The sequence below is a fragment of the Colias philodice genome, chromosome 10 (genome assembly GCF_061535455.1).
Source record: "Colias philodice isolate Cphi_HAF_F1 chromosome 10, ilColPhil1 Martin Lab GWU primary, whole genome shotgun sequence".
Taxonomy (NCBI): Eukaryota; Metazoa; Arthropoda; class Insecta; order Lepidoptera; family Pieridae; genus Colias; species Colias philodice.
In genome coordinates this window covers 3,567,117-3,855,474 of record NC_143095.1, presented here as the reverse complement: position 1 = coordinate 3,855,474, position 288,358 = coordinate 3,567,117, and the positions used below count along the sequence as shown (strand labels likewise).

General features: G+C 33.1%; 9 protein-coding genes, 3 long non-coding RNA genes and 1 other non-coding gene across 18 annotated transcripts; 8 read left to right on the top strand and 5 right to left on the bottom strand.

The window, feature by feature from the left end:
* Window positions 1-863: 863 nt before the first annotated feature.
* On the top strand, window positions 864-2,145 carry LOC149485116 (uncharacterized). Its single transcript, XR_016316180.1, has 3 exons — window positions 864-1,437; window positions 1,564-1,625; window positions 1,700-2,145. It is a non-coding gene; the product is annotated as an uncharacterized LOC149485116 (long non-coding RNA).
* A 3,826-nt stretch (window positions 2,146-5,971) lies between these two features.
* On the bottom strand, window positions 5,972-6,556 carry LOC149485115 (uncharacterized). Its single transcript, XM_089699676.1, has one exon. It carries the CDS (start codon window positions 6,554-6,556, stop codon window positions 5,972-5,974), a length of 585 nt encoding a protein of 194 aa, XP_089555802.1.
* A 3,221-nt stretch (window positions 6,557-9,777) lies between these two features.
* On the top strand, window positions 9,778-11,200 carry LOC149485114 (uncharacterized). Its single transcript, XR_016316179.1, has 2 exons — window positions 9,778-10,342; window positions 10,977-11,200. It is a non-coding gene; the product is annotated as an uncharacterized LOC149485114 (long non-coding RNA).
* A 16,188-nt stretch (window positions 11,201-27,388) lies between these two features.
* LOC149485113 (cytochrome b5-related protein-like) lies at window positions 27,389-41,923 on the top strand. Its single transcript, XM_089699858.1, has 7 exons — window positions 27,389-27,575; window positions 29,031-29,250; window positions 35,610-36,019; window positions 36,253-36,441; window positions 36,629-36,853; window positions 40,943-41,294; window positions 41,559-41,923. The coding sequence occupies exons 2-6, from the start codon at window positions 29,035-29,037 to the stop codon at window positions 41,235-41,237; spliced, it is 1,335 nt and encodes a 444-aa protein (XP_089555984.1). The 5' UTR covers window positions 27,389-27,575; window positions 29,031-29,034; the 3' UTR covers window positions 41,238-41,294; window positions 41,559-41,923.
* An 18,656-nt stretch (window positions 41,924-60,579) lies between these two features.
* uif (sushi, von Willebrand factor type A, EGF and pentraxin domain-containing protein uif) lies at window positions 60,580-119,188 on the top strand. 3 transcript variants are annotated; one of them, XM_089699767.1, is made up of 36 exons: window positions 60,580-60,750; window positions 84,006-84,087; window positions 86,063-86,087; window positions 91,207-91,288; window positions 91,409-91,722; window positions 91,831-92,952; window positions 93,094-93,273; window positions 93,360-93,542; window positions 93,639-93,923; window positions 94,007-94,284; window positions 94,390-94,820; window positions 94,941-95,257; window positions 95,347-95,528; window positions 95,614-96,499; window positions 96,646-97,139; window positions 97,281-97,494; window positions 97,635-98,105; window positions 98,203-99,044; window positions 99,134-100,017; window positions 100,104-100,483; window positions 100,571-100,736; window positions 100,825-101,076; window positions 101,179-101,720; window positions 101,807-102,019; window positions 102,130-102,285; window positions 102,501-102,642; window positions 103,024-103,095; window positions 103,350-103,540; window positions 103,945-104,118; window positions 104,468-104,644; window positions 105,119-105,280; window positions 106,134-106,258; window positions 106,530-106,680; window positions 107,002-107,200; window positions 107,441-107,757; window positions 117,958-119,188. In XM_089699767.1, exons 2-36 carry the CDS (start codon window positions 84,013-84,015, stop codon window positions 117,987-117,989), a joined length of 10,716 nt encoding a protein of 3,571 aa, XP_089555893.1. In that variant the 5' UTR covers window positions 60,580-60,750; window positions 84,006-84,012; the 3' UTR covers window positions 117,990-119,188. The 3 variants fall into 3 exon arrangements, with proteins under 3 accessions (XP_089555893.1, XP_089555892.1, XP_089555894.1); XM_089699766.1 differs by having other exon boundaries at window positions 107,441-107,766; XM_089699768.1 differs by lacking the exon at window positions 103,024-103,095 and having other exon boundaries at window positions 107,441-107,766.
* Window positions 63,893-63,965, top strand: TRNAR-ACG (transfer RNA arginine (anticodon ACG)). Its single transcript has one exon. It is a non-coding gene; the product is annotated as a tRNA-Arg (tRNA).
* A 17-nt stretch (window positions 119,189-119,205) lies between the features above and the next one.
* Window positions 119,206-132,957, bottom strand: LOC149485110 (phosphoserine aminotransferase). The gene is made up of 8 exons (XM_089699837.1): window positions 132,009-132,957; window positions 131,800-131,930; window positions 131,200-131,315; window positions 130,563-130,724; window positions 128,928-129,022; window positions 127,108-127,277; window positions 121,385-121,651; window positions 119,206-119,802 (listed from the first exon to the last, which is right to left on the bottom strand). The coding sequence occupies exons 1-8, from the start codon at window positions 132,057-132,059 to the stop codon at window positions 119,697-119,699; spliced, it is 1,098 nt and encodes a 365-aa protein (XP_089555963.1). The 5' UTR covers window positions 132,060-132,957; the 3' UTR covers window positions 119,206-119,696.
* Window positions 132,958-135,058: 2,101 nt separating this feature from the next.
* On the top strand, window positions 135,059-156,486 carry LOC149485109 (coronin-2B-like). Its single transcript, XM_089699765.1, has 12 exons — window positions 135,059-135,350; window positions 138,107-138,304; window positions 142,642-142,758; window positions 144,495-144,644; window positions 146,510-146,674; window positions 146,930-147,136; window positions 147,495-147,599; window positions 147,904-148,041; window positions 151,590-151,692; window positions 152,491-152,660; window positions 153,579-153,731; window positions 154,698-156,486. The coding sequence occupies exons 1-12, from the start codon at window positions 135,225-135,227 to the stop codon at window positions 154,827-154,829; spliced, it is 1,764 nt and encodes a 587-aa protein (XP_089555891.1). The 5' UTR covers window positions 135,059-135,224; the 3' UTR covers window positions 154,830-156,486.
* A 206-nt stretch (window positions 156,487-156,692) lies between these two features.
* bou (glycosylphosphatidylinositol anchored membrane protein boudin) lies at window positions 156,693-159,577 on the bottom strand. Of its 2 annotated transcripts, none has more exons than XM_089699763.1 (4): window positions 159,505-159,577; window positions 159,274-159,376; window positions 159,038-159,193; window positions 156,693-157,232 (listed from the first exon to the last, which is right to left on the bottom strand). In XM_089699763.1, exons 2-4 carry the CDS (start codon window positions 159,317-159,319, stop codon window positions 157,036-157,038), a joined length of 399 nt encoding a protein of 132 aa, XP_089555889.1. In that variant the 5' UTR covers window positions 159,320-159,376; window positions 159,505-159,577; the 3' UTR covers window positions 156,693-157,035. The 2 variants fall into 2 exon arrangements, with proteins under 2 accessions (XP_089555889.1, XP_089555888.1); XM_089699762.1 differs by having other exon boundaries at window positions 159,463-159,524.
* A 1,599-nt stretch (window positions 159,578-161,176) lies between these two features.
* On the bottom strand, window positions 161,177-227,838 carry btsz (bitesize). 2 transcript variants are annotated; one of them, XM_089699783.1, is made up of 10 exons: window positions 227,554-227,838; window positions 201,290-201,769; window positions 185,657-189,516; window positions 184,092-184,317; window positions 169,002-169,123; window positions 166,503-166,697; window positions 165,859-166,113; window positions 164,522-164,688; window positions 162,248-162,456; window positions 161,177-161,735 (listed from the first exon to the last, which is right to left on the bottom strand). In XM_089699783.1, exons 2-10 carry the CDS (start codon window positions 201,747-201,749, stop codon window positions 161,599-161,601), a joined length of 5,631 nt encoding a protein of 1,876 aa, XP_089555909.1. In that variant the 5' UTR covers window positions 201,750-201,769; window positions 227,554-227,838; the 3' UTR covers window positions 161,177-161,598. The 2 variants fall into 2 exon arrangements, with proteins under 2 accessions (XP_089555909.1, XP_089555910.1); XM_089699784.1 differs by lacking the exon at window positions 227,554-227,838 and adding an exon at window positions 203,821-204,073.
* Window positions 227,839-230,391: 2,553 nt separating this feature from the next.
* On the bottom strand, window positions 230,392-241,611 carry tna (Zinc finger MIZ domain-containing protein tonalli). Of its 2 annotated transcripts, none has more exons than XM_089699761.1 (11): window positions 241,235-241,611; window positions 240,656-240,804; window positions 236,271-236,400; window positions 235,394-236,186; window positions 235,170-235,302; window positions 234,877-235,087; window positions 234,455-234,795; window positions 234,200-234,347; window positions 233,751-234,086; window positions 233,427-233,627; window positions 230,392-233,320 (listed from the first exon to the last, which is right to left on the bottom strand). In XM_089699761.1, the coding sequence occupies exons 3-11, from the start codon at window positions 236,367-236,369 to the stop codon at window positions 233,159-233,161; spliced, it is 2,424 nt and encodes an 807-aa protein (XP_089555887.1). In that variant the 5' UTR covers window positions 236,370-236,400; window positions 240,656-240,804; window positions 241,235-241,611; the 3' UTR covers window positions 230,392-233,158. The 2 variants fall into 2 exon arrangements, with proteins under 2 accessions (XP_089555887.1, XP_089555886.1); XM_089699760.1 differs by having other exon boundaries at window positions 236,271-236,397.
* Window positions 241,612-244,835: 3,224 nt separating this feature from the next.
* LOC149485105 (uncharacterized) lies at window positions 244,836-245,753 on the top strand. Its single transcript, XM_089699675.1, has one exon. The coding sequence runs from the start codon at window positions 244,836-244,838 to the stop codon at window positions 245,751-245,753; it is 918 nt and encodes a 305-aa protein (XP_089555801.1).
* Window positions 245,754-277,638: 31,885 nt separating this feature from the next.
* Window positions 277,639-278,510, top strand: LOC149485104 (uncharacterized). Its single transcript, XR_016316169.1, has 2 exons — window positions 277,639-278,154; window positions 278,362-278,510. It is a non-coding gene; the product is annotated as an uncharacterized LOC149485104 (long non-coding RNA).
* Window positions 278,511-288,358: the final 9,848 nt, after the last annotated feature.

Here is a 288,358-nt window from a genome sequence, read left to right as displayed (position 1 = left end):
AAAACCAACTATACTAAAATGACTTTTTTTTTAACGTTAATAGCTCCCGTACCATAAGATAACGTCAGCGTACAATGTAAGTCGTAAAAGGTATATGAAGGCAAGAAAGATATTTCCGATTTCCATCAACAAGGATTTCTCTAGAGACATTCACAAAGAATTTCTACAAAGCTTTATGTAGTCACATGTTATAATGCGCTTGTCTTGGACTTAGTGTTACGTTGCAAACTCAAAAACTGCAACTCAAACGTTTATTCACTCAACTATACTTATTAAGGGCGGGTTTGAGCCATCATAAGTAATAAAAAATATTTATTGTATTTATAGACTCTAAAAGGAAGAGCCGGCAAGAATTTGTGTTAATTTTTCTTTTCAAATCGTATCAATAAAATTGTACTTTTTAATTTTTCATGCAAAATAATTATAATAACTGATTTAGCAACAAAATTGCAAGGTTTCTTTCATACAATTTTATACCAATCCAAAAACTTTAGTGACTGGAAAAGGCATCGATCTTTCACGTTCTTATTTGGCTTTGTTAAGATACACGTGCAGGCGCTGAACTTTGTAAAATAATATTTCGATAAGTTCATTGACATTGACCTTTACTTTTAACATTCTTGTACTATTTATAGTACAAGACTATTTATAGTATTGTCAGGATTTTATTCGGACTACTATCAAAATTGTCTTCCTATTGTAAAAATGCAATAGTTCGAAAAACTATAATATCCAATATTAAAATTCCATTAAACTACTATTTTCTCCATAAAATATTCATATGAAGCTAATCATGAAGATATACTTACCATCCAATCACAAGCACAACAGCACCAACGTCCAACAGTCAACTTTTCGCTTAAGGTGATGAATTAATTTTTCTAACATTTACGGCCCTTTTTAAACCTTCGTAATTTTTATATTATTAAAGTTGTCGTGATGAAAATTCTTGACAAGAAAGTTCAATAGTAACACAATACGTCTACCGTTTTAGAAACATGATTCCATGATATTTTCTCGATAGAAAAAAAATACAAAGTTCTCATTGTTATTTTTTTATAATCTCTGGCATCTTCAAAATAACAAACGTAAAGTTACGACTTTTTGGATATTAACTATAAAATATACAACCTATACGTCTACCGATTTAGAATTTTGAAATATGCGATGGTTTTGAAATAAACAAGAAATACTTGAAATTAGCGCGCGACCAGCCAATATAGCGAGAGCCGCCCTGTACCTTCCTACCCCGATCGCTGCACGAGTCATTCCCGCTACGGCCGTCACACGGGGAACTTGTGTCGCTCGCGCAATCGTAAAAAAGGGTGACAACACGATAAGACAAAATGAGACAAATGGGGACAATAAAGAAAATAAGAAGAAGAAACATAAAGGTTGGAGGAAAAAGAATGCTTACAATTGGAACAAATTAATGAAGTAAGTTGGTTTTATTTTAAATTTGATGATAATTGTATTATAGACGATGTTTGATATGTACCCCTGTTTTAAGTACATAACGAATGTGTAAGATTTTTTCATTTATAGCATAGATAATCTTTTCAGAAATCCGGAATCCAGAAGGAAAATAAACCCACTGATTGTTCACAATGTGAACCCACTCCTTCGTAAGTACCTTTATTCAGTCAAAAATGTATGTTATCAACGTTCTACTGGTTTTATCGCATGATTCCATTTTTAGCAAAAAGCAACAAAGTGCAAAGAAATAAAAAATCATGGTGAACTTAGTGGAAGTATGGTGGACGTAATATGGAACAGGAGCTCATTGGAGTAGTATTATATTTAAAAAAAATACGAAAAAATTTCAAGAATTACATTTCTTAGTAGGTGGTAGATAAGTATGTTGTATAAAGAATTTGATGTTGATATTTATTTCATTTATACTTACTACACCTGTGCGGGAAATTGCTTAGTACTAAAACAGGTTTATATTCATATTTACATAGTAATGTGAGTTTTAATTTCGAAAAATTTTGTGTAAGTATATTAAATTGAGTTCCTGGGTGATCTGGAAACACAATTGGGCCCGGAAGATGGCGCTGCAGTCACTCCTCCTAATCACATGAACCGATTTGGATGAATATTTGTGTGCACATTTCATTGTTGTGGGATGATTGGTTGATTCGTTTTCACATTAGCTAATATTATGTATTTTTGTTGTTAGAAAGTAAACTTAATTTAATGTTTATAATACATTATTATTGGTATAAATAAGCCAGTGTTCGTCTCACATTGCTGTACCTGCCTACCTACCCTACCAGGGCCTAACTTTGTTCTGGCTATTTTATTTTGATTATTTGTAATGAATAATTACAATTATAATAGAGTGCAAAAAATAAATACATGCGTCAATATATTTTGTGTTTTTTTAAACAATTTTTTTATTTAAAAAAATATCATTCCGACCGCGGCTTTGCCCGCGTGGAATTAGGTTATATCGTGAATCCTGTTTTATCCCACAGAAGTGTTCAGTTCGGATAAAAAGTATCCTATGTGTAAATCCAGGCAATTAGCTATATTTTATCAAAATTGGTAATGTAGTCTTGACGTGATTAAGTAACAACTAACAAAAAAATATACAAATTAACATCCAAAGTTTCGCATCAGTTTTACTGTATTAGTGATATCTTCCACTCTTGACTTTGACTGAGAAGAATTAGGGTTTATAACTTCTTTCAGAAATAGTACCTTTCATTTCTGGGCATGATGTAATATCTACGTCAGCATCAAATTCTATCTAAATCAATTCAGTAGTCCGCGTTATTGAGTACCATTTCATTTTTTCAGAGTAACAATATTTTTTGTTATTTTAAAGATTATTTATAACCTGTATTATTTTGTAATAAAGTAAACATTACGAAATAATAATAATTATTAATAATGTCTAAGTAGTTGTTGGAAAGAAGATTATTTGTTTATAAGCAAGAAAATAAAACCAATAAATCAACAATTGAATAAATGTATAACAATATTATAACTGTATGACGACTCCATACATGTTTGTCCCGAGTCGGCCAGCGGCAGCGCGGCGAGTTTGCAAGAATGACTTCGCGCACACCCGCGTTCGCGATAGCGAGCTATTAGACTCCGCCCGCCAAGCAGTGGATTTTTTTTTGTGTATCGTCTTAACAAGAATTACTCGCTTAACATAGGAAAACATAATTAATGTGCTTTATAACTATAATGTACTTATGTTAATAAAAAAAATATCCTCAATAATGTACATTTTTATTAAAATGAACCATATTATTACGTCGGAACCTTAGATTATAGTTATAGGCTTTTTTTTTTCAACATTAGGGATATTTTTTTTTCATAAAATATTATATTTGAAATATAAATCATTACAACACGAAAAGAAGTGTATTAAAAATATTTGTGAAGAAGTCTACTTTTGCTGTTTTTATATCGGAGTTTGGCATACTTAGTTAAAAATATTCAACTATTCAGTTTTGTTCAATGCAAAGGGAGAAAACGATTACCTTTTTAGATATTATAATAAGTACCTATATTGATTTCATTTTCTAAAAAATCTTCCTGCAGTTGCATGCAACGACTCAATTCGTCTCCTGTGACACTGAAGCGAAGCAAGGGGAGGTCATTACTATAATAACATTGACTTACAATATTACTGAACTTGACGGATAGACCTTGTACAAATTTAAATCAGCTGCTTACTTCCTTTTGCCAAAATAATCATATGTTTTCACATGTAACCGATTAAAAATGCAAATGTATTTATAGATATAACTAGCATTCATCTATATTTACGCTTATTTAAAGAATAATTAGACTTTTTTATTAGATAACAAAATATCTAATGAATAAATCGCGTTTAAAATCCGTTAAAATGCTTTATTTCTAAATGTATAATACTCGCGTACAATCAAAAATTAAAAAATACAATATTACGACAATTCCACGCAAGGTAACAAAATTACAGAAAAATCTTTTCATCTATAGTACAGTATGTAGATATTTCTCATGACCTAAACTAGGTATATTTATCTAAGTCTACCACTGGTCTACCAATACAAAACCGGGACTAGGGGCTATCATAAATAATTACATTACAAGAAAAAATGCAACACTGGCTACAAATCATCTTGTTCTGTGCCACAAGGAGTGGCAAGTTAGTCCGATCTAGTTGGCGCCCAAAACTTGCTTTTCATTTCACATAGCCTGAGAATTTAGTTGGCTAACCGAGACAAAAGGGAAGCACTAGGCTTATATTGTAACGAATTTATAGCTCTCTTGCATTAACATGTGTAGGTATATGTGGATTTCGTATGAAAGAATGTCATTGTTTAGGATTAAGAACATATTAAGAATAATTTAAAGTCAAATTTTAATCAAACTCACATTTATTTATTTTATTAGACTTCCTCTAGAATTTGAATCGTCATAACATAGTTTTACCATTTACCTACGGTTTGCACAGCTGTTTGGATAATATTATAGAGGGCTTCGTGCAACACACGTCATAGAAATTTATTTGAGACTAGCTGCTCCCCGCGGTTTCACCCCCGTGGCTCCGCTCCTGTTGGTCGTAGCGTGATGATAACGCCTATAACCTATATAGCCTATAACCTTCCTCGATAAATGAGCTTTCTAACCCCGAAATAATTTTTTAAATCGGACCAGTAGTTCCCGAGATTAGCGCGTTCAAACAAACAAACAAACAAACAAACTCTTAATAGTGTAGAGAAATAGAAAGAATATCTTTCTATATTTACTTTTCTGCTAGGTACTCAATTTCATTATAATAAACCAAAGCGATACGATGCACTGTTTTTGTTATTATTTGGATAAAACTGGATTATTTGATAATCCCGACAGATCATACGACATTGAACTCCTATCAATACGAATTCAAAGTCACATTGCAAGCAAATTGTTTATAAGCAGTTTCGATACCAAAATTAATAAAAGAGACTAGCAACATGTCCCAGCATCGCCCGGTTTAAATTAAATTAAAACAGTTTATGTTACTCGCTTAAGCTTTCTAACGGACAAGATGCCAGTATCCTTTTCCTTACCTTTCCCAGTCCTTTACTCATTCCTTTCATCAATGCTCTCTTTATCCCCTTCCCCTTTAACGTCGGCAATTCCTTTATAGAGGCGTAAGGTCTGTATACAATCATACGCCTCTGCAAATCTGCATGGGCGGTGCAGTGGTAGTGCTTACCATCAGGCGCCCCACCAAAGATTACAAATAAAGCTTTATTGAAGTGAAACTTCTTTAGGCGCGTTGATAGCAAAATATCAAGGTCGCGTCATGACAATACCATAACGTCATGGAGTAAGGCAACGATTTTGGTATCTTTGAATCATGCCAAAGAAGTTTCACTTCTCACACGTGTGCTCGGCACCGTGTGTGCCACCTTTTTTTAATATATGTGTAGAAACATAAAAATTTTCGGATTACACTTATTACTTTAATGAATATAAAGATAAATTGTTACTGAAGCCGGTATGTGTGATTCGTATGTTGGTGGTTAGGCCGGTTTTTATAAAAATAGCATAAAATATACAGACGTCAGCTACGAGATTTCAATATGTTTGTAAACATATAAAAGTAACCAGATAACGGCAAAGTTTATCGTGTAAAAAAGTTGTTTTTAAACATAAAATTAAAAAGTTAAAAGTTAACGATGTGTTGACGACGAAAGAAGAAGACAATAAACTTGTGCGTATATAGTTTAATATTTAAAATTACAAAGTGCGTTTGGTAGAATTAATTATGTTGAGGGAGTGTCCTGCTCAGCGGTTGCGTGGCGAGTCGATGTCGTAGAGGACAGTGGGGTCAATCCGCGGCCAATCGCACGGCGCCGCGACGTGACGATGCGATGACGCAGTCGCAACGCTCCGTTCTGCACGATTTTGTTGCGGCAACATGCTCCCGGCCTTGGAACGTGCTGTTCCAACGAACTGTCGACCACGAAGCGAAGAATCAGCTATCTGGTGAAGGAAGCGGACAAATTTTAGTGAACGCCCGACGCACGATGCCGTCTGCAGTACGAATGTCGGCCACTCGTGCTACTCCATCCTTCCCCGGATATGTCGCGTGGATGCGCCCCAAGCTCCACTTCAACGGCGGCAATCGGTCGTCCTTAATGAGAACGAGCGTGTTCTCCTTGAGCTCCCCCTTGTGCTGGTGCCATCTGGTTCGCGTTTGCATCTCGGAGACATACTCTTTGGACCAACGATTCCAAAAGTGCTGGCGTATTTGTTCCACCCTCTGGAACCTCGGGAGACGAAGCTCAGGCACGTCGTATAGCAGCTCAGCCGTTACAGGTGCAGTCAGCGGACGACCAACCAGGAAATGTGCAGGGCTAAGTGGAAGGAAATCATTGGGATCTGTGGAAAGATGGGTCAAAGGACGGGAGTTCAGGACAGCTTCAACCTGGGTCAATACTGTGCTAAACTCCTCGAACGTTAGATGTGCGTTACCTACTACACGTTTGAGATGGTGCTTACAGCTTTTTACTCCAGCTTCCCACAATCCCCCGAAATGACTAGCGTAAAAAGGTATCATTTTAAAATTAATATTTTGCGAAGTTGCATATGCTTTAATTTCATCAGAACAGGTAGCTAAAAATTTTTTGAACTCATTCATGAGACCGACAAAATTCTTCCCATTGTCAGAAAAGATAGTCACGGGTTTACCTCGCCGCGATATAAAACGTTTCAAAGCTAATAGATATGATTCCGACGATAGATCGCTAACAAGTTCCAAGTGAACCGCGCGTGTAACAAAACATATAAATAAGCATATGTACGATTTTTGTAACTTAGCACCTCTGCCTTTACGATTCAACGTGAACACTGGGCCAGCGTAGTCGACACCACAACGTATAAACGGATAACCTGGGTCCAGACGCTCCTGTGGTAGATTCCCCATAATAGGCGCGACCGTAGTCGGTTGTAGTCGTGCGCAGCGCATGCACGAATGTACCACCTTCCTAGCGAGGTTTCTGCCGCTGACCGGCCACCACATCTCTCTGAGCGTAAACAGTAGAAGCTGTGGCCCGGCGTGGAGTAAACGTTCATGCTCGAACCGAAAAAGCAAAAGTGAAAAATGATGATTAGCTGCGATTAAAATAGGAAATTTTTTATTAAAACTAAAATTTGGCGAATTTTGAATACGCCCACCTACACGAATTAAATTATTATTTGCGTCAAAGAATACATTTAATTTAGAAATTTGATTGTAGCCTGATATATTCGTTATATTTTTATTATTTTTAAGCGCATAGTAAATATCGGGAAACGATTCCTGTTGACTCAACTTTACTAACGTTAATTCAGCACGATTTAATTCCTCGACTGATAATAAACCTGACCACTTATTAGTTTTATTTCGCGCGTTATTAATAAAACGTAATACATAAGCAGCTGCGCGTTTAAGTCTATTATATTGTGAAAATCGAGAAAAAATAATTAAATTATCGTTTAAATTATTACTTATGTGACAACAAATATTCGTAGATTTAATTTCCGGCAAATCTGAATTAATTAATTTGGAATGTTTTAATTCGGGCAATTCAAAATGTACATTATGTAAAAATAACGGACCCTCCCACCATAAAGATGAGGAGCTAAGCGCTTCTAGACTTTGCCCGCGTGAGACTAAATCGGCTGGATTATCCTTGCCTGCGACGTGACGCCATGGATGTTCCTTGGTCAGCTCGTGAATCTCTGCCGTCCTATTTTGAACATAAGGTTTTAATAAATTAATAGGCATACCTAACCAACCTAAAACGATAGTTGAATCTGTCCAAAATACAATTTTATTAAAGTTTGAACGTAGTGATCCAATAAGCTTATAATATAATCGTGCACCTAACAGCGCACCACACAACTCTAATCTAGGTATAGTTGTAGGTTTAGTCGGCGCGATCTTACCCTTCGAACATATCAAGCGCACTGTGACATCAGCTGTTGCATTGATCGTACGAGCGTATGCGCAAGCTCCGTACGCGACCTGTGAAGCATCGGTAAATATATGTAGTTCGGTTCGCACTGGATCAATGCACATAACGTGACGCGGTATTCGTAAACTACTAAGAAAAGATAATCCATTTATAAACTTATCCCATATTTGCGAAATTTCGTTAGGAACCGATTCATCCCACGTCAATTTTAACAACCAACATCTTTGTAATAAATGCTTTGCGATAGTAATAAACGGACTTAATAATCCTAGCGGATCGTATATTTGTGAAGCACACGATAAAATAATACGTTTTGTCACTACTTCACTCTTTTGTATAATTTGCGTGAAATAATAAATATAATCATCGAGACTATTCCATCCGATACCTAACGTTTTATTGTTACAAGTTTTATTCAGTAAACATAGATCGTGTGTTTGCGATTCATTAACGCTAGGCGTAATTAAATTTAAATTATGACTAAAAATCCACTTTCGTAATTTAATACATGCTGAATCTAAAAGACTACTAGTTTCTTTACAAATATTTTCTAATTCGGATATAGAATTCGATGAAACTATGAGATCGTCAACGTAAAAACAATTATTAATAGTATCGGCTACATACGGAATATTCGAGTGTTTGGCTAATTCCTTTAAACATCTACAACTTAGATACGGTGCGGATGCCGTTCCGTACGTCACGGTGTTGAGTCGGTACACCCTCAGCGGCTCTGAGGGATCATCCCGCCACAAGATCAGCTGCAGGTCACGCTGATCTTCAGCAATATTCAATTGCCTGTAAAATTTTTCAATGTCAGCGCATGCAACATACCTATTCTCGCGAAAACGTAATAAAATAGAAATCAAGTCACCTTGAATAGCAGGTCCAATCATTTGTATGTCGTTTAATGATACGCCGGAACTAGACTTCATACTCGCATCAAAAACTACGCGTAATTTAGTTGTGGTGGCGTGCTCCCTAAACACACCATGATGCGGTAGGAAATAGTGCGGATTCCCATACGTATTGACGAGACTCATATGACCTAAATTAATATACTCCTGTATAAAATCAGAATACATCTTTTTATAATTAGTATTTTGCTGAAGACGTTTCTCTAACGCGTAAAAACGACGTTCAGCTTGTGCGCGTGTATTACCTAATAACTCAGGTGATTGTTTCAACGGAATTGAAACACAGAAACGACCATCGGAAAGTCGACGTGTTGTGCGAATAAAATGTTCCTCACAAGCAATATTATCTTCGCTCGATAATTGCTGTAATTTATTGCTAGGCGCGGATAATTCTTCTAATTCCCAGAAATTCCTAACTAACTTATCGAGTGAATCATCTTCCGTGGATAATGTCGAATAATTACAATTAATATGTGATAATTTTTTATTACTAGTATACGGAAAAGATTTAATTGCACCTGACACTATCCAACCTAATTTGGTGTTTTGAAGGAAAGGACCACTTTTCAGGCGCATTTTTCCTTCGGTTATTAATTCCCAAAATAAATCAGCACCGATCAGTAAATCAATAGGTTGACTTTCGTAAAAATTGGGATCAGCTAACAATAAATTGTGAGGAATATTAAATTGATTTAAATTAACCGTGGTTGTAGGCAATTTTGATGTAATTTGGGGCAAAATCAAACATTGAAAACGGGCAGTGAAGCTCCCGTCGCGCGATTTAATTTCAATGTTACAAGATTGCGAACATTGCGTAATAGAATTACCTACACCGTGAATATGTTGAGTGGACTGTAATATTCTTAAATTTAATTTATTTGCAAACGATTGCGTTATAAAGGATCGCTCGCTTCCGCTATCTAGAACTGCGCGTGCGCAATAATACTCACCCGATTCATTATATACTTCAACTATCGCCGTAGACAATATGACAATCTGTTGCGAAGAATTGTCATCCTTTGTATGCATAACGGTTTGTGCGTGATTAATACATTGAAGTTGCATGTGTGCGTTATCTACTGAAACCACTGAAACGGGATGCGTATTAGTAAGCGAGGGGTGCTCGTACGTAGTTAACGTCACTGTATTTTGTTTAATTGGTGATAATTTAATTGCATCACAAAGTAAACTATTGTGCTTTTGTTCACACTTTCTACACGGACCAAAAAGACAAGTACCAACTAAATGACCTGGGCGCATACAATTAATGCATAAGTTTTTATCATTTATGAAATTAACCCTATGTTGCGGAGATAAGTCGAGAAACTTCTGGCATGAATACAGTTGATGCCTTTCGTTACATAGCAAACATGACTTGTAATGGCTGCGCGACTTATTGGATTGCGATTTAGATTGTTTGTTATCCGAAACTATGTTGCAATGAATTTTGGATGATGAATTTTTATTTTGGTAAGTAGAAAATTTATTTGAGTTATTTGAAATACTAGGTTTACTGTGATTTACGGATAGTGTAGTTAATAAATCGGCTTTTTCTTTAATGAATTCTAATAAATCGTTTAGTTTAATAATTTTGTCCTTATGTAATTTATAAAATGTGTTTTTAAATTGTTCCCACTCGCGTTCAGTGGTAGGATCTAACTTTGAAACTACGATATAAATAATCAAAGTGTCCCAGTATTCCGTGGGTTCTCCTAAGATTTTAAGAATACGTAAATTTTTTAAAACTGTATCAATTAAATTGTGTAATTGAATAGCCGATTCTCTTGAGACGTTTTGAAGTGAAACTATTGCCTTAATGTGACTTTGCACTATCAATCGCGTGTTATTAAAACGGTGTAATAAAAGCTCCCATGCAACCAGATAATTTTCGGATGAAAATTCAACGTTTTCTATAACGATTTTAGCATCGCCTTTTAAACTCGCCTTTAAATAATGGAATTTTTGAACCGGTGGTATTGTTTTCGAATTGTGAATTAAGGATGAAAACGTGTCGCGAAATTCTACCCAGTGTTCATGTGAACCGTCAAAGCTAGGTACAGAAATAGTCGGTAATTTTACTGAATCGTTATTAAAATTGTTACAGGTCGTATGGTCGTGCGCTAAGGAACAGTCAATGGATTTATTAACAGATCTATCCTCGGAATTATCTGGGTTTACCATGCAGTCCAGCATCGCCAGGACAACATAATATTCCCTCTCAAACTCTACGCGTGATTCTATGAGTTTATCCGTTTCTGACTCCGGGACAAGATCTTCGATTTTACTTTGTACTTGGTTGAAATCGTTCATTAAACTTTGTGCACCTGGTATACGTAATTTTAGTTCTGCCCTTTGATGTGTATCAAGATCCACGTTTTCAAAAGACGAAACATATTTCTTAAAATTCGTTAATCTACATTTGATTAATCCCCTTTTTTTCCTCAAATCCTTAAGCTCCTTTTGCTCAGAAAGAGACATAATGACTGAAGTAAAAAGCTACAAGTACTTACGTGCCACGTGAAGCAGATTCTTCGGTTGCGTAAAAGCACGTGAGGAGGCAAGCAACACCAAAAGCTCTGGAATATACAAAGCACAGTATCACTCAGATGAAGCTTTACAGGGTTGGATAAATTAGCTGGCCGTCTTACCAAACTGCACTGTAATTTTGCGACTTCTTCGCCGATTGCGTCTCCAAAATCCAGGATGTGATCCGGTGTCGAAGGTCCAGAAAATGTTGACGACGAAAGAAGAAGACAATAAACTTGTGCGTATATAGTTTAATATTTAAAATTACAAAGTGCGTTTGGTAGAATTAATTATGTTGAGGGAGTGTCCTGCTCAGCGGTTGCGTGGCGAGTCGATGTCGTAGAGGACAGTGGGGTCAATCCGCGGCCAATCGCACGGCGCCGCGACGTGACGATGCGATGACGCAGTCGCAACGCTCCGTTCTGCACGATTTTGTTGCGGCAACACGATGCAATGTTAAAATATTATTGGTCCATATTGCTAACAAACTTCAAAGAACAAATTGTTGTTGTTGAAATGCTTAGAAATGTAACATGCCTTATAAAAAACTATACTCAAACGTATATTACGTAAATTCATAAAAAAATATGATCTGCATAAAAACATGGTGTTTTTATGTATGTGTTTTTGGTTGTACCTACTCATGTACATTTATGTTTTTATTGTCTTATTTTTTCCTGAGTATACCGTATTGAGGGAAAAATCAAGTTAAATTTTAAAACAATTGCCATAAATTAGTTGAAGAATAAATTACTAGAGTGAATTGTAACATAATTATAATTTATAACGTACATTGCAATATACCGATTATAAAATATAAATAATGTTTAAAGAAGTCTAGCCGAATGAAAACTCAAACTAAAACATTTATTTATTCAATTAGACTTCTTCTAGAAGCACTTTTGAAACGTCATTACATATTTTTAACATTTACCACCATGTTTACCAGCGATTCGGTTATGTTTGAGTTTGAATTTTAGTTTGGTTTAAATTCTTCATAGGTACGAATTCAGTCGCGCGGAAACCAGCTTTGCATAGGAATACGAAAACTTATTGCAAACTATGATAGGAAATGTTTTATGTTACATGAGACACGTATCGAATGTGTCTGTTTGATAATATAAGTTGTAAAATTTAAAAACGAGATTTTTATTTTTAACTCATATTTCAGTTTGAATGAATTCATGTTGCTTTTTCGGCACATGATAAGATTCTATCGATTATCATTTATGTAGAGTTTAAGACAAAAAGGTGTATGTACTATGTAGGTAATAAAATTAACCACTTAGATATAATTATATAATAATTCTAATTGTTATCAATTGAAATTATGTCAATAGATTAGTAATCGTAAAGTAGAAACGCACTATTTTAGTGCTAGTGTTTTCCTGTTTGTGCTATAAATACCTACTAAGATACTTTGGATAAAAAATACCTGCTTGAAATGTATAAGATGCGGAATAAGTTGTAAAAATAGGTACTTACTTAATAAACACGTCTTACAAGTTGGGTATGAATTAGTATGAACTTGATTTTTTTTTAAATATATTGGTAATATAGCGAAAATTTATAAGTATAATTTTTGTAAAGTATCAACTTATACTTAATTAAAATGAATATCTGCATCTGCAGAATATATAATAGTCCAATCTATGGGGAAATTTAAAAGCCTCTACTCTACAAAAGGTGGCGTAGAAAATGTTTTGAAACAATATTGTTTAGGTATGAAAGGTTAATAAAAATCCAAGTTTTTTTATTAACCTTTCATACCTAAACAATATCGTTTCAAAACATTTTCTACGCCACCTTTTGTAGAGCATAAATACCTACAGACTGGATTATAAGTATAAAGAGGAAAGATTTTAATCTTTTAAAATAACGTATTCTATTATATTATAACTTACAAAAATTAAAAAATCCCATTTTTATTAGGTGTTACGTTTGAAGAGGCAAGAAGCCAGTTTGAAAAAAACTACAAACTTATTGCCTTTGTATTAGATGACTATTGTAAACATATTATATCAACCTTAAATGAAATTATCACTAACTAGCGGACCGCCCCGGCTTCGCCCGTGGTACATGTTGTCCGTTGTCCGTTGTCCGTTGTCCGTTGTCCGTTGTCCGTTGTCCGTTGTCCGTTGTCCGTTGTCCGTTGTCCGTTGTCCGTTGTCCGTTGTCCGTTGTCCGTTGTCCGTTGTCCGTTGTCCGTTGTCCGTTGTCCGTTGTCCGATGTCCGATGTCCGATGTCCGATGTCCGATGTCCGATGTCCGATGTCCGTTGTCCGTTGTTCGTTGTTCGTTGTTCGTTGTTCGTTGTTCGTTGTTCGTTGTTCGTTGTTCGTTGTTCGTTGTTCGTTGTTCGTTGTTCGTTGTTCGTTGTTCGTTGTTCGTTGTTCGTTGTTCGTTGTTCGTTGTTCGTTGTTCGTTGGTCGTTGTTCGTTGTTCGTTGTTCGTTGTTCGTTGTTCGTTGTTCGTTGTTCGTTGTTCGTTGTTCGTTGTTCGTTGTTCGTTGTTCGTTGTTCGTTGTTCGTTGTTCGTTGTTCGTTGTTCGTTGTTCGTTGTTCGTTGTTCGTTGTTCGTTGTTCGTTGTTCGTTGTTCGTTGTTCGTTGTTCGTTGTTCGTTGTTCGTTGTTCGTTGTTCGTTGTTCGTTGTTCGTTGTTCGTTGTTCGTTGTTCGTTGTTCGTTGTTCGTTGTTCGTTGTTCGTTGTTCGTTGTTCGTTGTTCGTTGTTCGTTGTTCGTTGTTCGTTGTTCGTTGTTCGTTGTTCGTTGTTCGTTGTTCGTTGTTCGTTGTTCGTTGTTCGTTGTTCGTTGTTCGTTGTTCGTTGTTTGTTGTTCGTTGTTCGTTTTTCGTTGTTCGTTGTTCGTTGTTAGTTGTTCGCTGTTCGTAAACGAACATTTACTTTCACATTCACATCCACATTCACATTCACATTCACATTCACATTCACATTCACATTCACATTCACATTCACATTCACATTCACATTCACATTCACATTCACATTCACATTCACATTCACATTCACATTCACATTCACATTCACAATCACATTCACATTCACATTCACATTCACATTCACATTCACATTCACATTCACATTCACATTCACATTCACATTCACATTCACATTCACATTCACATTCACATTCACATTCACATTCACATTCACATTCACATTCGTTGTTCAATGTTCGATGTTCGATGTTCGATGTTCGATATTCGATGTTCGATGTTCGATGTTCGATGTTCGATGTTCGATGTTCGATGTTCGATGTTCGATGTTCGATGTTCGATGTTCGATGTTCGATGTTCGATGTTCGATGTTCGATGTTCGTTGTTCGTTGTTCGATGTTCGATGTTCGATGTTCGATGTTCGATGTTCTATGTTCGATGTTCGATGTTCGATGGTCGATGTTCGTTGTTCGTTGTTCGTTGTTCGTTGTTCGTTGTTCGTTGTTCGTGGTCCGTTGTCCGTTGTCAGTTGTCAGTTGTCCGTTGTCCGTTGTCCGTTGTCCGTTGTCCGTTGTCCGTTGTCCGTTGTCTGTTGTCCGTTGTCCGTTGTCCGTTGTCCGTTGTCCGTTGTCCGTTGTCCGTTGTCCGATGTCCGATGTCCGATGTCCGATGTCCGATGTCCGATGTCCGATGTCCGATGTCCGATGTTCGATGTTCGATGTTCGATGTTCGATGTTCGATGTTCGATGTTCGTTGTTCGTTGTTCGTTGTTCGTTGTTCGTTGTTCGTTGTTCGTTGTTCGTTGTTCGTTGTTCGTTGTTCGTTGTTCGTTGTTCGTTGTTCGTTGTTCGTTGTTCGTTGTTCGTTGTTCGTTGTTCGTTGTTCGTTGTTCGTTGTTCGTTGTTCGTTGTTCGTTGTTCGTTGTTCGTTGTTCGTTGTTCGTTGTTCGTTGTTCGTTGTTCGTTGTTCGTTGTTCGTTGTTCGTTGTTCGTTGTTCGTTGTTCGTTGTTCGTTGTTCGTTGTTCGTTGTTCGTTGTTCGTTGTTCGTTGTTCGTTGTTCGTTGTTCGTTGTTCGTTGTTCGTTGTTCGTTGTTCGTTGTTCGTTGTTCGTTGTTCGTTGTTCGTTGTTCGTTGTTCGTTGTTCGTTGTTCGTTGTTCGTTGTTCGTTGTTCGTTGTTCGTTGTTCGTTGTTCGTTGTTCGTTGTTCGTTGTTCGTTGTTCGTTGTTCGTTGTTCGTTGTTCGTTTTCGTTGTTCGTTGTTCGTTGTTCGTTGTTCGTTGTTCGTTGTTCGTTGTTCGTTGTTCGTTGTTCGTTGTTCGTTGTTCGTTGTTCGTTTTCGTTGTTCGTTGTTCGTTGTTAGTTGTTCGCTGTTCGTAAACGAACATTTACTTTCACATTCACATCCACATTCACATTCACATTCACATTCACATTCACATTCACATTCACATTCACATTCACATTCACATTCACATTCACATTCACATTCACATTCACATTCACATTCACATTCACATTCACATTCACATTCACATTCACATTCACATTCACATTCACATTCACATTCACATTCACATTCACATTCACATTCACATTCACATTCACATTCACATTCACATTCACATTCACATTCACATTCACATTCACATTCACATTCACATTCACATTCACATTCACATTCACATTCACATTCACATTCACATTCACATTCACATTCACATTCACATTCACATTCACATTCACATTCACATTCACATTCACATTCACATTCACATTCACATTCACATTCACATTCACATTCACATTCACATTCACATTCACATTCACATTCACATTCGTTGTTCAATGTTCGATGTTCGATGTTCGATGTTCGATGTTCGATGTTCGATGTTCGATGTTCGATGTTCGATGTTCGATGTTCGATGTTCGATGTTCGATGTTCGATGTTCGATGTTCGATGTTCGATGTTCGATGTTCGATGTTCGATGTTCGATGTTCGATGTTCGATGTTCGATGTTCGATGTTCGATGTTCGATGTTCGATGTTCGATGTTCGATGTTCGATGTTCGTTGTTCGTTGTTCGTTGTTCGTTGTTCGTTGTTCGTTGTTCGTTGTTCGTTGTTCGTTGTTCGTTGTTCTTTGTTCTTTGTCCGTTGTCCGTTGTCCGTTGTCCGTTGTCCGTTGTCCGTTGTCCGTTGTCCGTTGTCCGTTGTCCGTTGTCCGTTGTCCGTTGTCAGTTGTCAGTTGTCCGTTGTCCGTTGTCCGTTGTCCGTTGTCCGTTGTCCGTTGTCCGTTGTCCGTTGTCCGTTGTCCGTTGTCCGTTGTCCGTTGTCCGTTGTCCGTTGTCCGTTGTCCGATGTCCGATGTCCGATGTCCGATGTCCGATGTCCGATGTCCGATGTCCGATGTTCGATGTTCGATGTTCGATGTTCGATGTTCGATGTTCGATGTTCGATGTTCGATGTTCGTTGTTCGTTGTTCGTTGTTCGTTGTTCGTTGTTCGTTGTTCGTTGTTCGTTGTTCGTTGTTCGTTGTTCGTTGTTCGTTGTTCGTTGTTCGTTGTTCGTTGTTCGTTGTTCGTTGTTCGTTGTTCGTTGTTCGTTGTTCGTTGTTCGTTGTTCGTTGTTCGTTGTTCGTTGTTCGTTGTTCGTTGTTCGTTGTTCGTTGTTCGTTGTTCGCAAACGAACATTTACTTTCACATTCACATCCACATTCACATTCACATTCACATTCACATTCACATTCACATTCACATTGTTCGTTGTTCGTTGTTCGTTGTTCGTTGTTCGTTGTTCGTTGTTCGTTGTTCGTTGTTCGTTGTTCGTTGTTCGTTGTTCGTTGTTCGTTGTTCGTTGTTCGTTGTTCGTTGTTCGTTGTTCGTTGTTCGTTGTTCGTTGTTCGTTGTTCGTTGTTCGTTGTTCGTTGTTCGTTGTTCGGTAGTGTGTAACGTATCATGTATGTTTTGTATGTGTGCGTCATACTATATAGTCCTAAGGTTCTACAGTTTAAGAGCTGTTGTGCACTTGTAATAGCAGTTGTGAATACATTATTATACACCCTACAGTCAAGCAGTGTTTCATTACCACAAGCCATTGCATGGCGACCCTGCCAGTGCTGCCTCGCGGCAGTACTGAGCTATGGATCATTTTTGAAAAATAATATTTTAAAAGTGAAAATTTAAACAAATAATTTTTATGCGTATTCGCAAATCGCAATGTACCGGATAGAAAATTTATTAATATAATAAAATGTCGAGATAGACATTGTTATGACACAAGAAACAGAAATAAAATTGAAATGCCATTTTTCCGGCTAGCTAAAGTTAAAAATTCATTTATGGGTCAAGGTATACGCTTTTACAACAGAATTCCTCATAATATTAAAGAGTTTAGTTGTTCTAAATTTAAAACTTATATAAAAAATGTACTAGTTCAGAGAGCCTATTACAGTATTAAGGAATATATGGACGATAAAAACCCATGGAGGGTTGTCGCGTAAAAACCACAGGACAGTTCTTTGGCATATTATGTTAATATAATTATTATGATGTTACATATGTAATTTGTAAAATTGTATAACTGATATGATTAAAAAGAGCAACTATGGAGTTTCTTGCCGATTCTTCTCCGTAGATACTGCTTTCCGAATCGGTGGTAAATGTTAAAAATATGTACCTAATGACGTTTCAAAAGTGCTTCTAGAAGAAGTCTAATTGAATAAATAAATGTTTGAGTTTGAGTTTTGAGTTTGAAAAAAATCGACGAACGTGAATATGGAAATTAAGAACAGAATTTATTTGACGAAGAAATTTTTTTTTTAAACAAAAAAAAACTATGGAAATTTGGAATATCATCTATTTATGAAAAATTGTGAAATAAAATTGGAGATTTGAAAGGATGCAGCTGGAGCCGGGAGATCAGCCAGTTTGAATAGCAGACATTTTCCCAAATTCACCAGAATCCCGAATGTCCCGAAATTCAAGAGTGACGACGGAATAAAAGTTTAATTTCGTGAAAAAAAAAACTAAAAGTGAAATTTAAAGTTCAAGCAGTGTATGTTACATTAATGTAAGGTACTTAACTAATTATATTAGTTAAAAGATTTTTTTTTGTTTTTTTTATTAGGATATAGATGGAATCTTAGCTTGATCACCTAAGTTTTTCTAATATATTCCTATCAAAAATTAAATAATGTGACATTTAATTACTTGAAGAAATAAGAATTAATATTGTATGAAAAATAAAAATAAATTAATATGTAAGCCTGAGAGCTACAATTGAAAAGTGAAATAATATGATTGTTAAGATACACCAGGATACAAGACAGGCACGGAATCCTTGTAATTCTGATCATGATTAGGTCGAGCTACCACTCGTGAAGATAACTTGGACACATGGTATGAATAAAGGTATAAAATATATGATAATGTAATGATGTGTTAAAAGAACTGCCTGAATTAATGTTAATGTTATATATAAATAAATATATTTCTTGTATCTTGAATTATTGAATATAATAAGATGAATAATATAAAACACGACGGTGTTATTAATTATAATTATGATAAATATTAAGAGGGAAGATTACCCTAAATGAAATTGTGTATCTTGATATTGTACGTATGAGAAAGTACATAAAGAATAAAATATATGAAGAAAATCGAATACAGATAATGAATATTATGTCGTTTCTAAGTATGATGTGTAAACTGTAAGCACATAAATAAACGTATTCTATGATGATATATTGTAAGATTTATTGAAAGATAATTATTATTTTACTCGGATATGACTATTAATTAATTACGGACTGTGACATTTTTAAATACGGATATGACGATTAAATATTTTCTAATATTGTATAATTTTTCCATTATTTTCGTACATGAGAAGTTTATTAAAATTATTTGTTTTAATCTATTAATATTAGTTACTATGTAGTGTGTAAGCCAATGTGTAATCGTGTAGAATGTTCTTTTTTGGAGTTTTAAAAATAAGAACTTAGTAATAAGTTGAAATTCATGCTATTGTTTTAATTTTAATTGTTATTCTATTTACTCGTTTATATCATAAGATTTGTAACCAAAATGTGTTATACCTACGTGTAGCTACGAAACAAAAATTAGCATTATATTTAGCTAAAAAAAATTGTTAATTACTATTTTTTTTTTCTATGTGGGGAGATGTAGTGTGTAACGTATCATGTATGTTTTGTATGTGTGCGTCATACTATATAGTCCTAAGGTTCTACAGTTTAAGAGCTGTTGTGCACTTGTAATAGCAGTTGTGAATACATTATTATACACCCTACAGTCAAGCAGTGTTTCATTAATACCAAGCCATTGCAGTTCGTTGTTCGTTGTTCGTTGTTCGTTATTCGTTGTTCGTTGTTCGTTGTTCGTTGTTCGTTGTTCGTTGTTCGTTGTTCGTTGTTCGTTGTTAGTTGTTCGCTGTTTGCAAACGAACATTTAATTTCACATTCACATCCACATTCACATTCACATTCACATTCACATTCACATTCACATTCACATTCACATTCACATTCACATTCACATTTTTATTTTTTATTTTATTTTATTTGCAACACAAACACATATAACAATAATATAGGTACAATACTTATTTCACTTTAAACCTTAATGACTAATTGTTATTGCAATAACATGTGTTGACTACTAGACTATAAAATATTACAATCGCTTTTTTTTTTTTTTTTTTTTTTTTTTTATTGAAATTATTCTTACAAATTATTACAATAACTTAAGTCTAAGTCCCACAAAACTGCACATGCAGTTTGACTGTGGGATCAAGCCTATAACTAAATATATTATATAAAATATCTATATATCTATCTATAACTAAATATATTATGTATATCATATTATTATCTGTTATAAAATACACATAAATATAAAGAGTTATCAATATACTATCTTATAGATAACAGATAATTTAAAAAAGGGAAATGGTATAAAAACTACAAGAGACAAATTCTAACAAATTCTAATCTATTGAAGGACTTGCGACAGCAAAGTAAGGTTTTCAAATAGGCATTTCCGAAATATAATAGGTTTACTCCCGATAATGTCAAGATCTGGTATTATCTCACACAACTTATTGTAATTTGTACAGATTCTGTTTAGAGTGCTATAATATGCTCTTTGGGTGCGGTGGACTGGTAATGTGAAAGTTCGATTATTTCGATTACTTCTAAGTGGTATATGAAAGGAAATTTGGGACAGAGCTGCAGTGGACAGTTGGCCACATATAATTTTATTTAGAAATATTAATTCCAATATTTTTCGGCGATCTGACAGTTTTACTTGTTTAAAATAAGATAATCTTTCCTCATAAGTATGAAGCGTTTTGTTTAGATGAAACCGATATGAAAGTATTCTCATAAATTTGATTTGAATTTTTTCTATATTTTTTATATGAATCAAATAAAAGGGGGACCAAATCATACTTGCATATTCCAATTTGCTACGAATGAGAGAGTTAAAAAGACAAATATAAGATTTAGGATTCCGGAAACCCTTACATGAACGTAAAATAAACCCTAGTAATCTGTTACATGATTTATAAATATGTGTATAATGGTCCAAAAATGAGAGTTTGCTATCAAGGATAATTCCTAAATCACGTACGTTTGACTTCCATATCAGATTTTTAGCATTTATAGAGTAATTATATTTTATTTTTACCGTCGTACTACCAAATTCCATAACATAGCATTTATCTACATTAAGAAACATAGCATTTGTATCACACCAATCTTTTAATTTATTCAAATCATTTTGCAGTTCAATGCAGTCATTTAAATAATGAAAATTTTTCTAAATATTTTTAAATCATCAGCATAAAGTAAACAATTTGATGATAAATTATTGCACAAATCATTTATAAAAATCACAAATAATAAAGGGCCCAGATTTGAGCCCTGAGGAACACCCGATAGTACAGATATAGGACGAGAATAACTTCCAAGTATTCTTACTATCTGAGATCTATTTAATATATATGAAGAGAGCCAGCGCAGCAAATTACCGCGGATTCCCTCGCAGAATAGTTTACCAAGTAGTCGCCTATGATTAACCTTATCGAAGGCTTTCCTGAAGTCTGTATATATAGAATGGACTTGTACTTGACTATTTAACGCCCCATGAATAAAATTTGTATATTCTAAAAGATTCGTCGTTGTAGATTTTTGTTTCACAAAGCCGTGTTGTTTCGTGCTAATAGCTGGTTTAATAAAAAAGAATAAATGATCATACACTAAAGCCTCTAATATTTTTGAAAAACATGAAAGAATGCTGATTGGTCTATAATTTTCACAGCTAGTTACATCACCATCCTTATGCACAGGTACTACGTGAGCAGTTTTCCAGATAGTCGGAAATTTACCTTGATTTATTGAGAGGTTATAAATAATGTAAAGAGGTTCAACAAGACCCTGCATGCACTCCTTTATAAATAAAGGGGATATGCGGTCAGGACCTGGACCCTTATTAATATCAACATTTTTAAGATGTTGTTTTATGCTTAGTTTATCAATTTGAATATCGTGCAATGTAAAATTAGACCTATCGACACTATCAACTTCTAATATGTGATTATCTGATGAGTCTTTTTCCCAGACAGATGAAAAGAACTCTGCGAACATATTACTTATTTCAATATCTGTATGTGCTGAACGATTACCCAGAGTAAGCGTGGGAGGAACGGACGAAGCGCGTTTTTTGTTTTTAATGTAAGACCAAAAAAGTTTTGTAGATTGGGGTAAAGATTCTTCTATTGATTTCTTATAGTTACGTTCACACGTTCTGATAAGGCGTTTTGCTCGCTTGCGTAAAAGAGAAAAAGTATCATAGTCCCGTGGATTACCGAATATTCTAAATTTTGTGTGATATTTTTCTTTTTCTCTCAGACATTTCTTAAGGGCGTTACTGAACCAAACAGGAGTTTGTGCGTTTCCATGAACATTGCATCTTTTATAAGGTGTATTATTTTTAATTACAATATAAAGTAGCTCATAAAATTTATTTACATATTCGTCAACATCGATAAAGCCTTTAAATTCATTATTCCAATTTATATTATTCAAAAATTTCTTGCATTCTGTAAAATTACACTTTCTAAAATTAAAAGAATCAGATATCTTGTAATTAGACTTACGTTTTTTAGGTGTAGAAATATATACCTTAAAAGGAGGATGATGTCTATCTTCGTTTATTAAAGGATCTACATTTTCTGTTTTTAATCCCATAATATTCGTAAGGAAAAGATCTAGTACTCTATTATTTACGTTAACTATTTTGTTTAATTGATGTAAGCTGCCTATAGACATTATATCAACAAGAGCCTTAGCCTTATGAGACAGAGATCCTTGCATAAAATTTAAATCGTGACTCGAGTCTATTTCTGGAATATTAAAATCACCAATAATTATAACCTGCTTATCATTTTCAGTGAGTACCTGTGAACATGTTTCAAAATAGTGTTCATAGATTTGTTTAGGTATATCAGGTGGGAGATAAACTAAACCAATAATGATTTCAGTAACATTACCTATTCTAAGAGATAGCCAAATGTCCTCTGCAGAGCTCTCCCAGGTCTGGTGACGCACAGCGGGTATCTCTTTTTTAACCGCTATTAAAACCCCACCGCCGTCCACCTTTCTACATTGTGACGTATAGCGATCTCTACGGAAGACGGTATACCTATTGTCAAACAACTCACTATCGCAAATACCTTCATTTAGATTTGTTTCACAAAAGCATATAACATCATAGTTCTCTATTAAAATTTGAGAGAAAATCTCGTTAGTTTTACTTCTTATTCTATTAACGTTTTGATAGTACATTAAAAGATCCATTACTAATTTAAATAGTTAATACAATACTTAAATACCGATCAGAGTAACATTGATAAAAAAAAATACACATATATAATTAATTACGCAATTTATCAAGTGATTGTGTATTTTTAACATAAATGACACCAGAGTTATCATTCTTTCGTAAATATATCTTAGAATATTTAACCCAAGCATATTTGAATCCACATTCCTTTTTAAACGCACGAGTTTCTGCATATAATAACTTCTGTTCTGGAGACAAATGTTCGTTTACATAGACTCTTGAGGATTCGCCTACGATGCCAAGTAGTGAAGAACATAATAAGTCTTGGGGATGTGTATTATTATATCTTTTAACAGCAGATATAAGATTGTCTCTATGGCGCGGTGAAGGTAGAGTAACTATGATATTGCGAGGTCTAGTAGACTTGCTATCCATTTTTGCAACGCGGCGGCAAGAAACAATGTCAGAATCATTTATAGTCACGGATACTATTTGACACAATTTTGTAAAAATTTTTACTAAATTTTCATTTTTGCGCTCCGGAACTGATTGAATTTCGATATTTTGACTGCGTGTTAGTTTATCAGAATCATTTATTTTCTTTTTGAGAAAAGCTACTTCCTTTTGCATTTCGATGACACCCAATTCTAGGGTATGAATAGATTTATTTATGTTCTTTATAGATGTCTTAAGCTCTAATTGTTCATTTTGCAGCAAATCTGTAGTTGCAGTAAAATCTTGTTTCAAACGTTCGATCTCTCCAAATATTTCCTTTCTCAAAACATCCTGTAAACTTTCGCGTAATTCCCGTATTTTAATATCCAATGTATTATTTAAAATTTCTTGAATGCGGTCAAAAGACATAGATTCAGTATTAATAGGACTTTGGAATTCATTACTTATTTGTATATTTTTATTCGGTGGAGAAACAGAGCATGCCGCGTCTGACTGTCCAGACATGCAAGGAGAACATAACCATTTAGATCTAGGCTGATCTTGCCCAATTTTTACGCAATCTGCATGATATTGATGACTGCAAGAACTGCATTTTATTCTTTTTTGAGTAACGAGTATGCTTATTTTACATTTAGAGCATAATACCATCTTGGCGTGAAAGTTAATAATTTATGGGGTATATTCAATTTAATATGCAATCAGATGATGAAAACAGAATTTAAATTTAACAGTCAAAAAATATATTTAAATTGAAAAAACATAAGTATAAATATAAGTTGAAAAAACTTCCCAAATTATTTTTATAGTTTATCTGTACTATAATATATTTATTATCTGTTTAATTTGTTGTGATCTATGATGATTGACGCGGTTTTGTTCTTATCTGTGTTGTTTAACTTGACAGTTGTCAATAGAGGGTGCAGACCAATATGACACTTAATCACAAGTGAAGTCATTCAAAACTGGGCGAATATTGCTTAATAATATATCTTTGTAACGTAAAAATCATCACTTGAAGTTATTTTTAACTGCCCGCACAATTCAAAATAATAATGTTCCAACACAAGTTAAAACTGTTATTTTCACGTTAATAACACATTTATCCAATATAATGTTCACTTGTAAACAATTGATGTCTCGATGTTCGATGTTTCGATGTTCGATGTTCGATGTTCGATGTTCGATGTTCGATGTTCGATGTTCGATGTTCGATGTTCGATGTTCGATGTTCGCTGTTCGCTGTTCGCTGTTCGCTGTTCGCTGTTCGCTGTTCGCTGTTCGCTGTTCGCTGTTCGCTGTTCGCTGTTCGCTGTTCGCTGTTCGCTGTTCGCTGTTCGCTGTTCGCTGTTCGCTGTTCGCTGTTCGCTGTTCGCTGTTCGCTGTTCGCTGTTCGCTGTTCGCTGTTCGCTGTTCGCTGTTCGCTGTTCGCTGTTCGCTGTTCGCTGTTCGCTGTTCGCTGTTCGCTGTTCGCTGTTCGCTGTTCGCTGTTCGCTGTTCGCTGTTCGCTGTTCGCTGTTCGCTGTTCGCTGTTCGCTGTTCGCTGTTCGCTGTTCGCTGTTCGCTGTTCGCTGTTCGCTGTTCGCTGTTCGCTGTTCGCTGTTCGCTGTTCGCTGTTCGCTGTTCGCTGTTCGCTGTTCGCTGTTCGCTGTTCGCTGTTCGCTGTTCGCTGTTCGCTGTTCGCTGTTCGCTGTTCGCTGTTCGCTGTTCGCTGTTCGCTGTTCGCTGTTCGCTGTTCGCTGTTCGCTGTTCGCTGTTCGCTGTTCGCTGTTCGCTGTTCGCTGTTCGCTGTTCGCTGTTCGCTGTTCGCTGTTCGCTGTTCGCTGTTCGCTGTTCGCTGTTCGCTGTTCGCTGTTCGCTGTTCGCTGTTCGCTGTTCGCTGTTCGCTGTTCGCTGTTCGCTGTTCGCTGTTCGCTGTTCGCTGTTCGCTGTTCGCTGTTCGCTGTTCGCTGTTCGCTGTTCGCTGTTCGCTGTTCGCTGTTCGCTGTTCGCTGTTCGCTGTTCGCTGTTCGCTGTTCGCTGTTCGCTGTTCGCTGTTCGCTGTTCGCTGTTCGCTGTTCGCTGTTCGCTGTTCGCTGTTCGCTGTTCGCTGTTCGCTGTTCGCTGTTCGCTGTTCGCTGTTCGCTGTTCGTTGTTCGTTGTTCGTTGTTCGTTTTCATGTTAGTGTTTGTGTTTGTGTATGAACGGGGAAAAACGTGGATGCACGTACAAAGTCGTGGGCGGAAGCTAGTTATATACTTAAACCTTCCTCTTGAATCACTCTATCTATTAAAAAAACCGCATCAAAATCCGTTGCGTAGTTTTAAAGATTTAAGCATACATAGGGACATAGGGACAGAGAAAACGACTTTGTTTTATACTATGTAGTGATTCTTAAATGCGTTACAATATACAATAAGCTTCCGCGCCAGATGCATCGATAAGCTGAAGGATCCTCTAGTCAGATTTTATATTCATTCTTTTATGTCCGTAGTAAGCCTTTATATCTTTTGGATACTTCTTCTTCAAGAGATAGCGTCAAATTTCAAAAAAATATCACCGCTTTCCAGGTAGATATATTTCTAAGAACGGTAAAACTAAAGCCTTCTAATTATATACATAAATTGATTCATATGCATTATCTATAAAGGCTTTGTTAAAGGCAAACATGTTTAGTCCCGACACTTATTTCCTGATTTACTCCATACAACAATTAACAAAAGTACCTACTACTTTTGTTAATTGTTATTCTATGAAAAGCTAAATAATGTAATTATGAAATTAAAAAACGAGCGTGTGCGGTGTCAGAAGTGAAACTTCTTTGGCAAGATTCAAATATACCAAAATCGTCGCCTTACGCCATAACGAGACGGTATTGCCATGACGCGACCTTGAAATTTTACTCTCAACGTGCTTAAAGAAGTTTAACTTAAAAAAATGGTAAATGAGAACTTCAATGATGGTTTTTTTACATGTAAGAGTAACATGATCCGATATCTACTACAGTGTAAGCCTTACAGTAAGGTAACCGCCTAAGTATTTTTCATTTTTTGTTTAAAAGAACATTTATTTTTTGTTGAACAACGAAAGAGAGGTACAATTGGCCTTGTGACTCCTAAGCAAATGTAAACCAGCTTATGAGATCAAATTTACAAACACCTATATTATTGTAGAGCCAAAAAACCGCAAATTTAATACGAATTGAACTTATTTTTAAAATGACTTTAAGAAATAGACCTGAAGGTTCTTATCCGTATTTTCATACAATTTGAATCCAGTTTTAATTTCAACACCGATTTAATGACAATTATTTACTCTAATAATTGTATCAAGTACTCTTTAATAACATAATGCTTTCATCGCCAAATAAAATACCTAGTAACCACTCCATGTGCATGTTACAGCGCAAGGTGCATTTTTAGAATTTATAAACTTGCACAATTAGGTGAACTAACGTTTTATTGACACCTGAAAAAATAACGCACACAAGACTTAATTGCATGAACAATTGAATATTAAAATATTATCTAATAATTATCAATATGGTATGTATTACGATAACAACATACACATAATTACAGGTTAACGTCATTTTATGAATAAAAGTAGAAATTCATTAAAGCATGAATCGATTGTAACGTGAATACAAGCGCAACAAAATGGTAATATTGTGTTATTATTCAAAATAAATTAAACTACCACGTATAGGACGTTGCCAATGAAACTCCAAAATGAACCGTTTTAATCGCAAGCGCAGCCAGTCACGGCCAATCAGCTTCGCGTGACGGCCGGCCTTACCGAGTCGCGATTAGATATTTTTTGTATTATTTGATTATCTAATTTTAACGTTACAGCACAATATAACATTAGTGCGTAAATGGAAAAAGGAAACGAATAAGAACGTAGTGAATATAAAAAAATAAATTGGTAAGTACCTATGATACGATTAGCTTTATTTTTTTTTTAATTCCTAACTTGCTTGTAAACAAAAATATATACAATTCATTGACCGCTCGTATGTTGAATGTACATACGGTTACAGTACCTACGGACTGTATTTTTTTTGTTTAGGTACAATTTATAAAAGATATTATCTAAACAATAGATAAAATTATATAAAATGGCATTAATCTGTGAATTAATTAACCTAATTGATTACTAATCGGGTTTTTTTCCTATGTTATTGTCATTAACGTTTTTATAAATAGAGTAGTTCTGCGATTCTTTAGCATTTCTACGTTTTTTGTATAATTTTATAATGAATTCACTTTTTAAACACTCCCTATAGATATTAAAATGAATCCAAATAATCTTTGTTTATTATTGTCAACTGGTAACCGTGAACCCTGCAACTTCTACAAATCTTCCGTATAAAATCTAGGTAAAAATTTTAACATCGTAAATTTTTTTATTGACGATAAAAATTTCATATTTCATTTTTCATAGTTATTATCTAAATAAATGATATTATTATTGTAGTGGTAAGTGTTATTGTGTAAGTGTTAATCATATAAATCATAGAGTAGACATAGGTATCCGAAAACTGATTTTCGATACACATCCAGTTTCTTTTAGATGAAATTCAGTATATAATAAGTAGATAAAAGTATATATTTTGTAGCTACTATTATAATGGCAAACACATTTTAGATGTTCACAAGGCCAGTCAGAGTTAGTTTTTGTTAGTTTGTTAAAATTAAGTTATAATTTAATACCTATGATTTAATTTAGCTTTTTTGGTGTTAATTAATTTAAAGTGCATACCTATTAGCATTTAATTAAAGACCCAACTAAGATGTTGAACATAGAACAATTGAAGGACAATTTTTTATGATATCAGTCTATAAAAAATTGTACTTGAATTTTTCTAAAAACTTCAAAATCCTTTAAATTATTGTGTAATTAAAATATTTTTATTCCCGACATCTACGTATTATTTTTTCCTTTATTATTTGCCTCATATTATATCGTTTTAAGCACTCTCTAAGCCAAGGTCTTACGAGCTTACGAATATTGTGTTACAGTTTTATTATTTTTCACTCTTATTTCCAAATCATGGTCTTTCCAAAAATATATTTTTCATTGCTAAAAATTATATACTCGTCCCGGCTACGTAGGGGTAGTCAAAACTTTTTTTGGCAAAAATTGCACTCTATCAGCAACTCAATTTTGTTAAAATCGGTTCAATAGTAGAGTCCGTAGCGGACAAACAACGATACACATAAATTAAAATATTCATAAATTATAGATATCTTTCAAGTTTATTAAAACTGCACACAATGAGCACAATGTGCTTAATTTTATTAAAATCGGTTCAGAAGTAGAGTACATAGCAGACAAACAATATTATAGGTAATTTCATACTTTAATACTATATTTCAGAACCATGGCACCAAACAGTGACCGGCAGCAGATTAGTTTTCCAAATCTTCCATATCCATTATTACGTGATGAGGAGCCAAAATCAGGGCAAGGATGGTTAGCAGCCAAACGAATACAAGATGGTGCTGAAGGTCTCTGGAGAATACATGATAGTCTTTACGATTTGACAGACTTTATTTCTTCACACCCAGGCGGACCGCAATGGCTTGAATGTACTAAGGTAAGAAAAATACTCAAAGTAATCCACATTAATTGTTAAATGTTAGTGCATATTTCATTATGTAGTGCTTTATATTATATTGATTTATTTATTTAGGGCCGATTTTTCAATGCTTGGATAAAACTTATTCGTCGAATCCTATTAATATTATAAAGGCGAAAGTTTGTATGGATGTATGGATGTTTGTTACTCTTTCACGTAAAAACTACTGAACCGATTACAATGAAATTTAGCACACATATAGAAGGTAACTTGGATTAACATATAGGGTAGGTTTTATCCCGGAAATCCCACGGGAACGGGAACTATGCGGGTTTTTCTTTGAAAACGCGGGCGAAGCCGCGGGCGGAAATCTAGTAATGTATAAAACTACCATTTTAAAAATGTATTCTAATTGCCCGTATTTGACAGTTTACGTGACATTTTAATATTATCGTGTAATACTTTATTGGACGGATAAGTTTTATCCAAGCATTGAAAAATCGGCCCATAGTGTCAGAAGATGCTTTGCTTTTTTTAAATAAGTATGGGGAACTCGAGAAGTTCATCATCTGATTTTGATAAGAATATAATTTTCAAATTTAAAGGAATGCTCTGCTATGGTAGAGAAGTTGGTAGAGCAGATAGCGTTTTTGTAATAGGTTGATTTTTAGGGCTCAATAGACCAGAACTCTTTACAAAAACTATCACGAATTATAGAATTTTAATTCTGCATATTAACGAAACAAAAATTGTTCTATGCTCTGCTACAAAACACAGATAGACGAAAAAAACTTTTTATTGGAATATACTAAAGTTAAAAGTACAAAACCATCGCAATTTTAATCCAAAGTTATGCCTGTACCAGAAGTTAGCCTTACTCTATTAAATATTATCTTAATTAAAATTTCCTCTCTGTCATATACCTATCTCCGTTATGTAGATTTTTAAGTACATTTATTACATTTCCTTAGAATATAAACATAAAAGTGAGCATAAAAATCCTTTTTACAGCAGAAAAGTATGTAAATTCTCTCTTGGTTGCTTAATTACTGAAATGAAAACATACTTCTTGATATGTTTTTTCGAATAGACGTATATCTTACGTCTAATAACAAAAACATGCTTGGATTACAGCAATTCATAGGAAGGTAAAAACAAATTAAAACAGTATCATTAACTTATGGTCATTAAGTAAACAATGGAACATAGCTATAATTTTTTCAGCTATACAGACTTAAGGGGCCCTGCTCCGAAATGTATGTTTCTAAATCATGGTTTTTGGATAGAAATCATCATATTTAAAATCCTAAAAAAATATATAGCACAGATAAACGTTTGATCTAGTGACTTTTTTGGATAAAAACACAATATTAAACATTTGACTCGATCAAAAAAAAATCAGAAGTAACATCGATTTTAAAAGCATAATCAGTTTTATGAGAATTAGGGGAACGCTATGTTTATGAAAATTTGACATTTCATTTACTAATCAGGTTTTACAGGGAAGTTTTTGGATAGATTTTTAATTTAGCCCTTATTTTTTTCTATATAAAATATAATACGTAAAATGCGACTCGCGCGCACCACGTCAGTGCAGCCAGAGTCCAGCCGGACGTTATCGAGGGAGGACCTGTGCTAGTTTTGCTCCCGACCACGTTGCAGTCGCCGTTCGCGTATTAGAACCGAGCGGCGAGTAAAACGGCGAGCATGTCACGGTATAAATAAATCAGTAGTTTGATTTTGTTAGTTATCCTAGGATTATTGTTGTAAATATAAATTAACTTCTTATTCTATACTATTAAACGAACAATATGTGTGGAAATTTTCGATGGGCCCTGGGTGAAAGTACTAGAAATACTGGAGATAGCAAATTTCCTTTATTTTTAAAAAGAAATAGAACTGCATTCAAAGATTTTCAAAAATTTAGAATACACTAACTTACTTATTACATACTTATATTCAATTATTATTTTGCCTTTTTTATTTGTTTTACTTTAAATTATTATTACCAATATTTTCAGAAGAAAATAAATTAATGTATCCAGAACGAGAGTTTCATTTTAAACTTTAAATGTATGTATAAAATAGACCAAAAAATTTTTACGAGAAATTAACAATAAATTATCTTTTATATTGTTTCTATCGATTTGAATAATAAAATAAAATTTGAAAAAGGAATGTTTCTTTTCAGAAAAATTTGCTATCCCTAGTATTTCAAGTACTTTCCATTCAGGGCACATCGAAAATTTCCACACTGTATATATACAAACAAATATACAGGGTGTCCCAAAAAGTAGTGATGAACGGAAGCTGGGAGGTAGAGGACCAAGAGGGCTATCCGAATCACCCCCATGTGTGTTATGCGATTTTTCGTATTTTCGGAGTTATTACATTTTTTTCAATTTTTCATCTATCGCCGAGTACGATGAGATTTTTATTTATGGTGACGTGAATTATTGCGCTAGATGCTTGTTTTTTTTTGTGTGCTAAGCTGAAAGATAGGCCAATTCAGTATGGTAACATTTACTATCGTTAGATCTTCGAATGGAATAAAAAAAAGAATTAAATGCCAAGAAAGATAAAATTACCCAGTATGTTCATAACTTCAAGGGCCCATAAAAAAATAAAATCACATAAAAAAGGTTTTCCATTTGGCTTTTAAAAACTTGCTCTATCGATCAGGTAGCCACCATAAAAATTTCATTTTATTATTCTGAAGGCTTCAATCGAAAAATTGAAATCTAAATGTGGTAAGTGCAAAATTTTTATTAACATGATGATCATTAAAACCAATAAATAGGTGTTTAATTACCAGAATTTTTTTAAATAGCCCCGCTGTTGCTCAGTGCAAGTGCGACATCACCGTAAAAAGTTGTCTTTTAATTGTCTGAATGCTTTTTTATCATTTTTAATGGTTTCTTCTGCTACTATGAATTTCCGGGTTATTTTGTCCAAATTGGGGCATTCTCTCAAGTAGCCGAGGTCTTTTTAGTATCCCCATTGAAAAAAAATCAATGGGGTTTATTCGAGGGACCGTGGAGGCCAGGCTTTAAAGCAGGCGTCACCGGCGCATGCGCAGGCTGCAACGACCAATCCATCTTTCAGGGTATTTTTGCCCTTTAGCCTGGCCTCCACGGTCTCCGGACATAAACCCTATTGAATTTTTTCCGTGGGGATACTACAAAGACGAGAGACTGCCACAATTTGGACGAAATAACCCGGAAATTCATAGTAGCAGAAGAAACCATTAAAAATGATAAAAGAGCATTCAGACATTAAAAAGACAACTTTTTACGGTGATGTCGCACTTGCATTGAGCAACAGCGGGGCTATTTAAAAAAAATTCATTTTTAAACACCTATTTATTGGTTTTAATAATCATCATGTTAATAAAAATTTTGCACTTACCACATTTAGATTTCAATTTTTCGATTGAAGCCTTCAGAATAATAAAATGAAATTTTTAGGGTAGCTACCTGATCGATAGAGCAAGTTTTTAAAAGCCAAATGGAAAACCTTTTTTATGTGATTTTATTTTTTTATGGGCCCTTGAAGTTATGAACATACTGGGTAATTTTATCTTTCATAGCATTTAATTCTTTTTTTTATTCCATTCGAAGATCTAACGATAGTAAATGTTACCATACTGAATTGGCCTATCTTTCAGCTTAGCACACAAAAAAAAACAAGCATCTAGCGCAATAATTCACGTCACCATAAATAAAAATCTCATCGTACTCGGCGATAGATGAAAAATTGAAAAAAAATGTAATAACTCCGAAAATACGAAAAATCGCATAACACACATGGGGGTGATTCGGATAGCCCTCTAAGTCCTCTACCTCCCAGCTTCAGTATATCACTACTTTTTGGGACACCCTGTATAAATATGCAAATATTGCTCGTTTAATGGTATAGGATAAGTAGTAAATTTATATATCAACAACATTCCTACGATAGCAAATAAAATCGAACTACTGATTTATTTATACTGTGGCATAATCACCCGCCTTCATAGGTCACCGGAGTTCATGCCGCGCCGGCTCCTGCGCAACGCGGGCGCGAGCCATCTCAGTGCCTAAAATGCCTAAACTTTCAGTACAAAGGGCTCTTAATAATAGTGCAGTATTCATTAGGTACATCTTATGTTTTTCTTTACTTACTAAAGATACATACATACAAACATACGTACATATTATCAACATAAAATTCCGGTTTGAAATTACAAAAAATTACATAGAAATAGCAATTTAGATACAAGTCTTATTTCTTGTTATTGCACAAACAAAATTATTTGTTTTTTTTTTCATTTATTTACTTATATCTTATTTCACAAACTTAATCTGTAGAATTTATGCTCCAAATATCATAATATAATATCCATAATATGTTGAAAATCATACGATTTTATCATTTGTAAATAATAAATAATAATAAAACAGATATACTTTTTTTAATATCCCAATGGTTACAAACTATGTAAAAACGTACGTACGTACGTAAGACATTTATTCAAAACAAAACTATATTGGATGTGTGCTTGCTTATTTGCATAAAGTTTGAACTGAGCCTCCAACAATATCGCCTTCCTCTTCAATGCGTTTTCAGAAGTCGACTGTTTATGTTTTAATTCATGCAAACTTGGGATCAATATTAGGGAAGGAACAGGTCCCCTTAATACAGGTTATACCTAGTAAGGGGGCCTGAACCCCAATCCAATATGTCAAACTTATGTATGAATTCAAATAAAGATTTTATTTATTTTTTTATTTATTTATTTTATCTCCTCATATTGCTTCTTTGGACACAAGTACTTTAAGTTTTTAACCGACTTCAAAAAAAGGTTCTCAATTAGGACGGTATATTTTTTTGTCCAAATTGATATTATCATACGTTTCCACTTCAGTATTTTCCAAATTGCGTATTTTGCTCACGTCATAAGAGTTACGACGGTACGTTATTTATAATTAAATAGTAATTACTTTGATTGATGTCTGTTTCGGAAACTTAAAATGATTAAAAAAAAATACTAGTAAAATATTTTTCTGAGAGTAGAGCAACTAAAGTTACGGTCTACAATATTTTTTAGGTTTAAGTTGTTTTCCTATTTTCTTCAATTAAGTCCTCATTGAAATATATAAATATTTATTTACGTTAAGATATCGTCATTTATCTTATTTTTAAATCTTAAAAAAGTACACAAAAATTGTCAGGATATGTTCTCCAATAAATGCCATGACATTTCATGATAAAAAAACTGAAGAAAACGATTTTTTGTTCATAAAATTATAAAAAGACATTTTATATTGTGCAAGCTATTTACCTACGTACGTTATTGTTACATGTGAAAACACACGGACAACGTTTCACGTTATAAAGATATTAATAAAAATATACAATTGAAATTGCCTACAGATTATTTACCGTAATACAGCACCCGTATATAGTATATTCCCGATATTTTCCTTTCTTAACCTATTCACCGTCTTATAACATTAATTATTGTGAACCTGTCACAAAGCTAATAACGAAATAATCAAAACCGAGATCAAGACTATCTCATTCCGAATTATACAACTTTAAAATAAATAGCATAATAGACAAAGTTTTGATTTCAATCTACAACTTTGACTATCACTTTGTGTAGTTATAATGCTGCAAAATTTAGAACAACGCTCTACAGCTCAAAATGTAGGTTAAATTGCACTATATATTTTGAGTTGTATGTTCTACAAATTAAGGCATATATTTGCTATTAAATTAAACTTTAAGATAGGCCAATAAATGGGGTGAAAAATGAATAAGAACTTTACAGAATATAGGGAAAGACGTAGCCTTTTATTGCACGACTCGCTGATTTTGGAAAGAAAGTAGCATTGAATTGATTAAATGAATTTGAATAGTATAATGGTAGCCCGCCTTTAAAAATTTGATTTCAATGAGTTAAATAAGTATTCTTTTTTATTTTACCTTCAAAGTTACAAGCCAAAGGATAAAAATCGAAATTGTATATTTTTTCGAAAGCGTCAGTTAAAAAATAATAATTTGGTAAGGAATATTTTTATTATCTAATTTCAAGAATTTCGATAAGAAATCAAGTAAAATAATAAAGGTTTATATTGTATACTATTTTGTAAAAACAACCGTCTAATTCGTTAAAGTACCTAATAAGAGAGGACATGTGGATACGAAAGTTATGCCTTAAATTGTGACGCAGATGCTCAAAACTCAAAGCCCAGTAAATTAACGCGATGTTTTGCGAGAGTATTCTAATTTCTGATCCTCTTCCGGAATAGTACTTCAAATGCTATTTTCATGTTAATGAAATAACATCTTTGCACTTACAATAATTATAATTTATACGAATCTCCTTTCAGGGCACAGACATAACGGAACAATTCGAGACACACCACATAAACAGCGTCGCCGCTGAAATCCTTCCTAAATACTTTATTCGCAAGACCTCTGCGCCTAGGAACTCCCCATTTACGTTCAACGAAGACGGTTTTTATAGAACATTGAAAATGAAAATAGCTGCAAAGCTCAAAGATGTACCAAAGGACGCTAGGAAAAAGAGTGACTTTGTTAGCGACGTTCTATTTGTTTTATTGTTAATTGGAAGTCCTTTGTGTTGCTGGGCTTGGACACAGCATTTGTTATTGGGCGCTCTGTCAACGGGTGTTCTTGGTTATTTGCTGAGCGCCCTAACAATCTGCGCACATAATTACTTCCATAGATCTGATAGCTGGAGGATGTATCTATTCAACGTCAGCGGGTTTTCTTATGCGTGAGTATATTATTAACTGAAACAATTAAAAAAAATATTAGATAGATTTAAAACTTTCCCGATTTTAACGAACATTATACCTATTGTACCTACTAATGACAGTGACCTACGAATTTAGGTCATAATTTAAGAATACGCAAAAAGCAAGTTTGATTTACGAATCATTCTGTTGATAGAGTTTACATAAAATATCTAATAAATTTATATAAATAATTAAATACTGTTTTTTTTAGAGACTGGAGAATAACCCACGCGATGTCACATCATCTGCATACAAACACAGCGCAAGATATCGAGCTAAGTCTCGTAGAACCCTTCCTTCAATTCCTGCCAAACCCAAATAAACCAATTTGGGCCCAAATGGCTGCGTTTTATTATCCGATCGTATTTGCTTTCACTTCATTGGCCGTTCTGCTAAAAGAGTATGTATATTTTATCTTAAATTATCCTTTAAGTTGTTAAATAAAATGTAAAGAGAATTTTTTACTAGCGAAGTATTAACACTTTTATTGTATACATTAAAGATAATTGCTGAATAATCTTTGAACACGGATAGTGAGTTAAAAGTACATAATTATGTTGTTTTTATAATAAAACATTGTTTTACAGCGTTGTGTTAGGCGTTGCCGGTCATCAAGGTATGAAATTTTCATGGACAAATATAATTCCAATTATATTACCCGTATGGATGTGGATTGGTAGTGGCTTGTTCCTTCCATGGGTGATCGTTATTTGGATTGCCACAGTGATGATCAGCAGTGAAATCTTCATGGTCTTCGGCTTGACCGCTGGTCACCATGCTCATAGTAACTTCTTTGAAGGCGATGTACCTAGGTAAGAAATAACAAAAAATATTTGAATATTTTTGAAGTGAAACTTCTTTATCGGGGTTGGAAAAAAAATTAGTGTAACATTTCGTTACGCGTGACATTTTTCCGTTACGCGCCATCTTTTTCTTATCCCTACCACGCGTGATTCGACGACGTATTTCTGTAAAGTTGCATATAGTAAATTATTTTTTGAAAAATAAGGTATTAAAGAAGATTCACTTCTTACGTGTGTACACTATAGTACACGCACACATTTTTTTATGTAGAGAGACTGATAAATTTAAAAGATAGAGTCTGTTCAAATAGTTACATTATTTGAGAGCTATGAAAATTTACAAACCAGGTGGTTAATGTATATTTGCATCGTTAGTATAATTGAATCGATGATAGTAGAATAAGAATCTATATTAGGTATTTATTGTTAAAAATAAAGAAAAATTTCAAGTTTGATTTAAATATGGTGTAGATTTCATACTATTGTAATTTACTGCCGCTGAGTCGTTAACCTCAGCACTTTAAAATTAGGTATAAGGTTATGTACCATGATGATTTTGTGTTCACATTGTTTTGTATAGTTTTTGTAAAAATATCATTTTCATGTAATGATAATGAATGTAAAAAAGGTAATGAATAAGAACTTGACGATTACTTCACAAGCGAATGCGCAAAAATCTAAACTAAATAAACTTTAATGACTCGCTTTTTTATAAGATCTAAAAGGATTGATTAACGTATATCTGAAATGTTTTTATATAGTTATAAAAATAATAGATTTGATATCCAAAACAGAATAAATCACATTTATTCACTTCATCTTTTTCTCGTTCCTTCGTTTAATTTATGTGTGGCAATTATTATATCACTAGATTTCCGCCCGCGGCTTCGCCCGCGTTTTCAAAGGAAAACCCGCATAGTTCCCGTTCCCGTGGGATTTCCGGGATAAAACCTATCCTATGTGTTATTCTGATGTATAAGCTATATTGTGGTAAAGTTTCATTCAAATCCATTCAGTAGTTTTTACGTGAAAGAGTAACAAACATCCATACATCCATACAAACTTTCGCCTTTACAATAGTATTGTGATTGTGATTCTGGCTAAAAATAAAAAAATAAACTTAACTATAGCTAAAGAGTAGGTATGGAAGATTAGGTATGAGTGCAATTTATGAATGCACAAATAATAATTAAATACAGGTTAATTTACTTTTGGCGTATAGTATTTTAATGACGATTGCAAGTAATTTTTTTTATGTATTGATATTTAAATTGAGGAAATTCCTTAACATTTAAAATCTATAAACATAGTAAAACAATGTCTATAAATTAACTAGGTAGGTATGTATTCGCAATTCGAAGCATTTTGAAAACTGTGATTTATTATTATTTATACAAATCATATCAACAGAAAAGGAAAAGTAGAGAAATATAAATACCTTGGGCTGTTCTTAATCAAACCGGAAAACATAAAGAGCTCAAATCAAATTATTTTAATATTTATCAGACAATAAACATACAATTTCAAGAATTGTGCACTTCTCATCGAATTAATGCTGTTTTTGTCATACTTTGTTCAAAAATGTGATAATTAAATTAGTATTGTATTGTTACAAAGTGTTTTTATTGTTGTAAAAATATTTTGAATCAAATTGTTAGACTTAAAATAAAGTTCATGCTTTTCCCATAATAATATACCAACATAATTCAAATATAAATTCTGTCAGAATCGATTCATAATTATATTTAAAGCTTTACTTATTCTCTTTAAATATAAATTTTATGAACTTTTGGAATTTTCAATATAATTCCCGAAATCCACATTTATTTTCATGCAACTGCTGCTAAAAGCGAAATTTAAATTCCAGCTATGAGTTCATTTACTTATTACGCAGAAAATTATAAATAATTTGGCAATTACGAAGGACATTTACAGATCACCAGATTTAAAGAATTATATTTATTTTCCTTGTTATGTTTACAAAACTGAAAATTCATTTTATAATAAAAATAACATAATAATTTGTGATAAAACCTGTTAATTACGGAAATATCCGTGTTAATAAAAACCTTATTAAATATTCACATTGTCGTAGCCTCGACCCTGAGGTCATAATATAATATTATGTTTTTACTCCAAAGCAATGTTGCGACTGTAATTTTAACCGGTTAAATCGGTTTATCGTTTATCCATACTAATTACATATATCATTGTAAATGCGAAAATTTGTATGTGTGTCGTTTCATTTAGCGGAAACTGAGATAGGTGAGATTTACAGATCACCAGATTTCAGCCAGCCAGCCTTAGATATACTAAATTTTTTGATAACGGTTTAAAACAATTAGTTATACTTCAAAGATAAAACAATTATACCGCTTTTGAATTCCCTTATTCATAAGTCTAGGAATAAAATAACTGACATATTATTTAGGACTAAACAGGATGATCTTAAACTAACGTATTGAAAACTCCCAACGGGATTAAGAATAGGGTTTTAGGACGATAATAAGAAATAAGTACAGGCAAACACGCAGGCAGGGTCGCAAAATTCATTCGACGCTCCTTCATTGTCGAAGCCCTACAATTTTTTGTAATTTCAATGGATAAAAATAGCAATTTATTAATATCTTAATTTGGTCCTATTTATCTCAATCAAACTGGTTGAAGCGGCTTAGTTGACATTTATTTTTAAATACATATTATCTATTATTTTTAGTATCGAATTTTACATTTGCATCTTCGTTGTGGAAAATATCCAAAATTCAGTTTAATAAAATACATACATTGAATGATCCGTAGATCAGCAAACCTTCTATAATATGCCATAAGTAGAAATTATTGCCATAAGCTCTTTATTAATATAAAGTTAAGTATAATAAATTTACTTTTAACAAAACTGTAATCATTTTTATCTAACTGGGTATTATTTCCGATACTACGTTGGATTAGACTTCGCAACGTAATCTACCTCTTAATTAGTAAAAGAAGGTCGCCAACTAGCTACTAAATCCTAAACTCAGTCCTTTCAAATTACTAAAGAACTAACTATAAGTTCAATTAAAATAATTAATTTTGTGTGTAAGCTTTGCAGAACTCTCTTTAACGCAGTTTAAATCTCAATACAAGATAACAAATGTAAAGTGGGTCGTGTTTAATATCAGTTTCTATTCACTTTGGTGTCAATGCGTTGCGATTGTGACATGCCGGTTTAATCACTCGTCTTTTGTTGCTCCAGATTTGTTCCTATTGTACAGTTGAATGCAGAACATCGAGCATGCATCAGTTTTAATTCCTTGCTTGGTTTTAAAACGAATAAAACGTTTATAACCCGGAAAATTGGATCAAGTTTTGATATTAAGGCGCACCTTCATGACTGTGGATTTTTTGTGAACAAAAGCAATTTGATTTGAAATATGTGATGACTATGAACAAAATTACAAGTTCTGAATTTGCAATTTGGTCGTTGTTACGTAGGCATAAAACTGAACATTCTTGATGTACTAGTTATTCTTTACTAACGGTTTTTTGACACTTTCGACTAAGTATTGGTATTAGGTATGTCACGTTATGTGGTTCTATTTCGGGTTATTGCACTACTTTCAAATTTGTATAATAACCGTATAGGTACCTAATATTATCTGGAGCAAAATCTTGATGTGTTCCTTTAGGCGGACGATTTGCACAAAGTGTCTAATACAATTATGTGAACATGGATTATCATGCTTGTATTAAATTATGCAAAACTAAAAAGTAGTTTAGCATTCAAATAAACATTTCACTTTTTTCTTACGTATCTTCCATAATATTTCATAATTTATTATCTTTGAACTATTGATTATTACTCGTCATACTTTAAGGGCTGATTTTTCAATGCTTGGATAAAACTTATTCGTCGAATAATGTATAAAACTACCATATTAAAAACGTATTCTAATTGCCCGTATTTGACAGTTTACGTGACATTTTAATATTATTGTGTAATACTTTATTGGACGGATAAGTTTTATCCAAGCATTGAAAAATCGGCCCTAATTGTCATAACTTCTCCACCAAATATTTTAAACACCGTTACCTAATCAATCTGTTGTAAATTTTCAGAGAGGAATACCTGGACTGGGGCATTCATCAGCTCGACACAGTCATCGAAAGGGTAGAATACGCTGGGAACCACTACAAATCCCTAACAAGGTTCGGGGACCATGCCTTGCATCACCTATTTCCAACATTAGACCACGCAGAGCTCAAATATCTTTACCCGACTCTACTTGAACATTGTGAGAAATTCGAAATGCAACTGCGCATGACAAACTTCTACCAAGCCCTCATAAGCCACAGCAAACAATTAATACGAAAACGACCAAACAATTTCGCGAAAAGAAAACTCATTTCATAATAAATTGTAAAGACTGGGCTTACGGCGTATCGTAGGGACTGAGAGAATCATTCCATAAGGCGCGGGACATATACAAGCGGCGCGGCGCGCCGCGGGCGCGCTGCCGGCGTGCATCGGGTGCGCTATTGGCATTTTGTATGAAATAATTTTGGAAAGGCGCAACCTTGGCGCAACCTTGGCACAACCGTGGCGTGCCGTCTCGACGCCTGTCCAAAATTCTTTCATACAAAATGTATAAGTAGGACGTGGTGCAAAACAGATTCAAGAGGTGCGCTTATGGCACGCCTTCGCCCGCGCCGCTTGTGTTTGACCCGCGCCTTACAGTTCTCAATTCTTTAATAAATTATAATATAACATTGGGACTGGATTAGAAATTTAAACGTATATTTTTATGTAGAAAATAAGTTATATGACACTACTTAATTTAAGGTTACAGGCTGTTTTTTTAGAAGTAAGAATCTCTAAGTCATTTATTTTTCAATTTTTTATTCATATTTTTTTAATCAATTTCGGTTATATTAATTTGGTTATAGTATATTTAATTATAATTGTTTTTAGTCTCTATTTGTGAAGTTATTAATTATCGAGTTTATACTCTTTTCTGTAAGACCAAATGACCAATATTTACCTCATTGGATACAATGTAAAATTATGAAGAGATAAATAAAGTTACTTTACACAACATTGCATTTTAATTTTTATTTTCTTGATCCCATATTATCTTTAGACACCCACACTTTGCAGTGATATTAAAAAAAATGTTCTTATATTTAACGAAAATAAAGATTAAAATTAAATAATCGTTAAAACATTGAACGTAAGATTAAGTTGTTGATGATATTTCCTCACTAATGCCTTAAAAAATAGCTTTTCAAGTAAAATAGGTGAGTCTTGAATCTTCGTTGTACACTACGATGTAGACAGTAGAGCCAACCTGTTACACGCTTTTTAAAATGTTTAAGAGAAAACACTCGTACTATACATTACTCACCTTGCATCAGAGTGCTTTAGAAATATTATGTTAATTATAAACACTCTCTGTAACTTTTATACGAGTCTTTGTGTTTGTTGTTTTGTGGGCCTAAGTTCAAAGACCTACCACGCTGTTCTTCTTCTTACACGGGGCATACTAGGTATGTACTGACACAATATTATTAATAGGTATTTTTATTAGATAAATTTAATACACTGCAATGTTAATCTATCTAATATATATTATAAAGGCGAAAGTTTGTAAGGATGTATGGATGTATGGATGTATGGATGTTTGTTACTCTTTCACGTAAAAACTACTGAACCGATTACAATGAAATTTAGCACACATATAGAGGGTAACTTGGATTAACACATAGGATAGTTTTTATCCCGGAAATCCCACGGGAACGGGAACTATGCGGGTTTTCCTTTGCAAACGCGGGCGAAGCCGCGGGCGGAAGTCTAGTTCATAATATATCTAGTATAAAGCAACCTACTTAAGTAATTTAAGCATAATATTTAAGAATAAAACGGTATTAAGTTCAATTAATATACTTAGGTCATTATCACCAATCAAATAGGTATTAAAATTCGTTAGTTTGCAATCTTATTTAGGTGGTATACAATAACGTGACCCGAGGGATATACCTACTTGCAATTTATTTTTAAATTGACTTAACTATAAAAAAAATAACGGATATAAATAACCCGGATTAAATTCTATGAAAGAGAAAAATACAAACACTTCAGCAATAAAATTTATCATTTAAAAATTAAAACTCATGCCTACTAGATATCATGACCCAGATTATCTAGGCTAGTTCTAGGTACACAAATTACCGGGAAATCAATTTAAAAATAGTCATGCGATTAAAACATTATTAATTAATAGACATTAATTTTATGCTAGTCATGATTTTTTGGATGTGCAACTCTTGCAGAACACTATTGCAATTATGGGTGATTATACAAAAATGGGGTAACTTTTGAGGATATTTTGTTTACTATATTTTTTATATCAGATTGTTACAAATTAGGGTGTATATGATAGCTAATCTAATGAATATATTGTTCCAAATCGGGCCAGCCAGTTTTTTAAGTAGATTGTGAGATATTTTAAATTTTCTGAAATTGGCCTCTAGGGGACTGACGAGGCTAACATGGTACTGATAAAAAACACAATTTTGTAATATTCTTAAAGAAATTGAATGAAAATTACTACAAATCTCTCAGTTTTAATAATGGCACATGTCTTTTAAGTATTAAAATCACTTAGTTACGTTTAAAAATGATAATTAATAATATGTGATACTGGGAAAAAACAATGTCTCAAGTTTCAAAACAGCCTTCTGACATTTAACGCTACGTGAATATTCTTACTCTCTTACTTAACTTTTTCTACTTTGACTTAGTTTTACTTGATATTTCAAGTAATTCACAAACAATAGAAACAAAAAAACGGCCAAGTGCGAGTTGGAGTCCTAAAAAACCTATTTTTTATTATGTTTGTAACTAAAAATTTACACTTTTAGCAATTTTTCCTTATGTGTTATAAAGACGTTGCTATTTACCAAGTAGAAGTAAACTATATATAGCAGTTTATAGTAGACTGTATACACTGCAAGCATCCTGTGTGTTTTTTTATTCCCTTGCGAATATTTAATTTTGCGGAAATTTGCAGTATTAACGGATGTAGGTATCTTTTGATTGCGTTGCGTTATAAGTTTGATTTTTTTACAGCCCCAAGGATTCTTAATCTTGAGTATCCAATATAAATTTCAGATTGATACCTCCACGCGTTCCAAAAAAAACGTCTTAACAGACAAACGGACAACAAAGTGATCCTATAAGGGTTCTGTTTTTTCCTTTTGAGGTTCGGAGCCCTAAAAATCTACCAATATTTATGTTAAAAGTACTAATTATAGTAAAATTAAAAACCAAAGTCTCGAATGAAAGTCTCATCTGAGTTTTCATAAGAGCCCCTTGACATTTTTATAATGTTATTAAGTATATTAATTAACTTTTATGTTATTTTGAGGTAATTTTACTTCACAGTAATATACGTATACGTATTTATCTGATAAATATAAAAAGCTATGCCCTGAAAGCATCAAAATCAATAATTAAAATAAAATAAGATCTTTTTTAATAAAATTATTAGTAGTTTGTTTCAATAGCTCTTTTCTTTGCTACTCTTTCTTAAATGTTTCTTCCCTAGTCAAATTCAGGTTCTTTTAGCGTGGCGCATGATGTTTTAAACTGAAATATAAAATAGAAATGCTTATACCAATAGCAATCAAGATAAAAGTTCTCAAAAACGACAGTATCATCAGTACTATGGGGTCGCGTCAGTCCTCTGGCACGATATCTGACAAAGGACTGATGCCAGCGGATTGATGAAAAGGGACTTAATATGAGGTTATAATCACAAATTATGTTTTTTTGCCTAATTTCTAATATCAACAAACTATATTTTTACAAATCATAGTTAACCATTTATAAATGAAAATAAAAATCGGATTAACAATAAAATAACGACTCACCATAGGACTGAAATGTTGACTGGCGCAGCAAGATTTTAGAGGACAAACACAACCCTAGCGCTGGTACAGTTATGACGGCCGTCAAAATATGCGGTGCACAAGTAACTTCATTACCAACATTAATACTTAGACAGGGATTTGACCTCGACTTGGTGATATTTATCGAGAATTTCGAATTTAAAAAACACACAACGGACTGACTAGTGAAAACGATGACAAAGTTTAATTTTATTTTTTAAATAAAATGGAAAACATTGCGTTATGAAATTTGTAGTATATAATACTATGTACATCAAAGATTGTAGTGTTTTTGTAAGTTTTCTTAAATCGATGATAATGTTTAAACGATAGTCACTTGATTGTTGGTTTTCGGAGTTGTGACATGCCAAAGTACTGACATTTGAGGTATTAATTTATTTTTTTTATTCATTTGTATTTTAAATAAAGAAGTGAAATTGAGTGATCAAATAAAGGACGCTTCATTGTTTTAAAATAGATTGTTATTTGAATAAAATATAATAAGACTTTGTTTAAATTGGCTGATGACATCGAGTTACCCCATTTTTGTATAATCACCCTTATATTTTATTTATAAGTTTTTGTTATTTAGTAGGTAAGTAATTGATTGTTTTATTGCATATTTAAGCATACAAAATTAAAATTAAATTCGCTGTAGATTTAGTCATGAAAATGTTTTTAAATCAATAAAAATAAATTATATTCGATGTAGAAAACGTGGCCATTATTTAACAATAAGGTACATTCAAATAACTATGGCAGTATAATTGTACTAAAGTGATTACTTGGAGATAATAATATTTTTAACACATTTTATTATTTACTCGATGAAGCTGGTAGCTTTTTATCAACTTAATATTTCTTGAGTAGTGGTAGTTAATAATATAATGCATCACGTTATAAATAAATTATTTACAAAATTGCTATAAATAATATAAAATGAACACTCATTACACGCTTTACACTATTTATGAGCCTTAAAACGTGATTCATCCATGATCCACCAGGATCTGCTTGCATCTGACAGAGATTATGGTTTCCAAGTTATATGTATAATATCTATAATATCATCTGCATCTCTCTGCAATTGTTTATTTAATTTACACTATTCTGCAAACATTGTTTTATTAATTTTAATTCATTGGTATCTAGAATACCTACATTTTTATAGTATCAATAGTTATAGTGATTAGTTGAAAATATGATAATCCATACTAATATTATAAATGCGAAAGTAACTCTGTCTGTCTGTCTGTTACTCAATCACGCCTAAACTACTGAACCAATTTTCATGAAATTTGGTATGGAGATATTTTGATACCCGAGAAAGGACATAGGCTACTTTTTATCCCGGGAAAATGGCGCAATCCCGGAAATCCCATGGGAACGGGAACTATGCGGGTATTTCTTTGACTGCGCGGGCGAAGCCCGCCCGCGAAACCTAGTATCTAATAATAATGATTAGGGCAACTGAATAGATTATTAATTTATTAGTGATAGATGCTGATAAGCAACCAGCATTGTATTGTAGAAATTCATCTATTATGTACTTAGATATGTTAATGTTCATAATATAGATATAGATATATTTTACTATCTACATGATAGTAAAATATATCTAGGATCGAGGAAACTTAGGTAATACGTATCAGAAAAAAAAGACGGGTTGCACTCCGGGAGTGCCGGCAGAAGTGAAAATTTGATTATTAACGTTGAGCATGTTTGATATTTTGGAATGGTATCCGTCTTACGCTTTTTCGATCAGCGACGCGTCCTGACGCGAGTTTAAGATTTTATACCCATTACAGAAAAAGTGCTCAACGCCGCTAAAGAAGTTTTCACTTCAAAAACATCAAACAAAAATGACAAAATAGAAATCTGGCCCACTGACAGCTTCAATGACAAAACTTAACATACTAAAACATCATTCACTTACTTACTTAATAGACGAGGTCACTAAACTAGTAAAAAATCATCAGTCATTGGAAAGAATAATACAGGTAGGTACACTATGAATTTTAAATCTGCATCGTGTTGCGAATAAATAATTAATTGATAAATTACAACCCAACGGACATCTCCTATTTATGCTAATCGGGCAAATGATACCCGATTCCCAATCATAAATCTACAGGAAGGTACGTAATTATATGATTTCATCTAAGAGTTTGCAAATTTAAATCATTAGATGAAATACCATTCAAGAAATTCGAGCTGAAATTTTAAAGTTTTAATGTCTTTGAATTACTCTGAATTAACTTGGCAAAGATGTTTTAGGGAGCGAAACTTCGTTCTAATTTGCAGCTTTGGTGAAAATATATGGCCTACAACACTTTCCTCTTAGCAATTTCACACGAGCGCTGAATTAGCGAAGCAGCGAACACTTTTTAGGAATAAAAATTGCAATGGAACCTAGCTAATGTTGCTAAACTTTAGTTGGGAGTAACTTGAACAATTTCAGTAAATTTCTCGGAAACCTACTTTACAAAGTTCGGTAAGGAATTTATTTTGTATGATACGCATTATTCTGATGATATTATTTCCTTGTTAAATAACAATGAACGAATTTATAGCACTTATTTTCTGCTTATATGACAAAAAATGCTACTGACGCAGACTAAAAAATAAAAGAGGTACAATAAATTTAACAAGATAATTATAAAGCGTTGATTCATTGCAAAAACAAATTTTGGAAACCATCTACATGTTAAAAGAATGAAAATTAGCTTTTATTTTTCTTTTTAGATTCTATACGTAGGGCTATATAAAGAATCAAATAAAATTCACGCTAAAAATGTACCTACTAGGGAAGCGCGTACCATCTTTAGACCGCATCTTAGCTTTCCATCAGGCGAGATTGTGGTGAAGCGCTTCCCTATCTTAAGTAAAAAAAAACGCTTTTTATTTTATAAGAATAGCTTCGTAAGCCCTAATCTCAAATAATTTTCCAAGAAAATATAATATGACAAATTATAAATTTATAAAGAACTAGCGGTCCGCCCCGGCTTCGCCCGTGGTACATTTTTACGTTTTCTCTACATAAGAACCATCCTCGTACTTCAAGGAATATAATAAAAAAAAGAATTATCGAAATCGGTTCAGCCGTTCTCGAGTTATGCGCTTACCAACACATTTTGCGATTCATTTTTATATATAAGAAGATAGAAAAAATTCGATCACGAGGCGGGATCGAATTTTTTCTATTCTTTATAAATTTATATTTATAAAGCATTTGAATGCCTTAAAACCAAAAATATAAATTCAATATGACAAATTTCCAACGTTGGATAAATCTTAAAGAATAAGAAAGGTGAATAAAAACTGACTATGGTGCGAATAGAAGGTTGCGTACTTTGATATAATAATTATAGGTTTTTTTTTTAATATGTCAATGGTTGCATATACCTATCTCTTTTTGTAGTATTTGAACTTAGATAATTTATTATTATCATTAGTTTCTTGGCACTTCTGTGGAAGCTGTGTGACAGGCGGAGAGACGGAAGGCAAAGTTAGTAATAGGGTCACGCACCCTTTAGTTAGGGAACCCTAATAAAGTATACCTACTTCAACGTCGATCTTTTGTGAAGGTTTGACCAATTCCTTGGTGCGAACGTGATCCAATAATCAATTAGTTGATTTGTACCAATGCATGTAAGACTACTTTCGAATAAATAATCCTGCTCCTACCATAATTGAGGTATTATTAAAGAGAGGACACCACGAACAAAATCTGTGAAACAAGCGCGGCGGTGCGGGGCGGTTAGTGAGTCATACACTGAAGATATTCTGCCTCTAATTACTTATAAATTAAAACCAATCAATGTAACAAATAAATGTTGTTTATCTTATTAAAAAAAATATGAATAAAATTATCAATTAAAACCAATCAATGTACCAAAAAAAATGGTTTGAGACGATGGCTCTAACTCGTGTTAGAAATAGTTTAGTAGCGATGCCCTCTCTAGTACGTAGTACATGGTAACTTAATGGCTCCTACTGATATTATTAACTTGAAAATGTATGAGATGAGATTCATTAAAGCCAGGTTTATTTTTACCCGGGTACATTGCGAAAACCGCGGGCTTCAGCTATTTCACTATAAATACATTAAATTGCAATGAATCTTGGGGAATGTTCATTATTCAGTTAAATTGAATTCGATGCAGAAGCATGCATAAATAGTTGCAAATTTCAAAATTTACCAAAGTGAAAACCATTTACTTGAATTAATTTTACAAAGCTCGCCGATTTAGTTGAACTGAGCTCTATATTTAGTAGACTTATCAAGCACTGCAGACTCATGTTTATGACATCATAAAATAAACCCGTCTTTACCAGTATTTTTGGCCGAATTTGGCGATTTCCTAAATATATTTTTATAGTGCTGATAATAAACTTGATTAAATGATTAATTTTCATAATATGTCGCAATTATCACGGAATGAAAAAACAAAATACCTACCTACATTTCATATGGAATTGTCCAGTCATATAACCTTTATAGAGCTTGTTGTACCCATTTAAAGATATAATTAATTAATTCGCTTACATTATTTTTAAATGGGTGAACATAAAACTAAGGATCATGTTCATTATATTTTTATATGCAATGGGTTGGGTTTAAATCTTTAACGCCTTGAATACTTTTGGAGCAAAATTGTAGATAACAAACATAGCCATTCAGGCGTTAAATAATGAATTGAATCGTTACAATCATGATAAATTTATAAATAACATTTGTTAAATGAATGAACAAAATATGTGAACACAACTAAACGTAATTCTTGGTTACAATATTTAACTGAGATCTTGGCAATAATACACTCACCGGCACGGAATCTTGGCCACTTACAAATTTTCCGATAAAAAAAGTTTGAAGTGTTTTTCATGATTTTTTTGTATGCAGATATGTTAACATATTATTTGTTTAATGTTATGGTAAGAAATCATTAAGTTTGAGAATAATCTTTTACCACCTTTTAAGAGTTACTCGAAATTTGTGATTTGTGCGGTTAAGCCGAAGTTACGAATTGTTCGTTTTAAACTTTTTTCGATATCGTATATGACGTTTTAAGATATTGTTATTGTTGTACTGTGGTCAATGATCATAACAAACAATAAAAAATGCCGTTAACATCTGAACAACCTGCTCAGGCCATCACAATGTCAGACCAATGACTGCCGCAACGTAAAGTACCTAATGTACAGTACGTACCACGTTCAGCGGTGCACTATGCATGGAGAAGATACCAGGAGACTGGTAGCTACACGTGCAGACCAGAAAATGAAGGCGTGAGGTGCACATCAGCTCAAGAAGACCCGTTTATTGTTCAAGAGATACTCAGAAATGGCTTTCTGACAGTTTTTGAGATACGCCACCGGTTCTAAAACACCAGGATAAGAAATGTGAGTGAGCAATCGGTGAGAAAACTAATGAAGGAAGTTAATTTGAAGGTTTGCAGACCAGCACGCCGTCCAGAACTCCTCAGACATCACAGAGAAGCACGTCTTCGTTTTGCACGAGAACATGAAAACTGGACCCACAGCCAGTGCGCTCGTGAGGTGTTCACAGATGACTGCTAACGCACTTTACGAGCTTCTGATAGCCAAGAGTCAGTATAGAGGAGACGAGAAGAGAGGTTTTCACCCATCACCACACTCAAACTGCGATTTTTCATGGAGGGTCAATAATGGTATGGGGAGGTATAAGTTCCGATGCTCGCACGGAGTTAGTTATCGTAGATAATGCCTTAAATTTGATCAGGTACATTGAGGAAATTCTCTAGGAACATGTTCAGCCCTATTACAGGTTTATCAGTGAAGAAAATTTGCTACTAATACACTATAACGCACGTCCGCGTGTCGTACGATGCGTATAAGAGTACCTTCAAGAGGTTATTATTGAAAAATTGGAGTGGCCAGCTCGTAGCCCGAATCTTAATCCAATAGAACACATCTGGGACATGCTTAAAAGAAACATAAAGTTCGATTCCAACCCAGCACCAATGTTAGATGAGCTTAGAAATACAGCTGGGGCCGTTTGGTATACTATAGCTCAAGTGGACATCAAAAATGTCTTCTAGAGTATGCCAGACTGGATGCAAACAGTGTTTAAGGAAAGAGAAGGAAACACCCTATATTAAAAGGTTCAATTTTTTTTTATGGAAACGTTCTTTCTAATTTTTGTGCATTTTTTAAGAAATCATTTAAATTTCACAGGAAAAGCGTAAATTCTTGTTTAATTCATATCTACGCGGTAGTACTTCTTATGAACTTTCAATTATTACTAAAAGTTAGTAAAAACATTAAAGTAACTAGTTTTGATTAAATTTTTATTGAATTTTGTAGTAGAAAAGAAATAGTGTTATTTTACCCAAAAATTTGCAGTGGCCAAGATTCCGTGCCGGTGAGTGTATAAATCTTCTAGGCGATTGCTTCTATTTTCACACAAGAAATCAAAAAATCATCTTAGAAGATTCAGTTGACTATGAAACTCCACTCAAATCATATCAATCATTCAGCGGCTACGATGCCATATTTGATACAATTAAAATAATACAAACGTGTTGTATCATTGTTACCTACCAGTCCTTTTATAAAAGTTCAGAGATAGAGTGTAGTTTTTATTGCAACTTTTATGCCACTTTCAACTGATTAATCGCAATAATAACAGCTATTATAACGATACTTATTACATGTGAACATGATATAGAAATTTCGGTGGAACATTATAAAGCGCTTGTATGAGATTATTACTGTGAACACGCTGTTTAAGCTTGAAACCACCCTCATTACACTGTCACATAATTTGCACCCGTTAATACCTACTACAAAACCCAGACAAATTACAGAGTTAGGTATGCGAGTTAATGATCACAAGGAAAACTTTACCTCTTTGCATATTCCGCTTACTATTTTATTATTACAATATATTGAGATGGTAAAACCGATCTTACAATAACGCCCATCCCCCGTTGGAGTACCATGTGTGTAAAAATTCATAAAATTCACTTCTCTTTTTGTTTCATAATATTGATGTGCTATGTGTTTTCTGTAAGATTAGCCTAAAGATTTCAGCGTTCTTACGATGTTATTCCCAATATCTGCTCACTCTACTTGAAACTTACAATGTGAAACAAACTAATTACTAACCTATAGATCGAGAGATAATAAAAACTTAGAATAAACAGTTATTGATTCAAATAAAGAAGGCCATAGATCAGTTAAGATCAGAAAAATAAAACTTAGCGCCTGTGAATCCTTTCTTAGTATTATTTGCCTCAGTCGTTTTCGTACTAATTGGTATCCGCTACTTTTTAGTTTGAACGACCAGTTTACATACAAGCTTCGCTAAATTCGGGATCAAATAACATGTATCCAAGGACATACGTCTATTCTACACTATATAATAAAATCGTAGGAAAGTGAAAACTGTACATTGATATTTTTGTTAAAAAATACTTGGAGCGTGATTCGCCTGTTCGTTTGTATATATGTCCGGGTTAAACTTAAAAACGTACTGCATGGATTTACTTAACTACTGCGATAGCTTGAGACATGATAAAGAATATTATAGGATAGGTTTTAACACAGAAATCCCACAGGAACGGGAACAATGCAGGTTTATCTGTGACGTCGCGGGCGAAGCCGTTGACGGAAAGCTAGTTATATTATTATACATATACATAAAATGTATCCAAGTCCCTTTAACAGGTCACGTGTGAAAACGTAACAAATAGACAGTTACTTTCGCATTTATAACATTAGTATGGACACTCAAGCGGAAGTCTCCACGGTTGTATGGAAGGCTTCTGAACGGTCAACCGGCAAACGAGGAAGCCTTTGCATCGAGGTCACGGTCAGATTATTCTTATGTGAATTCATATTTTAAACGATATATATTATTGTTCAAATTCGTTCATAATGAGGATGCTTGAGCGACCGTTACACGAAAAAACAACAAAATTTTAATTAAACGATTTACTTCTCATTTTTTTAATGATATTTCACACTTATCACAATCACAAAAACAGATTGTTTTTGATGTTAATATTTATATATTTTTAAAGTAACCATATTTTAATATTGTCGGGATGTGAATTAAACTAGGTATATTACACGTGGCATTAAAACTATTCAACTAACACAACTGCTAAAGGTTAAGGTAGGTGTGAAGTTGTTGGAAAGATCTGAGGAAGATTAAATTAATTCTAAGATGTTTCTCATACAAGCTTGAATCTTTATACGTTCCATCTACCTATTTAATCTATGAATAGAATTAAATTGTATAGTTACATATTTTAACGAAATAGGACCACGAATTTGGAATATTTTAATATGGTTATTTAAATGAAATATAAATTTAGTTTTATTTTAAAGGGAGACGTACCTAATAGTTAATGCATTAGATCTATATTTTGTAATAATTAATTAATAGTATCTATGACTATAACTCTAAATAAATATTACAAAGTAACAACAGAATGAGCAACAGAAAAATTCAACATATACAATGAAACTCTCATAAGAAAAGATCCATACGAATCTAACATTTAATTAAAGCCTCTAATTGGATAATGTTATCACGAGTCAATAACAGCTAAGTATTATGCACTGATGAAGCCATATATAAATTACTAGCGGTCCGCCCCGGCTTCGCCCGTGGTACATATTTCGCAATAAAAGGTAGCCTATGTTCTTTCTCAGGGTCTAAAGATTATCAGTGCCAAATTTCATCAAAATCGGTCCAGTACTTTATGCGTGAAAACCGTACATACATACATACTCCTACCGTACATACATATTCATTCATTCATACATACAAACCTTTCCTCTTTATAATATTAGTATAGATATAGATAAAGTAAGCCGCATCCAATAAATACAAAGTTAACCCCGTGTATGGTACTTTTTAAAAAGTAATTTACGCGAAACAGGGTTAGGGGTGAAATGAAAAAATAATAAGGCAAGTGAGTACGCAATTATCCCTTTTCATATGCGACGTGCTTAGATGCTATAACAAGGGTTTTTCCCCTGTTCAAATAAATTCTAAGTCAGTTCTCATTATGAGATTCATGGTATTGCGCTCATGGGGCATTCTTTGTGACTTTAGATGAGTGTCATTTAAATTTCGGGTAGGAATTGCTCTAAATTGTTATTATAAAACGAAATGTATGGATTCTTTACGCAGTTGGTAAATAGAAATTGTGTAAGTAGTTATTGTAGGCTTACCTATAATATATTGTTAAATTGCCCTTACAAGGGCAAAAATAAAGTAGTTTTGCTGAAGATTATTTTAGAAATTATTTTAAGTGGAAGCGTGTATTTAATTTTTTGTTTTGTACTTTTTAATTACTTCGTAATTTTAAATGGATTTTGTATCATAGATATAACACCAGATAAGCTTGATATAGGACAAAAATAAAATTAATGATCTTGTGTCCCTCGTCATTTTTATAAAGCGGCTGAAAATGTGCCTATCATAAAAAGTTTTACGCAGTTCTAAAAAATAATGGAGATGACAAAAAATTTAAATGCATGAAATATAAAAATCAACAGATTTATGTTAATAATAAGGTAACTTGATATTAAGGCTTAGCTTGTAAATGGTCATGATCGCTTCGGAAACTTCAAGGTGTTGTAGACTTGTAAGCCGATATGAAACATGATTCTAATCATTTCCTCTGGAATATGGACTATCTGTGGATTCCATCACATGAAGATTGACGTGAAAATATGTCAAGATTAAAATTCGAATATTTATCTACAGGTCTTTAGACGCATTAGGTACATAAAACAAAATGTACGGACGCGCATTTTAGAGGTCTGATGAAATATTGCTTCCGTAAGTTATGTTTAGAACTATTCTATTACTATTTGTGGACTGCATAACATAAAGGATGACATGAAAATATGTCAAGACCCTTCTCATGGGCAAATATTTACTGACAGATGCTTGAAAAAGGTTTGGTTTGGATTTAAATACGGTAGTATCCATTAATGTTTGTGAGGCAGTTTATAAAGTTATAATTAAGGACTTCATTCAGGATTTTATGTATTTTGTTTATCCTATATCCCCTCGTATGTTGATTAGCTATTGAACTTTTATATGTACGTTTCGTTCGTTTTCGAAAGCTAAATTCGGTCTCTTTGAATATTTTAGACACAATAAAAAATAATAACCGTCTGGGGTGCATGCAAACGGTGAAGGAATTTTACAAACAAGTGAAACGGTTTCAATCATTACCCTCCAACAAAATACACATCATCCTAATACGTATACGTATTTAATCCAGCAAGATTGGTACACTTTTTATTTTACGAAAAAAGGAAAACAAAAAATGTATAAATATTGAAAGCAACAAACTCCCTGAAGAGTCGTTTCGCGCCTGTAAAAGTGAGGCGTGACTTTAATTTTAAAGCAAGTTAATGTGACACAAGAGTAGTTGCATGGTAAAGTTTTTATGAGTGTCGGCTGAGAATAACTTCCTAATCTACTGAGTCATTTAGTCTCGACTCCTAAAAACGTGTAATTAAGACTCTCCCGGGACACCCGGCTTGCTCATAAACGAAATAGGAGCCTTAAATCTTTCTCATTTGTTGTAATCGTCGAGGAGATACCTTATTTATGAATATTTGACTTCGGCTGTAAGAGTACCCCGGTTTTAAATTCAATATCGCTGCAGCGTCGAAGCAACGAATTTACTTTTACAACTATTTCTACAAGTGTAAAATGCATATAAATTACTTAATATCAGACAAGAGTAAAATTCCGTATTGTCGTGCTTAGAAAAGCGGAAATAGTCAAATATTTTAATGGTTAGTTAATTCAAAATTCGAGCGTTATTAAATATTTCGAAGTTGAATTATTTTTAAGTACCTACCTATCACATGAAACTGATACCTGCATTGTAGTGGTAGTTATTATATAAATACTATAATAATAAATAAAATTTGTCCAGACCCAAAAACTAATATATTTGTACATATTAAAAAGAATAATATAACACTTCAACACAATGGGGAAGTTTTCCACTACTAGAAGAAATAATAAGAATGAGACAAAAAGTAAGGAACAGCGTAATAATTCCATTCAACTTGTTCCCATGGAATTAACATTCAATTGTGATTTGTTTCGTAAAACTGTTCACAGTTTTAGTGATAATTAGCTGATGAGTTATGACCTGACGCGTAGAAAGTTTCATAAGATGTCGTTTATAAGCGCTCATAGTATGTAAATTGGTTTATTTTTATTTGGAATTTTATTAATTTCATTCATTTATTGAAAACAAATTATTAGATTAGATATTATATCTCGAAATGCAAATGTTTTGTCACTGTGTTAACCTGATTTATACTCGCTATTGATAAATTAATGCTGAAATGAAAGTGAAATTTCTAAGTTTTGGAGAAATATACTTAAGAGAGCTGCAGTATTTGTTTGTAGATTGGCAGGTTGAATGTAATTATTTCAGAAATAGGTACGAAGTTCAAAAAAATTGTTTGATGGCCGTTTATACAGGAACTGTAAAAGCACCCTACGAACTATACCTAAGAGCAGATAAACAATGAAAAATAGGCTAGTATTATTTATTAATATAGAATTTACCATTGTATTGTAGCTTTTTAGCCTACATGTAAACATACCTACTGTAAAGTGTCATTCATTTAACTACTGGGCAATATTGCTGACAGCAAAAACCTATACTAGGTATAATGTTTATGCCCTGTGAAAGGTCGCTATAGGAACAAGGTTTCAATGTCAGTAGGTATAAAATGCTGACCTTGACTGTTATACATATATAATAAAAATTGGTTTTCATTTCTTCGGGTGTTGTGCTACGGATATAACATTATAACAATAAATCTATAAACCTTCCTATACAGAAAGCTGAGTCAGTTACACCACTTATAGGTACCTCAAGATCGGATGAATGGATTTTAATCATTAGATTCGTATCGGCGGGATCCTATATAAATGACTAGCTTTCCGCCCGCGGCTTCGCCCGCGTTTTCAAAGAAAATCCGCATAGTTCCCGTTCCCGTTGAATTTCCGGGACAAAACCTTCTTATGTGATAATCCAAGTTACCCTCTATATGTGTGCTAAATTTCATTGTAATCGGTTCAGTAGTATTTGCGTGAATGAGTAACAAACATACACATACACTTCCGCCATCCTCACTAACTATCGTATTTATAATATTAGTAGGATAGGATAGAATAGGATACAATTTTGAAAAACAAAATAAATAACGACCGAGCGAAGACGGGATAAAAATCTAGTATCTATGTAATTTACTAATAAGTGTAATTTACTTAAGAATTATTAACAAGTATTAGGTACTTGCTAGTCAAAACTATCTTCATTTCAAATCGGGGGTTAGGTAAGTATATAATATACATATTTTTAAATATAACAAGCCAAAACTATTAAGTTTTTATTACCTAAGAAGATTATCCATAATACATTATTTAATTGTATGTAAATCGCAAGCGTAGTAAGTGCTCTAATTAATTTAACCATTTCGGGGAACTTTTAATTAAGTCAATTGCATTGGGCAATACGATTAATTGCATTACAATTCATTAATACATATTTAAATAGCATTACTCTTTAGTTAATGTTTTTCAGTCGATTATAAATTTTTATAACGATTGTTTTCAGAGAAATTAAAAAAGTGCTAGTTTAAAGATGTTAATGGACAAAAGAAAGTCAGTAATATAATACCTACTTAGTGAAATTTAAAATGTTCTCATAACTTGAGAGTATGTGAAGAAATATTATTTCTTTCAATTACTAAAACGTATAATTAGAATTTTGTTATTGTATGCGTAGATTTAACTTTAGAGCCTATGCTCATAATTAAAAAAATTATTATATTTTTTTGTTTAGGTTACTTTCCTACTAAGCGTTTTTATCACTGAATATTAAAATTTATTATCAGTTGTTTGATTTATTTATCTTGTATTATATTATAAGACAACGTTGTTTTTTGCCATTACTTCAAATATTCCCGTATCACCTTTTAGGCAAGATAATTCTCCTCATTCATACAGATGAATCGCTCAATCAACGTAAAAACATAAAAAAGAATATTATATGCTTTGTACAATCGTTTGTAAACACCATTTACCTATTAATAACAATATTTGAGCTCTAACTTATGCTAACATTTATCTACTCAACGAGGCCGTTCCTTCATCACATTTCAAGTTTTCAAATTCTAGGTATTGGAGCCTCAATGGATATGAAATGGTGACCCATTGCATGACGTCAGCGTGCCATCGGAGAAAGTGCCGCATTCTGCATCACTCCATACAAGATTTATGTAATTTCGACGAAGATTGAGAATAAATCGGTTGTGTAATCAATAATTTACCGGTAATTTATCAGTTTTAGAACTTCGACACGTGTGAAATTGTTTGATATTACTGAACGAATGTCGTCCATTTGTCAGGAATTTTGAATAATTTATCGATACGTACGTTACGTGAAATGTGCGTAATTAATATTAGGAATTATTTAAAAAAAAATCGCCGCATTCGTTATGCATATAGGATTTAAAGAGGATGATTTTAAAAATTATTATCAGTCTCATTACATTAATAATACTTTTTTATTATCATCAAAATAGGTTCACCCAATCGACTGTGTTTTTGTTTTCTTGTGTTGTGGTTTTGTTCAGTCAAATTGAACCACCTCCTTTTTTGAAGTCGGTTGAAAATATTCATTTCATGCTATGATCAACAAGTGCGTCACATAACGGTGTTAGACACAGATGGACTATAAACAGCAATCAAATATTATAGACATGTCTCGGAAAAAAAAATTTCCTTATATAAATATTACACTGTATTATTAAAAAAATACTATTCTGATGACAATAAAAATCGTAATTTAGAACAAAATGTATCAGTTTTGATGTTGTTATAAAAGCTGAAGCTAGCTGTAGTATTTCAACTAAAAAAATCAACTAATTAAAAGAAACAGTCATATTTATATTTGTTTTCTATTTATTTCAATGATTCAAAACTACTATCAACCATAACAACATTACATGTGTTTCAAAGTTTTTTTTTTGTATTTAAATTTTGTAACAAATATTCTGACTTCAGCAAGAATTTAGTTTACAAATCCGGTCAAAATGTATACAAATACAATTCAGGGGGATCAATTAGACTAACCCCAGTTACTTCACTAATGCTATTAACAGGCGATACAATTTAGTTGAAACTGAACTGAAATCCTTATAAACCGAACATCTGCTAATACCATTACAGTCAAAAGGGAAATAGCAAGATACTTTAAACATTAATTTACTCCTTCTGTATCTAGTTGGTGGATAAATATTTGGTTATTCAAAGCTTTTACAAGTGTATCGTAACATTAAATATCTTCAACTATAAGCTCAGAAATATAAAACAAAAACACGGTCTTATATCCATATCTAAATTCCAGATAATATTCTAGAATCTTAGATACGTATTTAATACATATTTAGTATTGTTGATTAAAGTCGACATCTAATATTATAATTAAAAATACATCAATGTCTTTTTAAGAGTACTCGTTTCTCACTCAAATTTTATTACCATGAACCGAGAAAGGAGGCTTTCTTGGAAAATGCTCGATTCGTATGGGATATCGCTATGTCAACATTTATTACAAACCGCATAGTAAAAAAATAAGGAACGGATGGAATTTTATAGTAGGTACACTGATGAAGTTTTGTGAACAAAAAATTTATAGGGTATTAGTAAATAGTAAACATGCAGTGCTATAATTTTCTTTCAGTCTTTTTTCTTTATAGTGCTAGTAATAAAACTCTTGCGTGTCATTATGTATTATTTACATACATTTATGTTTCTACGCATGTCATGCAGTTTGAGTAATTGTTCATAAGTACTATTACTAAATAGGAAGTCTGCTTTATTAAGGTCTAATTGAGAAAAATGTAGGATTATCAAGATTACTAACTAGTATTCAAGAAAATCTTTAATAGTAACTAGATATATTATAATATTTTATCCTACTTATTTATATATCAAATGAGAAAAACATAATAGCTATAATAGATAGATAACAGTTTAGATATAAGTAAACAGTTATTTATTATACCAAAGTTAAAAATAAAACAAAAGTGTTATGTTTTTAAAGCTTTATTAGCTTCTTCTTATCGTTGTGATAAGATGAAAAAGTTGAAGCTCAAACAATTATCCGCGTCGTTGTCTACTCAATTATCACGAGCCTTTTATCATTTTGAGTCTGTACTATGTTGGTAAGCCGCATCCTTGCTATGTAGTTGTAAATACGTGTAATAACAGTAACATGAGAATATGTCGGCGGATCGGAGAAGCGTTGTGGTTCAGTGTTTGAAACGTTTTTGTAGGTTATACGTGTTAATGTTCATAATGCAAAATAATGTTAAATAAAGCGATTTTGGTAATTCTACGGATTTGAAAAAGACGAAGTGTTTTCATAACTGAAATTATTTATGGGTAAATTTCTAATATAGTACAGACTAGCACACTCAGTTCCGCAGAAAACTTGTTAAATCACCTGACTTAAATGTATAAAAATAGAACATAATTCTAAAGCTTTTATTAAATCTATAATTCTCGTAAACCAATAACAAAAGTAGCTTTTCCAGAAATCAATTAAACAAAAGCTAAATACTTCATTAGCTAAACATTATATATTGAGCTGCGTCGCTGGTTTAATCCGACGCACACAACGGTAACCCGTCAGTGTGGTGACGTTCTCATTCTTACCTGCGCGCGCGCGTGTCTCGAAGAAAGCCTCCGCCTCAGTGCTGACCTGGCGGCCGTCCCGACCGTACCGGCCTGCCGACCATGCGGCAGACATCGTGACTCCAGTGAAGTGACTTGTGTTACAGCGCAGTGCCCGTGCGTTAACCCCAACCCCTGATAGTGTAACCGGATTTTAAATTTTGGAACGCCCCGCGGCGTGAAAAAGGTTAGTACTAGCATTGTGATCATTTACGCCGATGTGAAAGTTCCGATCGGCCTGGCACACTTTTGGTTCAGGTGCTAGCAGGTGGGCGCGGTTCACAACCAAAATTCCAATCTCGTGAGACCGCTTTCGTAGACAACTTTCTTCCGAGTTTCATTGCTTATGTATCGCGTTTGATACTTTTTCGCTGGCTCGTAGTTACGTCATGTAACTTGGAGCTAACGTTCGCGTAAGAAGGGAAGACATCAACGCGCTCAAGCTTTTTTAAGCTCGTTAATGTCGGTTATTTCGCAGACAAAAAATATTATTCGATACGCTTCCTGTCTGCCACGTAAACAAAAGCTTAAATGCCTTTGTTTTATGTATAGATATGTGCCATATTTCTTGGAGAGCATTCTAGAATGTTTGACCAAACAGTGGATGTAGATTTAGACTTGTTTTTAAAAAAGCGATGCATAAGCAATGTTTACAGCGCCAAACGAGGACACTGCACATCTTGCGTCTAACCGGTCTGTTTACCGCCACGCTCTCCCTCGTATTATTTATCTAAGTGTTTCCTGTTCCTACCCTCTATACATTTTATAATTTCAATATTCTTAACGTTCGTTTTCGAGAATATTCTTGGAAAACAGCAATGTAAATAAATAGGTATTAATTGTTTCATTGAATTATCGATTGATCAAATCGCCGCGTTTTCACTAAGGCGCTTGTGAAACAATGTTTAAGAATGTTAATGATTGCTTTATAGATACTGCTTATAATAAATATGATGTATAAATTGCGATATGGTACAAAGCCATATATCGCAACTTTTGACAAACGCAAAATATATTCTACTCTACTAGCAAAATAAACGTAACGGACGTATAAATAGAACCAGTTGCACCGCTCACAAGCAGTGTCATCGCAATATTAATTTTAAAATGCAAAGCGGCGGAATCTCATCAGAATTCCAACCTGTGGCAGCTCGAGCGAGCCAAGTTAGCTAATTGTGATATTGCTCCACGGTGGCCGCATTACTCAGTACTCTAGCCACACGTCGCGAAAATACTTCCGAGTATCTCGTTCATACATCAAAGAGAACGAAAGAGACAAAAACTAGGTGCAATATGCAACAATGGCAAAGCCAATGCTCGCTTGCACTGCAGCTTTTTATGAACTTTGATACTCTTTATTGTGAATTTAGAGTCTCTTCTTGGTGTGAAGAAACTGTTCGATAACCTTTAATTATTAGAAAGAAGAATTGTACCTATTTGTCTATTTCACCACCAATCAACTTATCCAATACTAGCTTTCCGCCTGCGGCTTCGCCCGCGTTTTCAAAGAAAAACCCGACTAGTTCCCGTTCCCGTGGGATTTCCTGGATAAAACATAGCCTATGTTGCTCAGTGAAGATGCAGCTTTCTAATGGTGAAAGAATTTTTGAAATCGGTCCTGTAGTTTATGCGTGAAAACCATACATACATACATACATACTACTACATATACATACTACATATAATATTAGTATAGAAGTATAGATTAAACAGTATAGCAAAAAATAACGTAGTAAAGAAAGACTTTATACAATGTTTTAAAACAAATCATCAAAGACAAAATAATAGATACTATCGCATTACGAAAGGAGAAAATGTATTGTTTACAAAACATTTAATCCAATCTATATAACATCGTAAGTCTACAAATGAAGACGAAAAAGTACATTAAGGGTTTCATTTATCTCGAACAGATCCAGTAACACATAGGATATTGAACTGTTGTTTTCTTTACTGAGAAATAAATGAGAATACGCTAACTCTATTATTAGATGGGGTGTTACGCTTGGAGGGATTTTACCACAGGATAGTATTCCACTTCAGTACGAAATAGCTCCGTTATAAAAATATAACGAATTATCGATAGTAATTGCATAAATCATTTTAATAACGTTTGGCGTTTTGATTATAAATGATATTGTTAAAAAAAAACCTACGTAATAAACATTTTAAATTTTAATCGTAGCAAAAATGCAGTTTTCCGAAAGAACCGCGAACAAAAAAGGGATAAGACGTAATTAAGTTTCAAGCGATTTTCTGGAGCCAACAGTACACTGTACAATGCAGCACCTATTGTATTGTAAATTTTATTGTATCAATTCTAGTCATGCATAAACATATAAGTTTATACGGAAACTTATTGAAGTAACTTCTTCAAAACTAAGATGTTTAATAAAAACAAGTAAAACCACATAGCTAAGTAGAAAACCGTAACCTCCTTTTCTTATGAAGCAGCTTGACAACGTTAGCTTTAACTTTGTAAACATTTTCCCAAGTTTAAGCACGGTAATAAATGAAATCCGAGGAGATGAACCCTCGAGGCGCTGCTCTTATTTTTAAGAGAGAGAGAGTTTTTATAATAATAGATATGTTTTGTTTTGTTTTTTTGACGTACAATCTACTCAGAAATCCTTTTACAAGTTTTATGTTCTAGACTTCACAATATTATTACGATTACTATAAAGCATAAGCTTTTTATTATAATAATAATAATAAATCTATACCTATATACGAATTCAGAAATGATAACAAAATTACATGATGAGGATTTTTTATTGATAAGTAAATTAATGTAACGATAATTTTTAGGATCTGAAAATAAACATCACATTAAGCTGTCAATAGAACAACTTAATTAACATAGTAGTCTTCACCAATTACAACCTTCATTGCGTGAGAAGCTAACACCATTAAACGATTCATCTCAAAATGACTCTTAACAATTAGATTTACGAGTCATTATACCTTGAATCGTATTGACACAAATTTGTTGACCTTTGTCGTTTCTAAATCAATGAGCATCAAACTTACGGAATGTTTGTTATTCTTATATAATACGTGTAGTAGTGTAGAAGTAGAGTGTACACCTGGCAACTCAAGACTACAGTTACACTAGTCCGTTAGTGCGAAGGAGGTCACTCGTCGCGTGTCGACTTTCAATGCTAGAATTAGCGTTCGCTGAAACACTAATAAATAATCACGTTTTTAATTGACACAAATAATGGCTTCACTGAATATTAATTTAAAATAACAATTTCACATTACGCCTATTCACTAAATCGAACACGCAAACTTAGAATACGTTTCGTAAATTTGTTAGCTAAGAGCAAGGTCCTGTGGCGCAACGGATAACGCGTCTGACTACGGATCAGAAGATTCCAGGTTCGAATCCTGGCAGGATCGAGGTATATATATTTTTTTTTTTAATTTTTATATTATGTATTTTTACTACATAATATGAACTATGTAATTCGATTAATATTTTATGTTGATTGCGTTTTTTTAACAATATAAAATTATTTATTTTATGTTACGTGTTATGAAGCGCATAGACGTACGTATTTCTAGTGTATCTATTGTATCTTATTCATTATTGGAGACAAAACAAAAACAAGTTTTTATTGCTACAATAAATTATCGATTTGTTCTCTATCATCTGTAAAATACAACGAAATGAGATAAGACAGTCTTTCCGCGCTATTTACGGAACAAAGAGCAGAGCACTAATGAAATTGATTATCCAAAGGGTTTCTTTGCTTCCGTTGTCTGCAAACCATTGTCGTATAAAATACACTTCTGTTTACAAATATATTTTGAACTGTATCTGCTTTTCTTAAGTCGCAATATTGCTTAAAACCATTTGTTGACGGCTAAGTTTGTGGCAACTCATTGTATCGAAGACTATTCTTGGAAAAGTTCATAGTTGTATTTGTATTCGATCGCAAAAAACAAAGTCGTAAGTTTCGAAGATGAATGAATTAAATAAATAACATTTTGTTGAAATGCAGGCTTTAGCTTTTGTAAAAATAAATTACGATGTTATCAAACTGGTTGTAAAGACAGAGAGAAACTTATACCTAGTGTGCTTATAAGTGTAAAAATTAAAACATAACTATATTTCTTATTTATATTAAATACCCAATTAAATAAATTATTTAAAACAAATATAGTTACAACTCTGCTACATTTCCAAAAATAGGTATTATATAAAATGAATAAAATTTTCTAAAACCATTTACGTAATACGATAAAACTGTTGCAAAGACCTCATCTGTAAGTATAGCACTAACCGTGGGCTAGCTAAGTGATTGCTATTTTATTTTCTTAAATAAACACACCTGTCTTTAAAAACATTTAAATGTGTAACTGAACAAACTAAACTGCAGTAAAGTCTATTCATAGCTATAGAATAAAGAGTATTCTATTATGAATAAAAATATGTTTAAATATTTACACAGACATATTTCGCAAATTTATTGGATCGAAAACTCCATCGCTTTTGTTTATTTTATGCGGCAAATTTAATTACAACAAACATTTTAGTACACTTTTTTGAACAAAATTTATTCAATTTTTACAAATTTCAAGCCTGGGTGGACTAGCGAAAATGGTCGTTATCACATAAATACATATTTTTTTAAACAGCTGATGTAGAGACAACATTTCAGGATTCTGAAATGTTGTCTCATCGATTCGATTAATTGCTTCTCTCTTCTCAGCTGTAATTTATAAAGCTAATCCCTCGTATTCAAACACGTAGGTACTTACATGGCAATATTAACTTCATTCAATATTGTATAATGGGAGCACGTACGAACAGCAAGCAGTTTGTATAGGTAATGTTCTGTTGCGGTTTCTTCAAATATTCATGGCTCTAACGTTAGCCTTTCTAAACCGCTGCCCGGCGACAATTTTGATACTAACCAAATTGAAAAGTGGATATTCAATTTGCAACTAATTTTATAAAGCCTACATTCCATGCAGAAAATGTTTTTATTTTTGTATTTGTCGCACTGATCTTATTCTACCAAAGCTATATGTTTCTATGATAGAAAACTGTTTTTCATTTCTCAAATTCTTCGGAAATCGAGTTTACTCCTGTATTTTACTTTCAAGGTGGCTTTGTATACTGGCGAATGCAGCTCGAAACAGCTCTATGTTAGTGTTCCCACTAACTGCCCCCTTGGCAATGTTAAAGGTCATACAATAAGCTGTGAAAACGTGTAACATGGCTATGGGTGAAGCATACGAATTTGATCACCTACATTCTCCTGATTTACATTCAACTCGCATATAATATAGGTATTTAGGTGACGAAGAATCTTGATTAACGGTACAATGGTCTATCACATAAACCTGACTGAATGTATGTTGGAATTATTGGTGTATTTTAACTTTAATTTAGAGATCTATAAAACAATAATTAGCCTCGTTTTTTATAAGCAAATTAATACGGTTTAATTTTTAACAGAAGTTTATATAAAATACAGAAAACTTAAAGGTAATTTGTGAAAATTAATTTCAACCATACGGTTTATCCATAAATTATCCAAAGTTCGTCATTGGTTCCGTATTAGTTACGGTTTGGAGAGAACAAATTGATCTCATTTCCATGAAATACACTCTTTATTTTTATGTTAATTTTAACGTCTTATTTATTGCGTGCCTATGTAGTAAATTTTGTACACTAGAAGCTTTTAAATATCATTAGTAATTATACTTCAAATCATTTTTAATTTATTAATTAAATATAGGTATTTACCAGAAGTTAATCGAGTTTAACGGAATACATTACTAAATACTAATTGCTCATTAAATTATATCTAGACTCCATTTAATCTTAATTGCAAAACCATAATTATATAACAGATATACGCAAGTAATTTGCATTAATTATAAATGTACAGATTATTATTTTTAATTAAGTACCTAGTCTAGTTAGACAACAATCAAATCAGCTTCGTAATCTACAAGTAAACAATTTATATTATGTATGTAATTTTCAATTTGCATTAGCATTCCATACCCTGAGTAATCTAACTAATATTTCATTTTAGGTATTAACTAGGTATGTTGATATTGAAAAAATTTAATACTTACTAAGTAAAGTATTTAAGAAAATTTAGATGCAATTCATGAAAAGTTAACTGAAGTAGTTATAACTGCTGAAGTAATTAAACCACAATTCATACTTCCGACTTATTTCATTGTTTAAAAACTTCAATAATTAAAGGTTTTATTACAACTGTAATCACTTTACATTATACCAAATAGTTACTGCCTAATTTTCTGAAATACAAATAAATAAGTATTCATACAAACTGCAAATTTTTTAGGGAACCTTAATTACTTTGCCTTTACAGTCAATTGCTCTAAAAATACTCGGCTTATTAACCCATATACGAGTTTAGGAAGTACAGCTGCGCTTATATTATCAAGAAGTGTTCAGGTAAGTCAGTAGTCCCCTTCTAAAGTGACCTTGCTTCATCGCAAGGCTCGCTGTCGTTCACCTCGCAGGAATGCGACCAATAATGCCGCTTTGTTGACGAACCAGGAGATAATATGAGGGAATTCACTTCCAATGACCTGAAATAATTGATACCACGCCCTACTTTTGTATTAATAAATCGCCATCTTGATACTTCAACGAAATAAAATTAAACTCGAAACAGTTTAACGGCAAGGCATGCAGTAAACGCAATCGAACTTATTGAGGAAAACATTTAAGTATTTATCAACCATATCTTATTGAAACTATATTACGTATACGTTATTCTGTAAAACATGAAAACACTAATATGATTAGAGTCATTTATATGCATAATGATCCGCTTTCTAAATCAGTCTTAATTAAAAATGCAATAGATAAAAGAAAGCTTGTATTACGTGTTATGTAAATCACTGAGTTATCTCATTTTGCTGACAAATTTTTTCGAAAAAAATATTTTTGTTTTACATTTTAATTACAGATACAGCTATTTTTATATTGGATGTTTGTCAAAGTATAGAAACATAATTATATATTATTTATTCTCCAGTGAAAAGATTCGTAAAAAGTGAATGTATTTTTAATGAAGAGTGCTTAACTTAATCCCAACTCCAACGATCTAAATTTAATCCTATTTAATTCCAACACAAACTTATGAATTAATGAATTCACCCAATGAAGTCGACCTCGGCAAGGCATTCCGCGCCATATTGTTAAATCACCCGCCTAAATTAGTAGGCGAAATAAAGCCAACCACATCTAATTGTTTCCACTTGTAAAGTTAGCGAAACAACAATCGATTTAATTAAATCCCGGATTGAAGTGAGGCGTTTTAAGAATCTTTCTACATTCAGAAATAACAAAAGGCATTGCTACTTACAATTGTCGTGAAGCTTTAAGCTTTTGATACAAAGACTTGGGTACCTGACTGCAACGAAACGAGTTGTCATTGTATACGAATAATTTGCTATACGTACCTATACATTTATCACGCAGCTAATCGCTAACGTCAAGGAGATATTGCACAAAGTTATTTTAACCCACACCAAGTTTCTTAACTCCGTTCTCTTAAATCACATCATATTGTTTAAGAATAAGATATTATGTACAAATGATATTTTTTGATGTCATCACGTCGTTTATTTATGAATAATGAACAATAAATAGAAAAACTTAAAATTAAAATGATCATATCTTTTTATATCTGTTTGTTAAGATAAACAATGCCTTATATTTACAATATAAATACCTTATACCATGGCTTTTCGACCTTGTTGAAATAAAAGAACAAACCACAAACCGGACTAAACGCTCATTGTGAAATGTGTATCGTGAAATCGTTTGAACTAGTTATAACTGTCGACGCTAACCTAAACTTAACCATTTAGACTTTATGAATATTGTATTCTCTTTACCTTTAAGTAATAAAATGTAATACCAGGCTTCCACTTAATGAAAAAAATAGACGATGCTTCATTTCCTATTTAGCTTAACAATTCATAATATTTCCTCGTATCATCAAATCAGCATTTTGCACAAAATGTTTGTGTCAAATAGCCTATTACTAATGCTGATTTTGCTTAGTTAAATACAAATATTCTCACGTTTATACTAGGTGTAATAAGACCTAGAGAATACGTGATCTTTCGATTCCTTTATGTTTAGTGCTCGTCGTTTATTTTATCGCACGATTATATAAACATGCATACAAAAGTTTAGTCATGCGTTTAAATAATATTTGGTTCAAGTTCATATTACCCAAAGTCAATAAATTAAGTAATCGTTACAGACCATACATGTAAGAAAGAAACATAACCTTTCGGCTTGAGCATATGTAGGTAGGTACCTACATACCTACTTTTAATTTTCATTTTTACTGATTATTACTTATGAATGTGTTCGATCTTAGATTGCAGTCTAGCACTTAATATTCCACTATCGTTCCAAAGCCATTGTCAGAATAATAAATGTTAACACAACATAGCCATTCGCTAAAGAAACCAACGATATCACCACGGCACTTTCGAGCATCGCCCGAATACAAAGTAATATTTCTGAGCCTCGTTTAAAGGGGTATAAGAGAAGTTGTTTTTTCTATTATTTCTTTGTAATAAGATATTTCAACATAGGCCGTTTGAAACTCGAGTTCTCTTTATAATACAAATACGGGAAAATCTTATTTGCAGAAAGCAAACTCATTTTACTAGGCAAAGATACGTATGGCACAATATTTATTTAAATAGATTTTACATTGAAATTGTGTGTATTTTAAAAATGGAAATATACAAACCAGTCCAAACAATTACGGTAAATGTTGATGTTACATCCCAACTTTTTAATTAGCCTTTATTTACAATTTATTACTTTCTATAAAATCATGTTTCCAAAATAGGACACGTTATAAAGTGCTAAAAGCATTATTGAAAATGCAAGCCTGGGTTTATATTTATCGCGTGTGGGCCGTACTATTTGCAGCACTTCTTTCAATCCAATTTGCAGGCGAGTCGCTACTATGTGCCTGGATTGCCGAAGTTTATCAGCCACTACATACGATACATTGCCCATTCACAGTTTGTTGCCTTTTATTTTGCAAATACAAATCTGTGTTACTAGAGAACAATTGAAAGCACTGCAGCAGTAGCAGGTGAATTTACAATTGGTTAAACTTTTACGGACAGAATTGAGGGGTTGCTTTTCTTTCGACTGTGATTTTAATTTCAATAATTGCCGTTTTTATTAGAATCCGTGAAAGTTTCCGTCGTTTGAACAATTATTGCATCGCTTGTTGCGTAATGTGCATTAATAATGTATGTAGTTTCATTCGAACAAAATTACGTGCGAATGATTTGCTCAGTTCAACAACAATACTTATTGTTGACAATTTTGTCAATGCATTATAAAATCGTTATGTCAGCGGAAGAAGTTTTCAAGGTTTTAACATCAACAATTAATTATAGTACGGATATACAAACAAGCACAGTGTGAATGGTCATTTTGGTGAAATTGGTGCTTTTAATAATTTCGTATACGCTCATAAATGTTCAATTAAATTTATTATGTATCTGTATACCTATAGGGTACACATAACGTTAAATATTTTGAGATACAAAATTAAAACTAATAGAAAATAATGATATTATCATGTTCTTATAAATTGCATATTGAATGACTTATTCAGAATCAGTAACTAAATAAATTATATCTATAAATAATTCGGTACACACAATTCCATCATACATACATCGAAAACATTAGGTACATTACCTTCTTGTTATAAACTGAGTATATATAGGGACATACTTACAGACAAAATAATATATAACCTGCGTTTTGCGAATTAACCATTTTATTACAATGGCAGTAATTAACCAACCTATAATAAATATAGTAAAATAAAGTTTCAGGTAAGAACATCTTGAACCTTGAACTTTTTGCCTGCGAGCCTGCACGCCTTGCCAATACCGGTTGAGTCATTTATATATGACTATGTGTAATAATATATTTTATCTGTTTTATATCCTGTTACCAAATTATTTTGAAGATTTTCAGATTCACTTGAATATTAAACTTGTAATTAAGTACTACCTATTTATTGCAAATTCCTACAGGTATTGTTATTTTAAGATTGAATCTAGTTATTGTAAGTCCGCAAATCACATCAGATGTAATTTATTTTAAACCAAAATAATTTGGAAAATGTATTTTTAACACATCAATGCAACATTATGAATAAATTTCATGGCAGAAATAGGCAGTTGCCGACATTATAACTCATATTGTTTTAATGAGAAATAAAATTTAAATAACGTTCAATTTTAACACCTTGAAAACTTGACGTATAAATACTTATGACTCATCGTATTAGGTAATGCAAATAAATAATAGCGATGAGGTTACCGACATACCTTTATAAAGTGCAATTTTCTCGTAATAATAAACATTATTTATTAAAGGGAATGTAGATACGAGCTCGAGCAGATTTCTATTCAGGAATCACTCATATTTAAAAAAGGCTTAATTAATGAATACGTCCACTGTTTTATCTAACGTATTGCTTTCAACATCACTACGGAAGGGACACACGGAAATTCAAAAACTAGTTATAATAGCATCACTTGTCTTGTTAGTTTCATTCATGCGCTTCGCCAGACTTCACAAAACCTTTTTGTTGCTCCAATCCTCTGACTCTTTTATGTAAACCCTCGCCATCGGTTTTGCCTTTTACGATTACACCGTTTTTCTACACCTTCTAACGAACGCTGTGTTCACGTTTGTTTATTCAACCCGTAGTGGAATGATTTACGAATTTATTCCTACTATTTCTGTTGGTTTAACGTCAATACGTTCCGATGGTCGAATATCGTTGTAGGTTCATAACGGAATATATAATTTATAGTAGAGCAGTAACTAGTCATTTTAAAGTATTTATAACGGGTGTATTATAGAAACCCGTATTATAATAATGTAAATTCGAAGAACCTTCTATCGATCCGTTACACTTTATTAGGATGAATTAATTTAAAACGTACCTCTGTCTAAAAGTAACTAGTTTGAAGGTAGTTGAAGGATTGGTATTATTTGTTCAAACTAATTAATATTCCATTATAAAAAACGATTTTCAAAAATGAAGTCCGGGATAAGCTTCTAAATATTATGTTCCAAAATACAACGAGCACTTTCGCTACAGCTTAAAGGTTCACTGTACGTTAGTAGCAGTCTATAAGGACTTAACGCGTCCTTAAGCAAAGAAAACTTTAGTTCCTCTCATCATTCACTAAATGAATGTCTAAAAGCTATACAGTGAAACAAGGCATCTGCTGGATACATTCTGCGTGGCTTGTACCGGTGCTAAAACAGCGAATTTATTGAAACCGGTTGGCCTTGCGAAACAGTCACAGACATCCTCAATTTGAATTCGAAATTGTTGGGTTAGTTCCACTATTGAATTCTTTATTCTATATTTACAATATGTAGTTTCGATTTCAAATGAATAATTCTCGGAAAATTTGTTAATATCCAGTTTTACACGCTAAATTCGACGCAATAACAAAAACATTTGGTGAATCAGCGGACAGGTATTCAGGTAGATTTTTAAGTAATGAAAAAAGGTACTCGGTGCATATAAATCACCATAAACTTTGGGGTATTCCTTTCGGCATACTTAATAATAGGATTGTAATTTACTACAATATGTTACCTTTTTAACAAAAAAGTCCTAAAAGCAAATCGGTAAAGGTATGTCAGTATCAAATACTTACCTGTCTATGATTATTAAAAGAAGGCCAATGATAATTCACTATTAAATAGTAATATTATAAATTTATTATCTATCTACTATGAGCTTAAATCAAAGTATAATATTATAATGCTAACGTGTAATAGACAAAACCTGTCTCGCAGTTATTGCGGCAAAAACCATCACTTTGCATGTTCCTGAGACCGTTAACACATAAATTACAATCGCTGCTTAGACTAGAACGAACAAGAACAGTTCAATAAATGAGGTGAGAGAAATATAAAGATTATAAGCATACCTATTAACCACAGATAATATAATGTTATACTAGTATCTATACTTAAAGTTAACAAACAAAAAAATGACTTCGAATTCTCATAACCTTAAATATAAACAAATAAATTAAATATTTCCAATTCATCACGCGTGCATCATGTAGGTACATGATGAATAGGTGTGCATTGGATTATCCTGACTTCTTATATTGATTTGGTTATCTTCCTAATTTTTAATGACAAAAAATTATATCAATTTAAAATATTCCCATTTCGCTCCAAATTATGCGGAATAAAAAGGGTTCTAAACATGAAAAACCGTTTTATTTCTACAAGATCAAATATAATGGTCATGAATATTTCATATCTAGCGTAACATTTTATTAAAGGAAACGGTCTCATTAGAGTTCCTCGCTTTATAATTTTCCTCAAATGAAAACGCATGGTAATGGGAATGAGATGCAAACTATTTATTATAAAATAAAATGTGTGATTATAATATTCTTTATGATTGTCTTACTAAAAAGCAGTTATATGACTTCAACAAGTTAATCTTCTAGATTTGTTTTGGCCAAAAAAAATTACGACGTTAGTTTTTATGCGAATACAGGCTTAATATGACAATATTAGACCTGTATTAAGTCAATTTAACATTTAGAGACCTGTCATAGGCCTATGCAGTTTTTATGGGTTCAATTTTAGTTCTGTTTCTAGACTTCCTTCCAATTATAGTCGATATTTAGATTCAGATCGACCAAAATGGCTTGTGTTAAAAAGAAGATAGAAATGAAAGTTGGCTGAATGATACCTCACCTGCCACTATTCTGATTGTAGCGGACCTTTCGACCCTGACTTCGGGAATGATATTGGGATTCCACTTGTGATTGCGCGCATACTTTAGCAATTTGTACCAAATTGGACGGTCTTCCTGGAAATTCCATCAAATTATTAATGCCTTTTTGGTATCTGAAAAAATTAGGATAGGCTCGACATATTCCTTTACATAATTCTAATAATTTGATAGCTTTCCTTATAGCAACCAATTTGTAATTGCCAATTACTTACCTGAATAAAATGTCCTAAAGTAGCTATTAAAATACTTTAATAGGTTTCTTAGAAATTACGTTTATAATAACAAGCTTAATTTTGATATCGTCATTTTGTATGATGACTATTTTGTTATGATAAAAATTATAGAAGGCAATCATTATAATGTTCTTATTTTTAATAAATTATGATTTGAAATGTGCATCGGTTTATTGAATACAGAAATATATTTTCTCATCTAGGTATATTGAAGATGCTACTTTCGAAGTTAGCAAAGCTTTAAATCTATAGTATTTTTCTACGAAAACTAAATAAATCTCAGCGATGCCAGATAGTCAGCCATATTGGAAGTAAATAGCAAAACTTTTCGCCACACTGGCTTATCCAGTTCATTGACGAAACCATGGCGAAATGCAATGCTGTTAAACTATTTTTAATTCACGCCAATTTGAAACTTAGAATGATAGGTGTAATTAACATAATCGATTGGCAATCAATGAAATGCACTTATAACATTCATTGGAACTTTCGGCTATAAATATAATAATGAATTAAAAATAAATATACCAGTTTATCGCTCTACATCATAGCCATGTTAAATTGCCTACATAACGATCTGGTCGATATACTTAAGAGAGAAAAAAAGGTTCAATATGAATCGTGTATTGCACGCCTCATAAGCGAAGCGTTGAGGTGGGTACTACTGTCGCTTCGCGCAAAACATCTGATTTTTCAAACTTAAAATGTCTTTATGTATCATACATTGCACTTGTAAGATAATACATACACACACATATTAAGAAAAAACACTATTTTTAACGTTCATGATATTTTTGATGTCATTTTTGTTACATATTTAAACTAGTTAAAAAACAGTTTAAAAAAGTTCTGTCTTGGACGTCCGTGTGTCTGTATGTGCGGATCCTTTTTCTTGTTAACACGATAGCGACCGAAATACTTTACTAATCGAGTCTTTTTTTTTCTCTTACGCTTGAGTATGCTCAGGAATAGAACCCTTTCATTTTTCAGGGTCTGATTCGATGTGGTTTAATTGTTATTAAATAAACAAAAATAATAATTAATAAATAATTATTTAAAAAAAATTATGAGGCGTGCACTTTTGGATTTTCCAAATTATTGTAAATTGCAATAACGTTTCATTTAAAAGTAATTGAATCGTTTTCACTTTGCCATAAATAGTTAGTTACCTTTCCATTGAAATCGAAATCAGGATTAAATGCCGCAGAAAGCCTCGCTAAATTACACAAGAATAATGCGGATAACATTTCATATGACTCATGGATTAAACCGGTAACATTTTTATGCTAAATAAAATGGGAACATAAATGATTTCTGCTTTGTATCTTTATACAAGTTTTAATATTCATTACAATTTGTAATCAAGGCTAAATTAACGTACATAGAACTTTGTTTTTCATAACATATAAAAAGATATACAGCAGCAGTATTATATCCAATATCGACTACTGCTTCATAAATATTAAAATATTTTTTTTTCTTTGCAGGTATGATATTCAAAGGCTTCCGTCACACATCTGTTTCCTGTAACCCTATCTGAAACCAAATGGTAGAACTAAAACTGAGCAATAAAGTTCTTGACCTCACATTTTTGTTACACGAGTAAGTATTGAGTATAATATTATGCAACGTTTAGCACTTTCAAATCGGTAAACACGAGTTAACCGGGCTTAAGCTAATATAGCTTGTGCCCCACATAACTCGGGAACGTATTTGAAATATTTTTTAACTTACACACCTATCATAGACCTATGCAACCAATTGGATGATTATTATTTGTGTCATGTAGCAAGTCGGCGAGAGCTAAATGCGTAACCAGCTAACGGTGTTAGTTCAACGAACGGAAAGTAGTACTTATAATATGCCCACTTGTCTCAAAATGTTGAAGGAAGCATTCCATATAGAGCACGGTCGCCAAATGAATCGGGAAGTCAGGATGTCGGCCATATTCAATTACTTATAATTAATTCAATGCAATATAACATGTTATTACTTTGCATTCAATTGCCTTTGCAATCTATCAGTAATATAGCTCTCGTATTTTAGATTTCAGCCACTAAATTTGTAGTCTAACAATTGTATTTTATTTGTATTTAGTATTTGAAAGTGTAAACCAAATCCAGTTATGCATTGTCATAGCTTTACCAAAATATTGTCCGCGTTTCGGCGTATCCATTGAATTTTACGAGTTTAATCTATCCGTAAATTTGTTGCACAACAAAAATACTTGATGAAGTAAAGCTGCAAACCAGTTCACAGCGATCGACTTCCCATTTTCTAACGAGATTTTTTGCTCTCAAGCTCACACGGCAAAATACTACACCTTCTTTCGCGGAACTTGTAATAGAGATCTCTAACAACGTTACATTTGAAGAATAAAGTCCTCATACAAAAGCACTTTTAAATCACTATTACAATATCCATTCGCTATTACGCTTAATTATCTAACATTAATTAAGGTCTGCGCAGTATCACTCAGAAGATTAACTATTGCACGTATTACGTCATTTACATTTGGATAGAATTAATAAGTTTTTTATTAGTAAGCACCTAGTATATAAAGTTTTCTAACTTTTCTTATTATTTTATACCAGGAAGTGGTATTTCACTGTTGCTTGCTTGCATTCCTCAGTTTTCAAAATAGCTGTTTGCAACTAATTAATTAACATGTAGAAAGTAGTCTATTAAAAAATAATGATAGATGGCGTATAGTAACTTCCTTGATGTAAAGAAAAAAATACGCTTTACGCTGTAAAATAATTCATTTGTCACTATGTTAATTCCTAGAGACTTTCTTAAAGCCAACAAAAACGTCATATAGGAAATGTTGACGGAACAGTGATTGTATAGTCAATAACTTTCCCCACGTATGACCTGCTAATAACTGCTTGCACGTCTCTCATTCATACCGGTTGAAGAAAAAGAAAAGATAATCACTTATAAACACTCTGGAGAGTAACAAAGTGAAGTCGGCCTACTGACCAACATTGTCCTTTTAATGTAACAAAGGCAACTCTTCTATTTTCACACAATTAGTAATTTGTGTTATCCTTTTCCTCACCTATGTCTTTTATGCTACGTCAAAATAAATCGTTATTTTTATTTTTTTTCTATTTCCTTCCATTCAAACTAATTATTATAATATCAGGCTATTTGTGATCGTTTATAATTGATATTACAAACGAAAAGCAAACACATTACGTTAAGCACAAATGTACACTTAAAATTCCCATACGGAAACGGTTAATTAATTGAACAATAACGTGATAGTTTTCCATGAAAATTACATTTCATTCTAGCCGTGACGGTTTGGGTCTTTCACTTTGAAATGAAATATGAATATGGAGGACACGTCGGCTGCCATATACGAGGAGGAGATGGAAAAAAGCGGTAACTGTAAAACAGTGAACGGACGAGCGACACTGACAATGAGAAGGCGGAACGCTCCGTTTTAGGTAGCTGTCACGTATGCAGACCTACGTGGACGGTATGACCAGGCCGGGGCACGTACCGACTTTCCAACGCATTGTAGATAAATGATTCACGAGCATCACAATGTTTACTTCTCTTTCTAAAACCACACATTTAATTACGCACGATTTTTCAACACTTCCGTATGATGTACGATTTTCAGGAATATTGAGATCAAAATCTGCATAATACCACTTTCCATCACTGGTAGTTATTACACGTGTTATGTAATGATTTATTCGTAGTTAAAAGTATATTACATCCGGATAATGTTCATCATCATCTAACAATATAAGCGTAGCAACAATATTAGAGATTGATAATTTTGAGTTAATTAAACTAAAATTATGAAGCGCCTTTAACATGCACGTAGTAGGTAATTACACTTTGTCTTAAATATATTTCAGCTTAAATTAATCAATTAACATAAGCGAAACGTAGTTTTGAATTTAAAAAGTAAAAATATCTTCACTATGAGAATTAATTTGTAAGTATATTTAATGTTCTCTATTTTCATAAAAATGTATAATCTTAATCATAAAGTCGTTTTATATAATTAGAAATTACATACACTAAAAATAATTGCAGCAATTGCGTCTCTGAACTTTATTCGAGTGGACTGTAATATTAAAATTTTAACCTGATTAGAATTTCGTTCAAAAATAGTATGCTCATTCTTGGAAGTAAAACGAGCATAGAACTGAAAGTTAACATTGCTACAATTTGCAAATATCCAATTATGTAACATAAATTTAATTTAATTTATTTTTTTACGTTATCAGTTTAATAATTAAGGTAATTTTAACACAAGTTCTTATATTATGACCATAGTGACCAAATGTGAGGGACCGGACAGGACCGGAGCGTAGTGCGAGTCGTGTCGAAACATAAAATACGAAAAACGTCTTCAAATAAGAAGCTAAGTTCAATAAACTAATAACAACCAGACACTTTCATCAAACAATATTCAAATTGCAAACTATACGTGAATGGAAAGTGAAATTAGCCAGCATCGATTTTTATAGCATCGGAATGAAGGGGTCATTCAAATATTGACGATCGCTTTAACGTTTATAATATTTTCTAGCTATACGTGTACATTTATAATATTCATAAATAGAGAACAAGACATTTTAAATGTACGTAAGTGCAATTGTGTTTTCTATACACCTATAATATACGAATAACAGCAATACGCCTATCAATGCGTTTGTACTTGACCCAATATTGTGCACGTTTCAAATTATAGCTACGTTAGCTATTCTAATATAAACACCAGATACTTCACTTTATCTACTATTCACGTTTTTAATCAAAACAAAAATAAAATACTTATTGAATTTCATTATAACAATTAGGTAAATAAATTAAAATGAGGATTGATCAACCAAATAATGTAGCTGCTAAATGATTCACATATATGTAACATTTTGTAAAGCAAGTATTTATTGCTCGTAAAACGCCACATAACTGTGAAATACTTACCATACCAATATGTGAATGTGTAAACCACGATCGGCTTTATTCGGCGCACAATTTATTATTCAGGACAAATATTTTGATTCAATTTAACTGTCCTTTGACACTATAACGGGCAGTTATCGGTGTCCCTAATCACCGCAGTAGCACTTTAGGCCGAATATTTGATATACAAATACATAAATAAATGTTTACGTCTTCCTCTATTAAGGTTTGCCATACCTAACTTGGGTTTGATTTAGCGGTATTTATAGACCAAAACCGCTTCCCGAACATTTATCTACAATGTGTGGATTGACGCGTAGACGGCCCGCCCGGGTGTACACCTAAATCCACATCAATATGTCGACGTCTTGTATTACATACCATATTCAATTAAGTAACTTAGAACTCCTGTTAGGCATGTTAACCCCAATACGGATTGGATTAATGAAGGTCTAAATCTCAATTTAATGAATGGATATTCAATATAAACTGTTGAGGAACACATTGAAGTAAAAGTTCGAAGGATATAGGAAACTGGAAACTTTATCTCTTTGTAATTTTAGATTAATTAGGAAACAATATGGCCCATTGTTTCCTAATTCAATTATAAATATATACCATTACATTTTGCAATTGTTATACGTAAAAATATTTTACAAATATGCAAAGGTATCTGAATTAATACTTTTAAACAGTGAACATTATGAAACCAAGTAAGTACAGTTCATCAAACAATTGTGTGTAGCAACTGTTATCGCCTTTGCATAGTGCTAATTTTAAAGCGTGAGAGACATTTCAAAACATGTATTCTTTTTGGTGAGCGATATAGAATAAAGGGGTCAGCCAATTCTCCCATTGTCACAATGGTCAATTATAAGGTACGTCTTGCTTCAGGCAGACATTGTTACGGTAATTAATATGATTTAGGTTCTGTGCACATTCTATCGGAACAGTTACTTCAAACAAAAGTTATGTTTACTACGTTTATAGGTACTTTATTACTCCATATAAATGTGCATTATTTTTCTTATACAATTTATTTGTCATCTTCGCACTATCATACAAATGCAGCAAATATAATATTCTCTTACGGTACAGGTAAAAGCTCTTTTTTAAATTCGGTTACTCTCGGTCATCTCTTTTTTAAATCTTATAGTTATAGATCTGTCGCATGTCTGTTAATAAGGTTTTCTAAGAGATATTTATATGAAGACATATTTCTTTTAAATTTAACTTTTAAACTCAATTTAAATAGTATTACATAAGAAGCAATCAATTGTGTAAAACACAAATAGAAAAAGTCAATGCAAATTAGGCAAAGAGAAAGGCTTTTATTTTACATACCTTCTTCAATTTCACTCATTATGTGGGTGTTTTAAATACACTGGATGCAAATGCGTTTTGAGTCTCATTGCAAGCAAGAGAACATAATAATTATAACACATGTTAGGAAAATGTTGCATTTTTCTTCAAAGTATTGAAAATTATAGAGATATTTCCTCTAAGTATACATTACATTTGAATAATGTAATGTATACTTACGAATGATTAGTTCTCTCTATCATAATAAGTTAAGCGAAAAAAAAGTCTAGGGAAAAATCAGATACTTAATGGAAAACCTTAATATTATAATATGCATCTTATTCAAAACCTTAGCTCAAACGATACATTTATTATTGATATACGTACCGTAATTATTTTTATTTCAAAAGGATTGCTATCAAGTGAACGACCCAAATCTCATATCCTCCGTCACGCAGTCACGTCAAACCGTAATCTTATTCAGATTCTCAATTTAAAGGTTATCCGCGTCTATAAATATTTGCTCATATTGTTGAGCAAAAATACCTTCACCCTACTAAAAAATGCATTAAGCATTTAATATTTTAGTTTATACGCGTAAATATTAACGTGACATGCGAGATGCATCCGCTTTTGTATCTGGTTTAAAAACAATGCTTGCCCGCATCGGGCCAGTTATCTGCGCAAATTATCGCATTGTAGCTATAACATTTCTGGAAACAAAAGAGATGTCAAGCCGATATCTGCGAGCCATCTGCAAATTGATCAAAACCTCTGAGAAGTGGATTAATTGTAACCTCTATTGTATATTTTTAACCTATGCTGTAATCTACGTAAAATTCGGTTTGGTGTTTTTAAATTTTGTTGTTTCTATTTGTTTTTCTTATTTTACATAGCTACTTTCGTTTTATGACTTTGACCTTGCTTGAAATCATGTATGTCTTACCGTTAAATTAATTAAATGTATAACGAACCTAGTTTTTAAAATTTAAATGTATCCAAATAAGAGTGTATTATGGTGAAGCACAGTGCTATCACACAATAGAATAATTTCTCAAGCAGCATGAGAACACAGTACACACCAATGGGGTCACGCAAAGACGTAACAAATAATAAGCCACTTCCGACGATATATTTAATAACGAATAATCAAAGAGAAGTAAAAATTCTCAAATAGATGGCTAAGAAGTACCATTCAATTTAATACCAAAATTCATTTGGTTGCTGGAACAGGAATGCTCTTATTGTTAAATATTGGATTTTTCGCCACCCCCTAATGACGTCATCATTTCTATAATATAGCTGTCTTGACGCTTTCTAATTTGTAGAATTTATATGAACAAGGACTTTTCTTTTACACGGAAAATATAATATTTATTTTAATATCTCTATTTAAAATATCTATTTTCACTAATTAGGTACCTAGTAAGGTACCCACTTATTAATTTTTAAGCTACTGCTCAACACTGCCTTCGAAATTTAATATAGTTAAAAAAGTAATTCACGTATCTAAAAAGAAACGCGCGTACCTATTTACTAGGTTAATTTTTCAAAATTTATATAATTATTTTAAATGCAAGTGTGTGGATGTGAAAGATATAACTGTGTTAGTACTTTTTTAACATTAAACAAAAATTAACTTCCTATAGAAACTAGTACAGCGTATGTTGAATGGCGCTCTATGCGTCTGCTTTTGCTTTATCGTGGGATCTGACACTTCTCATCTTCAAAAGAAATGATGTTAAAAGCCTTTTGTCTTCAATTTATCATTCACCAATAAAATAAATTAACAAAACTAGTTTAAATCATGAAGTATAGGGAAAGAACTAGGAAACTCTATCAAGGGTTTTTCAAATAACATCCGGGAGAATGTGAAGTATAGAAAGTGTAATATTATTCGTAAAGTAGATCTATAATACAAACTTGGTATTTAATAAACTAGTTTTGCTTGTAGAAGTAATTTATAAAAATCACACATAGTTGTGTAATAATGTCAGAAACTAATGTTGTAACGTCCTGGTACAAAACTCGACGCATTAACAATTTCCTCTTTTAAAACGTTTTAAATTACATACTTAAAAATTAATATAATTATAGCAAATCTATATCCATATAAAACACACATTATGTAGAAGGTATTATACATTATTTCAAAATAAAACTGCAGAATTAACAAAAAATCAGAATGAATGAATAATCAAATAACTCATTACTAAATCAAGATATTACTACTCTTAACCTTATAACGTAATACGAAAAGTAAAAAGACGAACAATGTATTAATGCAATTTAACATGCAGCTTAATCGAAGCCTCCAGTCGGTTAAATAGAATCATATATTATTCTGCCAGATTGACTTGCACAATCCAAAACCGGTTAACCTCTCTACGTGATATCATCAAACGATATGTTAACCGAGTCTCACATTAGATATAATACGAAATTGTTCTTGCAGACTTGCAAACATTATGATATTTATTATTTATTTTATCCCAGCTTCTCTGATACTTGCGTTTGACCTTTATTTCACATCGCTGCACGTTTACCTCTGAAAATGGCTGTAAAAAAGTCTAATATAAATCTAATTTTAAAAGCTCATATGTAATATTTCTATCGATAAGCAATAATTTCTGAAATAACGAAGAGATACGTAATTTATCTAAAGTACTTTTGTAGAGCGAGTACGCACTCTCTCATCGCTAATCTTATTTTAAGGAATAACTCCTACTAGATAATAACGTAGATTCAAACAAAAAAGAAATACACGTACAAATGACAACAAACTAGGATAAATAAGAAATAAAGTGGGATAAGAGATCTTGTATATATTTTACTTAAAGAAAGACACTTCTGTTCACGAATCCTCAGTCTTATAGCAAATGTTGTACAAAAAGGAAAGTTCTCTCGACGACGGTTGCGTAACTTATTCAATATCAGAATATTTTGTATCAATGAACTTTACAGCGTTTTGTCACGATAGAGCTAGCGCAATATTTCATTTGCCTACCGCCCTCGTCCCCATTGTAGCAACCCACTAAATGAATTCACCGTCTCTAAACGTCTATTACGACCGTACGTGACCACGAAACAAAATTATTCCCTACCAAAACGAAAACACTCCAAAATTAACGTAGCAGGGAACCGATTAATCGTCTGTTACATTAGATTAAATGGATTCATTCCACTTCTTACCTTATCCTTAATAAATTTCGACGAGCTCTTGAAGGCTCTTACTTACATTATTGCGTGTATCAAGACACAATACAAGGAATTATTAATTTGGATCCGCTTGTTCGGATACCGTTATCATTTTGAAGCTTTGAGATCAACATTATTGTTATAATATTGTGATGGATGGTTACTTTTAATAAGTTTAAAAGATATTTCCATGAAAATCGATAAATATCTCCAAAATCCAATGTATGAAAGACGTATCAATTAATAAAATTTATTAATTTAAGTACTGAATACACAGCAGAGCATTAAATTTTATTAATAATTACCAATCGTCAATCACAAGTGGAATACAAACTGTGTACACTAGGTCTGATCATAAACAATCAGCTCGAAATGAAAACGAATTAACCGCATTAATTACAACGTTCAAAATACATGAGCATTCGATATTTGTACGTAGTTTTTGCAGGTGTATATTATGTTGAATTAAATACATTATCAACCACAATTCAAATAATATATTATGTATATAAAATAATAATAACTATAGATTTGTACTGATAGGTAAATACAACGAATCTTATTTACGCATATCATGGGAAGTTATAAGAAATTGAATATTTTAATGAGCCTAAATATATAATTGGTCTATAAATTTAATCATACCTGTTTATTCATACACATTAATATACATTTTAACAATTTTAAAGCTATCAATTATGATAATTTATTATATTATCTATGTATATGTAATTTATGCTCTTTGAAGTACGTTAAAATTACAGTAGGTGGAAGTAGTTCTTTCCACATAAATAATACTTTCTCTGACCATAATTTCTCGTAATGCAGTACAGTACAAAGTCTTAATGACTATTTCTTTGCCTTTAAGTAGAGCAGTATGAGGTTTTCTCTTAGAACTAACTCAAGGTGTGTTTACCTTCCAGATTTACGATGTTGATAAGGTGTCGGACGGCACTGTGTGTCGTCGCGCTCCTGACACTCTACGCGACACAAGCAAACTCAGAGGTAAGCTTTAGTCTTAAGTTCAAGATAAGGCTATCGAATGTTACTTTTTATATGAGATTAACGGCCACGCTAGACAAGGCTTGGCTATTTTAGGAGAATTTTATTATCCGTTAACTTCTTAAAAGACTGCTGAGAAAACTTAATCTAGGAAAGTTAATTCTCTTAGCAACAAAGCTTTGTAATACAATTTAATTGCGGCCATATAATATAAGGTAGGTATATAGTTTTCATCATTTAACATTGAATCGAAAATAAGCTAATTTTACACATCCCGAGCTTAATCCTTGAAATTGGAAACAATTATAATACTTAATCATTGTTGTTAAATGATTAGTTAGTTGATTACGGTAATTAAATATAAAATATTAATATGTATTTCATTCGCATGAATTTAATAATTAATTTTCTATTTGTATAGGTAACATCGATAAGGTACAAGTTTATTAACTATGACATGGATTTACGCAATTAAAATTTGTTTTCCATACGCAATAGGTGTAGGTAGGCACATTGTATTTAACCAATGTAATCAAAAGACGATCATGAATGAAGAATATATTATTACCTACAGCTTCACGTCACGCTTCTCCATTTCTTTGTTCAATACAATTCGATCAAAATAACTTCTTTTGTTAACAAACAATGTTATCAGTGATGTTATTTACAAGTACACCTTCAAAGCAATATAGGTTTAAATTTTGCAATTACAAACATGAAATGTGTTCGGGAAAAAATCCTCTACAGGAAATTCTGTGTAGTAAGATTAATTAATGAATATACCAATAACTTTGTTAACGCATTTCACGAGTTAAAATACGTGAATGCTGCTTTTACACGGATTTCATGAAAAGTACAACGTAAAAGACCAGAGTCGGTAATGAACCGTCAGTCTCACGTTTTCCCAAAAATATGTGGAATTAATAACTTACAGCATGTTACATTTGATAAAATTAAACAGTTTTAACATGCAAAGCTTTTGAGATTGAAAATTTTCATAAGCTTGTCCATTTTTTTGCGTGTAGCTAAACTCATCGTCAATAAAGTACATAAAATCGTGAATCAATTGACATTAAACATATTTTTAAATTGATCACTAGATAAAATTTATAGAAGTGCACTAGAAAAGAAACGCATATTACCAAAAACACATAAAAGAATAGATTATTATTAAACTTGTTTCCCTTTTTGCATTAGTGAAAGCAATAACATACATCAATATTTACAATCGCAAAACATTTCAAACTATTTACTCAATTGAGTTTTACCTATCTACCAAAAACAATAAATAAACAATATTCTAATTCTACATTGCGATTAGCTTTCGCTCATCTACTCTGATGAATGATGAAATGAAAAGTAATTAAAACGATTCCATAAAACCTAATTGTAAAATATATTTATGATGAACATACATTAAAAAAGCATAATTTTGTATTACATTTTCATTGTGATCGATCGAAGTACTAATATCACGATATGTTTACATATTGTCTCTTATCTCAAACCCAACAGTAATTTATCTTATATCATAAAGTCCGATTTGAATGTGTCCAAGTCCAACAGTCACGGACGCCGATTGTCCTCGATCTCACTTTCGCTTATTTAGCAAACCGTTACATTCCATCTTACTTCACCCACCAATTGTCGAATGGAAAACTGTAAAAGGGACTTCTGGGCAGATTTATTGCTTTGTTACGGATCGAAACGACCCACAACGATCGTATCATCAACGTATTTATCATTGTAAATGTGTCAACGTTACCCCGTTTCGCAGATATCTACCCCCGAAACTGAAGTATATATTTTCGATAGAGCATAATATACCCACTTTAGTATTATTTACGAGTTTCACGTGCGCTATCTGTTGTAAAAGTTAGAATAATTAATATTTTCTTCGTTTAAACATGATTCTCAGGTCAAACAGTAGCTTTATATATTAACAATTCTAATTATTGTGTTATTTTTGTTTTTACAGGGTAACCTCTTCACGTGTCCAAATGGTAAGTTGCATTTTATATACATATCTAGTATTAGATATTTATCAACACAACTTTAGTAGATAGTTTTTACACACATTTTATCCAGCTACAATAACACTTTTGAAATTAGAGTTCCATAAATTGTGCCCAAATTAACTACTATATAAATGTGGATAAAGAGCAATTAAATTAATTACAAAGCCTGCAACCTGAAACTTTTAAATTACACAAACATACATATTCGCACCTAACACAAACATTATAGCAAAATGCATTAGCAGAAACGAGTTTTTACTCACGAAAGATATAAACAAGCATTTGTTCTTCTAGTTGACAATATAGCGAGATACGACTAGCTCATTCACAGCTTAACACAGCTTACGAGCTAATGTGCTTAATAAATTAATTAGAGTTACACAAGTTCCAACACACTAAAAGCTCTCTCAAACAAAGGTACCTGTATTCATATGATGTGATAACACAGTGTCCTCTAATGTACTTTTATAAATACACGACATAAAACATAGGTAGGTAATTATATCGTTCGTAATTAAAATGAAATTGAAATAATTTTACAAATGCAATAAGCTTATAATATTATCGCAATGGTTAAACTTGTTCTAAATTGCGTGTTAATATTTAATATAATAGATAATTGTGTTGTCATGTGTTATTCAAATACATAAATGTAAATCATATGTCGTACGTTGGTGTTCTCATATTGACAGCCAATGAGTAAGCAAATTAAATGGTTCACCGGTCTTCGTAATCTTCATTAACCACATAATTAATCTGCGGAGATTGCCTCTCAGCACACGCTACAGTGCTTTCCTAGCCACCTAGATAGATTGGCGTACGCTTCAGGTGTCCTCATACTCCTGAGATGAATAGACAGGTAATGGGTTACCTGCCTACGTTACGGTGCGCGTTGGGTGCAGTGCACACATATACAGATCTAAGATCAAAGCCCAAATAACAAGGCACTGGATTTCAACTATTATCGAAAATTGCTGCTTGTTTGAGTTTAAGTTAATCCTGAACGTAAATTAGTAAGGTTACTGAAAAGCAGTTTTTATTATTTAAAACAAAAAAGTCGCCGTACAAAAGTAATTTATACACATCGTCACCATCAAAATGTCATCTATATGCTACCCACAAAAGTACTTTTGATAATATCAATGGGTAGCCTGCAGAAACGGGTATAATATTAACCTAGGGATGATTAGTTCATCGATCTAGGCGTGGTAATGTTCTATTAATATGCTGTAACTGAAACAACGACCCTCCGTATGAATGTACTGCCAAAATATGATACCTCCTGTATTTCTAGGTAAAGTTTATATAAACTGAGGACAAATTACACCTCGTCATCGATTAACACAGGGGGTTGCTATACCTCCCTAATAACGAGCGGCTTAATCTATACCAATGTTCTCGCATGCAATTAATTCACATATGATGCAATGTGGGTAAATTACTTCCAATTAGAATAGGATGGACTAATTCAATCATTCATATATATACCAGACAATAACCCTAGAATTGCATACTGTATGCATTAATAGAGGAAGTGCGTATCAGTGCATTATTAACTGAGATACAGCAGTTAGGCTCTTATAAGAGGCTCAGATTTCAATTAGTTAATCAAATACATTATATAGGTATATTCGTCATTGTGGGGAAGTAAATATTCTAAATATGATCTCAATATTCTCAATAGGTCATTTTTGTATTGCTGTATACGAAGTATCATAAATGACTAAATCCAAAAAAGGCAATTTATTAGAAAAGTGCATAATCAAGCTATTTAAATCTTGAGTTAGAGATTTTGTTTGAGTATTATTGAAACGAATTTATTTCTCTTTTCCCGGTAACGTTGGTTTCCTTGATATTTAAGCATCCCCAAGGAAAGGTTCAACGAGTCTGTATATATTTTTGCGGGCAGAAAGGCTTGTTACAACATAATAACGCAATTAAAATCCCTTATCACGAATCCGCTGCGCCCAACTGTCGGTTTACGTGAAAATATTAGCAATGATTCTGTATTTTTATTAGTATTCTCCTCAGCAATTATTAACGTTTGAATTATAAAAAATTAATTGACTTCTAAAGGAAATGCTTGTCTTCGTTTCCAAATATAATAATTAAGATATTAGTATCCAATTATGTTGCCAATATTGACTTTCATATTCCAATATCGATTTATGTATTATTTATGTTTTCTACTTTACAATGAAAAACATGTTGTTTAACACGTGGATTATTCTTATCCTGATAAGGGTGGGTATCAGTAACAATTAAACATTGAAAGAAATCAGTTGCTAACGTCCTTCTTTATTAAAAGCAATACCACGGTCCTGACCACCAACGTTTTTCTACAATGTTCGTTTCGTATAAGATAATCTTACATTCTAGATTATTGTACTAAGATAAATATTAATAAAACGGATAAATAGCGCTAACATAACCGCTATTGTTGGTCAAGAGGCTAGGAATTCTAACGCTTTCACCGAAGAAGTTATGAGGGCATACTGCCACAGAGAACAGCAATATACCCTCAATAACGCTTATAAACATTTTATATATAGCTGCAAATACCTGATAACTAAATACGCAAGCGCTTTTTATTAAAAGACTGTAGTAAATGCACTCAATTAAGTGAGAATTGTACATACTACTCATTTAGAGTACCTATAATAGCTCAATTGAGAACTCGTTTTGAAAGGTTATATTAATAACCTTCTTAAATTGGTGCTCAATTCATCTCTTAACTAAGAACTACCGGCTCTTTTACCAAAAGAATAGACAGGAGCTAACTATAAAAGAAACCCAAATACTTACTCAGCCATTATAAAGAAAGATCAAACAGAAAAATAGCTCTGCTCTATGTCCAATTAGGGAACTTTATCCTTACTGCAATTGTAGAGAAATTGCTGGCAAAAAATTTAATAACTTTTATAGACTAATGTTAGCTATTAAAACTTTGTTAATCATAAAGTCTGCGCTTATGGGGATTAACTTATTAAGTAGGTTCACTTATAACTTAGCACGAGTGTAATATTCGGAGCATCACGATCTGGGTCAGTAGCTTTGTAAAACATCGTCACAAGGTTACAATGGCAGTATAAATTCAACCATTTCATTTATTTACTGTGACAAGATATAAACTACCATAACAACTTACTGCGACTGTATTAAGTTCTTTGTTTGATAATAGCGATTTAGTTAGATAATATCTACGCAATACCTTCGATTATTAAATTACCTTTGTATATTGTTATTTATTTTGCAATTTCTTGTTTACAATATTTATAAGCATAACTAATTAAACGAGGGAAGTTTCACGTGTTTCATCAAAAAAATTCACATCGGATTTTAACAATGTTTTATGATAATAAAAACGATAAATAATAAATTCAGCAAGTAATTAAAATGCTTGTTATACATTCGTGTGAACTAAAAGTTTATCGTTGAAAACGCCAATGATTTATGAGCTTTGCAAAGTTACGAAATACTTATATATTAATCAAAGTACAGTTCTTATATCATAGTTCAAAATAATTTGAACTTTTTTATACCCGACGCATTGCATTAGCCTATTATGTTCGATAGACTGACATCGAGAACTAGCCTTGAAGTTTATTCACATAGAGTGAAAGGCTAACGTATCATAGGCTGAGGCTAATATCATAAGAACTTATTTACATATTTATGACTCATTTTAACAATCGGTCCTGTTAATCAAATTATTAAACACTTTCGATATTTATTCACTCATTGTTTTAAATTGTTATTTAATTATAGTTCTAGGGGTTTTTTCAGTTAGTAACAAATACTTCCATGTTTCATACCTACAAAAACTGTTCTTGCACTTAAACAACGTGATTTTACACAAATGCAATGCACTCGGCTATGTAGAGCATTTTGCTAATTTGATCTTAGCGCTCTTTGTGGCAACTAGGCCTCAAAGAGACTGTTATAGGACATTTCCCGTGCTATAGCGTATCGATGATACTTGAAACCCAATCGTGCATATGCAATATTTATGTCACCCATGACCAACATGGGAACGGAATGCATGAATGCAACTCATCGCATCATATAAGTTACCAGTTACCACTAACCTTATTTAGGGAATTATTAACCTGATTTTATTTAGAGCGAAGAAATGTATCTAATACCTGAACAGTATACAGTTAAATAGGTTCCAAATATGAAATACCCAAGTTTTTTTTTATAAGATTTTACTTTTTACGTATTAAACTAATACTAGGTACTTAGGTAGTAAAGAGATGAGTCTCTAGAGATAGGTTACATGGTTAACATGATATTGACTGAGCGGTTATTTGTGGATTTGTACAGATAATAAAAGTATTTAGCCGCATTCGTACGTACTTTTATTTCGTGCTAACATAACAGAAGTGGGTCAAACATTGCATCGTGTTGCGCGTTGCAGTGAAGCGTGAATCCATCGCAGTCTTCACATTCATCGGCCAGCTCACACGCTCTATTTGTCATTATTTGTTTTTTATCGTCAGCACGGAAGTACTTTGTAAGTTCGTAACGTACTCAAACATCTCCTAGTCTACCATCTGGTATTCTCTGATGCAGTATGAACTAGTTGATACGGATCAACGTGTGTTGACCGGATAGTATATCTTAGTATCGATTGAAAAATTTCAATACCAATTCAAAAAGGCGGACTATAAAGTAGGAAAGTGTAGGTATACTATGATGAAGGGTTTATTTTATTGAGATAAAAGAACACAAACATACAACTTATTTTTAATAAACTTTGAACAATATATTCGTAATGTGGATGCGTTTACACTACACTCAAACTCCTTACGTAAATAAACCAGATGGTATTATTATTCAAGGCTCTAATTGTTGTAAATTTCACAATAAGAGAGTTTCGAGCCCTTAGAGAAAGTCTTCTGAAGTATATACACGGTTTACTCAGCAAACATGTAAAATACATAACACGTACATTTCCTTTCACCTAATAGTCATCGCACGTTTAACTTTTCCGACTACTGTTCTAAAGTTTTATGCAAATATTTTCGTGATAGAAAATTTTAAATTACACATCAGTTAAGTCAGAAACATTAATAATATTAAATCTTTTCTATCTTTTCAGGCTGGGACTTAAAAGGTCTACACTGTTACAAATTCTTCAACATAAGGCATTCCTGGGAAAAAGCAGCTGAATTATGTCGAAGGTAAATTAACTTTTATGAAATGCCTTTAAAGTTAATGAACTACATTTTAAACCATTGTTCTTATTATCATCTCTTCATATTATTAAATTGTATTAATGGCTCATAATTTTTAATCCCCAGATATGGCAGTGAACTTATGGTCATTGACACTTACAACGAAAATAACATGACCGCCAGTTTGGTCCCATCTAGTCCAAGCAATAACCATTACTGGCTCGGTCTAGCTACCGTCGATGACCTTAGGACAAACACGCTCGAATCAGCAGCTGGTGGTTTAGTGTCACAGTACGCTGGGTTCTGGGATTTGAGGCAACCTAATCCTAAAGACGGAGAATGCGTGGACGTTCATGTTACTTCCGAAAGACAATCATGGGAGCTGACGACTTGCGAAACACTTCTGCCTTTTATGTGTAGGGCAAACGCATGTCCTGAAGGTAACTATAATTATAATATTATCATAGTTGTTAAATCGTTGTTAATCCATTTCATTATACTTTCAGGCTATACATTACTATTCTCTCAATATTTTCATAAATTTTCAGGAACGTTCCACTGTTCAAATGGAAAGTGCATTAACGCTGCCTTCAAATGTGATAAGCAAGATGATTGTGGAGATGCTTCTGATGAAATGGATTGTGCCTCGGAATGTCACTTCTATATGGCAAGCAGTGGAGACGTTGTCGAAAGTCCTAACTACCCTCACAAATATCCGCCTTTTAGTGAATGCAAATGGACACTCGAGGGACCTCAAGGACAAAACATCGTTTTACAGTTCCAAGATTTTGAAACTGAAAAGTCTTTCGATACTGTTCAAATCTTAGTAGGTGGCCGCACCGAAGACAAATCTGTTAACCTAGCGACTCTTTCAGGAAAACAAGATTTATCGACTAAAATTTACGTGTCAGCTTCGAACTTCATGATAATTAAATTTAGTTCTGATGGTTCAGTGGAAAGAAAAGGCTTTAGAGCTTCATGGAAAACTGAATCATCAAATTGCGGTGGAATTTTGAGAGCGACACCTCAAGGTCAAGTTTTAACTTCACCTGGATATCCAAATAATTACCCCGGCGGATTAGAGTGCATGTACATAATTGAAGCCCAACCCGGACGGATTGTTTCTTTAGAAATTGAAGATTTAGACTTAGAAATGAATAGAGACTACATCGTTATTAAAGACGGTAATTTACCGTCCAGCCCTGTACTTGCACGGTTAACTGGTCCGGGTGAAGATAACCAAAAGGTTGTCATATCAACAACAAACCATCTATACATGTATTTCCGCACAAGCCTTGGAGACTCCAAGAAAGGATTTAATATGAGATATTCACAAGGTTGTAGGGCTACCATAATTGCCGCAAATGGTACATTTACTTCGCCCGCCTTTGGTCTGAGCAATTACCCCAATAATCAAGAATGTTTATACAGGGTCAAAAATCCGAATGGCGGCCCCCTTTCATTAAAGTTTAATGATTTTAACATCCATCCATCTGATGTTGTTCAAGTATTTGACGGTTCAAGTACAAACGGCCTTAGGTTGCATTCTGACAACGGATTTACGGTCAAACCACGGATAACTTTAACTGCCTCAAGTGGAGAAATGTTAATACGATTTATGTCTGACGCCTTACACAATAGCATTGGATGGAAAGCAACATTTTCAGCAGGTAAATATATAGTTCTATAAACATTTACGTATTGATTAAAATACTTCAATCTTTTAATTTAATTGTTCCTAAAAAATATACTTAGTATTTATTTTGGACCTCCGATGATGATTCCGATAATTCAACAAATATTTTTTCCAGATTGTCCACCACTTAAATCTGGTATCGGAGCTCTTGCATCCAACAGAGACACAGCTTTTGGAACTACAATAACCTTCTCATGCCCAATTGGACAGGAATTCGCTACAGGAAAATCACGAATTACCACTAAATGTTTAGATGGAGGAAATTGGTCTGTCACATACATACCAAGCTGTCAAGGTAAAATAATCTAAACAAATCTTTACAAAAACTAATAAATTATAGAAATATTTTCAGTGTAATAATATAATATTTGCAATTTTCAGAGGTGTACTGCGGTCCTGTACCTCAGATAGACAATGGCTTTTCAATTGGTTCAACAAACGTTACATATAAAGGAGTTGCAACATATCAATGTTATGCAGGATTTGCATTCCCTACTGGACAACCCATTGAACGAATTTCTTGCTTATCGGATGGTCGATGGGAAAGGACCCCAACTTGTTTAGGTAATTTTATACGTTGAATGTCCCATTGAATTATTATATGCATTAAATTTAATTTGATAAATATTATTACATACATACATGTTTTTCTCTTTTCAGCATCTCAATGCTCCGCTCTCCCAGATGTACCTCATGCAAATGTAACCATTTTGAATGGCGGTGGTCGAAGCTATGGAACTATCGTTCGATATGAATGTGAACCTGGCTATGTTCGCTCTGGTCAACCAGTACTTCTTTGTATGAGTAACGGAACGTGGTCTGGTGACGTACCTACCTGTTCAAAAGCTTTATGCCCCAAATTTCCAGAAATTCCAAACGGTTTCTTTGTAGATCAAAGTAGAGTTTATATGTTTGGTGATGAAGCTCGTGTACAATGTTATAAAGGTAAACAATTACGATAAATAATTATCACATAATACAATAAAAAATATATCGTATTAAGTTAAAATTCTATTTAATAATTTCAGGATATAAACTCAACGGACCGAGCATTTTGCGATGTGGAGCTAATCAACAATTCGATGCAGTACCAACTTGTGAGGACATTAATGAATGTCTCAGCAGCCAGTGTGATTCCGTTTCAACTGAATGTAAAAATACCCTCGGTGGTTTCTACTGTCCATGCAAAGCAGGATTCACTCCAAGCTTAGATTGTAGACCAGTTGGTGATCTAGGTCTCATTAATGGCGCAATACCCGACGAGTCCATTACCACTTCTACTCCGGAACCAGGATATTATAAAGGAGTTAGTATATTATTTATTTAGTTTGAAAATATCATATTTTATTTCCACCTATTTGAATTTTGCTAATAAGGTAACAATTCTAATGTATTTCTTTTTGCTTTAAAGATGATTCGACTTAACAATGGAGGTGGATGGTGTGGTAACAATCTCGAAGCTGGTGCAAATTGGGTTCTTATTGATTTACGTGCACCTACTATTGTCAGAGGATTCCGTACAATGAGCGTTATGAGAGCTGATGCTAACATTGCATTTACATCTGCCATAAGAATTCAGTATAGTAATAGTTTAACTGACGTCTTCAAAGATTATACAAATCCCGATGGTACAGCAGTTGAATTCAGAATCTTAGAACCGACCTTATCAGTATTAAATTTACCAGTCCCGATTGAAGCACAATACGTCAAATTCAAAATTCAGGATTATGTTGGTGCTCCTTGTCTCAAACTAGAAGTTATGGGTTGTGCCAGACTTGACTGCTTAGATATTAACGAATGTAATGAAAATAATGGTGGATGTGACCAAAAATGTTTGAATACGTGAGTATATTTGAAATATAAAAAAATATTAATTTAGTATAAATATTTAACTTTAAACAATAAATTGATGTCGTCTGTCAGTTCTATGCAAAATATGTTCAATTTGTATATTTTTTTCAGTCCCGGAAATTATTCATGCGCTTGCAACATCGGTTATGAACTTTATTCTTCGAACGGAACGGCTGGATTTGCGATCGAAAAATCAGAAACCGGCGAAAGAGATGGTGACACGTACCAAAGAAACAAAACATGTGTGCCCGTCATGTGTCCACCGCTGGCTCCACCTGAAAACGGTTTATTATTAGCAACGAAAAGCTCATATCATTTCGGTGATATAGTTGAATTCCAATGCGACTTTGGATACGTTATGTCTGGATTTTCTTCACTTCTTTGTACCTCTAGCGGTACATGGAATGGAACAGCACCCGAGTGTCAATGTATGTATTAACTCACTGTGTTCTTACAGCATTCTTAAATAATTTCTGTAAGTAATATATTTTTATGTTATAATCTTTTTATCTTTTAGATGCTCGTTGCGTTACATTGTCAGATGATAAGAATGATGGTCTAAAAATTATCAGAAACGATCCAGAAAGTGTATTGGTCCCATACAGGGATAATGTCACTATAACGTGCGCATCTCCGGGCCGTCAATTAAGAAATACAGTATCGTCTTCCTTTAGGCAATGTGTATATGATCCCAAACCGGTAATTATTTATTTTAAATTCTCATTTGAAACTGAAATAGTTATTTATAGAGATAATATATTGAAAATTATATCATTGCTTTCAGGGCTTACCCGATTATTGGTTATCAGGAGCGCAACCTCAATGTCCACGTAAAGACTGCGGTGTCCCAATGCCTACACCAGGTGCTGAATATGGTCAATACCTAGACACAAGATACCAAAGTTCATTTTTCTTTGGTTGTCAAAATACCTTCAAGCTCGCTGGTCAAACCAGTAAACATGATAACGTGGTAAGATGTCAAGCTAATGGAGTCTGGGACTTCGGAGACTTGAGATGCGAAGGACCTGTTTGCGAAGATCCGGGTAGGCCTGCAGATGGATACCAAATCGCAAAAAGCTATGAACAAAGCTCAGAAGTCCTCTTTGGTTGTTCAAGACCTGGCTACATTTTAATTAATCCAAGACCTATAACTTGTATACGAGAACCGGAATGTAAAGTGATTAAACCCCTTGGCTTGGCATCCGGTAGAATTCCTGATTCTGCAATTAATGCCACTTCCGAGAGACCTAACTATGAAGCTAAAAATATACGACTAAATTCAGTCACCGGTTGGTGTGGTAAACAGGAAGCATTCACTTATGTGAGTGTTGATCTCGGAAAAGTATATAGAGTAAAGGCGATATTAGTAAAAGGTGTTGTCACCTCGGACATTGTCGGTCGACCAACTGAAATAAGATTCTTTTACAAACAAGCTGAAAACGAGAATTATGTTGTATACTTCCCTAACTTTAACTTAACAATGAGAGATCCAGGCAACTACGGTGAACTAGCCATGATAACTTTACCGAAATACGTACAAGCTCGTTTTGTTATATTAGGTATAGTTAGCTTTATGGACAACGCTTGCTTGAAATTTGAGTTAATGGGATGCGAAGAACCCTCGGTAGATCCTTTATTAGGATACGACTATGGATATTCTCCCTGCGTTGGTAAGTGGCTTTAACTAATAATAATTTACTTTTTTTATTACAAATAAATGAATCACCGTAGATATTTTGCCATAAATAAATAAATAAAATAAAAATAAATATAATACGTCATTTGAAATTGAAATATTTATAAATTTTTCTTTCAGACAATGAACCACCTGTTTTCCAAAATTGCCCTCAACATCCTATCGTTGTTCAGACGGACGCAAATGGAGGACTCCTACCTGTTAACTTTACTGAACCCACTGCAACCGATAATTCGGGTGCTATTGCTAGATTAGAAGTAACTCCACAACACTTCAAAACGCCTATTCAAGTTTTCCACAATATGGTTGTGAGATACGTAGCTTTTGATTTTGACGGCAACGTTGCTATCTGTGAAGTTAATATAACTGTCCCTGATTATACACCACCTAAACTAAGTTGTCCACAAAGTTATGTAATAGAATTAGTCGACAAACAAGACAGTTATGCCGTGAATTTCAATGAAACCAGACGAAGAATAAATGCAACTGACGCATCAGGAGAAGTTTTCCTAAAGTTCATTCCTGAAAGAGCTGTTATACCTATTCGTGGTTATGAAAATGTTACCGTAATTGCTACGGATAAATATGGAAATAAAGCTCAATGTTACTTCCAAGTAAGAATATTTCTTGATCACAAATGCTTGTTTATTTTCTTAAGACTAGAAGACTTATAAAATTAAAATTACATTTTGAAATAAATTAAAAATGTTATACTTTAAAAATAATACTCACAACGTTAATTTTCTTTGGTATAGGTTTCTGTCCAAGCTACTCCTTGCGTTGATTGGGAGCTAATGCCACCCGCAAATGGTGCTTTGAACTGCCTTCCTGGAGATAGAGGAATACAATGTATTGCCACATGTAGCCCCGGCTTCAGATTTACTGATGGTGAACCAGTGAAAACTTTCGTTTGTGAAACTAAACGGCAATGGACTCCTACTGCTGTTGTTCCCGATTGTGTATCTGAAAGTAAGTTTACAAATTATAAAGTACTTATATAAAAATATGCATAATTTTATTAAATACTAAAATGTATATTATAGCATATTATATATTATTATGCAACTTCAGGTGAACAATGTTTAAATTTATAATTATTTATTTTCCAGACACTCAACAAGCTGCCTATCACGTTGTAGCTAGTGTTCAATATCGTGCACTTGGTGCAGTATCAAATGCTTGCTTACCGCAATACAAAGACCTACTAGCTCAGTACGATAACATTCTTAATGAAAGGTTATCCCAACGATGCTCTGCAGTGAACGTTAACATCAATGTCACTTTCATTAAAGCAATGCCAGCGCTTTTAGATGAAAATGTTGTGAAAATGGACTTTGTTTTGGCCATTATTCCCGCTATAAGGCAAACACAGTTATACGACCTTTGTGGATCAACCTTAAACCTTATATTTGACCTGTCTGTGCCATATGCTAGCGCTCTTATTGAACCCGTATTGAATGTTTCTTCCATCGGCAATCAGTGTCCACCGCTACGAGCTATAAGAAGTTCTATATCACGAGGTTTTACTTGTAGCGTCGGAGAAGTTCTTAATATGGATACAACAGATGTTCCGCGTTGCTGTAAGTATATTATCAAAAGCCTTTACTTGTTTTAATGTAATAAAACAAAAAAAATCATACAAAAATGATATTAATCAACAAAATATTTATATTCTAGTGCACTGTCCTGCTGGTACATTCGCTGGTGAAAAACAAAAGAGCTGTACCATGTGTCCAAGAGGTTATTTCCAAAATCAAGCACGACAAGGCTCATGTCTTAAATGTCCACAAGGAACATTTACACGAGAAGAGGGCTCCAAAGATTTATCGGACTGCGTACCCGTATGTGGTTATGGTACATATTCTCCTACAGGCTTAGTTCCTTGTCTAGAATGTCCTAGAAATAGCTATACGAGCGAGCCACCTTTGGGAGGTTTTAAGGATTGCCAAGCATGTCCAGTTAATACTTACACATACCAACCAGCTGCATCTGGTAGAGACAAGTGTAGAGCTAAATGTGCCCCGGGAACTTACTCACCAACTGGACTGGCGCCATGCTCTCAATGTCCAAGGAATTTCTATCAAAATTTGATTGGACAAACGCTGTGTATGGAATGTCCAACAAATATGAAAACTGTGGGAACGGGCGCCTCTGGCTTAGAAGAATGTATTCCAGTTGAGTGTTCGAATAGTGCCTGTCAACACGGTGGTTTGTGTGTTCCCAAAGGACACGGTGTGCAATGCTATTGTCCAGCTGGTTTCTCCGGACGTCGATGTGAAATCGATATTGATGAATGTGAAAGTCAACCTTGTTATAACGGCGGAACATGCATTGATCTACCACAAGGATATAGATGCTCCTGCCCTACTGGGTATGGTGGTATAAATTGTCAAGAAGAAAGATCTGATTGTAGAAATGATACTTGCCCCGAACGTGCAATGTGTAAAGATGAACCAGGCTACAATAACTATACATGTTTGTGTCGATCTGGATATACTGGAATAGACTGTGATATAACGGTATGTAAATAATAATATAATATGTGTGGTTATTGTAATTCACTTTAATTTATTTTTAAGGCATTTACTAACGTCAAATATTTTTGCAGATTGACCCCTGTACCGCTAACGGTAACTCTTGTAAAAACGGTGCTTCATGTACTGCATTACAACAAGGCAGATACAAGTGCGAATGCTTACCTGGATGGGAAGGACAACTTTGTGAAATAAATACGGACGATTGTATCGAAAAACCTTGTCTTCTTGGAGCTCCTTGTACAGATTTAGTAAATGATTTCAGCTGCACGTGTCCAGCCGGATTCACTGGCAAACGTTGTCACGAAAAGATTGATTTGTGCTCTAATGAACCATGCAAACACGGTATTTGTGTAGATAAACTTTTCGTGCATCAATGTATTTGTGATCCAGGTTGGACAGGACCGTCCTGCGATATAAATATCAATGAGTGTGTAATATCACCTTGTGAAAATGGTGGAAGGTGTATCGATGGCACTGACGACTTCACCTGTATTTGCGAAGCCGGATATACTGGCAAACGTTGTCAACATACCATTGATGATTGTTCTTCGGATCCTTGTCAAAACGGCGCGAGCTGCGTAGACCAGTTAGACGGATTTATATGCAAATGTCGCCCAGGATTTATAGGATTGCAATGCGAAACTGAAATTGATGAATGCTTAACTGAGCCATGCAATCCAGCAGGAACTGAAAAATGTATCGACCTTGACAACAAATACATGTGTCAATGCAAGGAAGGTTTTACTGGAGAAATGTGCGAGACAAATATTGATGATTGCGCATCTGATCCTTGCTTCAATGGAGGATCATGCAAAGATCAAATAGGAGATTACAGATGCGTGTGCCCATCAGGATGGACTGGAAAGCGATGTGAAAAAGACATTGGCAATTGTGAAAACTTGCCTTGTCAGAATAATGCTAAATGTATTGATCTATTCCAAGATTTCTTCTGTGTGTAAGTATACAAATCAAACAAAGAACTAAAATAATACGTATTATTTTAGAAAATAATTTACTATAATGTTATTTTAATTTTTATAGATGTCCAAGCGGAACAGATGGTAAACAATGTGAAACTGCACCAGAACGTTGCATCGGAAGTCCTTGTATGCACGGTGGTAAATGTCAAGACTTCGGCTCAGGATTAAACTGCACTTGCTCAATGGACTACACAGGAATTGGATGTCAATATGAGTTCGACGCTTGTGAAGCTGGCTTATGTCAAAATGGTGCAACATGTATAGATGAGGGCGAAGGCTATTCCTGCATGTGTACCCCAGGTTTTACGGGAAAGAACTGCGATGAAGACATTATTGATTGTAAAGATAATTCGTGCCCACCTTCAGCAACTTGCATCGACTTACCTGGCAGATTCTACTGTCAATGTCCATTCAACATGACTGGAGATGACTGTAGAAAAGGTTCGTAGATAAATTGCTAAAATTACCAACTTATCAAAAAACAAATTTAATGATATTTTTTACTAACCACTTTTGTTATTTTTTCAGCAATTAGTGTAGATTACGATATGTACTTCAGCGATCCATTACGTTCAAGTGCAGCACAAGTTGTACCAATTGACACAGGCTCTGCTGACAGTTTAACGATTGCATTGTGGGTTCAATACACGCAACAGGATGAAGGCGGTGTGTTCTTCACCGCTTACGGAGTCAGGTATGTCCTGTCGATAATTATAATTAAAATTTTTTGATTATCAATATTATAATTATTTAAATTACAACATTGTACATATATTTTTCAGCAACTCTCACATCGCTTTGAACAGACGAACAATAATTCAAATTCACTCAAGCGGGGTCCAAGTATCTATATTCCCCGAATTACAAGATGTTTACTTAAGTTTCGGCGAATTTGCCACGGTCAATGATGGACAATGGCACCATGTTGCTTTAGTTTGGGACGGCAGTAACGGCGGAGAATTAACTTTAATTACTGAAGGATTAATTGCTAGCAAGTTTGAAGGCTACGGTAGTGGACGAACGTTACCACAATAGTAAGTAATTTTATGAATTTGTTAATGATTTTTGCCATGCATATAAAATAAAAATAATGAAAACAAAACGTAATACTAAAACATATTTCTTTTTTATTCTAGTGTTTGGGTGACATTGGGTAAACCTCAATCTGAAAATCCAAAGGCATATACTGAATCTGGATTCCAAGGTCATTTGACTAAAGTACAAGTTTGGAACAGAGCACTTGATGTAACAAATGAAATACAAAAACAAGTCCGAGACTGCCGAACAGAACCCGTCCTTTACAGTGGATTGGTATTGACATGGGCTGGTTATGATGATGTATTTGGTGGAGTTGAAAGAATTGTACCATCTCATTGTGGTCAGAGAGTATGTCCAAATGGTTACGGTGGCGCTAAATGTCAACAATTACAAGTTGACAAAGAACCTCCCAAAGTGGACCGTTGTCCAGGAGACTTATGGGTAATCGCTAAAAATGGATCATCGTTAGTGAAATGGGATACACCTGCATTCAGTGACAATATTGGAGTTGTAAAAGTATTAGAAAAATCGGGACACAAACCGGGTCAGAATCTGGCATGGGGAGCATACGACATTGCTTACGTTGCTTACGATGCCGCTGGAAACGCAGCAACATGCACCTTCAAAGTAACAGTTCTGTGTACGTATATTAAACAATTTACTGCCACGACTTATATATTTTGTTAAAATTTACAAACAAATATAATAAAAATATTAATATTTCAGCTGAATTCTGTCCTCCGTTACCTGATCCTTTGGGCGGATACCAGTCTTGTCGCGACTGGGGTGCAGGAGGCCAGTTCAAGGTGTGCGAGATTGCCTGTCGCGACGGCCTCAGGTTCTCACAGCCAGTACCACCCTTCTACACTTGCGGTGCTGAAGGATTCTGGCGCCCAACTAATGACCCGACGCTGCCTCTCGTGTATCCTGCTTGTTCACGTATGTATTATTCAATGAAAATAAACAATTACATATACATATATTATTTTTTAGTTGTTACATCAACTATTAGGTCTTTAAGTTCGTTAAAAATGAACTTTTAATTACAGCTGCTACACCTGCTCAACGCGTCTTCAAAATATCTATGTTGTTCCCAAGTTCCGTGCTCTGCAATGACGCAGGTCAAGGAGTGCTTCGACAGAAAGTACGCAGTGCCATCAACCAACTTAATAGAGATTGGAACTTCTGTTCGTATGCAATTGATGGTATGTTTATTCCAAAATTTTAACCGAACTTTATGATAAAAACCTCCTCATCGAATGCATGTTATTTTATAAATATAAATTTTCCTATACAATGTATGTAATAAACCAAACTCACATTCACAATAGATTTTACCAGTAGTAAACAAATGCGCCAATCTTCTGAAGTAAGAAGTCAATAGTCATATCCTATGTTACAATTCTTTCATTTCCCTCAGGAACTCGCGAGTGCAAAGAACTCGACATTAACGTAAAGTGCGACCACCGAGCGAATAACCGACAAACAAGACAAGTATCTACCTCACCAACTGTAAAATCTGAAGACACTTATGTTTTGGATGCTATCATACCAGTGGAAGAGTGAGTAGTATTTGTAAAAAAAAATATGCTACACTTGTAGAATGTATAAATTGATTTTTTTGTAGATTTTCAGGTAGCTGTGGTATTTATTCTTATATAACAGTAATAAATACACGGGACAAATAATTTTTAGTGGTGTTGGAGTAGTCAATAGACATAGATTTTATAAAGTATGTAGAACAACGACACCTAAAATCTAATGCCAAACGATAAAACCTACCAAATGTAGATTATGATAGCACTATTATAAATTACAATAATAGTGAAATAACTTCAAGTGCACGTATTTGCACAATGTATATTCTTTATGCAAAAATACGATTAATTTATTGTCTAAGCATGTTTCTTATACACTATTGCATGTTTTTATCTGGCACATAGGACTAGAAGCAACAGGGAAGGACGTCAAGCCGGTGACACATATAGCGTCGAAATCTCATTCCCAGCCGTTATGTAAGTTTCTCACTAAAATTGCACTCGCGCACTTATTAGTTATATTACGTATATATAGATTTTAAACATCTTTGTTTGCTATATAGTTGCTTATTATTAATGCTTATATTTTTATTGTAGATAAAGGGAAGTAAAATAGATAAAGCAATTTTATAAATGCAAAACTTTCAGTATATGTATAGCTATTTTACTCGAAAATTCCATTGATAACAAACCGTAACGACTGAGCTTAACCAGCATTTCTCAACTTGCAGCGACCCAGTTATCCACAATGGAAACAACGAAAGATCAACTGTGAAACGACTATTGGAGAAACTAATTCTCGAAGACGAACAATTCGACGTGCGAAGTATACTACCGAATACAGTCCCCGACCCAGCGAGCTTGAAACTTGAATCGGATTATGCCTGCCCGATGGGACAGGTCGTAATGGCACCTGATTGCGGTAAGCGTACATTTAAGTAACATTGTTTAGAACTCAGAATTACGATCTATCCACATTATTTTGCGAAAGCTGCAAGTTACACACAAGTTATCTTTTACATAAACTATCATTGTTTGTTCGTGTTACGTGAAGCAGAGGCGTAGGTAGTCGTGAGTAACGACGATACGTGAAACTTTATAGCCGTAAACATGTGTTCGAAATCCAAGTCTCCGCTTCGATGTTTTGCGAATAATGTGTTGCACATATTTCATATCTTGTACGCTCGCTATGTTATTCAATCTACATGGAAAATCGAATCGCATCGATTATGAGCAAAAGCTTCACAAATTCTAGTTCTATCATATTTTCTTTCTTGCTTTCTATCATATTTAAATAGCTGAAATTAACATCCACGTATAATTTAGTGTCATGTGCTGTGGGCACCTTCTTGGACGCGGCAAGCGACACCTGCCAGCCGTGTCCATCAGGCACATATCAATCTGAAGCCGGCCAACTACAATGTACCCCGTGCCCTTCGATCGCTGGCCAGTCGGGAGTCACTCAATCTACTGGAGCTAGGAGTGCGGGAGATTGTAAAGGTAAGAGCTATAATTCTATACATATCTAAGAGAACTTTCTGTTCAATAAAAGTTACGTTGAATAGCTTTCACGTTTTTCAACAGCGCAATATTAAGAGTAATTAATCATTACAGAATAGCCAATTACAGAATTCCACATTTAGGTAATGTGAAACAATACATAATTGATATCGCGCTATACAATTAATATGTGAAACAATAATTTTGTTAATGTGATTAACTTTAAGACTAGTAAACAAAATGCGATATTATAGATGGCCACAATTTACATAATTTGTTTATCTAGTATTGATATAGTTTGGAGTACAAATGAATCAAATAAAAACTATTTTACTAATTTCTTTTATAGAACGATGCGCTGCTGGTAAATACTACGATGCCGATGCTGAATTATGCAGACCTTGTGGTCACGGATCATACCAACCGAAAGAAGGAGCGTTCTCGTGCATAGCCTGTCCCAGAGGACAGACAACGAGAGCAACAGAGGCTGTATCTGCAGCGGAATGTAGAGACGATTGTCCATCAGGTAAGGAGAAATTTAAAGTAACAAAATATCCGGCTGGAAGTTTTATTATCTTTGCTAGATAATAGAACAACTTAACACCGGTAGAGAAAGTTATACGAATAGAGCACTTAGCCACAACCCTAATGAAAACTTTGAAGCGTAGTAATATTTCAACTCTAATTGTATTAAACAGAACGATAATATCAAATATATGTATAAAGATATAACTGTTAAAAAATACTTGATAATAAAATTCGTTTTTGAACACAAAGAATGCGACACATATCGTTTTCGAATGCAAGTTTTTATTTTGTCATGCTGCGTTTTCTTGGCAGCTTCCAAACATCCGCAATGAAAAAAAGAATAACACCAAAATATAAAGTTTCGTTAAAAATGATTTACAAGACAATCTAAAAACCACATAGTTAGTTAGTTGGATATATTTTTACGTAATTTTTTTCGATGTATTTAACGCTCACATAATTCTGTTACCAGGAGAGCAGCTAAGCAACGAAGGTGGTTGTGAGCCGTGCCCGCGTGGGACGTGGCGCGCGAATGGCGCCGGGGCCGCGTGTGCCCCGTGTCCTTCCGGCACTACCACACCTCAAGTGGGCGCTGCTTCGCCCGACCAGTGCTCCTTACCAGTCTGCAAGCCTGGTAATTATTTATACCCATTTTATATCAAAACCTTACTCGTTATTTTCATTTATTTAATATAGTAGGATGAATATGGCGGTAAATTTAACCCATTCGTTAAACTTACAAAATTTATTGAAGCACTTAGATATTATGAATATTGTAGACACGATGATACAGCTGAATCAATCACATCAGAACGCCACGAAACTTTAATCTATTAAAATGATATTATTTATGCAGTAGTTAAGCTTAAGCGGACATGAGCCAAGCTGCATCACAGTATTTCACTTTATGAATGGTATTACGTCCGAACACTATAAATATATTTTAATTTAATTACACAACCGGTTTGTTCGAAATTAAATTCGCAATACTGCGATTTAAATGCTGTTTGTATTGCTAAAGCCATGAAATGATAATATCAGTGAAGGAAATTAATGAATTGCGTTCGTTTATTAGTTCATGTGTTGAATTTTCACTAAAATAAAACGGTCGTAAAGGGACTCTTTAACATGGACAAAACTGAGCCGTTCATAATTAATGAAACTGCAACAAGATTCGGTGCCAAAAATTTAACTCGATATAAACCGATTGCATTCATTCAGAATTCAGTTATTTATTATTTCAACTGGGTAATCTTATTTAACTTGTATACTCTTAGTTAGCATTCATGCTATGAAATATTTATACTGAATTCTCTATTAATTCCATTGTCCATGTTGTAAAATTTATTCGTGTTTGATTTGATATATTATGCTTTATAAATTATAACATCTACAATATCTTCATCGGTTTAATGTATTAAATATGTGTAATATAATATCTGGAAACGTGGATCATGAATAAACAACATTCATTACCATAATTTCAGGATCATACTTGAACGCAACCCTGAATACCTGCATACAATGTAAGAAGGGTACATACCAGTCAGAAACCCAGCAAAATCAATGTATCCCGTGCCCAATTAACACCAGTACTAAAGAAGCGGGAGCCGTAAGTATTTTAAAAAACTATAATCCGTTAATACTCCAACTTACATTCATTTTGAAGTAAATCATAAAGTAAAAACTGTCTCATATCGAAAATATCTTTTAATCTATAAATAATCTGCATCGTCCGCGGACAAAAAATAGCCTATGTCACTGAGATTTTCTCATGCTTTCTATTAGTGAACGCAAGGAATATAATCTTCCCTCTTAAGAATATAAAAATAGATAATTCTCTCGCACTCCGTCAATTACTAATGATCGAATATTTCTTGCAGACTTCAGAATCGGACTGCACAAACCCATGTGATATGAGCGGACCAGAAATGCATTGTGATACAAACGCTTACTGTCTTCTCGTACAAGATACCAATGAATTCAAGTGTCAGTGTAAACCAGGATTCAACGGCACTGGCAAAGTGTGCACAGGTAATTAATCTAGGTTTCCTACCTACAGAAATCTAATATAAATTCTAATGAACAGCAAGAAGGTCGAAAGTTTTCTAATTCAACAAATTAAATCTAAATCCTCATAAACGTTCTTCGGCGTAATTCGCCAGTACTATAAATACACACTAATGTAATTGCCACACCATTTGCATAAGTGGCCATCTAAGAAGATGTAGGTATGTACTTGAAAACAATCTTTAGGGTTATTTTATATTGAAGGATCGGGATCTTAGATAGGGTATTAGATCTTCAGTTTTATAGGCAAGATTTTTATAGTAAGCTTTTGATTTTCTTTTTCAGATCTGTGTATCGATTTCTGCGACAACGGTGGTGAATGTGTTAAGGATGCTCGTGGTGAACCTTCATGTAGATGTACCGGGTCCTTCACGGGTAGACATTGTAGGGAAAAGAGTGAATTTGCGTATATCGCCAGTGGTGTCGCTGGTGGTGTCATCTTTATAATATTCCTTGTGCTGCTCGTATGGATGATCTGTGCCAGGTACTATACTAATACTTACGAGTTTATATTATGTGTAGAAATGGATTATTTCCAAATGTGAAAGTTCAGGATCAAAAATTGTACAGAATTTTATTTATCAACTAATGCAAAGCTGTAGCTTAAACTTAACTTTTTTTAGTTTCTGCAGCGTATACACGCAAACTGATATTTCTTTAGAAATCGGACTATATCTTTCTTCCTATAATATTTATACCTATAACTAATAATATTTTCCTCCAGATCGTCAAAGAAACGGGAACCAAAGAAAACGCTAACGCCAGCTATCGACCAAAACGGTTCACAAGTGAACTTCTACTACGGAGCGCACACCCCGTACGCGGAGTCCATCGCTCCTTCACACCACTCCACATACGCTCATTACTATGATGACGAAGAAGATGGCTGGGAAATGCCTAACTTCTACAACGAAACATACATGAAGGAGAGCCTACACAATGGGATGAACGGAAAAATGAACAGCTTAGCTAGATCCAACGCTAGTATATACGGCACGAAAGAGGATCTATATGACAGATTAAAAAGGCACGCATACCCTGGTAAGAAAGGTCAGTATTTCGAGCACGCAATGTAGTGCGCACTTTATATTCTATCGCAGCCGTTCACGATAAGCTTGTAGTTGCATGTCGTAGATCTTATTTCCAATACGTATTATCAATACTGTTCCCCTATGTTCTATAGTGTAATGTTTTTCCCCTATAATATAATTTACGATGCTAATTAGTTACGCTGATATACTAGCTTCTATTGTAGAAAATATATTAAGATAGGTTTGATTAATATGCTTAGCCTGATGCCCGCAAAGTGTAGTCATTATTTTGTAAATTAGTTTCATTGATAATAATAGATAAAGTTACCAGCTTAGACCGTAGCTAGATATGATGTTTTTTAATTGTATGAATGATAAAGATTTGATATTCAGACACTATTTACTGCAGATAATAATTTTCTAATCAGATTAATTGGCTGTTGCTAAGGCAAAATATAACTCGTTATTTCAAAAGCTTCCATTTATTCATTTCATAAAAAGCAAAGACACTTATAATTTGGAAAATCCAAAAGTGCACGCCTCATAATTTTTTTTTAATAAATATTTATTACCTAATTATTATTTTTGTTTATTTAATAACAATTAAACCACATCGAATCAGACCCTGAAAAATGAAAGGGTTCTATTCCTGAGCATACTCAAGCGTAAGAGAAAAAAAAAGACTCGATTTACTAATCGATATCGTATTTCGGTCGCTATCGTGTTAACAAGAAAAAGGATCCGCACATACAGACACACGGACGTCCAAGACAGAACTTTTTTAAACTGTTTTTTAACTAGTTTAAATAACAAAAATGACATCAAAAATATCATGAACGTTAAAAATAGTGTTTTTTCTTAAGGTTGATGTTCCGACCGTCCCTCCATACATTTTTGATTACCTCTAAACACTTAACACAGACACTATTTCTTTAAAACTAATCATTTTATCACTTCTCTATAATGAAATGTGTGCGCGTTCGACCTTTTTAATCAATAATTTACAATATTTACTTAGAAAAACAACAGTAAAATACCGGAAAAATTTGACACTTCTACAGTAGTGTGCGTGACTTTTGTCAAGCGAAACACGACATAAAGCACGACATCTAGCGCATAGACTATATACTTATTACAGATCTAGCGCGTCAATGTCTAAACGAAAGGCGATGTTTAGACATTGACGCGCTAGATGTCGTGCATTCGCGTTCGTTATCTTATGCATAATGAGCATAATTCTAATAAATCAAAGTTATGTGTAAAAATTGAGTAATTTCATTTCCAATCGTTCAAAGAAAATAACAATAAAATAAAATAAAACTAATGACCTTAGAAACTATGTTTTTTTTTATTTATTACTCATTATTGTTCGTCCGTCGTAGGTCTGTAAACTGTATTGTACACTGAAGGTAAATGGTACTGTAGGTACTTTAGTTCGGCGTCGTCGCTCGTCGGCTTGATATAAAATTACATTCTTGATTTCATTGACACGCGCTATGATTTGCGCGCGGAATTTCTTGTGTTGTGAATTTATTTTTGTATGCTATGCATTTTAATTGATTCAAATTGCAATGTTTCTCTAGTATGCATTTGAGACTATATTGTAAATTGTAATAATTGATCGTGGGTATAGTAATTAATTATTCTAATAACGCAATTAGTAATATATGTATTTTCGGTGGGATTCAAAACAAAAAATTGGCCCGTGATTTTTATGAAATTTCACCACATTGCAAATCACATCAATCATAGTTCATACACATGTATGACGAAAGTGATTAGTATTGTGGCTAACATTGACTCATCAGTTCATCACTGAAACCAGTGATAAATCAGTACCTATATTATCATATTGTGTTTGAATATTTTTAAACAATGATATAAGTATACAATTATTATAAATCGGTAAACTATCAAAGTAATCACAAACTTGCAAACATTGGTAAAATGTCCAGTAGTTTATGAGCCTATTCATTACAATCAAACAAACAAACAAAGTTTTCCTCTTTATAATATTAGTGTAGACAAACACTATGAATACGATCACGAATGCAAATTCGGGGATTTTCTAATTATTGCTAAATAATAATTGAATTCGTTTTGAAATACTCTATAATTTTTAGTGTATAAATAGACATTTATAATGTGGTGCTCATTTTTTTTGTACTGCTAACGCTATTGTAGGTACCTATTTTCGTTGTTTTATTTCAAGTGAACACGGCCATACAATTTTGTCACGAGCCGCCTATGATTGTAGGTACTTTTGTTAGGCTCCTTCGTCGTCCGCGTCGGCTCGAAAGTTCTTGATTTCATTGTCACGCGCTATGATTTGCGCGCGGATTTTCTTGTGTTGTGAATTTATTTTTGTATTATTATTATTTTTTATTTTTTTTTTTATTTTATTGATTCAAATAAAATATTTCACTAGTATGCATTTGAGACTATATTGTATTATGTATAATTTATCGTAGGTATAGTTATTCTTATAACGCAGTTATATTTTCGGTGGGACAATTTGACCCGTGATTTTTCTGAAATATCACCACGTTGCAAATCACATCAATCATACACACGTATGACGAAAGTATAGTGGCTATAATTGACTCATCAGTTCATCACTGAAACCAGTGATAAATCAGTATATCATATTTTATTGTGTTTGAATATTTTTTAAACAACGATATATACAATATTATTATAAATCGGTAAACTACCAAAGTACTTCCGAATTTTCAGACAGACAAACAAGTAGTTTGAACACGCAGTTTTCTTATACTAGTAGCAAAAATCAAAACCATAATATTATGTTTACCTACTATATTTTACTAAAAGTCGAGTGCGTCGAAATCGTAAATAATAATATGTTTTTCACCTTCCTGGTTATTTTCCCATAGTAAATAGTGTTTTAGGTTTGTTGTTGTAGGTAGGAATAATAATAATTATTCTTACATGTTGGTTATGAAATGTATATTGAAATAATTTACTTTTACAAATCATTAGTGATATTAGTTTTGAGTGAAAATGCTTGGATCAGCATAATATTATATGGTACTTCAAATACATGTTTTGATAAAAAAAACAATAGTGTAATAAAATAAAACTGCGTTTTATTGTAATCAATGTTGACAATTTTAAATTCCAAAATTATTGATCAATAAAATAGTTTACACCAACAAATATAACTTTTATTTTTATAACAATCGTTCATAATATAAACCGTAGCAGGTGGCGTTTTGAAGTTCTGTCTACTCATACAGAAAAATGGAAAACTTGTTTTTTTTGTAAACAATTTATTACTCATGTTGTTTGGCAACTCGAAGCGTGGTCGTCCGTCGTAGGTACTTTTGTTCGGCGTCGCGTCGTCGTCCGCGTCGGCTTGATATAAAACATTCTTGATTTCATTGACACGCGCTATGATTTGCGCGCGGAATTTCTTGTGTTGTGAATTTATTTTTGTATGCTATGCATTTTAATTGAATCAAATTGCAATATTTCTCTAGTATGCATTTGAGACTATATTGTAATAATTGATCGTGGGTAGGTATAGTAATTAATTATTCTAATAACGCAATTATATTTTCGGTGGGATTCAAAACAAAAAATTGGCCCGTGATTTTTATGAAATTTCACCACATTGCAAATTATATATTATACAATTACAATTACAATTATTATAAATCGGTAAACTATCAAAGTAATTACAAACTTGCAAAATATGCTTTTCCGAATTTTCAGACAGACACACAATTTTATTAGTTTGTTTTAGCAAAGTAGGTACCTATACCTATACGCTTACGTCGCGCGTCGCGTCGTCGAAAACGGTGCGCCCAGAAACAAACATACCTAATTCAGTTACAATCCTTTTTTTGTTCCGTAATTTATTGTATTTATTCTAATACGATTTTTTTTATTCGTCGGCCAGTTCTACTAGGTATAAAAAGATAAAATTGAAATATAATTATTTTAGCGACAGCCATATTATGTTACTATGTTTTCGTAAATATGTTTTTCACCTTCCTGGTTATTTTCACATAATCTTATCTTATATATAAAAATGAATCGCAAAATGTGTTGGTAAGCGCATAACTCGAGAACGGCTGAACCGATTTCGATCATTCTTTTTTTATTATATTCCTTGAAGTACGAGGATGGTTTTTATGTAGAGAAAACGTAAATATTATGTACCACGGGCGAAGCCGGGGCGGACCGCTAGTATATATATATAAATGAATCGCAAAATGTGCAGTGTTGGTAAGCGCATAACTCGAGAACGGCTGAACCGATTTCGATAATTCTTTTTTTATTATATTCCTTGAAGTACGAGGATGGTTCTTATGTAGAGAAAACGTAAACATGTACCACGGGCGAAGCCGGGGCGGACCGCTAGTCTAATATAAAAATGAATCGCAAAATGTGTTGGTAAGCGCATAACTCGAGAACGGCTGAACCGATTTCGATAATTCTTTTTTTATTATATCCCTTGAAGTACGAGGATGGTTCTTATAGCTAGAGAGCTAGTTAGTTTAGTTTTAGTGCAGTGGCAGTGTAAATGTTGTTGTTGAGGTTATGTAAATTTAACACTTTAGTTAACTACCAAGATATAAAGAAATGAGGATAGGACACAATAACTATTGGTTGAGGTATTTATAAACTCATAATATACTTTTAAAAAAATCACGTTTTAATAAATTTCTAGAATTAAATTAGAACAGCTGATTCAAAATAGCCTAAAAAATCTTAATAATAATAATTACGCTTCACAGCAAGAAGAAATGTACCATATGTACCCGCACAAAGTCGATATTGTGTTGCCTACCGTTCGACTCAATGGCTAGGGTTGTAACTACCTTTAATAATTATTACCAAACTAATAAACCGAGTGATGCGAAATAACCATAATTCTTTTAGAGTTTGATAAAATGATCAGGCAGGTATTTTCTTTAATCCTCTGAATTCTCGGTTACTAAATTGTATCGTTGAAATTATTCTTAATCGCGTAAATTTAATAAATAATCATATGGAAAACACTTTTCATTTGTTTTTTTTACTTTCACGCCCAACTACTATACAATAATTACGTTGTTTCGGTATTTTGACGAGAAAACGCAGGAAACATCCGTTGTATCATTTTAGATAGATTGTATATTTTGTATCTGTAGAATTGAAATCAAAGCTATGTATATGTTGTCTCCATTCTTTTCTTATCGGATTGTTGATCCCAATGCGAATGCGTCACTTAAATTTTATAAAAGACAATTAAGAACATCAAAAATAAAGTGATACGTAAATATTTCACAGTGCAATATATTATGTAATTAATAATAATTATATATTTATGAAAAAATAATTACATCAGATTTAATAATAGCAATTGTTTTGAATGTACATAATATGAATAAATGATTACATCATAATAGTAATAATCACAATTGTTTTATTTCCCATTTGTTGCAACCCTAGCATATTTTCATGTAGCAGCAGAAGTACCTACACTGGCGGCGCGGCGGCATCGTGCGACATCAAAGGCATTGCCTTACTAGGTAAGTTTATAATGACTCATTTCTTTTATTATATAATTTACGTTTTACTTTTACAGAATCCGATTCAATGGATTATGAAGACGAGTCACACAACGCCATACGATAGTGATGATGAATGAACATTTCAATAAATGCATGCGTGTTTTTAGGGTTCCGTAGCCAAAATGGCAAAAACGGAACCCTTATAGTTTCGTCATGTCCGTCTGTCCGTCTGTCCGTCTGTCCGTCTGTCACAGCCGATTTACTCGGAAACTATAAGTACTACAGTGATGAAATTTGATGGGAATATGTGTTGTATGAACCGCTACAAAAATATGACACTAAATAGTAAAAAAAAGAATTGGGGGTGGGGCCCCCCATACATGTAACTGAGGGATGAAATTTTTTTTTTTCGATGTACATACCCGTGTGGGGTATCAATGGAAAGGTCTTTTAAAATGATATAAAGTTTTCTAAAAAACATTTTTCTTAAAGTGAACGGTTTTTGAGATATCAGCTCTCAAAGTCGTAAAAAGTATGTCCCCCCCCCTCTATTTTTATAACTACGGGGTATAAAATTCTAAAAAAAATAGAGGTGATGCATGCTAATTAACTCTTTCAACGATTTTTGGTTTGATCAAAGTATCTCTTATAGTTTTTGAGATAGGTTGATTTAACTGTAATTTATTATATTTGCTGCTACGGAACCCTTTGTGCGCGAGCCCGACTCGCACTTGGCCGGTTTTATTTTATGTTGTTTTGTAATTGTTAATTGTTTCTTAAATAAAGAAATAAACTAAATATTTAAATGATGATTTGTTATTTGCAACACAACTTTATATTTGAGATTCTTTACAAATGTATATTTAGTTTTGTATCATCAAATTTATAAATTTTATTCCATAGTTTTCAAAATTAAATGTAAATGACCATAAAAACATTAATAAAGTAAATCATTGATGTAAGGTCAGGGAACGTAATACATATATACATCTGACCATGTAGAAGCTAAGTCTTGTTGACTGCTGAAGTCTGTAAAGTTTTGTTGTCTGCTGAAGTCTGTACGCAATGAAAATGTCTGCCGTTTCGAAAATAAGTTTTTAAGACCCTAATAAATAAAATATATGAATGGCAGATCTGGTCAAATACTTTCAAAATTGTATTTTTTTCAGCACTTTCATAAGTGTCTGCCAGAATGTTATCCGCGTGATAATGGTCTGCCATTGTTATTTTCCGATAGTAATAATAATCTATTTTCAAATATCAAAATGGCAGACGTGGTCAAATGGTTTCAAAGTTCGCCAAAAATTTCCACCTGTCTTACCTAAGCGCGCGCCCCGTCCACCACTCTGGGCTTAGTGACTCCTCATCTCATGTATAGTAGGTATAGGGGAATCAACACACAAAAATCCAGGTCTGGTCAAATACATACAGGTAGCTTTGCGCTAGCTCTCTAGCTATTACTTCTTATGGAGAGAAAACGTAAACATGTACCACGGGCGAAGCCGGGGCGGACCGCTAGTAAATAATAAAATAATAAATAGTGTATTAGATTTGTTATTGTATCTTGTATACCTACGAATAATTATTCTTACGTCTTGTTGGGAAATGTTCAAATACCTACCTATTGAAATAATTTACTGTTACAAATCATTAGTGTTATTAGTTTTGAGTGAATAGGCATGGATCAGAAATTCAGAATATAATATGCTACTAACTACTCAAATACATACATGTTTACACAACAAACACCACTGACCTCTATAACTATAAGTTATAGAGGTCAGTGACCGTCAGTGACAAACACTATGGATACCTACGCTCGCGAATGCAAATTCGGTGATTTACTAATTATTGATACCTAGTCATTGAATTCGTTTTGAAATAGCCTGTACTTTGTAATTTTTAGTGTTATAGACATTTATAAAATGTGGTGCTCATTTTTTTGTAATAAATCATCCCGAACGCTATTGTATTTTCGTTGTTTTATTTCAAGTGAACACCTATACAATTTTGTCACGAGCCGCCTCTGGCCTCTGGGTGAAATAAACAAGTCAAATGATTTTTGTTCTAATTGTATTTTGGTAGTAGTTTGTTTAGAATTTACATTACCATTGTTTAATTTTTATTTTGTATTTGCAGTAAAATAAAAAGATGAAAAACTTCATTAGGTATATTGTACGACACCTCACTCTGAATCGCGCTAGCGAAATTTTTTCGTTACAGAGCACATATACAACTTTCGGACAATCTTCATTGAGGCCGGCCGGCAAATCGAGTATGTCGAGAAACTTCACTTATTCGATGGAGGTATTCTACCTTCCTTCCTCCACAGTTGTGGGACCCCGACGTGCATTGAACACGCAGCTTTCTGATACTAGTAGCTAAAATCAAAACCACAGATATGTCTGTGATCAAAACCATAATAATATTTTTACCTATTATTTTACTAAAAGTCGAGTGCATCGAAATCGTAAATATGTTTTTCACCTTCCTGGTTTTTTTTCCATAGTAAATAGTGTTTTTGATTTGTTGTTGTATGAATAATTATTCTTACTTGTTGGTTATGAAATGTATATTGAAATAATTTACTTTTACAAATCATTAGTGATATTAGTTTTGAGTGAAAATGCTTGGATCAGCATAATATCATATTTGCTACTTCAAATACATGTTTTGATAAAAAAAAAACAATAGTGTAATGTAGGTAATAAAATAAAACTGCGTTTTATTGTAGGTAATCAATTTTGACATTATTTATTTCCCAAAATTACAATAAAATAGTTTACGCCAACAAATATAACTTTTATTTTTATAACAATCCTACTTCCTACTAATGCGACAGTTTGTGAGGATGTGTATGTGTGTGTTTCACGCAAATACTACTGAACCGATTACAATGAAATTTAGCACACATATAGAACGTAACTTGGACACATTGAATAGGTTTTATCCCGGAAACCCCACGGGAACGGGAACTATACGGGTTTTTTTTTGAAAATGCGGGCGGAAAGCTAATCGTTCATAATAATATAAACCGTAGCAGGTGGCGTTTTGAAGTTTTGTCTACCCATACAGAAAAATGAAAACCACAGGAGATTGCCCAAGTGACTATGGCACTTGGTATCGCAATCAAACTTATTGTGTCAAGATGAAATATAGCTCAATTTAAAGCTTGATGTTAGTACTTTTAGATATGATTAAAGTTTTTATGTAAATAAGCCGCAGTTCGCGACAATAAAAATAAAACAATAGTTTTATTCAACACTTCAAAAAACTACTTAATCGAGTTTAAACTAACGATGAACGTTAAGTTTTACATTTATTACATAGGTAATATTTTAATTTACAAGACAAATGTGAAAAGTAAATCGTAATTTAAACATTATTTCAAAATAACATCGAACAATGCGTCGAACACATTCATTTGACATTTCAAATAGAAACTATGACATATGACGTTTGCAAGAGAGATAGATATAGGTATGTGTCAAAACAAAACTTTTACTTTTATTTCTATTTATTCGGTATAATTACAACTTAATAGTGATAAATATGATCATTATAAATACAAATAGGAATTAACAATATCACGAACACGTGACACAACTAGTATTTTACCGATTCCATACGTAGTCATACATGTTTCAAAAGAAAAACTTTTACTTTTACTATTATTTCAATTTATCCGGTTTAATTAAGACTTAATATTGATACATATGATCATTATAAATACAAATAGGAATTAACAATATAACGAATACGTGGCACAACTAAAATTTTACCGATACCACCCGTGGTCATTCTCCTTTGTGGGTCATTTGTAACAGGATGGCGGTTCTACAGCGAAAAAAGAAAAATGATGGTCAGAACGCTGATACCGGATACCTTAAGATACTGTAATATAAAATATTACTAGATTAGATAAAATATTATAGGTAGTATCTTCACCGTGTGTGACGCGCTTTACATTCACGCCATCTAGAGTTAAATCTTTATCATTTTTGTATACGTCTGTGTGTGTAAACGACCCTGTATGCAATGACAGATGTTAAAACGCATAATTTTACCGAATTGGGTGGATTTTAAGGCAATGATATAACATATTTCAATAAAATATAATATTCAGTAACCGCCATGACTATTCCTAGGTTTGATGACTATTCCAATTACGCAAAAACTCAAATAAACTAGAAATGTAGAATTCAGCGCCATCTAGCGGGATATTGGCTGGGAACAGATCGTTGCAATCACCTTAATATGTGTGTGTATGTATTATCTTACAAGTGCAATGTATGATACATAAAGACATTTTAAGTTTGAAAAATCAGATGTTTTGCGCGGAGTGACAGTAGTACCCACCTCAACGTACCTATATAATTTAATCACTATAATTAGAATCTAGTAGAAAAGTTTAAATCTAAAGGGCAACAAAGACTAGTAGAAGTTATCATTTAAAAAAACCTATTAGAACAGATAATAATATTATCTTCAATGTATATTCTACTACGGTTCTTCTCTTTTATAATTTCCCCTTTTCCTACACTTAAGTAGCCTCTGCTTAAAAACAATTTACTGACGTCACAATCACAATAAGCAAGTCCTTATAAACAATGACTTACATCATATCCATGATAATATCAAGCACAAATGTTTTGAAACAAATAATAATGATGCAACATTACTTACAGATAAGAGTGACAGTGACAGTGAGGGTCAGTAAACAGCAATGGACTGCGTTTTGTCGTATTCTGGTCAAATTTACATAATAATATAGTTTCGTGTCTCGGTGAAACTTATTTTTTTTAATGTAAACATGTAATGATTCTCATAGATGCTTATCATCTGTAAATTCGCTTATAATGGTGCTTCTTTATAATCTTTAATTCGCTTTCCCTTTGTCTCTTACTACAAAATTTCGTACCCACGTCATGACAATGTAAATACTTCGTCATCTATGAGAATTGTTGCGTGTAAGCCGAGATGTTATGTAGAATTTTGTACTCTGCTAGCTTTATAATTAGGTTTAGTTTAAATAACAATGTGTATTAACACACTCACTGTTTTACCCCCACCAAATGTTTTAATCCCTCAGTCACAAATACGCATAATTTCGTTTTATTTCCTTCCAAAACAGTGAATGTGTTGATGTTCGTATTATATCAACGAATCGAATGCTCAAGTATTTTAGGCAAGTAATGCCATATCAGACAAAACAGGGCGTTAAACTTATGTGACATTCCAATAAATATAACTTCGATTTTGTTATACAATTTATTAGTGTAAATATTATTTTTTAAAATATTTGTATATTTATAAACCTCATTTTATTGTCTTAGAATAACTGATGAATTGAAGTTTTGTACATCGATAATATTTCCAAATAATAACGAGTATGTTATTGAGAAACTTTTTTATATTTTTGTATAATAATGTGGACTGTACTTAATCTATTAATAATTCAATTTAGGTATGCGAGTATTTTGTATAGATGGGTTGTATAGTTTTAGAATTATATACAAAACAATGTATTTTATTTTTACTGTAATATACAATTTTATGATAATTTTAATAATTAATAATCAAGTGATTATATTATGTAGCCCAATTAATAAGTTTAGTTTATTCTCACAAGGGTTTAACCGGTCTACACTGATGTTTTTTTACAAATAACTTCATAACAATAGTTTTAATTTTTATAAAGGTAAAATTTGTATTAAAGATATAAGCACCCGCCTTCGTGAGATAGCTCGGCTACTCAAAGTTAAATTTAAATATTATTTCAATCAATTTCTTATTTTTATACAGAATAATAAAAAAATACTCATCATGTTTTAGTGGTCTGTATTCCATCACAATAATTACCACATTAGATATTAACAGTAAATAATTTTACAAAAAATAAATTAAATATGTATTTAAGTGTGTACTTTTATTTATTGGACCCAATTTTATTAGCCTTTGAATTTTAAAATAAATCAGTGTTATTCTTAAAATGAGTATATTTCTTAAAACAGTAGAAAATTTGTATAAACACTGTATAAAAATTACACTTATTTTGCAATACCTTAGTACAACTATAGATACATACAACAAGTATACAGTAGTTAATTCTACTATGAATATTTTTAAAACATATCAAAAATACAAATTCTAAATACAAATACAGTCAGAAGAAAATACTAAAATACTCAATAATATACTTACTTAACTTACAACTACAAACAACGAGAAACTAACGCATTTTCTCAAAATATTATAGAACAAGTACCTGTTGATCTTAAAAACTCTACCATAGATAAATTGCGCATTGAATAAAACCCTAAAAAATATAGTTTATTTTAATAATATCGATAATCTAGTTCTATTCTTGAGAAATTGCGTCATTTCCTACTTTGTATAAACAAATATACAAAAAATAAATAACATTTTACTTGGCGTGCTTTTTGTAGAATTCAGTCATATATTTAACTAAAACTTCTACCTCCTCGACAGTAACTGCATTATATATTGATGCGCGAATACCACCAACGCTCCTGAAAAAAAACATCAATTAGACTTAATCCTTATCCAAGTTAAGTATCCTTAATTTTAAATTTATCCCACTTAATTTAATGCCAAACTTAGCTACATTTGAAACATTTGGAATTTTTAGCAATTTCAGGAAAATAAAATCTTAATATATATATATATATAAATGTCACAATGTTTGTCCTCAATGGACTCCTAAACCACTTAACCGATTATAATAAAATTCGCACACCATGTGCAGTTCGATCCAACTTGAGAGATAGGATAGTTTAAACATGTAGGTACCACGGGCGGACCGCTAGTATGTATATATATATATATTTAACATTTTTTACGTGTCATATAAAATCGTAATAATTTAAAATTTTCAAAATAACTGTAATTATAATTTATATAGTAAGTAATAACGGTAGAAAAAATTCGATCACTAGGCAGGATTCGAACACGCGTCTTTCGGCGTTATCGGGGCGCCGCCCAGCATCTCTGCCACCGGTAATTTTACTCTTATTATTTCAAGGTCCAAAAAGGAATAATATATTCCTTATTCTTCATTTATTAGATCAAATGAGCTTTATTTAAAACTCACTCATCAAAAAGCGAAAAACAAGTCAAAATTTGTTTATTTTTCTTGTTATAATTAGCTGATACCCCGAGGACAATATGAAGGACAACAAAGGACAAATCGTAAAAATCCCTGTATTTAATGTTCCGTTTATAGACATTATAATACGTATCGTTTTACGATTCGGTTCTGCAATCGTAAACAAAACGTCAAGGACAAGTTCGGAATAAAAAGGTATCAAAGGAAGTGTGGTTGTTTTTCTTTTAACAATTTGTTTTTGTTTCATACTCTACTCATATTTATTTCTTACTAGCTTTCCACCCGTAGCTTCGCCCGCGCAGTCAAAGAAAAACCCGCATAGTACCCGTTCCCGTGGGATTTCCGGGATAAAACCTATCCTTTTTCCCGGGGTAAAAAGTAGCCTATGTCCTTTCTCGGATATCAAAATATCTCTATACCAAATTTCATGCAAATTGGTTCAGTAGTTAAGGCGTGATTGAGTAACAGACAGACAGACAGAGTTACTTTCGCATTTATAATATTAGTATGGATTTTCTTACAGAGATTTTCTTGCATTTGCTTTTTTTCAATTTTCGCTATAAAGCCCTCTATCATCAAAATAAAGTCCATTCAAAGTGGGTTCAATCGTTCTAAATGTTACTCGGCACTTTCTTGTACAGACGGACAAAAATAGGATACAATTTTATTTTATATCTTGGTATCAACACAAACACTATACCTACATAGTTAAGCATGCTACATCCAGCATCTTTGTCACATCACAATATAACATAAAACATTATCTATAAAAAAAAAGACGGGTTGCACTCCGGGAGTGCCCGCAGAAGTGAAAACTTGATTATTAACGTTGAGCATGTTTGATATTTTGGAATGGTATCCGTCTTACGCTTTTTCGATCAGGTCACGTGTCCTGACGCGAGTTTAAGATTTTATACCCATTACAGAAAAAGTGCTCAACGCCGCTAAAGAAGTTTTCACTTCAAAAATATAAAAAAACAACTTACCTATGTCCCTTCAACTGAATCAAGCCCAGAGCTTCCGCACCCTTCAAGAACTCCTTTTCCAAAGCCTCATCGCCCTTATCCGAACCAATTCTAAACGGAACATTCATTTTGCTTCTAGCGTTCTTAGCAACTGGTGCGTAGTAGAAACCATTTGAATTCTCTATTAAACCGTAAACCATGGATGCCTTCTTTGCTGCTAGTTCGGCCATTTTGTCCAAACCACCTTTGGATTCTATCCATTGAAGGCACTTGCCCATGACGTAGATACTGAAAGTAATATTTTAGTCAAAATTGGCATTCTAGGTAAATTTAAGATACTAAAGTCCGGTCGCGGAGCAGAAAGAATTTTGTACAATGACCTCTTTACCTACTGACAGTGGTCACAAACATTTTTGAATGAAGTGCAGTTTACATGAAATATTTGGAGGAGAAAATATTTTGTACTAATTTATTAAATAAATGTCCTTTATTCATTTACAATACTAATTATTAGTTAGTTAAGTACATTTTAACTTTTTCAATAACAACGATATATTATATTATAAAAAAAGTGTTCGTGTACACACATAAGAAGTGAAACTTCTTTATGACCTTATTTTTCAAAAAATAATTTACTATGTACAATATTACAGAAAAACGTTAGTCTAACACGCGATTTCGACTTAGGCGGATTTTGATTGGACATAAAGAGTTTGAGGTTTATTCTTATAAATTTTGAATTCTCAAAATCATAATTGAACACCTGACATTAATCAAGCAAACACAAACCTTACGCTCTCAGGTTAAAGGTTTACAATCCCTAAGGACGGCGGTCATTGCACCTGTGCGAGCAAGACACATTATTTTTACAAGGGAGTGACAGTGACAGGTAATAACAGGTTAATGTACGAAATTCTTCCTGCTCCGCGACCGGACTTTAGCTGTGCTCCAAGTATTCAACTGCGTGCAAAATCAATTCTTCTAGATCATATTGTGTCATTCTTATAACCTATATTACTGTAAAGTTTCACCCGAATGCGTCAAGTACTTTTTCGTGAAAGAGTAACAAACATAATTATATACATCCATCCTCATAAACTTTTGCATTTATAATTTTTGTAGATAGAACTAGCAATTTATTCTGTGGTTTTTAAGTCTCGTGATGTTGAGCGTTAAATATAATATCATGATAATGGCGCATTGACCTGATCGCAGCAAAAAATGCCCAGAAATTTATTTGTTATTCTTCCGTATTTAGAGTTAATAAACTTAAGGCTGCAGTCTAGCAAAATTGCGTTTTCAACAAGTTATTTGACAATTTTTTCCCGGCTAATGAACTGATAAACTGAATTTTTTTTTCTTGTTTATCAATTAGTGTTATATACGCAATGCGCGTGAATTTTTTCACATTTATAAAGTTACTTTATGTTACCTTAATCAGGCCTTCAAGATAAGTCTATTTCCCCCAAAGACATTTCGAGCTAAGTTTGTGCACTCACTACGTTGCAACCGATTACAATTTACACAATCTGATCAGCGCATTATTATCCTTATATAGTCGTTATTAAAAACTGCTGAATACAATTGCCGAAAAACTTATGATTTTCTTAATTAGAACGTTATAAATTCATTAAATTTCCCATTTTTTGCCTTACAAAATCTATTGATAAATACTGCTAAAAGTTATTTTTTCCATTAATTTATTCGAGTTGGTTGAAGACCAATGAGTATTAATCCTTTAAAATTTTTTTTTTTTTAATTTTGATAATTCTTTAAATATTAAAAAAATATTTAAAATAATTAGGAAAAATCCTAGCGAATTTCTTTAGTCGCGCTCCTTGGGCCGGAGCGTTCTGACGTGTGCTCTACGCTCGATTTTCCTTCATACCGAAGTGAAAGTTGCTCTACTTCATTAAATTTAATATTTTTGTTAATTGATTATTTTTATCTTAGTTTTGTGCAAATATTCGTATTTTTAAACATTTGATTTCGATATGGAAAATAAACGAAAAAAATAGATACGCGTGTAACTACTAGAAAAAAAAATTATCTTCGAACATAAAGTTAATGAAACCAAATAGATTGCAAAGGTGATTGGCAACAATTTCTTTATTTTACGGGGTGTCAGTAAAGGGATGTATATTTCTTTAAAACTAAAGTAAGCTCATAAATTTTCTTATAAGTAATATAATTTTTTTGAAGTTCCAAAAATGTTTATTTTTCGTTTGAGAAATACGAAATATAATATAAACTTGTATTGAGAAATTGAACTTCCCAAGTTCATCCGGGGAAATCCCCATACGGAGAAAATGATTTGTTTACTCCAAAATTGATCCGAGGTGTTTGAATTTTTTCTTCATTTTAGTCATTTTCAACGTAGCGGCATGTTGTTTGACTATTAATTTTGTAACATAATACAGGATGTTGGTTTTATATTCTGATCTTACAGACGCGCTGACAAATTTAGTCCGCCATTTCTAGTTTAGTCTACCAACTCTAAGTACCAATATTAAAACGAATGGATTATCATCACATCATCAAAACTCAGATGTAATGGAAGATCACAATAACATAGAAAATTCAGTGGGTGTTGAGAACTAAACAAACAGAAGTAACAGAGACGCGAAGAATAAAAAAAGAGGATGAAAACGATAATTCGTTGATGCTTTCCCTTTTCGACGTATTGTTAGGGTACATCACCAATCTGCAAAAAACAAAACTGATGATTCCCAATTGCTGATTAAAAATGAAAAACAAATAATCGACAACAGTGGTGAAAATTTGCTGATCACAATGAAACATCCTTCAGTGGTAGCAGATTTACTCATTTCAAATGTATCGGTGAACAGCGTAAAGGAGAGGAGGACAGGAAAACATTATGAATGTGGATGGTGGATTGTATACAGGGTGTAATCGATAAGTATGTGCAGGCGATTATGACGTTATTATTGCAGGTATCAAAAAACTTAAAACTGATATCGAAATTACTTTACCTAATGAGCAAAATGACAATAATAACTTTTTAAAAGTATAACGAGAAATATCTAAAAAATTTACTTTATACACTCCCATATCAAAAAGGGAAAATGGGACTAGTAGAAGTTAAATGTCTAATTCCGGCAAAAGACATGAATGCGGAAGATGCGGTTAAAAAAAAAATTAATATTTGAAATACAATGCAAAAAATAACACTTTTGTCATAGATAAGAATCATGACTATTTTTCTAAATTCAGGGACAACTAAACGTTGCAGAAGCAGAAGTCTGCTTATTTGCTGTTTGGACTGGAGTGAATAATTCGTTAAAAATAGAATATATAAAAAAGTATGTAACGTTTAGGCAAAATAAAATGATGGACCATTATCAAGATTTTACATAAATTGCCTACTGTCAGAATTGATTGATTCGAGACTTCAGCATTCGATGCCCATCAAGGACCCATCCTATATCATTCAAGCGATTGAAAAAAAAAAGAGATAAATCCAGTGCAACCGATAAAGCATCAGAATGCTAGCAAAAGATTTATTAGGTTTATCAATATAAATCTATATATTACACATAATATAATAAATCTGTAGAAGACGCGAAGACTGACATCCGCGCGGACGGAGTCGCGGGCGGAAGCTAGTCAGAAATAAATATATTTTGTTTTCATTTGCGTATTTTTCTATTTTATAATTTTTTAACACAAACATTACATTTTTTGTATTATATACAAAATTTGTTTATCCGTTTTATTAGTTAAACTGAACAACTTTCACTAAGAAACTTAGGTCGAAAAAAAATGTATAGAGTTATGCATTTTGTATGGAAAGCTTATTTTTTTTTATATTTCGTCCAAATTTCTTTGTAAAAGTTGATCAGTTATATAAACATGAAGTTGAAGATATCAATAGAAAGTATTCGCAAATGTGTACGGATAAAAAAAAATCACCCGGTGTAATTTTCACGAAAATTGTTTCAAATTGTCATTTTTGGTACTTATTACGAATATTAAATTATGCATACGAATGATTGAATTTTTAAAAATTAAGTGGAGCAACTTTCCCTTAGTACATTTGTATTATTTACATATAGGATGACAGGATGCATTTGTTTGCACTACTAGACCAAGCCCTTAATGAAATGGAACGCTTATATTTGGATAAACTAGTTGAAAGGCAATCTGAAATAGTTAAAGGTAGGTTAGCCGCATTCTGTCTCATCATACAAACCGCAATATAATGTAAATCGAGTTAACTCGAATCTGATTACGAATGTGGTTATTACGAGTTACTATGGAAATGTAAGCAAATCTATCGCTAAATGACAGCTTGTCAGTTAAAATATATGAGTAGGTACCTAACTCAATTATTTATAGAAAATTCTTCAGCAGAACTACGTTCTCATATATTGGAGCAGTTACAAAGTAATAGAAAATCACAAATATAATCTGAATAAACAATAAAATTTTACTGTGTTATTTAAATAAATTATTGTTGTGTGCGTTGAATAGTCTTTATCCTAATCCTATCTAATTACATCATGTTACAAGGTTATCATAATTTCTGCACTTAAATTTAATGGTATCCACAATGCTATAAGCAAAATCGAACTAAATATAAATAAAATATTTGCGAAAATTACAGCATATTTTATTTCATCACCTGAACATAAACTTCAAAAGATAAGAGTAAGCCAGTTAAATACCGCTTTTAACCGGAATGTGAACAATGAATAATAATTGATAACGCAATATTGATAAAAATCACAAGAAACAACTGGGTCAAAGAGCGTTTATTATTGGCACTTCGTAATTTTCCCACACAATTAGAATGATTAAATTTTTAATCATAAATTGTAGAAGATTTATACGAGAACATAATTATTTCTATTAATAGAAACGCTTTGTGTTTGTGCATGAGATAAAATAAAAAAGAAACGAAAGAGGAATTTTTTTATAGTATCCGTTAAATTAATTTTTCTGGCTTCGGACTATTTTATATAACAATTTGTCATATTATATGTATTATCGGGCACTCTGTTATTGGTATTATAAAAATATGTAAATCCAGGTTATAATCTACTTTTGTACTAATTGTATTCAACTTTCATAATAATATTATGTAAAGATATTGCAAAAGTAAACTGCTGTATGGTCTGAAATTACAGTTATAATTTGATATTATGTACATTGAACTTAAACTCCTAAAAATTGACTTTCAATTAATTAATTATTCATGTAAATATTCGATTACGTTACATGATCCAAGTTCAAAGATTACAAGAAAGACAAAACGTCTCGGGGTCGGGGGAATTTTTACTTGTGTATCAAAACGTCATTAGTTAATTTATCTTATGATAAAATTGTTTTGTTTCTCCGGTCATTCATTTTATCAGTAAATGTTCTTCAGGTTTACTTTCTTAAGTATGATTCAACAATGTGATCCTTTACAATAAGTAATCGATGTTGGATTACTAAAATAATATTTTCTTTTCTCCTTCTTAAAAATGTTTAAAGTTAATCCCAAGACTTCCTAAAACACTCATTATACAATTGCACGCAGACCTATATTTTTTCTACAATTTCGGCAATTCTCTAGGCAATTCATTATACATCCAAATCTTTCCAGACAAAGTTATAATGAGCAAAACTCAACTCACTTATCCACTAACAATGAAAGCATTACACAACTTTTTAGGCAGTCTTCTACAATAATATACAATAACTAACCAGAATTTTAAACAAAAACATAAATAACTTACGCAAACATAGGCGGAGTATTCAAAATAGAATCAGCTTTAGCATTCGCAGTCCAGTCTAAAACAGCGGGACAAATTGGTAGCGCTTGGTTGAGAAGATCTTCCCGTACTATGACTAGAACTACTCCTGACGTTCCGATGTTCTTTTGAGCACCCCCGTATATTACTCCGAACTGGATAGAGAAATAAAAATTATTACAAACAACCCACACTGGAGTATATTAATAATGTTATGGCATTTTGGCAAACTGGAGATATTATGGAGGTCTGTAAGGAATTTCTCCAATGGACAGTCCATTGGAGAAACTCCTAATTAAACCATAAAAAAATTGGTCAGGATAAGGCAAAAATCTTAGAAAATCTTTGACGTATTATTGATATTATTACGCAAGGGTGTCCCACACAGTGTCCCACCGTTGGTATACTAAGCTCAAAGGAGGTTTTAGTTTTGCATATTATGCTGAGTACGTAAAAAATACTTATAAAATTCCAGACGCATTTTTTTTTTCAAATAGATGAATTCTTAAAACTCTATGTGTAGACCCCTAAGAAGCAGCCCGCCCAACTTTGCCACCCGCACGTGAGCTGTTTTCATTGATAAAATGCTCACATTTAGAAAGCGGTATAATATGCCGGCTGCGCGAATTTAGAGAAGAAAACATGGATTAAGTATATGGAACAATTTAGCAAAAAAATTTTGACGTAATTTTTTTGTTTAAGTATTTTTTACGTGATGAGTGTAGGTATGCAAAACCACAAGTCCCTTCGCGCTTAGTATACCGATAGTGGGACACCCTGTATAATATATGTACACATTTATAACGCACCAGAACGTACCTATTACTATTACTTACAAATAAGATAAATAAACAGACACAAATTCATTTCATTTTATTTATATGCATTTTTACAATTTATAACAGCACAGAAAATTAATAAGTACGGTACGTGATATTTCGGATTCTGAGCAGCTTTAAGCCCGGATTACGGTACAATATATGCATACGTTGAAGATGAAATATTTTATAATACGCGAGAATATCTAGAATATCTAGAAGAAAGAAAACCCATCGGTCTTTAAAATACACATCCTATTAGATCAAGTCCTTCAAACCCTTCATAGACTTTGTACTCTATTTAAATCAGGGAATACGAAACTGTATTCATTTCTAATGTTATTTTCTCTGCATTTTTATGTGGACTATAGTGGGTGTATCTTATTTTCTTCAAAATATTGGATATGAAGTAAGTAAATAATCAATATCTGTCTGTTATCGGATACAGTTATTTTTAGTGAGCGTTTGACGATAACAGCTATCAAAAATAATAATATTATTATGACGATTGTCACGCCTCACGTGTTTCGAGTCAACAAATCGACGTTGTTGCTACGATGTATTGAAATTTTGCTATAATATGTACATTAACGTAAATTAGCTTTTTAGCTATGATTATAAATTAATTCTTAAGTAGAAATATAACATAAGGTAGATAGAAGTACACTTCTATAAGAAAACAAAAGTAAAACTTTATACGACAGAAGTTCCACGAACTTCAAGATTGTAAATATCGTACAGGCTGTTTTTCCCGGGAAAATGGAAGCCTGTATTCTTTGAAATCGTTGTTGTACTAGAAAATTATTCCTTTATTGCTTTTGACAGCCTCCTCGGTATAGAAGTTAATGCGTGGTCGTAAATCTTAATGTGCTAATTTGATTATCTACTTGAAAATAATTGATCAATGAAAAAAAATATGTCAGTTGCATTTGTCCCTATTAACAATAAACTGAAATTGTTTAAAATCTTTATATCTATTTACTATACCTTGGACACGTCTAATTTCTTCGACATGAAGTTAGAACTCATATCAGCAACTAATGGCACTCCCTTTGTGTCCGGAATGAAATCAAACTCAACACCTGAAACAAGTAACCATATAAACGATAAATAATATTCTATCCTTAACAGGGATTCAAATATCCTGTTTATTTTGCAATATATTACGTCATGTTATGCGGTTACTAACTTTTACTTAACCTCGGATACCTCGGCAAAATCTATTTTCCTGCAGTTCAAATACGCGGGAACTTATAACAGCTGATATTCTTTTAGGTGGATAATGGATATGTCACCGTCATCTGGTTGAATATGTTATTTGATTGAATGACTAGCGCGTTCATTGAATGACGACATTTAATTGTTATGAAAAGTAATTCAATCAAATATCAGATTCAACCAAATTACTACGACATAAATATATTGTGTACCTCTAGATGCCCTCATAGTACAGAGAAATTGTAACAAACAACCATAAAACGGTTTTCAAGAGAGGAGAGAGAGAATTGATGTTTAATTCAGAGGCTAATTAGAAGTCGCTAGTGTCCAAATTTGATTTCGGAATCTTCTAATTTTCATTTTTAATTATTCAAATACTTATTAGGTTCTTACAAAGAATATTCTTTAATGATAAAAACCCTTACTTCTAATACAACTATCACTAGTCGCAATAGATTACCAATCTCGCAAACATTTTATTGACGATGAAGATAAATTTAAATTTTGTTATCACACAATATGATAAGGCTTGTAAATAAGTAAAAATAAATAACATTCAAATAAGGCAAGTATTGCATACGATCGGATATATTTTGTATTAAATTAAATAGGTTTGAAGCGTTTTTCCATCATTTTTTATCAAAATTAGTCCAAAATATTTTGCTGCAGTTTCGAAATTATTTCAATACTTCGTCAAAACTGCATTCTTATAGTTTTTGTAAAGTAAAGTCAGGTACAACAAATTCCAAACTAGATTTTTATAAAATAAATGGTTCCAATAAAAATATATGTATATTTAAATCACCTGCAATAAAAATGAATTATTGCCAGTTCACGATACCCTTTCCTAAAATTCGATCGTGTTTTATATTGCTATAATATTTTAAATTTGAATTGTAATAGGACTGTTTTTTGCGATAGATATCTGCTACTTAATCAATAATAAAAATGTAATCAATACCAAACTACAAAGGGACTAGATAGCTATTGACAAAATCGGCAATCACGAGGAGTAATGGATTAATATCTTTTCTATTCAATAAAAAATAATGCATAATTGCATGACATTGACGGTGAATATATGCGTAGAAAGCGCCCCTGAAAGGCATTTTCAGTTTTAATGAATTATGACGTGCCGAATTAAACATTTTGAATTATTCTGTAGTGAAACAATACAATTTACTCCAGTAAAATAGATTTAACTTCCACTTCACCAAGATCTGTAAGATCATAATTGGCTAAATGCTCAAGCAAATCAGCAACAGTCCGAAATAACTCCCGACCTTAATCTAAATTTACTACCTGAAAACTTAATACTCGACCATTTTACAATTCTAGGAGAAACTGAAGTGAACTGATACAAAATATTAGTTCTAGAACGTTCTAGAAGAAAAGTTAACGTACCGTGGATAGTTTCGTTTCCACAAATATAGACGTATGAGGCATTAGGGTCCAGGTTCCAAGTAGATTGGTCTGGGATGCCCACATAACGATCTGTTGGCGGCAAAACCATATTCACTTTGCCATATTTCTTCGCTTCTTTAGCCGCCATTGCTGACCATGATCCTGGGAACAATACGCAATTTTAATTTTTGATATTAGATGTGTAGATTGTAGAAATTGGAATAAAATTCAATTAAACTTGAAAATTCTGAAAGTATAGGAAACATTAAATCTTTGAATGATGAAATAATATAACTTGGTTACGAAATACAGTACGATAATTGGCAGTTATATTAATATAAACTGGCAGTTCTATTCACTTGTGCGATCATAGGTTATCACGCCTGGGTACAAACCTAACCTACATCAAGTAGGGCTGGACCGATTTGTACGATCCGTTTATCAGATTCGATTATGGCACCCCAACTAATACAATTAGTAGAAATCATCCGACAAACTTTACGTAAAATTATAAGAAGACGGAATCAGAGTAAGGGGCTAAAAATCAGCTCAATGAAGGTTTCAAAGGCAATTCAAAATATTAATCCAAAATCTATCACATATCAAATATTATGAGTCCGAAATATATTTGACTTACCTGTTACAACGTAATCCGCAGTACCCGTCCTTGAAATTAAATTCATAGGTACAGCAGCAAATTGGCCCTGACCACCACCAGCGAGAAACAGGATTTTGTAATTGCTGGGTACATTTCTGCAAATAATATTACGACTAAATTGTATCTGATCCTGTGGAATATCTTGTTTACAGATTTTAACTGAAATCTATGTAAAGTAGTAGTAATAAGACTATTACTTCTATTTTTTGTGTAGTTTATTTTCTATTTTTATAATATGAGGATGCATAGAATTTTACAGTGTCTCAATCTATATTAATTTTAAGGAAAATCTAGTAGTTAGATCACTTTAAAGCGGGAAAACAATTTCCACCATTTATACTATTGATGTAAAGACGACGTTATAAGGAAAAAAACACACCTTTTATTTGTAGTTGTTCTATTGTTTAAACACGAATTGATTGTGCTTATAATAATTTAAATATCGGTGGGCATTTCTACACTTATTTGCATGTGCCTAATTTATACATTTTTTTATATTCAAATGATAATTAATTATTTAAATGAACAGCGTATTTTGATATTGTAATATTTTCAGTAAATAGGACATATTTTACTTACAACAGTCTTCTAACAACATTTTGTATCTCAGTATTAAAGGTCATATATGTAGACGACCGGTGACTGGTCTCCATCAAACTTATTCCCGATCCTTTAAAGTTTGTTAACTCCTCTCGTATTGCTTCATACACCTATAACCATAAACTTGTATGCTGTATCTATTTGTGGTATAATTTAAATTATTTCAATACATTTCAATGGGTACTTACATCTTCAGGCATTTTCGCCGGGCCGGCACCAAAATTGTGAATTTTCGGCATATTGTAAATTTATTTAATTTGACGCAACCACTCACTACCTCATACAAAAGACAACTGGTTTGCGTTGATATGTGAACCGGCGTGACTGGTGACTGTGGCACACTATCACACTATATTATATGTAATTACGTCGCTCGCACAACGCTTGATAAAGAATTTTAATCATTCATTGACAACGGGCGGACAAAATAGTGTCAAGTATTATTTGTTATCGTTCATGATCATTGATTTATATACTTATCATGTGTTTATTCATCGAAAATATCTATTTAAATTTTGCCTTTAACGCAATCCTATACTTAATACATATTATATAAATGCGAAAGGGTGACACGCAAAATGCACGCATGTATCTACACAAAAAAGCCATGATCATATTCTAAGTATACCTATAATATATTTGATTTTACATTGTTAATACATAATACATTAATTATAAATAGATACATATAAATAATAATGGTCCTAACTACCCACATAATATCCACCTTATTATTTAAAAAAACCTTACATTTTACAGGTTCTCAATTTGGAGCGCACTGTTTCAGACGAAACAATATAGGTACTTATACCTAGTTACAAAACCTAATTTAAAAAATAAAATATGAAGTGAACTAAGTAGTTACATCAGCCGTTATATTAAAGCCATTTTATTTTAACCACTGCGACATACACATAATATTATCGTATGCATCGCCGATCGTGCAGTGCATATTATATAGTTTTTGAATTTCAATCATTAAAATATGATGTTTAGAAGTAACTGGTAGTTAGGTCACAGAATAATAACTAGTAGTTAGTAAGTAACTACAGAAGCTTTTCTTCGCAATAGATTTCAAATAAATAATATAACTATAGTCAATCACAAAAACAATATGATTTAAATAAGCTCGCGTTCCAGTCGAAGCACATGTTGATAAATATAGTTATAGGATTTATTCGCATTTTTTCTTCAATATAAGATATCCGCAGTTTCCATAGTTCTCGAACCTCTTCGTCGTAAATTCTTTGATATGACTTTCTTCATATTATAATTGTATCTAACTATTTTACGATATTATAATCAAATAATTTTGATCATTTCATGAAAAAATCGCGCGTTTAGTTGGCCATATCGAGAAACGATTTCTTACATTGATCTACTCAAACCACATCATGATGTGGCCAATAAACATTCAACCCGTATTATTATAGTACTCTTTGATTCAACCATTTCATGAAATGACCAAATCTACGATATGGCCACGACACACACTACATACATACTTAGTGGCATAGAGTACCCTTTTATATACGGAAATTTTATATAAATATGCTTAGTGGCCAATAATCTGTCCCAGAAAACGTGGTTCTACCTTGCCCAATAAATAGACATATACCTAGGCCGCACACAACATTTCATAAGAATCGGTCGAGACGTCTCGGAGGAATTTAAAAATAAACACCGCAACACGATAATTTATTTTATTTATTATAAAAGATGTAACTTTTAAACGATAAGTACCTAACTAACTAGGAACACATTCAATTTTGATCACATTACTAAACTATTAATAATTAAGTGCCTAACTACCTACCTACTTCATATCTAGTTAAGTTTTGAACTACAGCAAAACCATTATGTTTTACTAAATAAGTAAGTATCTACCTACTTTCATGTTTCAGCTGATTTCGGAGTTAAGGCCTGAAGTCCTAAAATGGATTTAAAGTTAAAGATATGTATTTAGTCTGTAGTTACACTGTGTAACTACAGACTAAATACATTACACACTCGAAAATGGCTATATCTCGTCAATTGTTCCGAGACTAGTACGTATATAGATACTTACACTAAAAATCATCGACATATTTTGCTGTTTACAAAATTAATTAGAATACAGTTCTAATAAGTAGGTTATAATCATACCAGTGAGTGTGAAATCCCAGTAGAAATGTATAATCTTACTCACATCAAACTTTTTAAAAATCCTTTCGTTGCAGTCAGACTTATACACTGAAGTTCTCTAACAATTAATATCATAATCATAATAATATTATATGTACATATCAGTATTCAATATTTTTTTTTAATTGAAGTCTGAAACCAAACAGATTAAGCAGATATTTTGAAAGCAAAGCACTAAGCAGTGCTTGGGTAACATTGGGTAATAAACTTTGCAAGTTTTACAATACAACGTAAATAATATGTGACATTGTAACAATAAAGAAAGTTAGTTCACATTTCACAAATACTTACATAATAATTAAAACCCTAAGCAATATCCAATTCATAAAACATAACGACAATAATATAAAATTTATTAGTTTGTCAATTCCCGCCAAAATCTGAAGACCCACAGATGAAGTATAGATATCTATAATCTATGCTATGTAGATAATAATAAACTCTGTTTCAACTCTGATTACTCTATGACAAAATATCACCAACTGTGATCACCAAAATATAAATATTTTTTTTCATCCATGTAAGTGTTTTTGTTTGTCCATTTGCATTCGTATTAGCGAAGTGGAAACTTGTTTTTTTTTTGCACATGGTCCGAGGAACATATTATTAGTTTTTCAAAATTATTAGAACAGTATCGAATCATAACATGGCGTTTAAATGAAATAGAATCACAAAATATTAGGTTTTAATAAGAATCAATCTATCAGTGAAACAGTAAAAACAAGAGAATAAAGAATATTATATTATATTGCTGTGAAACTTGTGTGTTGTGAAACAAATAAAATTATTAGGTAGCTATAATGTCTTGTCTAAGTACCAAACTAGCAAATAACCTTAAATTTCAGTATCATAGCAATAAAAGTAATGAGTTTAGTTTTTACATTAACTATAAGTTTTCTTTATAACATAAACCGTTAGATGTGAAAAATATTGTAAAATGTTCCTTGCCTTAACCATAGACCAAAGATCTAAGTCGCACTACATATTAAGTAGCCTGTGATAGCATAACTAATCTGTGGTCGCACTTCAAAAATCAAAGCCGAGTTCGCTTGTCAGTTGTCAAATTGCCAGTTCTTTATTCTTGGTTCTCGAGATAAATCGAGTCTCATAAAATTTATTAATTTTTCTCTCAAATTGACGCAAATAACAACTCGATTATTATTAAGTATTTAATTTAAGGTCAGTTAGAAAAAACTACAAACAAGATTCCTGTAAAGGACATGCCTCCCGTAAAAGATGAAATGATCAGAGAAATTAATTGTTTGGATATAAACCTAACTGAGAAGAGCCCAGCAAAGAATAGTGCACTTGTCGATGTGAGAGCGTGTAATAAACCTGCCGCTAAGGTAAGATTGAAATATATTTCATTTTAAAATACTGATTTGTTTTGCAAGATGAGTTTAAAATATCGATCGCTTCGTTATGATATGAATTTCGGAAAGTTACAATTTAATTGTTTATTTCATTGAAAAGAAATTTCATCTCAGCTCTTGCCTTTAAACTATGAAAGTGATGAGAAGAAAAATTAATTGGTATTTAAATTTAATATTTGACTGTTGTTATTAACCGAAAGAAAAGTTAAATAAAATAAAAACATGTTTAAAAAAGTTAAAAAAACTTAATAATTAATAATAAACACCAATGTAAATAGATAAAATGTCAATGTACGAAACACAATGTAGTCTATTTTCATTTGTTATCTAACTTTATGAATCTGGTCTATTATGTGTTACAAAATTATAAGTAATTATGTAACAATAGTTCATATCTAAGCATTTAAAGTTTGTAGATGTGCTGTCAGTTTCAGTAACGCTTTGGTGCACATCATGCAACTTAAGTACATATTATGTGCTATGTAATTGCTAAGTGTTTGTATTTGAAACACCTTCACATTGTGTTTTTCAGTTCCTTATGAACTAATTCAAATATTTATTTAACAAGTCTTATAAAATTATAAAAATGAATACTTATACCTTTTATTATAAAATAACTCTTGTACAGTAGAATGGAAATTATTGGCTCGTTATTATTTTATATAGTTAGTGCTTTTATAATGCTATATTTTTTGGCTGATTGATGCATGATCAAATTACACTAGTAGCAAGTAAAATTGATTGCAGCTGTTATATTAGGTTTTGTTTCAAAATGCTTTTTGTTATAAAAAGAAAAACTTTGCTACAATGATAAAATTTAAATTCGCACAATTAAAAAATGTATATTTTTAGTCACAAAAACGAAGTTGTAAGTATCTTACTCGTAAAGTAAATCAATCAGTCTTTTCACTTCCTTTTTCCGTAGGATACAAATAGAATATTTTTTAATTATAAGGTTGTTTGCATATTTTTTCATATTAGTATTCTTATAAACCAGTCAAAATATCACCAAACATTGGACTCAGATTATTGTTAGCAATATCTTTCAGAGTATGTTTGACTGTCCACAAACCTTGTAGTTTTATGATGAACAAACAACATTAACCTTAGGAGGTATAGCAGGTATAGCTGTAACCCTGTTCAATAGTTAGTATGACCAAATTTGATGTTAGGGAATACAATATATTAATGGAGATAAATCTCCATTAATATATACTCGCATGATAATTTTGGCGAAACCAAACTTTAATATATTATATTACATGTTGTAGTATATTTTTGTGTACATCATTTTACGATAGTACAAAAACTATGCTGCAAACTTATTTTTTTATTTTATTTGTTAGCTTAGTAGAAATATTATTGTACGTTTAAATACATATTTAAGTAAGGTTTTACGACTTTAACACATGCAAATGGATAACTCATAACACTTATATTAATTATGTAATGATTTCTTCAATGTGAATGTATGAATTGGCAACTTTTTGTTTTTAATTTAACCAAGTTTTCTAATTTTATAACACAAATTTAAATAAATATGAAAGTTCAATCCATCATGTTTTTTTTATCGTAAAATGAACCCGTCTCAATAGATATCTGATTATTATAATGCAAGTGTTTTTATGCAATGGATTGTTTTACTTTAGACGATGGTTAAATGATATACTGCCTATAAACAGATAGTACAATGATTTTAAATTTCTCTCAGCATCAACGGCGGTTACATGTAACATGTTTTCACTTTTTTTTCACCTCCCGCCCGCAGCACGCGTTTGTTCTTAGCGTCACTATAATCACACGTTTAATTGCCATTTCAAACACAAAGCACAAGTAAAGTGTTCAGTAGTTATGTAGAGAATGCTGTCATGATTCGCACAATTTTATGCCTTTTGGTTTCACTGTTTTTTATTAGTTCTGTTTTTTTTATTTCTTTGAACATTTCAGTGGTCCCTTTGCCGCTCGTGATGTGGACGACTGATTTTTATGTTCCTTATGTACTTTATGTTTTATAAAATGCACAAATCGTATTCATAGTTGAGTGCTGGATCTTTGTAGTGCATGCTTAAACGCACCTGAATACCGGCGCCGAAATGACTAACTCGCAGGTTTGTATTTTTTTTAATATCGTTACATTATGTATCTTGAATTTCATCAATGGAGTCTAAACTCGATGTACACGCTTTGAGAGTCTTGTAGTTAGAATTTCACTACAGTTATAAAATTGTGTACCTCCGACTATTTATGAACAAAGAACATTAATTGTCCCAATTCTCGCAAGTAACCCAGACAATTTATTCACAGGCCATTTAAATTATGATAGGTTGAGTAGACTCCTTGTTAATCGTGCGTCTTGGAATATTTTAGAAATGTTTTTTTAATTTATTTTTTTATGAAAAGCTTTATCGTTTTAAGTAGCGCTTTGCAAAGTTAAATTTTTGTTTGTTTTTATGTTTTTGGCAAATGTAGAGGAATGGGTGTTATATTTAAAGAAATTTGTTTATGCATGTACTTAGTACACTCTTTATTCATAGAACTTGAGGGTAGATATGCTGTATAATTATGTAGGTACCTACATACTGTAGTTTAGTACCGACCTATATATGTATATTTTCAATTTTCACATCACATTTTCTATTCTCAAGCTCTATTATCACGTAAATAAATAATAATTAAATAGTTAGAATATATTTTATTTTTCAAAGTAAGCAACAATCAAAACATTTCAGGTATGGTTTCGCGGCGTGAGAAGCTCAAAATTCCGCCATGTTTACGGTGTGCCGTTCAAAAGAGAGCGATGCTATGACAATATAAAAATCACTAGAAATGCGCACGATTCAAATTTTTGCGCGGTAAATCCTAAGTTTGTGGCGATCGTGACAGAGGTTGCCGGGGGCGGCGCCTTTCTTGTTCTACCCTTGGACCATGTAAGTAAACAAATAAATTGTGTACTAGCTTTCTTAGAACGTATAAAAAGTGCTTTATTAAATGATGAGATTTTAATCTGCCGCTTTTGATCCAATTCCAATTTTGTTTGAAAGAGTAAAAAACATCCATCCATTATCTCTTACCAGATATTTTAAGTTAGGAAGGAATACTAGAATTTGCTATGAAATATATATAGTAAAGAAAATATCAACATAAAATACTATTACGTCATTACGTATCATATACAAAAAACTATGAAGGGAATAAATAGCTTGGATTTCCCATTTCCCTTGATGGAGCGGAAGTGTCTAGTCCCCTATGTATTAGTTGCCCCAATTTACTCCTAACTACGTTGACCTTATAGCACTTTAAGGCTTTGTCAGATAGGACGCGTATTTTAGCGCTGCGTAGTAGCGCTACAGCGTCCTGTTTTAACGTCGCGCGAGGCTTCGTCAAACAGAACGCTTTAGCGCGCGTTAGGACATAGCAATTGATATTATTAAAGCTTCATGTTGTTTACATAATTATTACTTACGAACAAAACAAGGTACAGCGATATTAACTCCGGAGTCGGAAGAATTTTTTACTTACCAGTTTCATTAATTTCTTCTCCGATTTGTGCCCACAATTTTGCCTTCATTGATATATCTTTATAGTTTATATGAACTATCCTTCGTATTATATAAGCATGGATATTTTCTAACCAATTCTATCAAATTTTCGGTCATTATGCAGTATTTTATTATTATTTTACGCCTATTAACTCCGACGCTAAAATAAAATTTGTAAAAAAATACAACACCCGACGTTAAAGCGTCCTAACGCCGCGACAGAGCGTTGCGTACTGCTAGCGCCGGCGCTCTGTTTGACGGTATTCTACGATGGTAGTAGAACACATCTTAGCGTCATATCGCGGCGTCAACTTAACGCTCTGACGCGCGCTAAGTACGCGTCCTGTCTGACAAAGCCTTTATTTCGCCCAGCGCCGTGTGTAGTAAATGTAACGAAAACAAAACAAACCGAAGTTTATCCGTCACAAATATTTGCTTACTCCGTGATACGTGATCGCTTATGTCATTTTTTCAAATAGAATCGGTCATGCGACGTGCAATTTTCCATATTTATGTAATAAATGGTCTCCGCTTTCCATATGATATTACTCGATTAATATATGTTGATTGATTACACACATGCATGAAATTAAACACCTCACGCATCGGTCGGGCTAGATGATATTGCCATGCAATCAACCTTGTCCGTTATACGTGTATAATGAATAAACCTGCTATAAATCATCACATTAGCATATTATCGCAATCAAGTAATGTGTCACTTTTCGCACTCATTGTTAACTATGAACTCTCCGTTGAATACAAATGACTTGTACATTTTAAATAATTCCAAGTCTAGAAGAAACTCGACGCACGACGTGAGAATATGAGAGAAAAAATACCTTGATATTAACAGTTAGATTACTTTATCTCGAAGCGCACCTATTGTGTCGAATCGTAACGTAAATTACTTTGGCGATCGCTGAAATCAAGCGTGTCGTTAATACTAATTGGTTCTTCCAAATTAAAACGTCTGCAACTAAAGACATAACTGTCTCGAGATTACAGTTTTAGATTTCGAATCGATTGTTACATGAAACTATCTGAACCGAATATTATTATGTTAGAGTAGGTCGTAGCTATCCAGTAAAAATTACATTTTAATAAAAAATGTACAATGTCTTTAAGTGGATTCGAATCAAAAAATAAAATTTATTTACGTCTCTTCTATCGCTTTTGGTTAACATTATCGATTGTTTTTGTTATTACATCATTCTATTGGTTTATGGTAAACGACGCTATGACATCATCCCTCACTCTCAGTCCCCGGAATCACAGACACAATAGAAAATCTATTGTGTCGCGGCCCGATCGGGCCGCTCGGTGGTCAAGGGGTTTAGTTACTGTATATTCTTACCATTTTGTACGATTTGATAAGTTTCTACAATAGAGGTGTTATTAACTTAACGTTGCAAAAATGTACACACTCTATATAATATAAGACACCTAAACAGTACATTTTTATTTTTATTTCTAAGAACTTAATTTATATTCCAAGCATGTTATGACCCTGGTCTAGGTTTTGGGTAGCTAATGAAATTAGTAGAGCAAAATGGTACGTCCTGAAATATCAGTGGAAATCAGAGGCGGCTCGCCCTAAGGAGCGCTGGTGCAGTGAACTCCCATAAATAATTATAATAAAATCATACTCCTTAATTTAATTATTAACATTAATTATTACTATTTAAAATCAATCGTAATCTTTAAAACTACTGTTAATATCAATGAATATATCCATCATTCCATCATCCCATACACCTGTATAATACCTACTGTATTATGTAACGCGCGAAGCGGTGCGCTCACGATTGCGCTCCAATGAAAAAAGATTTAGTACATTTCCTATACTCTGTCCATTATATTATTTGCTTTTTGACAGCTTCACGCCTATGTTTAATTGAATTGTCTATGTTAAAATGTCATACAAGTAATTATCGTACTTCATGGACAGGTCCCGCCCACTTAGTGATGCCTACACAGAATTATTCAATGATGGGTCGATAGATTAAAATAATCGATAGAAATACTTTGTAAAATATATCCGATACAGAAAAACTTTTCTATTATGTTATATAATTTAAACGTAAAGACAACCAAATTGTAAGATAGAAACCAATAAATAATAAAATATTAGTTTAGTTTAGTTTTAACATACAATGCATAGATATGTGGTCTTATTATTACATATCTTATTAGTACGTTTACGTTGTAATTATTATTTACGTACCTGATTCGATTTATGATAATATTTTGAATTTATAATTGAAATGGTACAACAGTCGATAATCTTTTGAACATCACTTCTGGTATCACCCGTCGAGCTGTCAAAAAGCAATTCTTATAGTGGACAGACTATAATACGAAATCCAATAGGAGTGAAAGAGAGGGTTTTGCCAGAGCCCTGCGCGTGAAACAAAAGATTTTCTATGGAAAAGTAGCAAAATTCGGTGCGCCGCACCCGCAAACGTTGCCGGTTCGTTTTTACCGCCCGGCAGGACAGCGATTGCGACGTTGCCAGTTGCTACGTCTATAATATAAACAAACACTCGACTCTCGAGTCAACTTCAATGCACGCGCGCGATTCATGCAATTTTCTAATTAAAATTATAAAATACGTGTTGAAATAGCCTGTACTTATCAGTATTACTTGTGAGTGTTAAAATGAACAATAATTATAATGTGGCGTTCATTAAAAAGTGTGATAAAACGTTACAAATTCGGCTTGAATGTAAAGCTAAGGGACCGCCACGGCCTGAACTTGATCTTACGCAAAAATGTACGACAAAAACGAAAACATAATATGCGCGTGTGTTTAAATCTGAACAATATGTAAAAAAAACCGTGGTTGTGTGGTTGTGATGAAAGCAACAACAGATATTTACGAATGTCTTGTCGCTTTAAGTTATAGATATTTTTGCACACCAAAAAGAAAGACGTATGTAGGTATTTCCTTTATAGGTAATTTTTTTGATAAATGTACTGCATGCTTTACACCATGTATTTTCAGTGTTTTATTTCAAGTGAACACCCATAAAATTTTGTCACGAGCCGCCTCTGGTGGAAATATTTGAACACGTAGAATAAAATCATTTAGATTTAGGTTTGTTCCATCGAACAAATGAAGAATAAATATTGAGTGACATAAATATGATGATGTAAGAACTGTGCACACGTAATGTTTTTCGTAAATGTTAACTGTGTTTCTACAGTAACCGAAATTTTATTATTTTGCAGTACAAATTCCCAATTTATAAGCATTTTATAGATGACCTACTTGTATTAAAAGTGCTGAGTTAAAATATGTATAGTCAAAAATAATCCTGCTATAAACGCGAAGTTTGTAAGAATGTATGGATGTGTATTTGTTACTCTTTCACTCGAAAACCAATAAACGGAATTTTATCATACTTGCTTGTGTACAAGAACAACAAAAGCTATAACGAATACTTGCTTTTGTTCTCACAAAATAAAATAACAGTAACATATAAATAACAAGATTTCCGCCCGCGGCTTCGCCCGCGTTTTCAAAGGAAAACCCGCATAGTTCCTGTTCCCGTGGGATTTCCGGGATAAAACCTATCCTATGTGTTAATCCAAGTTACCCTCTATATGTGTGCTAAATTTCATTGTAATCGGTTCAGTAGTTTTTACGTGAAAGAGTAATAAACATCCATACATCCTTACAAACTTTCGCCTTTATAATATTAATAGGATTATCTTTCCAGACTGGTCGTCTAGACTTCAATGCGAGTCGGGTAACTGGCCACAAAGGGCCCGTACTGGACATCAAATGGAACCCCTTCAATGATAACATCATTGCGTCTTGCTCCGATGATTGCACGGTAATTTTGGTGCTTCTAATATATACTAATAAGAAAATGTGTTAATCTCAGGAATTGTCTGTCTGTCTGAACAAGAACTGTCTTATTTGAAAAAATATTTAGGGCCGGCGCCCACTGCCGGCACGGCACGGCATGGCACGGCAGAGCATCCCGCGGCGTGCAATGGCATCCCGCGGCATGCCGTGGCATCCTGCTAAAAGCCCCACTAATGCTGCATAAGTTTCAACCTTATTTCAACTAGCTAGCAATCATAATTCCTCGACCCCAAAGCAAGACACGTCATGCCGCCGCATCCTGCGGCGTGCCGCGTCATGCTGCAGCATCCTGCGATACGTCGCGGCATCGTGGCATCGAAATAAAGTAACTTGAATTCTAAACTGATTGAAATAAGATTCAAAATAACTTCATTAGTAATAAAATCCTCTGCCCTGCCATGCCACGCCGTGCCGGCAGTGGGCGCCGGCCCTTACGTGTTCATAAGTTATAATATTGTCATCACGCAAATACCAATTGGAGAGGAGAAATGCAGGTAAAACCGCGGAACACAGCTAGTTTTTCATGAAACAACAATTGTATCAGCATCACAATAATCTGAAAGTTGAGATACGAGTTATTTTACATGAAACCAATTTTAATATTTTATGCTTTCTGAAAATTTAAATGACTAGCAATTTCTGCTCAGCAGCTACACCATAGATTGAATTGAATTGTGTTGTATCGATCTTGTTCCAAATCCTTTATCATTTTGTTTATCAAGCACTTGAAACTATCAATATAATGAAAACATACGCACATGCGATGATATAAGCCCTGATGTTTTTACTTATAACAGTATAGGTACAACCGTGTGATATATTTGTTTTAATTGCCAATGATATCACCGTTCTGGTGTCATATTTTAATCGTATTTGTTACAAGACTATATAGACTGTATAGACCATAGTATAGCTTATAGGTACAACATTACATAGTCAGCACTTAATAATGTGAATACAAGTATCTTAAAATGAATATAAGTATCTAACTGTAAAATTACCATGTGTCGATTTTTTAAAGCATCATGTTATATTATCACTGCTTGACTTCATACAAAGGTATAATAATAACATTTATATCAAAATCCCTGCTATGTGTATTATCATTTCACGCTCGGCATATTTTTTCTCTCGAAATTATATAGAGTAACGATGACTCAGCAGTTTATGCCTCGAATATAAACTGTACTTCGGAGGCTCGACGAGAGTATAGTTTTTTATTTTTTAATGCTCGGGCAACGCGTCCATACCACCTGAGAAGAAGACATTGGCTTACTGAATACAAAAAATAAACATTTTAATAGAATTGACATCATAGAATCATAAAAGGAGAAAACGTAAATGTATTAAAAGATGCATAAAAATAACAAAACATTTGTATACAGTTTACATACTTTCAACTTCAGAGCCTATATAGAGATGAATTGTGTCGCGTATCATTCAGAAAGGTTTTTTTTTACAGTATTAATAATTTATTAATATTATTAGTATTAATCTCTTATTTTATCATTTTATGAAAGACTATAAAACAACAAAACATATGCCTGGTGACCTAAAATACAGGTAATTTTTATTACCTAGTTATTAATTATATGTATGTACCTACTGAAAATGTGTAGACTTATTTTATGTATTTAATGTGAGAGTCATAAACACTTTTTTATGGTAGAATCTAATAAATATTATTTGATTGTCAAACAGGTGAAACTATGGCATATACCAGACGGTGGTCTATCCATGCACCTAACCGATTGGCTCGTAGAACTGCACGGCCATAAGCGAAGAGTGGCGTACATCGAATGGCATCCGACCGCTGAAAATATCCTGCTCAGCGCTGGTTTTGATTATTTGGTAAGGTTTTTTTTAAGTATTTCTTTGTATTTAGAGTAGTTATTGTACAGTGTTTTCTATAGTGAAAGTTGTTTTTCACTGATACTCGAAAAAAAAGGACGCAAGAGGCGTCAAGTTGTTGTCAAATTTTTGCGTTTTCTTTTTATCAATAACTAGCCTCCTCATGATTATTTCAAAATGTACACTTGAAATGTGAATTACTTTTACCAAATTATGGAAGCAGAAAAAAAAGAAGAATAAGGTACTTATGTATTTTTTAATCCACTCATATAATAAATCCTTGTCAATTTGAATAGAAATAATGATCCGTTTTTGCCACACTGTCAGATGTTATCAGGTAGATGTACTGAACATTATCAAGATCAATGTAGAATATGGGGTTAATGGCTTAGTGTATTAGATATCTATTTATCTAACATTTGAAATACAAGTAGTGGAACTGTTCAAACTCAAACATTAAACTCAAACTCAAACATTAATTTATTCAATTAGACTACTATTTAGTAGCACTTTCGAATCGTCATTACATAAGTATTTTTAACATTTACCACCGATTCGGAAAGCAGTATCTATGGAGAAGAATCGGCAAGAAACTCCATAGTTGCTCTTTTGCTGTTAACCCACTAAATTTAACAAAACAAAAACATGATACGAGGAGTATTTATCAAAATGTTTATTGTGGACAGTCATACTTTAATCCCATAAGTTAACTCATTTCAATGTTTCAATGAAGTGATAAAATTATTGGTATAATTTAATAAGTACAGTAGAATCCGTTTATTATGACTCCGCCTATATTGACCAACCGGTTATTATGACGTAATTGCACTACGAAGTTTGGTTTTCATATAAAATTCTTTATAAAAAAGTCGGATATATTGACTTCCCTTACAGTGACATGCCGCTTATTATGACCCATTTTTAATAAATTATGTCTGGTTATAATGACCGGCATGATTCTTTACACCTTCGATAATCTTCGTTGATTCTCGACGACGCGGACGTTCCGCACGTGGATCGTTTTTGTTTTGAATCTCAGTGAGTAATTGACGGTTGAACATTAGTGCTAAGGAACAACTCGAAAGTGATGGGGAAGAGGAAGTCGAGGAATCACCATTACCTACCGCAGAAGAGGCATTAAAAGCTGCAGAATTATTATCACGATTTGTTCACAGCAATATTGAAAATGATAATTTGACCATAGCTATGTCTTCTATACACAATAGTATTAGAGACTGTTTTTACAATAAAAGGAAAAAACAAAAGCAGACAAAAATTACAGTGTACTTACAGTAAAAAATACACTTGTATGTGTTATTATAATAATCTGCTGATTACGTGCAATTTTGATTTTGATTTAATATGTACGTATACATATGCAGGTATACTATGTTTCTCTATTAAAATACTTAAATACATACATATTTACATAAAAAAAGATTTTTCATTTCACATAACGCTTTGTATGACGTCCGCTTATTATGACGTGTTTGTCGATTCCCTTCGATGTCATTATAAACGGATTCCACTGTATTATGTTTATATTTGAAAATTGTATGTATCGGATCGTATGATTTTCTCGTAGAAAAAATACTTACGTAACTAAATTCAATTAGATTCAACGAAAGTAAAAAAAAAATGTTTCTCTGAACCGGTGTTATTTGCCTCACATAAATAAATATAAAAAAAAAGATTTTATAAGTTCTTTTGTTAGATTTAAATTTTTTAGCAATTATTATGCTCAAGCAAGCAGAAACAAATCCAACTTGTCAAAAATCATTAAAATCCGACGTTAACATATTTTTGTTTTGTTTATTATGTTTCAGGTAGTTACGCAACTTAAAAAATAAATTAAAATGTTTCAGATTTTTGTATGGGATGTTGGTAAAGGGGAGGCTGTAAAAGTGATCGACTGCCATAGTGACGTCATCTATTGCATGTCATTCAACCGGGACGGCTCGCTCTTGGCCACCACGTGCAAGGATAAGAAGCTGCGAGTGATCGAACCGAGGCGCGGTATTGTGCTCTCTGTGAGTATTGGAAGATATATTACCTAAATACAAGTATTAAAACATTACTTAATATTTTATAAGTATGTTTAAATGCTTAAAATTATGTAACCAATTAAAACGTTGTGTAATTGAAATGAATAAGAGTTAAATAATAGCGATTTTACTTCCTAATTTGATAAAAATGTGATTTAAATAATTTTAAAATTACATAATCTTTTATGTTGGAAACATAAAAAATCTGCGCCCGTAAATAATCTACATATAATTTTTCAGGAAGGACAATGCCACACGGGCACGAAAGCGTCCAAATGCACGTTCCTCGGGAACCAAGGGCGCGTTCTCACCACGGGCTTCTCGCGGTACAGCGACCGGCAGTACGCAGTGTGGGAGCAGCACGACCTCGCGCGCCCGCTCGTGTGCGAGACCATCGACAGCTCCTCCGGCGTCGTGTTCCCGTACTACGACTATGACACTAATATGGTGAGCAGTAAGGTCCACATTGGCACTGCGCAGTGTGGGAGCAGCACGACCTCACGCGCCCGCTCGTGTGCGAGACCATCGACAGCTCCTCCGGCGTCGTGTTCCCGTACTACGACTATGACACTAATATGGTGAGCAGTAAGGTCCACATTGGCACAGACAATAGTAGAACTCCGGCTACCTGTAGATGTGTGTACAACTTTGACTCTTATATCGTGAGTACGAAGGTCCACATTAGCGCTGTGTTACCTGCGAGCGTCGACACGACTTGGCGTCTCCTATTTTTGTATATCTTCAAAATCTATTTCATAGATTAATTTCATGATGACTATGTACGAATATTTATTGATATTTGCAGGTTTATCTCGCGGGCAAGGGAGATGGCAACATTCGGTACTATGAAGTAGTTGATGAAGCGCCGTATGTTCATTTCCTCAATCAATTTCTATCTGGCAACCCACAGGTAATGATCTTATTAAATAATTATTTGTTTTTAATTCATAACTTAGAAACATTTGAAGCAGTGATTTTAATAAAAAAAAAACTTACCCAAATGACAAAACTATTAGTTAAGGTATTAGATAATTAATTGGATGCCATAATGTTGCATTCATGTTTTTCTCTCTTCAAGAATCGTAATACTTTCTTTTAAACCCAATTAATAATGTGCCGAGCCAAGTATAAATAATAAAGAGCCATTATGTTTTGAAAAATTGTCCCATATAAAATAAATAAATAAACTAATAATATATGTATAAATATTTCAGCGCGGTCTAGGCTTCATGCCGAAACGTGGTGTGAACACAGCGGCGTGCGAAGTATTCCGCTTCTACAAGTTGCATACTTCGCGTGGCCTCTGCGAACCGATTTCCATGATTGTGCCGAGGAAGTCGGATTGTTTCCAGGTAATATAATATAATAGCGATATAAGATATTATAATATTGCAATTTTTTTTAGTTGTACGATAAGTATAGATTTCACCGATTGTAATATGGATAAAAGATTGACAGCTATTTGAATGCATAGAGAAAAAAATATAAATGAACTCTACATGATTGATTTTGATTTAATGATAATGGATCGTCTCCCGTACGTTTTTAATGTTCCCTTCACGTGTCCCAATGCTTATTATATATTAATTGCCCTTGTATTCGTATCAAAAATTGTTAAATAAAAATGATGACATCCAATTCTGCGATCAATGTGAAAAATAACCTTATTATTGTATTTCATTCTTACTTAAAACTAGGGATGCGCCGAATACCGAATACATATTCGGTATTCGGCATATTCGGCATCTTTTTCACTATTCGTATTCGGCCGAATTATTCGGTTTAGGTGCCGAATATATTCGGTATGAGTATTTCTACTTTCTTGGCTATAGAACTAAATAAATAACTTCATATTATGAATGATTTTTGTCATACTATACACAAGTCAAAGAAATCCTATGAAGAATGTGTTGAACCTAAGGTAGGGTAATTGCGCTGGTTTGCCGTCCAGCTTCAGTTTTCGTCCATTTGACTGACCTGCTACAATCACGTGCGTAAAACTTGAATACAAGCCTACTTTCCCACACCAGTTGCGAAGTGTACCATTTGAGAAGTGCACCAGTTGCTAAGTTCACCATTTGAGCATGGTGTACAAGTTGAGAAGTGCTCCAAATGCGTCAAACCCGTAACAGGGTGCCTAAAATCTAAATTATTATAAAATCTTAACTCTCTAATTTCTAGTTCTTTTGTTGCGTTTATAAAGCCTAATCGACCGCAACGAGCACGGTGATTGGCATACAAAAATAGCAAATTTAATCAAATTCGTTATTCGAGAAAATCGGCCAACGGTACTTCAAATAAGCATATTACATTTACCAGCCGCCTTGAAATTATTATACGTTACTGTAAAAACATTTCGATAGCGCGTTCTAAGTGACGCCTAGCGACATCTATCGCAACGTATCGAAGTTAAACTCTGGCATAGTTTCAGCAATAGGTATAGGTAAATATAAAATAAAACAATCATTACATTTCAGATCAACGTTTATTTTGTAAATTTACATCAACATAATTTAATCATGTTTATTATTAGCACTTAGTCAGTATTTAATATTTATTATACTTTAAATCCTGAAGTCTGAAGACAATGCTTTTAGTCCCAATAGAATATGACATTATTTTTTTAAACTATAGTCAACATTCACTGGCACTGCGCCCTACTCCACCACGAGAAATAACACAATCACACAAATTACACTTAACTTTTGTTTTGTCATCTTGCATTTCATCAAAAAAGTCCCAAGCTCGCGATCTTTTACTTTCATATTGCAAACACTAACTTAAAGTAAAAATATAAAACTTTTAAACAATATAAAAAATTTAATTTTTTTTTTGTTTTAATTTGTAACGTATTCGTGCGATGTTTCAACACAACTGAGACGGCTCACGGCACGGAGTGCGCGGGCGATATACGCGTGTGGCGGGCGGTGAGGTAAGGCTCGCTCGCCACCGAGCCAGCAGCTACAGGTATATTAAGAAGAGCTGGAACGTCAACACATTTACACATTGCACATGTTAGGCCGGGAGATACTGACACAAAATTTCGGGCCATTTGTAACAGGATGGCGGTCTAGAGGGGTCTTAGTACGCAATGACAAAAATAAAAATGATGGTCAGAACGCTGGTACCGGCGGACTAGTCGCGTGGGCGTTAGTCACACTCGTCGGAAAAACAGCGAAAGTCCAACGATTTGTAACACAAAAATTTTAGAATTTACCGATAGCCCTTAAAAAAGATGTAGGCGGTAGTGTCATGCCATACAGTTACGATGTGACTTACAGTCCGCCATACCGACGTGAATGCGTTGATTTAAAAAAAAACAATTCAACCATTTGTACCGAGCTCACTTTTGCACAGGTAACCATCGTCGTGCAGCCATTTACTAAAATTGCCATGCCATACTTTTCGGACGATTCCAAATGGTCGCCATACCGCGGAAAAGTCAAACGATTTGTAAATCGTTTGACTTTCGCTATTTATCCGACGAGTTCGACTAACGCCCACGCGACTAGTCCGCCGGTACCAGCGTTCTGAGTTCTGACCATCATTTTTCTTTTAGTCATTGCGTAATAAGACCTCTGTAGAACCGCCATTCTGTTACAAATGACCCGAAATTTTGTGTCAGTATCTCCCGGCCTATGTATGTGTCATATTTTGCAATTGTTTATAAATACAGGGTGATGTAATTGGTGTAGTACGAATATCTAAAAATCTATGAAGAATTTTGTGATACAGTAAATGGAAGAATTATAGACTATTTTACAGTATTTAATAAAATCATTTAATTTTTTGTTCATTTTCATTAGAAATGTCAATTTTTCTCACCAAGGTGGAAATTTGGATGATAAGGATCTTGTTAGAAAAATATAAATTTTGACTAAAATCGGCATTTTTTTTTTTCAAAAATCAAATAACTAATTAATAATCAGAGTTATCACATTATTAAAAAAAATAAGCCAAACTATACACAATTTTTACCTACTTGATGCAATCCTCAAAGATCTCAACGCAATAGAGTTACTATGGGGCATAATTAAAGGGAAAGTAGCATCACAAAATGTGAACTTTAACTTGAAAACTGTGTAAGAATTATTTAGAAAGGAAGCAAATGCTATTAGTCTGGATATGTTTAGTGACGTTTGGAGAAAGTTCTTCGAGCGATGAAAGTTACAGTGAAGTAGAAGATTACGATTATGATTAAATAGATTCTTCTTCTTCTCTATAGATACTGCTTTCTGAATTGGTGGTAAATGTTAAAACTGTTAAACTGTTATGACGATTCAAAAGTGCTTCTAGAAGAAGTCTAATTGTATAAATGTTTGAGTTTGAGTTTAAAACCAATAGTGTGAAAATTATACAATAAACATGTAACATATATTTGTTAGCGCGTATTGGTAGGTATTACGTACTTACTACAAATATAATATTTCTTAGATATCTTTACTCGACCAAAGTCAGGAATTTAATTATTATTTGATAATTGAATGATTATTAATACTTTTATCCAATTGATTATTATTAGAATAAATAATTAACTTCATCAATTGATTTACTTTTAAATTATAATTTTACAGGTAAATTATGAGAGCTTTCATAAGTAATTATATTTGCATATACATATCTACAACGCACCCATTTTACAATTCAAGTCTAAAATGAAACTAGAGTCGCATTTATTTTTGAACATACTGTAAGTGAAATTGCATAAGTGTGAGTACTGTGAACATGCCAGCTTTCCCTAATTGACCGATACTTGCGACCCGTTAGAACCGGTTTACGCATCAAAACACGTCAAAACATTGAACCGAATAATTCAGCCGAATATTCGGTTCGGTGAAACCACTATTCGGCGCATCTCTACTTAAAACCAAACTATATACTAAAGTTAACACAAAAACAGGAGGACCTATACCCGGATACAGCGGCTCCCCAACCTGCTCTCAGCGCACGAGATTGGCTCAGCGGCATGAATGCACCACCACTGCTCATTAGTTTGAAGACCGGTATGTATTTATGTACTTTATTTTGAACTAGCTTACCGCCCGCGGCTTCGCCCGCTTTGTCTAAAACCTAATAAATTATATACTAAAACCTTCCTCTTGAATCACTCTATCTATTAAAAAAAATCGCATCAAAATCCGTTGCGTAGTTTTAAGATTTAAGCATACAAAGGGACAGGGAAATAGGGACAGAGAAAGCGACTTTGTTTTATACTATGTAGTGATTATGTTTGATATTGTTGACATCGTACGAGAGATCGCATGGGTTGGTTTTCTTTTACTTTTGTAACAATTTAAAAACGTTTTGTGTCTAATATACTTAGTTATATATTAATTATTACAATTCGAACTCAAACATATTTAATAAATTAGACTTCTCGTAGAAGCACTTTTGAATCGTCGTATTTTTAACATTTACCACCAATTCATAACATTATTCATAGCAATGATTCAACCTTGTGCGCAGATTATTCAGATTTCTCGTATGTACAATGCCTATTTCATTGAAATTATTATGTAAAAAAATTAGTTTAAAAACTTTCATTTATAAAAAACTAGTTTTCCGTCCGCGGCTTTGCACGCGTTTTCAAAGAAAAACCCGCATAGTTCCCGTTCCCGTGTGATTTTCGGGATAAATCCTATTCTATGTGTTACTCCAAATTACCCTCTATATTATGTGTGCTAAATTTCATTGTAATCGGTTCAGTAGTATTTGTGTGCAAGAGTAACATACATCCATCCTCACTTTCGCATTTATAATATTAATAGCACAAATATTGACTTGATTTCATTATTTCATAGGTGTAACAATATCAACGCACAAACCGCGGCAGAACAACAAGAGCGCGCCGGCCTTACAGCCGCAGGACGCGAACAACCGCAAGAAGTTCGCGTTCCTGTCGCGTGAGACCACGCCCGACTACCGCCCGCTGGCCACCTGGCAGACGGAGCATAACGATACTGATGTGCAGGTAACACGAGATAATAATAATAACACTTCATGCTTGTTAAAACCGCACAAGTAGCGCCAAAACAACAAAAGTGCACCGGCTCTGCAAAAAAGTGAATTTTCAAAAGTAACTAAATATATTATGCTATCAGCAAAAATGTTAATTTTATTAATTACTAGCTTTCCGCCCGCGGCATCGCCCGCGCAGTCATAGAAAAACCCGTATAGTTCCCGTTCCCGTGGGATTTCCGAGATAAAAACTATCCTATGTCCTTTCTCGGGTATCAAAATATCTCTATACCAAAGTTCATGCAAATTGGTTCAGTAGTTAAGGCGTGATTGAGTAACAGACAGACAGACAGAGTTACTTTCGCATTTATAATATTATATTATAGTATGGATTATTATGAAGCCTTCATAGTTGTTACAACGTGTTTTTGTACATTTTTATGAGATATGTTTGTTGAGGACTTTTGATTTGATCGTCTGGACGTGTCAAGGAATAACTAGCAATTTTCAAATTTTACACGATTTCCGTTAATTTTACTAGTCGGACTATTATATCGTTCCTATTAAACAAACTCGCGATTCGTATATAATTTATCATATAAGAAATTAAAACCTTCAAATTCATCAAATCACAAGGTTTAAACGATATCAGCAACTAATTCTCGTCACCTAGTACCCACAACACAAGCCTTAAATTAAGGCTTAGACTGAGAAAAATTGTTCATTTTATTTGGAAAATAATTTGGGGCGAGGGGGCCTCCACTCCTTTGTTGCCCCGAGGCCTCTGGACCTCTAAATCCGGCCCTGGCCTTAATTGAGCTTACTGTAGCTGTGGGACTAGGTCGATTTGTGTAATAATGTCCAAACCACATATGTGTTATTTATTTATTCTGATTAAAACTAAACTAATTATTGTATTTTTTACGAACAGCAGGTAACGGAGAAATCGGCGAAAACGAGCGCTAACCAAAGTGCAAAGTTCCACCAATTGCAGCGCATGTTCGGCAAGCAGCCCGCCGGCGATGAGCCCGTGCCGCTCTACAAGCAGATCAGTCAAGGAGACGTGTTTACTACTGAACAAGAGGTATATCACTATACACGTACAAACATACACTTGCATTCACTTATATCTACACTAATATTATAAAGAGGAAAACTTTGTTTGATTGTTTGATTGTAATGAATAGGCTCATAAACTACTGGACCGATTTTGATGAAATTTGGCACAGATAGTCTTTAGACCCTGAGAAAGAACATAGGCTACCTTTTATTGCGAAATATGTACCACGGGCGAAGCCGGGGCAGACCGCTAGTGAACATACATATGCCATACATGCACTTTTATACACTTCCATTCAAATAAACACACACAGCAATAACGTTTTTGTGCTTGCAAATAGGACTTACTAATTCAAATTTCAAATTAAAATATTTTATTTCACAAACATGGGTACAATTCCGATGTTAGGCAATCATTAAGTCCAGCCATATCCTTCCTGTCCAGGCAGATGAAATTACAATCCAAATCACTACTATTAGCAATTAATAATGATATCCTAAAAGTACAATATTATAAATCAAATACATTAATAAAAGGAATGCACAATTAATGGTTATTATACATACACATACATACACATGAATGACGCACGTTTATACAGAAAGCACGTATATTGTGCGTACACATACGCAACAACACGCACCATACACATCATACAAACCACATATTTAGTACATATATACACCACACACGCACGCATTATAAGTACTCAAACATGCAGTATACGCACACAGCAAAGACTTGAATGGTACTCAATACATGCACATTTTACATACAGGCACATTCATTATTTCAAGTACTTTCCCTCCAGGGCCCATCGAAAATTTCCACACTGTATAATTATACACACAACACAGACATGCATACTTCACTTATACTTAGTCATGTACACATAAACTCATTAATATTCATATTGTTAATTTATAACATATTATTTTTTGTAACCAAATACTTAATTTTGAAAATATTGTAATAATATTTATATTTCAGTTACGACTCGCGTTCAACCGCCAAGGCGAAGAATTGCGCATTGTAAAACGGCAGCTACAAATCAGTCAACAACGTGTGCGTGAATTGGAACAACATATCGCCATGTTGCAAGCTAAGACTCCACAAAACTGAATTAAATATTGTAAATCCAACGCGATTTACACTTAAATGTTCGGCTTTAGTACGCCTTTGAAATGTTTCCCCTGTTTGCATTATGGCTTTTATTTCAATTCACATATTGACTGTGATTGGTCGACTCAAATTATGTGATCCTAAATTGCTGTTTATTTGCGTTGTTTCTCATGTTCTGCAATATATGAGTCTTAATCGAACGGGCTAAAACGCTAGTTTTTTTAGATCTTAAGGTATATCAACAGTTTTAAGTTGGTTCATTAGCCATTTATTTAGGCTTAAGCATTCGTCGTTCACTTAGTGTTGTGGCTGGCCACAAACTATGCTTGGCTTAAGTTGAATAATAATTATTATTAGGCCTTATTTTTACAATGTGTGATTTTTTTCACTTTGCTATGATGTATGTGATTTTTAATGTTGTGTTAGTGAATGTGTTTTAATGTGACTATTTTAATTCATTTTGTATTATATTATTTTGATTAAGTATTGATTTATAATGAAGATTTTAGTTTTTATATATGTATCTAATTGTTTTAATAATGCTTTCATGGTTAGTATGTATGTATTACATATAATTATGTATGAAATCGTATTTACACAGTAGAATCGAAAACCGATTTGTTCAGGAACAATGAATATATTACAAATGATTGGGCACAAAACTTTTAACGTTAATTCCAATATTTTTTAATAAATGCGTGGCCTATATAACTGTCTCGGCTAACTCGACTGAAGCACTATGTGATAATTTCATGACATTCAAAGAAATTCGAAGTGGTTGTGTATTATATGTGGCCATTTTTGTTTCATGACAAAATCATACAATAATTTTAATGTATGTGCAATTCAATTCCAGGGTTTTTTATCTATAGTTAAGTTTATGCACTGTTTGGAATGCACGAAATTGTATTTTATTTCAATTTCATCGATTTGATTTATTGTTAGCAATGATTTAGTCTGAATAACTTTCACTTGTTTGTGTTATTTTATATTATTAAGTTTACTATTTTTGTTAGGTAGCATTGTATGATCATTTTTGATAGTAGATTTATATATTTTAAGGTTTTGATACTTTATATTTCTTGATCTTGTATTCCTCAATGCATTTTATTTCAATGAAAGTTTATGTTGTGAATGTTCTTCAATGGTTTATGAAAACTCAAAAAATATTGTACAAAAAAGTTACCTGAACAATTTTTATAATCTACATTAGCTTTAGATTTTAACATTATTTAAGAAGTATTTTAATAGGTGCTAGATTTAACAAGCCTTGAGCAAAATTATATTAAATTTTATTTCGTGGCCTTTAATGACATTTGAAATGACAATTTGTTGGAAGGATGTTTATTCATTGCGAAATGTGGATACTTACAAATTAATGAAACAGTAGTATGATTTTATCAGTAGATTATGTTAAAATGACGAAATATTTTTTGTACCCAGATTGTACTGTAATTCACAATAAATTTGGTAGAAATTTCTACACTTTGACATTCCAATATTAAAACATTGATAAACTTTATCAAGTGAAACGATTGAAAGTATTATAGCATATTAGCTGAGATAGTTTAGTTTCGCTAAGTCGATGTTAATATTTATTGTGTATTTTTATATCAAGCTTGTGTAGCACAAATTTTCAATAAATATTCGAACCTTGTGGCTGGATTTTTATTAGATTTCTACTTCCTACTAATTCCTATGTAAATAAGCAATCCTATGTTAAAATCTTTAACAAGTATTTCTCTCTCTTATAATATATAAAAGTTGTAAGTTACTTTTTTTCAAAGGAAGCAATTACTTTACAATATACATATAATAAAAACATGGTTTGATATCAATTAGGTTGAAAATTAAACAAAACAATAGATATAAAATATTTATTAACAAAATATAAAAAGTCAGTTTTTCTTACAATAATAAATTCTTAATCTATGGACGGATTATGGAATGCTGAAATGGCTGAGTCTATTTGTATAAAATAAAAACTTTATAAAACAACACTATTAAGTACTATTGTTAGTTATATAAGTAATTTGGTTTACATTATTATTAAAAAAGACCAGTTTCACAACTTCTGGATGTCCTGATTCTTATCTATCAGTAATTAATAAAAAGAAATAAAGTATATGAAATATACCTCAAAAAGTGATGAATTGGTAATCAGGGACATTCATCAAAAGCTGTGAAACAAGGCCTTACATTCAAATTATACACACTTATATACAAAAAGAGCTAACATCAGTAACATAGCTGATAATTTCGTAGTTATAGCACTATTACATCCATCAGTAGTACATGTATAGATACATGTTCTATACTCCAATTTGTCTCCAGGCTGTTGGACATATTTACACTGGTTACCTAAATCCAGTGAGGAGCAAAACCTTTTTGTACCGATTCCACCTGAAAAATAATTATGTTCATTGATGTATTTAGAGGATTTAATGGTTAACACACAGGAAAAGTAATACTAAATGTTGAAGTGTATGTTATAAATATATGTATTTGAAAATAATCCTATCCCTTAAAACATACATTAGCATATAACTCTTTTGCAAAATTCATTAATAATGAAAAAACTAATAATTGGATATATTTATTTTATAATTATTAGAAAATGAAAGACAATATTATACAAATTTACTCACATAATCAAATTGTGTGCAAGGTGCCAAATTGATATTCCCAGTGCAAAAACTGTGTAGACCTAATCATTAAACACCATGCAAAACATAAAGAAAAACCATCACCACATTATAAATAATGTTAATTTGATTAAATTGTAAGTATTTTACCATTTAGCTAAGATTCAGAGCAGAATATAAGTTCTTAGAATTCAAAAATCTTTGTTTGGTTCCATCAGATTACATCATTTTTGGCTTATGGCTATATAAGAATTTACTTCCTTCACAACAGAATTTTAATTATTCAATTTCAAGTCTACTTACTATTTTGAAAGAATGTAGGTATATCTTTATCAAGGAAAAGAAGACATGTATCATGCTATTAGAAGGTTTAAAAAATAAACCAGACACCAGAAACTGATTTATGTTCGACAGGGTCTCTTTAAACTAAAATGTTATGAAAATTATAAAGATAAATCAGCAGCAAACAACTGCTTTGAATTTATATTTACTTTGAATAAGGTTTGGAACTTGAAAAATTGCTATATTTTTCTAAATAGCAAAGCAAAGGCAAGGGGCCGAATAAAAATAAAAACAGGCAAATCATAAGTGACACAAAGCAAATAAAACAAATCTCAGTTGATAGCACTTCTATATACAGGTGAATAAAAGCACCAGTGATGTTAATAAAATTACTATCAACCTATTTCCTTGACACAATACTGAGCATTGTAAACTTGGTCACAGGGTGTGGCCCTCAAGATGCCTCCATCCAAATTCATGAGCCCATCCCCACATTCCATATCCCCTGTCGAGTTACATTGGTAACACTCGATGGAATAACCTGCTCTTAATACTATGGTTAATAAAATAATTAACTACTATGATAAGTATAAGTATTAGTTTTGTTAGTTACAGTTGAGGAGCTTCGGAACAAAAACCGCTAAATCCACTTTCTAAGATTTTTGACAAATCGGAAAAAACGTTTTATTTCTTTGTTTTTTTAGGTAAAAGAGAGTAGAAAATCTTAATATATCAACATTAGCAACATTGTTTGGTGGCCAAATCAACAGATTCGTGTGTGAAGTAATAAACGAAAAAAAAAATAAAAAAAAATGGATATAGCGGTTTTTGCTTAGACTATCCGGATTTATCGTTTTTTGAAAAAATCAACTAAGGATTTATCGCTATGTGAAAAAACCATTAACATTTTTGGTTAAAACTAAGTATATGAGGAATTAAATAATTAAAAATTAAAAATTGCTATATCGGTTTTTGTCTCAACCTTATAAAAATCTATCAAATTTATGTAGGATTTATCGGTTTCTGTTAAGATATCAATTTTCTTTTACCTCATCAGTGGATTTATTGGTATCTGTATAGATCATTTAACTTGAAGCGCATTTTTCTACTAGATTCATCGGCTTTAGAACAGATTCAATAAGCTTATCATGTAAAATTATGCAAAAGCATCGAAATTACAAAAAAAAAAAAAAAAAATACAGCATGTCGTTTATCGGTTTTTGTTCCGACGCTCCTCAGTTAGTATGCCCAATGCTAATATCGTTATTGTATCGGTCGTACCTTCAAATCTTCCTACATGTTTAATACAAAACTGCGCATTATGAATTAGCGAACAATCTGTAGGCACTAAACTTGATTCGGAATCTAAATATTCATTGCATTGAAATGGGTCATTTGAATCGGTTCCAGAACATTGGTAACAATTTATAGAATAAACTAAAATAAAAAAAATCATATTATAACAAAGTTATAAAGAATACAAATAAAAAATTTAGGCAATTACCCTTTTAATTTACCTGATTTTATTGTAGTCAAACATACTGCAAGTATCAACAGATTCATTGTATTTTGTTATGTTTGAAAATTGTGCTAAGTTGAATGGAGCTGTAAAGTTTTTGACTGAAATGTAAATGTGTGTTATTATAACAATCGTTCTCAATACAAATAGATAAAATCGAATGCAATTAATTCAAATATCAACAAACACTGTCTAAAAATTTAAAACCAAGCCCATATTTTTGAAGTACCTGTTGACGTTTTACCATAGATTTAAATTTTGCTGTATCAATGACATCTTGTACTTACGCCGCACAGAGACAAAAAGACAGACTGAAAAGATTTTGATCTTTTAAAAAAATATCTATTTGCGAGTTTTGAACTTATATTTTACTAATAATTATATTTTAAGATAAATTTTAACTGAAACGTTGCTAGTTCATTCAAAAATACCAATCACAGTACAAATGTAGATTGTGATTACAAAAATGAAATAATTATACAATAATAGCTCAATGTATACAATGTACAATATTTTTTCTACGTAAGCGTTCAAATACGCTGTTGCGTATTGCTTGATTGCATTCAAGCTTGTTACCTATGCAATCAAGCTTTCCTGATAACCTGTGGGGAAGGGAATTAGGGAAAACACACTGGTGTGGGTGGCTCTGTGGTGTGTATTGTGTACCACAGAGCAAGTAAAGGTGTGTACAATCAGGGCGAGCCGCGCGCTTTGGCCGCGGGTACGCTGTAAGGCCCGAGGTGTTTTTTAATTTTTTACAAATTAAAGTTGATTAAATTTTGATGCTATGGGATTTTGAATATGACTCAGTTTTGGATAGTCTATTATTTAATAAAATACTCTTTGAGCGACGTCTATGTGAAAATAAATTTGTACTGAACGGCAAAACTCAGCCTGGCAAATTTTATCCATTATTCGTTTCGTCGTATGTTCCCAAATATTTTATAATAGAAGAAGTCCCAAATTCGCTAATCTCGTGATTTGAGCAAAACTAAAAAAGTATATGATAGACACTTAGATGATCGTTTTTTTGACCTATCTAACTACCATAAAGTGGTTTCATTCTAGGTAATGGTGGGCTGTATGAATTTGGATTTAATCAAATAATAAAAGTTGTGGCAATAAATTTATTTGCACATTTTCTATAATGCGCTGTGGTCTTTCTAGACTGTCACTACGTCCGCGTCGTGACTCGTGTGCATATTTTACATTAGTTGGTCATAACACGAATTTTACGTTTAAATGGCTCTTTTACTGTGTCCAGTAGCGACGATACGTTGTGAGCTATTTATTCGCTATCATTTTCGGTATATCATGGTTTAAATAAACAGCTATGCTTACCATAATTTTTTTAATCATCGCATGTTCAAACGTCGAATCCTTTCTTAATATTCATTCTAATCAGGATATAACACAGGAAATGAAACTCCAATATTGATAGTAAAAATATTTATTCAAATATTAATTTACATTATTTTTGTAAAAAATATGGAAATAAGGACACTTAATTTTAAGTAGATTTATTAAAAAAATATTCTTATTAGTAATTATACATTTATGGACGACATATTTAACAATCCTATCACGCTTTTTCACACATTCACACACACACACACAGGTGAGGGATTTAGAACTTATTAACTACGAATGTAATAATATTAATTAAATCACAATAGTCATGAGCGGATTCTTAAGACTCATGTTAACTTAAATTTGTACATTAAAGTCCTAAATTAAATGCGTAAATAATATTTTCTTATTATTATAGGCAGTTTACCCTAAACAAATCTTATGTTTTAACTTATGCATCACAATGCGGGAATGTAGGAGAAAATATAAAAATATATCTACAATTCAGTTTGAAAATTTGGCCTAGGTGTGTAGGATAAATTCAGTTTGAAAGATTGGCACGTTTTACTACATCGCATAATGTATTTAAAACACACAACATTTATAAAGAGTATTTATTTATCGATAAAATATGAAATTGGTCCTACGAACGCACACACTAACAGTCCTTAAATATAAATATATAGCTTTTACAAAGTGTAATTAATTCGTTGTAGAAAACGTGGGCTTTACAAGATTTATATAAATAAAGAAAATATATTTATCATTTCAGTCAGAATTTTTCTGCTTCACATTTTTACCGTCATCGCCATTACAACATTATCATTTGGCGGGAACTAACGGCCATTTTGAAATCTCCAACTGTCAAATCTAAAGTGCAAAATACACTGGCGTATTGTCATCTAGTAAATAAGTTATTTAAGTAGGTATCAAGACGAAGCGTTATTTTTCACTGAGACGTTATAAGAATTTCTTAATTGTTGTTGAGTTGTGGCCTGAGGGGTAAGGAGCCTTCCACCCAGAAGTTCGGTCGCTGCATCATAGTTTGCCACAAGGATACTTCTTTGCCCGCGCTGTCCATCCAGTTTACGCTAGCTCCCATATAAGTACCTGTAAATGTTAATAAAGATTAACATATTTTTATAAAAATCGAAAAACAATTTTTAATGAATTCCACAAGGACACAATTAAAATGATGTCATAGGTAAATACCCACAGAGGTGAATGGGACAAGGTTATGTTTATATCTTGTTTTATCGACTGTTGTATTTTTACTTTGTTTGTCGCTCAGAAAGCGTGTCAAAAGTAAGTTATTAACTTATTAATATCTGTCACTTTCCATTAAATAAAAAACTAATAAATAAATATTTCAGGACAATTTTCACACACGGTACGACCTGATCCCATACTAAGCTTTCGCTTGTGCTATGGAAGCCAGATGGCTGATAAACGTACATATATAATTTTAATAAATACTTATGTAGATAATTAACACCCAGACACAGAGCAAACATCTATGTTCATCACACAAATATTTGCCCCGGGTGGGGACTTGGAAAACAGAATCACTACAAACTAAGCCAACCGGTCAGTCATTCTTTAAAACACTAATCATAACTCACCAGTGCCAAGCGACAGTCGCACAGCGCCCATAAAGTCGTTCGAAGCCAAACGATCTCTATCCCATAGGCTGAGTTCTAGTGCCCTTGTAGCCAATTCGTCGAGTGTAACCCCGCGGTAAGTAAAGGTGTGTTCCCATCGCGGGCTCAGAGTGCGTCGTGCTACACCCGTCTTCTGTTTGGCGAGACGACCACGTTCCGGGAGGAGATAGCTGTAGGAAAATTAATAAAAAAAATTATCAAATGTACGCTATATTATTCTTTAAGAGTAAGTTTCTGTTGGGTATGTAATTCAAACTCAGTATATTGTCCATGTCATGTGAACTTTGTAACCTGCGAACCGAAAGGAGATAGCTATGATATAGGTGATGTTACCCAAATTCGAATGTAAATTTTGCAACTCGACTGTGCTCTGGGAATAGGTAGCTATTGCATAATATGATAAGCATGTAAAACGGGATAATTGGCGTTATTAAAACACGATTACTGATGAAATAAAACTGCACAAACAAAGTAATAAAGACTATTCAGATGGTCTCAAATTGTATAGTTTAAACTTTTTGAAAAACATCAAATCACCAATTTATTTCCTCTTTTATGTAAAACTAATGCGCGTCACACACGGTGAAGATACTATAATATTTTATGTTAAGATTCTCTAATATAAAACGTTATAGTATCTTAAGGTATCCGGTATCAGCGTTCTGACCACAAAATTTCGGGTCATTTGTAACAGGATGGTATGATAGTATCTTCACCGTGTGTGACGCGCTTAAGTCCTATTCTACTTTCTCAATCGATGAACGAAATTTTTACTTAATAATATTTTACATTAACCAACATGCTAAATATTTTATGTCATACATGATAATTAACGAAAAAACTACCAATGTACCAATATTAACAATGAAAAGGGTTATATGAATGTTCGTTTTGTTTTTATTCATTTTTTATCTGATATTACTAGTTTATATTATATTGAATAAATGGTTTTGATTGAAGTCAAGTCGAAAGGGTCGAAAGAGTAGAAAGGGTAACTACATATTTTTGTTTATTTACTATTTCAATAACGTTTAACACAACACTCATGAATACAAAATGATACAAACAAAGTGTAATTACATTGATATGTATGTACTTAGTCACTACGCACCATTCTGAATGCTTTAGTAATATTATTAGCAGTGTGATTGTAGAATGTACAGAAATGATAATATCATTGTCTTACAAGTTGTTTTGTACGCACTGAATAATCCTGTCTTTAAAGCGGCTGAAAGCAAAGAAAAGAAGCGTGATATTTCAGAAATAAAATACATCTAGAGCACATGTGGTACAATTGTTCTTGAAAATAAACCAAGTATTATTTTCATGGTCATTTAACTGGAATTCCTAAGCATGTTCAATAACCATTTTCTTTTATACAAAAATAATATTTTTATGGCTTTATTTCAGAGAGCAGAGCAAAGCAAAGTTAGTAGCATATACTTTAAAATTACCATTACCGTTATTACATATAGATCCGTTTGGACAAAGATTGCGGGGATAGAAAAAAGCTAAATAAAGCAGAAAAACTGAGGCAAACTAAACCAAAGCTGAATTGAGGCATAGAAGAAAATCTTTGAGCAAATTCGGAGGATTAAGCATTCTTTTTAGGTTTCTCTAGAAATTTTTAATCGGCTTAGCTCAGAAAAGATTATTTATTGGTTTTATGGTAATCGGGTTACTACGATGGCTTAAACCAGTATTATGTTCAACGTGGAAAAATTATAGATCTATATAGTCTAGCGCCATTACTTTCCCACAAAGAAAATAATACTGCTTTAAAACATCATGGTAACCCCTCGGGACTAATTAGATTTTTTTTATTCACAGGTAAACAGCTGACCGCTGTTTCATCTGATTTAAAGTGACAACGCGTCCTAAGTTGTAGCATTTACCTAGAAGGTGCACATTCGTTTACAATTTATCAATATTATAAGAAGCCAGGAAATCCATACTAATATTATAAATGCGAAAGTAACTCTGTCTATCTGTCTGTTACTCAATCACGAAAACCTAAACCACTGAACAAATTTTCATGAAATATGGTATGGAGATATTTTGATACCCGAGAAAGGACATAGGCTACTCTTTATCCCGGGAAAATGACGCATTCCCGGAAATCCCACGGGAACGGGAACTATGCGGGTTTTTCTTTGACAGCGCGGGCGAAGCCGCGGGCGGAAAGCTAGTGTAAAATATAAATCGGTAAAAATAAAGAAATCCCTTTCGCTTTACCTCTTGCAGAAGACATCAGCGAGTCCACTGGGGCGCGTGGCGACCAGGTTCTTGGCCTCCTTGACGAGCACGTGCAGAGTGCCCTTCCGCGCGCCGCGCTCCGGCTCGAACTTCAGCCCCACGATCAGGTCCCCGCGCGTGCCTTGCTGCTCGTCGAACTGCTCCGTCTGGACCAATGGACTCATTTTATTTAGTGCCGATTTTTAAATGCTTGGTTAAAACTTATTCGGCGAATAATGTATAAAACTACCATTTTAAAAACGTATTCTAATTGTCCGTATTTGACAGTTTACGTGACATTTTAATATTATCGTGTAATACTTTATTGGACGGATAAGTTTTATCCAACCATTGTAAAATCGGCCCTTATTTATTTAAATACTTTATTTAATACATACACAAGAGAAAAAGGAATAAACAGAGAAAAAAAATCATAATATGTTAAATAGGCGGCCATATCGCTATAAGCGATCTCATTATAATTGTAGTAGAGTCAGAATAATTTGATAGGAGCCGGTCTTTTATAAGTTGGTTGTTGAACTGCTCCGTCTGGGAACAAATGCTTTATTTTATAGTTAGAGTCGTAGAGTCAGGATAATTTGAGACGGCCTTTTATAAGTTGCTCAGTGAACTGTTCCTTCTGAACGAGTAGATTTTTAGATACGAGCCGATCATAGTTATTTGAAGGGTGCCTTTGATCAGTTACTGAAATGTTGTTGAATTGAACTACTCTTACTCTTTTGTTCTTCGGAACGAAGTTTGTCCAACGACCGATCTCCATATAGATCTATCAACTGCCCAGCAGATAAAATAATACAAGTTCTCCTACCCGAGTTTGGCTTAAAAAATGAAAATAACGAAATATTTGATATCTAAGTAAAAAGATGCTGTAACTAGAAAAAGGCCCATAGAGTAAAAATTAGTGCATTAGTAACATTGAGGTATTACTACGTATATTATACGTATAGAGGACACCACGAACAAAATCTTTGCGACAAGCGCGGCGAGCGCGTGGGGCGGCTAGTGAGTCATAGATTAAGCGATGAGTTTGTGACGTTTGCCTCTAACTCGTGTTACAAAGAGTGTAGTAGCGATGCCCTCTCTAGTACGTAGTACATCTATATATATAAAACTCAAAGGTGACTGATATAGTGATCTATCAACGCACAGCCCAAACCACTGGACGTATCGGGCTGAAATTTGGCATGCAGGTAGATGTTAGGACGTAGGCATCCGCTAAGAAAGGATTTCCCGAAATTCTTGTGGGAACGGGGAAAAACGGGGATGCACGTACAAAGTCGTGGGCGGAAGCTAGTAGTTACTCAATTAGCACTGACCCGCTCGTGCAGCTTGTACCACTTGGGCGCGGGCTCGTCGAACACGACGTCGGCCAGCGGCAGCGCCACCTCGCCCAGGAAGTCGTTCCGCCCGAACATGTCCGCGTGCCACACGCTCAGCCACAGTGTCCGCGCGGACAGCGTGCCCAGCGGCTGCGCGAAGCTCAGCGTCTCCTCGAACACGGGGTTCAGCGTGTTCTTCTTCACCTTCGTCTTCCTTTTGCCAGCTTTCGACTTGTCGGGCAACAAGTACACCTGGATGACACAAATATTGTTATATAAATAGTGATCTGACATTGAATTCAAATTTAAATGCTGTTGGAACTAGACTTTTTTTCCGCACATGAGGGCATCGGGATCAGCACATTAACATGATATATTATAATTTAAATAACATTCGAAATTTAATAGGACAGATCAGATGCAGTTTCTGTAGCGAAGAAACCTGTTTCTCTTTCGGTCATTCTGCTAAACAAAAATGTCTTTTAACAAAAATAAAATTATTCGAATTTTACCTTTTTCGAGCGGACGGATATAAATTAATTAATTTACAAGACTAAAAATACCTCAACACCAAAAAAAAAAGTATATAACATTCCAAAAAACCAGTTTGTTTACATTTAGAATACATTACAAAAACACACCTTGACATAAGGATCAGACCGGTTCCTCTTGACGTCGACGGGGGCCAGGTCTCTACAGCGCTTCACTCCGACCTCCAGTGCTCCGAGCCTGTAGTTATACAGGAGGGAGAACTGGACCTCTCCTCTTACGGTGACAGTACCCCGCATTCCCTCCCCGGCTCCACTGTATACGGAGGCCATGGACTCGGAACGCGCCTGCAAAAGGCATTGAAAAAAATATCGTGAGGCGGGATGCTATTTTTCTCAAATTCAAACATTTATTTATTCAATTAGACTTCTTCCACTTCCGAAGCACTTTTGAATAATTGTTTGAACATTTTATATCTAAGAAGTTCTTATTTGTTTTGCAATAATATGTTTATACACACAAAATTAAAACGTAATGATTTTTGACTACACTTATTAACTTAAAGTTCAACTACATTTCGTACCGATAAACTTTTATTCCACGTTCGATGAATAGAACGCAAGCGCACACAGCTCGTAATGTAAACAAATGTTCAATAAAAATATCATTTGCGGTAAACACGATATTTAATCCGACACCTTACCCGCATCTGTGTTATTGTGTCGAGTTCATGAAACCGCATTCACTTTTTGTTTGTCAACGTAATATACGCCCATTTGACTTGCAATCGAAATGGAATAGAGAAATATATAGGGCAAATAGATTATTATTTTTAAATCATCAGAGACCAAATCATAGTACGTGTGTATAAAAAACATATAAATTTATTATGTTATTTTTAGAGTTGTGTGTTATAAAATAAAATAAATGGTTTTTATTTTACCTTTCTTTTATCTTAATATTTTGGTAGATTAATCATCGATAATTTGACTGATTTGGTTAAGTCCGTTAATTTCTAACCTAACAATGAATAAATGTAATTTTGTGATCGACGCGACGGTATTAATTAGCCATCATAGTTAGATTGAATGTAAATTATTGTATTAGAGACTGATTAGTCATTAGAGGTCTATTATATAGCCGTGTGAAAGATATAAAAAAAATATTATGAAATAATCTATTTTAAGCAATCTAAACAAGGTGTTATTTTGTGAAGGCGGAAACTAATGTATAAACTTTGTATTTGTGACAAATTAACATATGATTATACACAATCCATATCTTAAAACTACATTCTATGCACCCACGATATTCAAATATTTTTAAAATAAACATAGTATCTAATGTACACGTATAATACATATTTAAATGTAGATTGTAGAAGATTAAAAAGCGACCCAGAAAAGAACAACAAACTTTGTAAATAACATGATGATATTTTAATGAATAAACTTTGATTTCACATAAAGATAAATTTCATTGATTTTAGAATTTAGAGATAACATTTATTTATATCTACCTATTCGTATTTTTGTGGATTGACATTGGACACATATTATGTATTTTAAAGGTGCCAATAAAGAAGTTTTAATTATTGCTTGCAAAAATCATCGGGATCACAAATATATGCAAACGATCGATAAGAAAGATAATTTTAAGATTTTAAAAGTTGTTTTTTTAAACACGTTTTAAAACAGATAAGAAATCCATGGATACAATCATTTCTTAAAGCTTATCTATAAGATCTACGCCGCAGATTACTTTAAGTTTAGTCTTTATGTAATGTGGGTGTAATATTTCAATCATGTGCAGATAAACAACGTTATATAAAATCCGGTTTAAATAAATATATAGACCTTGAATAAATATGCATATCTAAAGATCGAAGTTGAAAGTAATTTATTAAACCGAATTGTTACTTAAATATTAAATCTGTACAACGATTAATTATTATTAACAGTATTCTCATTTTAACTTAATTAATCTATTGTTGTATTAAATATACGTTATAAATAAATCTTTTGTTATATTTAAAAATACGTTAAAATCTTGTTAAAAGCTGTTAATTAAATTTGATACTTTAATCAGAGTACGATAAACATGGAACCGCAATTAACGATAAAACAAAGTACATATACACAATAATAAAGCAGTGTGATTGATTGGTACATAGAATTCGCTAGCTGTGCCGCGCGGTTTCACACACGAACATTTCGTTACATTGTCGAAATTTTCACCCGAATTCCATTTTTTTTTTCGTATTAAACTTAGCCTGTAGAATTCGAATGGTTAACGAAAAGACCAGTAGTTTCGGAGCCTTCTCTTCATCAATCTTCTTTATAATATATATAGATAGTGTAAATGTGAAGTTTTGCAATACACCTATACTTGTTCCTTCGAAATAGCCATAACGCGTTCGGATCTACATTAAGAATATGTTTTGCAAACCCAGTTATTCGCAGGCCATGTCGTAACAAGACATTGCCCCTAATTTCTTACAATAGCCAACGCGAGGCCTCTAAAACAATACCGAATAGCGCATACAGTTATACAAACAGTGCTGTGTTCCACAAAACTCATTTTTTGTGCGCATAAGCCTACTTCATACAAAGGACGTGTGTTAAATACATGTTTGCAATTAAATACAGTACCTGCAGGCCACTTCTGTTGAGAGAAAACCTATCTCTGTCTGCATCGTGCGGTAAAGGAGAACTTGATCGTCGGGGCAAGGTGGCGTGGCCCGGAGACAGCGTTTCAGACATGTAGACTTCATCTGAAACAATAATATTCATATTTAAAACAACAGTTAAAGAAACATATTTAACAATAAACCAACAAAAGATGTATGAAAATTTATTTATAAAATTCCATGTTATTTGATAAGTTGAGTGTGTAAATAAATTAAAGAATTTCATGCATATTCAAATATAACATTGTACCTAAATGTTTGTGTGCATTGTGCATATTTTACCATAAATAGTGACAATAACATTGTAATGATGGGTTAATTTATCACAATTTTATTCATAGGAAAGAATAAGAAGATAAAATAACAGATTTATGCACCAAGGGTAGTTAATTACATTAATATGTTTTTTTTAAAGTTTATAGACAAGTGATATAATTTTAGATACAATCCACTCAAATCATGCGTGCTCCGTGAAATCAAAACAGATTTCTTGGTACCATCGCTTTGTAATTCAAGCCATTCATCGCGCTTTACGTGGCGGCACTTTTTACGTCTCGTAAGAGAGTTATCACACCACTCAAGGGATTTTAAAAATGAATCTCGACAGTTCAGGATGTCACTAATGAATGACTTCTCACCGGTTCTAAGAGTGCTGCATCTGCTAAAATTGCTAGTGTCATCTCGGTTTTCAGAGATATTATCGAGTCGTTTTGGTTTTTTCTTACTGTACGGTTCCAAGCTCATTGCACTTGCATGCTGCTCAGACGACAGCAACAGCAAAGTTGTAGATTTTACAGAAACAGATTCGCTGTCAACATTCCTAGTGTACGTTAGCTCGGGTTCCGGCTTACCGGCTAATTTGCTATAATCTTTTTTTAGGGAATAACTTCTTTTAACATGGCCCACTAAGGAAGAGTCAGGATTATCTAAGAGAGAATCATTGACTTGTTTCGGAGACGTTTTGCAACACGGAAAACAACACTCGATGCACTCACGTATGCATGATTTCTTATTACTATCACTTAAATCATTTGCATCTATTCTATACACATTCACTGGCTCGTAATAAGTTGATACAGAATCATTTGCAGCTGGCGAGATATCATTTTGTATAGACAAATAGCGCGTTTCTGGAGACGAAGTTACACGCGACATCGTTTAAACACTAGCAACTGATTTAAATAAACTAAATTGTGATTGTTATTGTATTGTTTAAAATCCCCGATTTATCACACATCCTGCACCGTTGTTTCCTGTTACGTACTGAGTACAGTTTTAGCATTCAGTGACCAACATAATGTGATTATGGTATACCTACAAATAATAGCAGAATTAAACACGATTGTAAGAGTGCGTAAAATTGGCATAACCACCATAATTTCGGCATTCATAAATTATTATAGTCTTTCTATATTCGATGTTTTCTTTGTTTTTATTTATCACTGGCTGTGTATCAAGATTTTACCCGCATGGCTCCGCTCTTATTGATCTTAGCGATCTATCCTTCCTAGATAAATGACGAGGTATCTAACAGTGAAATCATTTTTCTAATCGGACCCGTGGTTCCTGAGATGAGCGTGTTCAAACATACAAAACAACAAAAACTTCAGCTTTATAATATTATTATTATAGAAGGACAGATTTTAACTTACAGATAGGTGTACGTTATAGAAAAGCATACCTTCTACACTGAAAGATCGATTTGGCAAAGTCATAGTGCTCCATGTGATTGACTTGGGTGAAGACTTTTTATGAGCAGTATTCATATCTGACGACAGCGAAGTTGAAGGCATTTTTAGAATTTTCTTTTCAACTTTATTAAGTGCTGGAAGGGACGTCTTAAATGACTCGCTGACACTCAACTTTTTCATTTCTTCGGTAAGCGAAGAAATTTTTTCAGAAATATCATTTTCATTCGTATCTTGAACAGTAGCCACAGACCCTGCGTATCCAGATTCTGATCCATTTGAACTAACGTTATCCGCCTTTTCTTTGAAATCTTCGTTATCAGCGTTCGAATTATTGTCACTTTTTGGGAACTTTATATCAACATCTTGTTCTAGAGAAAAAGATAATTTCCTTTCCTTAGGAGTTGATGTCTCCATCTGAGATTTATAAAGACCACCATTATCATTATTCGGGTTGGTAATTGCGGTATTTTTGTTTTGACTTGCATCAGTAGTAAGTATTTGTTTAAGTGAAACCGGTGCGTTAGGGTCATCTCGGTTTAATTTTCTTAGAGATAATCTTGATTTCAAGAAATTATCTCCGTCCAATGACATATGCCGTGCTTCCTTGATAGCTTTGATATTATCAATAGACTTTGATGTTGAAGCTGCCAGAGCTCTTGGAGTGCTAAATGACAATTGTTTTGAAATTCTTGTTACCTCCTCTCTTACGTTGGACTTATCGTTGGCTCTTCGCACGGGAGGTGTTTGTGATAGTCTATCAATACGAGATTGGTTTATTTTACTTTTCGCAATTGCAACGCCAACTTTATTTGCAGCCGACTGCTCCTCAGTAGCATATTGTTTTTGTAAGGTTGGTTTTGTATAAGATATTTCTTTGCTTTGTAGGGATGTTTGGGGTATTTCATCATCCAAAATTGCCTTTATCTTTCTTCTTACAGGCTTGTCATTAGGTCTTTGTTCGGTGAACGATGAATTCTTTGAACCTAAAGTTTCACTGGTAGAGGTATTGCCAAAATTATTTTCAACTTCTTGTTTATATTTTTTAGGGTCAGTTTTCTTTCCAATTTTTTCATCAATTTTTTTACTTACCACGTAGGTTTCACTTATTTTCTGTTTTAACGAAACCGCTTTAGGTTTTGAAATTTCTGCGGCTAAGAAAGAATAAAGCTTTAATTTTTCCCTCTGTTCTTCTCTTATTTTTGGCAAGGGGACCGGTTCGGGAATATCACGGTCCGAATCTTCAGAGCTAAAACAATTCCAACAGCTCACATCCGCGTCATTTTTATTGTTTTTAACACTATTATCACGATCACTTTCATGTTCACGTCTACCACCCATCACGAATTAATAAAGTTTCACGATAAACTAAAAACAAACAAATTTATCTTACATCAGCCTCGATGGCTGGTATCGGACTAAAGAATTTTCAACCAGTTTATACATTAAATAATGAAGGCTTCGGGCAGGTATAATAATGAATTTTAAACGACATATATTGACGATTAAATGTTCTAGATATAAAAGTTACGCAATCTAAAAGAACGACCGTCTAGAACATTATGTTAATACGATTTGAACGTCCTTAAGAATATTATACGTTGTAATCTATAATGATCAAAAGTCAAAACCAGTTCTTATTAATCCCTACCATTATAACACGATCGAGCGTACATCTAATGAGTTGTAATTAAATTACGATTATTTACATAGACAATGGTAGTCAATCAAAACAATAATTACTATCTGGATTTTATTTATTGCAAATAATTAAATAATTATATCTTCATATTAATGCCAAAGTATATTAAATATTTCTTTAGCTAATTGGTCTCGCTACCAAAACGTACACCGTAGTTAAAAATGATGTAAGTATAATTTAATGGGTCATGGGATCAATCCAGTTAGAACATGCATGTTAAATTACTTTGTGCATTAAAAAACTGAGTAAAAATCGAAATGTGAAGTTAGCTTCACTTCACCAGGAACCGTGAACAATTATTTTGTTGGATAAATATATCTAAAATAAATAAACTGCATAAGAAATGATATTCATTTTTAAAATATACTTTTATTGAATAAATAGATATTTATTACTTTTTTTGAAAATGTTCACAGTATTTTTCTAGTATCTCTATACTCTATACTAGAAAAATACTGTGAAAAAAATACTGTGTTACTGTTAGTAGAATAAATAAAAAAACAGAGGGTTATGAAAACACATCTCGTTTTATATATGTAATGCAATTTAATCATAATAAAATATAATTGCGTGTTCATGTATAAAAAAAAACAATTACCGGAGATTATAATGATATTATTATAAAGTTAATTTAAATGCAAAAAGCACCTCTTTTAATTGGATTATGTAGTAGGTATCTTCATTCAAATTTTCATAATTTTCAGGTTAAAGTAGGTAAAATTTAAGTTTTTGTATTAGACAGAATAATATAAAATGTTAATACAACTTATTCACATTGAACAAAATCGAAGAAATGATAATAACGTCTCAGTCTTTTGGAAACAACTCTTAGGCTGTACCGTACTGATTTGCATGCTATTGTTTTAAGTAGGCCACATTACCTTATTGCGTTATTCACTTCTACTTCCAAAAACAGGTAAAGTGACCATTGGGGGTGTTGATACTTCGCTTTACCTGTTGTATAGGTCTTATGACTTTAAATCTATCTATGCCACGGTCAAATTACCTCACGAATCCCACACGATTGTGAAATTTGTATAGAATGAAGATACTTTAGAAGAAATAGTTTCAATTACCTACTACCTATACTCTTTTATATATTGCAGCGTGCAATAATAATTGGCAAGAGACCGCTCAGGACCGGAGAAGGTGTAAGAGTTCTCGTTTCAGAGGCCAAGACCCACTTCGGGGTTTCAGCGCCATAGGAGTAAGTATTTTAGTATAATATAGGTAAATATATAACGGCACAGAAACCTCGACCTTGATACCCACATATGTAACACAGTTAAAAGTTTTAACCTGTTCTCCAATTAACATTATGTCGCCATATTTCATATAGTTATGTAATGTGCTTTAAGAGTAAATTTATATAAAAGCGACCTAATAAATAGGAGAACATTTCAAGAGGCGCTAAAATTGTGATAATGCGAATGAAAACGTGAAAATAAGTACCTAATGAAGCTTTTTAAAATAGTAAAAAGTAAGAAATTTTATTTTTAACTTTAATCTAACAATTACAAACGTTTTCTTTCATTTAATTGTTCGTAAAATAGAAATACGAAAAATATAATAAAAATAATAGATTTTTATACATATAATTTTTCAATAAATATGTTATTTAGGCATAATTATATTTAAAACTTCATGAAATATATCTTCGATTGCACAAAGTTTATCGAATTTTTTTATACTACTTGATACTTTTGTAAGAATGAGCTTGCAAAATGAAATACATCGTCATGAAACGCTCTTTAGCATATGCAAATATGTACATATTTTAGCTAAACTTGAGAGTGCTAATATTTCGGTTAGACATTTATCTAGCAAGCTATTTTTAAATTATATTTATTTATTTATAACTCAGAAACGGACCACATTTTTGCTAACTCGTTTCATTCATTGAAAAACAAAGAAAAAAATAAATGCATACTTAAGTCTTCCTTAATCAAAATCGAATAAAGAATACAAATATTTCAATACTGAACTATTTTTATTACACGCAATCATTACGTGTATCAATGAGTAAGGTCATTTACTTAACCGCATTCATGAGATTCCTTGTTTGTTTTATTAATTGGTTCAAAATCATTTTCATTCTTCAAATTAACATCAATTTATGAATTAAGTCATCTTTCTTCAAGATAGCTGCGCTTTTAATAGCTTTTGTAATTTGTTATTTGTTTATTATGGTGATAATAACATACAATTAAGTGTTATCTTAATAATTATTTTGATAGTATATACGCCAAACTTTTGAAGCTTGCTTATTTTAAGTACTGCGGTAGTTACGGTAATGCACTATTGTTACATTTAGTTCAGTACTTACCACTCCTTATGCCTATACTGGGACTTCAAAAGCAGATCATTGTTTATCAATAGATTACGTATTAACTAACGAGTCATTGTTTTGCAAGTCTCACAGTTTCAACTATCGCTAATGTGATATTCAATCAATCGTTGAGGCCATGGCCCAGAAATTGCAATACACACACTTTAGTGTATTTTATATCATTCTTTACTCGAATGTCTTTACTTGCTATTGGTGAATATGCAGTTGTTAAATGTGTCGTTTCTACCCATAAAATATATGAGCAGAATGTTTCACATATGAGTCAATTAGCCTCTTGTCAACATAATGGCATTTTAATCGTTTTCTTTACGATGTTTCAACGCGTTTTGCGAAATCTTTTGTGTCTGTGAATCTTACATTTATTTTTTATTTTCTGTAGGAGAAAGTTCTACACATTTTACTTACATTAAATAGCTGAAAATTGGACGTGGAATAATTAGTTACAGTCTATGTTAATTGTTTAGTGATGACCTTAAAAGCATAAAAAGGAAATTGCTTATTTTAGTATTTATATTATATTATATTAATATAATATATTTAATACGACATCTAGTTAGCCGAGAATCTTTATGTTTTTTTAGATAGGTATTTTTAAACAACAAACCTGTCTTGAAACATAGGTGTGTTTACAAATTCTTTGTAATTTAAATCATAATTAAATTCCTTAATATTTAATATTTAATATTTAATATAATATTAATAATAATATTTAATATGATTGATAAATTAATAGCTGACAAATTTTGAAATACTACATATTAGAATACTATCAAAGTTTTTATTAAACCAAAGTTGTACATGTTCGTGACTCTGAACAATAGTTGTTATCTCATAAATACGCTAAAGTAATAAGTTCTATATCCTTCCGAACAAACTAGAGTAAAATTAACACGCTTATTGTAGGTAATTAAATCAGCTACAATATTAACTAGTACATATTTATTCACAAGCAACAACGCATGAATGATGAAAATGCTAATAAATAGTGGTAGGAATCACAATATTTAAATTTTTACTTCCACGTGGGCAATGTTCATTAAAATACAAAATAACAATATCATCGATTGGTTTTTCCATTCTTCTAAAAGCGGAATAGTAATATTTATGATAATTATTGTTACTTAATTTTGTGATCCAGGCAAAAACAAATTATTATTCATCATCTCTTTTAATTGAAATAAAATATAAAGAGCAAAGTTGATTTATACCTCGGACATGATAATTGTAAAGCATATATAAATCAGCAGCCCTTAGAAATACCACCATACTCTTAGAATTTTACTTGAAAGTTTAGCAACGTCGATCGTTTATTATCAGCTATCTATCAGACCGTACCCGGAATTACTAAGTACCAACTGGAGATGATAAAAACCGCATTTATATGAAGAAGGAAGTAATAATTAAGAACAACTCAATGTCCGATGTCAAGTCAACGCACGGTAATCGCAAGGCTAATGAACGCACCACGCGGGCTTCATAAGTCTATGAAGCAACAAGAAATCTTTCCTTTTCCCTTCCTCCCTCCCTTTATTTCTGGAAGTAATAGCTTTAACGATCTTTCATACAATTTATCTTTTCAATAACAATAAAACGCTCTTGTGCTCTTTTTTTATTTTATGTGCAATTCCTATTAATGATAGCAAATTTATTTAGTTCATTAAGACCAGTTATCACGCATTAATCGAGTGTAAATCCTATAATGAAATATATAAATGTTAATTAGGTAATAGTACAGGTGATATTGGCTTACTTAAGTACAATTATGGTTAGCTACAATTTACAAATATAGTACCTATTTTTTAACCGACTTCAAAAAAAGGAGGAGGTTCTCAATTCGACAGTATTTTTTTTTTTGTATATTTGTTACGCGATTACTCCGGCAATTATAAACCGATTTGAATAATTCTTTTTTTATTTGGTAGGTCATACGTCAGAGGTGGTCCCATTGTCACCAGGTCAGGGTCTGATGATGGGATCCCGGGAAAATCGAGGGAAACCCTCAAATTTTGTAGGCATATATTATACACTGTTTATCAGAAATTATTTAAATTTGTACATATAGGTATAGTCTTGAAGTCGGTTTTTGTTTTTTTTCTAAAAATTTACTTTATTATTCCTATTAAAAACCTAGAATATAACTTTCTATGAATATTACCTCTCTCGTGGTCACGGTGGCGGAATAAGTAAATGTAAAATACCATAAAAAATAAGTTAAATTCGTGTTTTTGTAACGAAACTTTTATGTGATATAAAATTAACATTTACAGGAACATAAAATAAAAAGACACATTTATATTTATGTCTGTTATTTGACGGTATAACGAGTTATTTTTCGCGTGAGATTTAGAGATTCAGACGAAACCAGTTCCATAAACAACATACATTTCGGACAAGGTTAGGATTTTTGGTCAAATCCTGTTCGAATATAAAATAAAAATAGTCACTGGTTGCTAAGAAGAGGCACTCCTTTCTATTGGAATTATATTATGCAGGTATTATTCGTTTAAATATCTATTTCATTTTGTTTTAGAATCCATATTAGCTTCATTTGACATCTATCGAAAAAGCTGATTCATTGTAATTATTATTCTTACTATGCACATTAACTTTTCCATAATTCTAGAACAACTGCCAGACGTTATCTTTATAATTTTTATTAAACTAGTACACCACTCCTCGGTACAGTGGTTAACTTGTTTAAGTATGACCGAGGGAGGTTTTGGTTTCCAGTTTCGGAGGATAAAAAACAATTTTTTTCACTATCGGTGTACCGCAGCTTATCCACTAGACCGTAAAAAACGATCAATGCAATCCTACCCCACAAAAGGACTTTGGACTTAACTTTTTATTAATTCTAAACAGTAGTCAAAACGGTAACGAATAAACGACTTTTATCTTTATCCAAGTGGATACTATACTCAATATAACGTGAATGAGTAACTAACTGCAAAGCATATGACAAGCTTCAAAGGGACCAAGTAGTACGACATTTAGAAAGTCATGCAACAGGTATGTGCATAAACAATGAAATATTACGTTTAACGGCTACAAGTACGTTAGCACTGGATGTGACGCGAGAAAGTCACCTAGACGTGTTTGCGTCTGCGCCACTGTTTCCCATGATGACGATAGAAAGTTGAACAGCATCGGTCGTTTTTAATTGCTGTAATTTACGTAATGCAACAATGTTGTACAATCTGTTTCTTAACAAGTGCGGTGCGTGCCGCTTTAATATATAATAATGAAATAAACATTATAGATAGATAATGAAACGTTTTTCTAGTAATGGATAAGGTTATTCAAATCTAAGATAATCCAACATATACGCTTAATAGATTATTATCTGGCTTAAACGCTAAGGACAACCTGACCTAATCTTCGCGGCTATTTGAGGTCATCTATACAGGGTGTCCCGCTTTCGGTATACTAAGCGCGAAGGGACTTGTAGTTTTACATACACTGATCACATAAAAAATACTTAAATAACAAAATTACGCGAAAAATTTTTTACTAAATTTTTCCTTAAAATCCATGTATTCGTCTCTAGCTTCGCGCAGCCGGCATATACCGCTTCGCTAATGTGAGTATTTTGTCTATGAAAACATAATCTTAAACGATAGCTCACATGCGGGTGGCAAAGTTGGGCGGTTTGCTTGTTGGGGGTGTACACATGGAATTTTAAGAATTCCTCTATTTTAAAAAAAATGCGTCTGGAATTTTATAATTATTTTTTACGTACTCAGCGTATGCAATTTAACTACAAGTCCCTTTGCGCTTAGTATACCGAAAGTGGGACACCCTGTATATACGTAGTGGATTAGAATCACCTAATATAATTACTTAGTACCTGTATGTTTTATATAATGTTACCCCAAATATTAAGTAATACAGAAGTGTGTATAGTACACTAACGGTAAAATAACACAGTTGCACAAGTAAGCTCCTTTATCTGGACAATTTACTACAAGATAAGGTGAACGACTTGCCAAAGCAAGCGTGTTGCATGGAAAATATTTACATTCCTACCGGATTGCGTACAACCAACAACCAAAAAGTACTACTAGCATTGAGAAAAGCTTCTAAACATTGAGGTTTCATGCTGTGGATGGCGATAATTATTGTCGGCGTATTTTCCCACGACTGAACTATCGTTGTGTAGAATGATGATGAATAAATAATTTACAAGGCATTTATATACCAATTTGCTTTATCTATATATTATTTTGTAAGTTCGCATCCTAATTATTATTTATTTGTTATATTCTTTCCAGGTGCGAAAGGACTATCAACATAGAGGGTGAATTTTAGGAAATTTTAAATACCAATATAATGCTGTATATTTATCAATTTTGATACTAATTCAACAAGGTAAATAGAACCAGGATCATACTGCACAAAGGCACTTTAGCACTCTAGTATGAACTCATCCGTACTGTTACGTCATTTAGGCAGAAACAGGCTCTACCGGTTGACCTCGACTAGATCTGCAATAAGTACAGTCCGATTTGTATTGTCTAACCTCAAACAATCCCCAAAACAAAATGGCTAAATCTATCGATTGGTTAACCTACGAAAATATTCACAGAAATCACAAGTAGCATTATTTTATTCTAAGGAAACCAACCTTAAAGTAAAGTAAGTAAAGTAGCCGATATTTTGCAATCATATTCACGTAGAACAATGAATTCTCACAGCAGACACTATTGTAATTATGTGTACCTATCAATTTACGAATCTCTTAGTAAAATATAGGTACAATCATGGTACAATACAATCGTACACGGTTACTTCATCTTGCGATTCGAGTGGTCACGACGGTTTTACGACCATGTGGAGCAATTCGGTAAGGACTGAAGTTGATTTTAAAGGTTATTAGGTTATAAAATAGAACATAATGAATCCGGTTACATTCAAAGATTTTGGTTATAAGTTTCATTAAAATTTGGTGAACTGTGACGTGTGAACAACTGCATTGAAAATGAACAATGTTGCCACAAGTGTTATGAAGAACAAAATTATATGGTTGAATATTTGTATTTGTAGGTTGAATTCATTGAACGAAGGATAGCTACCATCAAGCTAATAGCTTTATGTACCACACGCATTGAGGTACTAATCGTAGTACATAGTACCGTACTATGTACTACGTAGTACATAGATATTAACTCAATGACCACACGTATAAAGTTGTAATTGTAAGTTTCGTCAGTTCTCTTTAAAACACATAGTGAGTATAATAACAGCCCAATAGTGAATACATTATTCAGTCGACCTTTCTACGCTTCGTTGGTTACGCGTTCTGTGACATTTCAACAATTTTGCAAGCCGCGTGACATGCCAGTGCACAGTGGTTCGATCGAATGACGCTAATATTCGGTCTTAGCTCTATTTACCCTGATTCCGTGCCTAGATATCAAGTGTAGCCACAGTTTCTCACAGTTACGCAAGCATTTATTAAGGCGTTAAGATTAGCACCGCTCGATCGGTTCTCATAATGAAAAATGAAGAAATTGAGTGAAAGCACTTAATAACACATGTATAAAGACATCACGATAGAACAATTGATTGTGTTATGAATAGAAAATGTTGCACGAACAAAGGCGGACTCATTCATCGGTTGTAATGTCAAGTATGCGACAATAATTCAATTTTAATATCTTGCATATAATTTATCGTGGTTTTACTAACGTATTAGTAAGCCGTAGTCATGCATGCAAGATCTTTTGTGTCTAATTGATTATTAGCTTTCGTGATTTTTAACAAATTATTTTCTTTGGTAGGTAATACTTTTTCTGCTAACGTACATAAGTATGATAACATTAGTTTTGTATTACATTTTGTTAATTTATTTGCTTCCTTTTATACATCGCGATCGGTATAAAATATAAATCCGTGACCGCTATTCATTGTTTGAAAATTCGTTGTTTAGCCGTAGAACTGGCAGATAGTTTTGTAAGGCTAAATTAAACACCATTGGAGGAAGTAACGCTTTATGAAACCGAGTAAGCGTCAAGTTGAGCAAGAAAAGTTGAATTATGCATTTAAATTTAAACACGATGTTGCCAATACTTTATAAATAGCGATAAAACTGTACTTCAGTAGAGAGTTTAATCAAACACAGTTGAATATCAAATTTTGTCACTGTATCAGTTTTCTAAACTCCAAATAAGTCACGCTTCACGAGCATGCATGTAAATATTTTTATTACTTCATATTTAATTATTCAATACAATATGTTTAAATTAATGTTGTGCAAATACGTAGTACGTAGGTACTATATCCAGCATTGGTTTGAAGTAACAATTATAGTGGGTGTATATCATTCTATAGGACAACGATGAATTGTATTCATATACATTAAATCATGATGACTGTAAAATATACAACTTCTTTGCATAACTCACTTGTTCTGATTATGAGTTATAGACATTTATATATTATATAAATTTATGTACCAGAAATTATTTCTGGTGTTTAAATTGACACGTAATCCTGTTATCCGATTTGAAGCCAAAGAAATGTTTTGATATTGACACGCGAACTATTTTTATCAGTATCATATGTACCTAGAGGAATCTAAATATATTAGGTATCTACTTATCAGATGAGAAGTGATTAATGGGTTATTTGGTTGATAACATTTTCACATGTGTATTTATTTTCGTAGTTTAGACAAGAAGAAATTTACTTCTTTCGTAAATTGCTTCGATAAGTCGATATTTCTAAAATAATGTCGAATCAATAAAGTAAGAAGATTTGTTGTATAAGTTTTTGTTGTCAAATATTAATAAATACGACTTACGAGCCAGTCATTCTATAATTAAATTTGTACTATTAAATGTATGTTCATAAAAAAACTGCATGTAAGTATAAACGATAAACAATTAAGGTGTAACAAAAACAAGGCAGTCAATATAGCACAGAGTATCCGAATAAAAAGGTACAACGCAATTATAAACCGGACACAAGTCCTAATTGAGAAACGATCGACTCGTTATATTAACAAGAGCGATCTAAATGATAGGAAACATTACTAGTGAATACAAGTACTCTTACATCTACAACCGGAACATTATCAAATGACCGGTTATTGCTTTTGAAAGGTGTTACGTATAGTGACCCGAAAAGAAGTATAATTCGGTGCCAAGTACCTACCAGAGATACAAATTAAATGTTAAGTTGCGTCTTTTATTTTACGACATAATAATATTATCATATTGGTTGCAGGTGGTGCGTTGCGTATAATTTTTCTGTTCGAGCAATGATTCTGAAGATTTTCCATTCCCCGAAAATGCTATAAAGTAGTCAAGTGTAAGATGAAAAATATTGTTGTTGTATTTGAATTCATTCAATTCTATATTTAGGTCATATTTTTCTTCTTTTTTGACCAGTTCGACCTCTTTATTTCGAGTTTTAACCGAGTAACATCTTGAAGGAGCTCGTGTTAAATTGTCAACTAAAAATGTGTGTTAGTAGTTAGCACGAACATTAAGGCTACCAAGCGAGGAATGTAAGCACGAACAAAGAAGATATTTACTGAACAGTTAGGTCTACTTTAACCTGGTCAGGTTGATCAAAACGCGTGACGAATTGGAAACAGATGACTTATTGAATAAATTAATGGCAAGTCAAGTATGGACGTTTTAATAACTTGCGAAACCATTTTAATAAACGTATGAACTATTGAGATGTATAGCGAATAAAACATGTTTAAGTCGCGTAGAAACTAATGCTGAATATTCACTATAGGAATAATCATTCCTGTTTTACCGATTTATTATGTTTTGAAAATCTACCTATATATATAAATAACATTCGTGTATGAAATAAAAAATGTTATAAATCTAGTGAAACCAAATTTTGCTCGCGACGCGGACCGTGACTACCGAATATAGTTTAGACATTTTAGAGAATTTAGGTTTCTAAGTTCAACGACCCATTACTTGGGAAATTTGAAGATACGATCATGGTTTAACATTTATAAATTAAAAATATCATACCTACTCTCTACAATCAAACATAATATATTTTTAAGTTTTTTTTTCATAGATTAAAAATCGTATTTTAGAAACTTGCAAAAAATATCAGAGTAATTTATGCAGATTGAATTAGAAACGCATCCATTGAAAAAATATTTAGTGCAAAATGCTATCACTTAATTAATTATGTGCATTTTTTCTGCGTTAAAAAGTAGGATGGTGAAGGTAATCGAGTCATTCGAATTTCCTTCCTGCCTTAATTACTTCCGAGACCTTAGTAAAATTTTAGTAAAACTATTTTAAGGCACCGTTAAGAGGAAGTATCCGTTTTTTTTATCTGTGGCTTCTTATTATCGAAACATTTCGCTCATATTTACAAATTGTGCTTATATTCCTACTAATATAATAATATTATAAATTGGATAGTTTGTAAGGATGAATGTATGTTTGTTAGTCTTTCAATTAAAAACTACTGGATGGATTTGGATGAAACTTTACAGTACTATAGGTTATAACATCAGAATAACATACGAGCTACATGATTTTGTGTGTTTGTGCATAACTAGTAAGTACCTACATATTTAAATAATTTAGCTGCAAGTCAACTTGTTAATTGTAAGAATATTTTATTTCTTCGTAAGGTTCTGAAGTAATAACAAAGTAGGTACTATTCAAACATTAAACTAAACGAGTAGGTAAATATATCCTCTCTCTGTCACAATAAAAACGTGTGATTTTGTGATTAACATCAATAACGTCACGTTTTGACATGTGTTTGTTTACAAGTATATTTATGTGGGTATCAAATGCAATACGACATCACTAATTTATACGACTTTTCTTATACATATTTATGTATATTTTCACATATTTGATCTTTCGACGATTTCGTTTAATAAATCAATTTTTAAGGATGTTAACGTTACATAATTGTATAAGTGTTATACTGATTTATATTGGCAACGCATAGTTATTAAATAAATTGATCTTATCCGTGATTAGTACTTCCGAAAAAGGGCATAACGTTTTAAACCTAGGAAAAGACTGATTTACATAAATTAAATTACAATTAGGAGTAAGTTAATGCAATTTACGAATTTTTGTAAATTCTAAGTCTAAAGATGCTAAAAACAGAAGAGATAGTAGTCCCGCCTAACAATTCTGCATCGCTATGTTAAAAGAAAAGATGCGTGTTAAAATCAATTACATATTTCCATTCTTCAATCACATACCCTGCAAGCTGTATATATAAGCTGTAATAACACCTGTATTTTTATTTACTTCCACTTTTTTCACTATGCGCAAATATTTTTTTTTCGATTATTTCACGTACCTTGTAAGCTAGGGGCCGACGCGGGCGCGGAGGGCGGTGGTAACTGCGGCGTGGGCGGCGGTCGTCGTCTCCTCGGCACATGGAGGCCTGGCGCGGACGCCGCTCGTGTGGCCGTCCTGAACCCGGGGGCGCGGTACCGGGCGGATTTGACCGGCCCTACGGGTACTGGGGTACCATTGATGGATGGTAACCGCGGGAGGGAACCAGCGCGTTGCTCCTCTTCCGACTAGAGGAGGGAATTTGTGATTTAACATCTATCTATATCACGAGCTATAAAGCCGCTCTGTGTACTCTATTATATATATCTCTATTATAAGCTTAAATCTTAATTATGTAACATTTATTACTGTGTATGTACAATAAAGAGTATTTCATTCATTTTCTATATCTAACAAACTGGTGAACCAATGTGGCTTCGCACGGATTAAATAAGGCATGTTATAAATATAAAACATATAATAGTGTAGCAAGAAGATTGAAAAAACCATTCGATTATAATCTTACTTTTTGCGATTGTAAAATGTCAAAAAATTGTGGCGATCATCACAACACAGTGACTAACTATGGTCTAAGTAATGAATAACTACATGTTATGTTGTTTATCCGCATAGACTACCTACTAAAGTACTGAACTGATTTGTACAAAATTTTACATGAACTGTTTTTTCAAGTATGAATATGTAAATGCAAATTAGTTATTATCGTTTACACAGATATAGTATGCTATCGAGTTTGAATTAAGCTTGACAACAATAATTATTTTTAAGAACCAAACTGTATATAACTTGTTACATTTTGCATAGAGCCTATGTGACTTGCCAAGAGACGTCGACGGTCGATATTTTATATTGCGAAATAAGCTAGGTCAATAGAAGGTTGTTTTTTATAATTCACTTTTGTAAACAAATATTATTACAGCTGGGCAAAGAAAAATGTGAAATGTATATTTCGATACTTAATTAACACCTATATTATGTTTTTGTACTTGAATATTTTTTAGTTATTGTTCCATACACTTTGTATAGTAAGATCTGAAATACAAATACAAAAATGACAAATGTCTGTTTTTTGATGAACATGTTATGTTATGCAGTTAAATTTTGATTCGCTGTCAGTATGACGAATTAATTTTGTAATAGGTCAATTAATCAGGTACTTACCTATTATTATAATTTAACTTTCGACGTAATTACATTAATTATTACCTGTTTAAGTAATTATGTTTTATAGTTGCTCCATAATGAGTATTACAGCTTGTTACTTGTGTATTTTTAAACCTTTACTTTTACTCAGATAATATACCATGTTAATAGAACTTTCGAATGAATAGAAATTAACTTCGATAAGATCTTTGTCAATTACTATTTAATATGCTGCCTTATCTTTTTGTGTATGAAATCTTAGATAGGGAAAGATACTGATTCGAGTTCCAGGTAAAGATTTCATATATTAATGAGGAGCAATGAACACGCATATATACATAACATTAGCTTATTATAATTATTAATTTGGTTTGAACTTGAGCTTGTTATACTACATATATTAGCATGTTTAACATAATTTACCTCAGCGTCTGGGGCAGAAGCTCGTCGTCTTCCGCGCCATAAGCGATCCTCACTGCCGCTGATAGCTCCACAGCTTCTTGAATGTGACTTTAGAGCGGCCAGGTCAGCTCCTGCGGGAGACCGTCTCGTCTCACCACCGCCACCCAATGTGCCCCTCGAATCAGCAGCCAGTAAAGCCGATTCGAAACTACCACGCCACGAAAACCGTTCACTGTCACTTGCGACACTTGCCCTACTCGCTGTCGCCTCCAAGATATCATGAGATTTACTCCGTGCCAACGCTCCCGGCTCGGATGCACTGTCCTCATCCGTGCTAGCCGATGCCCCGGCAGAAACTTCATGCATGAGTGCCACCAACCGCCCGCCTATGTGCCTCATAACTTTACCAAACAACGGCGGCGAGCCGTCGCCCGCCCGACCCAACGTTGCAGCTAATCTTTGATATGCACCGACTGCATCCCGCTCTAATGAACCCGCCTCACTGTTGCCTTTGTCGAATTCGTCGATTATTTCGCGGCAACTTTCCGATATTTGTTTTCTCAAGGCGGATCTGTTTACGGTGCCCTCTAAGTCGGAGCCCGCGTAATCGGAGGAGTCGTATGAATCACTCCACGTGTCCTCGCTAGATAAATATTCAACGATTTCGCGCACTTCTTCATCTCGTATTCCAGGTACGGTTTTCATCAACCTCGTTAGTTCACTTTCGAAATACAATAGTTGTGGAGGTTTTGGCGGTTTTGAACTTTCTGAGTTCGATGAGGCGGGTGTTGAGGTACGTACATTTGTTGAATTAATCATTTGTTTGAAAAATTGTCGCATTTTCGTCATCATAAGGTTAGTTTCTTCGTCCGACGACCAATTATTAAAGCTATCTTTTCGCGATAACGGGCTAGGCGGGGGTCTAGACGAGGGGGCTCTTTCCACGCGCTCATCGATGTCTGGCCTTACCTCTTCGATAATTTCTTCTAATTCTGTTTTAGGTTCATGAGATCTCGCGAAGTCAGAGCTAGAATCACCGCTACGCAATAAATCGTCGCAGCTTCCTACAAAACCACTATCACGACTAGTTTGTTTCTTAGATTCAGATAGTTCAGATCCAAGCGGTGGGAATTCAGGTCGAGGCGTAGATCTCCCATCTTCACCTTCAGATACCGACCTTGTATCGTCACGAGTTTCCTCTGGGAATTCGACGGATTGCCGCCTTTCATCCGCGGGTGAACCACGCTTTTTGTTTTGTTTTTTACGTTTGTTTTCACCCGTTAAATCTAACCGTTCGAGTGACTCATGGCGGTCTTCCGTCTCCGTACTCGACCCGTCAGATACTTCTGGATTTTCTTGTGAAGGCTCATCACCGGTTAATAAGTTGTCTAATGAAGAAGAATGTGACCTTGGAGTGCCTCGAGCACGCACTAGCCGCTTTCGTCTTTGTTCAGGACTTTGTTTACCCTCACTATCACTGCCTACACTGCCTGATCCATCGGAATCCCTTCGCTCCTGGTTAAAACCCATAAAACCGGAAAGAAAATATTTTTCTAACCTCGATGTCACAAGTTCCTCACTGTCACCACTTTTTTTTGGTTGTTCATTGTCAACTATCGATTCACCACCTTCACTACACACACTCGACGTATCCGATATGTGTTCCTCCTCATCGCGAATATGTTTTCCATCCCCTAAGCCAAAGAAAAAATATTTTTCGAGTTCCGTAGCCGATAGGGGCCGCGGTTTTTTAGTTGTGGGTTCCGTTTCGCTTTCTTCACAGCTCTCTTCAACTATTGTATGCAATGTAAAATCTAAGGAACGTCTACAGTATGCGAAGTCGTCTCCCCGGGTCGGCAAGTTGGCTTCATCCCCGGAATCAGAATCTGACTGCGAAGTGGCCTCGTCATCATCGTGGCTGACGTCCTCAACCCACGAGTCGTCATCTGCGAGCCCCTCCTCGAGACACACGACCGCAGAGAGAGTGTCGGCATTACTAACAACAGTCACTCCAGCTGAAGGTTGCACCGATTCGTTGTCGGATAATCGTTCGTTTATGTCGTTTTGTTGTACGCTTGCGTTCGGTTCCGGTTCGTTGTCCAAGTTGGTGTGATGCACTGTGATGTCTTGCATGAGCCGCGTCGTGTCTGACGTGACTACGGAGACACGATCGTGCGTTATCATAACGCGGCTAGTGAAACGCGCGGACCCGTCCGCACCGGCCGTGCGCGAGCGGCAAACTGTATTCTCCACAGGTGTGCCCGCGCCCCTCTCCGTCTCAGCGCAAACCGGCCGCGAATCGTGCATTTTCTCCTCGCTGTTGTCGTCCATTAATTCTTTCTTCAATAACTCACTAAGCGTGCGTTCGATACCTTTAAACAAGTCAATTTTTTGTATCGGCGGTAATGTTGATTTATTTGCCTCTTCGTATGTAGGTTCCGGGGATGGTACCGCTATCGGATTAATATTTGATGAATTTTTTGACGTATTTTCCATATTGTTATATAAATCGGAGGGCAAATCGACAGAAACTTTAATATTGCAATCCGAATTAAAAGAATTATCCAAGGAATCACACTCAATCATATCGGGCGAATTTCGATTTTGCGCGCTCTGTATATTGTTTAAGGAATCGTAATTGTTTTGATCCTTATCACTACACGTTGCACTGAAACTATTATATTGTTCATTTGTTTCACTTAATAGCATATTTTCATCATGAAATTGAGAAATATGTCGACTTTCACTTTCATTATTTCTTTGCAATGGGAACACGGAATACTCCTCAGTAAAGTTAACCGATTGAAGGACAACAACATTATTATTTGACGGAATTGCCTCGGCGCACTCATTTCTATTCATATTAATATCATTTTGCATTGCCACCTCCATGGCTACAATTTCCAAGCTGTCTGATTTTTTATCATAGGAGTCATCACAGTCGATACCGCTACTGTCAGCGTTTTCGTCATTTTCAGAAGAGGAGTCTGCAGGGTTAACAACAAAAACGCGGGAAAACTGTCCTCCCCCTCCACCAGAGTCGTCCGAGTCTTCATCAGATGTCGGGGGCTCCTCAGGGGCAGCGCTAAGCAAATCATAGCTCCTTTGCGCGACCCCTTTCTCCGAATCGCTCGAACTAGCCGACGATGACGACGAAGGGAAGGCCTTTTCTGATTCTAGGTGACCAGGCATCGTATCTGCCACTTCTGACAAAACTAATAAAGAATCGTCTCCCGCAATCACTTTGATACCGTCTGACGTTTCATGTTGGACTGCGTGTTCGATATTGTTATCGCTCTTATCGTTATCACTAGGCGCAGGCACTTGCAACTCGGACTGTATAGCTTTATCGGTCCTTTCGACGGTCATCTCCAATCTATTTCGTGGTAGAGAGTTAGCTGTAGCCGCAGCGGTAACTGCCACGGCGGCTGCCGTCGTAAGACGGGCGAAAGCGGCGGCATCTAGTGATGAGAATCCCGGGTATGTATTCCAATGAGGCGCGGGCGGGTTTTGCGGTGGAAATGCGAGTAACGCAGGCCAAAGGGCAGCAGGTACGGGCACAGGTACTGGGACGGGGACGGCGACAAATCGTGGCTCAGCGCCGCATGAGCACGCTCTTTGACAGTCTTGTGGTGTATGCTTGGGGGGCGGTTGCGGTGGTGGTGGTTGTGGCTGTACCGCCGCCGCGCCTGGTTCGAAGTAGTCCCAGTCACAGTCGTCAGGAACGGGGGGCGCGGCGGAGGAGGCTGTGGAGGCCGAGTCTTCCGTGTCCTCGCGGCACGACGAATCCGAGCTGAGGAACACGAGGCGGTAATCCTCGGGACGCATGCGACCGGCTTCCGGTTCGCTTATTTCGCCAGGCTCAGTATTGACACCCCAGTCTGAAAGTCAAATAAACAAATTTAAAATACATAACACATTCAACATGTTTAATGAATGAGCAAAGTTTTCGACAAGTAACTTTGCTATAAGTTTTTTGCAGGCACTCTAATTTAATGACATGCGTTACAAAATATTAAACGATTATATACTGGTTTTAATTGCATAACCAAACAGCTTACAATAGTGACTTACTTAGACCAACAATTCACAAGTTATAATGAATCAAACGTTAAATATGTTTATGTATTATCTAAACGTTAATAACGTTTATGGAAGAGGAAATCAATTAGATTGCTATAAAAATGCAATAGAAAGCACCACGGATGGGTGGCGTCTATCGTGAGTTAAAGCGACATGCTACACGAACCCAGCTTAGATACGCTATCTTCATACTAAGACGCATAATTATTAGTCTCATGGTATAAAAATGTTAGGAAAACAATTTCTTTTTCTCAGATATATTTTTCACTTAATCCATGCAATCGGAAGCCGTACAAGTATTCATTACGCAGTAAAAAATACATAATATAAATAAAGCCTCATCCTTGACAGTTTTTCAAACATCACACTAAAAAATCATATTTGATAGGCACAGAATAATGATATAATTACTTTTTAACAAAAAATTTAACCGGACAGCGCTTCGAGGGCCTCCTCCTTTTTAAGTCGGTTGAAAACACGATATATTTATTAATTTTAGAACGCCTCATTTTGGTACCACTGCACTATAAATACGGAAACATGATAAGAATAAATAATAACATTGGACACATACATAAATCTTATTATAAATACAAGCAAATTAATTCAGATGAAGTAACGATCGTTGTAACCTTAATATATTTATAATCAATTTTACAGTCAGTTACTGCGCACCTAATGTAGGTACCTACATTACTTTATACATTGCACTGACATACTATACAGAGTAACTTAGTAAGTACTGAAAATGCAGAAGGTAAGGTTTATTATTGAATAAACTTTTGCTTTTGAATCTCCTATCCTAGTAATATTATAAATGCGAAAGTTTGTGAGGATGTGTGTGTGTGTGTGTGTGTTTGTTACTCTTTTACGCAAATACTACTGAACCGATTACAATGAAATTTAGCACACATACCTACCTATAGAGGGTTACTTGGATTAACACATAGGATAGGTTTTATCCGTTATTACCATTTTAACTTTACCAATTTTATTTTGAGGTCTTTATCGTATGAAATCGCATAAAAAAAACATAATTATTCCAAATCCAATTAATTCTAAAACCCCGTTATGCAAAATTTTAATATTCACTATAATTAATTAAATTTTATGTAACGGGAAGTGCTTTATGGTTTGACGTTCGATGCGCTCAATGCTTTCATTCATCATCATCACTACATAGTATAAAACAAAGTCGCTTTCCCTGTCCCTATGTCCCTATGTCCCTTTGTACGCTTAAATCTTTGAAACTACGCAACGGATTTTGATGCGGTTTTTTTTAATAGATAGAGTGATTCAAGAGGAAGGTTTATATGTATAATAACATCCATTAAATAGTGGAGAAGTACTGTTATTTTTGAGGTTTCTAATGTGATGTCGTAAATTTTTACATTTTATCCGCTTACATTGCAAACGCAGACTGAACCCTACGAGTTTTATCAAAATAATGTACTAAGTATTATACACATTGAAAAGGTCTACAGAAAAGTCCGCGATGGTATATGTCTATCTCTTATGGATAACCCACAATAACTTTTTTTTGTCATTTACTTTTTACGACAAATAATGGCTAATTTTCGATGCGATTTTAACCAATACAGCATTAATCCTTAACCAATTAAATACCTTGAATACATTGTTCATTTAATATAGATCTATATGGCCCTTTACACCATATGATTTAAGTGAATATTTTCGAAGATATTACAGATTTAAAAATTGCGGGACGTAGCGTTTGCGGCGGTACCGGCCGGCCGCCCGGCTATCGGGCGAGTCGAGCGGGCCGCTATGTTTTTAATTTTATAAACAACGTTCACAGTTTTTCTGTAGTGTATTTTGTATCAGCATTGCACCCGTGCGAAGCCGGGGCGGGTCGCTAGTTTTGAATAAAATAAACATGGCGTTATCATTATTAAATATTTCACTAAATACTTGTACGATTATTAATGAAAATTATAGAGCTGTTAAAAGTAGATAATTTCAACTGTTTGTCGTAGTCATATACAAAGAAATTCATGAAAAAAGACTTGTCGTGGTTATTGTGCTTACAATTTGGAAATACATAGTATTTAGGTATCTTGATAAGATTGTGGAGTTTGAGGAGTGTAGGGTTGACCTTTTGATTTAGTCATATATTGATAGGTTCTATTTTACTCCGTCTTCTAAAGTACAATTGCTGGGCCACGTCCTAGTGCCCAGGCACCTTTTTATTTATAACAGAAAATAAAGTTTCAATAGCCTAGCCAGTTTCTAATTAAAATATTTCACCTTTGACACACGGCCGTGGATTACTTGTTCCCATAATCACTATAATCCCATTAAACGTAGTATAATCGCATTAAATCGACATTTGCAATGATATTCAAAGCACATTAATAAATTATCTTGAACAATGAATTTAGAACAGCGGTCTACGTTGGCTTAAGTCCAAGGTTTTGTTACCTAAATCGTAGGAGGCGCGAGGACATTTACCTAAGGTGTCCTTTATCTATGCTAAATTTTGTTTTAAATGGTCTTTAGTTGTTTTAGGACTACGCGAAATGAATGATCTAGAAAAGACCTTAGCTGAAAAATTCTACACTTCATCGCATTGAAACTGTTATGTGAGCAATAGTAGAAAAACGTTATAAAAATAATTAGTCAATATTTCTTTCATTTGAGATGATAAAATCATTGTGCCGACTTTCTTTTTTAATCAGATCGCATTGTAGACCTAAATGAGCGGTTCGATGGTTCCGATAGTTCTGAACGAATGAGATTTTACAAATACACTCAAAAGGCTATAGGCGTCCTGCCTGTTTATATATTATAACAGTTTTAACAAACTATAATAAAATAATAGTGTTAAATACATTTGAAAAGGGAAACAATTCTCTTCTCTTCTCAATTCGAATTAAAAATGCTCAGCTGTTACCGTTTGCTAAAATATACGATCTACTATAATGAAATAAGGAGTTTAAAATTATTCTAGATACCTAATAATTTATTTTTACATCGAATTTAAGCCAAGTCGATTCATCATTTTATTCCTAATGTAACATTAAGCGCATACATAAACCATATAGAGACGAAATTCATTCCATATTTCCAATATTAGCACAACAATAGCTTAGCAGGTATATTTTAATTATACAGCCTCTGAAAAATCGTGCCTTACGTACCGCAATAACAATCAAGATTCAATAAAAAGAGACCATTACATCAGATGAAGATACAATTCAACGAGGTCATGGTACCGATTTCGTTTTAGGTCAGCCACTACAATGTAAGTGCTATTTACAGATTCTTCCTTGGTTTTTTGATAACCATACTGAATCTTGCATTAAAACCTATCATTTAGTCCGTGTCTTTGAAGGAACATCTTTGGTACCAACTACCAACAGAGGGTGTGTTTATTTTAACGTATGTCCTGGGTTATATTCCTTGTTGGAAATTGAAAAGAAGTACGTGTGACAGGGCTAAGAAGACCTATCTTATCCATAGAAAAAAATGGATAAAAATAATATGTGTTTCTTCTACCATATGTACGAAATTGACACGGGTGACGGGACTTCACTTTTTGCAAAATACATTTAAATACATTACTCGTAGGCTCTGCTGTTGTATTACGTCATCAATTAAAACCCATGATAAAATCGATTTTGTATTTATTCGCCACGGACCACGGTTAAACCTCTCAATTATTTTAAAGCAATTTAACAAAGCTTACTTTTGCTATTTCTGAGATCGATTGCGACATTGTTTTATTTATTTTTTTCATGGTTACATAAATAACGAGATGCGAATCTCTTAAATATGAGAATAAACACAGGTTTTAAGTAACATAGATAATGATCGCTTTTTATTTACACCACGTATGTATTTTTGTTTTTTAGTTAGTAGTTAGTATAGTTTTTTTTTACCTAAGCCTGTGTATTCTCTTATATATATAAAATGTTTGTTCACATAAAACAAAACATAAATTGTATGATACGCCTACAATTGCTAAACAACTTTATTATTCATGGATTCGTGTTAATAGTTAAGCCTTTTGTTTGTTGCACAGCTATAAATATTAAAATGTGGGTTTTTATATGAACTAGAAGAAAGGATCTAGATTATAAGAGAATATTTCGAAGTTTTAAGAAGATATAATATTTTTTTTTAGGATATAAATTTTAGGAAATATTGAAGCGATGGATTCAAATAAAATTCTTTGAATTAGACTGTATGTGTATATCTTAAAATTATTTTATAAAAGGGATACAAAAACTTTCTTAATATTCGGAAGTCTTAAGGGTACAAACTTTTCATGTTGCCATCTCTGACGTCAAACTGTCTTACAGAAACCCTAATTTAAACGCGTCTTTATAATATAATTATATACAAAGTATATCAGTTTCATCCAATTACACTATAGTTCGATATCTGATACTTACATTTGACCAGGGGAAGTTATTATACGGCTTCATTTAATGTTTTTTGCGGCTTCACTGATGTACACCGAAACAAATTCAGAACCACACACACATGCACAGATACGAAAACTTTATAGTGACGTTATATGAGTTTTACGCGGGAAAATTGCTATAGAAAAGTTTGGTACTTTTTTAAAATATCGAATTATTTTGGCAATTAATTATTATTATATAGTAAGGCTTAGCAGCGGTTGTGGAGAGCACGCAAGCGGATGTGCGCAGGCAGCCGGCCGACTGCTGCGCTTGCCGCCCTAGTGCTGTGTACTTATCGATAGAAGTGTAGAAAGTACGTTTTGAGAAAGGTAAGTGCTCCATGCTTATTATGATTTGGACATTTTGATTTATTCTAGATGAAAATATTTTTTTATTGAGAAAATAAATAATTGTGTACATTTGGTTGTCCATGTTAGGAAACTAATATCTTATGTGGTAATATCTTATCACATATTTTGAGATCCATAGGTTTTATATTAAAAAGATATTCAATGCAGAGTTGATTAGTGATAACATACCTACCTACCTTCATTTTATTTAATAGAGAGTAATAAAAAGCATGATATTATAACCTAGTTTCGACTATCAGTATTACCTTTTCAGTAGGTAATGGTACTAATACAGTATATGTAAACACGGCTAAGTACATTACACAAGAGCATCAAATTCATCGATAAACTTTATCGACTCTATGCTTCACTAATGCTTGACTCACCTCACGTCTCAACGCCAACAACAAAACTTGGTTCAACATTTAAAAGGTCGCAAGTGACCGATGACGATAGTACAAAAACACTTCGCCTGTACCGAGGGCTACATTTCGAAAAACAGAACGGCTGGCGTTTGGGACCTTTCTACCAACTCGCGCCAACCGAACAATGAACTTGCAACTAGACCAAACAACTAGGTACTTTTGTATATAGACCACGCCACGAAAAGTTCTTTGTGTGCAAGCACGTAGGACGAACTCCTACGCACACATGGACATTTCTCAAAAGCCCGCTTACCTGAGGCCACAAAAGACACTTAAATCTCACAAAAAATAAATGGCAGCACTGTTATGTTACCATATGGTTTGTAACGTACTATTTACATCGACCCCTTTACAAGTGTAGAGCCGAGACAGGTGAAGTTAAGGCAAGGGGAACCACGACAGTTTTTTAAGCTTTTGTGAATTTACACAAACTATTTTAATTCAAATGAATTATAGGGATTTAAAATCCACACACATTATACAGTTTATTTCATGAGATAAAAATACTATATTCTGCCTTTATTCCGAGTTCTAAAGTAAATTATTATTAATATTTTTTTATCGATATAAATCCTTGAAATTTGTGAACATCTTCCGTCAAAGCCTTCGTAGCGTGACGGAGCTATTCTTACTGGAGGCACTAAAACTTTAAGCATAAAAAGCGAGGTGAATTCATAATTATAAGGTTCAAGCTTATATGACTGCGAAGTTATCCGCGTTTTGTTTAGATTATATTCATTGCAAAATGTTATATTTTTGTAAGAAGAATTTTGAGGTATGTACGTAAAAATTTTGGTCATAGTACAAAAATTAAGAAATAACGCCAGTAAAGTATGATATTTTATAAATATAAATATGCACCTACATTATTGTTTGCGATAGTAATAACTGATAATGTTACGGGCTTCTTAGTACTGGGTACCATGCGGGTAGAGTCACATACAAGTAGTAATCAATAAATAAATATGATATTTGAAACTAATTCATTTTTATTAATTGAAATACTGTCTCAAGAAGAATTTGAATACTCTCGTTTATAATTCTAAAACCCTTAATTAGTTATGAAAAATAACAAATAAGGTTATGAAAAACCGGCCAAGTGCGAGTCGGACTCGCGCACCGAGGGTTCCGTACATTGTTGTTTCTTTTGATTGCGTTGACATAGAAGTTTGATTTTGTTACAGCTTAAAGGTATTATAGACCTGAGTATTTGGTATGAATTTCAATTTAATACCTCTACGCGTTTATGAGGAAATGGGTAGTAAGTTTAAAATTATTAAAAAAATATATATTATGTGATGTAACTAAAAATTTATGGTTTTCGTAATTTTTCCTTTATCTATGCTATAAGACGTTGCTTCGTACCAAATTTCAAGATTCTGAGTTCACGGGAAGCACCCTGTAGGTTTTGATTCCCTTGCAAGTGTCGAAAATTTGCGGCATAAACGGCTGTATCTTTTGATTGCGTTGGCTTAGAAGTTTGATTTTTTCACAGCTTCATGGGACAGTAGACCTGAGTAATTGATATAAATTTCAGCTTCAAACCTCCACGCGTTCCTGAGAAAAAGGGTCTTGACAGACGGACGGACGGACGGACGGACGGACGGACGGACGGACAGACGGACAACAAAGTGATCCTATAAGGGTTCCGTTTTTTCCTTTTGAGGTACGGAACCCTAAAAATGAATAGAATAAAAAGAGTGATAAGAGAAGAGTAGAGCAACAAAAATTGTGAAAAATATTAAAGACTTTTCTATAGAAGTAACTTATAAAAAAAATAGTTTTTTCTTACGGTATATAGGTTTCTACTACAGAATCTGTACGATTATTACGAGTACGAGTAGTACAGAGTAGTACAGATATAATCGAATAAAAACGTATGATTTGAGTTTCAACACCATTAACAATTTTTTTTATTAACATTAAACAAAATATAGCACTATACGTAATTATTCAACTTTTTATCACAAGATCGTGGTTACGTCTAACTCTAAGTTGACTTTAAGTCATTGAACACAAGCGCAAAAAATCTTCTTAACTCAATGACTTTCAATAAAAACAGCCGATACGTTTTACTTTGAACAGTTAAATGATTATAGTATGATAATAATAAGATATAATATAAAAAAATAAATAATAAAATGAGTTACACTTCGCACTTCGCAGTGATAGTAAAGCATACAAAAGACATCAACGATGCTCTACAAAATTAGTTTTCGCAAAAAATACATAAGTTATTCCCAAATTTCATGAAAATGCCAGTATGTATAGTGTATAATGTATATAATATGTACATATTAATGAATGTGATCATCAGCCCATATACGTCCCCACTGCTGGGACACGGGCCTCCCTTAAGGGCATGATCATCATGACATTAATTTATGTAATATGATGTATCTGCCCTGTGTTAACAACGATGTTGATTTAAATAATTAATATTTAAAGTCACGTAGGTAGGTACTACGGACAAGAATGGATTAATTAAGATATTGTTTGAATATTAAAACCTTAGATGTAAATTAATATGATATTGAGGGCTGTTTTTAAAAAATTGTTTAGTTAAAAATTTATTCTTCTAATAAAAACGCCCATTTCAAAAATGGGTTAGAAATGAATGAACCTTTGTATATATCACTTTTTAATTATTGTATAATACTTCATTCAATTAACTATTCCGTCTAAATGATTGGGCATAAGTAAGTACACAAATTAAAAACATATGAAAACAATGTTGTGAAGTTTGTCTCTCTCATTAGTCATTACTCATTCAGAACATAAAAATCAGCAAGTCAATGTATGTGTGCATAACATTAACAACACTGTATGCATTATCGTAATCAACTAACAATACAATACATTGTAGCATAGAAATCAATGTCATTAATATATGATTTGTTACGTAAATTGCGAAGTGTGTCAATGCTATTGCTTAGCACAAGTAAAAAGTAATGATTAAGGTGTTTAGCCTTCGGTATTGGCCAGCTGCCCACTCTCGACCCACGCGCCACCTACAGGATGCACTTCCGTTTATTTACACCACATTTGAACCTATTGTTTTATAATATACTAATGGGATATGGGAACTATCCGAACCTTTTTTGTTAGACTTAGAGACTGGTTAATAATTTTAATACATTGTTAGGTTGTATAATGTAGAATAGAATCAATTTTTAGTGCCTAGTAGATACTGTATCTAGCTCTTTGATCAACTTTTCTGTCCATTATCTCGTATCCAGGTAAGAAGATAGAGCCTCTTAGTTTTATTGAAACCTCATAACATCAACAGTCTAAGCAGCAAAAATGGTCTGAAGTAAAATTTAAATAAAAAGTACATTGATAAAAATCACCCAACAACGGATATAAGAAGCAGTCCAGAATATTAAACACAAAACTGCGTTTACGCTATTTCTTTAAATTTGCCTTGAAAAAATATACCATAAGTTACATATTATATGAAGCAAACGCCATCTAGCGGAAATCTAATAAAACACCCAGCGTTCTAGTGGCGTAGGTACTGAGAAAGTTTACTAAACAAATAATAGATGGAGCTGTACACAATTTTCCAGTAACAAGGCAAAGTGCAATCAGACTGGCTACTCAGTGTAGTAGCCACTTTATTAAATGACTTTTACAATTACTTACCTTATTTATCGATGTTTAATAAAGATATAGATTTATATGATGTTTTTGTATCAGGCGGGATAAACAAACCCCTTACAAAATATTTAATTAAAAACAAAATGGTGAATGTTTGAACGTCCTCGACGGGTACAAAACCCTGGACTACAGATGAACAGATACGAATTCCATTGGTATGGATGCGCTGTGCGCTGCAGTGAACGTAACAATGGCATTGCAATACTAATAACGAGAATTATTTGTTGCGCGAACTTACTTGGAAGTTTCCTTTTTATTCTAATTTATATTATGTTCAAGGGATTTCCTTATTCTATATTAGTTATGGCTCTTGATTATGCAAATATATTGGTGTAGAAAGATATAAATTTCATAATATATATATATTGTAGTTACTTTGAATAGTGAAAGGGGCATGAATGGCTTATCTATATTATAGCCTATAAAACATACATATGGTTATAGCTCTATATATAGAGCCATACGCATTATATACCTTCTATAATAGAGTAATAATACTGTTCCGAATACTGATTCTGATTCTTCGAAAAATATCTATCAGAGCAATCACAGATAACAAATCCTATCTTCCATCCATAGCAATCTTTCCCATGTGAAAAGTCTCTCAATAATCGTTCAAAACAGGTTCGTAGTTCGTACGTACAATTTATTGCAACAACAATCTATGTTGAATAAATGATATCGAAATTCACTGCACGGTTAGAAAGCAGATAATTGTAATCACTTCACAGATGGCCGTTCATCAACATGGTATTGACTCGGAGTAATTCACACCAGTCTTGTTGAGCGATTGCCACGTGTTTCCAATGGGTATTCGGTTACTCAATATATGTATAAAAATATTTATAAACACGTTTGTATTTACTTTAACACGCACGTTTTTGTACTATCTGGGCACTGTTGTAATTATGACATTCTGGATTATGGCCTAAATGCTCTTAGGGCTTATGTTCCTAGAGTCAGAAAAAAACGCTGATGATGATGATGATGATGATAACAACCCGAATAAAAGCAGGTTCTAAAACAGTCAATATTCTGAATGACGATTATAATAAGAACATAAATTGTATTCATCATTCCAAATATTCCTTATACTTCCAAGAAAGTCAATCAATAAACACAGTGCCTTAATAGCCAAGTATATGCTAACAATCAATTGATTAGTTTAAGAGATAAAACATGTTATTAATATCATTTGTTTATACATACTATTTATCAGCACACTTACGACTAATAGGAGTAGGTAGAGCATCAATGAAAAATGGAACAAAAAATTTCAATTTACAGACGAAGTTGCGTGGGTCAACTAGTTAATAATAATTGCCACTACTTTATAAGAAGCGGCCCAGTACTTATGAATAAAAACTTGCTTTCTTAGGGGAAGTCCCATAAATTCTTTTATGAGACTTCCTTGAAGCGATGTGAGAAAATCCGGTGGAAATAATGACAATTGGTGTTAGGTATATCAAATGTATACGCTTTTTAAATGAAATATATGAGAATAATCGCAGAAAGCTATTTTAAAAGGTTCAATCATAGAATTCCGCGTCAAGAAATGAAGATTCTCGACAGCATGTTTTCATTACTGTTTATCAGTTTAAAGAGTTTAATCATATTCTTACTACTATGCACCAAACTTTTGACTTGCAAATTCCTCATATTTCAGTCAAAAATCAGAATATGGACCCTCAATTACCTCAAATGCCTAAGAAAAAGTCGTTACTCACTTTAAAATTGAAATCAAATTCAACTCTACCACGTGGAACCTTTCAGACCGACAACATAACAATTAGTACCAATCCGAAAGAGCAACAAAGCCTTATGTAATTAAACACCTTCACATTCATAAGCAATATACTCGTAGACAGTGCGTCGCTTAAGTGAGATATATAATAATTTATCTCTATAACAAAATTGGTTTAATTGGTTTTAATGTATACTTTTATCGATTTATTGCCTATTAGTGCTGGCAGTTTCGAATACTCGTTTCGTCATGGCTGGTTCACTGGGCAATTGGACTGCTATGGTTTGTGTACAATTGTGGGCGTTATTACGAAATTAACAAGGGAATGCTTTTAAATAAACAACTCTAGTGTCTAGGAGAAATTTTGTAATGTTTAACGTTGTGTTTCTAGATGAGTTAGACTTTAGTGCTGTGAAGTAGTAGAGAAATAGAATGTAGCTGTTTATGCGTCATATTACGATTCATGTTCTGTTTATTGGTTGGCCTTATTGATAATACATTAAATTATATTACTGAGAGCATAGTTAAGAGTTACTTTTATTAAGAGCTTTGAGACAGGAAGCAGTTTATATTTCATAATGATTATATGATTAGATACTAAGCAAGGAATGGCAGTAAATAAGTAAGTAATAGAATTATGAATTATGTAATTTAATAATAGGGTAATTACTTCATTATTTCTTAACATGCGTCAAATTAATTTAACCAACTATTTTTATCACTATCAATCTTGATTATTTCTGAACTACATACTTCATACAATAAATAATCATTCCAACTAAACAAATGTAAAAACTTTATATATTTTTATGTTTGTACTCAATCTATCGCGGTGATTGACAAATAAATATAGCACACACAACATTATTTATAACCTGGGTCCGTAGCATAGTTTTAGATCTGTACCTCTAGTAAATAGTACTGTACAAGCTGGTGTATATCTTATGTTTATATCTAGTTACCTGAGTTGGCGGGCGTTCGGCGTCGTCGTGCCGAGGCTTTCCTCACAGCTATGGAGACCAGCGAGTCCATTTCGCTGCCGGAGTCCCAGCGCGGCCTGAGCGGAGCCGGCTTGCTCTGCACACGACCATCATCCTCTGTATCCCGGTCACTACTGGTCGGGGGCACCTGGGATTCGTCACTCTCTGGAGGCACAGGATCAACTTTTATGGCACTGAACTCATCGATTGGCACTTCGTCGAAATCCGCACACGATATCGGATGCGTTAAAGTTCTCTGTATGTTGCTTTTCCTATGTTTTACTTTCATAGAACCCTCGGATAGAGATCGCCGACCCAGTTTGTTCTCCGCTTTTGTTTCGCCGCGCACGCATTTCAAATCTGACGGTGATAAGGATTTCTTCCTTGAATTTCTTCTTTTGATGCTGCGCTTCTGCCTGCTTGACTCTCTGGTGTTCTGCATCGTTGCTGCATTGGCGATACCTGAAAACGTAAACAAACCATGTTATTACTTCATACTTAGGTACAATGTTGCATGAAATGATAAATTGCTGTTTGTCTGTGCTTTCAACATTATAATGTATGCCCGACGTTTACGCTAAAATAACTTTTACACAACAAATAAATGGTATTATGTAAATATAATTAAGCTGCGTAATTTTGATAACTTTTAAAAGTTATAAGACAAATTCTACCTATAAATTACTTTTAATAACATATTTTGGTAGACAGCTAATAAAAACCAAAAACATATTATGTTTCGTTTTTGCACGCCTCATAAGCGAAGCGTTGAGATGGGTACTACTGTCACTTCGCGCAAAACATCTGATTTTTCCAACTTAAAATGTATTTATGTATCATACATTGCACTTGTAAGATAATACATACACACACATATTAAGAAAAAACACTATTTTTAACATTCATGATATTTTTGATGTCATTTTTGTTAAGTATTTAAACTAGTTAAAAAACAGTTTAAAAAAGTTCTGTCTTGGACGTCCGTGTGTCTGTATGTGCGGAGGATTTTCTTGTTAACACGATAGCGACCGAAATACTTTACTAATCGAGTCTTTTTTTTTCTCTTACGCTTGAGTATGCTCAGGAATAGAACCCTTTCATTTTTCAGGGTCTGATTCGATGTGGTTTAATTGTTATTAAATAAACAAAAATAATAATTAATAAATAATTATTAAAAAAAAATTATGAGGCGTGCACTTTTGGATTTTCCAAACTTTTTTTTATTCATAAAACAAGATAAACTTTTCAGTATGAAAATGTTTCACGGCAAAAACATACGTAGGTACCTACATAAACCACGATTGCCCAACATCATCATCAGTCAGCTAAAGCTTATCTATTTTACATTTTTTTACTTTATTATTATATATTTATAGATAGTTATCTTAAGAATATTATTAAACAAATCATATCATTTTTAATATTTTTAAAAGCCTTCGTAACCAAAGTACCAAATCTTATACTATACGCCTACCTTAAACAGTGTTCATGAAAATAATATTAATTTTAAGGTCTCTTAAAGAACCTTGGAGAAGTTCAAAAAGAATAATTAATGAACATTGAGAATCATTGCACTGTGGGCGTAAGTGTTTAAGGACATGTGAACATGACAATAGACGCTTCAGTTTTCAGTTCAATGCTATTTGCAAGTTCTTAACTTACATGGCACTTGGCAAACGTGAACACATTATTATAATGACGAATGACTATGAGTCTAATTTCATTTAAATCGAATAAAATTGTTTGCACCTTTCTGTGTGCTTAACAATTTAACATTAGAAACGGGCAGTTTGAAGACTAAAAGTAAATATTATTATTATAAAATGAACTAAAATATATACCTTATCAACAGCTACATTCTCTGGCTCTATTATCTTTGTGTGTTCATTGAAAGTATCTATTACATTAACTCCCGCCAAAGTATACTGGCTTAATTCACGTAATTATGACTAAAGGAATTAAATAATTATAGCAATCATAAAATTAGTTTAGCTAAACGAAAGCTTATACCGACCACTTAATCTGTGAGGTTAGTAGCTTATTGTAGAGTCCTTAATGCTATGCATATTATAGAGGTCTAATCACGAGTTAATTAAAATGCTTATAACTAATACCACTTAAGGATATTTCATATAATTATTTTATTTACGTTATTACTTATTATTTTTGTATAGCGATAGGCATATTTTATATTATGTACCTATGTTTTTTTAACGAACTCTTTCATGAATAAATGAACAATAAATACTATTTATGCTAAATAAGATCTACTACAAATACTAATACCATACTTATACAAATATAAGAAAGGCGTAAAATTTGTTTATTCGTTATCATTGAAACAACTAAATAAACCAATTCAATTCAATTTTCATTAAAAATGCTATGTTAGCGCGAGTGAATTCGCGGAAATACTGTCACTACTCACAAGTAACGTATCTAAATAAATATATTTTTCATAATAAATTTTATGATTATGTAGTTTATTTTTTATAAAAGTTTTAAAAAATTACCTCACAACGTCGTACAGAGAACCAAAGAAATAGGACTGTTATCTATACTGCATCGGATCACTATTACACTAAACAAACACTCGTCACGGTCACTATCTATGCACCATTAAAATACACCTTGAACGAACGTTTACCTTAGTCTAATTAATTATCTTTTGCATCAAATATTTACTTTAATACATCTGCTATTTAAAATATTATTTTAATAGTTTAAGGATAGAGAGCGCGACGTGCGCTATCGTCGGCTCCAACCTTCATACTGCCTCCGACTTTAACAGTATTCACTATCCAGATACAAACTGTTATGTTTAGTCAAGACAAACAAGGCTTCGATGGCAATATAAACTATATATTTAACGTTTTGCCCATTACCTATCAACAATTTTATTCTCATTTTAATTAGTGCCGTGACGCTATCCACGATTCGTTTATTACAACATACGGAGTATCGCTGCATAATTTACATTTATAGATAGACGCATAATAAAAATAATTGTTTCCATTATATTACGTAATACATTTAAATGTATGTGTTAGTGTTGTTTTTGCGGTGCCTTACTTGCTTAGGTTATATAACAAACATTTAAAGATAGTATACCCAATGCTGCTTCTTCTTTTTCTTTTATATCTACCGATTTCCTAAGGCTAAACTGGCACATTTTGTCGACTGTTTTACAAATTGATATTATATATTCGGTAACACTCGATAGGACACCAAAATCATTCTCAGTATGATCGTGTAGTCATAATATAAAATATTCATAATTTTGCAAATAAATATTTGAACCGTCGCATATGCTAACGCGTTTTACATATTATTTGAATAACGTCACCTTACTGAATTACATACAGTTGGCGAAAACATAAGTGCAACTGTGTAAATGTAATAAGATAGTAAATTGATTTCTAGGTATGTTATAGAAACATTCTATGGAGAAATGTATTATAGCCATTCTTCTTCGTGTTTTATTTTATTACTTATCATATTAAAGAAGCATGAATAAAATAAATTATAATTATGTAGCCATTATGTAGCCGCATCATCAATAACTTTGAGATTCATGTGTTTAGCTTGTAGATCTCAAGATTATTTTATTGTTTTTTCTATCTTTCTTTCTAGCTATAAAGTGGCAACTAAGATGAATACTAATAAGCGTTTATAAATATAAATTGATAGTTACAGACAAACGTAATTAACATAATAGTCTGTAAATGTTAAACAAAAACAGCTCATATTATTTGCATCCTGCACGTTGCATAGCATTCATAATCACAATTCACAATCGACCATAACTAATCGTGTAAAGTCCATCTGTTTTATTTTATTTATTATAACCTTATTTAACAAACAAACAAACATAGTATGTATCGATATTTAAAATCTACAACTCATAGATAAATTTCGTACATGATGAATTGAAAAATGAATCAATGTATGCATTTTTTCGATATATATTTACAGTTATTGCAATTATACTTGGCAAGTTCAAGTTCCCATACAAGCTGACTCGACATAGTTTTCCCATGCCTGAGACAATGGCCCTGTTATGTGGTTATGGTGTGTCAGTCCTTTGTGTAAAGTTGCTATCTTATTTGTACTCGCCTGTCTTCACTCTTCAATGTCAGAACTCAGACGTAAACATAATGCCTTGTAAGGAAAGTAGGAACTCAATATGTGCATTCTAATGACGAAAGTGTTTGAAAATTATTACCTACGTTCATTTAATCTGAGAAATATTTTTTGTACGTATGCAACGAAATAAGCTTATTAAACTTTTTCAACCTATGTTGGTTTAATCGATCTAAGAAATATTTTTTTTTGAGTTGGTACATGTAACAAAATAAACTTCCGATATTTCACGCTTAGGTATCCGTTGTAGGTAGGTACTTGTAGGTATGACTCGTTTTAATTTTAGATTATTGATTTGATATTTTACGATATAGAAATATATAGGATTTTTTAAATTAAAAAAAAATATAGCTATCTTGTGAACTACTTAGCAGTTAGCAGCTTTAATAGTAAGATGTAGAGTTTTTTTGGTAAGTATTAACTTTTATTTTTTGTCTAGATAGCTTTCAAAATCGATGTTCAATATAGCGCTGTAAAACTATTAACCTGATAGAAGATTCTAAAAAAAGTAGTGCAACTAAACGAGAGACTATCAATTTACGCGTAAACAAACTTTTTTTTGGTAAAAATAACTATCTTACAGATACAAAAATAAGGTTAATGTGAAAACCGGAAAAAAGTAAGTCGTTGAACCTTTAAAACATTTCACCTAAATTTCGGAAATTTATTTGGTTACCAATTCGAATCGTATTTTAATTGATTGTTGAAAATAAAATCGTGTTAAAGATTAACGACATAAAAGTATTAGATATTTTTTTCAATCATTGCTATAGATAGGTATAATTATAATATGGGTATAATATTACCGTATATATACCATTTATTGGTTACAAGGTACCGGATGTTTAGACCAATGAAAAAATATCTTGCTTTAACTGGTCAGTACAGTTTAATACATCTGCTATTTAAAATATTATTTTAATAGTTTAAGGATAGAGAGCGCGACGTGCGCTATCGTCGGCTCCAACCTTCATACTGCCTCCGACTTTAACAGTATTCACTATCCAGATACAAACTGTTATGTTTAGTCAAGACAAACAAGGCTTCGATGGCAATATAAACTATATATTTAACGTTTTGCCCATTACCTATCAACAATTTTATTCTCATTTTAATTAGTGCCGTGACGCTATCCACGATTCGTTTATTACAACATACGGAGTATCGCTGCATAATTTACATTTATAGATAGACGCATAATAAAAATAATTGTTTCCATTATATTACGTAATACATTTAAATGTATGTGTTAGTGTTGTTTTTGCGGTGCCTTACTTGCTTAGGTTATATAACAAACATTTAAAGATAGTATACCCAATGCTGCTTCTTCTTTTTCTTTTATATCTACCGATTTCCTAAGGCTAAACTGGCACATTTTGTCGACTGTTTTACAAATTGATATTATATATTCGGTAACACTCGATAGGACACCAAAATCATTCTCAGTATGATCGTGTAGTCATAATATAAAATATTCATAATTTTGCAAATAAATATTTGAACCGTCGCATATGCTAACGCGTTTTACATATTATTTGAATAACGTCACCTTACTGAATTACATACAGTTGGCGAAAACATAAGTGCAACTGTGTAAATGTAATAAGATAGTAAATTGATTTCTAGGTATGTTATAGAAACATTCTATGGAGAAATGTATTATAGCCATTCTTCTTCGTGTTTTATTTTATTACTTATCATATTAAAGAAGCATGAATAAAATAAATTATAATTATGTAGCCATTATGTAGCCGCATCATCAATAACTTTGAGATTCATGTGTTTAGCTTGTAGATCTCAAGATTATTTTATTGTTTTTTCTATCTTTCTTTCTAGCTATAAAGTGGCAACTAAGATGAATACTAATAAGCGTTTATAAATATAAATTGATAGTTACAGACAAACGTAATTAACATAATAGTCTGTAAATGTTAAACAAAAACAGCTCATATTATTTGCATCCTGCACGTTGCATAGCATTCATAATCACAATTCACAATCGACCATAACTAATCGTGTAAAGTCCATCTGTTTTATTTTATTTATTATAACCTTATTTAACAAACAAACAAACATAGTATGTATCGATATTTAAAATCTACAACTCATAGATAAATTTCGTACATGATGAATTGAAAAATGAATCAATGTATGCATTTTTTCGATATATATTTACAGTTATTGCAATTATACTTGGCAAGTTCAAGTTCCCATACAAGCTGACTCGACATAGTTTTCCCATGCCTGAGACAATGGCCCTGTTATGTGGTTATGGTGTGTCAGTCCTTTGTGTAAAGTTGCTATCTTATTTGTACTCGCCTGTCTTCACTCTTCAATGTCAGAACTCAGACGTAAACATAATGCCTTGTAAGGAAAGTAGGAACTCAATATGTGCATTCTAATGACGAAAGTGTTTGAAAATTATTACCTACGTTCATTTAATCTGAGAAATATTTTTTGTACGTATGCAACGAAATAAGCTTATTAAACTTTTTCAACCTATGTTGGTTTAATCGATCTAAGAAATATTTTTTTTTGAGTTGGTACATGTAACAAAATAAACTTCCGATATTTCACGCTTAGGTATCCGTTGTAGGTAGGTACTTGTAGGTATGACTCGTTTTAATTTTAGATTATTGATTTGATATTTTACGATATAGAAATATATAGGATTTTTTAAATTAAAAAAAAATATAGCTATCTTGTGAACTACTTAGCAGTTAGCAGCTTTAATAGTAAGATGTAGAGTTTTTTTGGTAAGTATTAACTTTTATTTTTTGTCTAGATAGCTTTCAAAATCGATGTTCAATATAGCGCTGTAAAACTATTAACCTGATAGAAGATTCTAAAAAAAGTAGTGCAACTAAACGAGAGACTATCAATTTACGCGTAAACAAACTTTTTTTTGGTAAAAATAACTATCTTACAGATACAAAAATAAGGTTAATGTGAAAACCGGAAAAAAGTAAGTCGTTGAACCTTTAAAACATTTCACCTAAATTTCGGAAATTTATTTGGTTACCAATTCGAATCGTATTTTAATTGATTGTTGAAAATAAAATCGTGTTAAAGATTAACGACATAAAAGTATTAGATATTTTTTTCAATCATTGCTATAGATAGGTATAATTATAATATGGGTATAATATTACCGTATATATACCATTTATTGGTTACAAGGTACCGGATGTTTAGACCAATGAAAAAATATCTTGCTTTAACTGGTCAGTTTTTGTTCCAGTCTTGGAATTAATTACTAGAGACGATTATCATGGCAATAATCAGGCCATTGCAGTTTAAAAATAACTTAATGATTATACCCATTAGAAGAAAATTATTCATCGCATCCTCCATAAACAATTTTAATGACAATGATAAATGCCTATTCCGAATGAGAGTACATTAAAAAATGAATAGTTTGTTTATTTGATTGATAGAAATTCTTCTTAAATCAATTCTTGAGAAAGTTTGTGAACTATTTACCTGAAAATACAAACCAACTCTTTATAAATTTAACACTAAACAACGAATGAATCGAGTATAATTAAGCAATCAATAATAATACGTGTTCGTGTCGTATCCGTTTATTTGAAGGCATAAGTCCCTCATTACGCAACTGAAACAAAGTTCAAAATATACCCATGTAATTATAATATTAGCCTCAAAACAAGTGACAGGATGCGATCTTTTGGCAAGACTTTTCATAATAAACACGAGCTTATAATCACAGGCCTCTATCCTACTAATATTATAAATGCGAAAGTTTGTGAGGATGGATGTATGTGTATGTTTGTTACTCTTTCACGCAAGTACTACTGAACCGATTAAAATAAAATTTAGCACACATATAGAGGGTAACTTGGATTAACACATGGGATAGGTTTATAACGGAAATTCTACGGGAACGGGAACTATGTGAGTTTTTCTTTGAAAGCCGCGGGCGGAGAGCTAGTAATATGTATATATCACAGACGATGAAAACAGGTTGCCATTTATTTTGCATACGTTAGCTCACCTCTCCATTGCTCTATGTTTTGTACATACTAATTTACATCTACCTTCCATTAGTCTTGTATATTAAAGAGTTTACTTACAAGGAGATTTTTTATTGGAGCTTTAAGTATCAACCAAATATGATGGAATAGAAATTCCTGTTAGGGTAATTAACTTTATTTATGTTTTAGTTTATTTATTCGTTCTATTATCTATAGTAGTCTTAATTCAATTTGGCTTCGTTTGTAAGTGATAAATATCGTTTTAGAAAACCCTCTCTACAAGTCCCTACAATTAATTAATACCGTTAAAATCTTTAATTTCTAAATTTGAGTTATATGAGAATTATTCTATAATTTACTTTTAATTTAAGTAATTCAGGTAAATCTCATACTAACTAATTGTCTTCTTATACTTGTTTTAATCAATACAAATAGTGATCGCTTCTTATACAGGGTGTCCCAAAAAGTAGTGATATACTGAAGCTGGGAGGTAGAGGAATTAGAGGGCTATCCGAATCACCCCCATGTGTGTTATGCGATTTTTCGTACTTTCGGAGTTATGACGTTTTTTTCAATTTTTCATCTATCGCCGAGTACGATCAAATTTTTATTTATGGTGACGTGAATTATTGCGCTAGATACTTGATTTTTTTTGTGTGCTAAGCTGAAAGATAGGCCAATTCAGTATGGTAACATTTACTATCGTTAGATCTTCGAATGGAATAAAAAAAGAATTAAATGCCAAGAAAGATAAAATTACCCAGTATGCTCATAAATTTAAGGGCCCATAAAAAATAAAATCACATAAAAAAGGTTTTCCATTTGGCTTTTAAAAACTTGCTCTATCGATCAGGTAGCTACCCTAAAAATTTCATTTCATTATTCAGAAGGGTTCAATCGAAAAATTGAAATCTAAATGTGGTAAGTGCAAAATTTTTATTAACATGATGATCACTAAAACCAATAAATAGGTGTTTAATTACCAGAATTTTTTTAAAATAGCCCCGCTGTTACTCAATGCAAGTGCGACATCACCGTAAAAAGTTGTCTTTTAAATGTCGGAATGCTCTTTTATCATTTTTAATGGTTTCTTCTGCTACTATGAATTTCCGGGTTATTTCGTCCAAATTGTGGCAGTCTCTCGTCTTTGTAGTATCCCCACGGAAAAAAATCAATAGGGTTTATGTCCGGAGACCGTGGAGGCCAGGCTAAAGGGCAAAAATACCCTGAAAGATGGATTGGTCGTTGCAGCCTGCGCATGCGCCGGTGACGCCTGCTTTAAAGCCTGGCCTCCACGGTCCCTCGACCTAAACCCCATTCATTTGTTTCAATGGGGATACTAAAAAGACCTCGGCTACTTGAGAGAATGCCACAATTTGGACGAAATAACCCGGAAATTCATAGTAGCAGAAGAAACCATTAAAAATGATAAAAGAGCATTCAGACATTTAAAAGACAACTTTTTACGGTGATGTCGCACTTGCATTGAGCAACAGCGGGGCTATTTTAAAAAAATTCTGGTAATTAAACACCTATTTATTGGTTTTAATGATCATCATGTTAATAAAAATTTTGCACTTACCACATTTAGATTTCAATTTTTCGATTGAAGCCTTCTGAATAATAAAATGAAATTTTTAGGGTAGCTACCTGATCGATAGAGCAAGTTTTTAAAAGCCAAATAGAAAACCTTTTTTATGTGATTTTATTTTTTTATGTGCCCTTGAAGTTATGAACATACTGGGTAATTTTATCTTTCTTGGCATTTAATTCTTTTTTTTATTCCATTCGAAGATCTAACGATAGTAAATGTTACCATACTGAATTAGCCTATATTTCAGCTTAGCACACAAAAAAAATCAAGCATCTAGCGCAATAACTCACGTCACCATAAATAAAAATATCATCGTACTCGGCGATAGATGAAAAATTGAAAAAAATGTAATAACTCCGAAAATACAAAAAATCGCATAACACACATGGGGGTGATTTGGATAGCCCTCTTCGTCCTCTACCTCCCAGCTTCCGTTCATCACTACTTTTTGGGACACCCTGTATTTTAACTTCCATTAATTGATCACATGATGAGCATGCATGCTGTGCTCATTTTATCGTAACTGACGAAATGTTATTACATGCACAAACCACAAGTACTCGCCGAAATATATTTTTTATAAAGTAGGCATAATAATAAAATAGTAAAGTAGGCATATTTTCAATTGCGCAATTTGACATTGAAGTTGTAAAAGTTGCTGATATGAGAGGCATTTTTATACAGTACACTCATGTTTGACTTCTAATGTTTTAGTATGTACCTAGTAGTTTGTAGTAGTAAAATTCCGTAGCTATAAAAAAAATACTGAAATGCAATGCAGTTAGTTAATATTTGATCATATAAATTAGCATTATCTTGGCATCATACGAAATAATATTTCAAATTTTTACGTTTTAGTATCCAAGATAATTTAATAATGTTCACTTTTAATTACGTAATAAGAATAGTACTTATTACAAAATAACTCTTCACTTGCAGGAGGTGCATTTTATTTAAACGTTTGTGAATATTTTATTCACCTTTCACGAAGCAATTAACTTATATTAAGTAATAGCTGAATTATAACTGTATAAATTTTAATAAACTGAATTTATTTCCTACCTGCCAAAGACAACCATAGTAATTAGTACATTCAATGGGCTTTATTAGGAGCGATTCAATATTACCAAATACATATTATTATATAACAATTACATTCGAAGGTAAATAACACTTATACGACATAAGAGAGTTCGTAGTATCTACTAGGTAGTAGGTACCTGCTCTAGATATAAATATGCTTAGCAAAGTAAACACAGAGTAAATCACAAAATTCTTCAGTCACCGTTTCTATTATATTTTAGGCGCGGGTCAAACACAAGCGGCGCGGGCGCGGGCGTGCCATAAGCGCACCTCTTGAATCTGTTTTGCACCACGTCCTTCTTATACATTTTGTATGAAAGAATTTTGGAAAGGCGACGAGGCGGCACGCCACGGTTGCGCCGCGGGCGTACCGCAGGCGTACCGCAGGCGCGCTTCCCCCATCGCATCCAAATAGAGGTCAATTCACGGTCATACACAATCAAAAACAAATCGGGTGGTAGTAGACCGGGAGATACTGACACAAAATTTCGAGTCATTTGTCTGTTACAATTTTTACAAAAAAAAAATTTGCAGATTTTCGGCGGTATGGCGACCATTTGGAATCGTCCGAAAAGTATGGCATGGCGATTTTCGTAAATGGCTGCACGACGATGGTTACCTGTGCAAAAGTTAGCCTGGTACAAATGGTTGAATTGTTTTTTTTAAATCAACACATTCGCGTCGGTATGGCGGGCTGTAAGTCACACCGGAAAAGTATGGCATGACACTACCGCCTACTTCTTTTTTATGGGCTATCGGTAAATTCTAAATTTTTTGTGTTACAAATCGTTTGACTTCGCTATTTTTCCGACGAGTTCGACTAACGCCCACGCGACTAAGCCGACGGTACCAGCGTTCACACCATCGTTTTTCTTTTTGTCATTGCGTACTAAGACCCCTGTAGAACCGCCATCCTGTTACAAATGACTCGAAATTTTGTGTCAGTATCTCCCGGTCTATAGGAGACGGTAGCCTGTCAGTCAAAAATGTGTTCTCTCTGTGTGGAATTATATAGAGCTGCTATTACATACCCTTCTTCGTTTTGTTTTTAAAGGTGAATTGAATTAATCGATGAAATGATTTACACAGGTGATGGCAGTAGGGAAAGTGAAAATGAAGAAGAGCATAATGAAAGTTCCCATGTATTTACAATGTCAGAAATAAAGATAATCCTGATTTTGATTGTGTTTTTTATTTATTTGTAATTGTAATAATATTGTGGAATGATCAGTACTGTAAATACTTTTGAACTGAGATTTTAATGATAAGATTTATATGGTTTAAATGTAAACCTGTGTTTGAAAACCATATTTTATCTATACTAATATTATAAAGAGGAAAGGTTTGTATGTATGTATGTATGTATGTATGGTTTTCACGCATAAACTAGGTACTGGACCGATTTTGATGAAATTTGGCACAGATAATCTTTAGACCCTGAGAAAGAACATAGGCTACCTTTTATTGCGAAATATGTACCACGGGCGAAGCCGGGGCGGACCGCTAGTACAATATAAATTTTGTGTTATTTTAACCTTCTTTTCTTCCATCATTACACCAGTACTACTTTAAAATTACTTTAAAAGTACTATAAAATTTTCCAAGTAAATTCCAACATTTCCAACAAAGATATATTTGCAATCGTGGGGTTATCCTCGCTATTTACTTACAAGGAATTATCAAAACAAAATCGTTACTTTCAAATTAACGTTACTTTCAAATCTCTTTTAGCACAAAAAACATAATTTTACTAAATTATGCATGAAGAAAATGCATTTAACCACTCTATATAAATATCATTTTCGGACGCCAACAGCGCGCCCGATGCGCGCCGGCAGCGCGCCCGAGGCGCGCCGGCAGCGCGCCCGAGGCGCGCCGGCTGGCGCGCCCGCGGTGCGCCCGATGCGCGCCGCGCCGCTTGTATATGTCCCGCGCCTTATAGACGAGGCCGTAATGAAGCATGAAGATCGTATACAATTGATAATCGCAAAAATTACGAAGCCTTGCCAATGGTTTCCTGTTCTTATTGCAGTTTTTACGCTTACCTCTTCGGTCACGCACCTTAACTTGTTGTATTTCCGGTTATTTTTAGAAATTGACATATTTTTTATTATTATATTAAATATCTCCTTGTTAATGCTTATGTTCAGAGGAAAACAATACCACCCCATTAGTAATAGTGAAGATAAAAATTTAAACTCCAGCCTGGCCGAGCATGAAAAGCTAGTCTTACAAGTGCCTATACGGCCGTAAAACTCTATTAATTACGTGAATGTTGTTCCCATATATTTACTAATTATTATTATTTATATCTGTATTTAGATATTTTTATACTTCTACGCAAATTAGCTTATCAAAAGATACTCCATTTTGGAATGTAGAGATGTACTAAAAAAAAAAGTCAACAAAAAACCACACATATTGAGGTTAGGTAGATACTTAACAAATATTGTAAACAAGCCAAAGCACATGTGTGACACACAAAAACTTATCTTTAACCTTTATTTACAAATTGATTTTACTGGGAAGCTATGGTGTATGTATACTGCACATATATTTGCTTTCTTTTGTATCGAGAATTCGATACCACGAGGACTGAAAGCATGTAAGCTTTGATACCTATAGTACCTATAATTGTAATCACTATAGTGTACGATATGGTCTCTGCTTTAGATAAGAAATAAACTATCAGTATTGGCAGGGTACATCATGCTGATACCTACTACAAGTCGTTAAAGAAAATCTTTCAAAGATGCATCTGCCCCAGTGATAATGTAAGACTAAATGTTTGTCATAAAGTACAGTGTTTTTCAGTTGATGAAAGAACATGTATGAACAGCTGGTATATGTAAATTTTATTGTTAGTCTTAAACATACCTATTCTAATATTATTTTAATAAATAATACACTCACAAATACCAAGAACAGTAATTTAAATCGAAGCAAACATGATTCTTATTGCTTCACTTACAAATAAAGTGATACATATATAAAACATACATAATATATAACATATTATATTAATTTCCTTGATGTAAGTACGAAATCAAGACGCGAGATACTTCGTGAAAAAGACGTTCAACGGGTAAGTAATATTATATAAAGGAAGTAAACGATTACATAAAATTATTCATATAATAGTTTATACGAGAAACTCAAGAATATCATCTGTAGGTTTACGATTGCAGAGATGCAAATTATTCACTATTACCTACATTACAACATAAACTACTCCACTTATAGACCGGGAGATACTGACAGAAAATTTCGAGTCATTTGTAACAGGATGGCGGTTCTACAGGGGTTTTAGTACGCAATGACAAAAAGAAAAACGATGGTGTGAACGCTGGTACCGGCGGCTTAGTCGCGTGGGCGTTAGTCGAACTCGTCGGAAAAATAGCGAAGTCAAACGATTTGTAACACAAAAATTTTAGAATTTACCGATAGCCCATAAAAAAGAAGTAGGCGGTAGTGTCATGCCATACTTTTCCGGTGTGACTTACAGCCCGCCATACCGACGCGAATGTGTTGATTTAAAAAAAACAATTCAACCATTTGTACCAGGCTAACTTTTGCACAGGTAACCATCGTCGTGCAGCCATTTACGAAAATCGCCATGCCATACTTTTCGGACGATTCCAAATGGTCGCCATACCGCCGAAAATCTGCAAATTTTTTTTTTCGCCGAACCATTTGTAACACCCTAAATTTTTTTTTCAACAACTCCTGAATGATTATAAATAGAAGTGTGATAATGCCATACCTGTGGGAGGTGGCGAATTTGTATAAGATTTTTTTTTATTGTATGATTTTATTCGTATTTTGAACGATTTGTAACAGTATGGCATTAATCTTTCCTATAAGTTTGAGGTTCAACAAATATAAATACAAAATTTCAAAGATCTAGGTGGTAGAAATCTTCACTTCTATAAATTAATAATAAATTTATTTATGAAGTATGGCAGCACTTTTTCCCCCTACAAGAAGTATGGCAAATATAATAATGGTCACATTTTATCAAATACTCTCCAAAAATCTAAATGCAATACTGGTACAAAAAGTTTGGCGAAAAAAAAAATTTTTGCAGATTTTCAGCGGTATGGCGACCATTTGGAATCGTCCGAAAAGTATGGTATGGTGATTTTCGTAAATGGCTAGATGACGATGGTTACCTGTGCAAAAGTTAGCCTGGTACAAATGGTTGAATTGTTTTTTTTTAAATCAACACATTTGCGTCGGTATGGCGGGCTGTAAGTCACACCGGAAAAGTATGGCATGACAGTACCGCCTACTTCTTTTTTATGGGCTATCGGTAAATTCTAAAATTTTTGTGTTACAAATCGTTTGATTTTCGCTATTTTTCCGACGAGTTCGACAAACGCCCACGCGACTAAGCCACCGGTACCAGCGTTCACACCATCATTTTTCTTTTTGTCATTGCGTACTAAGACCCCTGTAGAACCGCCATCCTTGTTACAAATGACTCGAAATTTTGTGTCAGTATCTCCCGGTCTATTAATTTCAAATGTTATAAAATTTAATGAGACTTGTTCGTAATTTAAAAACATTTACGTATATACGTCATATTTTTCTCATGCTAATAAAAAATATTTCTGAAATTTGCCTGTTTTAAGTTCTTTCAAATATTTAGAGGCGTTTCTGAAACCAGACAATCGAAATAATTCGAATTGTTAAGTAGGAAACACATTGTGGTTGATTTTAAACATATTAAAGTTCCTACCTACTCTAGTCCCTCCTGCCATAAAATTTTCGCAAATTCCTTGTATAATTAATCATTTCTGACACTATTTGAAACCAGAAAAACAAAATAACTCGAATTGTTTTAAGTAGTAAACATATTGTGTTTTTTTTTAAACATGTTAAAGTTCCTACTTACTCTAGTCCCTCCTGCCATAAAATTTTCGCAAATTCCTTGTATCATAAATCATTTCTGTAGATACGAAAGTAGTACCATGCACATTCATGCCATACCGCATACCGCATACGTAGTTTGCCCACATGCATTGTCTTCAATTTTGTCACCTTGATCAACTTCGCCTCTCTCTATGCACAAGGTCACAGCTCAATAATTATAAGCAACAAAAACTTCTATATAATATTAAGTAAACGGCTCGTTAGATATCTGGCTGTGGAAAAACTTACGTAATGTAATTCGACACCAAATGTAATTCAACTTAAACTGTCAATTAATCGTAACTCGACTGTATAAAACACAGTTTGAAAAATTTGTCGCTGCAATCTCAAGTAGGTAATATTAACTTGAGATTCTGGCAAATAGGTATTAAAGTTCATTATAAAGTCATCATATAAAAACAAGATGAATATTAAATATTGTTAAAAACATATTTTGTGATGTAAACTCGTAAGAAAAATGTGTTTTCCCGTCTTATAATAAATTGTAAATGTAATTAGGGAGGTAAATGTTTATGCTATGACAATTTCGTAGAGATTTATCTGATATGAGTACAAAAATAAAAAATAAAAATTTATTATATATAAGTATATGTGATACCCAGTTTGAGAAATTCGCGTTTAAAAACCATTAGTAAAATATTTGAGATGGCCTTTAGATTTTCTGTGAATCAAATTTACTTTAATTAACTTTGCATTTTAGAACCTAGAATACAGGAAAGTATGTCATTCTTGTGACCTATTTTTCTACTTTCCTCTTATCGTTGCAATCTTTTGTGCAATACTTTTTACAAATACGGGAAATAAGAATTAATGTGATGATTATAATTATTGGTAGAACAAACTATTTGTATTGGCAAGGAATCTGTGCCGGCGTTTGAATAATAAATATTAATTATAGTTCCTACCATGCTATTATGATCGGGTCACTTAAATGCACGTCAAGCATTCGAATATCATATCACCTCAATGCATATTAATATAATTGCCCAAGTGTTTGGCGCCAATATTGCTGATTCACGCTCCGAGTCGTCCAAAGTTCGTCAAACGACATCGAGATTTAGAATCTGGTTTCCACTTAGTCCGCTCTGACCTTGTCTGAAGATCATTATATATTCTGAATATTCGTCTGGATACCTAGTCTTTGCTTGAAATATAAGAATTATATTTTAAGCGAATAACTTACCTGGATTGACTTTGCCTGATGCTTAGATCCCGCGACATTCGAAATTCCTCATTAGTTTTTAGACAAAGATAAAAAGCTATAAATAACAGTAAATATTTTATCTAAGACATTGCCATGTCTTTTTTCAATTTAGTATTTTTATAGAATACCATTCAAGCAGTATATTTACAGTTATATGAATTCTTTTTGGTTACGTTCGCGTTGTGATATATATATTTCTACTTTGGCTTTTTAGCGCTGATCTTCGTACCATCAAATGACACAAAGTATTTCACGAGTAAAAGCTTTCTCTTACTTAATTTAAATTAAATTATGCAATGAAGGAAGTTATGAAATCTTGGATCATTTATAACTTGCAGGATTATAATTTCTAGCAGCTCCACAAATCTTAGACGATAGCTCGGCATTTACAATAAGATACGGGCCAGAGACGTGGTGACTCCAAGCCAATTTATTGTTTTATTATTTCCCGCATCCATTAACATTGTTATGATTATTTTATTCTATAATGAATCAAAGATAAATTGATTATTTGTTAAGTATGTCCCTATGATTTCAGTAACGAGAACGTAGGTACATTTACATTTATTTATTATTCAATAGATAGCATTTTCACTTTAAATAATATATTCGCATAGACATTATGGTAATTTAGCAATGTCTGTTCCACATATAAAGTATTGTTCCATCTTCTTCACTATTCTTTTAGGATAAACTTTCCAACCTAAAATTCTTGTCTATAAAAATAATATAAGTTGTGATAAAGTTATACGGGCATATATTTGACATTTGGGTTGATAGGTCAGCAATTAAGAGGTCAATAAATTGGCGTTTTTATAATTTATATTCTACACTGTTTTAATCCACAAGGTTTTGCAAATTCGTCACTACAAATAAACTTCTAGACGTTGAGCTTTACGCTTTTAAAACTTAAAAATAATACGCTTTCTCTCTTTTAACAAAATTACTTTAGCCGATATTTTTTGTTACTTTCTATATAATGTCTAACTAATGATAATAATCTATTGTTCTTACAGTCATGCGATTTTATGACACGTAAATATGAATCCTCAAGCATAAGAAATTGAAGTCTAACGGTAGATCCGTACTTTATTTTAATGTTTGGAGAATAGCGAAAAGGTAACCATCATGCTTAGGCCGAATTGAGGAACAAATCTCTTAGGGTAGTTAGCTACCGCACTCTCATAGATAATTCGATGTTATAGTGATAGGAGTTATATTTGAGAGAAACTAGAAAGCTCTATATCTCTTCCAATCGTCTCCTTGCCGTTAGACGACATTAATAAAATAATACCTGGATATCTAGGCACTAAATAATTTGATACCCTGATTAAAATATTTTTCCCATTTACTAACGTACCTTCTTGGTAAACTACATGACGCCATCTCCTCTATAAGTGCGTCCATAATTATTTGTCCACATAACATCTCATCATTAAAATCAATCGCATCCTTTAAAGTTATATGCCAATTGTAATTAATAAATACCCACCAATTAGCTGCTAATTTTATTGATAGTCTTCCTTATTGGGTTATAAATAGTGTCTGCCGTCTGGTCCTATATATACAGGGTGTCCCAAAAAGTAGTGATGGACGGAAGCTAGGAGGTAGAGGACCTAGAGAGCTATCCGAATCACCCCCATGTATGTTATGCGATTTTTTGTATTTTCGGAGTTATGACATTTTTTTCAATTTTTTATCTATCGCTGAGTACGACGAGATTTTTATTTGTGGTAACGTGAATTATTGCGCTAGATGCTTGATTTTTTTTTGTATGCTAATCTGAAAGATAGGCCAATTCAGTATGGTAACATTTACTATCGTTAGATCTTTGAATGGAATAAAAAAAAGAATTAAATGCCAAGAAAGATGAAATTACCCAGTATGTTCACCACTTCAAGGGCCCATAAAAAAATAAAATACAATAAAAAAAGTTTTCCGTTTGGCTTTTAAAAACTTGCTCTATCAATCAGGTAGCTACCTTGAAAATTTCATTTTATTATTCAGAAGGCTTCAATCGAAAAATTGAAACCTAAATGTGGTAAGTGCAAAAATTTAATCAACACGATGATCATTAAAACCAATAAAAAGGTGTTTAATTACCAGAAATTTTTAAAATAACCCCGCTGTTGCTCAATGCAAGTGCGACATCACCGTAAAAAGTTATCTTTGAAATGTCTGAATGCCCTTTTATCATTTTTAATGGTTTCTTCTGTTACTATGAATTTCCGGGTTATTTCGTCCAAATTGTGGCATTCTCTCAAGTAGCCGAGGTCTTTTTAGTATCCCTATTGAAACAAATCAATGGGGTTTAGGTCGAGGGACCATGGAGGCCAGGCTTTAATGCAGGTGTCACCGGCGCATGCGCAGGCTGCAACGACCAATCCATCTTTCAGGGTATCTTGCACTTTAGCCTGGCCTCCACGTTCCTCGGACATAAACCGTATTGATTTTTTTCCATGGGGACACTACAAAGATGAGAGACTGCCTCAATTTGGAAGAAATAACCCGAAAATTCATAGTAGCAGAAGAAACCATTAAAAATGATAAAGGAGCATTCAGACATTTAAAAGACAACTTTTTACGGTGATGTCGCACTTGCATTGACCAACAGCGGGGCTATTTTAAAAATTTCTGGTAATTAAACACCTTGTTATTGGTTTTAATTTGTTTTTATTAATCATCATGTTAATACAATTTTTGCACTTACCACATTTCGATTTCAATTTTTCGATTGAAGCCTTCTGAATAATAAAATGAAATTTTCAGGGTAGCTACCTGATAAATAGAGCAAGTTTTTAAAAGCCAAACGGAAAACTTTTTTTATGTGATTTTATTTTTTTACGGGCCCTTGAAGTGGTGAACATACTGGGTAATTGTATCTTACTTGGCATTTAATTCTTTTTTTTATTCCATTCAAAGATCTAACGATAGTAAATGTTACCATACTGAATTGGCCTATCTTTCAGCTTAGCACACAAAAAAAACCAAGCATCTAGCGCAATAATTCCCGTCACCATAAATAAAAATCTCATCGTACTCAGCGACAGATGAAAAATTGAAAAAAATGTCATAACTCCGAAAATACGAAAAATCGCATAACATACATGGGGGTGATTCGGATAGCCCTCTAGGTCCTCTACCTCCCAGCTTCCGTTCATCACTACTTTTTGGGACACCCTGTATATGTTTTATAAAGTCAAGCTGTATTAATATTACATGTCTTGATCTAGGTACATTCACTTTATTCTGAATTTAGTATCATAAAACAGCTTTACAAACTAGTAAAGTCAAATAAAGACAGATTAAAATTTACGAGCTTGCAAGTCGGTTTGTTGATTAAAAAATACGCTACCAATTGAACCAACGCTTTAGGTCGTTATGAACAGTATGACATTCAACGAATTAGGTAAAATGTGTATAAAATAGAGTATAGAGTAAATATTATATGATACATCTGATATAAATGAATAAAGGAAATACGTTTTTAACATCGATTTTTATCTTATGCTTTAATCATGTATCATAATCAAAACAAAGTGGACATTAATATACTTATCGATATCAGAAAAAATTGCATACAAAAACAACATATACTATATATGTACTAGTATTCGAGGAATAAAAAAGAGGTCGACGCAACAATGCAACTTAACAAGCGCAAAACTGGTGTTCAGGTATTTTAGTAACATTTCCAAATGTAATCTCAAAAGGTTATAAGAAACCAGTGGTTGTTGGAGAAAACTAACCTGTCATAGAATAAACGGAAAGAGTATATTTCTGTGACCGATAAGCTTGGTGCAACTAAAGCTAGTATGCGTACCGATTTGTAGAAATAACGGAACTGCCCCCCTAGTCAAGTGGCTTTCTGTTAGCGTAGCGTTCAATAGAATAGACTACGAATGTATGAGATTGACGTAAGCTGTAGATACGTTTAACTACAGCTTACGTCAATCTCATACATTCGTAGTCTATTCTATTGAACGCTACGCTAACAGAAAGCCACTTGACTAGGGGGGCAGACCAGTCGATATCCAAAGACAGATAAACAGATACCTACTGCATGCTGACGAGTGAAGATATGTCATAAATCGTACTATGAAAACGCGTATTACCCATTCATTAAACGTATATATTAAAAACTCACTATTATAATGATGGTCATGTTATTTTTTAATAAACTTGTAGAATGTAAACATAATATTTAAAAAAAATATTTGTTCATAAAGTCACAAGGTGATCCTCAATGTAAAAAGCTAGGGAAAATATGTTTTGGACAAGGTTATAATTTTTAATGTTATAAATATGTGTAATATAATAATAAATTAAACGTTATAATTTATAAGACGACTTTTTTAAATAAAAAAGCCAGGTGTCTATTTGGTTTGATAAAAACAAAAGTAATACAAACTGTAACAAATGTATGAAAAACTCATTATAAAGCCGTGTAGGTACTTGTTTTTATAATATGTATTATATTTATGCTAGATCGAGTAGTAGACATTTAATATTTTTCGATGAAGGTCAATCAGATACAAAATATTAAAACCGTTAAACGTACGTGAGGAAGTAAGTCTCACCGTGTATTCAGGACAACATGCCATTTCGAATGGCACTGTTTTGTACCGAGATATGTTATTAATCATTATACAAATATTAACATACTATTCATGAGAAAAAAAACCTGACCTAGCAAACGTTCTGCCAAAAACTTTAATTACAAAGCGAAATGAAATAGAAAGCATATTTCATTACAACCTCTGAACTAGCCAACTAAACAAATATTAAAAGTCACACAAGCCTTTTCAGATTTTCATTACAGACACTGTGACACGAGAATTTTTGTTAGTCCAGAAAAAGCTAGAATATCAGGTAGTTCATAAAAAGCTTTACTTCTAAAGCATGATTCCAAATGGGGAACATTCTCGATTCTACCGTTTGTGATGCAGTTGATAAGGAACTCACACTTTTTGTGCAAGTTCGAGCCACAAGAGACTTTATTTATAACACGTATCCTGCTCCACAACTAGACCCTATCTGTGACTTTTATAAAATCTTTCCAAGTAGCTCAAATAAGATGCAACTGAAGTTGGTAAGGAATTAGGTTCAATCAAATCACCTTTAACCTTCTACTTACTTTCCAAATACGTTCCATCTGTTTGTGTTCACTAAAATAGAGGCCTCTATTTTAGTTGGGAAGCTTATATTATATGAACACATAGAATAGTTTCTGACGAGTAAAAATATTAAAAATTGCGTTTGCGTAGCGTTATTGCTGATATCTATTTTACAATTATTAAAAACAATATTATTTAGTTAGTGCTTTGGATTTAAATATTATATTCTGTCATAATTAGTAAGATTAGATCAGTACACATTGCACTGAAGTTAATTTGTTTGAAGGTTAACATTATAAGAAGTTTAATGAACCATACCATCACAATTAACATTTCTGATAATGCTTATTTTTAGAATTACGAACGGCTTTATTTTGAAAATGCTCTATAGCGACGCAATGTTAAGGTTCACAATATGAATACCTACCATATAAAATCCGACACAATCATAATGGAATCATATTTGCATGTTATTAGAATTACTTTCACAGTCGCTAGCCACAATACTAGACACGAAATTGAACACTGGAACCAATATGACGATACTGAATTTCTCTTCGTACACAATACACATGTGACCTAATAGGTCTATTTTTTACCAAGAACATGAAAATAATATTGAAAGTAGAGATGCTTGAATAAATGTGTAATCTATGTTGAATTTACTAGTTATATAAAAGAAAGTACAATAAAAGAATTAACGTAGTTTTTACTATCGTCCGAAGATTGAACAAAAACAATATTAATACCACTTTCGTTGCAGATAGCAGGTATGTGCGGCGAGGGAGGGCGGCCGAGAGCAATGTCCTGCGCCGTTCATGTGCTATGCTGCATACATAATGCGCCTACCGAGCCTTCTACAGACTTTTATATTTAAGCTTATGAGGTTTATTTCGTCTAGCTATGTTTTGTTTCCGGTGTAACGTGTGAAATAAATTTATGACAAACGTTTTTTTTTCCTATAAACTCTACCATAGAGCAAAATACATCTTTCTATTTTTTTGATATGATTTTTCATAGAGATAGATCGTAGTTTGGAAAAGGATTTATACTAGTTTTAGTTGCTATAGTAAAAAAAGTGTGTGAGTAAATTGTGGAACATGTACGGGAGCTTTTAAATGCGAGTAGCCTATATCAGAATGTTAAATAAAAGCTTACATTTGGTACTTAAATAGATGTGGGCTGCAATTTTTTTTGACCTTTATGCTCTAAGGTGCAATGATAACTGCTCAGTTCATGTTGTTTAGTGTTAGAGGTGTTCATGTTATGTAGTGTTTACTATCCTTAGTAACGTGATTAAAAACTAACGGTAGAAGGTGAGGAATCATCCTGACAAGTATATAAAATGTATTGCCTACTCTTCATAGATTTATGTCCAACGGGTCTGAAGCTATCCGAAGACAGATTGTTATTATCATAGAGCAGTGGTTATAACAAGTATGTTGATTAGATCAATTTGTACGATCAATATTATTGCAACGAGGAAAACTTTGCCGCAGTTTTACCATCACATCGTCTACGCAACGAGATTTTGCTCACAATTTCACTGCTTTCCCTTTAATATTTTTGTCAACAATTTAAGTTTACTAAAGTTGAGAGTTCGAATATCAACATTATTAACAAAACTCTCTAGTTAATTTTAAAATATGCAAGCTAAAACTGGATAGTTCAATCAACCCAAAATAATGTCGTTAATATGCGCGTTGCTATTAGTAACGGTTCTATATGGAGATGTATCAGACATTTTTTGTATAATGTGGTCTTTTGCGCGGTTAATTAAAAGCAAATCTATGTTTCGTGTAATCAATTCAACAATATCGACTTACATATGAGTTTATCTGTGACATCGCGGCTCTTAAACGGATGAACGCTTTCACTGTTAAAGTTAAACTATCACGATAGGCTTCTAACTAAACAATTATTTTTTATTTACAGTTCGAAGCTCTATTTAAAAATACGTCGAAATGGATGATGATAAAAAGGTGCGAAAAATAACAAGACTACACGCAATATTTACAAAAACGTTGTAAGTTATTTAGCAGGTAAACTAAGCATTCGATTTACATAATACTTAAAAGCTGAAAAATATTAATTAACCGTATGTACCGTTTCCCAATAAATTATAGAGACACTCGCAAATTAGTGAAATGTTTTGATGTCGAAACAATTTTCATTCGATCAGTCAAAGGAGATTAAATCTTAACTAAATGCGGCCGATGTTGTGGTTTATAGCTAGTTAATAAACTCATTAAATATAACGCTATAACTTGTGAAAGTTTTGCACTATGTCGGTTCAATTAAATAGGTACCTATATGATTAGGTCTTAGAATCTTGTTGGGTAGTAAGTTTTATGCCATCTTAAAGACCATGTATAAAATGAAGAGCAGATATTTTAAATTTATTAAAATATGCAATATTTCAAAGATAACGAAATAACAGTAAAATTGCTGATCGTGATGAAGGATTAGAAACCTGACTCTACATGGTGAAATGTTGCGAAATTGTATTAAAACTTCAGATTGTTTCTTTAGTTAAACGCTAAGCTGGAATTAAAAAAAGCTACATTATTCTCGGCTGACATAGCTATATTTTTCATCAGGGTCAACACGGATGGAACCAGGACGAGTTGCTATATAAAATATACGTGCTATATAAAATTTCAAATACAGTTTGCATCAGATAAAAACTTAAACCTTTTAAATGAAAATAATATGTAATATGGATTTTAACATTACACTTTCACAAAAAATAGTTAATTATTAATTTTTTTTGCATAGGTACCTACTGCATAAGTTACCTTAGTTTTTCTTACGAAATACGAAAGTGATGCAGATGCCTCATATAAGCGTTAGATTACATACCTAGCTAGCGTCGTACCTTTAACCTTATCTCAAACGTAGTCGAGCTTTAAATCGACGCAGGATTTACGTACGATTCAGGATGTACATAATACATATAAACAGCTATGTTTTTCATTGTCTCGATTTATATCTAATGAAATATTTTGTTGAATAAGCACCGATACCGATACGAGTGCAAATTTTTCTCTAGGTATACCTACCTACGTTCTTATTTAATACAAAGGTAGATATAAAGAAACGTGCCATAAATTCATTATTTCCATTATTTTTATGCGTCATCATGAATGATTCATGGAACTGTACGTTCTTCCCATCAGCCATGTATTATTACTATCCGATATAAGGCTAAGGCGACGTTATCCTTTGTAACGGTTAAATGACGGCCAAATTTAGTTTCGATAAGCCTTTACAACCGTTTTAAGTTGATTGGTCGAATAAGACGTCGTTACCGAATGATAACATTAAAGATTACAAGACAAAGGCGTACCTATAGTAATTTACTAAATAGGTAATTCTAGTTCGTTTAAACTGGGTTTGGAATCGTTAATTACGCTTAATCCTTAAACAGTGAAATGCAAGAGACAGGTACCTACCTAGGTATCCCATAGGTTTTAATTTTATAGTCGTTAAGTGAATAGGTAGGTACCTACGTCATAAAAAAGTTTACATTTGAACTTTGTTTTCCAGAATTTCTTTACAAACTTTTACTTTACGAGTTTTTTTTATTCATACATAAGTAGGTACATACCTATACATTGAGGTAACAAAGCATATCTACCTATTTCGTATAGAAAGCAAAACCTACGTACCTACCTATATCTCCATTAACAAATAGGTACCTATCATGTATACAGTATCCCTGGATACTGCATACAAAAATCTACCTAGCTACTCTCTAGTCTCTATAATTATTTTACGAAAAACAATATGACAACAAGAAGGTAAGTATTCACAAACTGGTTGTTTATCAATAATTTGTATAATAGTGAAAACGGCAAAACCTACAAAGAATTTAAAAAATAAAAGATACTTAACATGAAAGATACCTAAGTGATTGAGTGCTACAAAGTTCCCAAGAGCAAAGTTCAGTCATAATTTTGAAACTATTTAATAACATAACATAGGTACGTAGGTATTTTAATAATACTTACAAAATTCTGAAAACCTACCTTCGTACCTATGCGAAACGTAGGTTCTATTATGTTAGATAGTACCTAGTATAACTTTATATAGGGACCTAGATGTTTTAACTCATTTTATATTTATGGAAAATAAATTAAAAATATCTAAACATTAAATAATTTTGTACTTACAGTAAAAGTTTTTAATCCAATTCCAGGCTGAAGTGAAGGTTCATCACACACTAGAGATTTTATACCTATTTATTAAAACAACTGCGTATCGATATGGATATATCGGAATAGAGTCTAGTTTCTTAGAAATAGATGCACTTTTTAATACTTTTAAAACTATATGTACTACTATACTCTGTTCGTTTATCTTTTCAAGTAAAAAAGACGTTCGTTCGATCGTTTTGTGTCGCAAAACCGGTAAGACGGGTCTGGCAATACCTGTCTCGTCCCGATCCCAATGACTTGTCGACTGTTCTGTCATTTATCCTATGTCTATGCTTGTCAAATGTCTACTTGAACTGACTGCGTCAAATATCAGTATTGCCACATAAGAATATTATTAATTTCTAGCTCTATCTTGAGCTCTATCTATGTTTCTTAATATAAATTATTATTTTATATGGGGCGTTGGGCGATTATTCAATGCGTGGTAGAAAGATTAAAAATTTTACAATCGTCGAAATCTCCGTTCTTGCTTTCAAAAAGAATAATTAAATGTGCATGTTCTATTAAGTATATCAAATAGCGGTCCGCCCCGGCTTCGCCCGTGGTACATATTTAAGTTTTCTCTACATAAGAACCATCCTGGTACTTCAAGGAATATAATAAAAAAAGAATTATCGAAATCGGTCCACCCGTTCTCGAGTTATGCGCTTACCAACACATTTTGCGATTCATTTTTATATTATAGAAGATATTATGTAGTATGTAAATAATCATAAATAATTATTATATATTGTCGTTAGCCCGTGAATTTAATGCAAAGACGTTAAACTACTAACTATGCTGTGCACTACGAATGATTTAGGGTACTAAGGCGCAATTCTGCGCCGAATTTAAACCAGTCCGAGTGTGAGCGTCGCATCCTCAAATTATTCTCTACTTCTAATGAGGTGATCATGGCCAAGCAAATTAAGCTCATTGCATAAATTGCTTGAAAAACGAGCATGTAGGTACCAAATGTTATGTCCTGATAGTATGTAAGATTAATGATATGCTAATAATATAATTTAATGTATGTAAAAATAAAATAAAACATAGTTTGCGTATATTATGTTACTGTAAAATTATTGTAATGACCGTTAGCTATTATAATTATCATACATTGCTGAATAGCATAGTTTTATGCAATTTCTATCGTAATATAGCATTATCTCTTACGTTCTTGAGGGTTTTGCGCAATTGAATACATATTATTTTTATCCTTAATTAATTTATAAGATTGCTATAGGTCAAACAAAATTCGTGGTCACTCTAAATACCATTTCTACAAACATCAATGATTGGTTGAGTTGTCAAAACTGAAAACGTTAGACAAGGACTATTTATCTTTGGGAGACCTTTCGCTCGGACCGCTTGCTTAGCTTCCGCTTCGACCGCGTTTCCATCTGCAAGAACTTGCAGGTGGAAACGCGGAATTAGACTTGCAAGCTGCTGTCAGACAGACTGTCGGTTCATTTTTCTTGCGGAAGTTTTCTTGCAGATGGACAGGCGGCTTAAGTATGGAAGAAGTAACCCTGAGCATAGGAATACATACTATTTTCGTCAAAAAAAAAGGTTTTTTGGAGCACCGTCTTGTTAATAGTACATATACGTCTTTGATTTAATGCCACGAAACGATTTTTTTTTCTGATATCACTATTCAAAATAAATTACTCGACTTTATTTTAACAGCATTTTCTATTGAAATTATAAAAATGGCAGCACTATTAGTTATGGTCAATCGTCAACTGACAACACTGACTGACAAGAGCAAGAGTTCTGTTCAAAATTCAAATATTGAATAATCGAATACTCGAGTGAAATTTGTATTTTTTTGACTAATAAACTGAATAAATTTAATTTATGAGCTTTTGAGCGCTTGCCGCTTGTCGCCTGTGCTTACTGCTTGTCGCTTTCAGAGTTCAGCTCGTAGAGAGTAGTATATTCCTTGGAGTTCAGTTTACAATTTACATTCTACAAAGTTCGGCTTGCAAAGTTTGCTAAAAGATAACTGTGAGAATTGTTAATTAATGGATTTATCATTAATTGTTATAAGTAATTCATATTAGAATAGTTCGCTGTAAGTAGCAGAAGTTACATAGGTCGTAGTTACTACATATTTAATAATGTATTTTATAAAAGTATACTGGTTATTACGGTTAATATAAACAAAGGTAAAACAGTAAGTACACCATTGCTTAGTGTCGTATTATCGATCATCGAATCACATAGGTAATATATAGATAATATATCTGAGTAAAATTAATTGAAAATTTATATTGTTTAAAATTTGATTTTTGTAGGTACCTTCATAATTACTTAATTTGTCTGGAAGATATATCTTTAAAGTATCTACCTATGCTTTGTAATGTAGTTAGACCTGTAGTCAAAACTTAATAGTTTAATACTAATTTATTATACTTGAAACATTTTCATGAAGACCATCCCCCGACCAAGTCAACAAGTTATCAATATATGCTCTATACAATTAAGTATTTAAAAGATGAGAAGATACAAATTATGAAGAATATAACAACGATATGGTAAAGGTAAGTTATACTTTTCAAAATATTTTTAAAGAAATTCTTAACTTTGTTTGGTTTATTACATTCTATAGAAGAAGTAGAATTATGTAGGTGGCTTATTTATTATTTTGTATTTGCATATTCAAAGGTGTTGAGGCAAATAGTACAATGTGCAATTTAATTCTCATGAACTGCAATTAATTTTAAGTCTTCCACCAACTATTAATAACAATTACTTAATAATAAATTTTCTGAAGAAAAAGGTTTATGTTACTTAAATGAAAAAATATAATAATTTTTAAGATTCATTTTATTTTTAATAACATAAAAATGTTATGTATTTTTTTCAATTTTACATATTTAGAAATGAATTTCAGTGGGGTACCAGATTTCTAGTATTCACAATAAGATCAGGATTTTAACTACAATACAATTTGGCTTTTGAATTATAGGTCATGGGTTGCATATTACATATTAGAATAACTTTTCACTTATTTTCAAATGCTGTTTTTACATTCGTCAAATCTACTTAGTCCACAGCAGTTCATTATATTATTCAACAAAATATATATTGTAATAATTTACTCAATTGGATGGATCATACAATATGATTCTTGTCTTCTGTTCAATGTGATATGCTCTACATTTTTATGATATTTTCAATTTAATACAAACATTAATTTTACCTAAAACAGGTAACAGTATAAAAAAGTACTATTTGGTCATTCAAAAATCACTATGATGATCCATCCAACAGCAATATTAACTACAATAAATAGAACTAGCTAACTGGAATTGAAGGTCCCTTAAAAGTATATAAATTTATTTCCGTAGCAGTGATCAATTACACATTTTGCTTTATATGTTGTAATGTAATGAATTTCAAAACTGTTTTTAGCAAATATATCCGTGTGATTGACCACAGCTTTCAAGTAATGCTAATTTATTGTTTTCGTAAAAGATGACTAAATCTAAAGAGGCGCCCATATAACTAGCATGTATTGAAGATGCGCAAATCACCATATTTTACAATTGAATTAGAAAATAGACAGAATTTTATAAGAATCTAAGACTTTTATGATACTGCACAAAGATATGAATTAATTAAATTTCTTTTAATTATAGATATTAATTTTATGATAAAAGAAAAGAAATATTTCTTTAAGAAATTAGCTATAACAGTGTAAAGGGATTACTTGAAAGAATGAGGAAAATATGGCGCGCTTAGTCTGTGAAATACAACCAAACATTTGAAAATAGGTGAAACTAGTAATATTTAGTCAACTTAATGCTCATCAGTTTGATCTCAAAGTAACAATTCATAAACCTATTTTTTGAAGTAACATTTTTATAACAAAACAAAGTAGTCATTAAATATTCTGTATCTATTGATTTATTAATATTTATTGCTTTTGTTTTTCACATCACGAATTAAATTTGTAGGTAAATCATAATTATTATAGATGAGCACTATGTGATGATAAAATTTCTACTAAATTATTATTTAAATTGCATTATTTCTGACATAGTAAATGCATGTCAGAGTACAGATTATCAGTTAGAAATATAAATTTATTTTTAAAAGTTGTTGCAAGGATCAGTATGTATTGAATAATAATGAAGCAACTATCCATAAAACAACATCAATTACAAAAACATTTTATATAGATTAGCACCCTAAAATTTTTGTTTTTAATAAGTCATTAAATTTATTATGTAAAGTTTTTGAAATGCCGATTTATTGTTAACATTTAAAATTTTCAATCAAGAATGTATAAAAAGAAATATGAAAATATTATAGTTAAAAATATTTGTATAGTTATGTTAAAAATTAATAATAAGTATTATGGTCTTTCCTTTTTCACTACAATCTGTACTCTGAATGCTTTGATGCAACTTTGAATATAGTGGTGTTCTGTACATGTAAAACCATGTGTAGATTGATTGTTTTAATTTAGTTTTACTACACTAAACTGGCCGTCATATAAGTATCTGCCATGTTCTAAATATATAACTAGATCATATAATATTCTTACCTAAATCATATTTACAAATAATACAGTTCATTACTCTTTTAACATAGAAATTAAAATATATTTCTATCATTCTTCAATTCACATAACGCAAAATAATTTAACAGTGTTTTTGCACTCACATTTACAATATAGTTTAGCAACTTGTTGTCACTATATACTGATTTCAAACAACTCATTTAGAATATATCACCCAATAAGCGAGTAGCTACATACCCACAAATCCTAGCATGTCTTATATTAAAAAATGCAGAAATATGAAAACTTTAAGGAATATTTTTATTTTTGGGGCATGAACATTATAGTTCTTTTGCATATATTTAGTTTTAGGAACTATAAAATTCATACTGCCACTCGCGAGCCCCGCAACATAATGACTACATAGCTATATTTACATATTGCATTACGGTCTCTTGACTATTGAAAGAACTAGGAAAATAAAATAAAATATCTCGCTATTTACAGTTGGTAAACTATACACAATTAGACTCAAAATATCTAATTATAGCATTATATTGAACAAGAGGATGAATTAATTTAATTAGTTTATTCTATTCTTTAGAATATTTAGAGCTCAGGTGCGCCACGGTTGTCGCGGTGGCGCGAGGAACTATACATACACAACACCGCAGTGTCTATGGCCGGTGAGGCCTTTGCCACACCTCAGACCTTATCTATACATTATAACTATAAATTTTTCTCCAACATCATTGTTTCAACAAGATGCTCTAGACAACGTCGAATGTCGCATTATGCTAGATAATCGTAGCACGTCCATTTAAGTGGGAGATTCTATTAGCTTTGCTATGTCAGAAACACCTATAGACGTCTTGCGAAATTCGACGTCGACGCTCGTGGAGAAGAAACTAAAATCTAATATCACAATGTCGAGCTCCTACACGGGAGCTAAATAGGCGTCAAACTAGGCCGCTAGATTCGACGAAAGATTGAATCCCAGCCTATTTCAGAATAGGCCTGATGGGTGTTTAATCTTCATTTCTAAGGGCCTAGAAACATCCTTGTCACTCATTCAAAGAGCGCTAATAAGTCATCAGATGAGGGAGCGCGTGGTGGGTGCGAGCCCGCTGACGATGATGATGAAGGTGGCGTCGCTAGAAGCTCACCAAGAGCAGGGGCATCCAAGTATGAAAGCAATTCCATTGGATCAACACTTGTTTCCGGTAGCAACTGCAAAGTAAATTTTTTATTGATATATTTTTATTTCGGATGTAAAATTTAGTAAATATATGTTTATAAACGATTACAACGAATACGATCAATGACAGAAACTTACGTTTAAGTTATCAGTCCCCTCGCCGTCAATTACTGCGGCAGGGTCAAAATTTAAGTCGGCAGGAATATCAACGTCGTTCAAAGAATGATGTCCAACAGAAGGTGGACCTGGCGTGTGACTGGAGCCAGGTGTATGAGCGCCACCTCCTCCAGGAGTGTGAGCTGACCCAGGCGTATGAGGTGTGTGTGGCGTATGAGGCATCTAAAATATTAAGAATAGTAATCATTATCAAGAAATAAAATGAAACATGATGGTTTGAAACGTTTTCTCATTTTTTTTATAATATTTCAAATTTCAATGATTAATATAGAAAACTCAACAAACCTGTTCATTTAAACTTTTTTCCATTGCGTTTAGGGGGTCTAAAGAATTGACGCTTTCATTAAGGTGCGACAAGGGCCCATTGCCTGCGTATTCATTGCTTCCAGGGCCATTGTTCATGCCGAAGTCATAGTTTTGACTGTTGGAACTAGATGTTCTATTCTGGTTTCCTTGATAGGATGAGATCATAGATCCACTTGCTATCGTGTTCATATCTGGAGGGAGATACGGCGACATAGCTTGATTCATATCCCAATTGTTCATTGTAGGCATGTTCATTGAACCAGGCGATACCGCTTTCCCCCGTTTCCCACTGCTGTCGTTGCTATCATCTTCTTGCTGCAATTTACAAATTAAAATTATATAATGAAAATGAAGCAAAATACTATTACTCTAATGGCATTGAAATTGTTTGTTTTTCTGTAACTGATTGAAAAAATATGAAATCTTACCTTTATGCCAGTGTTTGTTGATATTTTTGCTGCTTTCCAATTTGCTCCACTGTCAATAGTTACTTCGTCTACGTCGGAGCTATTTAATGTATTTAGGATGCCCCACATATATTGATCTACCTCTAATCCTTCCAATTGAGCTGGTTTACTGTAAACAATTATTAGATATTATAAAAAATGTGTACATATTTTGAAGAGGTTCTATTATTCACAAATACTTTTGAACTCAGATAAGTAATAAATTATTTTACTTACTTGCAAACTGGACATCTCCAAGAACCTCTTTCACAGTTTAGTTGTAGGTAAGATTCCAAGTCAAAGCACTGTATATGTTTGCATTCATGACCTCGAGCAGGTAATGTTATTTTCTTAAAAGTTATAGGACATTTCAGTGAAACTTTTAATGCTGTTTGTTCGATACTGTCTCTTTCATTAGGAGTGTTTGTATTATTATTCCCACTAGAAGATGTTTGATTGAAGTTCATTTTAATTTTGGCAATGCAATGATCTGCTGTTAATAATCGCTTCCTTAACAATCCTTGTAATACACTTCTTACGCTAGGTCGATGTACTAATTGTAGCACAAATAAGTGTGACTGTAAAAAAAATTGGCAGTGAGAATTTGTTCCTTATTTTAGTTGCGATAAAATTGTATTAAATTGGTAAGGTATACTTACACAGCAACATGCCGAGACCGTTATCTGTATTGTGTTTCTGCCAGGCTGGCACACTTCTTTCAGGTACAATGGTTTATGCGACGTTTTGTTTTCTCCTCTGTCTATTATCAACGGAGTAGCATTTACTGAAACCTGGACGCTTGCAGGCCAATTAGTATTCATCTGCCGATCTTCATGGTGGAAACATTTTAATTGGAGTTCAAGATCGGATCTAAAAAATATATAAACATATTAGCCACTTCTTTATTTTAACTTATTGTTTAAATATTAACTTTTCAAAATTATTTATTTACCTCCATATTAACGTTGAGTGGACTGTAGGTTTTAATTGAAAAACGTGGTTGCTAACTGCCAAATTATGTTCTAACCTAAATGGTGGTAATATAATACCATCTCTTACAGGGAATGTTAATCGAAGCTCATCATCTGAAATAGATATAAAAAATCATTAAAATCATATTCTTATGAATACCAAAACTACATACTTTTATATATATATAGTCTTGTAATAACTTACTTTGCATACCAATCGGTGGCTTGAGCTCATTAAAATGAGGTTTAACATCAGCATTCGGACTTATATATGGTGGCATACTACTGGCTGGAGTAAGAGGCGGTGTTGGATTACCAGGCACAGGACTGTGCTGGTAACTATTCGTTCGCATGGCCACCTCTTGCGCAAATTGACCACTGTATTGCCCGCCATATTGTGCGGAATTCGTTTGATGTTGAGGAAAATGATTTGGGACACCGCCATTAAAATACTGTCCCTGGTTAGAATAAGGCGGCGTTGACTGTCTCATGTTTCCTCGCATAGTCGGTCCAAAGTTTCCGCTTGGACCTAACGGTTGTTGCGGAGGGTATTGTCCTTGAAATCCAGGCCGACCACCATAGCCAGAGGGGTACTGCCCAGGACCGAATCCGGGTTGACCTCCCATATATTGACTCTTTCTTGAGCCCATCAGCATAGTGCCCGTTGGGTATGGAGCATGCCTCCTCTGATATCCAGGACCCATCTTCGTTGATCCGCCCATTTGACCGGGTCCCATTTGCGACGACATAATATTGGCATGCATTCCCATATTGGCCATCTGGGCCATAGGATTTATTCCGTTCATTGAAGCATTGCCCATTTGCCCCATCCCAGTCATACTTGTCATGCCATTCATCCCGTTCATTCCATTCATGCCGTTCATGCCTCCATTATTGCCCATACCCATCCCAGTCATTGCGGGATTATGGCTACGCTGCTGACCGTAACCATTCATCGCACTATATTGAGGATTTCCCATAGCCATGTTGCTTTGCATCTGTAATAATAGAAACGTTTATTATAAGAAATAATCATTTTTTATTAATTTTCTTTCAGAAGATAACTGAGACAATTTGTTTACCTGCGAGAATGGCTGTGAGTCCTGCATCGCAGCCGTAGTGGCCGCGGCAACCATCGCGGCGGTGGCGCCGAACTGCGCGTTCTCGCCCCCGCCGCTCATCGCGCCCGAACCGCCGTGGCACCCATAGCTGCTAAAAAGGTAGAAATTATAATACCTGTAGGTAGCGAAAAATCGCTAGGGATCTAACTACTAATGATATAAAATGACAATATAGTGCAGAGGCATTTTTTATGTTGCACTTGCAATAAAGTCTTTATTCATTTTTTTATCAGATATCACGAAAACATATACAAGTGTTAACAAATTGGGTAATAAGTATTCATTTTGAATTGCTTATTTATGTGCTATAGCGGATATTAGTTCTGAAATAAGTGCGGTTTCATGTGTGATTATCGTTTTATTAAGCTTCTGATAACGTCATATTTTATTATTATATTTGTATTTTGGATACAATTAATGAGATTTTATATCAAACATATTTTATTCTGAGTTTGTATTAATAGTCTGGATTATTCTTGATTTGAAGTTTTAATTTTGATTCACAGTTCACTCACGATAATATGAGTAGTTTCTATTCTATTGCAAGTGGCCTTGCGAAGTCTAACATTTTACATTCCACACGTTAACGCGTCGATTATTATTAATAAACACAGTCTTCAATATTCAACCCAAATTTCATGAACGTACGCGTTTTTTTAAAACGCTGTATGATTTTATTATTTCGTGAACAATGAGACAAAAAATCAATATGGACGCGTTGTTACCCCTGTGTTTCTCTCGGGATGTTTGATTTTTTGTATGGCGCCGGAGTGGGAGACAGACTCATGTGAACTCCTTTTGGGGCGAATTCCCGAGCCCTTTCTAATAACTCCATTCGACAAAAGCCCAATAAACACGCACACGAGTTACTTATTGTTATTTGTATATACGTTAAACAATGACTTAGAGTACACATTTTTTTGCAGCTAATATGTTGCATAAAGTTATTGATATCGTAAAGTTATGTTTGTTGTAAAATTATTTAATTTCAAATTGATAGTAATCTTCGATGTTATCAGATATACAGGGTGTCCCGCTATTGGTATACTAAGCGCGAAGGAACTTGTAGTTTTGCATACACTGATCACGTAAAAAATACTTAAAAAAAAAATTACGTCCAAAATTTTTTGCTAAATTTTTCCTGAATATCCATGTTTTCTTCTCTAGCTTCGCGCAGCCGGCATATACCGCTTCTCTAATATGAGCATTTTATCTATGAAAACATAATTTTAAACGATAGCTCACGTGCTGGTGGCAAAGTTGGGTGACTCGCTTGTTATGGGTGTACACATAGAGTTTTAAGAATTCATCTATTTGAAAAAAAAATGCGTCTGGAATTTTTTAATTATTTTTTACGTACTCAGCGTATGCAAAACTATAACCTCCTTTGAGCTTAGTATACCAACAGTGGGACACCCTGTATATTATGATAAATATTCTGTTTTGGTCATCTATTTGTCGATGTTATTCTGTTTCTAGTAAATATTTTTAAACGAAACAAATCCTACGATATAACTAATACAATGCTTAACTCGTCACGTTCCTTTCATCGATACTGCAAATGATTTACAAGGACCCTTAGGTAAACCGTGCCCGTCTTTTATATCTTTTTATAGTTTGTCTGAACCTTTTTGTTGCCGACCATAATGTGTGCCACCAAAAAAATAAACATTTCTGTATCCTGGCGTACTTTTTCTACAAGTTGTACCACATCCGAATAATCACTTACGTTATATTTAAAATATTTGGGTCTATGCAAGCGGTGGACGCAGGCATATTTTAAAAGTAATTCTAAGAATTCTCCTTTATAATCCTAATCTTTTTTGTATGTAGGTACCTATGTGTCTGGTGAGGTAGACCTTTTGTTTCAATACAAAATTTTAAAAGGTTTATCCGTAGAATATTGTAGATTATATCACGTTACACAAAACGGGAGATTTAGATAAATCAATATGATGACTATATGGCTATTTCGAGAAGCTGGAAGGTGTTTGGCATACTATTGAGAGATGTGCGAGTAACGTGTACGTATTTTGATACATAGGCTGCAGTTAATTTTAGATAGTTGCGCAGACGTGAATTCTTAGCTAATTGGCAGTGATTATAATCACGTGTGGAATCGATTTTTGAGATGAATATTTTGGTACAATTAATCTTTTATTTATGAAATTCTTTATTTTATCATGCCATTAGTGATTTATTTGTTTTGTAGTGTCATTTTTTGACCATTAGTTTTTTTTTCTTAGTCCAATGAAGTCTTTTATTGAAATTGATTCATAATATCCACACGAATACGTGGTATTAAGCCCCTGCATTTTGATGACAGTTGGTCACCCTCGTCTTTATATTATACCACTTCACATTATACATAGCTTGTGTGCACATTGCTAACGCGTAACACAATCATTTAAATGTAGGCAATCGATCGATGATGATGTAACTGGTGTAAAACTGAACACACGAATATTGAATACATATATTTTTAAACCTTACGCAAAATACTGTACAAAACATGATTTTCATGTAATAAAATATTCAAAATGTGTTGTATACCTATATCAAGCATTTTTTTTTAAATCAATTATTATATTTCCCGCATTATTTGTTTAAGATTGTTAAGCAGGGTTTTAATTTACGTCGATTTTATCTCATTTACGTCAATTGACGCCCTGAACTGTGAGAGAATGAATCATGTTCAAGGAGCGAATTCCGGGGGTTATAAATGGAGGCGACCGTTCTAGGGTGAATGCGACACAATAAGCGAGAAGGGTCGGTTCGCGTGGTCGCCTGCTTAGGGTAAATGGGCCCGTTCACGTCAATATGGGTTTTTATTATGAAACCTCTGATACTAACAACATTTCTGCGCTTGTATTTGCGATAAGAAACTTAAGTTAATAAAAAAATATTAACAATAAAAATAACAGTGTCGATAACGAAACAAAATATACATATTTTGTATAAGTAAAACCTCATTTTTAACTTCCGTTTGGCTCTAATGGGCACGTGGTGGGATTCATGTAGACAACATTACCCGGGATACGCCCCCACGAACATGCCCGTTGAAAGTCAACATTTTTTCCCACGACTCGATTAGCGGTAACTTATTTGATATAATTCAATAAACTTAAAAAAAATGTCTTTCAAGATTTAAGTTTTTATGTACGTATACTTTAATTTTTATAGAAATTAGTTGTAGATAGACATTATTATTTTTATCCCATATGATATTTAATTTAGTTACCGTTACTACGACAGTCTTTCAAAGTAAAGTGACTTCCTGTGTTCGTTTTCACAATCTCGTTGGCAGCCCCATGTTAATATTATTAATAACGTATTGGTTTTTGAATGAGCGAAGTAACGATTAACAATATGTTGTTTCATGTTTGTAAAGGTGATTACAAACAAAGCAATAGAGTGCCCAGACTTAGCACCTGCTCAAGTTTTTTTTATTTAACCTTTAGCATGATGAAGTTTTAAATATTTTTTATATCACTATTACGATAATATAAAACATATTTAATTCCTATAGCTTTTAAATTCTTGTGACGTGATTATTGATTTTTTTGAGATAGTTTCAACTATTGTTCCGAAGTCTTTAACGTATTGCTTGTTTGTGTTTATTGTAAACTAAAGTGCAGTCACCGCTTGCATTCCCAGCGCTGGCCTGTGTGAGTGCTTGTGTCAATGTGTAGGTAGTATTTCGATTGTGTGAGTGCTCTAAGGCATTAGTGTGCGTAGAGGGCGCCGAAAGCGTTTGTGCGTGTGAATGGAAGAGCACATTTCATTCTTTCATTATAATTGCAGTGATGCGCGCCATGCGATTTTAATAGATGAATATTTGTGATTTATGTTCAAATTGATTTATAATTAAAATACATTTGTTTGGCCTGTTCTATTATTTTTATTACATAAAATAATATTTTTGAAAATTAAACTGTAGATGCACTTTTTTTTTCGATTATTTTGAAGTTTTTTAATAAGTAATCGAAACATTTACTAGATTTTTTTTTCGTTTTATTATTATTTACGTTTTTTATTTACGTTTTTTATGTATAACGAAAATCAAATCGTAAGTTTATTGAGGGGTTCGGTTAAAAAATTAAATATTTTAAATGATACATCACACTCTGTTTTAATGTTCGGTTTTTGTTATTATTCAAAGTAAATAAACGTGATTTAATGAAATTTGACGCATTTAACTTTATAATGTACTTATTAACATAAATGTTTAATTATCATTTGATAAGAAATTATTGGTTAAAGCAATGGAGTAAAGACCATAATATTGGAAAAATATTTAGAAAGTTTTTTTAAATTTTGCATAATTATAAGTGTACTGTACTTACCTTTGCGTGTTTACTCTGTATCCTATTGTTTCTTGGTAAGAGTTATGTTTTCCAGTATCGGGAGCGACAGCTCCCTGATAGCTAATGTTGTGTCCCGCGTATCCAGCCGTATTAGCAGAATTCGCCGTCCTGTCGTTTCAAAACGCCTCCTGAAACATGACGCAGCTCTATGTATCTCCGAGGTAGTCACAACTTGTCAAGGATGATATTTTTCCTAAAAGCGATTTCACTTGCGAGTTGCAGGTCACTCGGCTTGTGTCATCCTTTGAAGGTATTTTTGCACAGATAAATAATTGCAACGTCAACAAACTGCTATAATGCCACTGTTTTTAATACGTATTTTTTTTGATGATAAATATTTACTTTATTTATACGAATTATAGAAAAAATACAAGTTTTTTTTCATATGTGGATTTTTAGTTACATTGAAAAATATAATTTTAAAATTGTGGCATTATTACAAATACTGCATTTTTTCGTTTCGTAGCTGTGCATATCTAATCGATTTATAATCCATTTTCCATGAATTATGGTATACATGTTTTTCAATAGTCTTCTGAAATTTTTTCGTAAACACACCTTAAGAAAATCCCACTGTTCCGTTTGTTTGTTTTCCAATTTTAGGAATAACTATCACTCCAAAAAATTTCAACAGGCCAAATCCAAAACTATGTCACTTATAATTCTTTGGTTCACTGCACTGTTTATGTTTAAATATTTTTTATGTCACTTCACAAATACTCCAAAAAATCCAAATCCAAGGTAAGGTCACCGTTTGTCACTGTGTTCCAGGTTTGAATGATAATAAATAAATTATTATCATTAATCCACGAGTCCAACAAAATTCATCGAAACATCATAGACGTGTTGCACGAGCGCCGACGTCGACGTCACTGGCATCAGACAACCACACGTTCGACCGTCAAAGGTAACACTGGCTGGCAAGCCGGCGACGGTGAGTGAGAGGTTGCGCCGCGGGGGGATCCCACCCCGCGCGACGTTGCCGGCTCGGTGCGATAAAGTGGCGCACCCCCTCGTCCCCCGCCAGTGTCGTCGTCTCGGCATTTCGTAGTCGGCCCAGCTCGGACGCCGTCGTCGTCATGTCGGTTTCATGCTCCACCCCGCGCACTCGACATTTCATTTCACGTAACGGTCCTCAATCGAGCGCGATACTGCGAGTGCGATAGTCGCAGTGTACGCTAGCATACCTCATTAGTTATTCATGATAATTTACTTAGCATGACAAGCAGATAAATTATGTAGTATTCGTATATAATTTGAACTATTTCAATTATTTACATTTATATTCGCTTTAAAAATGATGATAGGGTTACATTAACTCAATTGTCTAAATCTCAGGTGGATTAGGAAAACTAAAAATAATGATTGTCGATTTTTTGCTTGTTACGAATTTGTATCAGTGGCCGCTCTCGGAATTCGATGAGCGTCCGTCTACGTTGGGGCATAATAATTAACAGCGATAAACAATGGGCATGTCGCCTTCGTCCTCTGGTCGCTACCTGCGCATGACGATAGAGGACAAGTGACTCGTCCTGCGATGTCCTTGCTTGATCGTTGCACGCATTTCGCATTCATCTTAACTCGTATCACCTTATTCTTGTTTTGTATTTCGGCATATTTGAATAATTAGGCTGATGTAATATGAACTGGCTAATTTTATATTAAATTTTGTATGCGAAGTATTTGCGATAGGTAGTTATTTTATAATAATACATTGATGACACTAAAATACTAATGAGTTAATAATGACATTAACAATCAATAGAAATGTATAATAAATAATAATCAATTATCAGTAAATATTTTTATTGTGTTTACGGTTTGATATTAAAATAATCAGCGGTCAAAGTTCTATCTATATGTGAAAATAAAACTTAGTTTTTTGTTATTTTCTCTTTAAATTAAAATGAGCACTCGAACGAATATTGAAACTTAAAAGTAATTTTCGATTTGTTTTCCATATACGTGTCCTTGACATTTGCATAATATTTTAATACAAGTTTCGTAACATTGAAGAATAGGTAAAAACATCTAGAGTATGTTGTAAATTAGGTGTAAACTTATTATGAGTAAAAACATTAATACATATTTTCGTCCGGCAGTTGGCGGTTACGTTGGCTGGAAAGTCGGGAAAGCGGCGCGAGCGCACTCGCGTTTCGCACGTTGTCCGCGTTCCGATGCGCCTCCCCACCTTGCCCTCGACTCCATTCATAAATAACCTTTCAAATTTTATATTACAATTTTTATTGGAAACCACTCGCTTCCCGCTTAGTAACTGGTAACTGAATTAGTTTCAGTCACACCTTCCTTAATTATTCAAAGTTTGGTGGCCTTGGATTTCATGTAAATACGACGCACAGATACGACGTGTACAAGTGAAAATTATTCAATGTCTCATATAAATAAAAAGCAGGATTGTTTTTTTTTAGTGTAATTTATTTCAATGGTGATTACAAATAATAGTGTAAATCGGTGGATGCAGTAAATTGTAACACAAGGCCTTGATCATTTGAATAGAACGAGCATCTGTTGAAACTGTTTATAACATGAGCAGCGATTAAAACGTGTTTAGTTCAATTTCCTCTTGCTGTTCTGAAATCTTATCATAACTGATAATGATATGACGCTGAATTGTATCAGATAATGAATTATCAACATTAAAGCACGTAGCGCATTTCAATGTGTACTTACCTACATAGGTACTGTAAATGTTCATAATGCTAATACTTCCTACGTGATTTTATATGATTAATATAATATGTATATAAAATACCGGTAGAGTCGAAGAAATTTTGCCTTGAAACGAGTAATATTCATTTAAAGGAACTAAGTGTTATTTAATGAGATTATGTTTTGGTAATTTACAGAATTAATTTATTTTTAATGGTGACATAATTTGCTCATAACAGTAAAATTCAATTTGCTCACGTCAAGTTATAAGTACCATTATATTTCTATAACAAAATTCCTAGTATCTACCGTCAAGTAGAATTCAGTTACAGCCTTTTGTTGTAAAAATAACACGAGATTATTTTACTCTTCAAAGTATAAAATTTGCAATTTCAAATATTTTAATAGTTAAATACTTTCAAATAAATTGGAAAAATATGTGAACAATTTTTACGCATAACTAATATTTCTGCTATATCAGCATTCAGCAACAACAAAAATTCAAATAACGAGTATGTAAATGAATGAAAATTTGGTGATGCATATCTTATCTCTGTTTAGTGAAAACATCAAAATTATCCTTTATTATTTTATTGTTAATATAGGTACACAGCGTACACTAATGCGCAAGCACTTACATAATCATTGCATAGCTACGTAGGTATAACAGTAAAAAATATGAGATTTGTGCACGGAACATATTTACTGGTATTTGGTAAGTACATTGGAGAAAAAGTTTATTGTAATGATGATTAATCAAAACATGCTCTTGATAACGCTGTTTTACGCCAATCCGCTAAGTAGGTACTTCTGACTTCATGTTGGAAAATAGTCACGTGGAATGGAGAAACAATAAAATATAATTCCAAATTATTTACTGTGCATTAGCAGCGGTTTATCATGGCACAATCATCTTCATGTCAGTTGTTTTACAATGTCACCAAAGTAACCGTACTTCGATGCACCGTAAGCTGTAAACTGCTCCTACCTTAGTTTTTGATTACATATTATAATTTCTTTTTTGATCGTACGAACGACGAAAAACATATTTTTCGATAAGAGAAACATTTCGAAAAACTAAAACGTTCAACATGCCATATCCATATCCCCTTCCCCTCTTGGATCGATTCACGACAGTCGTGTTTTTTGTTGCTGGATATTATTGTAAATTAAATTCATTTTAACATAAAAATTACGCCGATAATAATAGGGTAGCAGCAAGCGATAGGAGATTCAAACGCGCTGTACTACGTTCATAAACTGAACTCTTTGCGGATCCTAGTCTCCTGGTACTTCACAAGAAATATCGTGAGTAAAACTTTAAATACGCTATCCCTCTCACACTCAGCACCTTGTACCGCTACTGAGTCATCATCGGATTTCATTCACCGCTTGACAACGATCTATCGAACGCGCATGCGTAAAGCCCGCCATCCTACTGTCAAGAAGTTATTCATACGTCTTTTTATATCTACCCTCTATACAAAAAATGCATCGATCACCACCGTCAAGTTTTAGAACATTATCTGACTCACAACTATGCACTACGGCAGGCGATGATGATAGTAATGTAACTTTTAGAAGCGAGAAAAGGCGTAGATTATCGGGCGACAAGTCTGATGAAATGTTAAATTTTAAAACCGAGATGCGAGATATGCTTACGAAATTATTCTCCGACTTATCTGATAGGCAGAATAGTCGCTTGGAGGCTATTGAAAAGCGTATTTCTTTAATGGACACCAAAATGACTAATGTCCAGCGCACAAATAAAGACATAGAAACGTCGTTGAATTTTACGAACGAACAAATAAATGAACTACAGTCGAAAATTGAATCAATAAAAAGTGAATTTAAAAATGTCAACTTCAAAATTAGTTTATTAGAGGAAAATGTAGATTTACTGCAGAGAATTTCACGTAAAACTAGTTTAGAAATACGTAAACTACCCAAACAGATAAATGAAAAGAAAAAAGATTTGTTCTTGCTGGCATCCAATTTGTTATGTTATCTTGGACTAGAGGACGAACAAAAGAATATACGTGACGCCTTTCGTCTGCCGAGCAAGAAAGACTCCACTGACTCAACCATGATTGTTGAATTTTCTAATACATTAACTAGAAACACTGTTATAGACGCCATCAAGAAATTTAATAGAAATAACCCATCACAAAAATTAAACAGCAATAATTTGGGCATTAAAGGTCAATCAAAACCATTGTACATCTCCGAATATCTTACCCCTAAAGACAGACGACTGTTTTACCTAGCAAGGGAATTCGCAAAGACAGAGGAATATCTATTTTGTTGGATGAGCAATGACAGGGTCTACCTCCGGAAGAAGGAAGGGGCATCGTATATTCTGATTAAAAGCGAAGATCAATTGAATCAACTAAAACTAAAAAAGTGACTAGATGTTAAGCTAAAATTATTTTTAATTTTTTTCTTAGATTATTTTATAATACTTTTAATTAATATAATGTTTAAATACTCATTCCTACAAATATACTCAAGTTACATATCTTACAACAATTATTACAAAATTTACACACTCAAATCAAAGTACAATCTTTTAATTTGCATACAAATAAAAACATCCTTACATATACATCATATATACACCTCAATTCACATCAAAACCCAATATACACAATTAACCAAAGTATCAAAAATGACCTATCAGAAGCCTTCTTATTATATAGATATAATTTATGCGTTAGAAATATGTGTTTTCTCTAAATTAAACTTACAAACTATATGCGTAAAAATGGGATCATATTATGCCTATAACACTTTAACCTTAACATATTATAAAAATTATGGATAATGTCTTATTAAATAAAATATCGGTTGAAATAGACAACTACTCCAAGACACAATCGTTCACATGCAATCCCGATGAGTCACACCTTTATCTGACAAACAAAGATACTACAAACTTCATTATTACTTTAAATATAAGAAGTGTTTATAAAAATTTTAATGAATTTGAACTATTTTTGAACCGGTGTAACTTGGAACCGATGTTTATTACTCTAACGGAATGCTGGTTGGATAAATACAAAATACCTCCTATACTGAATAACTACAATTCTTTTTGGACTAAAAAAACCCGTAACCAAAATGATGGTATTGTTGTGTACTGTTTAAATCATTTGATTTGTAATGTGGACGAGATGGAATTGTTAGATGGTACATGCCTGATTGTTACGTACAGTAATACCGCAATTATATCAATTTACCGTTCTCCTTCTATAAAATGTATAAATAATTTTCTACTTTCTCTTGAAAATATATTAATTAAGCTAAATAAATTCAAAAATATCTATATTGTTGGAGATATAAACATCGATATTAAACCAGAGAATAATGACCCTAATAGCTCACCTTATCTTGATTTTTTACACGGTCAAGGATTTTTACCCGCTCATTTACTTCCTACAAGGGAAATGAATTGTCTTGACCATATTTTTATGAAATCGGATTATACTGGCACATCTCTCGTCTTTAACACATTTATCACCGACCATAAAGTTGTATTTCTTAACCTAAATTTTAAATCAAATATCAGTATAAATAAAAACATACATAAAATTAACTATGAAGGTGCCATTAGTCATTTATATAATACAGACCTCAGTAAAATTCTCGATATAAAAAATCCCCATTTAGCTGCTGAATATCTCACTACTGCAATCATGAACTCCTTAAAAATAAATACCAAAATTATTTCTCTTTCTCGCAGTCAGAAAATTATTAAACCTTGGATAACTATTGGAATGTTACGATGTATACGTACGCGAGACCGCATGCATTTAAAATTAAAAAAGCAGCCTAATAACATGACCCTAAAATTAACATATTTAAGATATCGAAATTTTTGTAATAAAACTTTAAAAAATTTGAAATTAGCATATGAGAGATCGGAATTCTCAAAAGCAAGCAACAACAATAAGTTAATATGGAACAAATTAAAAGAGATAACTAATTGCAAACAAACGAAAACACCTCCGATTGATTTACTCTCGTGCAACAGTGATCCTAAAATTTCTATTAATAAAGTTAATCACTTCTTTGGTTCGGTTGGGAAAAATCTAGCTGCTAATATTAAACTAAATTCTAATAATAATTTTGGTACTAATTTTCTTGAAAATCAGCTAACTAATCAATCAACATCTATGGTTCTCTTGGAAACAAATGACTTGGAAATCGATGGTATTATAAGTAATTTAAAAGATAGTAGTGCATGTGGTTGGGATGGTATCCCAACCAAGTTCATTAAAAAGGCGAAACACATAATAATTCCTTATTTAACTAATATATTCAATTCATGTATAGCTAAAGGCATATTTCCTAATGTTTTCAAGAAGTCGCTTATTCATCCTGTTTATAAGAGTGGGGACAGAAAAGATGCTAATAATTATAGACCTATCTCTGTGCTCCCTGTCCTTTCGAAAATATTAGAAAAAATTCTTAATAAACAACTTGTTAACTTCTTGGAGAAATATAATCTACTCTCAAACTTCCAATTTGGTTTTCGAAAGGGCAGGTGCACAGAAGATGCAGTTAATCACTTGGTTAATCAAATAGGTAATCATGTCGATAAAAAACAAAAGGTCCTAGGTATCTTTTTAGACTTAAAAAAAGCATTCGACACAGTTTCTGTTCCGATACTTTTGGAGAGGATGGAAAGGTATGGTATTCGTGATGTTCCGTTAAAAATTTTTAAAAACTACCTCGAAAATAGATTTCAGTGTGTTAAAATAAATGATCATCTTAGTGATGACTGTCCTATGTTATTCGGTGTACCGCAGGGAAGTGTGCTCGGCCCAACTCTCTTCTTAATATATATAAACTCTCTCTGTAACTTAAATCTTGCCAATGGCTCAATTATTAGTTTTGCAGATGATACTTCACTTATCTTTCATGGAGAGAGTTGGGCTGAGGCGTGCCTCCACGCGGAGAACGGCATTAGAACTGTTTCAAATTGGTTGCGAAATAGTCTACTCACCTTAAATCTGGAAAAAACTAATTTTATTGCGTTTAGTCCCACTAATTCTTCTCAACCACCTAATGATTTTATATTAAAAGTTCACAACTGTGATACATTCAATTCGAAGATATTATGCAATTGTTCTGCTATAAAAATGGTTCCACACATTAAATACCTAGGAGTTATAATCGATAACCTTTGTAAATGGAAGCAACATATTGAACTTATAACCACTAGAGTTCGGAAACTGTCGTGGATTTTTAAAAGACTTAGGGTATTACTGGAACACAATATCATATTTATGGTTTACAAAGCTCTTTGCCACTCAATTATCCAATATTGCATTTCGGTATGGGGTGGCACTTTCAAAACGTCGTTAATAATTCTAGAGAGAGCACAAAGAGGCATTCTCAAGGTCATTCTTCATAAACCTTTTAGATATCCAACTGACCAGCTGTATAGGGAAGCTAAAATTCTGAATGTAAGGCAGACATATATATTGCAAATAACACTTAGACAACATAAAATAACACCTCTTTGTGCTGTCTCTTCTGGTAAGAGAAGAAATGACCTGGTATGCTCTAACCTTATTCCGCGTACTGGTTTCCTTCGTCGCCAATCTTCATACATGAGTATATTTTTATATAAAAAGGTCAATAAAAGCCTTTCTATACACAGTCTTACCTTAGTAAAATGTAAAAAGAAGGTTACAGAGTGGTTGCTGACCCAGAATTATTCAGATACTGAACAATACATAGTTCAAATAAAAATTTAGCAAACCTCTATCTATGGCCACTACATCCACTCACGCGCTAACACACTCATACACACATACATTCACACACACACACACACACACACTCATACATACACACACGCTCACACATGCTTACAAACACGCGCACTCATTCAAACACGCACGCACAACATATGAGTATATCTACTAAACTTGAGTAAAAAATGTATAATTTAAATTTTATTTTGTATAATTTTGTATAAAAATAGCTAAATTACTTACCTAAATCATTATTTAAGTTAATATTATGCTATAGTTCTGTTATTATTGTGTCATTAAGGAAGGTGGACCCCAAAATACAGGCTGTCCTAGTTTGGGGTCCAAATGTTACATGTTTGTACCTAACCCACAAATTGATCAATAAATGATTTTTATTTTATTTTATTTATTTTATTTTATATTCATCTTAAAACGTTGAAGGACAAATTTGACAAGAAATGTGTTCCTACTCCTACATCTGAAATATTGGAAAATCTTTAATATCAACCATAATAAGCTTGAGTTGAACAAATTAACAGCGCGAGAAAATGTAATATACTAACCGAGCATGTCAGCATCGCAATCATACAAGCACCTCCCTTAAGAGTAAACCTGTTTCGCGCTTCGCTCGGAAAATATGTCGCCGATCGCGCGTGGCAACCGGCTTCGTTTCCATCACACTATATTACCACAAATTATTTCTACTATTTTTTGCAATTGTTTTCAGCATTACTGGAATCATACAAAAGGAAACGTAAATGCATGTAATTAATTGGCAACAATTTCTATTCTGGGCATAGGCTTTGTGGACTTTGTGGTGTTGGTGATGATGCTTTAACACACCCAAAGGCGTCAGTTCAAGGATTAAATATTGGAAATGATAAAAAAAATTGAATAAGGATGGAAATTTCCAGTACCTATATGAGTAAGATACTGTTGTGATTTCGTAGAAGTATTTTTTATACGCATTAATATAATGGCTGGCTACCTAAAGCTCTGAGAAATCAAGATGGTCATTCTTAAATATACAAATTTATGGATGTCCTATCCCAACTTCCGTAAGCGTCCATAATTTCACAAGTGCGGAAGACAGAAGGTAAACGAAACAATGATGAGCGTTAAAGGGTGAAGTATTTTACGAAAATAAAGGCTACAGAACGAGCACAATGACTCAGATGGAATTCGACGTTACCCGCCATACAGAGCTTCGTCGGAATCAGAAATACAATCCTAATTATAATCGCACGCATCCGTCCGACACCTCAACTCAATCGGTCGCAAACGTTTTGACTAAACCACATCGGGATCAAATAAGATGGTAATCTGCGGTTCTGTGTTTTCAAGTGTTTCAAGCAAGGGAAATAAGAATAATTGTTATTTGTTTATTTTCATTATTTACTTCGTTATAATTGGAATAGAGTAGATTGATATAACTAATAATGACCTGATCTGATTGCTGTAAATAAATCATTAATGAAATACAAATGGTGAGAAATATTTTGTAATGGCCCGTAATGGGGAAGCATATAACAAGGTTATTCAGAATTAGATAGTCATCGCTTGGCGCACATGATTATTGTCATACTAAATAATATATTCTAATAAATTATTGACTGACAACGTAAGTATTGTAAATGTAGCTATTTTGTTGTTTTTATTTTTAATTCTAGCGTCTGCGTCTATACAAAGCAGTCGTCATTGATAGCTTAAAAAAGTTGTTTATTTATGTAGTCATTCAACTCTGAGATATGGGCTATTTATAAACAGCCGTTGAATACTTAAAATTTTAATGTTATTAATCATATATGATGGTGTGATATTTAAGTCGAGAGTTATCATTGAGTATCCAACTCATTATTTGAGGAAAATTTGATAATAATCATACTTACCAATTCATATTTTAACAGGATGGAAATTATACTATTTATAATAACTTACGCATCATCAAGTCATCCCGCCATGCTTGCAGCGTTCGTAGTATTTATAAATAAAGTAGTAAGTATTAGCAAGTGTTATGGCTCATAATATAAGTATATAATACGTACATAGGAGCAACATTGCCGCATTGCGGTGCCGGCATGTGTCGACACATCACTTCTGCCCTTTACTGGCAACTAGAATACCTTTACACTAATCGTAAAAGTAACTTATAAGATTGTATTTATTCCCTTCACGCATAATATTATTTATTACTAATTATCATATTATGAGAAAAATCTTAGGTAGGTTATGTTGATTTTTATAGTCTTACGCACACATACCAAAATATGATGGTTATTAATTAATACCATGATTAGATTATTTTAAACCAATAATTGACATTGCCAGCTCTAGTAAAGCTGAGTGGTGGAAATAAATCAAAATGAATACATACTTTTTATTTGTTTTGGGGTTCAGACTTCAGACGTTACTGTATCGAGTTTGTATTACATTAGTCGGGTGAAGATTTACACGGCTACGAATCGTGGGCGCGTCTATTCATAGTACTAATGAACTAAATATAGCGACGATTCCTTATTATTTCTTGAGACTGAGTCAAATGTGTGAGTTGTTCCGCTTTTAAAATACCTATCGTATAAGTCTAATGGGTTCACTATTTACATACAGACGACGTAGTGTAGATATACGTAGCTATGCGTTTCATTATTATTATTGTAAATTGACCTTTTATAATATATTGTTTTTTTAATAGTACTTAGTATTAAAAAAAATCGGGTCAATTATTTAATTAGCTGCCTTTATTGAAATTACGTGTTTCGTAGATATTATTACAGAGTTTATTTGCAAAATATTAATAATTGTATAAACAATAGGGCAGTGTGAATTATAAATAAGTATCCAAGGTAATCAAATAATAAGATGATAATGACGGCGTATGCAGAGGTGTGTGTGTATGCAAAGGTAGAACATAGGTGGCCGTATGCGCACATCTGTCGCTTCCCGCGCAGGCACGCGCTGCAGCCGGCTGACGCGAGTCATAAGTGACTTATTTTTTTTCTTTATCCATATCACATTTTTTACTATGTAAGGTATATATAGAATCCAGTAACCTTGACGACCAAGAATAAATGAAAGGCAACATCCATGATGTTCCGCACGTTAAACGAAGGAATTTAATTCTTATCCATTGTTTAATTAAGGGTAGGTATTAATTTAAATTTATGGTATGTTAATAACTTAATATGGGTACACGATTTTTTTCACCAGTTATAATTCGGAAGTATTATATAAACACCTACGTACGTTAAGTTTTTGAAAAAAAAATTGATTTATGATATAACCCAATAACCCAACCGTAAGATGCGTACACATTATGATGTTAAACCACAGTTAAACTTTAAATGATAGGTATGTACCTATGTGGCGTCAAATTTACCAACTAATAAAGAATAACTTATGACTTAGCTAGTACAACGTCGCCGCTACTTCCGCTTGCCGCTTGGACCACGAGCCGCGCGGGTCGGGAGCACGGCTAATTATAATCGACTAAACATCATCGAGTGCTCGTAAGTTAGGGTCGCGGCTCGTCAATTTATTTTTAAATACAGTTTTTCACTCTTCTTTCTACATGATATGTAGACTGATGCAAATAGATTGTCTTTTCGACTTGTAACAAGCAGCACGTATAAGTAATAAAAAATGGTAGCAAACCGTTGACTATTGTATTGTGTGAAACATAGCCGGGTTTTGACAGGTTTCTACACGCTCGCAATGTCATTACCTAAGAAGTAACTCGCCTATATTTAGTTTTATTTGCTACCATACTGGAATAATTAGTTAAATGTGACAAATTGATCGATTGTTGACAACGCGATAAGATCAAGCAGTCAAGTGAGTTAACGTTGAATAAGTCATGTGTCATAATAATTAATCTACCTACTCTTGGTCTATTTATTCTGCGTTTTGGGTTGTTGCCAGATTCTTCATGACTTTACTACTTATATGTTTAATTATATCAGACTATTTTATACTATAACTACTATTAAACAATTAAAATAATTGTGACGAGTCTATAGGTAGGTACATGTTGTTTCTTTTTAACAATAATCAAGCTATATCATTATAATTATGGCGACGTTATTATGTTGGTACCTACAGATTAGTTGTTAGTTTGGAGCGAGCACGGCCGCGGCGGCTCGCAGCAATAACTCTTTTGGTTCCGTTATCATAATACCAGCGTGACACTGCGGTCGTATGTTTTCCCTGGACACATATCACCTTGTCGCCAGGTAGCTGAGTACTTACAATTAAAAAGCGAAAAGAGCGCGGATTCCACGGTGAATTTCGAGAAATATCGACGAGGTCGTCGAACCATGTCGACGCATCGTGTCCGCGTCTTTTGGTTCTTATTATAATATTATTGTTGAAGTTTTAATTTTGATACGACTTCAAAATAAATCGTTGGTTTAAAAACCAAAATGCGTAGACAACAATAAATATTACAATAGCGCTTGCGTTGTTTACATAAAATAAACTCGAGTACCTACCTACCTACTAGGTAAATTGCGAAAATGTCCAGTGGAGACAGGTGCTTTTAACTAAAATTATACACTGCCAAATCTGTATAATACACTGACAAATCAGGCAAATTAATGCTTAGAAGATGGATAAATATTCTTTACTCATCCTGCAATTATGTGAGCGAGTCAGAAGGGTATAATCGTTCTTACAAATTGAATTTGAATTACGTGTTTGTGCTAGTGTTGCCCGCGAGCGTCAGCCGTCAATGATTCCATTGAAAATTATTAATCCTTACGATACAAATAACCAGTTCAAATTTTATGTAATTACCGGCAACTATTTCGTATCGGCTGGATCAGTGCACACGTTTTTTCATGGGAGTGGTATTTTATCGCGATACCACTTGATGTTATGTCTCGGATCGCTTCAGAGTTTTTTAAAAGAATTTTGAAAACTACATTTGGGTAAGAAAAAAGTAAGGTGTAAATCCTTATTAATTACGAGTTTTTCACAAACTTTGAATTCAGTTACACCTTCCGAAAACGATACCCGCTCGTACCGAGTACCTACCTATATCAGCCTCAGTTGAAGATCCTAGACTTCTTCAAAAACAACTAGCCGAGATGTTTTTATTGAGTAGATAGTATCTGTGAGTGCACCTTACAGCAGTTACAACAAAATTCTTACTCATTATTAACTAAATTTGTTGTCGTTTTTAATTCGAAATTGAAAATAAAATATAGCGTTCTGGCTTCACTCGAGTTGCGCTCAGAATGCGAACAATAAAAATATCGGCGACGTTGAAATAAATAAAAAGAGCAGCCGGTCCAGGTGCGGTGGGGGCAGGTGGAATAATTGGCAATTCTTTGTCTCAGATCGTACGCCAACGACGAAAACCTACAGCCATATACCTTAAGTCACTGATGCCTTATTTTACAACTCAATGTTACGTCTTGTTTTAGAATGTTCGTTAGTTTCAAATCGTCCGGATGAATCCAAACCGACTTCATTTAAAGTATTGAAAGCTATGAATTTGATAAACAAATACTGTAATTGATAAAAATATTGAATTTAAAAATTTCTACCTTTTATAGGCATATATTGCAGAATATATCACATTGCAGCACACATACTTTACGCACAAATTAAGAAATAACTAGTTATCTTATAATTTATTTACCGTATTTGATACTTAAGGTGATTGCTACGATCTGTTCCCAGCCAATATCCCGCTAGATGGCGCTGAATTCTACATTTCTAGTTTATTTGAGTTTTTGCGTAATTGGAAAAGATTAAGGTCGTAGGAATAGTCATGGCGGTTACTGAATATTATATTTTATTGAAATATGTCATATCATTGCCTTAAAATCCACCCAATTCGGTAAAAAAATGCATTATAACATCTGTCATTGCATACAGGGTCGTTTACACACACAGACGTATACAAAAATGATAAAGATTTAAGTCTAGATGGCGTGAATGTAAAACAAGTAGGATTGTTATAAAAATAAAAGTTATATTTGTTGGCGTAAACTATTTTGTTGTAATTTTGGGAAATAAATAATGTCAAAATTGATTACAATAAAACGCAGTTTTATTTTATTACCTACATTACACTATTGTTTTTTTTTTATCAAAACATGTATTTGAAGTAGCAAATATGATATTATGCTGATCCAAGCATTTTCACTCAAAACTAATATCACTAGTGATTTGTAAAAGTAAATTATTTCAATATACATTTCATAACCAACAAGTAAGAATAATTATTCATACAACAACAAATCAAAAACACTATTTACTATGGAAAAAAAACCAGGAAGGTGAAAAACATATTTACGATTTCGATGCACTCGACTTTTAGTAAAATAATAGGTAAAAATATTATTATGGTTTTGATCACAGACATATTCTGTGGTTTTGATTTTAGCTACTAGTATCAGAAAGCTGCGTGTTCAATGCACGTCGGGGTCCCACAACTGTGGAGGAAGGAAGGTAGAATACCTCCATCGAATAAGTGAAGTTTCTCGACATACTCGATTTGCCGGCCGGCCTCAATGAAGATTGTCCGAAAGTTGTATATGAGCTCTGTAACGAAAAAATTTCGCTAGCGCGATTCAGAGTGAGGTGTCGTACAATATACCTAATGAAGTTTTTCATCTTTTTATTTTACTGCAAATACAAAATAAAAATTAAACAATGGTAATGTAAATTCTAAACAAACTACTACCAAAATACAATTAGAACAAAAATCATTTGACTTGTTTATTTCACCCAGAGGCCAGAGGCGGCTCGTGACAAAATTGTATAGGTGTTTACTTGAAATAAAACAACGAAAATACAATAGCGTTCGGGATGATTTATTACAAAAAAATGAGCACCACATTTTATAAATGTCTATAACACTAAAAATTACAAAGTACAGGCTATTTCAAAACGAATTCAATGACTAGGTATCAATAATTAGTAAATCACCGAATTTGCATTCGCGAGCGTAGGTATCCATAGTGTTTGTCACTGACGGTCACTGACCTCTATAACTTATAGTTATAGAGGTCAGTGGTGTTTGTTGTGTAAACATGTATGTATTTGAGTAGTTAGTAGCATATTATATTCTGAATTTCTGATCCATGCCTATTCACTCAAAACTAATAACACTAATGATTTGTAACAGTAAATTATTTCAATAGGTAGGTATTTGAACATTTCCCAACAAGACGTAAGAATAATTATTCGTAGGTATACAAGATACAATAACCAATCTAATACACTATTTATTATTTTATTATTTACTAGCGGTCCGCCCCGGCTTCGCCCGTGGTACATGTTTACGTTTTCTCTCCATAAGAAGTAATAGCTAGAGAGCTAGCGCAAAGCTACCTGTATGTATTTGACCAGACCTGGATTTTTGTGTGTTGATTCCCCTATACCTACTATACATGAGATGAGGAGTCACTAAGCCCAGAGTGGTGGACGGGGCGCGCGCTTAGGTAAGACAGGTGGAAATTTTTGGCGAACTTTGAAACCATTTGACCACGTCTGCCATTTTGATATTTGAAAATAGATTATTATTACTATCGGAAAATAACAATGGCAGACCAGTATCACGCGGATAACATTCTGGCAGACACTTATGAAAGTGCTGAAAAAAATACAATTTTGAAAGTATTTGACCAGATCTGCCATTCATATATTTTATTTATTAGGGTCTTAAAAACTTATTTTCGAAACGGCAGACATTTTCATTGCGTACAGACTTCAGCAGACAACAAAACTTTACAGACTTCAGCAGTCAACAAGACTTAGCTTCTACATGGTCAGATGTATATATGTATTACGTTCCCTGACCTTACATCAATGATTTACTTTATTAATGTTTTTATGGTCATTTACATTTAATTTTGAAAACTATGGAATAAAATTTATAAATTTGATGATACAAAACTAAATATACATTTGTAAAGAATCTCAAATATAAAGTTGTGTTGCAAATAACAAATCATCATTTAAATATTTAGTTTATTTCTTTATTTAAGAAACAATTAACAATTACAAAACAACATAAAAAAACACGCATGCATTTATTGAAATGTTCATTCATCATCACTATCGTATGGCGTTGTGTGACTCGTCTTCATAATCCATTGAATCGGATTCTGTAAAAGTAAAACGTAAATTATATAATAAAAGAAATGAGTCATTATAAACTTACCTAGTAAGGCAATGCCTTTGATGTCGCACGATGCCGCCGCGCCGCCAGTGTAGGTACTTCTGCTGCTACATGAAAATATGCTAGGGTTGCAACAAATGGGAAATAAAACAATTGTGATTATTACTATTATGATGTAATCATTTATTCATATGTACATTCAAAACAATTGCTATTATTAAATCTGATGTAATTATTTTTTCATAAATATATAATTATTATTAATTACATAATATATTGCACTGTGAAATATTTACGTATCACTTTATTTTTGATGTTCTTAATTGTCTTTTATAAAATTTAAGTGACGCATTCGCATTGGGATCAACAATCCGATAAGAAAAGAATGGAGACAACATATACATAGCTTTGATTTCAATTCTACAGATACAAAATATACAATCTATCTAAAATGATACAACGGATGTTTCCTGCGTTTTCTCGTCAAAATACCGAAACAACGTAATTATTGTATAGTAGTTGGGCGTGAAAGTAAAAAAACAAATGAAAAGTGTTTTCCATATGATTATTTATTAAATTTACGCGATTAAGAATAATTTCAACGATACAATTTAGTAACCGAGAATTCAGAGGATTAAAGAAAATACCTGCCTGATCATTTTATCAAACTCTAAAAGAATTATGGTTATTTCGCATCACTCGGTTTATTAGTTTGGTAATAATTATTAAAGGTAGTTACAACCCTAGCCATTGAGTCGAACGGTAGGCAACACAATATCGACTTTGTGCGGGTACATATCACATGAGTAGAAAGACGGAACAGAGACTAAGCTTCAAACAACCGCGCGAATCGATTGCACTACTACAAGTACGCGGGGCATGTGTGTGTGACCGCAGGCCGCTTGTCGCGTACGCAGCGATTCTGGAAAAAACCGGTTTGCGCTTGCACAGGCTGAGGACGGTCTCAGGGTTGATACGACGCACGTTGTTTGTTTTATTAGTTGCAACTTGCAAGTTTGAATATTTTAATATAAAACGTAATATTTTATTGTTAAAAATGGTTGTTTATTGTACTGTGTGTATGAATAATACTAGAAAAACTAAAAATATATCGTACTTCAACTATCCCAGGGAGTACAATAGGTGAGTAAATATTTTGATTATTACTTTTTCAAGTAAGTACCTACTTGCGTTTATTTTATTAGGTCCTTTTTTAATAAGAAGAGAATAATTGTACACGGTGTGTTTTACCTTTCATTATTATTACAAGTTTAGCATTTGTAAGTATGTATGTAATTGTGTGTAATTATAAAACTAATGTGTGTAATTATAAAACTATTTAACAAATGTTTTGTTTAATTTGTCTTTACCTATTGTGACAACCCTACCAAAATAGGTAACAATTTTGCACGTTCTTAAGAAGCTTAGTCTCTGTTCCGTCTTTCTACTCATGTGTACATATGGTACATTTCTTCTTGCTGTGAAGCGTAATTATTATTATTAAGATTTTTTAGGCTATTTTGAATCAGCTGTTCTAATTTAATTCTAGAAATTTATTAAAACGTGATTTTTTTTAAAGTATATTATGAGTTTATAAATACCTCAACCAATAGTTATTGTGTCCTATCCTCATTTCTTTATATCTTGGTAGTTAACTAAAGTGTTAAATTTACATAACCTCAACAACAACATTTACACTGCCACTGCACTAAAACTAAACTAACTAGCTCTCTAGCTATAAGAACCATCCTCGTACTTCAAGGGATATAATAAAAAAAGAATTATCGAAATCGGTTCAGCCGTTCTCGAGTTATGCGCTTACCAACACATTTTGCGATTCATTTTTATATATAAGACTAGCGGTCCGCCCCGGCTTCGCCCGTGGTACATGTTTACGTTTTCTCTACATAAGAACCATCCTCGTACTTCAAGGAATATAATAAAAAAAGAATTATCGAAATCGGTTCAGCCGTTCTCGAGTTATGCGCTTACCAACACATTTTGCGATTCATTTATATATATATACTAGCGGTCCGCCCCGGCTTCGCCCGTGGTACATAATATTTACGTTTTCTCTACATAAGAACCATCCTCGTACTTCAAGGAATATAATAAAAAAAGAATTATCGAAATCGGTTCAGCCGTTCTCGAGTTATGCGCTTACCAACACATTTTGCGATTCATTTTTATATATAAGACTAGCGGTCCGCCCCGGCTTCGCCCGTGGTACATAATATTTACGTTTTCTCTACATAAAAACCATCCTCGTACTTCAAGGAATATAATAAAAAAAGAATGATCGAAATCGGTTCAGCCGTTCTCGAGTTATGCGCTTACCAACACATTTTGCGATTCATTTTTATTTATAAGAAGATAAGATTATGTGAAAATAACCAGGAAGGTGAAAAACATATTTACGAAAACATAGTAACATAATATGGCTGTCGCTACAATAATTATATTTCAATTTTATCTTTTTATACCTAGTAGAACTGGCCGACGAATAAAAAAAATCGTATTAGAATAAATACAATAAATTACGGAACAAAAAAAGGATTGTAACTGAATTAGGTATGTTTGTTTCTGGGCGCACCGTTTTCGACGACGCGACGCGCGACGTAAGCGTATAGGTATAGGTACCTACTTTGCTAAAACAAACTAATAAAATTGTGTGTCTGTCTGAAAATTCGGAAAAGCATATTTTGCAAGTTTGTAATTACTTTGATAGTTTACCGATTTATAATAATTGTAATTGTAATTGTATAATATATAATTTGCAATGTGGTGAAATTTCATAAAAATCACGGGCCAATTTTTTGTTTTGAATCCCACCGAAAATATAATTGCGTTATTAGAATAATTAATTACTATACCTACCCACGATCAATTATTACAATATAGTCTCAAATGCATACTAGAGAAATATTGCAATTTGATTCAATTAAAATGCATAGCATACAAAAATAAATTCACAACACAAGAAATTCCGCGCGCAAATCATAGCGCGTGTCAATGAAATCAAGAATGTTTTATATCAAGCCGACGCGGACGACGACGCGACGCCGAACAAAAGTACCTACGACGGACGACCACGCTTCGAGTTGCCAAACAACATGAGTAATAAATTGTTTACAAAAAAAACAAGTTTTCCATTTTTCTGTATGAGTAGACAGAACTTCAAAACGCCACCTGCTACGGTTTATATTATGAACGATTGTTATAAAAATAAAAGTTATATTTGTTGGTGTAAACTATTTTATTGATCAATAATTTTGGAATTTAAAATTGTCAACATTGATTACAATAAAACGCAGTTTTATTTTATTACACTATTGTTTTTTTTATCAAAACATGTATTTGAAGTACCATATAATATTATGCTGATCCAAGCATTTTCACTCAAAACTAATATCACTAATGATTTGTAAAAGTAAATTATTTCAATATACATTTCATAACCAACATGTAAGAATAATTATTATTATTCCTACCTACAACAACAAACCTAAAACACTATTTACTATGGGAAAATAACCAGGAAGGTGAAAAACATATTATTATTTACGATTTCGACGCACTCGACTTTTAGTAAAATATAGTAGGTAAACATAATATTATGGTTTTGATTTTTGCTACTAGTATAAGAAAACTGCGTGTTCAAACTACTTGTTTGTCTGTCTGAAAATTCGGAAGTACTTTGGTAGTTTACCGATTTATAATAATATTGTATATATCGTTGTTTAAAAAATATTCAAACACAATAAAATATGATATACTGATTTATCACTGGTTTCAGTGATGAACTGATGAGTCAATTATAGCCACTATACTTTCGTCATACGTGTGTATGATTGATGTGATTTGCAACGTGGTGATATTTCAGAAAAATCACGGGTCAAATTGTCCCACCGAAAATATAACTGCGTTATAAGAATAACTATACCTACGATAAATTATACATAATACAATATAGTCTCAAATGCATACTAGTGAAATATTTTATTTGAATCAATAAAATAAAAAAAAAATAAAAAATAATAATAATACAAAAATAAATTCACAACACAAGAAAATCCGCGCGCAAATCATAGCGCGTGACAATGAAATCAAGAACTTTGAGCCGACGCGGACGACGAAGGAGCCTAACAAAAGTACCTACAATCATAGGCGGCTCGTGACAAAATTGTATGGCCGTGTTCACTTGAAATAAAACAACGAAAATAGGTACCTACAATAGCGTTAGCAGTACAAAAAAAATGAGCACCACATTATAAATGTCTATTTATACACTAAAAATTATAGAGTATTTCAAAACGAATTCAATTATTATTTAGCAATAATTAGAAAATCCCCGAATTTGCATTCGTGATCGTATTCATAGTGTTTGTCTACACTAATATTATAAAGAGGAAAACTTTGTTTGTTTGTTTGATTGTAATGAATAGGCTCATAAACTACTGGACATTTTACCAATGTTTGCAAGTTTGTGATTACTTTGATAGTTTACCGATTTATAATAATTGTATACTTATATCATTGTTTAAAAATATTCAAACACAATATGATATAGGTACTGATTTATCACTGGTTTCAGTGATGAACTGATGAGTCAATGTTAGCCACAATACTAATCACTTTCGTCATACATGTGTATGAACTATGATTGATGTGATTTGCAATGTGGTGAAATTTCATAAAAATCACGGGCCAATTTTTTGTTTTGAATCCCACCGAAAATACATATATTACTAATTGCGTTATTAGAATAATTAATTACTATACCCACGATCAATTATTACAATTTACAATATAGTCTCAAATGCATACTAGAGAAACATTGCAATTTGAATCAATTAAAATGCATAGCATACAAAAATAAATTCACAACACAAGAAATTCCGCGCGCAAATCATAGCGCGTGTCAATGAAATCAAGAATGTAATTTTATATCAAGCCGACGAGCGACGACGCCGAACTAAAGTACCTACAGTACCATTTACCTTCAGTGTACAATACAGTTTACAGACCTACGACGGACGAACAATAATGAGTAATAAATAAAAAAAAACATAGTTTCTAAGGTCATTAGTCTTAGATTAAGGATTGGTCTCCGCGCGCGCGCTACGACTAGATACCGCCCCACCTAAAAACAATAGCTCTGTGAGTGCGGCAACTCATTTCTGTAGTGTGTGTTAGGCAATTTGTAAAGACGCTAGTGTGTGTGAAGAATTGGGCTGCCACCTACATAAATTTTACCTCATAAATGGGAAATCTGCCATCTTGGAAAGAAGTGTTGAAAAATATATTTTTTCATCCTGACCTGGCCGGGAATCGAATCCATGAACTATTTGAATCGCATGACTAAAATCCTCTTGCGACGCTACTATACTATAGTCATAAAGGTTGTTTAAAAGTAAAAAAGCGGAAATAAAAAAATAACATATTATATGAGTCAGTTAAACATTGTTAAACAGGAATAAATTATTGTTATTATACTTTTGTATACATGTGTTAGTAATAGTATTGAAAAAAAAAGTTCAAATTATTGCTTAAAGATTCCCTCAACCACGTGTATTTTTTTGGATATGCAGTACGGCAACACCGAATGGCGTCGTATTTTCGTAGAAAAAAATTTCGAAGTAAAGGAGAAATTTCGAATAATACGATACTTAGTGATGGTACGTGATCCCAGTGTCTTTCTTATTTTTTGTTGTATTATTTTTAAATAGTTTTATGACGCAAATAGGCATTTTACTTCAGATTTTGTTCAAAATCTTTATAAACTATCGGTTCGCCCTCTCCACACACTGCTTGTGACACGACTGGCTTGGGTACGCCGAATTCGGCGTACTATTAGTTGCCGCATTTTTCAAGTACGCCGGCGGTATCTAGTCGTAGCGCGCGCGCGGAGACCAATCCTTAATCTAAGTCATTAGTTTTATTTTATTTTATTGTTATTTTCTTTGAACGATTGGAAATGAAATTACTCAATTTTTACACATAACTTTGATTTATTAGAATTATGCTCATTATGCATAAGATAACGAACGCGAATGCACGACATCTAGCGCGTCAATGTCTAAACATCGCCTTTCGTTTAGACATTGACGCGCTAGATCTGTAATAAGTATATAGTCTATGCGCTAGATGTCGTGCTTTATGTCGTGTTTCGCTTGGCAAAAGTCACGCACACTACTGTAGAAGTGTCAAATTTTTCCGGTATTTTACTGTTGTTTTTCTAAGTAAATATTGTAAATTATTGATTAAAAAGGTCGAACGCGCACACATTTCATTATAGAGAAGTGATAAAATGATTAGTTTTAAAGAAATAGTGTCTGTGTTAAGTGTTTAGAGGTAATCAAAAATGTATGGAGGGACGGTCGGAACATCAACCTTAAATGTTTATGTAGTAATATAATATAATATAGGGCTAATATTATTTTCTGATAAAAAATTTTAAAGTAGATATTTTTAGAAGCACCTATTTACATAATAAATGAATTATCTAATAGAAATTCAGGGAAATTACAAAATGTTTAAAGGAGAAATTTTAAATAATCAAGCATGTTGTTCGCGCACGCGCGTTATTTGCGATTTCCGTTGTGACATGCTAGCTAAATGCAACCACATGCAACAGTCTACACGTCTACTAGTCTACGAACAGAATGTAATTACGAATATAATATAACATTTACTAATATATACTCTAAGAATAACATAATTTTCCTAAAATCTATTTTGTATTCTTATCTCGGGTTTCAACAAATTCCAATGTCTATGTCTAAACGTTTATTAACTCTCAAAAAGAGGTTGGATTTGTATGTGTGTTGTGTGTGCTTGTATTTCGCATATTGCGCTAATGCTTTTACTAACAAGGTCGTCCATGGAATTAATACAAAAAACTTGATATATTTCATAGCATTGCTAAATACAAATTATGTTTACCAATCCTATTTTCCTAATCCAGATTCCGAAACGTATTTGTAACCAACTTTTCGACTCATTTATTAATTAGGAAGTTATGCAGCAACACAATCATTGCCGTCGTTAATAACTGTCGCTCTACACCGGATTGCAGTGCTCGCTATATACTATAATTTACGGTGTGTTACTAGCCTCATTGTGCCTGTAGATATATACAGTGCAACCCGGTCACTTAGCTAGCAGGCAGGTACGCACATTATCTCCATTTGCATGGTACGGACCACGGACACAACTAGCGGTGCTGATGTTCAACGCTATGTACATAACAGTTATCAGATATGCATGTATATTGTACGGTTTAAAATAGTTAACTTACGAATTATTGTTTAATGTTCAATTTTCTGTATTAGCTTTTTAAAAGAATACTGAAGTATTGTTTCATTATTCATCACTACCAATAGGTAAGTAGGCATATTTAATTGAAGTAGTAGTTCAGACGTGCACAAATCAATGTGTTTTCATTATAGCCAGCGATAGATAAGTTTCAGACCATTGTGAATAACTGAATAGTAATAACTAAAACGTCAAAGATGTTAAATATGCTAGCAGTTAGAAAATAAACGGATTGTTTGAAACGTACTTTGCGCGACATTGAACAAAACACGCGATCACAACAATGGATATGAATGAATGTCGTTCACAGTATATACCCGGATAATAATGATGTTATTTACTTTACCTTCCGTCATCGTGGATCATTGCGAATTCATACGCTGTCGTCTTTTGTTTTTCTTACATATCTCGCTTAAATGCTGTAAATGAGATCTTTTATGTTAAATATTATGAACTAATGAGTGTTATTACAGGCAACCTGTCCTACTTGTTCCTGATTCAGGTTCTCTATACGTGATCACTACGCCTTCCTAGATTTGCTCGGCAAAATACCAGAACTTGTGTAAGTACCTATTTTTTGTTGTTGAAATATTCTTATTTACTACCTAAGCCGTAATCAGATCAACGCAAACAATAAATAAAAACTTTACTTCCTGTGACTAAACTTCTAATCATCTTTCACAATTACAGAATATTTCTTGAAGAATAAATTGCATATCTATCACTCAATATTATTGTAATAGTATAAACTATGCATAGACACAATAAAGTGCCTCAAACATTCCATACATATTAGACGCAGCATCAATTAATTACATCGTCCTTTGTAATACGCATTGCATTGTATACAGGATGTGATGTCTGCTCATACCTATACACATAGATCATCAGACTCGTTGACATAGTTAATTTAAACGATGACATGATTTTGATATGTTCATCTTGATTATGTTCAACAGAATTGAACTGATTTACCATTTGTTTACACTTATCGCGTTCTTACGGGTTCTATTTTTTGTGTTGGATACCTAGTATTTGACATCTTAAAATGTGCATTGATCCAGTAGTTTTAATAATCGCGCGTAAATAGTATAACTAGGAGCGAATAAAGTATCGCACAATAGCAGATAAACAACATAATTATTTTGTTGATGGGTCAATCTCTTCGTTAAATCTGCTGCTGCATGGTGGGTAAGTACCTAAGTAATTTTTTTATCTTCCTTTTAGCTGTGTACTGATGGAAAGCTCTTTATGACTCTACTCTTAAGAGATTATGCATTACAAGTCTAGCGCAAAAGTTAATTCGAAGAATACTACCATTATGTATCTATTATCTACAGTCTGCTTGTTGTATCATTTATTTACAATATAAAGAAAAGAGCAGACAAACGGGCTACGAAATGTATGACAGTCAAAATTATAACACCTAACGTCCAAATTTAAAGAGGGAACATACAGTGTACGTAAAAAATGAATAAAACAAAACTGAGACCATGTTGACCGCGCCGTATGAAGTCATTCGTATTTATTTGAAAACTTTTGGGTTAAATGAGTCATTGTGACTTATACCTGTGCTTACCCAAATGCAATTGACGAGCTTGAATTGTTTAAATATATGAAACATATATTACCTACTGTTAATAATCTACATAAAAACTACAGCTAGGATTCTACATGTTTCGTTTCTCCTGCTCAAGTTGTAGTGGGTAGTTGTAGATGTTAGGTATTATAATAATTGAACGTCTTATTAATTCTTTGCCTATTATTTGAATGAGAACAACTATTAGATTTATATTGCAATTTTTGTAATACTATTGCGAAAAACGGATGTAGGTAAAATTCACATCCACTAGTAATTTTTATACTTACACTGTTAATAAAATTCTAAAAGTATTTATTGATTTTTCGAGGCAATAACTAACGTCCTATTTATTATTCAGATTGTTCGTATTTATATAAAAATGCCTATTTGAAGTGATAAACGTTTCGGTATTTTGTATGGATCATCAGAATAACCTTGACGCTTATCTGTATGCACTCGAAATATTAGAATATAAACTTATGGGTTGTGGTTATATTATGAAAACTGCAACGTTTTATCGAAACACAAGGTCAGTAGGTAGTTTTATTAGTGTTTGAATAATGCGTGTCCAGTTTACAAGTAGGCCTTAACCGGTGTGTTATCGTTGATTTTATGTTTGCACGCTACTCCAGTGATTTTTCTACTCTCACTGAACGTAGTATCTTGGTATGCAGCTGAGAGTGCGAAAGCTTTAGAAATGTCTTGTACATATTCGTGGAACTTTTTTTTAGCGAAGTAATTCATTCATAGACTTAACTATTGTAATTGTTTGTTTTAGTTCTTTAATGCGATTTGATTGACTGATAAAATCCAGCATAGAGGAAAATGATAAATCCAACAAGATTGGAGAAAAGGAGAGTCAAAATTATATAAACCCTAAATGGACATACAATGTAAATGTTCAAAAATAATAAGTGTATGTAATAGAGTCGTATTGTGTGGGTATCGTATGTTGTTTGTGCTTTGTAACACTGATTACGTGAGCTTAGCCAAGTTACGAAAGCACAATAATTTGTATTGTACTAGCACTGAAACGAATTTAGCGCATTGCGAAGAGGAAGAATCTGCGTTGTAGTCTAGTACTTCTTTACGTAGATAAACGTGAATAAGATCGTAAGAATCGAAGATATTACAACTACGTATGAACATTGATTTGGATACATATTATGAATATCGTCATATTTGAATCTGATACATTTTAATTTATTTATATGGCTTTGTGTGTGGTCTAGTGATACATATAGAAAATATTCCATATTGTAGGTACCTATACTTCATTTCAATCAGTGTAAGATTTTTTATTTAGTTGTCGGCGCAACGACGTGCCTTGCGGCCCTTCTTCCGTCATAGTGTATTATTTAAGGTTACTAATTCTTATCGTAAAATTACCTATGGAAAATTATAAACATAAATGGAATAGATAACATACCTACATTATCGTATACTTGCGTATGAATGTTAAGTGTTCAAGGGTTTGATAATTTTATTTATATCCTAAATGATTCATATGATAATTAATGTTTTATGGTTATATCTAATAAAAAATTTAAAAATATAAAATTATGTTGTACCTACCTATTAATTTATGATTGTATCAAAATTGTAGGTACATAGCTTTATAAAAGACAAAAATAATTACAAAATTTATTTTATATTTTTATTGTTAGAATAAAATTAAGATGTAACATTATGATTATAATAATCAGTAAACATTCAAATTGTAAATATAAACTCAGGCAACATCTGATGCCACACAGTGTTTAACTTAATCTTATTATGTAAGATTATAATAATCGATTTATGGATTTCGTCACCTATCGATAATAAAGGCGTACCTAAAATGTGTAAAACACCAAATAGTAAAGTATGTACCACATATAGGTTGATACAAGTGAGCCGATTACCTAATAATAGGTATTATACAACGTTATCAACCCGTTCGAAGCTGTATCCACGGTGCATTTGGTAAGACGCGTAGTGAAAGTGATTGCGGCGATGTCGCGTGCGCACACCAGCCGACCTTGCCATATACGATCAGCCGCATCTACTGCACCACTTACCTTGAAACGCTTTTTTGCCTGTTTCGCCATAGTCATCGCCAGGTGTCTTCTTGCCTGTGCCTCGATGTCTGTAGTACTAATTGCATAATGTACGGTAATAGGGTGTACCTATTCCTTTATACCTTGCCGTGCTTTGTTTTATTTTTAGTACGTATAAGGTTGTACGGAGACGACAGCTGCCAATTCACTGATGATATGTGCGAAAACATAAATGCATATAACATAGGTTATAACTCGTTTCGGATCCTTATATTGTCATCATCGTGCAAATAGGTATTATGTGTCTTTCTAAAACACACAGCGTTGGTGAAGAAAGCTGTCTATGAATCCTATATATCTCTATGAAAAAGGGTCACCTTACCGAATATCGATGGATCTTTCACCTCACTAGCAAGAGCGCGTCCCTAGTATGTCATCTGTCATCGCCAATTTGACATCACCTTTGAAGCGCTGTCATCTGCCTCTGCAACGCTGTGTGTTTTATTCGACACATAATACATGTTTTGTTTTAATGCAAAACATCAATATTATGTGTCTTTCTAAAACACACAGCGTTGGTGATTGAGATACCTCACTACCTGCTGCTGGGGCTCGTTAGTCATAGCGTTTATGAATTCGTGCGCAATAACATCGCGCAGAATATAATTAGTATTTATCTCTAGTAAAAGTGATCAGATTAAGTTACTTTTACCTGAATAAAACACATAAAGCGTTAAATTTTAGTAGTAATTGGTTTAGGAACGGAATTAGTTCCAATATGAAACACAAAAGACCACGTTGTCGGAAGAAAATTCGAAAACCGGTGCTTTGGTATGTATAGTAGTGGCGGGAACTCTTTTTCGTCCTCGGAGGACGAGAGAAGCAATGGTTCGTCACTGCCCAAGAGACCGGGAGACGAGAAATTCCGTAAGTACAATCAGACTTGTCATAACATGTCCGGACTCGTGCATAGAATTCCATGCAACACGTGGCATACATATTTTCATAGTATTTGACACAAATACATCAATATTTAGATGTAGGTAATTAATAATAAAACACAATGCATGCGGCATGCCTATAGTGAGATCGCTATATTATCACCGGGTTTATTTATCATACACAGGCACATTGGTTACTGTGTCAAGTATTGCTTTTAACCAGAATTGTGAGATATCGTTAGGCTACCTAGGTAGAAGGTACTTAGGTTTATGGAATCGACCGTGATCCCCTATGACTAACGAGCCCCAGCAGCAGGTAGTGAGGTATCTCAATCACTTTGACCATTCAATTGTATATTATATTTCTATGTCTATCACAATATTCTAAAGAGAAGAAATTGTTAATTAACTATTATAATATAATTTACATATCTATCATGTATCAAACATGTCACATATAGATTTTACATTACTTAAGATATGATATAGAATGTATAATGTGAACAACGGTCTCACACAATTTTCAGCATGAGGTACTGATTACTACAAGTTGAGATTACCTAGTTAATGGTAAATAATTCTTAACATAAAGAGCGTGTTTTCATAGTCAATTGATACCAGAATAAGCTTTGATTCTATGGGTACTTATATGAATAAGTATTGAAAAATCATAAGAAATAGACATTGCATATTATGAGATGTAGATATGTTTATATACGTTATCATCATCAAGGACCCATATTTACCATATCCCCGAACAGTTGAATGATATCATTCTTGCTTATAATGTTACCGATGATAATGATGTTTATCTAGTTCCTTTCTTACTTAAGTGAAAGAGCTTGCCTTAAAATTAACACTCAGGCGTGATAAAATTTTTATAATATCAACAGTAAAGTAACCAAAATCTTTGTATTTTTTATTTGTATCTTCTACAAAAATATGTACTGAAAATATGTACAAGGCGTCCTTAGCCATGATTAGCTTAGTATGGTTATGCTGAAAGAACTGAGTGTCCAGAAAGACACAGAAAAATATATGCCATACTTACATTCAGATATGCTTCTGGCAATAAGAGCTGATGGCTCCGCCAGGTTGATATTCAATCTGAGACACCTAAACACCTAGGTATTAACCAGGTAATTTTGATACATATCACAGGTTATAACGGTAATTAAATTTTTACAAAGCCAGGATTGGCTTGTAAAATTAGACATCATTGGTAACAGTAATGAGATTCTTCCAAGGCCAGGATTGGCTTGTACAATCAGGCATCATTGGCCTATTTTCTGCCTGCATATTGCAGCCATTTCAAATGGTCGCGGAGACCCTACAAGCTAGAGGTGCCCTCTTTCTGTTTTATTTAAGCTATTAAGTTTGGTCTATTGAGACCGCTACAAAATTAACTTCACAGGTCTTGTAGACTGTGAGGATTTTGGAAAAGCTTGATTGGCACTACAGCCACATAAAGTCCATTGCCTTCTGGTTTAGTTGGACAATTATCTTTTGGGTCTACCATGACTAATCCAATTTAACTTCACAGGTCGCGGAGACCATGGAGGTTTTGGTAAAGCCTGATGGGCAGAACTATTCCAATTCAACTTCACAGGTCGCGAAGACCATGGAGATATTGGTAAAGCTTGATTGGCACTCCAATCACAAAAAGGGCCACAGCCCTCTGATTTAGTTAGACTATCAGGATTATTCTAATAATTTAACTTCACAGGTCTCGGAGACCATGGAGATTTTAGTAAAGCCACAGAATGAGCCACAGCCTTCTAGTTAGACAATTATCTTTTTGTCTACAAGGATTGTTCCAATTAACTTTACAGGTCCCGGAGACCATAGAGATTTTGGGAAAGCAGGTTTGGCACATCAATTACAAAATGTACATTGTAAACCTGGATACTTGTGCCTCATGTGTGATAGTATAGAAATGTCTGTGTTATTGCTAGTCCCAAAAGCTTCAAAGATAGAGCATACTGTGGTAGTCATTAAGAGGACCATGTCTTGCACTAAATAAGAGTTGCAGACAGTTCTAGACATCTAACACTGAGAGGACTGTACAGTTGTCGCCTCCAGGTATTTCTCTAGAGTTTCGCGCACAGCAGACCAAGAGAGAAAGGCTTTCCCTCTACATGCTACACAAGACTTACGAGCTGTGGAAAAGACAACATACACAGAAATGTCATAGTCTTTGTAAAAGAACAAGTTTGTCACTTCCTAACTACAGATACCGCGGATGCGGGCTGAGTAGGACATCTGAACAGTACTTACCTGTCAGAGAAATGGAGAGGGAAGCAGGGGACTTGGCCTTAGAATTTTTGACTTATATGTAGTGTACCATAGGTATGCAATAAAAATGCTTCTGAGTAGATTGAAAGGGGCGCACATCCTGAAGCCCAAGCAACCAATCAGACTTTGGTCGCCCACATACAAAGGTTGCTAACTCTCTTAGCCCTCACAACTGAGAAACTGTACCTAGATGAAAAGTTGAGAATAACTCTTGGCACGCTTCCAGGACGCCTAAATGGCTTTGGATTTAGATTGCCTCTCAAGAAATCTACCTGTACCGGAGTGGCTTCTCCTACCTTGTACAACAGGAAATATATTTCGGAGGCTCCTGATATGGTCCATTCCGCTATCCAAAGAGGTGCTTTAGTGCCAGGGCATATTTGCCAAAGCCTGCTTCGAATTATGCGACATCTGCAGTCGTTGATGGAGCTGACGCCTAGGCTGAATATTCCCTTCCAAGGATAATCCTCCAAGTGTACTAGCGCACCTCGCACCCCGGGACCCGGGCAGATACATAGCACCCAAGGGTGGCTTATGGTTAATATAATAATAATAATAATATACGGGCATTTCTCCGCAACTCGATGTCAAGCGCCTAAAGATGGCTTATGGTTATTGACTATTATGGTTATATATGGTTATTGACCCGGAAGTCAGGAGCACTCAGACCATTGGTGAATGGCCTTACCCCCCAACTGCTCAGTCAGAAAAGGGGGGGGGGGGAGAAAAAAGCCCATTGTAGAGCAAAGGAGAAAGAGCAGTTAGGTAGTGGTGCCCCTCCACAGTGCCAACATTTGATCCTCCAAGCAGGAGGTGACTTTCATAATGCAAAAAAAAAAAAAAGAAGAATGCATGTAATCTAGTACACAGAGATTCTATTTAGCTAATTAAATTAAATTAATTAATTTTAATTAGCCTAGGTCTATCATAAGCAAGCTGACCCTATTCTCTCAGGAGCTCTTATGCTATTACTGGGGTCAGGCCGAGAAGCTCATGACATGAACATGACTTCTGAAGATCTCAAAATAGAGTTTTTTATCGCAGCAAAATAAGATTATAACCTGACCTGAATTTGGATATAAAATGGATACAACAACATATTATCCATCAGGGGTCGGTTGTGAGGACAACCAGACACATAAATATGACCAGTGACCCATGTGGAAAGGTTGGTTCAAGTAACAAAGGACTGATTTTCAGTCTTAAAAGTAGATAATTGATTCTTATCTATAGAGGGGCGGACCCTTTAAACTTGCAACACAAACCTTTATGTCTGGCTAGATAAGGTCCTTCCAGATCTTAAAGACAGTAGCAACCCTGTCCAGCAGTGGCTTCAAGAAGGTGGTAAGGGCACCAACCTGTTGAGGCAATGGAAGGACCATACAGTCCTTTATAAAGTTTTACTGTCAATCAGTCAATTTAGCCAGTGCCAGTGAGTCTGGTTTACTTTAAGGTAACCTTAAACTGTTTAATTAATTATTTAATTAATTGTAATTGATTTAAGATCCAAGTAATGATCAATGTGTAACAAACATGCTTAAAGCTTAAGGTACAGTTGTGTTAACATTGGTATTATAGTTATTTTATATACAGATGTTATTTACTGTAGTATTTAGCCTTAGAGGCTCCATTGTTTATCCTTGATGACATTGATCTTCCTTTGAGTTATAATTTTTAAAATGTTATTTGTATCTTATTATTTGAACTTTGATTTGTTTCAAAATAATAAATCAGTTCTTAGGTTCTAAGACTTAGTTCATTAGTATTGGCTTATGATTATCTGAGGAGAATAATTTAAAATTTAGAGGATATATGGTTATTTCTTACATGAAAGAAAAACAATTTTTGTTGTTGCTACATAACCCCCTTGTATTGTTTTTAGAATTTAAAATATAACTTTATTTTACAATAGGGTCAGGGAGGAAACAGTGACTCAGGCGGCTACAGTGACTCATTACTAGTTCGGCTAGAATAAGACGTACACAGTCTGTTGTTGTCTACCTCCCTCGTTTGAAGCTAACGGTCCTCAGACTTGTACAAACCAGTCAGCCGGCGACTCAAGCGCCGAACAGAGGGGCCATCACGTGTTTTTGTTTTAGTGCTCACAAAATTATAATTCCAACGTAAGTTTGATTGATTTTAATATCTAAAGTATATAATAAATGTTGTAATCATTTTTTCTGTCTTATAGTTATGTTTATGCAGATTGCCTTTGTATGTTTAATTCAGTTTATTGATTGATTTTTCGATCCATTTGAATATGAAATAATCGAAATGACGGAGTTGTGTACAGTGACTCAATTTGAAGCGGTACACAGTGACTCGTGAGCCACTGTGTACCTACTTCAGTTTATATTATGCAGTTCTATGTCTTCCTTTTGATTTTTTAGGTAATTTGTTTATTTATTATATTTTGTTGATAGAATGCCACGGTAAAAATCTGCAGAACGAAAAATTGGAAAAGCAACACAAGAAAACATTAAAGAAGGGTGGTTATTAATAAGAAATGGAGACTCGATAAGACAAGCATCTAAGAAGGTCGGTGTTGCATTTGCTACCCTTAAAAGATATTATTGAAAGACAAAAAACTGTGAAACTCTTGACGATCAACAGTTGGAGCCCTAACGAACCTATAAATTTCAAGACAAATGAGTCTATTGAACCACTTACATTATGTGTCTTGGAAGAGCCAATATTTTTCAAAGAAACTGTAGAAGACAACCAACCGAATGCAAACATTATCACAGAAAACTTCATCCATTAATATACCCTCAACTTCGCATATCTACACACCATTGACTTCATCTAATAACATACCATCGAGTTCATTCGTCAACATACCACCGATCTCATCCTCACAAGTTTCTTTTAAAAGTCCGTTTGAATTCAGAGATCCAATAAAAGCCAAACCTAGACAAAATAACAGAAAACATACGAATCCAAGACGCAGGCTAATTGCTAGCGACACATCTGAAAAATTGTTGTTGGAACAAGAAGATATGACGCAAAGAAAAGTAAAATTACTCGAACAGTAAAGGCAGCATTGATGAAGAAATGGAAAATGAAGAAGTATTATTACAAGATTCGGATGACGACATGGAATAGCCAACAGATAACAATCATGGATATGAAAATGACGCTGACACTGATAACGAAAACATTATTTTAACGGATGAAGATTTAAAGAAACCTTTACCTCATTCACCTCGAGAAGGCGAATATGTTATTGTCCAATTAGCTACCAAAAAATAGAGATCCTTATACATATATGGGAAAAGTGTTAGATGAACGAAATGAGAACATGGAATTTTACATATCATTCTTGAGGCGAAAGCCTGGTACTGATAAGTTTATTATGCCAAATAAACCCGATCTGTCTATAGTAAAAGAGGACGATTTAAAATTTATTCTACCTAAACCATTAATGATTGGAACAGCCATTTTATTATTTTTAATCGATTTTAATTTTATTACTGTGAATTAGTTGACGATGATTAGATATTAGATATCAATTTTTTTTTGTGAAATTTTTAAATTTTTTATTCTAAGACTGATTATATTAATTCATACAATGAAGTTCCTACATTTGTATTAGTCATTTTATGAATGATAATAAAGAATTTTGATTAAGTATATCTTTTTAATTTTCACTGAGCCACTGTATACTATTAGAGTCACTGTGTACTACACTATTGAGTCACTGTATACATCCACCAGTACACAGTGACTCAAATCTATTTTTTTATATTTTATTTTTTAGTTTAATTAATTTAAAGTATAATGAAAATATAATGACACAATAGTGAAATATAGTAACCTGACTTCAAGATCTAAAAAAATCACTTTGATTATATATTATTTACTATATTTTTGAGCGTATCGAAAAAATCCGAGTCACTGTTTCCTCCCTGACCCTACAAGAGGTTCATTTAACATTCTGAAAGGAATGAAATTTAAGTTGTTAATACTCTTAGGTATTACAATATTAACAAGATAATTTATTTTCAACATAGCGTTTGTATGTCTTTCTTCACCAGCAGATATCAAACACATCTTCACCAACGCTGTGTGTTTTAGAAAGACACATAATATTGATGTTTTGCATTAAAACAAAACATGTATTATGTGTCGAATAAAACACACAGCGTTGCAGTTTACTGCTTGCTGATGAAGATGCTATGCCGGCAGAGGCAGATGACAGCGCTTCAAAGGTGATGTCAAATTGGCGATGACAGATGACATACTAGGGACGCGCTCTTGCTAGTGAGGTGAAAGATCCATCGATATTCGGTAAGGTGACCCTTTTTCATAGAGATATATAGGATTCATAGACAGCTTTCTTCACCAACGCTGTGTGTTTTATTCGACACATAATACATGTTTTGTTTTAATGCAAAACATCAATATTATGTTGCATCGTTACGTCGCTTTTCATATAATTTGCATGAGGAAATTATCTTATTGTTAAATAAAAACAGAATGATATCAACACTGATAGCTTATCTATAACGACCTTTAAAAGATGTGCCTTATATACATACCTTACCTAATTGTATAAATAGCAATCAAGTTTTTTATTGTCTTGTGCAAAAACACCTCGTGTATTTGATAAAAGTAATTAAGTGTTTAAATGCATAGTGACAGTACGTAATGTGATTACTGATTATAATGAATACGTGTGGTAGAAAAAAAAGTTGTTTAGTTTTTCATAATTTTATTGGGCGGCTCGTGTACGGTGTATGTAACGTTGACGTAGCGTAGCTTGTTATTGTTGTTAATCGCGGCCGAAGTCACGTGTACTCGAGGACGGCTGCGATCTCTCGCACTTGCAGTTTCGCAATCACACTTCCAATATGATTGAATTGTTCTAGAATATAACCAGTACAATTTATACCTTATTATGTGATTGGTATTATGTTTTATCTTTAATTACCTACATTATTTTTTACTTTACCGGTTTTTTATCATTAAAAAGATAGGTAAATAAATATATAAGATAGTAGTGATGTTACAAAATGCGATGCGCAAAATAGCATCCCACTACGATCATAATGTGTACTTACATAACATATGATCAAAAACGAATTTGATCAACGAAAAAAAAAGTTACATTAAGAACAGTTAGTTAGTTACATCAAACGTGTGGCTATAGCACAGTATTGCTATAGTGTGTAATGTGTTTGCAAATAGTGCGTGGCCATTTGTTTCGGGGCCGCGGTAGAGCGGCCGACCTCTCGCCTCCGCCCGCTTCGCTTATAACAACTAACATTGAGGCATTTACCTTTCCTAGGTCGGGCCTGTCCTCAATACTGGCTAGAAGCGTTGATTTATTACGATGTATAGAATGCAGTACCAAGTTAAGACACAAATTTTGTGCAATATGCCTAATTTAACAGACACGATTACTTGCTGCGAGCTAGGCGGTCATTTGACACGATCAGTGGTTTCATTCTGGACCAGGCTTTATTTAGCGCATGATTTCATTTTGCAATAAACGATAAGTAACTAATGAATTTTTAAAGTATTTGCCACTACTTTTAAATTTAAAGTGTGAGCAAATCGGAAATTTTCTAAATAGGTACGTTTAATGTCACTAACTAATGTACTGTACATTAAAAACTTCCTCCATTAAAACAAGGTCGTTGTGATGTAAAGTAATGAGATTTTAGTATAGGTAGATATGATTTGTCAATTGTTAAAGTCATCGCTGTGAATGCAGAAAGTAATTATATTATATTACAATAACATACTCGAAGTCTTTGTACTAATAATATCCAGTTTAAAGACCGAGAAGTTTGCACGATTCGATAAAAACAAAACGAATATAACACTCTTAATCTATAAATACCTATAGAAATAGTTACGACTTTTTAATATTCCTACGATAACAATGTTATAAAGTAAATTTCACTTTCACATAGTAGTTTGCAGACTTCAACTTATGTTGTTTTTATAGCGACATTATATGTTTTTTTTAGGTATTTTATTAATTAAAACAAATTGTTTCTATAAAGTCTTATTCAATAAAAATATATGAAACAAAAATGAGTGGCGTAAGATCTTATGTAATTTTGAAACTGTATTAGATAGTAAATTGCTGCTTTGTAATGTAAAAAAATAGGTATTTACACCATATTAATCCTAAATACTTTATGATTTCTCTATGTGCGACAAAAATTGTCAATACTTGGAAATAATGAATTAATATGGAATGCTATTAAAGCTTAGTAAAGTTATACCTCTATTTAAGAAAGGCGATCAAGAAGACTGTAACAACTATAGACCTATCTCGATTTTACCAACATTAAGTAAGGTATTCGAAAAGTTAATATTAAACCAATTGACTAGTCACTTTGCATCTAATAATTTGCTGCACACCAAACAGTTTGGTTTCACAAAGGGGCGCTCAACCACAGATGCTGGAGTTGCACTACTAACACATATATATAAGGCATGGGAAAACTCAAAAAATGCTTTGGGGATATTTTGTGACCTCTCCAAGGCATTTGACTGCGTTGAACATTGTACTTTATTGCGTAAACTTAGTCACTATGGGATTAAAGGACAAGCTCAGAACCTCATAGCCTCACACCTGCATGATAGGATACAAACTGTAGTTGTTAATGGAGAACGTTCTAGCGGTGCGTCAATTAACATTGGTGTTCCACAGGGATCTATTTTAGGACCCTTCTTGTTCTTGGTATATATCAATGACCTACCTTATTATTTACAGGATAGGTTTTTTTTTTTTTTTTGTGTGGTGTCTCTCAATGTTAGCCAGAAGGGCTTCTACATTTTAACGCGGACGCGGGGGTGAACTGAAGGTTCACCCTGGTAGCGACATGCACAAGGGCGTCCCCCCTTGACGGGGACCACGAACCTCGGCTTGAGCTGTCGCTTGAGTGGAGGAGGCCAGAAGGGCCCTAATCGGACGGGACAGGATAGGTGTGAAATAGTTCTGTTTGCAGATGATACCTCATTAATATTTAATGTGGATAGGCATGACCCAAATGTTGACGAAGTGAACAGTGCTCTTTTACACATATCCGACTGGTTTACTGCTAATAATTTATTATTAAATGCCAAAAAAACAACTTGTGTTGAATTTTTACTACCAAACGTTAAAAAGTTAAGCAGAAATATTACCTTGAACGGGGAGGTATTACACCCTACAGAATCGACTGTATTTCTTGGGTTAACATTGGACGAGAAACTACAGTGGGGAGCCCATGTCAACACCGCTGCAGGTAAGCTCAGTTCAGCAGCATATGCAGTCCGAAAGGTAAGGCATCTCACCGATGAAGATACAGCTAGATTGGTTTATTTCAGCTACTTTCATAGTATTATGTCCTATGGAATTCTACTATGGGGCAGGGCAGTAGATATATAGAAACTATATTTATCTTACAGAAAAGAGCCATTCGTTCTATATATAATTTACGTGCTCGGGACTCACTAAGAGATCTCTTTAAGAATACTGGTATCCTTACTGTACCATCACAGTATAATATGTATATTTAATAATATTTTGCATGTACACAAAAACGCCGACTTACACACAAGAGTAGGAGATAGACACTGTTATGGCACAAGGAACAGAAATAGAATTGAAATGCCATTTTTCCGATTAGCTAAAGTTAAAAATTCATTTATGGGTCAAGGTATACGCTTTTACAATAGAATTCCTCATAATATTAAAGAGTTTAGTAGTTCTAAATTTAAAACTTATATAAAAAATGTACTAGTTCAGAGAGCGTACTACAGTATTCAGGAATATATGGACGATAAAAACCCATGGAGGGTTGTCGCGAAAAAAACACAGGACAGTTCTTTGACATGTTATTATAATATATTATGATGTTACATAATATGTATTTTGTAAAATTGTAAAACTGACATGATTTAAAAGAGCAACTATGGAGTTTCTTGCCGGTTCTTCTCCGTAGCTTTCCGAATCGGTGGTAAATTTTAAAATATGTAATGACGTTTCAAAAGTGCTTCTATAAGAAGTCTAATTGAATGAATAAATGTTTGAGTTTGAGTTTGAGTTTGAGTTTATTTAATAGTATTGATATTAAGAGTTATTAAAAAGGAATGAAAATATTAGTTTAGAGATCTTATAAACCATCTGGTAGTTTCTTTCCATGAGAACCATCCTCGTACTTCAAGGAATATAATAAAAAAAAAAGAATTATCGAAATCGGTCCACCCGTTCACGCGTGATGCCGTGACAAATGACAATAGAAAACGGGTTTCATTTTTATAATACATATATGTATTATCATTATGTAAGTAGGCATCTAATATTTAAACAATATATTGAATACAGGAAAATTAAATATGGAACTTACATATTATTATATCACATAAAATTTAACAATTCTAATGATAAGTAATGACTAATTAGTAATAACTATAAACTAAATACTTAGGTATATTTTTTAGGTACTTGAATGTTAAGGAAAATATTATGTAATTAGCCATAAATTTAAAGTAATTTATTTCATCCAATCTGTTTTTTTGTGAAATTATTTTTATATGATGTCATCATTGTACAAAAATAAGCTATGAGCTTTTTTATCATCGTATAATATTATATATATGATTGAAATCTTTTATAGATATTAATTAAGTATCAAAATTACGCTATAGTAAATCCCTTGGGCATACGTCACTTTAACGTAAGTGTACATTTTTTTATTCCTTAATGCTAATAATAATTATAATATGGATGAAAATACTGCAGTACGATCCCGATCAGCAATAACTAATAAATAAAATGCAAGCTTGGACCACTGAGCCACCTACCTATAACCTAGCCCCTTTACTTTTACTTTCAGTGTAGGTATGATCCATTTATAATAATTTTACATTTACGGGATATATTTTTATTTTCCCTATCCTATATCGCTGGATATTCCTCGTACTGTGACGTCTGCGACATTGAAGCCCGATTAAGCATAGCAGATGAGTCGCGAGGTCGAATGTACGTTGTCCTTTTCTATCGCGTGTTCTTATCGTTCATTATTCCAACACAAGATTGTTTTAGACCTATATGGGTCCTTCTCCTTTCCACAGGCTATCAAGGAGGATTACTTCGTAATACGTGACTACTATGTAACATACAATTAGTAGGCGGTTGTGAAAGAACAGTGATAATAATTGAGTATTTGAATTAATTTTTTTTTTGTGATAAATGGAAAGATTATATATTAGTTTTATAACAAAACTGTTTTTATTTTTATTTTTTTTGCAATAATTCAAAAGTTATTTCAAAATAAAAATTAGTCTTTGAATCCAGTACCGAAGACACGCCGACAACTCCCGAAGCGTCACCCGATCGCGTATGACGTCACAATGTTAGTTTTCACTCATTGCAGTTGGTAGAAAATTAAATATAGTTTGAAAAACTAAACAGGATAAAAAGATAAATTCATGAAATTATTGTATTGTTACCGGGTTTTTATAAGTATACAAAATTTAAATTAAATCCGTCGGTTTATAGTGGGTCTAAATCGAATCGAAAGGAGAATTGGTTACATACAAACATATGTTTTAAGCTGATCCTGGCGATCCTTATCAGGATAAATTTATGATATTATTGTATTGTCATCGGATCTTGATAAGTGTTCAAAATTTTAACAAAATCCGTCGGTTTTAAGTGGGTCAAAATCGAGTCGAAACTTCGAAAGGAGTCGGTTACATACAAACATACAGGTGAAGCTAATAAAAGCGTGTTAATAATAAATACAGTGATCTATTTAATTTTGTTGTCATTATTAAATTACATATTAATTATATTAATTATTGTTAATTATATTATTTAAATTTATATAAATTTATGGCGAACCTCAAAAGTTATCGTTTTGTACCATTATGTACGAATACTACAAAGGCAACTCCTGACAAAAATCGGTGATCATAAATATATCAACATCAAGAATATTATTCGTAACTAACTAACTAATTCGGAACCAACTAACAAATCGTATGTAAACGCTATGTAGGTACTGCAGTTAATAATAGCTATAACATTATGACGTCACAACTGTGGTGACCAGTCATGGCGCGTTTTTAGTCACGTGATTCTAACTTAAATTTCATCAATTTTTAATTGCTTATAATTAACGGAAAAAAATTTTTTTGAAGTTATTTGCATTAAATATCAATATTATTGATAATAAAGTTTCAAAATACATAAAAAAAATCAATAATTTTTTTTTATTCAAATACTCAATTGGACGGCCTTATTCAGGAAGCATGGAAGATGTCAGAATCGCACTATGTACATATTCTGTATTTTTATAATAAACTAGCGGTCCGCCCCGGCTTCGCCCGTGGTACATAATATTTACGTTTACGAATTATCGAAATCGGTTCAGTCGTTCTCGAGTTATGCGCTTACCAACACATTTTGCGATTCATTTTTATATATAAGAAGACTAGCAAACTGGGCGAACTCCGTTTCGCCACCAGAGACCCTTTTCTTTGCTATAAACCTCACGGAGCCCGAGACCTTTCCAACGAATGCAAAACCGTGGAAGTCTGTTGGTGCGATCTGGAGTTATAGCGTCAGGAAGGAAAACCGGACTTATTTTTATATGACTTACTTGACTTAATGTCCTGTGTTCCCTATGTGGGGCAGAGGGCGTTCAGGCGTTCTGTCTTGGGCTACGCTCTTCACCTGCCACGTCAACCCAATCGCCCTAGCCTCCGCCGCCACCGATCGTAGCCAGGATTGCCTAGGACGGCCACGCTTCCTTTTTCCTTGCGGAGTTCATTCCAGGGTTCGCCTAGGTATACATATGTGAGGTATTTCGCATTTTATTTTATATTTTTATATACTTAGTAGATAAATAAGAATATCATAGTAAGTTTCGCCTTGACTTTATATAAAATCATGCACGTTATAATAAAAATATTTTGAAATTTTAAAATTCATATTTAAATTTTCTTAAAAATACAGGATTTTATAAATTGAAGTAAACAAGGTTATAGCTTATAACCTTTAAAATTGATGTCTTATAACAATTATGTTACTGAGTAGGTACTTAATAAGTAATAACAAAAAAAAAAATGTAATCAACTTTTCATTCTTTCTGCAGACCAAAACGTCAGAAATGAAGAGCAGTTTAATCTTTTATGTACCAACGTAATTAAACTTGCATTAACTTTGTAAAGTCTTATCGATACTAGACATTTATAATATTCACTTAGTTATAATACCACAAGAGCTTCAAAATTATCGGGTATTTTCCGATAGGTTCGTTGCAAACAAATGAAGGAGTCAAGTTTTTAGTCAAGGTTAAAAAAATTTCCTGAAAAACTTGACGACTTTATTTGTTTGCAGGGAACCTTGAGGGAAATGCCAGATAATTTTGAAGCTCGTGTGGTATTCGGGAGATTATTTTTCCGTCCCAAATGTCGGCCAATAATTTCACAATTGAATTGAACCTGTCAGTTTGACGTCAATGACCAGAGAAAATTTTCAAAAAATTATCAATATAATACCATGTAGGTTGTACCACGTGACGTCGAATGGTGCAATTCTATTGGTTGATATTTGGGTCGGAAAAATAATCAATTCAATCAACGTCTGTTTTAGTAGGTAACTGTCGACATTAGGTTTCTAAAGAATAGAAGACAAAATATTTTGGTTCTTGGAACAATTAAAAATGTTGCGGTTTTAAACTTCAAACGCGGCATGAACCGGAATTGATAATAGTGGCGATAAGAAGATAGGGGAATACCCAAAGATGATAGATACCTGTGGAAGTTATGGGTTCGAATACCTACATGCTGATTGTGGCTAGACTTGACGTAGCTTATTATAACGCGAATCATGTAAAAAGAACGCTGGATGAAAGTGATGGGGTGTGTTTTGGCATGTACTGAGTTTAGCACGAAAGTTATTTGCTGCTTATTTTATTGTTGAAGTAGGCTCTCGAGTCGTGGCTTCGCAACTACATATTTGTTATTCTTATACCACCTCATAACACCAAATAGACCAATAAATCGCCAATGCGCAGCTTAACCGTCAGCGTTCTTTTTACATTGATACATAGCTATTTGCATTCAGGGTTCACATACATACCCAACGCTGAAAAAATCTTTGATATAGTTCCAGTACTTCCTGAGATTTGTGCATTCAAATAAAAAAAAACAGACAAATTCTTCAGTTTTATATGATTAATTTATTAGTAACTATAGATAAGGACTATCAAAAGATACGATTAGCAGACTATTACGTTATTTGGAACATTATAATAAGAAGGGATTCGCTTCGACTTCGTAATTCGTATTTCGTATATATTGATAACTGACTGGATGATGTAACACTCATCCATATTACCCTGTCTTCCCTGGTGAAAAATCTGTTTACAGTAATATGTTTATGTATGTAAGTAGGTACATATTATGCTGATTTGCTGACGAAATATATACTTCACATTTTCTTAAACATTTCCTTAAAATGCGTTATATTTCGCCATATATTTTGACAAATTGAATTAAATAACTTATTAAGTTAATATTTAATATTTATGTAAAATTGTAAACGAAATGTAAAGAAAAAAATTAAGGTACTTATGACAGTTAAATAATATATTGCGTGAACTATAATACAATTTATTTATATGCATATTGCATAATGTACCTACCAATATTGATTATGTTCATTAACATTTTACTCACGAGAGACCAATATTTGTTAAAAAGTGTAACAAACCAAGTAGGTAGGTACCTAGATACTCCTTGTCTTAAAAGTAATATAATATTCCTTTTTATATTATAAAAAATTAAAACACATTTTTAAGGCGTAGTAGCTACCTAACTTAAAAAAAGAAAAATAAATATTTCCATAAGCCATGTCGCTTCGCCTAAAATCATCGTCCCGGTACCTATATGCAATTCTTGGCAACTTGGTTTATAATAATTGTGTTGACAAGATCAACCAATTATTGATGTAATGTAGATACTGGATGTTGTAAATCAATACAACTACCTCCGTATTGTAAACTGTCGCGATTGTTATCGCTTCAGCTCCGTGATGTCACCAAGAAGGCCTTGGTGTTTATTTTTATGAAGTGCTACCTTCAACAGCAGTTCATTTTAATTAAATATATTTCCAGCGTGGATGGATGTGCCTCGTTACATCGACGTAAGTAAATAAAATCAGTACTTAAATTTCCTTAAATCATAGTTTAAAATTTATGTAATGCACAGTAATAATATTGTGGTAATAAACTTCTATAATTGATAAAAAGGAACTATCATTCATAAGTTTAATAACTACTAGCGGTCCGCCCCGGCTTCGCCCGTGGTACATAATATTTACGTTTTCTCTACATAAAAACCATCCTCGTACTTCAAGGAATATAATAAAAAAAGAATTATCGAAATCGGTTCAGCCGTTCTCGAGTTATGCGCTTACCAACACATTTTGCGATTCATTTTTATATATAAGAGAAGATTAATTATTATGTAGTCCTAAAATATTAAACGTGCTATCTTCTTGGTTGACAAAACAAAAGAAGCATTCGTAGCATAGCATAGGCACAGTTGACAGATATATACTACGTACATACAGTTAGGAAACTAAGCCCCCCCCATGAAATTATGACGTATAGCTATAGGGCTGTTACTTTTTGATATTTAACCGACTTGAAAAATAAAGGAGAAGGTTATCAATTCGGCCTGTATATTTCTGTTTGCTTTTTTTCAGTTGATTTTGTGGTAATTTGGAGATTAAAACCCGTTAAAATACAAAAATGGTGTAGCCTAAATATGAATTTACAAGAAGAAACAATCCGAATTAATACAGCTTGTAAAAGTAAATACGTTTTTATCAGTGCTATATTTCGAAATCTAGTTTTGTTATGGACGCCGAAGGCTATTTAATGTACGGTACCTAAATTATTTATAATGCTTGATATTTGTATTATACATTTATTCAATAATTATTTTAAACCAGAATTTACAATACTTGTATGTAGGTATACCTACTAAATTATTTTTAAAACGATAAATTAAATTAAATCAAAAAACACAAAATATGCAAAAATAAATTAAAATTATTATTATACGAGCATAGAACCTCTACCTTTTTGTTTTAGGAAGAAAAAGAAAATAGTTTGACAGGCTTAGTGCTTGACAAAGTGGAGACGCCACGTATCGATAAAAATACAATAATTATAATATCTATCTTTTTCTTCCCTAATATTTACGTAATTATGCACATAAATTTAAACAAGATTTTTTTAAGGTTTCCTTTTTTTATATTTTCGTGCTCTTCTAGATTGCGTAAAAAATAGATGCGATCTTTAAACAGACTGGACTCCTAATAGGTACTATTTGTAGCTATCATTTTGATAGAAAATATGTGAACATAATATAAAACTCATACTGCCATATCTATAGAAATTAAAAAATAGTCTCTTTTTAACTTGTAGTCAGATATGGTATTTACAAATATATTTATTGAAAGGGCTACAAACTGAAACAATCGATATTTATTTAATGTGAATTGACATCACTTTAAACTTTTTTCCATACTATATTCAAAATCTGTGGATGTGTCACCCGCTACTATCGATCCCCCTCAATACCCTTGTAAACACGCTTGATGGGGGGGGAGCCATTTCGAACATTTTGTATGAAGTTTCCTTACTGTATGTATCTGTATATTGTGGCATAGGTACCTACAAGAAACAATATAATAAACACAGGTGTCACTCCAAATTAGTTATACGTCAGTGACAAGTCCATATTTTATTTATTTAAAATCCTCGGAAAAAATAATTATAAAAATAAATCTCATAATATAAGCCCACATAATTAATTTACATTTTTGATCTTTATTTTAATTCCCTTAGTGTCTATCGTATATTGATTGCTAATTATTGTGAAAATAATAATTTTATATGCAATAATTAACAAAATTAGTGATCATAAGCCTTTTTGAATAATTTGACACTGACTATTTAAACTATTCAGTTACATCCATACTAATATTATAAATGTGAAAGTAACTCTGTCTGTCTGTCTGTTACTCAATCACGCCTAAACTACTGAACCAATTTTCATGAAATTTGGTATGGAGATATTTTGATACCCGAGAAAGGACATAGGCTACTTTTTATCCCGGGAAAATGACGCAATCCCGGAAATCCCACGGGAACGGGAACTATGCGGGTTTTTCTTTGACTGCGCGGGCGAAGCTGCGGGCGGAAACCTAGTAAGAAATAAAGTAGGTACCTAGATCTTTGAAATTATGATTGATAAATACTTGTACGTAGTTACCTAAGTGAGGTTTTTATAACTAAATAATTGACTGGACTCTGATATGTAGAGTTATAATATCTGGATGTAGAGTATTTTAAGCTTTTTTATCTACGTAAGTACCTAACTATATGTAAGTTATAATCAAATATCTAATAAAATAATTTTATAAATCTCAATGTATCTAACGAACTTTAGCGACAATGTTTATAACAAAATCAATATCCAAGACAAAGTTAGAGGTTTTTCATTTTACATTTATTTTCCTGGATTCTTTGCACGTTTATATGAGATTAATTAAATCACTTGAATCTGTTTCTTCTCGTTACAATATGTCATTGTTGAGTGGTTTGTAATTTGCGCAGTTAGTTAAATAACAAGGTTAAAGTTAGGACGCAAATGATGACATCAAGTTGACGATGGTAAACGAATAAATTACATTTTGTTGATTACTCTACGCTTAACCATCGTATATACTCATAAAATATAAGTACCCATGCTACAATATAATTAAAGTGATGATTCCCTGAAATACTTACTTAAATATTTTTTTGTAAGGGTGATAAAACAGCTCCGTCACGCTGGAACCCGCTTTAAAAAAAACCTTACTTTTTTTCAGCCTATTTTACCTACAAACGATGCTAATAAATGTAGTATAGGTCAATTTTTTGTAGTCTTATTAGTTACTTAGAAAACATCATTGATATCGTTCGAAGTAAAAAATATAAATAATAGCGTGTTGATTAGTTTTGGAATGGGTTCCAAATTGATTGTAGTTTATTGTAGTGGCAAGAAAATTCTTTATTTGCATTGTTTTATCTCAAATTATTGCAAGAAGGTCACAATAACAAGATTTAAAAAAAATAAATAACACTTGTTCAAAAACTACAAACGATGCCAATAAATGTAGTATTGGTCAATTTTTTGTAGTCTTCTTAGTTACTTAGAAAACATCATTGATATCGTTCGAAGTAAAAAATATAAATAATAGCGTGTTGATTAGTTTTGGAATGGGTTCCAAATTGATTGTAGTTTATTGTAGTGGCAAGAAAATTCGTTATTTGCGTTGTTTTATCTCAAATTATTGCAAGAAGGTCACAATAACAAGATTTAAAAAAATAAATAATACTTGTTCAAAAACTACAAACGATGCCAATAAATGTAGTATAGGTCAATTTTTTGTAGTCTTATTAGTTACTTAGAAAACATCATTGATATCGTTCGAAGTAAAAAATATAAATAATAGCGTGTTGATTAGTTTTGGAATGGGTTCCAAATTGATTGTAGTTTATTGTAGTGGCAAGAAAATTTTTTATTTGCGTTGTTTCATCTCAAATTATTGCAAGAAGGTCACAATAACAAGATTTTAAAAAATAAATAACACTTGTTCAAAAACTACAAACGATGCCAATAAATGTAGTATAGGTCAATTTTTTGCAGCTCAAGTTTTCTTTATTTGCGTTGTTTTATCTCAAATTATTGCAAGAAGGTCACAATAACAAGATTTTAAAAAATAAATAACACTTGTTCAAAAACTACAAACGATGCCAATAAATGTAGTATAGGTCAATTTTTTGTAGTCTTATTAGTTACTTAGAAAACATCATTGATATCGTTCGAAGTAAAAAATATAAATAATAGCGTGTTGATTAGTTTTGGAATG

What these genes read in the sequence shown, in the direction of transcription:
- LOC149485105 (XM_089699675.1), top strand. Translation starts at nt 244,836, where the DNA reads ATGCATCGATCACCACCGTCAAGTTTTAGAACATTATCTGACTCACAA.
- uif (XM_089699766.1), top strand. Translation starts at nt 84,013, where the DNA reads ATGTTGATAAGGTGTCGGACGGCACTGTGTGTCGTCGCGCTCCTGACA. An exon ending in GAAAGCAACATTTTCAGCAG is followed by an intron (nt 92,953 to 93,093) that starts GTAAATATATAG and finishes TATTTTTTCCAG; the next exon opens with ATTGTCCACCACTTAAATCT. An exon ending in CGCATACCCTGGTAAGAAAG is followed by an intron (nt 107,767 to 117,957) that starts GTCAGTATTTCG and finishes CATTACTTACAG; the next exon opens with ATAAGAGTGACAGTGACAGT.
- LOC149485115 (XM_089699676.1), bottom strand. Translation starts at nt 6,556, where the DNA reads ATGATACCTTTTTACGCTAGTCATTTCGGGGGATTGTGGGAAGCTGGA.
- bou (XM_089699763.1), bottom strand. Translation starts at nt 159,319, where the DNA reads ATGAATCTGTTGATACTTGCAGTATGTTTGACTACAATAAAATCAG. An exon ending in TTTGACTACAATAAAATCAG is followed by an intron (nt 159,194 to 159,273) that starts GTAAATTAAAAG and finishes TTTTTATTTTAG; the next exon opens with TTTATTCTATAAATTGTTAC. An exon ending in ACATGTAGGAAGATTTGAAG is followed by an intron (nt 157,233 to 159,037) that starts GTACGACCGATA and finishes ATTATTTTTCAG; the next exon opens with GTGGAATCGGTACAAAAAGG.
- LOC149485110 (XM_089699837.1), bottom strand. Translation starts at nt 132,059, where the DNA reads ATGCCGAAAATTCACAATTTTGGTGCCGGCCCGGCGAAAATGCCTGAA. An exon ending in CGGCGAAAATGCCTGAAGAT is followed by an intron (nt 131,931 to 132,008) that starts GTAAGTACCCAT and finishes TTATGGTTATAG; the next exon opens with GTGTATGAAGCAATACGAGA. An exon ending in TGCGGATTACGTTGTAACAG is followed by an intron (nt 130,725 to 131,199) that starts GTAAGTCAAATA and finishes TATTGTTCCCAG; the next exon opens with GATCATGGTCAGCAATGGCG.
- LOC149485113 (XM_089699858.1), top strand. Translation starts at nt 29,035, where the DNA reads ATGGCACCAAACAGTGACCGGCAGCAGATTAGTTTTCCAAATCTTCCA. An exon ending in GTCAGCGGGTTTTCTTATGC is followed by an intron (nt 36,020 to 36,252) that starts GTGAGTATATTA and finishes TGTTTTTTTTAG; the next exon opens with AGACTGGAGAATAACCCACG. An exon ending in TTGGCCGTTCTGCTAAAAGA is followed by an intron (nt 36,442 to 36,628) that starts GTATGTATATTT and finishes ATTGTTTTACAG; the next exon opens with CGTTGTGTTAGGCGTTGCCG.
- tna (XM_089699761.1), bottom strand. Translation starts at nt 236,369, where the DNA reads ATGAGCGGCGGGGGCGAGAACGCGCAGTTCGGCGCCACCGCCGCGATG. An exon ending in ACTCACAGCCATTCTCGCAG is followed by an intron (nt 236,187 to 236,270) that starts GTAAACAAATTG and finishes CTATTATTACAG; the next exon opens with ATGCAAAGCAACATGGCTAT. An exon ending in CACTCAACGTTAATATGGAG is followed by an intron (nt 235,088 to 235,169) that starts GTAAATAAATAA and finishes TATATTTTTTAG; the next exon opens with ATCCGATCTTGAACTCCAAT.
- btsz (XM_089699783.1), bottom strand. Translation starts at nt 201,749, where the DNA reads ATGCAGAACACCAGAGAGTCAAGCAGGCAGAAGCGCAGCATCAAAAGA. An exon ending in GTCGGCCCCTAGCTTACAAG is followed by an intron (nt 169,124 to 184,091) that starts GTACGTGAAATA and finishes TTATTGTTTCAG; the next exon opens with ATGAAGTCTACATGTCTGAA. An exon ending in GGTCTGATCCTTATGTCAAG is followed by an intron (nt 166,114 to 166,502) that starts GTGTGTTTTTGT and finishes TGTGTCATCCAG; the next exon opens with GTGTACTTGTTGCCCGACAA.
- LOC149485109 (XM_089699765.1), top strand. Translation starts at nt 135,225, where the DNA reads ATGCCTCCCGTAAAAGATGAAATGATCAGAGAAATTAATTGTTTGGAT. An exon ending in TTCTATCTGGCAACCCACAG is followed by an intron (nt 147,600 to 147,903) that starts GTAATGATCTTA and finishes TAAATATTTCAG; the next exon opens with CGCGGTCTAGGCTTCATGCC. An exon ending in ATAACGATACTGATGTGCAG is followed by an intron (nt 152,661 to 153,578) that starts GTAACACGAGAT and finishes TTTTACGAACAG; the next exon opens with CAGGTAACGGAGAAATCGGC.